This window comes from Nipponia nippon, unplaced genomic scaffold (assembly GCF_047370975.1).
Source record: "Nipponia nippon isolate SJK-2023a ecotype South Korea unplaced genomic scaffold, ASM4737097v1 scaffold_1, whole genome shotgun sequence".
Taxonomy (NCBI): domain Eukaryota; kingdom Metazoa; phylum Chordata; class Aves; order Pelecaniformes; family Threskiornithidae; genus Nipponia; species Nipponia nippon.
In genome coordinates, this window is record NW_028262290.1 from 132164998 (window position 1) to 132448488 (window position 283491).

At 42.6% G+C, this 283491-nt stretch overlaps 1 protein-coding gene and 1 long non-coding RNA gene across 5 annotated transcripts; both read left to right on the forward strand.

Moving 5' to 3' along the window:
* Positions 1 to 20513: 20513 nt before the first annotated feature.
* LOC148057624 (uncharacterized) lies at positions 20514 to 45523 on the forward strand. Its single transcript, XR_015703962.1, has 2 exons — positions 20514 to 20694; positions 45175 to 45523. It is a non-coding gene; the product is annotated as an uncharacterized LOC148057624 (long non-coding RNA).
* Positions 45524 to 71330: 25807 nt separating this feature from the next.
* RAPGEF5 (Rap guanine nucleotide exchange factor 5) lies at positions 71331 to 238782 on the forward strand. Of its 4 annotated transcripts, none has more exons than XM_087773465.1 (26): positions 71331 to 71619; positions 104393 to 104443; positions 105773 to 105879; positions 106893 to 107014; positions 108386 to 108554; positions 114109 to 114175; positions 122128 to 122176; positions 138215 to 138291; positions 144508 to 144633; positions 172016 to 172122; positions 172461 to 172549; positions 201417 to 201495; positions 203592 to 203736; positions 204865 to 204962; positions 205733 to 205763; positions 206730 to 206787; positions 209815 to 209964; positions 212736 to 212833; positions 214600 to 214722; positions 215950 to 216128; positions 219471 to 219561; positions 222289 to 222339; positions 223448 to 223535; positions 226883 to 226947; positions 231604 to 231658; positions 235014 to 238782. In XM_087773465.1, exons 1-26 carry the CDS (start codon positions 71437 to 71439, stop codon positions 235130 to 235132), a joined length of 2577 nt encoding a protein of 858 aa, XP_087629591.1. In that variant the 5' UTR covers positions 71331 to 71436; the 3' UTR covers positions 235133 to 238782. The 4 variants fall into 4 exon arrangements, with proteins under 4 accessions (XP_087629591.1, XP_087629581.1, XP_087629600.1 ...); XM_087773455.1 differs by having other exon boundaries at positions 71333 to 71619; positions 206709 to 206787; XM_087773474.1 differs by lacking the exons at positions 71331 to 71619; positions 104393 to 104443; positions 105773 to 105879; ... (3 more) ...; positions 122128 to 122176; positions 138215 to 138291 and adding an exon at positions 144266 to 144393 and having other exon boundaries at positions 206709 to 206787.
* Positions 238783 to 283491: the final 44709 nt, after the last annotated feature.

Consider the following 283491-nt stretch of genomic DNA (forward strand, 5'->3'; position numbering starts at 1 on the left):
AATTTTGATCTGCATTCAACCTAACAGAAAGCTCCCAGCAAACAGAAACACATGGTGAGATAGGGATTTCAGCTGAAACAGTTTCCGTATCTGGTTCATGCCTGTGCTGCTGATGGAGAGGGGGCAAAAGAGAGGGGGAAGAAGATGAACAGGGATGGGAATAAGCAATGTGGGACTGGAGGGATGTTATTGATATCTTTTTGTTTTGGCATAGACCCTTCCTTAACATGTGGTAAGGTGTAGCCTCTGTTTTAGTTAGCGCTGAAGAGGGCTATTTTTCAGAGAACTTTTCATGGCTACTTTTTCAGAGAAAAGAAAAATCTTCTCCTAAGAGGAGAAGATACAGGCAGCTACAAGCTCACATGCACAGTTGTCCCCAGGAGAGACACCAGTGAAGTCATGGTGGTGCTTGGATGACCTCTGGCAGCCTGGGTTGGAAACTGTGCCGCTCAGGCAGGACAGAAACCAGGGCCTGAGCCAGGAGCTTGGCCTGGCTACATCTGCGAGTATGTAGTCATGCCTAATGATTGGAAAGTAGAATTTAACTCACTCCTATAATTTCATCTGTAAGGACTGGTGCCGCTTCCTGCAGCCGTTTTCTTGGCTCATTCTCTGGCAGTGGCCCAACACCAACAGTGTATTCTAACACTTCACTAGGGTTTGTCAGCAGAAATTTAGGGAGAAAAACCCACCAGCATTGCTCATGTTAATCTTTCAGAAGATGTCAGAGTGCTGAGCAACAAGGCCTAAAAGAGAAGAACATAAACAAGGAAAGTGATTGTTCACCACGACTGATGAAAATAACATTGCAGATCCCAGCTTAAGTTTCATGGACTTATAGTAAATCCATGAATCCATCCAGTAAATAAAAAACCTCACAGTTTTGCATATTGCACTATTTCAAATTCATGAGAGCGTCATTTTGTCTTCACCAAATCCTACCTTTTCATGCTGTCTGCCACACAAACAATCCAGAAACAGCTTGTAATTACCCAGGTCTCTGTGGTGACTAGGTCATGTAATCACACCTGCTTTCACTGTCACCGTTTATCACCTTTCCCTTGTCTGCTATTTAATTTTATTTAGGTTTTATTTAGGCTATTTATTTTATTTAGGTTCCCTTTCTTATTTACCTGCTGCCTATTGTCTGCATCTTGGGTTATAAAATCTGGGGGGGGCGAAGTCAGCTTCCCAGTGAGTTATAGACTGCCACTGACCGTGAGATTTACTTCTGCTTGGGGTCTCCAGACTGTCGTGTAACATCAAACGGTAAAAAGAAAAACACTATATAGGTCCATCTGAAGGGTTTAGGGAAAATTAACTTTTCATAAAAGGTGAGCAGGACAGCCTAAAAGTCTGAAAAACTCCTTTAACTCATGTTCTGATTACTCAGGTATTCAGGTACCATTCATTGCTTTGCAGCACCACTTAAGTAAATCAGACAGAAGAGAGCAATTGGATAGCATCCTACCCTCGCAGTGTCTTTCTCGGGCATGAGACTTATTCCTGTCTTCTTTTGACTCCATGAGATGAAAGGGCAAGTTAGGTGACCATCTTGGAAACACACTTCATTGCTCCAGCGCCCTTGCGGTGGTTGTCAGAAAAGCTAACATATGCTTTATTAGAAGGTATATCCTCTTTTCTGAGGGATCTTCCCCCAAAACCACCACAGAGTATAGGGCTGCGGTGATATGAGGTTTTCTTCCTCACATTTTTTTTCTTGTGGAAAAGCTGGTGATCCAGGTCTGTGTTACTATGAATTTAGACTACTGCACATGCTGGAGGGATCATCTGTGGTTCACCAGCCTGTTTTGCTAGGACCACGCCACAGGAGCTGCTGTAGAAAGATCAGTGCCAAAAAGCACTTCACAAAAAGGGGAATAATGTCGTCTGTACTTCTACTTGTGCTGTGCAGTCTGAATCCATACCGGCTACACAAGACAACATGAGGTACCTTTATAAGCCATCGCCTTATTCCCAGAGGCTCAGATTGTTAAATGAAGGCTGGAGGGAAGGGTAAAGGCAGCAGCCCAAATCCCAGGTTTCCCTGACTCACTGCTGTGTCCTGGCCATGTCCTCCAGCTGCTTCCAAGCAAGTAATGTTTTCTGCTGAGTCACGGTATTACGAAGCATTTTCCCCTTGTGATTAATCCCTTCTGTAACCCAGAGAAGAAACAGCAGACCTGCGTCTGATTTCTGCTCTCTCCTGCCCTGGGGAAAGTGCCTGAGTCATGGAAAAAGTGGATTCTCCTCCATTTTATATCACCTACCCCTTTTTCCTGGCTCCTGCTCGCACCCAGCCTTACCTCTGGGGTATGGGAACCGCCACGGCTGCCTTAGGGAACCTCCAGTTATCCCACTTACTATCCATCTTATTAACCAGCCTCTGCCAGAGTATGGCTGTAAGTGCTTTTTATGGGGATTTTCTTTGGCATGAACTGCTGTGGTAGCAAAGAGCTTGTAGTACTCCTGCTCTTTGCTGCTCTTACTGTATGTTGCAACAGCTTGCACAGCCAGTTTCTATGCACTGTCACATGTTAAATCACTCTTGACATCAACAGATAAGCTTTCCAGAGCCTGCAGCCCAGCCCTGACCGAGCCGGGACAGGAATCCAGGTCCTGAGCCGAGTTTTCTCACTTGAGTGTTATGAAACACTTTGGACTTGGAGCGTCACTGGGCTGACCTCACTTCATCTGCAGAGGAAGGCCAGTGAGGAGTGTACCAGCCTCCACAGGCACGGAGCTAGAGGCACCTATTTTCAGCAACAGCAGACAGTATGTGCTGAAGCAGGTTGGATTCAAAAGCAAACCATGAGGCTCGAATCCCGCTTTTAATAAACCAGGTGCCAATATGGGGCAGTGACTTATTTTTCTATTTATCACATGTTTCAGAGAGAAAAGTGTTGGGGTTTTATTTTTTTTGGCTAAGACTCTGTGGAAAGCCCATCCAGCGAAGTCTGTGAGCTCACCCGTAATAAGGTAACATAGCTAATGCCGCAGGACATCAGCATGCGTCAGGCACCCAAAGGCACCAAAGCTTGGCCAAACGTTGCAGTCCGGAGGCCTGTTTTGTGGAAGGTGTTGTCACTTCTGACACTGGAGGGGAAAGGCAAAGTTACTTTCAGTTAGAGACTTGTGGCCAGGACTTGATTAAAAGTTAAAAAAATGCAGAGCAGTACAAGTAGAAAATCATACTTATTGAAAAACAAGCGTTCATATACATGTTGGAGAGCCCTCACAATTTAGCCGTACTTGAAACACAACCCCTAATTTCCTTTGTACAAAGCTGGTGTCACAACAGTCCTTTTCTCATATCTATCTCATCCCCCGCTCTCCCCAGCCAGCCGGTCCTGACACTATGGACAGCTGTCACAACACTGCTGCAAACAGAAGGTTAGGATGAATGCGTGTCTGGATCTGAGCTGAATCTACTGTATCTGAGGGCTGGAGTAAAGTTATTTGGCAACTGTTGTTGTGAAATTTCCAAATATCCTAAACATGGACAGAAGCAGAAACAGATTTGATTTTTTGAACTTTTTTTTTTTCCCCAGATTAGACTGCCCTTGCCAAACATTGGACGTCAGAGGCAATAACTTCAAAGCAATGAACTAGTGTAAGATGTCATTGGAAGAGGTGTGTTGAATGAATAGAAGTTGCCCGGGCAGCCTGATGTTGCAGCAAGATGTGCTGCCGCTGCAGAGGCTCGCGGAGCTCTGCTTAAAGCGGTGCTGCTGCTTTCACATCCCGTTAAGTTTCAGGAAACCTCGCTCAGTCTCTCTGAAAGTGAATGAAGTGGTTTCATTCTCGTTACTTTGCAGATGTCCATGTTGTGTTTCGTTTCAGTGGAAAAAGGGAAGGTGAAGGGCCATCCCTTGACCAGACACCAGATGTACCTGCTGAGAACGAAACAGAGAAGCCACAAGCCTTGCAGCTGGCTGAAATGCTGGAGGCACTTAACCGTATTTCCAGGGAAGCCAGTGAAAAGAAAAAAAAGGGACTGTTATCCCCTTATCTCCCTTCCCAGTTTCCTAAGCTCTATGATCTGAATTTTCACAGGCTGAAGATGACTCACTGAATAACTGACCCAAAGGTGTTCAGTGCCTCTTGAGAGCCGTGGCCAGTCAGTGTAACAGCAAGCCTACTAAAGGGAAAATGCGAGTGAACATGGCAGTGACTTCTCCCAGAGCAAGGGCAAGAGCTGTTGTTCAAAGCTTTCCAGGATTGTGCAGGGTCCTCTCCCGTTTCCTTTCTCTGTGACGGAGACTGTGATGAACTGGGGGTGCCTCCTGTGTGTGAAGAAACAGCGATGCTCGGCTGACTCTGTGGCTGCTAGCTGTAGCGATACTACAATAATTAATCAAACCAGCAGTCCCTAGTAGATTAACTACAATCATTCCCTTCATTGTACAGGCAAGGAATTCAAAATGCAAGGCATCTTGCCTGAAGACACCTAATGAATTACTGTCAAAGCCCACAGGAAAATCCTTGAGGCCAAATGCTAATTTCAAATGCCCACATTACCAGTTATATACAACTTCAAAAGTGTTTAACTGATGTTTTGCATGCACGTGTCTTTACTGATTATTCAAGCCATGTGAGAATTTAAATGTATATGTCTAACGTTAGAATTAAAGGTAAGAAAACCTCAGGCCTGGAGGCTAATCACAAAATGCAATGAACCTGAACCCAAGGGTAATTCGCTGCCTGTTGTCTAGAGATGGTGTTTCAATGACCAGGGTTTCTTAAAGAAATAACCATACTCTTGATGCTTCATCTGCTGAATGCGAATGTGCAGATTTTGCCCTGTTAGCATAGGCTAAGAGAGATCCCAGCCAGCTCTAATCAGAAAAGCAGCAGAGCACATTGCAATTACATAGCAAGTTTTTCTCAGCATCACCCAGAGCAGGACTCATTACAATTGGACTCTTCACAAAAACACTCTTCTTAATATTCACAGCACTCTACTATAATTGACTGACAGCTGTTTGGAGTTTAAACACATATTCATTAGGATTGTGATAGGCATTTTATCATAGCACTAAATGTTATGGTCCATTCTTCCAGCTTCAGGGTTTGCTACGAGCCACACTTGCTCCCTACAGCTTTTAAAAGATACTGAGCTTTGTGAATTTTCTCTATTAACATAGGATGTATCTCAAACAAACAAGTGGGGTTTTAATAAGTTTCCAGGTCTTGCAAGCCAGAACAGAAGTGGAGATGGCATTCTCTGAAAGAAGTTATAGGAGTTACAGCTGGAAGATATTTAGCCTATGTTGCAGCTTGCAAGCACCATTACATTCCTCTCTACAGTTGTGTATTCAGAAGCCTGCCAGTGAAAGTCTAATCTTTTTTTTTTTTTTTAATTATTATTTTGCAGCAATGTAACAGGGTCATAGACACCAGCCAAGACCCTACAAGTGTTTTAGGTTTGTTTAGAAGAACGTGGAACATGGCCGTTTCCTATGAGTGTGGCTGATGGCTTCATCCCAGTATCATTTCTTCCAGTGTCCCTCTTATCCCCTTACCACATACCACGCTATGTAACCACAGCTTTTCAGACTGGTTTTGGGGCTTTGGGCCTTTCAGCAAGGAAAGTAGTTCTAGTTGTTAATCATTTCCCTGAAGATGTTATCTTTCCTAATTTCCTTGTACATCCAGGAGTGCCTCGCATTAGCACTGGCTGGCCTTGCGTTGGACTGCTGGTCTTCACTGCTGAAATGTTAACATTTCTGTCCTTATGGGTAATTCTCACTGAGAAAATCTGTCGTCTTCTTCTTCTTCTTCTTGGCCAACAACAAGGGTTAATTGAAAAATAAATTCGGTGAAGCATATTCTGGGGTAAGATGGCTGGGCAGGTGCTGGTTCCCCAGCACTGGGCAGCGGTGTGAAACTCCCCCAGTTCTCGTGTCGTCTTGGTGACACTTGTCAGGGTTTTGACAGCTCTGCATACATCAGCTGCAGAAATTTCTGAGTGAAACTGGCCTGGCTCGCTGCCATCTCTTTGGCTGTTGATGCTGTTCCTGGGTTTCCTTGGAGTTAGTGAGATCACAGCCTCTAAACACTGCAGCTTCCCAGCAGTATGCTGGAGGAAAGGACCCGGTCACTAAGTCTTTTATAATGTTTGGCTTAATATCATTGAAATGAAAACAAATTACATACACCAACATCCCCTCTGAAATAGGATGACCTTTTCCTGCAATGGTCTGAAAGCTGTATACTCTTGTCACATCTCCCTCTTTGACCACTATGTTTGTTTTTCAGTAGTGATGGGGACTGTGTCTCAGTGTCCTTAAGAGTATTCTGTACACACAGCTGGGGTACAGCTCTTGCTTTTTACCTGTTCTGACTCTGAAATAAAATTGTGCAGAATTCAATGCACAGGAAATGGTAACTGTCCCATAGGGATCTAGGTTTTGTAATAGATTAATTATGTCAAAGAATGCAACTCTGGCAATCTGGACTTCAGTTTTGAGAATCTCATGGTGTCTCTTCCAGTGACTCCTGTCCCTCAGAAATCATGTTTTCAATAGCCCCCTAAATTATTTTGGAGTCACCCTCTTAGGAAAGACTTTCTCACTCCACTCTTCTGGAAATGGCACCTTTGAATACTCTTCTGGAAATGGTGATCTAGCAGAAGCGTTACGTTACTGGGTCACTGGACTGCCTCCCAACAAGCAAGCCTTTCCACTTTTGAATACGTTATGGTGTTTTTCTAGAATAAATTATACTCAGGTATTTCTACTCAATGTAGCGGACTTTAAGATAGGTGGCTAGTTTTTGCACACAGAAAGCAGGTGGGTATTTCTGTAAGCAGGTAGGAAGTGAGTAAGTTGCTCCATCAGAATTGTAGTGGAGCAAATTGTGTGCCAAGGCAGCACAGGGCCTGGAAAGGCTCCCAAGCATTCCTAGTGTCCTCATCCCATGTAAGTCTCAGTTACAGAGACAGGAAAATGCTCCCTAATAATGTTCGGTGGTTACCTTAGTCCCTTCCCATGTGCACTGTCTTTTTCCCAACCTTCTTTTTCTTGTGTAGCAGAATCAAATTGCAGCAAATAGTCTCTCTCTGATTGCCAAAGGCTTACAGGGGCAGCGGATGCTGTGATCTTTCTCTCTGACTTACTGCCTTTCCCTGGGTTTTGCCCCACTGGGCAGTACTGGCAGCAGGGAAATGTGTATGTGTGAATGCGTTTGGCCTTTTTGGCTGGCTTATCACAATATTGGCTTGTAATCAGGCTGAATAATACAGTTGTATTCTGGCTCTTTATTTTTATTTTCTCTTTCATTACCCTGAACATTGATGTAACTGTGACATAACGTTGTGTGGTGTTGAGCTACCTGTTGTTCTGCCATGAATCATGTGCTAATGGGTGTTCTGCTCGGACCGTGCTGGCTGTGTCAGGCTGTGAAGTCAGACGTGAGCTATTTCCCAGGAACGGCCTAACGCGCTTCTAAAAGATCTGCATGTACTATCTCTTAGCAGCCTGACTCACCCATTTCTTTGGCAAAAAAGCCCCAATTCCATGGCTTTTGGAAAACAGACACTTGAAAAATGTCTTCTCTCTTTAAAAGGAGAAAAAGCAAAACCCATCGACAGTTGGTGAGTGAGATTGTTGCCAAACTATCCCATTACTATGAGATAAAATAGTACAAGGATCACTCTTGAGCTGACTGCGGAAAAAATAATGACAATAGAATAAAGCACATTTGCAACATGGAATAGAGTGTTAGTCATCTACAAGTATGCTGCGTGCGTGCCTGTTCTGGAAGGGGAGTTCAGCACTTTTTGCAGGGAAGTGAGAGGGCTGAGAACGCTATGTGTTCACACTCTAATCTGTGGGCAGGCCAGGAGAGTGCAAGACTGACCCTCTTCAACCTCTACTTAGCATGGGTTAAAAGCTCCCTGTTCTTTGCCTTCAAGGCCCTGGGGATGGAGGTTACTGGAAACTGAAAGTAGTAACAAAAGGATTCCACCAGGACCCCATACTGGTGATTTTTCCAGTAAATGTAGTGACGGAGGTCATTGTATTTTGAAGTAGCTCTCTTGAGCGTCTTCTGGCAGTATATTCATGGTAGCACAAGGTCCAGTAGAAAGTAGAAAACTTTCCTAGAAAGCTGGGGAGTTAATTGAGTACTGATCCTAAGCTCTGTGTTGCCATGATTAGTTTAAAAGCTTAGGTATAGCAGGATATAGCTATCTAAAATATTGACCTTACCTTGTTGGATTTAAGGTCTGACTCTTGCCCTATATCCTATGTTAAAAAAAAGCTGCTAGAACAGAATGGCAATACTGCATGTAGTCTTTCCATTGGGCAGGGAATGGAGAAGCACATGACAACATCCCCTTTGTGAGAATTTACAATCGATCTTTGATACTAACAGTGTTTTGTATTGACATTCATGGACAAAATAAAGGGATATGAAATGCACCTAACACTAAACTGCCTGTGGAAGACTGCCATGCAGCAAGGCTACTGAGACCAGCAGCCATCTTCTTGTATAGCCTCCACAGGTCTAATTTATTCCTCTGCTACAGAGCTGGACAAATGGTCCTCGCAAGCAGTTCGGTTTCAGCTTCCCCACTAAATGTGTGTATTTTCTTCCGAATGTATGGCTCATCCTACATCTCTGGGGAAGGCAGGGGAGCTCTCTGGAGGACAGCCACAAGATATTCTCATGCCTGCTCTCTGTGGGCTCTGCAATCCCTCTGCCCTGAGAGAAGGGCGCGGGGAGCTGGGGGAGAGGGCGGCAATGGGGCTGGGGCTGGGGCGAGGGGGGAAGGCTGAAGAAGGCAGCAGTATTCGAAGGGCATGGGGCTAGAGCCCCAGTTTGGGGAAAATGGTAGAGCACCTGCAAGGTGGTGGGTTTCTTAGCTATACCAGAGTTGTACTAGGTAACTTTTTAGGAGCATCTGGAGTACAAGGAACGTAAAATGATCTCTGATATAATGTGAAAACGACTATCCCCAAATGAGTTACTTGGTTCGAAAAATTACGTCTTTTTTGGCAGTGAAACTCTGCTTGGAGGAAAAATTAAAAAAAGAAAAAAGGTTTATCAGGCTTTCAGAATATTTTGCATTTCTTAGGAATGGCGTGGGTTTTTTGGATCAACAGACTAGGGATTTTAAAAATAGCAACATGGACTCCTACTGCCTTTCTAACCCCTAATCAGTAGTTTTATGCCAGGATGAATTCTTTTTATCAAACTTATATGAGGTCCTCTCTGGCTGCTCAGTGATAACTGCCTAGAAAGTCCTAAGAAGAAAGAAAATTTCCCGAGTCTTATTTAAGTAGCAGAACTCACTGTTGACCAAAGTGGTTGAAACATTTTTCTTACCTTAAGATATTTATGAGTTATTTTTACTCTTTTACCTTGTACAATATTGCTACAAAACCTGCCTAGCAATTTTTTAGAAAGAATATTCTTTCTATAAATGTGCATTAAATATCTTGTGAATTCTCTGGCTGCTAATTTTGATGAGCAAGATGCATACATCTGGCACTGAGTCTTGTGCAAAGTCCTGCTTTGCAGTCCAGCATTAGGTTCAGCGTTTAATAGACCTCTTGTTCTTCCTTCTGCTCCAACACCCACAAAAATCCTATGATGACTCTTGAATAAGATGCCCTTGCTGATAGACCACATTAAGGAGGTGAGATACTGTATATAGGAAAGCAACCTCCAGTTTATGTTTCGAAAAAGGTTTTGTGTGCTTGTTAGGGTTTGTATAATATTCTCTTAATAGCCAGTTTAGGTATAGTGTAATGATCTTGAGTTTAATCCCTAAAGATCTTACTAGCTGTGCTCTGACTGTATGAAGGAAATTATTTTGGACGCAACAGGCAGAAGAGAAGCGGCGAATTCAGCTGTTATTTGAGAAAGTGTAGTAGCTGATTAGTCTGGGAAGTTACGCAGACATTGGTTTAAGACAGACATGATGGCTGTGAATTGTGGCGTTTGTTACCTACTTTCTCACACTAGGGCATGCGTTATTGGGCTTGTTCATCAAACTGTAAAATTAATAGCTTGCGCAATCCATGCAATTTGTTTCTTTTAAATTCCCTCCTTTCAAGTCTCGATGATAGTATGTTCCAGTAAATCAACAGCAGAGTTTTTTTTCCTTCCTGGTATTTGTCTGAAGCTTCAAATAATGTTGTTTTAGCCCTTACAAATTGAGAGCAACCAATAGTAGCTGGACACATCTCTCATTTCAAAGTTGGCAGACGACCCTGTGAAATCCCACACGCGTACCTCTGCCAAGTGGAGAGGGAAAGCAAAATGAGGGAAGGAGAGCCACCACTATACTGTACAGCTGGCTGGCGGGAGGTGCGTCAGCAGAATGACTCTCACTTGACACAATCAAGTAGGAGACCGTGGGGGGCCATGTACAAATAATTAGGTTTATTTCTCCTCAGGGCTTTATTCACTGCTGGAAATTATATGTAAAAAGGAAGAAGCAGATTAGGAATGAGATCTGAGGTGACATTGTTAGAAAGTCTGCTCCTACTGTAACCACCTTCACTGGAAGAGAGGTCCCCAAGGGCTGATTTGCTTCTGCAAAGTGGTCTCAACCCTTTTAAAAACAATGAAACAACGTTGAAAACTTTTTTTAAATTTTTTTGTATCTTCTTGTTTTGGGTTAGTCCTCAGAGTATTTTAAAACGTCACCTTCCCTGAAGTATTTTATAATCATTCAGGTACTAACTATACACTGCATATTAAGGATAGAGCAGCTGCCCTCCAAAGTTTAGGATGCAAAATGAAGGTATTCAAAGTGATGCCCTCCATTCAAAGTGACGTCCTCCCAGTTGGACCCTAAACCTGATATTGATAGACATGCTTAGTTCAAAATGAAAAATGGTAGAATCATAGAATTATTTGGGTTGGAAAAGACCCTTAAGATCATCAAGTCCAACCGTTAACCTAGCACTGCCAAGTCCACCACTAAACCAGGTCCCTAAGCACCACGTCTACCCATCTTTTAAATACCTCCAGGGATGGGGACTCAACCACTTCCCTGGGCAGCCTGGTCCAATACTTGACCACCCTTTCGGTGAAGAAATTTTTCCTAATATCCAATCTAAACCGCCCCTGGTGCAACCTGAGGCTGTTTCCTCTTGTCCTATCCCTTGTTTCTTGGGAAAAGAGACGGACCCCCACCTTGCTACAACCTCCTTTCAGGTAGTTGTAGAGAGCGATAAAGTCTCCCCTCAGTCTCCTTTTCTCCAGGCTAAACAACCCCAGCTCCCTCAGCCACTCCTCATAAGACTTGTGCTCCAGACCCTTCACCAGCTTCGTTGCCCTTCTTTGGACGTGCTCCAGCACCTCGATGTCCTTCTTGTAGTGAGGGGCCCAAAACTGAACACAGTACTCGAGGTGCGGCCTCACCAGTGCCGAGTATAGAGGCACTATCACCTCCCTGGTCCTGCTGGCCACACTATTCCTGGCACAAGCCAGGATGCCATTGGCCCTCTTGGCCACCTGAGCACGCTGCTGGCTCATGTTCAGCTGGCTGTCAACCAACACCCCCAGGTCCTTTTCCACCGGGCAGCTCTCCAGCCACTCCTCCCGCAGCCTGTAGCGTTGCATGGGGTTGTTGTGACCAAAGTGCAGGACCCGGCACTGAGCCTTGTTGAACCTCATACAGTTGGCCTCGGCCCAATGATCCAGCCTGTCCAGGTCCCTCTGTAGGGCCTTTCTGCCCTCCAGCAGATCAACACTCCCAGCAAGCTTGGTGTCATCTGCAAACTTACTGAGGGTGCACTTGATCTCCTCATCCAGATCATTGACAAAGATATTAAACAGAACTGACCCCAACACTGAGCCCTGGGGAACACCACTTGTGACTGACTGCCAACTGGATTTAACTCCATTCGCCACAACTCTTTGGGCCCAGCCATCCAGCTGTTTTTTTACCCAGAGAAAAGTACGCCTGTCCAAGCCATGAGCAGCCAGTTTCTCCAGGAGGATGCTGTGGAAAATGGTGTCAAAGGCTTTACTAAAGTCCAGGTAAACAAAATCCACAGCCTTTCCCTCATCCACTAAGCAGGTCACCCTGTCATAGAAGGAGATCAGGTTAGTCAAGCAGGACCTGCCTTTCATAAACCCAAAAAATAAATGAAAGACCTGAGTTTGAAGAACTTGTAGAGACACATTAATTCCTATAATTGCTCGAAGGCTTTTTTTTCTTTGCACTGGAAGTTACCACCAGTAGGGAAGGATTCAGGCATGGTCCTTTTGTTAACTTCTGTACTACAGAAGGTGAACCATTTCATGGTGGCAAATTTCTTGTTTGCCATAAGAAGCCCATGTAGGCCACTGAAAATCACCAGGCTTTAAAAGCTAAAACAACAGCGGTGTTTTTAATTTTCCAGATACCTAAAGCTGAAGTCATTGCAGTGTTCAGCATCTTAGCAAAGAAACTGTGATAGCTGAAAGAATGGAGACAGTATCAGAAGGCAGGAAGACCTGATTCCTCTGCCATTAATTCATTTGGGTAGCTGAAGCCATCTTGAAATCATTTTATTTCACAAATGAGACAACTTTTGTGAATGAAACATTTTAAGAAAAATGTTGCTATTTTTTTGTCCAATCTATGGGTAGCCTCAGGAAAAGCTCTTTGTCTTCAGTTTCCCATGGGAATAATATTAATGCCATCTTTTCCCTCAGAAGGGTTCATATTTTTAAGGTTTTAGAAGGCTATGGTAGAAATCCTGTTGAGGTTAGCACCTCTCCACCATTCCTGGAGTAGAAAACTTCAGGAAAGACAGATGGCAGTAGGTGAGAGGGGGATCATCTGTTGAACAAAGAGTGAAAGTGCTGAGCAGCTGTCTCCTCCCCTGAGCAGCACTCATCCTGGACCCCATATGAGGTGAGAATCCCCCAAAGAAAATAGTTCAGATTCCTGGGAGTGAAGACAATCTCAAAATGTATAAACTCAAGAGGAACCAGCGTGACCCAGGCCTGCTAATGTGCTTCTAAGTCAGCAATCTCCCTCTAACCCACTTATCTCTAAGTGGTATGTAATATTCATCACAGAGAGTAGCCATGGACTTGAAGTGGATGGACCTTTATAGCACCTCTACAAAGCACTTTTTAAAGGGCACATAGGCATGTGATTTCACTTGAAAAATCAAAGTCCCTTTACAAGTAAAGAAAGTGCTTTCAAAATAGCTGAAAGCTGTTTTTTAAAGCAGTGATATTGGTTTTCATGTCCTTTTTAATGAATATGGAAAAATGGATATTTCTGTTCAAATACTTCCTCTTTTTTCTCACTTCTTACCTTAACTCTATGGAGCAGATTGGCCAAAGTTTTCCCCATTTGGTGGAGGATCTCTTGGATGTCTCTGAGATCAGGCTTTGCAAGCTCTCATGCTGAAGGGGCAGAGATGCTGATTCATTGGCCAATAACTTTCTGCTCTTCTTCCAGTCCAAAAGTTAACTGGCTAGTGAAGCTGCAAAGCTGGTAAACTGAAAATTGTAAAAGGAGAAACAATCTAGTTAAAAAAGTCTTAATTGCTCAAGTTTCACTTTGCAGTGTCAGTATTTAGTTCTCTATTCTTCTCATCATCATGGATTTTCCTAGAGCAAACAGGCCCTAAAATTTTACTTCAGTGACTCCTTTCCTTCCAAAATAAAACTGAAATTTTGTAGAGCAAATTATTAAGAAATTAGTATGTATACTGTTTTTATCATAATAAGTTACATATAATTGAAAAAATCTTCTTAGCAAAATCAGTTTCTTTTTCAAGCTCTCTTCATGATTTTTAGCTAGTTTTGTTACCAATGACAATCCAGCATAGGCATTTAACTGTTAGCATTCTCTTTAAAAAAGAATATCACTATACATCGTTACTGGGGTGAAGGCAGATCCCATACTTTTTGCATGGATGACACTGGGCTAGTCTGCCTGGCGGCATGGGATTTGAAGGGACACCTCCAGCTGGTTTACGTGCTCTTTAAATCTGCTCTCCTTAAAAGTTAGTGTCATGGCAAAATGAGAGAAATAAACAGTAAAATACAGTTGTTATTTCTGCTGTTCTTCTCTTAAACATATGACATCAAAGTAAGGGGAAGTAGGAAGTGTCCCACATTAGTCAATCTTGTAGCTCAAGAAAAGCTTTATCCTATTGCAAGAGGAAAGCTGAAAACTTCCTTTAACCACAACGTGATTTGCTAAATGCTTGTGCTCTTACCACATACAAATAAATGGTATTGCAAAAGGTAGGACAGAAATTCTGAAAGACAGATATCCTGTTTCACTTGGGGCAAGGAAATACATGCTCATATAAGAAAATGAAAGCAGGTTATGTGGTAATGGATTCTGCAACCAGTTCAAGAAAGCAATAGTGAATTAAAACCACAAGTTAGCAAAAAAAAAAAAAAAAGTCTCTGCCTGGTGTTTTGGTTTTGTTAAGATGTCTTATTCTAAAAGGATTTTAAAAAATGTACAGTATCCTGTCGCATACCTTATTGCAGATCAGTTATACTGATTTGACAGACTACTCTAGCTGTCTCTAAGACTCTCCTACTCAAAATTGGATTTCTTTCCAAGAACTTTTGCTGTCCTAAACTTTATGCCTTTTTTATTGTCTGAAACATTTGACGACAAAACTTTGTTTTAAAGTGCTTTTTCCTCTGTTCTGAACAATGGCATGATCCATTGGAATAAGTTTTCTAGTGTGGTGAAAATATGACTTTTTTCAGTTGCTCTTCTGAGAGATGATTTTCATGGATCAGCCTTTGTTAGAGGAACAGTCTCTGCCTGCATCAGTTCAAAAATAGTACCCAGTGTGTGTATGTGGAAGTGTCTGCAGATACTGGACACAGTGTGTGCTGGTACTGAAGACGTTTCTTTGCCGCAAATTCAGTATGCTGGGATGCTGTTTCCCTGCACTAGGCTGTTTCTGATGCCTGACCTGCATCATGTGTGTGCTATGTCTATGTTGTCTGCACAGAGCTTTTTCAGGATCTCTTTCTGGTGCCCTTGCCTTGGTTGAGCTCTGCTGCTACAGGACCACAACATCAGCAGAGATGCAGAATGGCCACCACCACTGCAAACACTCTGTTTTCCAGGTCTTTTCTGATCTGATTTAGAATTTCATGGTAACAGTGGTCTCTGCTGGTCTAGCTTGCTGGTCATACTCTTAAAGTTTCACCAACACTCATACAGTGACCAAGTCTACAATAGAAAAAAATGTTTACATACCAATTAGAAGGAAACTGAACATTGTTTAAAAACGCAGAGCTAATAACGGCTATTCAAAGTATCTGTTTATGGTAGATGGATATCTACAAGAAGGAAAACTGTTCACTGTTGGTAGAGACATAAAGCTAGACTATGTTAGCCAGTGACTTTTGCATCCAGGACCGTGGAATATAATCTTAAATTTAATTCTTTTGCACTAAATGTCTATTGGAGCTCTGGGATGTCTTGTAGTGTTAAATGTAATGTAATGTAATGTTAAATACCATATGATTTTCCAGTCTGTAGATGGTTAGTGAACATGGCCATGCTTTGAATGGGAATTAGTCCCGTACATGCATTTAATCAGGTATGCCCTAGTTCTTACTTGTCTGTAGTGGACAGGGGTGGAAAACTTGGTAGACAATAGAGCTTGTGCAACATAAACCGTGGGTAACTTTGAAGTGGGAAGGAGATGCTGAGATAGAGGGAACAAGAACAAAAGTTTGTCTAGCTCAGGATCTGGAGATGGCTGGCTGTGCCTGTGCTGTGTCTGGCTGTGGAGGATGAGGTGAAGGGCTGAGGAGCAGAGGTATTGAGATCCTTTTTGACAACATCTAGGGCATCACCAAGCCCATTTTCTGCTGCTTGATCCACCTGTGGCAGTGTACAGTGCACCTCACACATCATGAGGCTCATTGGGTGCTGAAGGTTTTATGAAGAATATCATGCATGGGGCCATCACGGCACAGAGTGTGTCAAAGGAAGACTGTGATGACCACTGGTGTGGTCAGCACCTCTTTACCAAGGCTGAACTATCCTTGGCTTTGCACAAAACCCTTCTGGCAGGAACCAGAAGGAAGGATGATTAGGGGTCACGTAACAAGAGCCCAACCATACAGCCACATTTGCCTGATACATTCTCTCAGACTCCAATGATTTTTGGCTTGGTGACTTCAGGAACCAGCTGTTTTATCATTGTAACTGAGGGTCTTTGATAAGCAAACTCATGAAAAAAAATTCCGAACCCTTTCTAAGTCCATCTAAGCTTTTAGCAGCCACAACATCCTGTGGAAAGGAGCATCACAGCTTTACTGTGCATTGCTTATTTTGAACTTTCTGCTTGTTATTCACTTTTTAGACCTCCCTCCCTTCTGAGCTTGTACTAGAAGAGACAATGTTTTGCCCTTTTCGCACCATGTGTGGCTTTATACACCTTTGAAAAATCCCTTCTCAGCCATCTCTTTCTGAGGCAGAAGAGTCCTAGCCTTTTTAATAATTTTTTATTTAGTAGCTATTCCACACATTTGATTGCCCCTGTTAGTCCATGCTGTTTTCCTTTTCAGTTATTTCACCTCCTTTTCAAGATGGAGGTCTATGAAAGTGTTCAAAATGCAGACACACTCTAAATGTAATTGATGGCAAAGTGATGGTTTCTGTCATCCTCTTCCCAACAATTACTTTGTTTATGCTGTGCTACTGGACCTTCAATGGATGTTTCCATAGTGCTTTCTGTTATAACCCCAAGATCTCATTCCTGAGCAATAATATTTAGTTCAGAGGTCATCACCCTGTTTGCAAAGTTAGTGTTTTTATTTTCATGTGCACCACAGTCACATTTATCCACAGGCCATTTTACCTCCCAGCGACTCAGGACTGTTTCTGCAGTTCTTCATATTTAGCCTGCATCTTTACTACCCTGAAAAAGTTAGTGTACATAAAATGTAAGAAATTCTCTACTTAGAGCAATAGTCTGCCTAGTTTGGTGTTCTGTCTCCAACAGGGAAAATAGGTGATGTCACTTCATTGTCCTGTCAATTCCTGATTTATGGACATATTGGCCCTGAATTTGCTGAATCCTTTTCTGAACCTGCTTCAGCAATTTCTTATGTCAACAGTTTCCAGAGTGTCACTACTTCCAGCATAAAGAAGTAGAATAGCGTCATCAGCAAACACCACTACTTCAGTAGTCAGCCTTTTTCGCACAATATGGGAATATATTAGACAGTACAGGCTCTAACACAAGTCTGTGGGATTCAGTTAGTGATTTTCCTCCACTGTTAAAAAGGGTATTTATTCTTATCTTTGTTTTTTTATCTTTTAATCATTGCTTAGCCATGCGAAGTCCTTCACTCTTATCCCATGGAAGCTTTGTTCCCTTAAAAGCCAATGTCAAATGCTCTTTGGAGATGAGTGGACTGTATCAACTGGATCCACCTAGTTAGTCTACGTGCTTGTAGACTTTTTCAAAGAACTCCAATAGATTTGTGAAACATAACTTTCCATTTGGAAAATCTTTGTTGAGTCTTTTTTGGTACGTCAAATGCATCTGTTTTCAACCATTTATTCAACTGTTTTTTTTCTGCCAGTTTCCCTGAAATGTGAGTGCTAGGCCTTAGCCTAACATAGCTCCAACTACTGTGGCTTTGAGGGAGCAGTTATGAACTGTGGTATATATACCTATGTATTACTATATACATATATATACTCTAAAATGTGTATTTTTACATATTTTACATATAAAGCATATAACATAATAACAGTACATTGTATATTATTATATTGTTATAAATTATATGTTATAATAATTTATATGCATATAAAAATATATGTGTTTTAACAAACCATTTCCCCTTCCTACTGTAACCACTTATCCTGTAATTGCAAGGATGATTTCAGGGAGTGACACAAATGGCAAATTTATGAAACTTTTCATGGAATTATGAAACTGGTACTGGAACAATTTTAATTTGGGGATTTCCCTAAATATCAGAGAACAACAACAGCCTACATCAGATCTCAGTAAAACCCATTGAAGAATTTGCATACAGTTGTAGAGGAAGGAATAGTACAGTGCAACAAGTATGACTCCAATGGCACTTCCATCATCACAATTTCGTTTTTTCCACGACTCATTAAAAAAACCCAAAGGGTTTTACCATACTACTTTTAAACATTCATGGAGTTGAAGCAGCTGGTCGCTCCAGACAGTGGCAAGAGAAAGCCCTGCCTGTAAGGTATGTTGTGGCATTGGTGAGGGACACGGATGGATCACACAGCACATCAACCCTTCCTGGCTAGCAGATGTCCCCAGGAGTAGTGGTATCCGGCCAGAGTCATTCAGGCTACAGAGACCTCCAGTTCTTGTTGGAGTTGTGCCAGCACAAAGCCTGTCCCCAGATCACAGCGGAAGCCAAAGGGAGTGCCCAGTTGCCATGGTCCCATAATACTAAGGACATGCATAGTTCTCAGAAGGATCCAAGGCCACAGTCTTTGTAAGGAAGAACATTTTGATGCTAAAACTGCCCAGATGAGTAGTCACAGGAGCCTGTCTAGGAATCAGAGGTTCATCATAGCGCTGAGCCTCTTTTGAGTCATGTTTGAGCTTTGCAGGAAATGATGTGCATGTATTCAATTTTAGATATAGCCTGATTATTTTTGTTCTGCAAAGTACTATATGCAGGAAACACTTTGATAAGTTCCTCATTTACAAAGCTAAGTATGACTTTATTTTCAATCCATTGTAATTTCCTCCTTTTGTTATTTAAATCATTTGCCACTTTGCTATATTTTGCCTTTCATGTTTATGACCTGAATGTAAAAGAAATATTATCTGAATGTAAGAGAAGTATTATACAGAGAAATCTATATTTTCTGTGTTTTAGAGGACATTGAAGCCATGACATAAGAAGCTGTACTCTTTACATTTTGAAAAGCATTGTGGCTTGTGAAGGAAAATATTTCATCACACTTAAGGAGTTGAGAAATATTAGTACAGGAATAAGAAAAATAGTGTCTAGACGTTACTTGGTTTTTTTCTCAGTGCAGTTAACCATTAACATAATTTATTGCGTTTTATTTAATGAATGAAGATCCTATTCCTTTAGCAAAGATGCTGTCCAATTTCCATGCCCAGATATGCACTTTACAAAGGCACTTCTTGCCTCCTCTTTTAACAAGTAGCTCTACTAAAGCTGCTGCAAGTCTAATGTGGATCTGCACTGGCACTAGAAGAACAAGTTAACTGATTTAATGCATTGTTTATCTCCCTCTGTTTTGGGTCTGGGGTGCAATGGTGAGAGTTAGAAACAGACCTGGGAAAAGCATCAGGACTTAGTGCAAAGCTGTGCGCAACAAAGAGGAATTCTGCGCTGAGGGGGTCCCAGTTGGGCTCACTGCCATGAGTGACTCCTTTGCTCAGCAGTGGACCCCAGAGGAACTATCCATTCTGTTAATCCAAAGGTATTCCCACTGAACTGCACTCCTGTAACAACCTATTGTCTTCAGGTGACAAAATATTTAAGGTTGATTCATATATTTCACTGAAAGAGAGACTATGCCTTCCTCAAGCCTAGCTGTATCGGATTGAAAGAAGACCGTCCTGATGCCACACACACTGTGTGAAACCCCAGGTCTCAGCACTGACACTTCCCACAAACTTTCCTCCTGGCCCAGGCCAACAATGCCTCCCTCTCTGCTCTGCTGCTCAGATTAAGGCAATAAAAAGAAAACTGGCAGTAGTAGTTTACCACTTTAAACAAGATATAAAAACTCACAAGACCTTCAAGGGGAAACACAGAAACAGCTATGCTACAGGACCAGGATGCCTCATCTAATCCAGTTTATGAGTGCATATATCTAATAAAATTGCCTGTGATGGTCTATGGAAGGTGGCCTAGACAAAACATAGATGAAGTCTTTCAACATGTTTATGTTGTGCAAAGGAAACACTGTGCCTTGAAAAGGTTCTTGAGACCCAGAGCTTGGGATCTTGCCCTTCCCTTATCCTCAGAACCAGGCATCTCATCAGAAGTTCATCAGCCATGATTTGCCTTTGAACAATCTATGCTGACTTCTCCCAGTCATCTTCGTGACCTTCCTGTGGCTGGAAATGATTTCCACGAGGATTTGCTCCATAACCTTCCCTGGACATAAGACAAAACTCATCAGCCTGCATTTCCCTGGGTTATCCTTCTTGAAGATAGCTTTGATATGTTTTTCCTAAACATCAGGCATCTCCCCCAATCATGATGACCTCTCAAAGATGATAGAGAGGGGCCACACAATAACTACCTCAGGACTTTCAGGTGCATCCTATCTGGTCCTGTGGACCTGCATCTATCCAATTGGCTCCAGTACTCCTTAACTGTATCTTCCTCAACTATGAGCAACACTTCACTCTGCTGGGGCCTTGAGTGCACTAATAGGCTGTAATTGCCATGACCACTTTCACCTGGGACCTCCACCCACACACCCACTGACCATGGGACCAGGAGCTCTCTTAAGCTCATGCTCATGCTCATGCTTAGGCTATGAGATCCTTCCTAAGCTATGCTGCAGCTATAGGACCTGTTTCCAGTGTTGTTTCCTGGTGGTTGTGAGTCATTATTTGGATTTCCTGGGTTGACCTTGGATCTGACTTGTTACCTTGCCTTCGCCTGATGATCACTGGATGGTTGATGGGACCTGTTGCTGTCACTGCTCCTGCTAAGGGGCTGTGGGACCATGCCTCAATGGTAAGATCCCTGCCTGTGCTGTCCTTACCCTTGGCTAACCGTCCCTGGTGAAGCAGCCCTCTCCTTGCTGCCTCCTGACATGCTCCTGCAGACTAAGCTAGTAGGATCAGGGAAATGGGAGACCAGATGGCAGACCTTACTGTTGAAACCTGAGGTCAGAAAGAAAAGTGTTGAGTACTTCAGCCTGCTCCATGTCTTTTATCACTAGGTTCCCTGCCCAACTTCATAGCAGGGCTGCATCTTCCTTAGATTTCATTTTGCTGCCAGTGTGCTTATAGAAGTCCTTCTTGCTGACCAACATGACCTCTACATATTCCAACCTAGCTGAGTTTTGGCCTTCCTAGCTTTACTCCTGCAAATTCAAGCAAAGTTTCTATATTCCATGTAGGTAGCCTGTCACTGCTTCTACCTTCTGTGTACTTTCATTTTGCATTTGAGCTCAGCCAGCAGCTGTCTGACTCCTCCATGGGCCCCTTCTCCAATGTTTGGTTCCTGCGTATCAGAATGGGCTTTACTTAGTTCAGAGCTCTCTTCAGCTCTCATCAAGGCTGACTGGGAGCTTTTGAGTCATTTCAGTGCAAGCCAAATTTCTTTCCAGACTTTCCTATAAAGTAAATGACCCTTGCTAAGCAGAAACTGGAACATTTGAGATGTCAGTTCACTGTGAAAGATACTGCGAGGTGGTAAAGGGACTAGTGGCGGACAGAAATATGAATGCAAAATCATAGCGCGTACTTTCAGTGTGAATCCTATGGTTAAAATGCTAGCCTTGCCCAGTGCTGTCTCTTCTGCTCTGCAAGCAGAGCTGCAATGTATGTTCTTATATGCAGGGAATATTGTAGGTTTTCAGTAGTTTCAGTCCACTCATCCTCTAACACAAAACCAAGCGGCTGCTAGCCATAGTGACAGTTCCCGTTATGCTGTTGCAGGCCAGGATAGCTCTCCAGGGGACAGCTGAGGGTGGCAGGAGCTTGAGAAGAGTTGCATGGCTCTGTGCCGCCTGCCTCTGCATGCAGTGGTGGTGGCAGGCAGCTGGGATGCTCGGGATGCAGCTGGGCAGTGGCTCCTCTTCGCGCCAAGTCCCTGCTGGGGTTGTATGGTGCTTGCTGCAGAGCAAGGGCGTCAAACCCTCTTCTCCCAGGTACGGACCTGCTACCTGGTACAGCTGCTGTAGCTCACCCTCGGGTATTATAGCAGCAGCTGCTTGCTCTTTGCTGGCCCTGCCTATGAACTGTGGCAGTGTAGCTTTAACAAGAGCTTTGTCAAAAGCTTGTTAAATTCTGCTAACTGATGAAGCAGTTGGCTTGCTGATCCTTAGTAGCTTTATACAAATCCTAACCCATAATCAAGATTTTTATATGAACCTTTGTGGGAGGAGCCTTAATTGGTAGAAAGATATGAGGTGCCATTGATTTCCTGCTCATCTCCTGTTGCAGTGGAGACCCCCTGGTTCTGAACACACTGAGCCTGACCCAGCCTTTGTTTTAGGGGAAGAAAACCCTGTGTTGTACAGCAATAAATATACCACCACATCTTTTCAACAGGAAGTATTTTGACATCAGAGAAAACTACTGGTTGCAGAAAACACAATCCCTTTCGTGGTATGGGAGTGACAGCCCCACACAATGTGCTCAGCTGCATTCAGAGGAGGGGACCCGGGAAATGGCTGATTTTACACATTTGCTTTATACCGGCTTACGGGCATAGTGCAGACTGGTGACTCTCATGTCCATACAATGATGTTATTGGGGTTTGCTGGACAATGTCTCAGGTGTTGGTGAGGTAGAACTGGGAATATTAAGGAGTTGTATCAGGCCAAATTTGTGTACAGGTGATAAAGCAACTGGGAATAAGGACAAAATAGCCCTAATTTCACAGAAATAATGTCAAAAAGATGTGTTAGTTTTGCCTGTGGTTAATTCCATGAAAATATTTTTTCATTTGATATTACCCCAATTTGTGTGAATAACAGCTAATTAAAGAAAAAATAAAGGATGGAAAAAAAACTTCTAATAATCTATTAATCCCCTGAGAGCTTTTTTCAAAGAGCTAATATGTACTTAATGGAGGGGCTAAAAATATAGCCACATTTAATTATGGCAGGAAAAAATTCCCAAAGCTGAACTGCAGAGCTTCCCCAAGATGGTAGTCAGTAAGGCATCCTGAGGGAGATGGCGGAGAGCAGGTTTTACGTTGCATCCTTCACATGCCTTCTGACAGGACCCTTCCAGCCCCACTCCTCACGGGATCATAGGCTCTCTTTTAACCCCAGCCATCCAGGTAAGAGGATCCAGCTATCAGCCCCCGCGCAGATGGCTAACGCAGCCAGCATTTCCCCTTGCTGTAGCATCTCCTCTCCATGGCAGCTGCTTTCCAGCCCCACCATACCTGAAATTCCAGGTTTTTTCTGTCTTTTCCCAGCCCTGAAGCTCGGTGGTACCATAGCCAAGGCACCCCAGCATTTGTTGGAGGAGTGGTCTTTCAATTGTTTGTTTGGGAACTTGTTTTTTGAAGTGCTTTTCTTATGCCTCGATCTAGAAATAGTAATTTTTTTTTCATTTTAAAAATCTTGAATTCAGTTTAGGTCTCATTTTTAGTTTTAAAAATTTTTTTTTAATTATTGAGAATTTCCCTGTGTTTGCGAAGCTGCATCTTTGTGCTCCCCTGTACTCCTCACCCTGAAACCAGGGCGAGGGCAAGCTGCGGCCGGCCCAAAGGTTTTCCACCCACCCAGCCGCCCGCCCGCCGCTTCCACCGGGCTCCCCCCGCGCCCTGGGGCGAGCCCCAGCCCCGCTCCCTGCCGCCTTCCCTCCGGCCCCGGCCCCGCTCGGCCCGGGGCTCCCCGGGCTCCCGGGGCCGGGTGAAGCCGGCGAGCCGCGGGCACTAGATGGAGCCAGCCGGCCGCCCTGAGCATCCAGCCCTCTCTACGGCAACGTACAGGGCTCTCCGTGGGAAAAGCCTCCCCTGCCTCCCGGGGTCACTAACGCCTTGCGAGCCAGTGGTTTATTTCTCCGGCAGCCGAAGGGGTTCAAAGAGAAGCTGAAGTTTAGTTTAATTAAAACCAGAGCGTGCTACCTATTGCTAAAGGTAAACAAGGATAATAAACATTTAGGTTTCAAGAAAGCAGATAGTGAGGTTATGGTAAGGAGATAGGAATCTAAATATTAAATAGTTACAAATAATACGTTAAACAGTATTATTTAAGTACTAATCACTATTTAAAACACCAGCCCACAATGACCAAAATTTTCACGAGCGTCTGATGAATTGAGTTACTCAGCCAAACATATCCTCAGGGTTTGATTTTTCACAGGATGACTGTTCAGGGGTGCATAATAATTTGGCCTCTTTAAAGTATTTAAGGTCAGAAACCAGAATCGCCCATCTCATCAGAACAGGTTTATCCAAGGTGATTAGTATGGCGTGAGCACGGCTTTCCAGAGTGAAGAGTGAGCAAGGCAGCTCTCCAGTCCCATACTGAAACATACGTGGGGTTTGGAAATCTTTCCCTTGAAAGATGTGATCTGGTCACAGAATCTAGGCCAAAATTTATAAACGTTACTGTAATAATAGAGGGACAAGGAGTTAAAGGGGGTTGAAAGAAACCTTCTGGATTAATTCAAAAGTGGTTTTGTCCATTTCTCTTCCAATGAACGGGATACAAGTGATGGAGGAGGGAAAAAACCTAGGAAGATTTACTCGACAAAAATGCCAAGCAGGCTGTATTAACAGAGACCAAAAGAAAGGCATTGAATGCTAATGAAGTTAAGCAGTGATAAGTTCAAAGTTCCAGTCTGTTCAGCTATGCCCTTTGGTCAGCTGCAGAATCATTTATGATCAGAGTTGGTGCTTTATTCTGCTGAGCACTCTGAGGTGCTGAGCTCCCTGCTTTACCTTCAGCTAGGAGAAGTCACTGGAGCTCATGAGGGAGAAAGACAAGACACTCATATAGCAAAGTACTGAAAAATTCTATATAAAATGCTACTTCTGTGTTAAAATTAAAATGGAAAACTTCAGAAACATTGAAGATGCTATTGAAAATGCATCTGGCTTGTTCTTTTTGTGGCTGGATGGAATCACCCCTGTCTGGTTGTTTGGCTCAGCCACCGCGGGAGCCCGGTGTCAGCAGTGCTTGATGACAAGCGTAGTCTGGTGGCAACTTCTAATTCAGAGGGGAGATTCAGCCACCCAAGCTGCAAATCCAACTTGGTATTGCAGGAAATCCCAATTTCTCATTTCCTGTAGTCAAAACTTTTTGGGTTTTTTTATTAAAAAGCTGAGTTTTTAAAATTGTGCTTTGGAATATTGCCTGATTTTTTTTTTTTTGAGGAAAAAATAATTTCCTAGAAATGGTAGAAATTTCTAGTAAAAAGTTAAAAACCTTTCAACTTCCCATGAAAAAAAAAAAATTAACAAAATTTCTGGCTAGCTCTGGGATTTGCTCCCTTATTTATGTAGATAATTCTATCAAAACTCAAGGGGAAACTTGAAATGACCATATTCTTGAAGTTAGCTAAAACCGAAAGACAGTCCATAGGTGCCAGTAATACCGGTGATGTGTTTGAATTTAAATTGGCAGAGTACAAACAACTACCTAATTATTAGACATTATTGCTAAATTAATATATAAAAAAAGTGATTGTTGCCTCTGGGAGTCTGGCTACGAGTGCGCGAAGTGGATGGCAAAGCTGGAAAGGAGGCTGCAGGTCCTTGGGTGACCCAGGGCAAGGCTCCATCCCTGTCATGACTAATAGAGCTATAAGGTGGCTGTTACAGACTGTAGCTGATCCATTGGTTCCAGATATGCTCAACAATCAGTATGTAGATAGCTCATTTACAGTATATTACTCAAACTAACAGATGTTTCTAGCTCCGCTAATAGTTCCAAAAGATTATTATTTTCTAGTTAGCAGAAAAGACAAAGCCAGACTCTAAGTGGTAGATAGGCTTTATTTTTATGTAGTTTTGTGATTAAGTTCCTTAACGATTCTGCATTAATTCAAAATGGTTTATAATCCACCAAGACCAGATTTGAATACCACATGTGCCAAGGCAAAAACACTGTGGTGGAACAGAAGCCAGTGAGCAAGCCAGATTAGGCAGAAACTATGTGATGAAGATAGAAAAGAAATTAAGGCAGGCTGGAAAGCTGAAGTGAGCTGTGGATAGGGATTTAAGGGAATGCTTTAACTGGCAGTTTGCAACTGGAGCATGGGAAATGCCAGAATGTAACATTACATTAAAATGTTACATAGTATACAAATCAGTTCATGCATTATATTGCAGGTCATAATTATGTAACATTGTGATACCAATTTTATGCATTATAATATTTTGTAATATTGCTGTAATTATATAATTGCAGCAAATTATAACGTTACATATTACACTAATACATAAGTCATTAAGACCCTAAAGCACATGGAGCAGCGCTGCAAAATTCTGGTTTTCCTTCCTGATGGGCTTCTTCAAATATCTGAGTGATCCCCACGTAATGGGACCAAAATCCCCAAATCAATATATTGTCACTTCCCCATCTCGCAGTTCTCACTTGTTTTTCATCAGCTGCTGCTTATGTCTGGCTGCATTTAGCACTAGATGTACATAAAAGAACGATCTGCAGCTGCCAGCTAAGGCCACTAGTTACTCTCAATGGTAAAGCCTGACACTTGTAATATTTACAGTCCTGGGGTTCCACCAGAAGGCTGGCTCTAGAATGGCTGAAATGGCAGGAGGAACTAGAGGCATGTTGTCCCTCTCTCCACATTCTTCTGCACAGCTGGTAAACCCTCTGCTGTCGGCTCCCAGTAACTCTCCTGCTAAGGAAGGTATGCTTTGCTCCAGGCACTTAGAATGCATGAATCATTTTTACAGGATGCCTTACATGTAAAATTATTATTTAAATCTAAGATGGCTTATTAGTAAAATTGTTCAATAAACACTGCTGCATAATTCATTGCGTACACTGGGAGCTTTTAAGTCTAATGTGCCACATAATGTGCTGTGTGCCTTCAATGGAATACAAACAAATACAGGCAGTTCTCATTTTCAGTAGCATTGACCAAGTCATTAAAACATCACTGTTACTGTTGTTCTAAGTTCTCTGCTCCCACTCAGTGCAGTTTCCCACCTGCAGTCCACTGCTGGACTCTCAAATTTCTAGAGAAAATGCAGGTGGAAGACTGCAGCCCTCAGAAATGCTTCTTCAGTGCTTCATGGTAGGAGTGAGGTCCTTGGTCAGATCCTGCTAGCATGTTCACTCCCAGTGTTCGTCATCGACATAATTTGCTTACCGTAAATGTTCTTAAGGTTATATGTTGGGCTATTTCAGGAAAGTGTTCAATTTTTTTTACATTTTTTCTCATGTAATTTTGAACTGCCCCCGCCTCCCCCCAATAAATTACTAAATTACTTGGAGATTGTTTCAGTTGGGAAAGCAGGTATTTCTGCTTTCTCCATGTTTTTGATGTTCTATGAAAGAATTTAATTCTTAAAGGTCAGAAGCTCCAAGAATGTGTGATTAGTGCTAGAACTCATTCTGACGTTGAGATGATGATAATATTAAAAGCAGATTAAGATTTAGGTCAGCTATTTTACTGATGGTCACTGTGATACGATAGGAAGTTGCCATATTCTCAGGACAGAAACTCCAAGAACCATGTTCAGAAAACTTAAACTCTACTAGCTCTGTGAACCTAGTATTTCCTATTGGCTAGATGCCTCTGTCCTTGGATCAAAGTAAAAAAGCAAGGAAAATATGAGAACAAGGTCCCTATGGGCTTCCTCTGGGGAAGCAGAACTCGGAACTGCCAAACTCTGTGAGCTGTGTTTAAGCCAACAAGGCTATTAAGATAATCCTGGCACCCCCATAGAGAATTCCTCCCAAATAACCTTCTGGCTTGTTTGATTTCTTCTGGTTGAGTTTTGATGTTTCTTTGACAGGTTCAGGAGAGTTGCATCTAGCCTTGTTTGGCTGGTGGTGGAGAGTGCTAAAGCCAGGGACCCTGGGGAAGTGCCAGGGAGGTGAAAAGGGTCAGACTGAGCGATCCTTGTTAACTTTGCCTCTACAGAGGGAGTGCACATAAAAGAAGAGAAAAGATTGTGTCTGAAGACATGAAAACTAACATAATTTGTGAAGGGAATCCATGTCTGAACTATATGTCACTGTCTTGCTTTCTAGTCTCGTGTATGTCCTCCTATAGCTTCTACTGACATACTATACTTCAGTCTTAAGATGTAGATACTGCTAGGTCAGGTTGCTCGGCAGCTATTGCATTTCTGACTGCTGTGTTCACGGTTGTGCATCCTGCAGGCTGCTACTGCTGTGCAATTCAGCTGTGTGAGGCAAGCAACGAAGAGAACAAACTCTTGCAGGATGTCATGAAAACCAAAATGTAAACAGCATTGGAAAAACATCTTTAGAACATTGGCATTTTGCAGTAAAGTTTAGAAAAAGTCTGGTCTTGGAAAACCGAGACTTAACTTTGATTAGAATTAAATGAGCAATTTCATGCTGGTGGGGTATAGGCAATGGTTATTAATTATTCATTTGATCCATTTCAGAGTGCTTTGATCCTTGCAGAGGCAGAGTTGCAGTAGTAAGGCCTCAGCCATCTATGCATTGGATATTTATGATATTCTGTTGTGTTGGGTAGTTCTGGTTGCACTACTGAATACTGATTTCTTAGGGGTGTTGCTGCTTCAGCTGCATCCAGAAAAAAAGAGAGCCAGACTGCAGCCCTTTGTCTCTTGTTTCAATTTCCTTGATTACCTCTCTTTACCTTTCAGAGTAGCAATGCACTGATGATGCTTTGGCTGAATGACTTGTATTTGAAACCTGTCTTTATTATTTTGTTGTTAAAGAACCTGAGCAGTTGCTGTGTCAAAACCTGCCAATCTTGCATTAGTCAGCAGCAATAGCCACAAGGCAACCCAGCAGTTCCTATAGCCTCATCCAAAATGTGTGATTTGTTTAATGCTGTAGTCATGCAAGCAGGCCAGTATAGAAGGACTACGTACAGTCTTCCACCACAGCCATGATGGAGTGAAAAACAGAACCGAGTTTTCCCTTAGTGAGGCAGCAGTTCATAAATGAAGATTATTTCCTGGACCACGTTGCCTGCTTTCCACCAAATGCAATCCTTATTGGAAGGAGATTCATGGATGAGACTAGTAGACTTAGTGACTACAGTATGGACACAGGACTGAAAATACTGATGCCAGGATGATGGGAACTCATAAATAAATAAAAAATCATGGGAACTTCATGCACTGAACTGACACTTAAGGGAACACTGAATCGCAGGTTCCCTGACTTCTCACGCAAGGAGCCAGCCCATGGAGCTTGCTACCTGGCAGGACAACCAAATGCAGACTGATTTCCCATTCTGAATATGTCTTTTTACTCCTAAGGACAGTATCTTACCTTCTCTCACTCCCTCCACTTCCCTAAAATTGTTTCTCATCATTTGCTGTTGGGAAGACAGGAAAAAAAAATTGTAACCCACAAAATGCTGAATTAAGATCAAGGAAATACTGCTTTGAAGATTGGAGACATTGCTGACATTGTTTATTTTCATTTTCTTTTTAAAATGAGATCACCCAATTTCAGGGAAGCAATCAAGATGGCTGAATGTAACATTAATAACATACAACAGGACCATTGTCTGAACTGAACCTACATGTGCTGGGTTGTGGAGTTTTGAATATGCCCAGATTCTCTAGAGCTGAAATGTCCTTATGAAGCTATTCTTTTTGAAAAGTAGCTCATGGCTTGTTCATAGATCCTGCAAACTTTCATGTGTCAGTCACTCCTTCATGATGCCAAAAGCAAGCAGGTCACCCTGTCTGGAGTTGTTCAGCAACAGTAATGGGATTTCATCAGGCCTTTATGGAATGATGGTACCTTAAGTGTTGTCTGTGGGGGTAATACACTGTGGGCTAAAATCTCCTCTACAGTATGTATACGTTGTCTAAAACCACTTTCTTCTGATATTGACCATGGAGAAAAAAAGATGCAGACTTTGGAGGGAGAGTTAATATTTTTCTTAGACTAGTGGATGGAGTTGAGAGAATTGAGAGAAGGCTTAGGGCAGATAGATACACAAATGGTTCTTAATCTCAACAGCATCCTTGAGAGGAAGGAGAGATGAGAGTGGCACAGAGAACAATGCAGAACTGGAGCCTACGGTGGAAACAGAGACACTGACCTCTTTGATGAATGAAAACGGACGAGGTGCTCCAAAAGCAAAAAAATCAGATTCAAATGCCATTGTGCCGGACAGGGGAATGTACTGGTTATGGGACCGATTGCTTTAGTTAATATTCAGCTGGATCAGTTTTTCAGCCTAGTCCACTGTAAACGGTAGCGCTGGCAGCAGAGAGGTGACAGTGGCATCCAGGAGGAGAAGATCCTGACTCTCCTTTCGTGGCTGCGCCAGCTTACGTCAGCTTAAGGAGCTTGTGAGCTTGTGATGTCACATTTCTGATGGTCACAGGTGAGCTAACCCTGTATTAAAAATGTTGCATAAACTATGCCAAGTCATTTTAGTATCTAAAAGTATGTGACTCTACCCAATTATAACTGTATAATTATAACTTCAGCAAGGCAGTAATTGAAATAGGCCATGAAAAGAATTGTTTAGCTTTATTTTCTAAATTTCTTTTTGACCTCTATGCAGAGGGAGATATTACTTTAATCTGGTATTGTTTTTTTAAAGGAGTAAAGGTGTCTGAGAAGGGTTGAAAAAAGAAAACATTAATTTTCTCCCTATGTTTTGATGAAGTAATTTAAGTGGAAACACCATTTGGAGGTCAAAGATAAGAACTGGCTGACATTTTTCTGACTGCCTCAGAAAATCCAAAATAGCACTTCAGGATTTGTTGGTTGATTTTGCTTTGGAAGTGAGTTAAGTAGAAATGCTGAGAAATGTCCATTATGGTATTTTGGAGGGGTAGGAAGAATCGCTACAGTCAGAAAAAAATGATACAGGGGCCTTCAGGAATATCCTACCCTGTCTGTACTTTTTGTGCATTTTGCCTGTATGTTAAGTGTTACTTATTACGCTCTTGTTCTTATTGCAGCATTTCCTACTAAATTCATTCTAGACTATAGAAGTTATTTAGCCCATAACCACAGGTTTTAGGGATGTTTTTAGGTATCATTAGCCTATACTAATGACTGCTTTCAAGGTAAGCATAAAATTCTTGTAGTTGGCTGAATAGCCTTTGGGGAGTCCATTACAGAGAGGCTTTCTGCTTAAAACTGGTATTCTGTGATTTAATAACCAGGGCAGGCTGATCTATGAGTCTGGTATTTTTTTGTTGTTGGAGGGTTTTTAAACCACAATTCTGATATCATTCATTATTCACTCGAGATGACATTAGAATAAATTAATATTAAAATATTTAAATGTAGAACAAAGAATTTGAAAAGTTACAGAGATTGATCACCCGAGATGCAACGTTGGTGCTTCATTAGTTGTGGCTCTCCATGTTGCCAGGCTGAGGTACTTCTGTTTCACCTCATTAGCAATTTTTTTTTCTTTAATGCTGACTGGACTGTATTCAGGCTGTTGTGTACAGTCTATTTAATAACACCTCCTATCGATAGCTTCATTTGCATCTGCAAACTGGAGTATTCTTTGCCTGAAAAATATAGCAATCTAGAATTTGAAAAAAATAACAATAAAATCTTCATGTGGCTTGATTTTTCTCCTTGCTAGAAGCTTAGATTTCCAGGAGATTTCAGGGTGCGTTGGTAACATTGTTCATTCCAATACAAGAAAAGAGGCTTTGCAAAAATTAAGATTTTTGTGGTTAGCGTAAAATTCAGGAATAGTGGCACTAATGGAGCAAGAGGCGACTGGCATCTCTGCCAACAAGGCCAAATTTTTTAGCCGCCTTTGGCGTCAGCCTCATCTCATACGCAGAGAAAGGAGGTTTCTCAGCTTCCTGAGAAGCTTGGCTCATCTTGAATAAATAACCAGCAGCATAGCCAGCCCACCTTGTTCACAGCTCTGAGGCTGGGTATAGAAATCCCATCTCTCCTGGGGCCATGCTCTGCTCCTGGAGTGGCCTGCAGTGGTGGAGCTGGGGCAGGAGACAGGCAGGGAGCAGGTGCTGATGGTTTGGCAGATGGCTGGAAGTCCTTAATCCCAGTAATAATACTAACATAGCCATATGGTCCAGAGCTGTAGGAGAAGCCATTTTTCTAATAGTGGGCAATATCCAGAATTTAGTGGAGAAAAAAAAAAAAAGACAAGCTTTCAAGCAGTTAAGCTGTTTGCCACATGCAGTGTTGAGGAAGACCCGTGTAGTTATTCTGAACCATTAGCATGTTGACAAGTACAAATCAATCAGCTCAGTTACAAATGATTGTGCTTTTTGTGCAGAAATCTTGTCCCCCAGCTAAACTAGGCAATGTTAATCCCATAGATGGCTGTCAAAAGCGGATGGGATTTGGTGCAGACCTCAAAGGGAAGCACCCCGCTCCTGGGGCACGCGAGCTGGACAGGGGTTTCAGCATCGGCGCACAGGGAGCGAGAGTGTCCCGGGGGAGACGTGGTGCCTTAATGCTTTCAGGGCTGGTACCACCTTGGCCGGACGCTAGTAAAAGGAGACAGAGGAGAACTGATGCCCCTCAGCAGTGGACTGAGAGCTGCAGGGGGTGTCACCACGGAGGTGACAGTTATCCTGCAGCATAGCAGGGGTGCAGCGTGCTCACCTTGCAAATATTGCTCTTGCAATGCTTGGAGCTGCCCTTTATTCTCAACTTAGGACCACAGACATAAATCTGAGCCTGACTTTCTTCCCAAAAGGCTGTTTGTAGGGGCTTTCCTCTGGAAAATCTTCTGTTTCCCCCTGCTAATCCTCCCTAGCCCAGGGCCTGCAGGCATGAGCAATGCAATCTTCCTGGCGCATTGGGGCTGAATCTGCCCAGTCTAAAGGTGTAAACCCAAATGCAGGACCACAAAACACAGTGGCTAGCAAATGGAGGAGGGGAGCGGGCAGAGGAAAGTGTCTGCCACTTCCACACAAGGCTACTTGGAGCTGCTCCGGACCCAGCCTGGCAAAGCCACTCGCACTCGCTGTCTCCTGCCAGCAGGCAGAGGTGGTGAAGGGAGGTGGCGGAGGCAAAACAGACGTGCGGAGATATAACCTTGTAGTCCTCTGCCTCATTTTTTGTGGTTTTGGGCCAGTTTTAGTTTGTGATTGCATGTGATGCCAGCTTGATCTTTGTTCTTTATGTGCTTTTAAAAAATTTAAGTTACAAAAAGTACACCTACCTGTGATTTTGAAAAGTCCTTTCTGCTAGGAATTGTCATTCCCATTATATTTATGCTGTATTTGCCTTCTTTAATGCCTCAGCAGAGAAGCTTAAGGTTTTGCATTTGCAGCTGTGTCATGTTAATTCGAAGATAGCTTTAAAATGAACCCAGTGGATTAAATGCAGGCAGAAGACCGAGTGACTTTTGTTGATGCATAGATATCAAAGAGAAGTAGGTGTCATTGAATGGGCCTGATTTGGCTTGTGTGGGCCCTGCAGGGTTTGTGATGCAGGAAGATACAGCACATGCTGTGACTGAGGCCTGTTTTAGCTTCCCCTTGATGTAAGACATTGAGGATGTTCAAATCCATAAACACAACAGCATATGCCCTCAAAATGTTAATGAAACATTCCCATGGCCTTTCTAGTGTCCTGGAAAATGCGATGTGCAGCTGGGGCAAACACGGCAGGTCAGGGAAGTTTGTAGGTTTGTGTGGTACAAAGGGTTACGGTGGAGGGGAAGGCTCCCTTCTCTGCTTCCAGGCATGTGGTCTCAGATCTCAGGCTGTGGGGAAATAAACCCTCCTGGGAAGTGGAGTCTCATGGGAAAAGTTTTCTGCTCCACAAAGCTCCCCAGTCTAAGGGGAACAGAGCTGAGGCTTTGGTGCTAGCTACTGCCTAAGAAATATACAGTTTGATGCTGTCTCAGTGGACTCTTATCACCCAGATGTTTAAAAAAAAAAAACAACAAAAAAACAAAACCCAAAAACCAAAACACCAAACAAAAATAATTCTAAAATGAGCTTTAACTTCTTCTGTTTTTCTCTCCCTTTCCCCACTGGCGAAAGTTTCCTATTCCCAGGCATCACTGCAGAATTATCTGGGGGATTAGCAAATACAGAGAGAGCAGCAGGATTTAGAGAAGACGCCCACGGGAGGAGGACTGCTGAGACGAATGTTTCCAGGAGACAGATTATGTAAAACTTTTTACTTTCATGAGGGAAATCTAGCACTGGTTGCACAGGCGTGGTGGTGGAGATCACAGGAGCAGAGGGGCTGAACCAGGTTCAAACTGTGCAGCCAAAAGAAAGCTCCCTGGTGGGAAGGAGGGAGTCTTCAGATCCTTCCAGGACCATCAAGTCTTCACATATGTTCCCTATCAACCCCCTGCATGAACAGTATGAGGTCAATACACTCTGCATGCACTTACCTATCTTAGGTACCCAGCAGGCTAATTTGATTCAAGTACTCTTGCTTTTCCCCAGCCCTGTGGCAGAGAAAAGGCTTTTTATCCCTTAAATGTGACAACAACTAATTTCAGAGCCCTCTGTGTGCCCTTTTTGTGTCATATTCTTATCAAAGGCTCATGGGTAACATTTCTTTGGGAGGTGTGGTAAAAAAAAATTGGCAGCACATTACTGACTAATTGCTTAATTTAAACTGGTGCAACAAAGAAGTTCAAAGGCAAAGCTGAGGGACTCTAAGATCCGCAGGTGTTTCCCTCTGACTGCTGTTTTGTTTCTTCTTTAAATTTATGCTAGCTGGCAGAACTAATATCTATAGAATAAAAATCCAATTGGTTCCTACCTTCTTTTGCTTCTCCCCTGCCCTGTAGTGGGTGCAGTGCAACGGACCCGTGAAAACCTGTGATAAACACACGTTTCCTGAGCTGGGCACGGCTGCTAACCGAAGCCGCAGAGGGCAGAATGCGCTGCTGAAGGGAAGGAAGACCCTGGAAAAGCTGCAGCCGAATGCTCTTTCTGCCCCTTCTTGAGAAGTGTAGCTGGAGTATATTGCTATCCCCCTCCTGTCTTTAACTGAAATACTGAAAGCATTTGGGAATTCTTATGCAACGTCAAATTAAAAGCTTTGATACCCTATTCCACAACTTCTGTTGGCAAATGTGGGAGGGTTTCCCAGCTCCTCAGGCTTGGGACTGTATCCTGCCAGCGTCTCTAGGGATTGTGGCAGAAAAACCAAGCACGCTGTAGGACAGGGAAAAGCAGGAGCATGAGGCTTTTTGTAAGAAGGTTGCACCAGAGGAGCAAGCCGTCTGTTTGTGCAGAGCTGCTCCCCCTCACCCGGAGAGGAGCATTAAGCAGGGCTCCCACAGGAGTGACAGTGACACTTTTAACAGGTACTTAGGCAGAGTCAGGTGCTTGTTAGTGGGGTTGTCATCTGTCATGAAGAGGTGTCAGAGCAGTTAATATAGCTTACTGGGGGGAGGTAAGGATGGAGCTACTCTGAGCAACATACCCTTTTGCCTGCAGAGAGTATCCTACTTCGTTGTAGTAAATTGCTTTCTACGTTAAAGATTATACATATGATGTTGGGATTGGATACTAAAATAATTGCTTTCTAGGTTACAAAAATCAAGCATTGGCATAATAGCTAACTACTTTAGCCACGAGAAAACCTGGAAATATTTCTGCTGTCTCGCAACAGATCAATATTTCATTTGTCTCACACTGGCGCTGTGAATGTAATACTTTCTTCTTGACTGGAATGAGCCTGGTCTTATCTCATGATAGACTAAATCCATGGGATGCCCCAGAGAGGCTGCTGCTCAGCAGATGCCAGTGTCGATTGCAGGGGAATTTAGCTGCCTTCCTGTGTGAACGCAACACTAAAAAAAATCTCTGATTGCTGGAGGAGCATCCTCCAGCCAAGAGGAGCATCCCAGTATGTGGAAAGGCAATGGCCAAGGATTGCTGGCGGTGCCTGGAAGTAGGAGTACGTGAGGATGGCACTGGGGCTCTGCAGCACAGGGAAGGCTTGAGCCAGATGAAGGTGCATCCTTGTGTAGTGGCAGAGACGTCAGAAGGCTGATGGAAAAGCCTAAAAGCGGAAGTCAGCAAAGCACTCATTTTGCATGGGGACTTGTCCAAAATAGCATCAAAACTGCTTTGTCAAATCTGGGATGGAATTCTCTTAGCAAAACTGTTTTGGTTTTTTTTTTTTTTTTTTTCCCTAAGGAAATTAGTCCTTTTTTCCTTTTTTGATGTGAGAAAGCTCAGGAAAGAAAAAAAAAAAAACAAACCAACAATAGTGGAAGAAACTCACCTAACTTTTCTTTCTTTCCCTTTTTCTCCTAAATCTGAGAAAGCTGAGTTCTGGGCCATTTCTAAGGTTTCTAAGTCTCATCTCATCCAAGACAATTTGAGCATGGGTGATGAAGTTCATTTTTATCTAAATTCTTTATGAGGTTTCAATGTATTTTATTGTTGTTTTTTTTTGTTATCAGTAAATTTTTAAAACCATACTGAAGGAAAATAATTGCTTTGATCACTTGGTGAAAACCTCTGTTCAGGTTGTGAGAATTTTGTCTGAATAAGTCCTGAAGGATCAGGTTAGTACACTGTAAGTCCTATGGATCAAACAACAATTTTTTAAACTGTGGACACTTTTTATCGTAAGGTAAAGGTTTCTGCTTTTTATTTTTAATCACAGGCCTGAGCTGGATTTAAGGATCTCTGAACTTTGGGGCTGTTTCCACTGAAATTGCTAGGCTGAGAAAGGCATCTGTAACCATTGCTCTACTGCAGGACATAGATCAGCCTTTTAACCTGGAGTTTACATGGGATTAATTTATAGTGGCATTGGCATTGCTGGAGACATGTTTGCTCAGGAGCTGGACTCTGCTTTCAGGTCCTCTGTCCATGGCAAAGAGCGTGCTCTGTTCCTCCACTGTAAGCAGGTTAATGTACTCGTTTTAACAACTGATTTATAGTTTAGTTATTAATAATTTTCATTTCTTATTGTTATTTTTCCAGTTAAGAGACGTTATGACAGGTAAAGCCTGGGAAGAAAGCATTCAGCTGGGAATCTGCATAAGGTTACTAAGTGTGCTTGCGTGTGTGCTTTTAAAGGAATTAAAGCTAAATTGAACCTCGTATGTGGAAAACAAAGGAGAAAATGTGTATTCTGCAGCGTTCTCTTCCAAGAACAGTATCTTTTTAAGGGCAAACAACAAAGGGCACAAACACGGTTATGACCAAGCTGTCCTTGTCTCCTGCTGGAAGTTTGGCTGGTGTGTTCCTAGTGTGGGGCCAGAGCTGGCCCAGGGCACGGTGAAAGCAAGCAGCTCTCTGGGGCTACCGGGGCAGTTCTGCATCTGCCTCTTGCTGCAGGAAGGGTCGGTCTGGGAGAGAAAGGCTGGCTTTCTTACCCATGATTTGGAGGTGCTCAAGGGCTGGGGTGTTTTGGTACCCAGGCTACCCACTGCCTTCCTACCAGATGTGTCTTGTCCAATACGGATGGCTCTCCTCTTCGTCTCATTTTGCCACAGAAGCAGCACAACTTTTTGGCTGTTCATTGTTTTACTGAGGAGAGATGCCCCATAACGAGCATAGTGACATCTACAGATCTTCCTTTCTTCTTGTCCTTGATTATCTCCTTGTAGTGTCTAATTGTGAAGAGAAAACTCCAGGAAATCAAGCCTTGCAGTAATTAAACCCATGTCAAAGATTAAATGTAAGTGTTTAACCCTATCTGAATGTGCTATTCTAAATTTCATGGGACGAACTCCTTATTTGGGAAGGAAACTTACTGCATTTTGCTGAAGCAAATGATACATTTTCTGGACTTATGGGCTCTGGAAGAATAGCAGAGACTTGGTTCCTGGATCACATAAAGCAAGTAAGTCTAGCAAAACACTTTCACCACATTTTTGATGGTTCTAATATCTACTAGACCTATTTTGTTAAACTGTATTTAAAAATACATTTATCATAACTTGCTTATCAAGACGCATGTCACATGCATCATCATGCTGATCAGCCTGAAATGGAGCAGTTTCTCAGCTGATAATCTGCTGTGCCACAAGAAGGTCAGGTTAGAAGTCAGGACTCCAGGGATTAAATTGTGGTCCCTTTGAAATCGATAGGCATCTTGCCAGTCACTTTGGATTCTGCTCTGTTTTGCTGTTTCGCATGGATTCTCTTCTTGATTCTTATCAGTGACTTGCTGTGGGACTTCAAGTTGTTTGTCTTCTAGTCTTTTACCTTCTCTAGCAGTATTTCATGACCCTTTGTATTATATACAACACAGTAAGAACAACATGTAAATACACTAGATATATGTGTAGTATTAAAAACATTAAGATGACCAAGCATTCCTCTGCAATCATTCTCCTGACACACTGATTTCCTGTTCAGGATTGTGGGTAGGAAAGGCCAAAGGTATTTCCTACATTGAGAAACATGATTTGCATAGGAGAATATTTTCCATTCTGTGGGTAATTTTCTGAACTCTTCTTTGAATAGGTTCTGTGGGCAAAACCCCTTTTGAGGTCAGCAGCAGGGCTGTGTGAGTAGAGCCTGAGGACTTCATTTGCCACTTGGTGCACATAGCAGGATGCTGATGGGAAAGGTGTGTAGACCAAGCTCTATAGCAGCATGTTTTCTTCAGGCGTTGTAGAACACAGCAAGCAACACTGCTGCAGAGAACAGCAGCCGTGTTATTTCCTAGGAACTGCAAAGCTCACTTATTTTTCCAGTTGCACTTCTTACATCTAAGACAATCCATTTGCTGCCCGCTGTGGGAAGGAGCACCTCCTTTCTCCTTCACACCATCTTTGGCTGCATGCCACATTGCTTCCCTAGCCAGGCACCTAGTGATCGTGCCCTTGCTTGGTAAGTTGATTGGCGTGATGGAAAATGGAGCCACCAAAACTGATGTGAGGGTGGTGGAGAGCAGGACCACCCCAGTGGAGCATGACAATAACTGTGACATGAAATCCTGCTCCCAGCATTACAGTAAAATTCAGCCTCTATTTTTTTGAGGTATTTGTGTTCCTGAAATCAAAGGAAGCTGAGCACTTGAATACCTTTGACTACATCTACGCTGCTAGAAGAATCTGCCCCCAGAAGCAATCCCTCGTTCCCAGGTGAAGGCGTGTAAGGCGGCTCATGTCCAGAGAACAGCACCAGGGGACATCTGACATGGTCACTCTGATGAGCAAGTAAAATGGGCCATGTCCTGGCCATCCCAAGGGGATGCTGCACAGCTGATGGATGAGCTCTTTCTCTTGAGAACAAGGTAGCCTTTGCCATCTTCTCTCTTCAGAATAGCCACTATGTCGTGGTGTCCCCTGAAGTGAGCCTGGGCATTGCCTGGGATACTCAACCAGGCCAGGGAGCCTGTTGAAAATTCAACAGTACTGGCAGTGCTCTAGCTCATGTCTTGGCCCTGTTTAGCTCCCTAGTATCTGTGTTTCCTTCGTGACCCAAGAAGTCATTATTTTGCAGTACCTTTGCAGTTCAGAGTGCCTGAGTGAGTGCTGCATCACAGCCTGCCAGATGCTGTTTTGTAGCATGACACCAGGTTGTATGGCTTGTGTATCCTGTGAAGTGGAAAGTGGGCACCTGTGAGGTGTTTTCAGGTTGCAAAGTCAGATAGGGTAGTGTTGGAAGATTGATATAGGAGCCAAATTTGTAATGGTTTCTTTCATGCTTTTGGACTGTGGGATGATTATTGTAAGCTGGACTGAGCCAGCTTTTGATGCATTTGAGATGTGGGTGATCAGGGGATCAAGGGAGTGAGCTAGGAAATTACATTTGCAGCATAGGTGCCTCTAGCTTTGTGTTGGTCGGTCTTTCCATGCCCTGGGATCCTGGAACGGACTTAAAGTGCTGTGTAAATGCAATGCAACAAGGGGCAAGGGCAGCAGCACTGCTGGGGAAGCGGGGAGAGGGAGCTCGCTCTGTGCGCTGCTGTAAGGTCCCAGGGCTGCCCGTGGCCATCTGCCTGCACATCTGACCCGTTCGGCTCTCTTTGTTTAAACTGAGTGAGAGCAGCAGCAGTGCCCCCTTCTCTGCCAGGCCCTGCAGGTGCTGCTCCACAACCTGAATCAGAGAAAGAAGCGCACATTTACGGAAAGTCCTTTTCCCTCCCTTTCCTTTCCCTTTTAAGGCTCTTGGCCAAGCTGTATGATTCTTATCTGGTCTCTGCAGAGCCTTTAGGTGAGGTCATTCAGGAAGTGTAATTAATCCTGTACAATTGTCGCTACATCCTTGGCTGCGCATTGTACTAGGGCCCAGCCCACTACCACAATGCATCTTACGACATCTGGACATCAGTTTAAAAACTGATTGCCAAGAAGAAGTACTCACTCAGCCTAGTTTTTCCTCCAGCTGTATGTATGCAGTTCAATGCAACATTGTATAACACTGTTAAGAGAAAAAACAGAATTTCCCCCTGCTCTTGGGATCAACTGGCGAAGCAAACTAAAATTATCTGGGAAATGCCGGTTCTGAAATACCAGTGGCAAAGAAATGGGCCAGCCTATATGTGTCCCAACCGGCTTATTTCCCAGGCTGGCACCATCCAGGGCACTGGGTTGTGAACTGACACTGTATGACATGGGATTTGTTGGGATGCTGGGGTGGATTCACTGGGGGCTTCAGTCCTCGACTGCTGCTGCTCCCCTGCCTCAGTTGTGGGACCTTGCACGTCCCCAAGAGTGTGCACTCTTCCTTACCCTCTTGGACTGCAGTGAAGGACGATGTGCTTCTGCTGCTCCTGAGAGTGGGGAATGTTACATGCATGTGTACACACACAGACACACAAAAACAGTCTTAGTTTTTCCCAGCCTCCCAGGACAGCCTTTTAAAAATGATACTCTGGAAGAAAAGAAAGAGAATGATAATGAAGGGGGGGGAATTGCAAGTCCTTTGGAGGGCATGAAAGAGAACAATAGCTGCTGGAGAGGAAGGGAGCGGGTGGTATGGACACCAGCAGACACATGGGGCAAGCAACACCCAAGGCCATAGGGGCAGAATAAATATAATGGGGCATGTAGAAGGCACAGTGTCAGGATGTGCCTTTATCTGACGGCATAGTAAAGTATCCTTGGAGCCTTTTAATCTGTCTTCTTCCTTTATTTGCTCCTGTCCCTCTGAGTTTCCTCCAAACATCTTAGTGGTGCAAGAATATGAAGAAGCCTAGGATAAAATCCTACAAGGAGTTGCTTTTTGTAATGGTAGGCAAGTATTGGGGCCTGAAATGGCGCAGCTCATCTTTCAGGGAGAAGCAAAACTCGTTCCCTGCTCCTGTAGGCAGGAGACCTGATGTGCTGTGCCCCAGAGTCCACTCACCTGGGATAACCGTTCCTGTTTGAGAAAGGTGGATGGGGGTTGGTGCGGCCCCTTGTCCTCAGCACACACCTCTGCCGCACCAACCCCGCTGTCCCCTGCCCCCTCGCTGGCACAGCAGGCTGCTGCGGCTTGCCTAGGAGCCATCTGACACGAAAACCATCTAATTTGGCATCTGTGATGAATAATGGATGGAGAGAGTTAATGTAGTAAAAGAAAGACTTTTTGAGTCTTCTGAGGGTAATATATTGGAAGCATAGATTCTCAAATGATCCGGCCTTTTGGTTCAGTAATGAAATCTATTTTTCATAGTTTGGCCTTTTTGAGTTATCTGTTTGGTTTTACTCTTTGCATTTGTTCAGAAAAAAAAAAAAAAAAGATTTTGCTTCCTTTGAGGTTTTGCAGAGTGATTATGCAGTTGGATGGACAGACAGATGTATTCACAGGCAGGTGGAGCCTTCAGGATTATTAATCCCAGGATACTTGAATTTAACTCCATACAGGGCCAATCTTTTATACTGGCTTATCGTGAAAGAAGTTCCTCTTTCTCAGATATCAGATTGTCCTTTCTTGGGGTTGTTAAAGAATAGAATTTAAAATTAGCACCATGTACTAATTAATTTAATTTTCTTCGTTTATGCTCTTGTCTTGCAAATACAGGCAAGCTCTAAGCAGTAAACAGTTGACATAACCTGCAGTATATAAAGGTATCATCTGTAATTATGATGAGATAATACATATAATTATATACATATAATTATCTGTGTCATCTCCGAAGAAGTGAGATCTGTACTGGCTTCACACACAGAAAGATGCTTGCCACGTGTTGGCTGAAGAGAAATGCCAGGGGGGCTGAGCTTTCCCAACGCTGTGTGCAGATGTTAAATGGATGGCTTAGGTAGTGTCCTCCTTAGATGAATTGCACAGCTGGTTTCTCTACAGCGTAGAGGCGTAATTGTGTGGCCAGGGACCATTACCAGTGACAGATGTTTGCTGGCAGGAGGTGTCTGTCTGTCTTTTCCCACCCTTACAACACCTCTCTGGAGGACAAAACCAAACCCAAAGCCCATCATCCTTCCTAGGGATGCCTCACTTGTTTTGGACACTCAACTTTTTGGCTAAGAAACACATGAAGACCAACTTAAAGGAGGGTCTAAATACTAAGGAGGACTAGAGGTGATATCCAACATTATCTTTCTAGGAGAATTTATATTTATTTATAGCTTTCTAGCCAGTATTTTCCTGCCTCAACGCAGTCCTCTCAGGCACACTTATGGGACTGCATGGGTTGCATTTTAGGGTGTTTATCTGTCTTATCTTTTGACATTGGCACAGATGTGTCTAACTGATTTTTGTGCAGAACCCTTAGGAGCCAGCGTAGTCTGGGTATGCGTCTTTCATAGCATAATAACTCCCCTGTTGTCCGTACTTCTATTCCGTAGTACTTCTGCCACTTTCATGTTTTGTGTGTCTCAGAGCTGCCTGAGCTTGCTTCCCTTTCAGAGTATCTCGTACTGTTTTATGGCTTGCGTGGAAACTGTAGGCAAGGGAGAACTGCTTTCTGTGGGTGTAATAAGTCTCTCGTTTGTATAAGAAAAGTTTGTTTTATGTGCTTTGGGGTAGAATTTAAAGTCAGAAGGAGATGGCAGACAGTAAAAGCAGAATTTTTAAAGTTTAAATGCCAAATCCTGTCCTGATCTTATACCCTGTCTTTATTCAGATCTCACGGTTGAAGCCAAAGGGGATTGTACTGGCACAATCAAATACAGAATGTGCCCCACTGCCCCTGAAATAAATAACAGCTGGCACTGATATACACAATACCATACTTCTTCAAAGAGCTTACCAGACATTAACTAATTAATCTGATAGTGCTTTTATTTAATGAGATCTGAGTACCAGCATGCTCACGGAAGAAGTCTATTCTCTAAGCTCTGCTCCCTGAAGAACACTGCCTTTTGTTTTAAGCACCACATGCAATAGTATTTTATTGATTACTGCTTTTCTACTACAGTGCCGTAGGGTTTTCATGTAGCAACATGCTGGAGAACCAGCTTTACCTTGCATTGTGTTAGGTGCCATGACCGCAGTTTACTGGTACTTGACGTTTCCATTTAAATGGTATTTAAAACTCCATGAATTCTCACAGAAATGGAAAAAAGAAAGAGGTAACTAAGAAAACCATCAGTCTTAGGAAAAGGTATCCTGTCTCCTGTCTCGGTTTGGCTCAGTTTGCTGCAGCATGTTGGGTATTTTAGCACGGTGGCTGGAATGCTTTGGCTCCAGGCTGAATCTTTTGTCCTTCCTGGGCGCTGTCTGGGCCTGCGAGGTTTGTTCATCTTCCCGGCTCACAGCCCTCGCTTGACACCGCGAACAACCCCCCGTGGCTGCCTGCAGCACTCTGGGGCTCGGCAGCCTTATTGCCCTGCCGACTGCCGCTCTCTGAATAATCCTTGGCCCTGGCGAGAACGATGCAGCGGTCTGGGAGGGGAAACAGCCGCGGCCCACGGTGGGCTGCCTGCTAGCGTCTCTCCGACCTCAGGGCCAGCTTCGCATCCTGCTCCGGGTGCCGGTTTAACAGCTGGGCGAGGGCGGACGCGCGGCAAGCAGCAGGAAAGGCGGCTCGGTAGGCATCCGTTTTTACGGATGGGTCGGAGTCACATTTTTATCTGTGCACGCAGAGTTGCGGTTATCGGCCATCGCCTCCAAATAACTTGGGAACAACACAGATTGGAGGCTTTCACCAGACAAGTTAAATTGTGCATCAGACTGGTTGGGATTCTGCTCATTTAACAGCCGAGGTTTAGTGTATGGGGTCGCAGTGCCACTGACACGCCCTGTGATTTATAATTACAAAAGACCACTGAACTGCTAAGCTTTTTAGAAGCTTTATAAATATGTAATATGGGGAAGACTGATTAAAAATATGTTTCTGGATGCAAGAGGCATCACATACTCTGACTGTATATTAGCTAATTATAGTTTATCCTTATTTCTCCTAGCCTCTCATATCATGAATTCTCTAGCAGGCTTCTTTCTGGTATATCAAATATATTGCCCGGTCTTGTTTTGGCTTGAGGAGTTATAGTTTCATATGACGGTTTTAATGTTTGTCCCAAGTGCCTTAGCACCACTGTTTACGGGATGCAACTGGTCTTACTTTCTCTCCCTAATCCCTTATCCTCTTTCCTTGCTTTACGCTGCATTCGTACTGGCTAAAGGTGGCTAGTTAACAGCCATATATACTAGAAATTTCAGTTTACCTGTATCTTACTGCCCCTGAACTGCACCACTGTCAGGTCCCCCAAAGCGCCCTTTATATGTCCTTAAGGCCATAACTGAAAGCAGAGACAAGGAGAGAAAGTCATTTCTGTCCATTTCCCTCTTCTCTGAATTTGGGGGGTGTGTGTGACAGGAGTGGACCCATGGATCGAAGATGTCAGTGCTGGGGCCCCTGCACCTCCGCTGTATGCAATTTGCCCTGTTACTCCAAAGCAGGGTTAGTCTGGTTCTTTGGATGAATGCCCCCAGTCATTCATTTGGGCTTTTGCATTCCCAGCAAGGCTTAAAGTACATTTTCCTCTCTGCACACCTGGATCACAGCACCTGGTTAAGTTTCCTCTGAAAACAACCCAGTCCATGCCCACCAAATCCCCCCCCCAAACACCACCAAGATGCGCAAGGGTGAAAGTGGGGTTGTGAGGCTGCTCTGTGCTATGAGCACAGCCTAAAACACAGACACGCAGATCCAGCTAAGGGAGCCTAAAAGAGATTGGGTATACGCTAAACACAAGCAGCAGATTTTGTCTGAGGATAAAGCTGGCCAGAAATCACCAACCCATTTCTGTTGGACTAACCTCTACATCTCCTAGCTAGCCAGGCTGTCATTTCCCTTCTTGTAAAGGCTTCTTCACTGAGTGTGAAGCGCATGTGTTAGGAATACGGGATTTCCAAATGAGTATTTAAAGAGAAACCAGGGCAACTAAAGGAAACACTGAGCTGGCTTCTTGCGTGTACTGGAGAGCTGTGCCTCCTGCTTCTTCAAACCATGGGGACAGCCCCTGACCGCAGGGCAGCATTTCCCTTGTGAAAACACCTTTCCCCTTTCCTCTTTCGCAGGATGGTGTGTTGGGCACAAAAATTGCCTAAGCTGCTTAGCAGAAATGCAGCAGCTCCTCTGCCACCGGGGGCTGCAGGTCCTTCATCATCTGTGTTAGTGGCCTTGAAAAGACTGAAGACAGCCCCAGTCTTACACTCTGTGACGAAGACCTGACCTGCCCTGGGAAGGAAATAATCACAGTCTGCTCTGCCCTTGTCCGGTTTGGAGCCAAAGATGTCACTTCACCACAAAAGCAGAGAGGAAGAGGAAGGGGGAATGACCTCACCCAGCTGCAGCAGAGAGCACAAAGGGGACAAAACCGCTGGGGACAAGCTCAGCTGCTCTGGGAACTTCCCTTCCCCAGCCTTTCTGAAGCCATCATCGGTATCTCCAACCAACCAAGCAATCTTCTGTCTGATACCTCTTGTCTGTGTCCACTCAGCCACCCAGTCCCTGCTCTCCTGGCACAGCCTTCTCTTGGGCACCTGGACCCATGCAAGGTACCTCCCAGGCTCCCTCCCCACCGCTCCTCTTCCATGTCCTGGCAGCGTCTGCCTTTGCTGCCTTCCTCTACGCACGCCAGCCTTTGCTGCGCCTGCTGGTGTTCTGCCCAGGTACAGTTCAGGGTCTCTCCTTGGGTCGCAGTCTTGGATATGACTGAGTCTTGGGCTAGTCATGAGTCCGTCCACCTGTTTTTCATTGGAAGGTGGAAGCTATCTTGGGGAAGGGCTGGTATAACACAGTCTGTATCACACATACATTACTGGAGATAAGACAACTCCCAAAGAATCCAGATGTTCTGTGCCTTTTTTTTTTAATTGACTACTAAGTAATGAATGAAAACTAGGCTCACAACATTCAATTTTTAAGAATTTCCAGTCTCCTTTGATGTAGGCAAAAAAAAAAGTGAAGGCTTGGTTTTGGCAAAAGTATCAGAATAATGCATTCTACATCCAAAAGAATTAGAAACAACTAAGCTACAGACACATGTATATGCTGTAGTCGTGAAGGAGAGCATCCCTTTGGATATCTGCTGCCTATTTTATGCCCATGGATTTCCCTGTTTCCTTGATTCTGTTAACCTCCCAGGGTGTGTGAATGTTGGCAGGCTATCAGATGTGTAAATACCAGGAGATGAGATCAGTTTTAACTGGGGAAACTAGGAGTGGGAAACAAATTTATTTTTTTTTTTTTTCTTACAATAGTGAAAAGCTTGGGTCTTATTTTACTGGAACTAATTAGATTAGCTAATTGGAGACTGGTTTCGGTTTGTCCTGCTTGTGCATTAGTCACCTGAGGTATAAGAACAGAGAGCCCAGGGAGCAGAAAGACTTATCAAATTCTTTTATAATATCTCAATTGGCTTGCCTTTAACACACGTTGTGCGAAAGGTACGACAGCAAAAGTATGATGAAGAAGTACAGTCAGTGATGTAAGACTCAGCAGTCATTTGCAAATTGCAGTTACTAAATCTTTGGTAGTAGAGGGTTTGGCTTCACTAAATACCAGGATAAATTCAGGTACATCTTCCAAGGTATTTTTATACTGTGAGATCAGCTACCATAACTTGCAACATTACAGCTGTTTTTTTTTTTTTTCCTCTTCCTCCATACCTTCCTTACTACAGAGGAAAATTCTTTTTGAAGTCGTAGGACATGGTGCTTCAAAGCAAATTTATAACCTTAAACGTAAAGTTCCTGCAACTCGAATATCCTTGTGTCTTCTCGAGGTGACAAATTCTAATGCTATCACCACTAAAAAGGTGATAAAAAATAATAACGAGCTATCAAACTCATCAGCTTTTTTTAGAGGAGTAATGAGATAAATTGCAGCAAAGCAGTTAAAAGTTGGAGTAAAAATACATTTATTACCTTTTTGAAATCAATGCATGTTTCAGAAATGTTCAGCAATAGGCAGCATGCTTTGGACAGAGCACTCTGCTGATAGATTTCTAAACCCACTGAAGTGGAATTTAAATGTGAATATGCACGTGTCAAGCTCTAATAGGTGTCTCTAATAGCTAGAAAGGAATTGGTAATGCTTGTCCTCAAACATCACGAAAAACCTGATCTGTATATTCCCAAACACTGATCCAGACTCTCTGCGTGGTTTGATCCATCATCAGGGGAGGCTTCATCCTCTCCTAAGAGTATCGTAATGCATTCATACATCAGCAAAGTACCTACAAAAATATTTGGAGCAAAAAAAAATCCTTTTCTAAGCTAAACCTATTGCTATCAATAAGTGCTCTGAGGTTGCTGTTTCACTATTTTGATTTCCATTCCAGCTTTTCCATTTAGATTATGTCAAAAGATGAAATTTTATATGGCCTTTCTCCTGGCCGCTTCTATCTCTCTTTCACCTCACCTAACCTTCATGTAAGAACAGCTATACTGACCACCAGAAAGCTTGTATTTTGCTTCTAATTTCATTTAATCCTATGCTTAATGATGTTGAAAATTCACAGAACCTCTAGAGATCTCTGGGGTTCCAGACTCTATGTTTACAGTTCGCATGAAGGTAAACTTGCATGGGAAATACTCAGGAAAATGAGATATTTTCCCTGCCATAGAAAGTACCTTCCTCTGATAGCTGCAGAATCCTTGATTAGTCTTTGTCTTTCACATCCTTTTTTAGGGATGTTGTCTGTGCCTGGGTTGTGTATTTGTAGCAGGCTTCAGCGAGTGATTTATTTCCTACCGACTGTCAAAGAGGAAGGATTATATCAAGACAGTGATTGCTGAACTGTCCTGATTGCTTCGTTAACTGGTGTTTTGGAGAGAGCTGGGAGAGGAAGCCTGGGTACCGGTAGCCTCAGGATTGACACTCTCTAAACACGCTGAAAAAGATAGGGGGGAGAGAGGGATTTCCTTGAAGGGTGATATGAATGGGGTGGGTTCCCTGGCAACAAACTGCTGTTGAAGGCGAGTTTGCAGCATCTGAAGGGCCTGTGTCCTTGAGACTGGGAAGCCAGAACTTGCTCCCAGCTCTGTCCTCAGACCAAGCTGTACAATGCTCCTGAAGTCTTGGAGGAGATGCAATGCAGAAAGCTCCCTTGCAAGTTCTGCTCTCTCTGGCCAACTGCATCCATAACGATTTTTTTGCCAGCCATGTGACTGTAGGCATGGCATTATAACTCAGGAGACCTCAGTGGAAGGTTCAGGTTGCAATCGTCTCCACGGTGCTTCATCCTGGAGATGTTTAGTGCTACTGAGCCTTTGGGTGCTGCGAAAAATCTCTGGAGGCCAGAGTGTCCACATTACCCAGGAAAAGGTTACCTGCGTAAGAGGCATGGCTGGAGCCCTGCTGCAATACTGCAGGTAGGGAGAGGGAATGGTTTCGTGGGGCCTGAGGGCTGTGCCAGCACAAATTGTGCCCACTGAAGGATGAGGAGAGCTTCCCTGTTTGTCGTCAGCCTGGATGAGTGCATGGGGTATTTTACCTGCCATCTGCTGAACGTGGGAATCTATTTCATCAGCTCTGTGCTCACACACCAGTGGCGTAAAATCTGCTTCCCTGTGCAGGGCTGAGCTTCTCCTCAGCATGCATGGTCTGGAAATAAAAAAGCAGCCAGATACCAATTTTATTCTTTACTTCTATGCAAATTAACTATACAAATTTGCGAACACTCTTCAGGGCTAAATTCTCGAGCTAAACCCAGCCAGTCTGGGGGACCAGAGAATATGTGGGCAGGACTAAGCATGGGTTCAGAAGGCAGGGTCTCCTTCTCAGGTCTGGGGAGGTGGGAGAAGAGGTAACGAGCGTAACAATGGTGGAATGGTTCCCACAACGTGGGCAGCCATGGAGGGAAGAAGACCCTGCTGGGCTTTTGATATCTATTTTGGGAACTGGCTGTAATTTTAACTGCCTTCAGCACAGCCCAGGCTCCTGTCTTGAATGATCTGTTCCTTCGCAACAGGAGGACGGGACTGCTCTGCCTACTATAAAAAAATATATCTGGTGCAAATTTTTTTGGAGGTAGCTTTTTGATCAGAGACAACCACAATGGATGAATTGGTTTAAAAATGAAAGTGGCGGATGTAGGTGTAATTATTTCTCCCTTTTCTTTGATGTGAAGATATTTACATGTACATCTCGTCCAACTAGAACTGACCTGGGGTCATTCAGATGACGGTTACTAATGTAGTGCTGTCTCTTTTAAGTCTAGCAATACCTGTAGTGACACAGCCGTGGATCAGCATCAGCATTCCCTCTCTAAACACGCCTGTTTTCAGGTATTTATGTAACTGCTGCTGGAATTTCCTCCTGACTGGTTGACACTTGTCAGATCTATTGAAACCATTTCAGCAAATCAGGAGAAAAAATGTTTTCTGTTGCCTAGAATGTTAAAGTCTTTTTTAAGTCTTTTTTTTTTTTTTAAAGTGGAAAACTGAAAATGGTTATAACTGAAGAGGTTGCCCAGAGAAGCTATGGAATCTCTGTCACTGGAGGTTTTCAAGAGCTGACTGGGCAAAGCCATAAGAAACCTCAACAGGAGGCTGTCAGGTGCCTCCCAAGGTCCCTTCCAGCCTCAATGGTTCTGTGATGCTACGAATTGTGAACCTTGGCAATGCGATGACAATGTGTTTTTGAAAACTTATTTTAAAATACAACACTGGGGATAATAATTCCTGCTCAAGATTGGCAGTATGTCAAATGCTTGAGGTGAGATGGGATATTTATTTGCAACCTCCACTCCATATTGAAAGGAGGTGTTTTTTCATGGCAGTGCTCTACATCTGTCAAATCCCACCACGCTGTTTACTGTGACTACATAGTGCATGTGTACATTGCAGTACACCTCTTCAACACATACTCATAAAGCATGTTCTTAGTAGAGTAATGTTCCTTTAGGCATTATCTGAACTCACATCGATGTGAGCAGCTCTGTGAGGCTGTGGATCTCCTTCTCCCCATCGCTCCAACAGAGCCTGCAGGGCACCACAGAAATGGCCAGGAAATATTCTCAATGGGCAAAGTTCTACTTTTTCAGAAGAATTGTGTCTGTGTTTGCCAGGATCCAGTTTGTCAAAAGCTATATTAAACAGTAAATGGTGTGGTGGCTATTTACTAGGTAGTATGCAGAGGGAGACAGTAAAAGCCATGCACACAAAATGAGAAGGCTGTTGTGCAAGTCAGTACATAGCTGCATATGTACCAAGTGTCAATGCTGAGGTTAGGGGTTTGGCTCAGTGGACTTTCAGATTTACCACATCTCCCTCTCAAACGCCTTCCTCCCACAGTGATGTTTGACTGTCCACCAGGAATAAGTAGTGAGGAGGAAAAGCTTGTGTTTCACTGTGCCCATGTTCCCATTGCAAGGTATCCTACTGGCTTCTTGGCTCCAGCTTCTTTGGAAAAGTGTCATCTTTCTAGTGGTGGCTGCCACTTGCTAGTGATTGCTGCTGGAACAGTTGCTCTCCAAGCACCCCTGCAACCAAGATTTCATTTTCATGCATGTTCCTGCCATGTCTGCCTATAACCATAGCTGAGCAGCCAGTTGGAGCAGCAGCACAATTCTGTGAATGTCAGTGCTGCAACACTCCGTTGCCTGCATGAAATAAAGCAATAATTTTGAATATGTGAACCTTCTCCTGTGATTTACTTGACACAGCATCAGGATTGGCTCTGTTCTGCTGTTGTCGCCTTCTACCGTGACTCTGTGCCATGTGAAATGATGCAGTCAGGTCTGCAGAGTATGGCCTCAGCAGCAGACAGTTGCAAGACTGGGTCCAAAGTAAACCATAAAAATTCTCTCCCATTTCTTCACTTCCTCTCTCAAATGCCTTTCCCACCACCACTTCTTCTCATGTGTACTTTCACTACAACAGGTAATGTACTCTCCCATATTGTGCTGTTCTAATATTTCTTTATTCTATTCTGGTTCTTACGCCGCCCACATCAGTAGGGTGTCTAACTATCACATACAGATTTGAGGGGAAAAGATTGAGAAAAAAAAAAAAAAGAGAAAAACAGCCCTGCTAATTAACATTCCTCTAGTGATGGAAGGGAGCGAAAAGAAAGGAATTGTTCTGTTAGCATTTAATTTTTGAAAAGCACTTAGTGTAAAGGTTTTGGGAGGAACTTTCTAAATACTTTGCTTAATAAAGTGGCAATTATGTGGAAATGAGAATAGACAATGATTGCAGAGACAATGGAATGTGATTTCTGGAAAAAAAAAAACAAACCAACCCACTGTGCAAACTCAAGTCTTCTAACATCAAAGAGAGAATGGCATCGATGGAGCATTGATAAACTATACTCAAGGAAAGTGAAATACTAGGTAATGACCATCTGCCAGTCACTGTAGATTAAAAGATACCTTTTTGTTGTCTTTTGAAGTTGGAACAGAAAGAAAGATGTTTTACTGAACAAGATTATAGGAAAGGACGTTCCAGATAGTGAGCCCTTAATCTGGTAGATATGGAAATCAAAAGATATATGGGGAGGCTATCCATCTATCTGCCTATATGTACGGTAGTCATTACTCAGCTGTGCAGTTGGAGTTTGTGGTAAATTATCATGAGAAGATGAGAATGGAGGATGACTGCGGGAAGCAGCTATGGCATGTAGCTTCCCAAAATTATGTGGCGGTTCTTTGTTGTTAATTTTCAGAGAAGGAAATGAGATTTCAGTGATTGGGCAGTAGCTAGTAACTATGTAGACAAGATTAAAACAAATGGCAATTCAAGATATTCAGTGCCATTTCTAATGGCTTTTCTTGTGTCTTATTATAATATTCCAAATAAACATAGACGGAGAGAGGAAAAATATCTTTTCTCTCATTACAAACTTCTACAATTATCAGTAGCAAAACAAGTACTTCATTTCACTAGCACCTAGAAAGCATGAATGAACTTTGATGTACTTCAGTACGAGCTTTCACAAGAACATCCAGTATGGATACACTTTACTGTTTACTTCTGAACACAGAGAAACAAGTTGAAATAAAATAGGATACAGAATGTACAGAGAGAGCACAGGCAGAAATGTAGCATACTGCAACATGATGTTGAAAATATTTTTATCATAGCTGTACATCTAGGTCTCAAAAAAACCCCACCTCTAGTGTATTTTTTCCTTCAATTTGTATTTAAAAAACTGATTAGATTCTATGACTTCTGGTTCAGACAAAAGGAACTGGAAGAGAAAAAACAGTATCCATAAAAGAATATGGGATATTACCTTTTCAGTTTTAATAAACTCACTGGCAGCTGCAAGAAGCAATGATGAAAAATTATTCGAAGCGCAATTTATATCTCATATCTGATGCCAGGTAAAAGCAAAGCAACAACTGAGACACTAAAATATGCTAGGTTAAAGTATCAGGAAATGAGGGCTTTTCCCTGCTCTACCCATGAGTCTGTAATTGGAGTTTATACCCAAATAATACAATGAAGGGTGCATGAAAGGTAGCATGGGTCTTATAAACTCAAATATATGTAGGGAAGGATTCCACGCTGGAAGTATATAGTAAAGCAGGACCTGACTGAACAGAGCCAGGCTTGCCTGCACAGAGATAAAAACAAATATTTGGATGATGGTACTGCAGCTTTTGTATTATTAAACCTACCTACCATTTAGAAAAAAATCTCTCTTCCATGTTGGAGGAGTCTGTTCTTCCTAGGGAATCCAGCTGAGTTTACTTCAATGTCTTCCTTAAATCTTGTTAGGGCAGATTTTTCTGTTACTACTGTTGGCAGCAAGCATGGGACGTTATGTTGTGGAGGGGGTAGAGATATCCTTTGAAGCCTCCTTTTTTGTTGTTTTTGGGCTTGAGGGGGTTGCTTTGAAGGCTGGTGCTAATACATCTGTGAGCACGCACCCTCGTGAGCTGCATTGATCTGAGTTAGTCTTGCCTGGGCTATATGAATGTCAACAACTTAAGAAAAGAACGAAGCAATTCTTTCAACACTCAGATGTCTGCACAGGGGTGAGGAACTGCAGAGATGCCTCCTATGGTACAGACGATATTGTGCAAGAGGGAAGATTTGGGGAAACAAGGTCGTACTCATATATCCTCTGCCTTGTGGTTAGTGGTGGGGACTTGTGCAGGCAACAAAGTGGCTGGAGGGAAGGGAGCTGAGTAAGAAAGGAGCATGCTGGACAGCAGAGAATCCACTTCTCCATGGCTGGGCAAATTGGTGCATGTCCATGAACTATCTCATGTCAAACCCCCCATGTGTTCTCGGGCCGTGAGATTAGTACACTGGAGGGCTGAGGGAAGGCCAGGAGGCGTTCATTTGAGGAAGACAGTTGTACCTTCCCAGGGGCACTTCCATGTGCGCACTGTTGGAGAGTGCTGGCATGCAGCTGGGTCCCTGGGCAACCCTGCAATGTTGACCTTGGCCATCCTTGCTGGCTTACTTCCCACCTTGGCTTGAGATTTGGATTGTTTAACTATCCCTGTGCTGCCACATCCCTGCTGCAGGACAGGTGACGTTGCAAGTCAGGTGACAAAGTGTGGACATAAGAACTATGCAGGGACTATGTATAAGGGCCTTATGGATCTCAAGAGCTACGTGTTTTCTACCCTTCCAGGACTGTAGGGACGTTCAGGTCTTGTGGTCCATGCGGAGGCAACATAAAGGCACTAACACCAATTCTCTTTCTCTTCTGTAGTTCATCTGCCCCATATCCAGCCCAAATACCAGGTGCAGCAGGGAGCACTCTGCCCTAACTGCAGAATTATTTCCTTCTGCCATTAAAAGAAATTTTAATGCACAGCAAGCTCCATTGAAGTGCAAGTGAAGGGCCCATTTCATAAAAGATTTAGGCACCGTCTCAGTGCATACTTTTGATTTGTACAGCAGGGAGCTTGCACTTGGGAAGAAAAAGGGTTGGGGGGAGGACTTTGCTTTAAATGACAGCTTTTTTTCTCATTCATTTTGCATTCAAAAGCCCAAATATATTTTCTCTCTCTCTAGCCTTGATTTATGACCTTATAAAAATGAGATAGAATCAGCCCAGAAAGAAACAAAGGTTAGGTCTTCCCAGAGCCTGAAGCCTTTGTGTAAGTCCCTGAAGAGCAGCTGTGCAAATTACATTTGCTGCTATCAGATAAAGTGGAGACAGAGAGCAGTTTTTCTAGCAGGATCTGGACAAGATTCCATTTTATTTTGTCATTTTGAATGCAGGTTTGATTTTGTTTGCTGGTAATCACCGCCTTTAATGTTACCTTGCTAAAAATGGCTATTGCAGGAGAACTCGCATCGCTATGATATCAGTACAGGCAGAAAGAGAAACATCCTGTTTATGTGAATGTCCCTAACAAAAGGAGTCAAGATCTAAACAGATAGAAGAGAATGGCAGTAACCATGAAACAAACTACATGCCAGATGTTAGTCATGTTGCTTGGAGCACTGCTAGAAGTTGATCAGATATTATGTTGATGAGCGCAGCTTATGAACCTGTAGAGAAGGAAAGCAATAGTTGTCATTTGCATGATTAAAGGCTCGTGTAGTACTTCTACTTCTAAATCATAAATAATTTCATTTTACCTGATTGTATGAATTAAAAGGTTACATTTTAAGGCATTCACTTTCCTTTCTTTACAAATTCATATAAAGCATTTTAAAGTAGAAATTCATTTTATTTTAGAAATTAAAAGAGTCACAGAATCACAAAAAAGAATTAGGTTGAAAGGAACTTCTGGAGGTCATCTGGTCCTGGCCCCAGCTCAGAGCAGGGCCAGGTTCAAAGTTACATCAGGTTGCTCAGAGCCTTGTCTAGTTCATTTTGAGTATCTCTATGGAGACCACACATTTTTTCCAGACAACCTCTTCCACTGCTTACCCACCTTCACAGTGCAATTGTTTTCCTTCCATCTGGCCAGAATTTCCCTTGATGAAATTTGTGCCTGTTGCCTCTCATCCCTTCACTGTGCACCTCTAAAAAGACTCTGGCTCTGTTTTCTCTGCAATCCCCCAAACGTCCTGACAGGCTGCTGTTAGGTCCCCCTGAAGCCGTCTCTTTTCCAGGCTGAACAAACCCAGTTTCCTCAGCCTTGCCTCACTGGGCAGGTGCTCCAGCCCCAACCATCTTGGTGGCCCTCTGCTCAGCTCACTCCAGTTTTTTGATCTCACTTCTGTACTGGGGGATGTATAACTGAACACAGTGGCTTCACTAACACCAAGGAGAAAAACAGTTTCTTTCCACATGCTGACTATATTGGTTTGATCTGTGCATTTGCTGAGGGTGCACTCCATCCCACTATCCGGGTTGCTGATGAAGATGTTTAACAGTGCCAGTACTGGTATCACCATTCATAATGGAATGCTAATTATACTGACTGTTGAATGTCATCTTTTGAACCCAATGGTCCAGTTTCTCATCTGTCTTGTATTAGTTATTTCTGAACTACACATAAATTCTGCTACTGCTTCTCTCTCCTGTGATGGAGATAACTTCGAGAAGAATATTCAGGACTTGAAGAATTTAACCAGCTGTCTGAATAACATCAAATTCTGATTATTTGGTCTGCTTTCCATTTTGAGACTCTCTTTAGAAAGTAGCTGTGTTTCTCAAAGACTAATAGGAGTTTATTTTTCTTGTTTAAATCTCCTTTGCGTTTCCAGAAATCTTTGAGGAAGTGAAGTGTGGGAAAGACTAAGGCCTAAAGTGAAGGGACTGAAGCCAAGACCAGCAAAGTATGGATTTGTACTGGGCTAAGACCTGTATTGTCTATTTGTAGTTAGCAGACGCTGTAAGCACTCTTACTACTCACTCTATATAGTTTCAATGTTTGACTAAGGAAGGAGACATTTCCCCTGCAGCAGTACATCCTTTTTTTCAAATCAAAAATTTTCACAGAAGCCTTTGGGTTTTGCTAAAACTTTTGATCAGGTTGAAAAGAATCACCTGACTTTGCTTGTTTTGTTAATATTAGGCAGATTTTTCCATAGTATCAAATAACCTGCTTCACTAAATGAGTAAGTAAGCATTGTTTTGGATTGTATTAAAGGATGCTAGGAACAGTAGCAGCAGCATTGTAATATAAAATCACAGCATATCTGTTTGATAAACAGGTTGTATAGCCAAAATGAAACAATTTTATACTGTGAACCCAAAATTTAAAAAAACTGTTTCACGGGAGCTTTTGAAATGTCAGTTTTCTGTTTCAGGTAGCTTTATAACTTTCTGAAACTGCTGAGAGTTGAGGTGGACCACATGCTTCCAAGATTCACAATTCATGACATGGTGAGATTTCACTGTTTTGACCAGCCCAAGGCAGTGGAGATATCTTATGCCTCATTGCTTGAAGCAGCATTGATGGGTAGTTCTTGATCCCTTTTTTTTTTCCATACTGTAATCTGATAATAATGAACAGCTCTTCTAGCTCTTTATTGCCTGGCACATAACAGTGGAAGCTTCCAAGCTATACCAAGGTCAGAGTTAAGCCTGTCCTAAGACATGGTGAGGACTGTAAGTTGTACTAGCCACACTGCATCCTGTTGACTGAGGGTGCGGGCACCTTCATGGTGGTTTAAACTAACACATTTTACTTTGCAATTGGGGCATGCTAAGAACATGCACATGGTCAATTACTGTGATTCAGCTGATGGACCGCCTGTGCCATGGGAACTCAGTTGTTTTAACCTAGTGCCTCTATCCATACCATTTTTTATATAAAGCTTTGCACTGGACAGCCTTTTTAAAAAAAATGCATATAATGGAGATTAACTGATGCCAATGACATAATCCAGGTTGATGCATATGTAAAAGGCACTGTGTTTATATATTCTGTAGACAGTTTATAGGGTCAGTAACGGGTAGACTGCTCAATGATTTAGAGATACCACTGCAAAAGACACTTTCTTAAAATCATTGCAAACGTATAGAAATGCACATAGTGGGTTTACATAAAGGGACATGCCAAAAAGAGCCAAGTAAGAGTAAATAAAATTTAAGACACTTTGAGGTGTGTATGTTGCGTGAGTACATCTGTGCATTACCAGAGTGTTGATTGCACGTTTTTCTCAGAAACTTCAGCGTCAAGAGCAAAGGTAAGGTGACATTGTAGTACAGCATGCTTTTCTAAATGTCTGTCAATGGGGGGTTAGACTTTAACCTTTGCCCTCTGGAGACTCTTTTGAATACAAAACAGTTCCTGGTTGGGCTGTTTAAAAGATGCATAAGGAAAGTTAGTTCGCGTGGTGATTCATTTGTAAAACTTCAGGTGAGGGAAACAACAGTCTGTAAAGAATTTCCAGCAGGAAAGTGTATGTGAAGGAGTTAGAAAACGATTTCCTACATCGACCAAAGCCTTCTGCATGGCTGAGTGTAAAAACTGCAGCAGTTACCCTGCACTGACTCCCACGCTGGCGTTTTACTACTGCCCCTATATTCACTAGAGCAGGCAAATGCAGAACACTGTGAACTGGGTTTTTGAAAGCCAGGATGTAGAATTCAATCTTTCAGAAAGCAAAACACCATCAACAAAAGATGCTACATGGGAGCAGAGAGAGAACATATGCTCAATCATTCAGAAAGCCAAGGCAGCCCCATATTGTTCTGCTCCTGATTTTGCCAGTGAGATGTGAAACTGAAATAGTCGTGCTGTCATTGATACAGAAGAAAATCAAGTAGTCTACCCATGATGACCTTGAGGGCCTGCTCTGCTCCTGAGATAGTTCTGTCCAGTCTGTTATTTCTTCTTCTGAGCCTCATGCTGGAATAAAACGGGAGAATGACGAGGGTGGGGGACGAGGGGACACAGTCATTGCCAGCAACGTGGGAGTCTCAACAGCTTTTGAATGTCTCCTGGCCCCCTGCCTACACCAGCACAAGCCAGTGTTGCGCTGCTATGAGACGAGAGCAGCATCGCATTTCTGTAGAGTTGCCCCAAAATTGTACAGCATTGGATACACCGGAAAACAGCTACAAAGGAGAACACAGCCCAAGTTTTATGACTGAAGGAGTAGCCACTGAAGTCAGTAGATGGTGAACATGAGGCAAATCTTTTGTACCGCTTAGTTTTGCCATGGGACAGTAGACAAGAAACGAAGCATGGGGAGATTTGTTTGTTTTTATCCAGCACTCTTGGTTATTTGTTTACACCTTATCAGAAATAAAAGAGACACTCCAGTAAGAGCGAATCAAACAAAGTCACTTGAACCATTTGGCCTGGAGGACAGGTTGGCAGAGAAATGGGGAAGATGTTTGTGACACTTCCAAATGTTCCAGGAAAAGAGCAATACTCAGGAAACTGGAGAAGCTGGAATCCCTCACACGGATGCCTGCCAGAGACAAAAGCATTGTTATAACAGCTGAAATCTGTTTCTACAGGCCCCATTGAGCCGGGCATAAGTACGTACTTAAGCCTATCCCAAGCCAGCAAGGCGCAGAAGTGTGGGCTGAAGTTCCAGCTGTGCTGCTGATTGCGTGTTGCAGTATTACAATTCTCACTACATCCACAAACAGATTTGCTCTGCTTCAATGTCTCTCTGCTATATCAAAAGTAATTACGTGAAGGTGACAAACCTGAACTGGAACATGGCTTTAGGTTATCTTAAACTAACGAAGGCAAAGATAGATATTTACACTGTCTGAATCTATGCATCTATTTAGGTGCTCTGAGCCATGTGCTAGTATCCATATCTTTCCCTTTGGACATGCAGGGAAGTTGGGCTCTCAGGCTTATGTATTCTGAATCACATTTTAATTAGACGACTCAAATGCTTGTTATAAATATCTTTCTAGAAAGCAAGGTTTTAACTGTGAGCATAATTAAGTGTTGGAATAAATTTCAAAAGTAATTTCAATTTGTCATCGCTTGCAGTCTTTCAGCGAAGCGTGGATGTTCGTAAATATATAGGTTCGCCCTTATGCTGCAACTGCATTGCACATTCTCACAGTGTGCTGAGCAAATTGAGTCGGGTCTGTGGTGTGCTTTACTGTGTGCCCCTCCTCAGGGGAGAACTGTGTACAACACGGTGGCTTCTTGTGGCAGCAAAAAGTTTGGCATGTTGTGATAGCCTGTGTTTCTGAGAAGATACTTGGCAGTATTTTACAGTAATTGCAGTTTTGTGCCAACATATACTGGATGCTATAGTCAGATGATGGATGATCAAGGCATGACTTACTAAAACCAGATTATAGTCTACCAGGGACGAGTTTACTAGCCAGCCAGGAATGACTGTTAGATGATGCTATGCAAGGTCTAGATTTCAGAAAGGTGACACGAGTGACTTTCCAAATAACAACTTGGAACTTAAGTCCTGGTTTTCCCACTGCTGTATCTAGTGATTGCTTGTAGATGTTGAAGAAGACTTGTGTGAAAGTTTGTGATAAAGCTGCGGTTTTCTCTCATTACTTTTTGAGTGCCCTGCTGCAGAAAGAGGTCAGACCATTTCAGATTGTTACCCAGGACCTTGTGTTTTTTCTCAGGAAAAGGAACCAAGTCCCTGAGACAGCATCAAATGCTTTAGGCAGTTCCAGGAGGGTGAGAAAGGTTGTTTTCTGTCTAGCCACTGACTTGAGATTTTGCATCTACTAAAACGGTTTCACATCCAAGTCCTGGATCTGAATATAGACGTTAAGCTTCACTTATACAAGTCTACACTTCATCTTTGGTTATTTTATTTGTGAGCTTGCTTAGGAATACAGTGGAGAAGGGTTGACCATAGTCAACAGCAGGCTGTCACCCATGCACTTGGGACACTTTGCATGCCAAATTGTGTCTTTGAAGAAGAGAGCCTTCTCCTGTGGGTTCCATGTCAGCTATTTTTGTCAAGTGGCACCTGCTTACCATGACGGAGGGAAAGCAATTGTTGTATTCAAAGTTCTTGGTTCATGCCCTCTCCTCAGCACGTAAAACTTTGTGCTGGTTGGAGGTAATGGGCACTGGGAGCCTTGATGGACTGCTGGGTATGGTGGTGTCCTTTTATGGTGCCTTGCATTTCTGGTGCTTGTTCGATCACAAGATCTATCTGTTCAGAACTGATTAAATCATCTGTGAATCACAGGAAGGCTTGGGGTGAGATTTGGCAGCATCAGCGGAAGGAGGTGGGCAGGAAGGTTTTGTGGGAGTGTGGGACAGCCTCAGCTTTTATTTTCTGCCACTTGGCACTCACGTTTCATGCATCTGACAGGGGAACACATGCGGTGCCAGAAAGCTAGGGAGGCATATGTAGATGGTAGGAAGACAGGGCCATATGGTAGTCAGCGTGCTGATTGTCAGTGGTGTCAGTGGTAATGCCCCACAAGCCCCTCACGTTTTCCTCCAGGGAAGAAGATATTTGCATTTTAGCAAACCTTGATGGTAGGTGAAGTCTTTGTGGTCAAGTCAGAGGCTCTGGACTTACAACCGGTATCCTAATGAAATGACAGTCTGTCAATATGATGGTTGTGATGTCCGTAACATTGATAGCTGGGCGGGCAAGCAGCATCTAACTAGCTACTTGGCCAGACATTATCTGCTGCTCCTCTCCCCTGTTGTGCTTACTGGCTGCGAGCGGCCTGGCAAATGCAGTGAGTCCGACCAGTGTCCTTAGACTAAGCACTGTTTATTCATCCGTAGCAATACAGCCTCCAGAGAACAGGTTAAACAACAAATGACCTGCTTGTATATGGCTTTCCTGAAAGATAGTGTTTTCCCTATAACTTAGGTAGGACAAAGGTTTCAGACTCAGAGTCTGTCTTGTGTATCCTACCAAATAGTTTTACAGGCAGGTATATATCATTTTCTTGTGATGTAACAAAAGATAAAGCCTGTTTATTTAATTAAGACATGTAATTGATATCCAACACAATGAACATATAGGGCATGCGTGGTATATGTTTACCTGAGAGGTTTGTTAACTTTGGCTGAAGTTATTCAAACACTTTTCTTTTTTTTTTTTGGCATAAACAAGCCAACAACAGATATACTGATAAACTGCCAATCACAGGTATTGTACAATGTATATGAGATCAATACAACTCTTGTTAAATATAAAAAACTTTGTTGCATATAGATTTGTATTATGGAACACTCAGTGACAGGGAATTAGTGGCAGGGGATTTTGGACTTTGCAAAGGAAAAGATATAAATAAACCAGCAATATAGATGGGTTCTGCTCTTAACACAAATCTGTGCAGCTTTTGGTAAGAATTGAACAACTGTGGAGCAGGCCTATAAAGTCCACTTTTAAAATTCCTTGTACTGTACGTGATCGATCTGCATTGCTATGGATAATGTAAATGTTCCCTCCTGGCTTAGTTACATTTTACGCCCATTTTGCAGAAGTGTGAATGAAAACCCAGTGCAAAATTTAGGTGTCTGCAGCGCAGCTGCCTAGATTTGAGCTGCTTGCCTTAACTCACTTTATAGTCAGTGAAGAAAAAATGTCATTTGTAAGACATGCTTCATCCAAAACACAGTGGCTGAATCCAAACCTACAAACTCCTGTTTCTCTCCATTGACAGGAAAGGGGGCCTGGTCGATCAGTTCACATGTGAATAAACAAAACCCAAAGGTGAAGAATCAATATGAGGAACTTGTTCCATTCCATTTTTGTCCACCTTGAAATGCACTTATTTGGTCTTTAATGAGATCCGATGTGCTTTGAAGTTCTCAAACAGAGTAAGAAGTTCTCAGACATTGTCCAAATTGGCACAGCTTTGTCAGCGGAGCTCACAGGACAAATTGTCTGATTTTACATGACCCATTTAGTTTTAATAACTTCCATTCAGACGGCATTCTCATTTGCCAAAATAGAATTTTTCATGAATTACTTAATCAGTACTTACTGACTGGCAGCTTCAGTGAAGGCTGATAGAAACATGTTCTTAGTTTGTAATACAGGCCTAATATAAGCTTAGAGGGACTCACTATATTGCCTCCTATTTTTATCAGCCTTCTCCAGCCACTTACATTCCCTTTTTCCCAGGTGCCTTTTATTAGCTTGTTGAAAAACTGTGGGAAGGGAGACACTTGAACCTTTGAAAGATTCACAACAGGTATTTACTCTCTTTTTCTCACAAGCCAGAAGCACCAAACAATACTAGAAATTGAGTTACTACAAGCCAGTAAGAGTAGCTTACTAGTCCATTAGTTTATTATTACCAGAAAGCTACCTAGGTCTTAATTAAAGAGCAAGTTGGTCTCCCTGAGACAAATGCAGTTTCCCAAGAATTGGGAAGCAGAAACTCAAATATATAATTAAGTATTTTTCTGTTTCCTTCTTTAATGTCTGTTAGGGTTTTTTTAGAATCACTGCTGAGGACAATGTTTAGAGATAAGTGTCTAGCTGTAAATATCTGACTGTGTTTAGGCAGTCACATATAAGTTTGGGGCAATAATGTATGTCTTAATAATTATCTTAAAGGTTTGACTGTTAATTGTGATGTGGGATGCTGGGCTGGCTTTCAAGTTATATTCTTCACAAATTGTGTTGCAAATGAATAAAAATACTGGAAGAAAAGGGAAGAATTGCTATTGTCTAACCACAACAGTCTAGGCAGGCTGCCATAAAAGTATTATTGAAGCTCTAATTCAAAAATTAGTCTCAGCTATGAATGTATTAGTTTAGCCAAGTCCTCTAGTTGGCAGAATGTCTGTCTTACATTTCCTTTCATACATGCTGCTGTTTGGGCTGTTAGCTTAATACATCATTAGATAGTTTAAGAATTGCCTGTCCGTAAGTTAGTATGTTCAATTATCAACTTGTTAATTAGATTAATTTGGTTTGGTATTTTGTTAGAAATAGCGTAACCTTTATATGGCTTTATAATTTTATTTCATTACAGTTACAGATATAACATTGTTTGCAATGGTACTGTATCCAAGTCTCAGAAAACACTGTAAATGTCTTGCAGGCAGAGTACAAAAAAGGTCTTTTTCCAGGGCTTCATAGAGAGGGAACAGTTTTTTCTCATGGGCAAGGAAAATTCATCTTACGTCTTTCTCATGCGTAGGTCCAGAAAAATGCTGTGCGTTTTCTGGGACTCTCCTCCAGCAGGTTTTGCAAGGCTGCTGATGCAGCTTGTCAGGGGACTGGACCATAGGTGTCCTGTTTTACAGTGGTGGGTGCTCCCAGGTGACCTAAACACATTTCAGACAGCTAAATCCATGCGCATTCCAGAGCTAGTACTGTTCTCACATAGAAGTACACCCGGCAAGATCAAAAATCATAAACATTTTCCATCTCTAGAGGTAGCCGAGGCTCTCACTGAAATCCACCACTCTTTACAAGCCAGCATCCATAACCTTCCATGGATAGTCTCTATGGGATACACCAGTTTACGTCCTAGGGCAAACTGGTTTGCTCTCCCAATTTCTTTAAACCCCTGACTCCTGTTGCCTTTCAGAAATCTCCAGGGGTGCCTATAAGCAGTTAGAGGAGGCTGAAGTGGGAAGAGATTGGGGTAGGCAGGACACAGCCAATTTCTTCTTTTCTCCAGGTGTGCTGGATATCTCAGCACAGGGAGAACTGTTTTGGTAAGCCACCTCTCCTTCCCTGCCCCTGCTGTCTATTACTTCCTTGAATAGGTCATTACAAAAATAATGACAAGATTGCTTTGACCATGTTTTTCCACAGACCCTTTGAACAGTTGTCCCATAGGACAACTGAACAGTCAGGAGTCCCAGGAGGGCTGCTGGAGCGAGACTTGAGGGCTCATCAAGCCATAACTCTGGACACAGAGTTGAAAATGCCCTCGTGTAGGTCCATTCAAAAGCCAGTTACTAGACCATAGGCACATGCTTGCTTCAAGAGCACTTGGCCTTCCTGCACTGGCAGATGTGGAAGACAACATCTCTCCCTGGCCTTTGGCTTATGCCAGCAGACTTGCTGGAGTGAGCTCTCTGTGCTCTACCACCACCCGACTGGAAAGGACAAAACCACCTGGATTTGTCCACAGCCATGTTACCTCTGCTGGTGCTAGTCTGGCTGTACTTGACTACCTCTACCAGAAGGGAATGTTATCCTTAACAAAACCAGGGAAATCTATCTAGTTACTGAGCAAACCTACACCATCCCTTGTACAGTGGAGACTCTCCTCTGAACCCTCAATCAGACACGATTTTCTCTTCCAGTCATGTGCCTTGCTGTTTCTGTTCAACAGCTGCGGTGCTCTTATTCAGCAGGAAAAATCAGGGACATGTAAAACAAAACAAAAGCCAGAACACAACACAAACAAACCAAATTAAAGAAAATGTTTTAAAGCATTTCATTACTCACAAGATGTTGTGAGATGGTTTTGTGTTTAAAATGGTAATATTATTTCTGGCAATCGGTCTCATGCTATTCTTTTGTTGATTTTTCCAACCTCTCAAGAAATTGGAATGAAAATATTTTACTGGGTTTACTATCCCTGGGAAAAGCTTGTCAACATGGACCTAGGTTTATGCTGGAAACTCAAAATATTTGGCATGTGGTTTTGTATTTTCCCTTCATCAAAGAGCTTATGTGGGCCTAAGGTCTGTTCACATGGAGGCAGCTAGAGATACTGACACTGTACTTAAAACAAAAGGCAACCTTGCATATATGTGTGCACATATATGCAAATATCTCTTTTTGTAAATGATAATATAATTATACGAGAAAGTCATTACTGTTGCATTACAGCTTGCTCCTACGAAGCTGAGTGGACACTGTAGGGATGTATATGCTATAGAAACATGTTTCTCTCTCTCTCTCAGTTCTGTAGTGGTTCTGTGGGCAGGGGAATCAATGAAACCTGATTTTCTATGGATTTGTGTCTTCAGGTTGAGACCCTATCTGGATTTTCTAAGGTCTCATATGAAATGCTGCACTTTTTACCTCAGTGAAGCATTAACCGCAGCTCTTAACTGGCTGCCTATTTTCAGAATACTTTTAAGGACGTAATCGTTTTTTGGATTTCAATACTTCTATCAAATGTGCTCGACGAGCTTAAGTGTTTGAAGATTCACAGCGAGGTTTCAGATGTACAAAGAGGCAGCACAGTGTCTTAAACTCAGGTTCTACTAAATCAGGTTAAAGCATCCTCACACTTATATATTGAGAAGAAACATAGAATCTGAATTAAAACAGAAAACATGAATTTAAACATAAATACATAATTTAACAGCTAAGGAAGAAAAGACAAATGTGCAGATTAACCACCAATCACACAGGAGAAATTTCCATTGACTTTCAGTGAGAATTTAGCACCTAATTGCAATTTGTCTCTTTCAAAATCTCCTACACAATCTCTTCTGTGAATGTATGTAAAGCTTCTCACATTGAACATGAAAAAAAAAAAAAATCACGTGTATATCCATGTGCCTGGGGGTAAAGGAACTTGAATTTTGGTTGCAGCTGTCAGAAAAACTTCCTGATTCCACGAGTCCATTTACGTGTTTCTTTTTTAATTTTTAATTAAAAGGTATTGATTTGTCATTTTGAGATTTCTGTGTTTAGTGAAAAAAAAAGAAATACTGAACAAACTCCATGGAGGATCTTATTGGCTTTGGAGTTTAATTTTGGCCTGTAAGAGAAGAGCAATAGCTCAATGACAATATTCTTTTGACAGAAAAGGCCAGACATGAGACCTTTAAGAGTTTTAATTTCCCTGAGGGGTCATAAGGTCCCCTGCTTCCAAGTATGTTAAAAAGACAAATCAAACTGAAGCATTGAGTCAGGTTCATTAGCTCTGGCAAATCATAATTACCACAGCAAACGCATTCTTCCTTGGGTTTTTATGCAAAAGTTTTGCCATGCACCAAACAATGATTTTGGCTGTATTTACATTAATTTTGCCCTTGTCATCATGGCCCAGTGAGTCTTAAAAAGGACCAAACGACTAAAGGAAATGCAAGAAGAGATCCATTCAGGATTAGAAACACCCCCTCATGCAAACACCCTCCCACCCATTCTCTGACCAGTGCCCCCATTCTAGTTCAAACAAGGCAGTAGCAAACCCAGCAGCTCGGGATGCTCCTGAGCTCTCTCATCTTTGAGCGCTGAACAGTCAATAGCAGGGACCGTGTCTTGATTCCCTGGATGAATCACGGGCAGGATATGGACTGAGCAGCCATTTGAAGATGCCTCAAGTTTTGAAGCCTGAAAGAGGCGCTGGGGGCAGAGGGGCAGGTGGCTGTTAGCACAACGCAGGGGGGGAAAGGGCCAGACACTAAAGTCAAGAGGTTCACAGGCCGTCAAGAGAAAACTGGAGGTTGAATTAATAGAGGCAGCTTCAGCCTTTCCAGCTATGAGTCACACAAATCATGATACTACTTGAAATATTTCACCTACTCATACATCTCCTTTATCTTTCACCTCTTCCCTCTTTTTTGTAGTTATTCTCCTGTTCTGCTGTCTTTCAAGTCACACCCTGCACTGATCTCCTGCTTCCTCATGCCTCATTCCCATTTTGGTATCTTTCTGTTGCTGAGCGTACGTTACATTTTGCAGGTCTTTCACATCTCGGAAATGCTGCAAGCAGTGCTTCTGAGCTTAAGTTACTGAATATTTGTTCTATGTGATGACACAGTACTAAACCAGCTGGAAATTTTTTCTTTAAAAAAAAAAGACTTGAGAAACTAAATCGATGACTTCTTAAAAAAAAAAAGTATGTATGACCCACATATATGCCCCTGATGTATATGGCTCTGGTAATCCATTTATGCTATTTATATCCACAGTAAGTTGGTGATATCCAACGTTTAAAATGCAGCTGAGATCCCACTCTTTAATCAGGTGGAAGAGAGCTAACAACTCAAAAGCCTAAAGCCAGTTATTCAGCCAAAAAGCTGATCCCTAGCAGCTCTGAGGGTGAACAGATTGGTTTTGTTTTGAAGCTGGATGAACTGATGACAACTTTTCAAAGCAGAAGAAGGTGAGAGGTGCCCAGACTTCTGCAGTGTGCATCCCCAGCCCACAGCACAGTGCTTGGAGGGTCATCTGCCACACTTGCACTGTGGGTGAAGTGATAAGGGGCACACATGTCCCTTCTTGGGACTGGGGAATGTGCCCCAAAACTCCTTTGAAGCACCGAAGCGGCAGGATGGAGCAAAGCCTTCCCCCAGCCCTTCTTGTTTACTGGGTCATTGCACATAGCAAGTTTAAAGCCAAAAATAAAAATCTGCCAGGCTGGACTACCCCATGTCAGGGGCCTGAGAGCAGGCAGGGTCTCAGGGCATGACAAAGACAGTCTGCGATTCATATGCATTGGGCCTGGAGTAACATTTGGCAAAGTAAAGTTCGCAGGATATGATTCTTGTGAGAGCACTGGCCAAGTCCTGCAGAAGGGGACCTCCTTTGAGGTTCATCCAGATGTGGTATGGGGAGATGGGCAGCACACAGCTTGCCTCCTCCTGCATGGAAGAAGAGGTGTTATGAAGAAAAACCTGCTTGCTTGCTTTCTGAAGAGATGGGAAGAAGAAAATCAACTCGGTTTCTGAAAGGGTAGAAAAGCATCGCGTCCCCTGTCCCCACTCTGGCAGGACCGCCTGGGGAAGGGAAAGTGATGTTTGGCTGGTTGTACGGCGGGTGTTGTTGCTTTGGAAAAAAACTTGCTTTCTTTTGAACGCCTTCTGCCAGGTCAGGGAGAGCAAATATTAAAAAAGGACTACTGCAAGCAGCTGGCTCAGGATTGCTGCCTGTTGGTGGGTTCCTCACATCTGGCTCCCGCACCCCAGTACTCCCCAGTTCTATCCCTGCACTACCTTTCTTCACCTCCTGCAGGGAAATTCAAAGTGGCATCTATCAATTATTCCAACGGAGTCAAGAACTCCTAATACGTTAAGTTCAAAATGAGTGTTTATTATGCTTTGTCAGGAAATTTCTGATTCCAGATAATTCTTTTTTTTGCAGTGATCTACTTAAAAACTGATATGAAACACATACAGGCATGAAACAACTTGTATTGTTTTTACTGCATTTCTTTTGATTGTGCTACCATGAAAAGAAAAACAAACACATTCAGAAAAAGCAGACACTCCCAGGCCCCACATCTGTAAAGTTGCGGTAAACTTGCTTAGGTCTCCAGACTCCATCCTGTATCCATTTAAACATACATGTTCCTATATTTATATGAAGTCTCTTCCAAGCGAGAGAAGAAAACCTTGTCCGGGCTCTACTCTGGGAAGTATATGCAAACCTAGATCTCTTGGTAGAAGCACCAGAGAGAGTATCCCCTTGGTTTTGCTTTATATAGGAACAAATTAAAAGTGTTTAATCTGGAGAACTGGAAGTTCCCCAGTGCCTGCACATGGTCAGTGGATCTGATATCCCTTTTTGTGTTGCTGCTGGTGCCTGTGAGGGGCAGGGAATCCGCAGTCAGCGGGGGGCCAAACCTGCTGAGAACAGGGACCCCGTTCCCGCAGAGCCCTGCTCTCCCTTCAGTGACAGTTCACTGAAAGCAAGATACTCTGAACACAACATTTTGGGTGCAACACACTGTTTTGTTTTTTTAAATGAAACTGTTTTGCCAAATACTTCCTGACCAGATCTAGTTTTGCTCTCCCCCCCCACCTCTTTCCTGTGAGGAAAAAGAACAGGTATCAGACTCATTCACCAAGCTAAACCTTCTGCAACTTCACAAAAAAAGCAATATAAGATTTCATTTTAAACAATCCCTATCACAATCTTCCCCCAAACTGGAATGATCCAAACTAGAAATAGAAAGACCTAACTACTATCTAGTCCATTTTCCTGACAATTGTTAGTCCAAATTATGTTATCTGGCAGCTGATTATTTTTAAATGCACTGCAGAGCATATTTATTTCCCTTTCGACACTGTTCACAAGTTATAGTTACCTTGCTCAGTTAAAAAACAAACAAGAAATTCCGAGCACTGGCATAATTTTACCTTTTCTTAACATAATCAAATTACTTCTGGTTATACCCCAGTCTGTCACATTAAGTCACACTTTATTGAGTTGTCTTCCTGCTGTTTGTAGTGTAGCAGCGCCTAAAGACTTGGACAAAGAACATGGTCCTTTTGTGAAGCCCGTACACTAAGGATCCATTATTCTTTTGGGTGCAGATACACCTTTCCTGGTAATTACATCCTGAGCTGTGACCAAGTGTCTGCCAGGCAACACAGCTGTCAAAACCACATTGCAGGGCAGTTGGAGAGCACAAATCAAGTGAAATAATAGAAATGTTTGCGAGACAAGGCATCGCACAGAACACCTAGTGCTCTTTGTGTTCCTCACGCCTGATTATGCAGCGCGGCCTTGGCTAAAGCATCTTTAGGGCATAATCCCACGTGTCCTTGCAAAAGGGCTGGTGTTGATGTTGGCATTTGGGGCTCACAAATCTCCCTGGCGTTTTGGGGTTGAGGGGTCTCAGCACACTTTTCATCTAAGTTAGAGCTGTCACATTCCTGTCCCTTTTCTGTCTTTTGTGTCAGCAACAGGCATCATGCGATGGGCCGTATCACTCTGCGAAAATAGCTGATTTTTTTTTTTACACTTTTCAGATTTGGTTCACGTAATGGGCAATGATTGCTGGTACCAGCAGGAAGGAGGTGGCAGCAGAATGTGGCTGGAGCAAACCCCACCATTTTCACGAGTCCCTGGGCTGGCCTGGTTTGTGCTGCTCATGAAGTCATGTGCACAGGATGCAGTTAAGCTGATTTAATGACAGACGGCTGCTGAAAGGAGCAGTTCTGCTTTCCTGCACTTCCAGGTCTCTGCCTTCCTCGATCCTGTGGCTGTGTGGTCACAAACTGGATCAATTCAGCTGTCTGGCCAATGGAAAATTCATTACATTCTGAAGTGTTACTTTTCCACCAGATCGATCAGCTGACTAGAGTCAGAAGGTTACCAGATCCCATGTAAGGGGTGCAAAGGGAGTACACATCCGTGGGTTGTAGGCAGGATCACCTTTTCTCAGCAGCCTGCTGTCAGGTCAGGGTAGCCAAAAGGCCAGGCTACTGCTGCTGCATGCAGGTGACAGATAACCCAATGTCACACTGATGCTGGAGGGGACATTCTGTGTCTCGGCACCCTGACACGTTGGGTGTATCTGCCATCTCCTTGCCACTATGGGTACCTCTGTGATTGCAGAGGAGTTGGTTTAGGGAGCACATCAGTGAGGAAAAATTATTCCATTTTTTGCAAGGTTAGTTTCATGGTTAAGCCAGTTCCCTGCGGGGCTGGATGAGTACTAGGGTCAGTCCCTGAAACCAATGGGACCTCTTGGTTAGGACAGGGTGACAGCTTTCCATAACGTGTCTGTGAGATTGGCTTAACTTACAATGCCATTTACCAAGACATTTAGGCACTGGTGAATTCAACCTGGAAGAGCAGGTCAGCCTTATTTGTAGCTCTGAGGCAGAAGATGTGTAAGAGGAGCCCCACCTTACATTCAGTTCTCTGATCTAAACAGATGAGAATAGAGTCTGGCAGACAGGAGTACCACTCCGGTAGAGTCTGTACCACTGAGGCAGGAAAGGTAGATACCAGAGATTAAATAAAGCCCCTGTAATTCAAGGTACTGAATTCTGGACAAGTGCCTCGAATTTATCTTTCTTCCTTATATAAAGAGTAAAGGAACTGGTTTCTGGCATTGAGGGTTCCCTTCCAGGGATTACCCGAATGACTGGAAGCAAGTCATTCACCTGGGATAAACTGCTCAGTTTCTCCAGTATCAATGCTAACATGGAGGACAAAACACCTCACCGAGTCAGGAACCCATCGGGAAGGGAGCAGGGAAGCGCTTCACCCCTTACAGCCACCAATGGGGCTCATAGGGTGACTCGGGCAGGGGAGGACCCCGGGAAGCCTCCAGCCCGGCAGGCGCAGCTCGGGGCTTTCTCCAGCCTGGCCTCGACACCCTCCGGGAGCGAGCAGAGACCGCCCAGCCCCTGGAGGAGCCTGAACTCCTCTCGCCTCAGCTGGGACCCGCCGCCTCCTCCCCGTGTCCCCGCCGTGGGCACGGGGTCTGTGCTGGGCGCAGGCCCCCGGGAGAGGTGGCGACACGGCCGGGGCGGCGGTCCCCGAGCGCAAAGGAGTTAACAGGACTTTCTGCCTCTTCCCGCCCGCGCCTCCTCCACCCTCCTCATTACCTGCACTTTATCACTGCCGGAGCCGAGCCGCGGCGCGGGGCGGGAGAGGTGGAGGGCCGGCGGGGCTTCCTGCGCCGCCCGGGGCTGCCCGCCGCGGCGGGGCCCTTCCTGCCCGCCCGGCGGGGCCGCGGCGTGCGGGGGCCGCGCTCGGCGCAGCCGGGGGAAGGTGTGGGAGCGGTGCCTGCCTGCCTCCTGCCTGCCTGCCTGCCTGTCTGCTGCCTGTGGGTGGGAGCGGGGCTGGGGCGACGCGAGGGGAAGGCGGGCGGGCAGAGCGGGCGGGCGAGCGTGTCTGCGCGCCGCAGCCCGGCAGGGATGCGGCATGGCCGTGGGCTCCGTGAAGATGCCGTCGCCGTGTGAGGGCGCGGAGCTGGCCCGCAGCTGGAGCCCCGGCGGCGGAGCCCACGAGCCGCCGCCGCCGGTGCAGCTGCGGCAGAAGCTGCGGGACCTGCCGGCGCTGCTGCGGAGCGGGCTGACGCTGCGGAGGAAGAGCGCCGCCGGCCGGGTGAGTGACGGAGGGAGGGAGGGAGCCGGCGGGCGGCCCGCGGCAGCGCCTCCGCCGCCTGCCCGCCGGGGCCGCCCCCCGCCCTGCCCGCCGGGCGGCCGTGCTCGGGGCAGGCGGGGCGGCGCCCGCAGCGCCCCCGGCCGGGCGGCGGTGAGGGGCCTCCGCGGGGCCGCCGGGCTGGCGGCAGGGAGGGAGGGCGATCGGCGGCTCCGCGGCGCGGCGGCACCTCGGCGGCCCCCGGGCGGGGGTGCCCGCAGGCCGGCCCCGGGCTCGGCCCATCGCTGCCAGCTCTGGTAAAAAACGAAATACCAGTCTGGGTGGGTGCGCGCCCCTGCCCCCAGCTCTGGGCTCCTCCTGTGGCTCTGCTCTTCCCTCCTTTTCCCCTCCATGTGGCAGAACTTGCGTGGGCCAATGCATCCTCCTGCCTGTCAGGAGATGCTGCTGCGCAGGTGTGCTCGGACGCTTGCACAAACGCGTGTTAAAGCAGTGAACTGCAGCGTGCACCCCCGTTTTTGAAGCCTTTCTGGGCGCGCTCTGCCCCCAGCCTCGCGTGCCTCCAGAGGCTGAGGCCGTGGGGTCGGGTGGGCACCGTGGCAATCCCTAGCCGAATTTCACTCAAGTTCGCCCATCTTTAGAAAGGCTGACGGTACAGGGGTGGTTTGGTAGGAAGCAGCGCCCTGGCGAAGCACGGTGTGACACCGCTGCAGCTGGGACCCACGGTGGCGAGTGGCTACTCGTGCCTCTGAAGCCTCCTCATCATGACTGGAGCCATGCCATGGGGGTGGGATTGCCATCAGGGCACGGCAAAGCTTACCTGCAGGCCAAAACTGGACTGAAACCCACCCTCTGAGTAGTTGAAATGAAGGGGTTGTGTTTACCTACACGGGGTTGGGTTTGTCTACGTGGGGAATTGAGCGAGCTGCCGTGTGTTTTTGGTGCACTGATAAAGGCCTGTGTAGGGAGTTAGCGGGGGGAAATCAACATGATGTGTATTTGTACACATCAACTTTGCAGTACTTTACCTATGTAAATAAATGCTTTCTCTGCAGGGGGAAGTTGTTGTGCAATACAGTAGGGTAAGAATTTAAAGCCAAACTTCCTGGGTGAATGCTTTGTTATAAGAAGATATGCATGCAAGGCAGATAAATAGGATTAAGGTAGTATACAAATTTACAGCAGAATAGCTATTTCTGAGTCATGTTTGATTCAGTGTCCTGTTCTAGAATAAGTTTCTTTCCTCAAGTTAACTTAACCCACTGAATAAAGACTAGTTTGCATGGAGATGCCTAATGACTTTTATCGTTCAGGTGAAATTGTTATCCACTTGACAAGCGTCCATATGAACACAGACCTAAGGGGATTCATATAATTTTAAATAGCCAAGTCTCGCTGTGCCCTAACAGGATGTTTATGGCAGATATCTGTCTTCCAACAAAGACGAGACCTTTTCTGAATTGAGTTTAATTTGTTCCACTTTAAAAGCATACTACCAAAGAAATGGAGTAAGTGTGCAATGAGGAGGTAAGAAGCAGTGCAGAACCGCTGCTGGTAACGGTGTTGGTTTGTCGGCAGGTCTGAAATACTGTTCTAGCACAACAAATTTGTGACGCTTCAGGGCGACACCATGCAGAGCAGGCTCAGGTTTATCCTCATGGTTATTTCTCACTGCTACTGAAAGCATTTGACAAGTGAGTGGTATAACAGTTAACTCTGTAAATATTTGGAGTGGGTGAGTTAACACCCGGGTGAGAAGCCTGGGTAGCTCCTGGGTTGTGCAGCTCAGTTGTGCTTGCTGAAGCCTTGGTTCTGTCTTGCTTAATGCAGTCCCAGCTGAGGCTCTGCCTGTCTTTGCTGATGTGCCGCGTTACGGACCAGCAAACACAGCGTGACAGGTTTAGCGGTGGTGTCGTCTGTGGCTTTGCCTTCCAGTACCCTGTGGGCCATCTTGCAAAGTTTTCCTTGAACTGTCTATCCTGGTAGGAAGAAGGCTGGAGGGAGGACGGTGAGTTTGTAAGTCAGTCTGGAGTCAGCCCTGCAGATCTTGGATCAGCGAGCGATGCCGAATGGAGATGCTATATGGCTCCAGCGGGACCTTCTGGCCGGTGGCTTGGTCCTCTGTGGAGAGTGGGACTGCTGTGCTCTGCTGTCTCTGGGTTTGCAGGGATTCCTCTGCAGCTGGAATTATTCAGCAGCGCAGGTGCCTAGTGGGGTGTTCTGAGGCACAGGTCGTGCTAGGAGTCCAGTAGTGATGTTAATGTGACTTGTTCCCTTTGGAAACACCTTGAGGGGCATGGAGGGCCTCTTCCACACGTGCGATTCTCCAGGGAGCAGTCTGGCTCTGTTAGCAGTGCCCCGTCTTGATTCCTGTCTGCTCCATGCATGTGCCTTTTATGCTTAGAAATAGAATTTTAGGGGCACGACACTTTTCACATATTTCTATTTCATGTGGAGAATAACTTCAACCCTGAAAATGACAGTATTTGGGAGAGCGAAGGGATATGTTAGAAAAATAAAATGCAGCATTTTTTAAATATACTTTCCCTTTTAAACGTGACTCTTAAAGCCTTAAAATAAGATTGGAGGAAGGTTGAGTAACACAAATATGAAACAAAGATCCCTTTTTTTCCCCACCTCAAAAAAGTATTTCAAATTAATTCAAAGTTAATTTTAGAGGATTTTGTTTGCTTATGAAATCTCCATTCCCTCTATCCCTTTTGAAAAAAATTTAGTCTGATCTTCCTCTCCAGTGACTTTTTCTTTGTGCTTTTTTGTTTGTTCAAACGCCAAGCTGAGAGTCTTATTTGTCCAGCTGGTTTCATCAGGAATGTTGCTCACTTAGGTGAGCTGTTTTCAAGTAAATGCTGACCAGCTGAAATTCTGGCTTGTTTAATTTCCTAGAAAAATGTTATGACCCCTGAGCAGGGGGTCTGCCTCTGATGCTGACTTGCTGAGGGACCGCCTGCAGTGCAGTTTGCTTCCTCATCTATAAAGCAGGGATAATCTGCATGTGTGCATGCTTGGGTACTATGGATAATAAAATATAATGGATGTGTTAAGGGTGCTATAATTGTTTTAAGGATGTACTTCACTGCATGCAGTTCAAATAGTTCCTGTGGGGAGGAAAGCATTGCGTAGTAGAGGGTAGTATAGAAAAATGGAATAAATTTGGCAAACCAGTATGGGGTGGAATAAATTTTTTAAATCTCTTTAGGCTTCTCAGTCCTTGGCCCTTGGCACTAGACTGTTTGATAACAGATAAAACTAACCTCCATTTCCTTTGCTAGGGAAGCCCAATGCTTTTTTTAAAGCTCCTGAACTTTGAACTGGACATTGGCCTTGTCCCTGATGGTGGTTTTTCTTAAATTCAGTCTTAGGGCAGGTGTAGCACAGATGTCTGAGATGGCACTGGGGGTTAAGCTGCAGTTGCACAGTGAGCTGCGAGGTGTGGGTTTTACTCCTCATCCTCTGCTTGGTGCTTCTTTGTTTCTGCTGGATAAAACAGCAGAAAATGATCCAATCTGTGGATCCAAGCTGTGGTAGTTGTGTGTGTGTCAGAGCTTGTGCAGAGGCAGAGGAGGGATGTGCTGTGGTAGGACGCTGTGCCCTGTGGAACCGTTCCCCTCTGCCATGTGCTTTCTCAAAATCTTTGGAAAGTGGGACCCTTCTGTTTCCTAGTTTGCCTCCTTGAGGTATGTGTTCAGTGTACATGTAGTAAGCATGAGTATTTTGGCTATGAACTATCTTTGCTGTTCTTCCTCGTGCTTGTCAAAGATGTCTTCCTCTCCTCCCCTTTTTCTTGTAATTAGTGATGAAATATGGGTCCCTGCCCCTGGAAGCACCAGGAACGCCAGCAGCGAGGTCCTGCAGGCACATCAGTGCAGCAGTCACTCCATCATGCCAAAAATCCTTTTCACAACACTCAGTTGGACTCAATGGAGCTATTGCCGCTCCTGAGTGCCTCCTGGGAGAGCAGGGAAGCGCTCAGAAGTCAGAGGAGGAATTACCTTGCATATGCACACAGACACACACACATTTTTAATGACCTCTTCTGCTTTCTAGGTTCACATTTACACACAAGCAAAATACTGTTGTTATATGTGAGCATGGATGTTACTCTTTGTCACAGTAGCGCAGCTGGAAAACCTTTTGGGCATCATGGTGTCAAACCCTATTACTCGGATATCGTGAAAGATCTTGCTGGCCTGTACAAACCTTCACCATGGGACATGCCTTTTGGCTTGCTGGAAGTTGAAGAGATACCATGACTATTTTCTTTTCTGAGACCTTGCAATGACTTTTGTGAGGTTCCTGGTCTTCAACCAGGCAAGTGTTCTCAGACCGTCTTTGCCTTAGCTCTGTTTTGAGTGACAGCTTTGCTGTATGTGCGTGTCGGGATGTAAACTGACTGTAGGGATACAGGTTGAAAATAAACCACACGAGTTAGGGTATGGATGCTAAAAGTTTACATGAGTTCAGGGTGAGACTGGAGAAGTTCATGGAAGAGAAATGTATTGAACATACATAATCCTCATCAGGCACAGAAGGTTCCCAAGCTGAAAATAGCTGGAGGGTTGGAGCATATTAGAGATATCTATCATATATTCTGGCACTGGCAGTTGTCATGCTGTTGGAGACAACTCTTCTTTGGCAGAGGAAAAAAATCAAATTATATGCAATCTGTTTTAATTAAATGAAGTATCCAAACCTCTCAACCTACATTTTGCTAAACTTTTATTCATCCCTTGTAAGAAGCTTTCGGTTGCTTATGTCATTCAAGTTACTCTCAATCAATTCATCCTGTGATTGGGGAAACCATAGTGTTGTGGATGAGGTTTTGCCAGGACATTAGAAATTCCCTACTGGAAATACTCAGAATTTCCAGTACTTCTTTCCATGGCTACATTATGTTGGTGGTTGATAGTTACATTTTGATTGAGCCAAACATATAGATCTACCTTGTACTCAGGTAATCTTCCTACCAACGACTGACATTTATAGCAGTCCATATTCTTGTTGGCAGCTCCTCATCTTAATAGTGCCTGAGTGACCTTGTCTTTTCATGCTGCTGAGTTACATTCTTTTCCTAATATTCCAGTCCTTGAAGTCACCTAATCTTCCTGTACGCCATTCTGTTTACATTTGTTTTGACAATGCTTCCAATTTTGTGCCATCAACATATTTCATTAGCACCTTTATGCTCACTTGACCAGTGTGGTTAATGAGAAGAGGAGAAAAAAAAATCAGGAGAACAATTGCTCTGGTACCTATGTATATATATACTAGAGAGGCTTTAATTTTGGAGTTTATCCTGCATTAAAAAGATGCGGTGTTGTAGTGTGTAGATGCTGTACTGGCTGAAATCAGTGCAAAAAAATACTGGATTGGCTCAGTGAATCAAAAGTTTTACTGTCAGAAGTATTATTGAAATAGGCTGATTGATATTGGTTACATTTTGCTTTAAAGCCTGCCATAGAGGTTCTACTCAGTAACTTAATACCCCCATCACTTTGGCAGTTATTATGTGACTAAAAATAGTCGTGGTAAGTAGTCTTGAATTTTTGCTATTGTAATCAGGCTTATTATGTATTCCTGCTAAATGTATTTGATTAAGATAATTGTCTTTCACAGTATCCTTTAACTTGTCAGGTCTGTGACTGGTGACACATGAAATGTTAAGTAATGAGTAAAATAGCTTAGCGACAGTGACCACGGTAGCTGATGGGGAATTTCAGTGTCTCTTGTGTTTATTTGCATAATAATTTGTTTCATAGTCAGTGTTCAGTGAATTATTAAATTGAGAATATTTCTTAATTAGCCCATGTGTTATGACATCTGAAAAATTATGCCTGGGTTTGATTAACTACAGTTGAATGAAATGAAAGGCAAACCCACTCTTTTGCCCTAGGAAGTAACCTAATAAGTTTTGCAGAATGCAAAGTTATTGTTCTTCCTGAGGCTGGGGATTAGTCTGGTTGCCAGGATGATGCCCACTGCCTGTGATCTTACACTGGCACCGGGTGTGAGGCTGGCAGTGCCTGGACTGACATCTCAGCTGCTTTCTAGGATCCCTGGGAAGGTCCAGGTGCAGCACTAGCACGTGCCGCTGCCGAGTGGGGAAGAGGTGCCATCATGCGTCTTGTGCTCATGGAAGGTGCATAAAATAGACCTTGGCGCTTTGACACAGAAAAAAAATGCAGCAGCTTGCACTAGGCTATGGGACAGGTTTTGAGTTTCCTTTCTCTCTTTTGGCCAGAGCATATGTTGATCTGCCTGAAGGTAGGAAGGCTCTAGAGAGGGATCTGGACAGTCTGGATCGTTGGGCCGAGGCCAACTGTATGAGGTTCAACAAGGCTCAGTGCCGGGTCCTGCACTTTGGTCACAACAACCCCATGCAACGCTACAGGCTGCGGGAGGAGTGGCTGGAGAGCTGCCCGGTGGAAAAGGACCTAGGGGTGTTGGCTGACAGCCACCTGAACATGAGCCAGCAGCGTGCCCAGGTGGCCAGGAGGGCCAATGGCATCCTGGCTTGTATCAGAAATAGTGTGGCCAGCAGGACCAGGGAGGTGATAGTGCCCCTGTACTGGGCACTGGTGAGGCCACACCTCGAGTACTGTGTTCAGTTTTGGGCTCCACACTACAAGAAAGACACTGAGGTGCTGGAGCGTGTCCAAGGAAGCTGGTGAAGGGTCTAGAGCACAAGTCTTACGAGGAGTGGCTGAGGGAGCTGGGGCTGTTTAGTTTGGAGAAGAGGAGGCTGAGAGGAGACCTTATTGCTCTCTACAACTGCCTGAAAGGAGGTTGTGGTGAGGTGGAGGTTGGTCTCTTCTCCCAGGTAGCAAGCAACAGGATGAGAGGAAATGGCCTCAAGTTGTGCCAGGGGAGATTTAGATTAGATATTAGGAAAAATTTCTTCACGGAGAGAGTGGTTAGGCATTGGAACAGACTGCCCAGGGAAGTGGTACAATCAGAGTCCCTGGAAGTATTCAAAAAATGTGTGGATGTGGAGCTTAGGGACATGGTTTAGAAGTGGACCAGGCAGTTAGGTTAACAGGTTGGACTCGATGATCTCAGAGGTCCTTTCCAACCTTAATGATTCTATGATTCTATATCCTGGTAAGTCCATCTTTGGCCCACAGTCGGCTGCTATGAAACACGGTCTCGTCTTTAACCCCTTGCCCACACTGCAAATGAATCTCAAGGTGAAAACACCTTGAGTAAATTTTGCCCAAGCTCAGTCTTTAAGTGATGCTTTTCCTGCAATTGTAATAACACCTTCAGTTAGGGACTCCAAAAGAAAATATCGATCGGCCATGCATGTTTTTGTAATTCTGGTTGAACAAGGATCTTGCTACTTTCACTTTTGGTTTTGGTCCTGTTTCTAAGGGACATAGCCTGCAGATCCTCAGATGTGGTGCTGCCGTGTGTGGCTTGGAAACCTATCAAGGCAATCTATGTAGGAAATAAGATCAACTCCATTGGAATTAAAAGGAATGTGTTTGAGTATTTGCAAAATTTCTGCTAGTGTTACATCTTGATGAAAGGCTCCATTTAAATGTGAGCTGATTGTCCCCTTAGTTATATATTTAAAGGGAAATAAACAAAATTCACTTTATGGAATTGTATACTTTAATTTGCTTGGTTGCAAACCTGCATTATTGGTTAATTCATGCTAGATTTCCCAGCCGCCTGGATGAATGAACAAGCGCCGCACTGTACAATTATGACAAACTCCGTTAAGGTTTGTATTCAGCTGTTGTTACTCGCTTGGCCCCAGTGGTTTGAATTCCATTTCCACTGTGAGGAAATAGCAAAACAAGCTGTGTATTTTTATGCCGATGAAAATGCTGAAAGTAGGAGGCAGTAGCATTTTAAAAGCAGGGGAAAAAAAGGAAAGCAGAATATGCCATCTTTTCGACCTAATTAATGGAAAGTTATTGTAATAAAACAGATGTTTTAACCTTAATATACAACAATTAAAGTGATATTTCACATATGGGAAAGGAAGTTGCTTGTTCTTTATACTTATACTATGTAACTTTATGCTTATCTATGTAACTTATAGTATATAACTTTATACTATGTAACTTGCTCACTCAGTTATAGCTGAAGTGGTCCTGTCCACCCATGGTTTCTGACCTCACCCCAGATGGGTGCTGGGTGTAACAGCCAGCGTATGAAGCAGTGGGGTTCAGTACACTGACTTTTGGTCTGGCTCTGCTGAACTACTCAAGACCCCAGATGGGCCTCACTGTGTTCCTGTGCTTGATCGCCAGGCACCCAGGTGCTGTAGGTTACACAGTTGTCTCCTTGGGATGTGAGCCATCTTCTATTAGGGGTTCACATTCCTGCTTAGAAAAAGAGCCTTAGCATTGGTTGGGGTTCAGTATTGTGCTGTAGGACTGAAAAGAAAATGGGGCACCTTTTAACTCTGGACAGAGTGAGAGTGCTCCATTCTTCTCTAGTCCCTCAGGGCTGTCTTAGCTAGGCCATCCATACGTTGCTCTGCTCTTTGTGCACAAACTCCCAAACCTCTTTTTTCCCAAATCAGGCTGCCTTGCAGATGCTGTAGGGTCATATAGATCCATTTCAGTGGAATATTTTAGGTTGTTATTTATTATCTGCTGTATAAACTTTATGTGTATGACACCTTTTGATTTATACTCTTTTTTTTCATTACATCTGCGATTTTGGCAAAAGTTTAAGGATAAAAATTAAGTCATTGGGGCTGTAAAGTTAAAAGCCATGGAAGCAGGATCTGAATATTTTCAAGTTCCAGGTGTAAAAGGCAGTAGCTATTCATAATTGTCACGGTGTCTTTTATCTCAGTTAACTTATGGTTTGACTTGGGTTAGTCTGACCTTGTAAAATGATCTACTTATGGCTGTTATATTAAGCTAGGGTCAATTATTAATATTTAAATACTATAGTATACAGTTTATTCTGATGAATTCTTTTTTCACAAGATATTTTCCTGCAGAGGACACAGCAGGCTAACTGATTAAAAGTCAATATACTTTTTATAGTACAAAAAGAAAATATTCTGCTGATTGAGGTGAAAAAAAACCAAAACCCTTCAGTCTCTATAAATACCAGTAAAGCTGTATTCGTAGCATCAATAATATTTTTTTGCCTTCAGATTTAGAACTGAATTAACCCATTAAAGCTTAAAATTATGGATGTTTTTTAGTTTGCCTTTTTTAAAAGATTGATTGTGAAGAATGCAACTTTCTTTGTTGCCTTGATTTTTTTTGGGGGGGGGACGGGGGATGGACACACCTTTCTTTCCTTGCTTCCTGAACCTCATACCTAAGTATTTATATGGCTGAGACACACATGGGCTACATGACTTAGAGCAGTAAGGAAAGAAATAGTTCAGAGCCTCTTCAGCAGTCTTGTTGCTTAATTATGGAGTGGGTTTTATATGTGTGTGCTTTATTGTGATCTGCTGGTAGCTTCTGCTGTGGCTGTCCCTTCTGAGCATCTCTGCAGGTTGTGTGTTAGCATCATCACTGGGACTGTGGAGCAGGCAGCACCAAGCAAGGGGCTGTGGCTGCTTACAGTGATACCACTGGCCAAAGCGATGTATGCCAAACCATGCCCTTCGTGATACAGTAGACAGTATGCAGTCTGCAGGTCAGTACTGAGGAGCAGTAAACCAGAGGAAGTACTGCATGTGTAGGATTAAGCTCCCTGACCCCAGCACCCCCCCCTTCCAAAAAAAAAAAAGAAAACAAAACAACAAACAACAAAAACCCCCTCACAACAGAAAACTGAGGTCCAAACCACTTGTGAGCATCAAGAATTTATGATGTTGCTTGGGGTAGGGAGAGCGAGAGCAGGTGTTTGGGTTTTGTTTATTTGTTTTTTTTAAGACGATAAGCATTTAATTGTGGTTTTCTGGCCAAAAGAGCTAGACTCAGTGATCCTAAAACACTTTGTAATTTCAGATGGATGGGGTAATCATTTGCTGTCGTAGACTGCTACTGCACACTGTTAAGCAGATGCTCCATTTTATCCCATAGGTGAATGCACTTCAGCGATGCATAAATTGATTTTTAAAATATGGAAAGAAGGGGAGAAAAACAATGCACACGCATGGTTAGCTCTGGAAGTCTCAAAGCTGTTGTTTACTGGATGGCTGAAGGAATGAGCTAAAAGAATCCCTTAGATCTGGTCTGGGTCCCAGCTTGTGTACAATCCACTGCTTTGTTGCGGTTTGTCATTTCTGCAGCGCCTGAAGCCTCTTGGCAGCAAAAGCAAATCTGGGGGTGTGGGCTGTGAGGCTGCTGCTGAACCTATGTTGCGGGACAAACCGAGATTTGTGGAGTTTGTTAAGGAAGACCTAACTCATGGGAGATGCAAATCCTAAAGGAACAAGAGCAGAATCTAGTAGTTAGCTGCCAAAGAAGAAAGGTGAGGACGCAGCATATCCCGAGCTTAAACGTGTTTCAGCTTAAGAAGGATAAACTGTAACATCTGTCTGTGCTAGCACTGAATTATGCATAGGAATTCTTTAAAGTAGTCTTCCTCATCATTTTGTTGGAAAAACATTAGTTGAGATACAAAATATAATAATCCTCCTAGATTAATTGTTATAACCACTTTTGAAAACTTAACGAGAATTTAACTTCTGTCACAAAGAATGGCATAGTCATGTCCAAAAATGAAACTTGGATACTTTAAAAACTTACACCATACATGCCATCAAAAAGCTATGTCAGCTCGAAGAGTGTTTACAAATGATGAGAAGGCCTGTTCTCTTTATTCCTCAGTATCCACATGTATGAAAGAGATGGATAAAACTGGTCAGCCTGTTAGAACATAGATATTCATAAATATTGTCTTTGTAATTGCCTTTGACAGCAATTGCTAGAATAAAATACATAAAATGCAAAAATAATAATGGCAGTTAAATGAATACCTCTTTATTTGTATTTTTATTATTGTGTTGAAGGATACAAGGAGGAACATTCAGTAGATATTTACTTTCTTGTTTTATCTCATTAAACAGACAGTCCCCAAACAAATGAGTTTCAGATTAGTTTTACCAAAGCTGTTTATCTAATTATGGCTTTCATGGCTCTTGAATGAATGGCTGCAAATCAATAGGTCTCTTAGGTTGCCAGGACATGCATTAAAACTGGTGAGTCTACAAGCTGAATAGCAGGAGTGATGTCTCTTGTTTTTTTTTTCTATTGCTATGTCTGTCCCCAGTTCAATACAGTGTGTGCATAAACTGAGAATTTATCTGAAGTCCTGCTTAAAAAGTCCCATTTTTGAGTTGATCATTTGCAATTCAATGTAGCAATAAATATTTATGTTATACTGGTAGAGGTTTTATTAAAAAAAAAAACAAACCAATTATTTCAGAGGCAGCTAGTGTAGATACAAAACATGTTGTAGTGGCTCAAGATGATGATGGTTCATCTAGTCCTATATCTGTAAGTTTTAAGGTTGATCTAACAGGTAGCTGTTTTAGCCACAGATATAAAGTTTCTTGTGCTTTCAAGAGAGTGTGTGGGCAAATGTTGTATAGCTTGCCTTCCACATTGGTGTTTTTTTGGGGTTTGTTTGTTTGTTTGTTTGTTTTTTCTGGTTTCAAATAACCAGAGATACCTTATACTCCGATGCTTGGAGGTTGTTACTATCAACCATTGTAGTTATAGCTTTTCATGTTACCCATATACAAATACAGCCTTTTAATGACTCTGGCTACTATTTTGGCTTCAGACTCATCTTGGAACTCACATTTACAGAGCATGTGTGTGGGGTTTGGTGATAATGACTGTACAAGGGAAGGAAAAATACGCTTTGGTTTATTTTGTTGCTAATACAAGCATTTCTTTTTGATCAGTTTTGAATACTCCACCTTTAATTTCAATGACCCTTCTGTTGTTGTTATGAGGCAGGGAACTTCCACCTTCTGTAAAGCTAGTTTTTATGTATTCTTTTGCACAGCTGTTTTTTAAAGCAAGCAATCCCAGTCTCTCTAGAAGACTCTTTCTATGCTGTAATCATTTTTGTTACCTTGTTTTGAACTCTATCTGTTTTTGCAATGTCCCTTTGAACTTGTGATGGCTTGTGCTGAATGTAATATTCTAGATGAGACTGCACTGCTGATTTATATAAATCATGCAATTTCCTCCCTCTCTCCATCATGTAGGCTTTTCATCCTAGCAGTTTGCTGTCTTTTTTAGAGATCCTGGTGGCACAGATTAGTTCTTCACTGAACAGTCTTCACAGCCATTCAGGTTGCTTTCTTTAAGTTGATATAGTTAATTTAAAACCACGTAAGTTGTCAGCATTTTTTCCTTCCAATGGGTGTTACTTTACATTTGATATGGATAAACGTAATTTAACATGGAGTTGTCCACTTACCTACCTTGACTAGGTCCATCTGAAGTTGTTTATAGACTTCTGATTGTGACTAACCAAAATCGTATAAACAAAATTTGCTTATCTTGGTACTGACATCACAAATATGCTTTATTAAACAGCATTCAGCCTAGGATGTAACATTGGGGCATCTTCATATTTTCCTTGTCTAAACGGAAAGAGCCTGTTTAATCCTGTTCTTATCCTTCATCACTTCACTATTGCTTGATCATTTACAGTGTTTTGTCTCTCCAGGAAAGACTGCTTTAGCTTCTTTAGAGGAGTTCTGTGTGTTAGGGTGAGTCTGTACTATGTCAGTTGGAGGTTGGAGTTGGAGGTACATCTGTAGGGTATTGCTGTGTAGATGGTCTCTGAACATACAAGAAAACCAGCTAATACCATGTCAATGTTGACCTTGCTAAAACACACTGTGTCAAAGGCTTTCCTATCCTTGTAAGAAATATTATATTCATGACTGGTGAAGCTCCTGTTCAGTGGGCGGACAACTGTTTGGAAGGCTCTACACAGACTAGTCACCAACAACTTTGCCAAATAAGCTCTGAGCAGGGCTCTACAAGAGTATCTCTTGGCACCGCTACTATCAGTATTTTGTTTAAAAACTGCAGTGATGGAGTAGAGAATATGCTTATTAAGAAGTAGCTACCTGTCCAATAGATCAAAGCAGAAAGAGCAGGGAGGGGAAGAAAGTGGTTTGTTCTTTTTTTAATTTTTTTAAAAATTTTTCTGCCTAGGCAACTTTATGGCAAAACTGCTGCTAGGATCAGAACTATCTAACAGGCAAATCACTTACCAAAGACTTTCAAAGAATGTTGCATTACAGACAACTGCTCTCTAATCTTGTAAAGCTCTTTATTAAAAACAGGGACAGAAAATGTCCCTGTAGTGGACTTTTGCATTTAAACACAGTGTAGCTAAAGAGCAACACTGCTATTAAGTCAAAGTTGTGGTCTTATTAAAAACCATTAAAAAATGCAAACTTGTGCTCTTTGAGAGTCCATTTATTGTGACTGTAGAGAAGGACCTACTTCAGTTGCTTATTAATAGCAAAACACATTACAGGGAAATTTATGGCAGGTTGGTGGGAGCGGATATGGAAACATTACATTCTTCCATTCTGTAAATAAAAATAATTCCAAAGAAGCTATCCAGAGACAATAATAATTTATTTTTATAAACCTGAGTTAAAAACTGTCCTCTGTCACTGAAGAACTAATGGTAAATTTTGTGAGACTTCCCAAAGTGGAAACCTGATTTTTTTTTTTTTTAATTTGAGTTAAGCAAGAAAACAGACTTAATCCCTTGCTTTAACGGTTCTTGGTGTTATCTGACTTTTAGAAACAAAGCTAAATACTGAGGGTCTGTGAGTCATCTTCTTTCAGCCTGAGCCAACTCCTGTTTCAGTATGTGGATGCTTGTTTCTTTATACTGTGACTTTTTCCCTCCTAAGTTAGTCATTGTTACCTCTTGGCACAAGTGGAGAAGTTAAAAACGTCAACAAGCATGAGGCACGCTAAAAACATGCAAACAAACCTCCCGTGTAATCTTCCAAACTCCAGAGTGTTCCCGTTCCCATTACTTTGTTGTTCATGAACCCATCTGATCTTTTGATCATATCCTGGTGGAGGGAGCAGGGAAGTCAATTCCAAGGCAAGGGTTTACTGACCAGGAATGGTGTCCTAGAGGCTCTCTCCAGTTAGATTCTGTGTCCAGTGCCCACAACAGATATTACGGCATTGCATAGATAAAAGGGAGCAAATAGATTAGAGGTGAAAAAACTTTTGTTAATCTTTCTGCAAGCTTTGCTTTTTGAAGAAGTCTCTGTGTGTGTATCTACGTACCAAGAAGGTGCTGAAACTCTGTTTAATTTTGCTACAGGTTTTTTTTTGCATTTGAGAGGTGACCAAATAGATACATTATCCCATAGCTTAGGCTGGCTTAGGTGAAATTGGTGAAGCTCATGTGGTTTGTGGTGGTGGTTCCACTGAGACAAGGACTGGTTTGAAGTCATCTCTAAAAAGCTGGCGTGGGAAAGGATGGAGCAGTGGGCAAGTTGATTGGGGTGAGAATCAACTGATTCTTGAAGACGGTGTACCTCAAAATGAAGGTGTCTTACAGTAAGTGGTGATTTGCCATCAATCTGCCCTAGTGCCAGAGTTTAACTGATGGCTCGGGTGTCCCTGCTGCAGAATGAGTTATTGAGCTGGAGGGGCTTTTGAGATTGTCATGGCAGAGGGGTTGGAAGAGTCTGAACAGGTATTTACCTACGTTGGTAGGGCATTCAGACTGGCCCAGGCTTCCTTGGTGAATTGATGAGGGCAGACTGAGTGTCACAGCAGACTCTTAGGAGGTCACTGACCTCTTGCTCTTTGTTAGTGTTTGTAGAAACACAGGTAGAGTATCTCTGGTATTCTCTGACAGATCAGTCACTGCGGTGGGGAATACTGCAGTATATTAATCCTTTAGATCATTTTGCTTCCTGGATTTCAGTCTAAATTCTCTAACAAATTAGCATCTTCCATGGGCATATTGCTTTAAAGGCAGCAGTTCCCCATGTCTCCCCCGCTCTCCTTGCTCTCTCCTGCCTCCTGCTTTGCGTAGGTCAGAAAACATTTGCTGACTTAAAATTATATTTATTACTGACTTTTAAATCTGGGTGGGCTGGTAACCAGGATACAGTGGGCAAGTGGAAGGAGGATAACAACATGTTGAAGTGATCGATGTTGCAAGCGTTGGCTATGATGCAGAATATTAAAGAGGAAGAAAGTTTAATCCTCTTTGCCCCTAGACCTGAAAAAATGTGGTCGGTCTTTACCTCTGGTACTTTTATTTCCATGGGACAAAGGATCTTGGGGTGAAGAGTCAGTCTGGTGAAGCAGAAGAAGGTGGCTCAGTTCTGCATTGCTGCTTTACATGGATATGTGAAGGAGGATCCTGGAAGAGCCACGGACAGTGGTGTGTCTGGTAGGGCAAGGAGAATGCAGCTCCAAGTAGCACAGGGAATGCATGAGCTGCTGCTTAGTCTGATGGTCAGATGCTCCTCAAATGTACTTTTCTTAGCACTGGCTGCCAGGCCTGACTGTCCTCAGGTGGTGGAAATGTGACCCCGTAGAAAGTCAGTGATGTGTGAGTCCCTTCCTCTGATTGTACTATGGCATCAGCATACTGTTCTGCTGGCTCTTTGAGGTTGCTTTGTTCAGGATACGCTCAGCTATACTTGGGCTGTGAGTAAGGCAGAGGCTATTCTACTTTTCTTTTATATGCACACACAACTGATAAGCGTGCTTATGTTCACATTGTGACCTTCTGCTTCTCTCTTACGTGTTCTAATGAGTATTTCCTTAAAAATAGTTATAATGCTACCACTGCTGTCTTCAGTGAAGGATGAGATACTCATCTGGGTTGTTGCAGATTCTGCAGGTGCGAGCTGTGGTTACTGCCTCATGTACATTTTGAAACAGCCTTAGAAAGGTCATCCACAGCTTTCAAGACAAGACACTTCGGTTTTAAAACAAAAGCTTATAACCAGTTGACTAGGAAGGCTGCTTAATAGAGTTTCACTGGGCTGTGCCAACTACGGTTAAACCCTTAGCATGATCTTCTGATACATATTTTCTGGACTATCCCCATACCTGGTGGGTGTCTGGCCCATTCCACAGTGAGACAAATAACCCCCAAACAGTTCCTCCGGAGGAGTAATCTTCCTTATAGCACCTGATGTACAGAGATCTTGTTGAAATCATAGAGAATTCAGTCTCTTTGTCAAGACATATCTGACATAGGCATGTACATTCAACTTCCTAACATACAATTCACCTCAGATCCCTGCACTGCTGTAATATTATGGACTTCTTTTTTCTACTGCACACATGTTTTTCATGCTAATTTAGACTCTAGCACTCTTTTTTTTTTTTTTTTTTTTTGCATGTGTCTGAATACGGGAATAAGATTGACTAGGATATAGACATCATATGGTGGGACTTCTGTTGGGATGCAGAACTAGATAATAGTTGCAAATGCAATTAAAGGTTAATTAATTCAGATAATTTAATCAGATGTAAAAATAGAAAACTTTTCTAATCCTTTGACTCAAATTGTGTTTTTTTTCTTTTCTGTTTAAGGAATAGTACCTTTCTTGTAAAGGAAAAAAACATCTGCGTCTTTATATTTGTTTAAAAGCCTCCTAATGCATATAAGGAATGAAACAAAGGGGTAGGAACTTTATGCTTTAAATACCAGGTCTAGTTTTGCTGGAGGATTTTTTCTGAGGGCTGGGAGATTACCAGGATTAATGGCCTTACATGGGACAAGAGACTGACGTGGGACCAATTGAAGGATAATTCTTGTTATTTATTTGTTTGTTTGTTTGTTTAGTTAGTTAGGCTGCCTAAAATAGTTTTTTTCATATATACTTTCTCCACAAAATGTTTAGTGCAACACTTCCTTTTTCTATGAATTTGAGTGTGCTATCATCACAGAGGGCGTTAATCTCACAAGAGTAGCTTGTCAAATTTTGTGGCTTTTTGCTTAAACTGAGTTTGGCTGAACATCTGTATTCTAAGCCTGAGGAGAGGTGCAGGGATCACCTGTGCAGGCCTTGTCTGATGTCACCCATGCTGTCTTGAGAATAAATGATGAATGCGGAGAACCCTTATAAGGACCAGTTCTATTCATGACATTTTCAAATGTCTCTTGTTGGAGCAAGGTCCTACCCTTCAAAACTGTCGATCAAAATTAAAAAACTCCCTGGTACCAGCTGGAAAATCTCAGGAGAGAAATAAACCCCCAGCCCTCACACTGAGGGATCAAACTTCCACAGCAGTAGGAAGAAGGACTTGTAGACTTAATTGAGTTTAGAGTGAGTAAATTTACAGCGAGTAAATTCAGAATAATGCAGCATAGGTGTGATGTGATGTATCCATGTGCTTTAGTAATATCAAATGTGTGCAAACAATTGTTATATGAATAAAGAATGAAAATAAAGATATATGTCAGAAGAAAGGCAGGTAATTAAAATTAAGGGTAAAGAATACCAGTGAGGAAATCTGTCTCTCTAGGGTGGAAGTCTTGCCTAACTTCAAAGACTGTGTTCTTCTTTTCTTGAACCTATGTCCATGAAGGAAGTTCCTATCTAAAGATGCCTGAACTGTTTCTGTGACCTTATGGGGGTACTGAACACATCTTTTACTTTCTTAATATCTTGATCTGCATAAGATATGTCATTTATATTATTTGGTTATGATCTTATTGTACTAAGTAAAACTTGTGTCTTGGCACTTGAGCTGTTTTTCCATGTCCAAAAATTTACAAGACTCATCTGTGTCTTGCATCTATGATATTTTCTGATTCTATAACTTCTCAGTCTAGTGAAAGCTAAATTTACCTAAGCTGCTTTTAGTTGTTGTTTGTATATGCTAAACTCCTGTTCATGTTCTAATCCTATTCTGTATCTAATGGTCATTGCACACTACTTCCCATGTTACTCTTTGTGCTAAGTAATCGAGATTGAATGATAGGTGTGCAGTGGTTTCTGGCACACTGGCAGAGACTTTTGAACTGCCTTGTTTTTCAAGTCCCTCCCCATCTCAGAGCCAATAAACCTCCCTTTGGAGATGGAGTGCACTTGAGTTTTCATTTGTTCCTGCTTCAACAGCCAGACCAAAGGTTTTCAAGCACAAAAAAGATGTTATCAGGGTTAGTGTGATCCCATTCTGCAGACTGTTTGAAGGTGCCGGTAGCAGCACTCCAAGTAGTGCTGAGGCTCTGCAGAGAGCAGGTGAGGAGTTCCTGGATCTGCTTTGCCAAGGAATTGCTTGTGTGATCCAAGGGAACAATTTTTTTTTTCTTTCCTTGCATATTGAGTGCTTTTTAAGCTCTCTGCACAGTGAGGCCTTGACTGCTTCATGAAACTAAAATAGTTAAACTTTAATAGTTTTTCTACAAAAAAGTAAATTACAGCTGTTCTTCTGGAAGTGGTTAAGAACTCCCACTATCCAGTCCATAGTAGGTTGGCACTGGTTTGTGCCAAGAGCTACTGTCAGTGAAATTAATATTGTTCCCAAGAGGTCACATAACGGAGTGCTGCCAATACAAACAACAGCGCTGCAGATTCTCAAACTTGTTAAGGCTGTAATGCAAGCTTCTTTAACCAGAGCTTGTTCACCCAGCTTGGAGGCTGCTCCCGCTCTCTGAAAACCTCAGAAGCAAGAAAAGCAAAAGTTGGCAGTTTTATTCATGATTTATTGTGTTTTAAATGTGCTATAGGTATTTGAACTTAGAATGGGGCTACCCTGGCTACGTGGCAGAGAGCTTGGGTCCTTCTAGACCTTAGCTGATTAGATGATCTTTACCAGTAGGTCTGAAAGTGCTTTGTAGAGCAGAGTAGTCATGGTCGTTCCCATTGCATGGGAAGGGAAATGACTTGCTGAAGGTTGCGACCACCCCAAGTTCAGGAATAAAACCGAGGTACGCTGAACAGTCTGGTGCTTTGTCCAGTAGGTCAGTTGGTCTCTGCAAAATCGGAATATCAGTTTCTCAGAAACAGAGTAAAGAATTTCAACGCCTTGTATCTGAAAGGATTAACTGTGCTCTATTTCTAGGAATAAGGTTTGGGAAATTACCGGATGACCTACCTTTTGTGCAGGCAGTGGTAAAAGTGGAGCTCTCTGAGAGCAGGGACGTTAAAGAACAGGGACATTAAAAACATACCTTTGCACACTTGTAAAGCAATTCACGGATTATTTGTGTGCAGCTCAGGAGAAAAAAAAAAGGTTGCCAGAAATATAGGCATTTTTTAAGTAGTAAACTAAACTGATGCAATTTACTGCAAGGTATTTTCATAAATCATAATCAAAGCACTGAATTTTAACTTTTTCTTTTTGTACTTGAAACATGAAATATACTGTGGTTATTGAAATCTATAAAACTGATTCTTTATTTGCAAATTGCTTCTGAATAAATTAAGATTTGAATGGATTTTCTTATTCAATAATATATATAGTTTGTATTGACATTTTTAGCTATGTATTGTCAGCATCATTCACAGCTGATTTGCTGAATATTTGCTAATATTTGAAGTTTTGTTCCTGCATCTGTGTTCACTGAAATAGCTGCAGCAATATTGGATATTTTTTTCCCTTCTGCTGCTTGACAGAATTCTTGTGGCAGAGGTGAGCATCCTTGCAGCAGGGTCATGGGGGCAGTTCACAAGAAGGCACTTGAGCCCGTACTGGGGAAAATCAAGTACCTAACCATGCTGATTTTGCCTCACACCAGAGAGGGAGCATTTGAACTTACATCTACATGATGGGTGGTTGGTAGTGACAGGTGAGATGAATCACTTGTTTAATTGATTGTCTGCTTTAAAATTTTTAGTATATTTAATCTCTGACAAATGTGGGTTGCTGAAGGCCAAGTTCTGGCACCAGTATTATCTGCACTAATGTTGACAGCAGAGGTACATCGGCTCCTCAGCAGCTGAGACCAGGCATTTTGGGTAATGTGATGGGGAGGAGTTTTGGTGAAAGGCTAACATGAAAATACGTGATTTTAAGAGTCTTTTTTTTTTTTTTAAACACAGAGTGCTTCTAGAAAAGTGTTTCTGGTTGCTCTGCAGCTCCACAGACTTTTTCTCCCTTGCCTGATGCAGCTGGTTGAATGAGCAGAATTAAGTTGTATCTGGGAGTGATGGAGCAGGAGAGAATTACAGAATAATTTCGGTTTGAAGGGACCTCCTGGAGGTTGTCTGATCCAGCCCCTGGTCTGAGCAGGGCTAACTTCAAAGCCAGAGCAGCTGTGCAGGGCCCTATCTGGTCAAGTTATGAAAACTCCAGGAATGAGATTGAACAGCCTGGGCATTATTTCTTGCATTTGGCACACAGTTTCCCCATGAAATTTCTTTTTGCTAATCATAGAATGGTTTGGGTCGGAAGGAACCTTAAAGATCACCTAGTTGCAACTCCCCTGCCAAGGGCAGGGACACCTTCCACTAGACCAGGTTGCTCAAAGCCCCATCCAACCTGGCCTTAAACACTTCCAGGGATGGGGCATCCACAACCTCTCTGGGCAACCTGTTCCAGTGCCTCACCACCCTCATAGTGAAAAATTTCTTCCTTAGATCTAATCCTATTCTGCCCTCTTTCAGTTTAAAGCCATTACCCCTTGTTCTATCACTACATGCCCTTGTAAAAAGTCCCTCTCCAGCTTTCTTGTAGGCCCCCTTCAGGTACTGGCAGGCTGCTATAAGGTTGCCCCAGAGCCTTCTCTTCTCCAGGCTGAACAACCCCAACTCTCTCAGCCTGTCTTCACAGGAGAGGTGCTCCAGCCCCCTGATCATCTTCGTGGCCCTCCTCTGGACTCACTCCAACAGGTCCATGTCCTTCTTATGTTGGGGGCCCCAGAGCTGAACGCAGCACTCCAGGTGGGGTCTCAGGAGAGTGGAGTAGAGAGGGAGAATCACCTCCCTCGACCTGCTGGTCATGCTTCTTTTGATGCAGCACAGGATACGGTTGGCTTTCTGGGCCGCAAGCACACATTGCTGGATCATATTCAGTTTTTTATCCACCAATACCCCCAAGTCCTTCTCGGCAGGGCGGCTCTCAATCCTCTCATCACCCAGCCTGTATTTGTGCCTGGCATTGCCGTGGCCCATGTGCAGGACCTTGCACTTGGCCTTGTTGAACTTCATGGAATTCACACGGGCCCACTTCTCAAGCATTTCAAGGTCCCTCTGGATGGGATCCCTTCCCTCCAGCGTGTCGACTGCACCGCAGAGCTTGGTGTCATTGGCAAACTTGTTGAGGGTGCACCCAATCCCACTGTCCATGTTGCCAACAAAGATGTTAAACAGTGCCGGTCCCAATACTGACCCTTGAGGAACGCCACTCATCAATGGTCCCCACTTGGACATCAAGCTGTTGACCGCAACTCTTTGAGCGCGATCATCCAGCTAATTCCTTATCCACCGAGTGGTCCGTCTGTCAAATCCATGTCTCTCCAAATTAGAGACAAGGATGTTGTACAGGACAGTGTCTGATGCTTTGCACAAGTCCAAGTAGGTGACGTCAGTCGCTCTTCCCTTATCCACCGACACTGTAACCTTGTCATACAAGGCCACCAAATTTGTCAGGCACAATTTGTCCTTAGTGAAGCCATGTTGGCTGTCACCAGTCTCCTCCTTATTTTCCACGTGCCTTAGCATAGTTTCCTGGAGGATCTGCTCCATGATCTTGCCAGGCACAGAGGTGAAACTGACTGTGCTCTAGTTATCCAGGTCTTCCTTTTTTCCCTTTTTAAAAATGGGGGTTATGTTTCCCCTTTTCCAATCAGTGGGAGCTTCACCGGGCTGCCACGACTTCTCAAATATGATGCATAGTGGCTTAGCAAACTTCATCTGCCAGTTCCCTCAGGACCCACAGATGCATCTCACCAGGTCCCATGAACTTGTGCACCTTCAGGTTCCTTAGATGGTCTTGAACCTGATCTTCTCCTACAGTGGGTGGTTCTTCATTCTCCCAGTCCCTGCCTTTGCCTTCTGTGACTTGCACAGTGTGGCTTGAACACTTGCCGGTGAAGACTGAGGCAAAAAAGTCATTGAGTACCTCAGACTTCTCCACATCCTGGGTAACCAGGTCTCCCATTTCCTTCTGGAGAGGACTCACATTTTCCCTAGTCTTCCTTTTATCACCGATGTACCTATGGAAGCTTTTCTTGTTGCCCTTGACGTCCCTGGTCAGATTTAATTCTATTAGGGCTTTAGCTTTCCTAACCTGATCCCTGGCTGCTCGGACAATTTCTCTGTATTCCTCCCAGGCTGCCTGTCCTTGTGTGCAACCTCTGTAGGCTTCCTTTTTGTGTTTGAGTTTGTCCAGGAGCTCCTTGTTCATCCATGCAGGCCTCCTGGTGTTTTTGCCTGACTTCCTCTTTGTTGGGATGCATTGCTCCTGAGCCTGGAGGAAGGGATCCTTGAATATTAACCAGATTTCTTGGGCCCCTCTTCCCTCCAGGGCTTTATCCCATGGTACTCTACCAAGCAAATCCCTGAAGAGGTCAAAGTCTGCTCCCCTGAAGTCCAGGGCAGTGAGCTTGCTGTGCCCCCTCCTCAGTGGCCTAAAGATCCTGAAGTCCACCATTTCATGGTCACTGCAGCCAAGGCTGCCCTTGAACTTCACATTCCCCACCAGCCCCTTCTTGTTGGTGAGAACAAGGTCCAGCATAGCACCTCTCCTAGTTGGCTCCTCCATCGCTTGGAGAAGGACGTTATCATCAACGCATTCCGGGAACCTCCTGCATTGCTTATGGCCTGCTGTGTTGTCCCTGCAACAGATATTGGGGTGGTTGAAGTCCCCCATGAGGACAAGGGCTTGTGAACATGAGGCTGCTCCTGTCTGTCTATAGAGGGCCTCATCTGCTCTGTCTTCCTGGTTGGGTGGCCTGTAGCAGACCCCCACTATAATGTCACCTGTCCCTGCTCTCCCTTTAATCCTGACCCATAAACTCTGGGTCTGCTCCTCATCCATCCCCAGACTCCAGCTGGTCATTGACACAGAGGGCGACAGCCCCTCCTCACCTCCCCTGCCTGTCCTTAAAGAGCCTGTTTCCTTCCATTCCAACACTCCAGTCATAGGAGCCATCCAGCCCCGTCTTTGGGATGCTAATAAGATCATAGCCCTGCAGGCACGCGCACTGCATTAATGCATGCTTGTGAGTCAGGCTGCCTGGCTTGGAGAACGCCTTTGCCAAGTTGATGTGCCATCCTGCTTTCTTTTTTTATTTGGAAATGTGTCATGAGAAGGTATTTTGCTGGCAGCACAAGAAATGTGCCAACAGAGGTACTTTGAAAAGCTTTTAAGTATGCAGACAATCCGTATTTTCCTGCCCCTGATCTCTCTTTTCACTGTTTTGTTGATGTCTTCATTTACATCTATCTGAAAAGAAATGATAAGCTGTCACTGGGAACATCTTTTTAATTATAGGGTGAAATATCCAGTGCACATTCTTTTGCATAAATACAAATAATGTATTATTAAATTATAACTTGCATCATTAGAAATATTAATTGTTGCATAAAATTTTAATAATCACTAAAAAAACCCATCCATCTGCTCTTGTGTGCTACCCTCCAGATCAAAACCAAAACAGATGCTGATGGCCAGGAACATGATGGTAGATTACAAAGACCATCTACTGTATTTATTAGGTGCTGAGTTTTAAAGAGAAATAAATGCAGCAATATTGCTAATTTTTTTACGGTGACAGTCTGTACAGTGCCTATTTTTTTACTGAAAAAAAGGGAGGGTGCTGCTTTCCTGTGAAATGTTGCTGACACCAGGAAGAGTGAAATGCACTGGGAAGCTTTTAAGGTAGCATTAGGAAAGGTATGGCTGAAATGGCAAACTAGAACACAAATGCTGCAATAAAGTTAGGTTAATGAAGGAACACGAATAGTCAGTTAAGTGTACTCTGCATATTTTAATGTTATATAAAGCATGATAAAAAGCAGTAAAATTCTGATTCTTTCTTCTTTTCATATTTAATGAACTCTCGTTGCAAACATTGTATTAGCATATGAGTTGAAAATGTCCATAATGTTTTTGTAAGAAAAAGAAGGGAAAACTTGTTTAAGCTCTGTTTCTATATTCTAAACTGTGGCTGTAGCCCATGCAGTCTACGGTTGATCTGTGGAGTTAAATGAGATGGGATTTCTGTTTTACTTAAACTGATGCACTTAAGTGAACATGAAGGTAGGAGGTGAAGCTCCCCACTACTGGCAGATTTGAATTTTGTCTTGTCATTTTTTGTTGGCATAGTCAACTTCCTTTTTATGTTGACAGAACAGAGACAGTGAGGATTTATTAGGCGTGTTTTATGCCATCATTCCTTGGATAGTTTTAATTCAGCATAAACAAGTGCTTCCTCTGAGCACAGCTGTCCCTTCCTGCCTCCCTCCACGTCCCACCGCTTTCGTCTGTGCCCCTGCCACCCGCCTTGCCAGCGATCATGTTTGTGTGGCTCCCCAGTGACCTGGCGGAGGGAAATAATCTGAGTTAAAATGAATCATTATTTAATGAGCGAGTTTGAAGCTATCAGTCCTTCAGCTTGGTTCAGGATGTGGCTTCACAGACACGTGTGGAAGCACAAAGCAGAGGTTCGGTGGGGATGGGAAGGTGAAGCAGAAGGTGGAAGGAGAGCATGACCTGCTGGTCAGCAGCCTCATTTTATGCTACTTTAATCTGGTCATGGAAACCCATCATTAGCAGGAGAGTGGCCATCTCCTTTTTTTAAGGAATACAAAGATTCTCTAACTGAGGCATCCCCCTCTGCCAGTTCACCACTCCTCCCTTTCTTTTAAACTGAGTTGGTTCCATGTCAGGATGCCACAGCTTTATTTGAGGTGCAGGATACGGCCAGAGGAGGTTTGGGCCTGTGTTGGTGCCTTCCTGGAGCTGGATTTGTCCAGGGCTTTTCTCCCATGGTAGCATTGAGGAAGAGAGAGGAGAGCAACCAGCCAGTCCTGCCATATTGTCTTCTGTGATTTTTCTATTCTTAACTTCTTTTGGTTAAAGAAAAGGGCATTGCAAACAAAATTTGCTCTTCTGCAGTAAATTACACTCCTTGCTAGGCTATGGAGACTTTAAAAGTGGCTGGCTTATGCCAGATTAACTAAACAAGAGTTTTGTTTGAAGCATAAACCCATTCAGATGTATTTAGTTTGGTAGGTACTGGAAAATACAGAAATGCTTCTAAACCCATTGCTTTCCTGACTGTCGTTGTCTCAGAAATAAGTCTTTAAACCTAAAGAGCACTGCTTGTCTTTATAAAGAGCAGCCATTTTCTTCACAGATCCCTTTCTGTTTTGGGGGTGGTGAGAATGCACCATGAGGTGTGGGTTTCCCTTTTGTGAAATAACTTACTCAGATTCATTGCAGGTTCTTTTTATACAGAAAACAGGTGAGAATACACCTTTTAGTTTCCCTTCACTAATGACCCATTTGGGTTTCTCCAGAGAGCTTTGCAGGCTCACCTGGGAACCCTATATTGCAAGCTCTGCTGAATACAGATTTCTCTTCATACGGCTTTTTGACTTTTTTATGCTACACGTAAGTATATGAAGTTTAAGATGATCAGGGGAAGATCTTTCCTTTATAAAGGATCCTTTATAAAGAGTTTTATATTTAATCTTAAATATTAATGGAGAGAACTGTTCCATTGGTTGTTCTTTGTTATCCATGAATTCTGACAGCAAGTTTCAAGAGGAGCAGTGGGGAAAGGTTGTTACAAATATTATTTGGCAGAAAGTTAGGCACATTCTACGGTTTCATATGAATGATATCTGCTGAAACTCAGCTAGCTTCCCAACCAACTCTGCTTGCTGTGCCTTAGCAACCACGAGGAAAAATCTGCTGCCACATGGAAACGGATTGGGATTCATGACAACACTCCCTGTATCCAGCCACCCTCAAACAACGATAGCTTTTCATCTACTAAACACAGCACCCATGTCTTATTTCTGCTTAAAATCCCTATCATTCAGACAGTAGCAAGTGATGTCAAATGCAAAAATTCAAAGGCGGCAAAGTGATAAATCAAATTGTTCAGTAATTTTCTCTCCCTTCCCCCACTCCTTACCTGGCATGAGTAAGCACTGGGAATAAATGAGTATTTACTCCTGCAGAAATTGCTGTCTTCTTGTGTTGCAGGTTGAGGAGGGTGTGTCGGGCAGGTACAGCCCAGCTTTGTTGCAGGATTCTTGTTCAGATCAGAGCTGGAGTGGAAACTCTTTAATTATTACAGCTGCTTGCTTTTAGCAACTCTGGCGAATCTTTTTGAAGAAAAAATGCACCGGGTTCCATCAGTTGTAACAGTTGCAGTAGTTTCTATCGCTGTTATGGCATTATCATTGTCATGGTTCATAATGAGAGAAAGAAATCTGTCTATGAAAAAAATAATTACTTTTTGATTTGTGCATGGAGTGGGAGAGAAGCCTGAGGGAAATTAAGTAAACACCTCTGGTGGATTTTTAAAATTTTTCCTGAGCCACTGTATTGTTAGAGTTGAATGATTAGTAAAGAGAGAAAAGCACAAACAGATGATTGTTTTTGAGACTAAATTTGGATTCAGTTTTATTTGTGATCCTTTCCCATACGCTGTCTCTCATGGTTGGAACATGAGAAGTTTCCAGCATGAATACTTGTGAAAGTGTATTTTGGGCTTGGATGCTTAAATGCTTGTTGGAAATCTGTCTGAATATATAATTTCCTTTGTGGTCACATTAGCCAATTTAGGATTCAGGTGTTGAATAGTTGCAGAAATCCCCCTGTCAGGGAATAGAAACGATCTTATTACCAGGTAGTCTGTGCTACACCATGTGCATTTCAAAATGAGATGATTTTTTTTTCAGGCTATTTATATTTAGGGAATAAGCCCTGATAGGGCACAACACTGAAGCATTTGCTTAATTTTAAGTATACTGAGTAATCCAATTTGGAATGCACAAGTGCTATACTGAATGCTTTAGGGACATAATGATAGTGGCCTGAAACTATGAACAATTGGGTTTTTTATATTTGTATACAAAAATGCTCCTCGAACTGCTCAGCAGTGTGGAGTTGATCATGGGCATGTTTGGAAATTAAGCCCTGATCAAACAGACAAATATTGATGAGTGTGTTGTAAACTAAAAACAGGTGAAGTTTGATTGCACATTGCAAACTCTTAATGTGGCATTATGCTCAATTTTTGGTAATGCAACCACTTAAAAACCTAGTTATTTGAAATACTTGGAGCGGAAGCTTAAACAATTAGCTGGGGGGGAAGAGCCCAGATTCTGCCTTTTCTCTTTTCTTTTGGTTTTAGTATAAATCCCACTGTAAAAGATTTAGAAAAAGGAATAATCTTGATTAATAAAAAAAAAAATTATTTCCCTGTTTTTGCCAAAGCTCTGTTTTCTTGCTAACTGCACAGGAATATCAGAAGCTCTTAGAAGAAAGGCAAAACATTTGTGTCCCATATTTGAAATTATTATTTTCCTACAATTTCTACGGTCTCTTCTGTAGTGTTACAGTGTGACTGCTAGTGTAGACAGGTTGCTGGCTGCTACCACTGTACTAAATCCCAGCTGAGGAAAGCACTTGAACTGGAGCTCCAAGCACTCTTGCTTTGTTTCTTTCTGAGCATGATGGTGATTGAATTGCTAGCAGATGTATGGAGCATTGCTGATGCTACCGTGACTGCAGTGCTGGCAATAGCAGAAATATCAGCAGTTGTTGGAACAGCTTGGGCAGGAGGCAAAGCACAAGCAACTTGTAGGCAAGTCATCCTCTGAAGTTGAGATGAGGCCAAAGCAAAATCCCAGTTCTGAAAATGAGGAGAAAATTCAAATAAATGTATCTCCAAAGGTATGACTGAAAACATGCTCTAGAGTATCTTTAGCCCTTGATTAGAACATTAACCACGTTGTAGTAAATGCATAGGGAGTTGCTACAGTGGAGCCAGTTCAATACTCTGCTGAGTAAAGAACTAGAGTCAGCATCTCACAGTAAGATACAGCTTGATCTTTCCAATGGAGACCAAAATGTACCTTCATTAGTACACTTTGCTTGTTGTGTTGTGGGGGAATTTCTTTCCAAACCTTTCAAAAATCCGCTTGTGCTCATATATTAAAATACTATCATCGATATCTTTGCATGCTTAGCTTTAAATAATGACAGAGATTCTCAACTTGTTAAAAATAATTGTCCAGTTGAAGCAATAGTAATTTAAACCCAGATATAGACCTTGCATAGTAGTATCAGTCATTGAATTAGCTACTGCTTTTAAAAATCTAGCTGGAGTATTTGATTCTTTGCTGAATAACTCCATGAGCTGGTCATATGGATTGTAAAGAAGTATTTCCTTCTGGTTGTTTGAAATTCCTTGCTGGTCACTTTATTCTAATCCTCTCATTCTTTTAACACCATTGCTCTACTGCCTGCATTTCTAGTGGTTTTAAATACCACAGTAAACTCCTTTATAATTTTTCCCAGTTTCAGACTAAATTATCTGTGGTGTATTCAGATTTGGATCCTAGCAGTCCTCTTCCAAAACCTTCTCCTAGGTCACCTGTCCCAACTGTCCTCTCTTGTCACATGCAAGTCGTGCCCCCAAGCTAGGATGCCCCCCACTCCCTGTGCCATGTTCATGCTTCACATTCCTGATCGCCCAGCCCAAGGCACCAGCGCCCTGCCTCTTTCTTCCTGCATCCCCAGCAGGGAAGCTGAAGCCACCCATGCACACCTACTCATGTACGGTGGGAGAGCCCTCCTGGAGGACACCCAGCACTCTGGATCTGCTCCACATATGGTCTCCTGTCCCAGGACCATACGTGCTGCCACATCCTCATCTCCTCCCTGACATGTGGTTTGGCAAAGGTTCTCCTCAAGCTGGTGAAGAGGCACAGTGGGACGCTGGGGTGGCAGTGCCTGGAAAGCAGCACTTGGCGTGGGCAGCAATAACCATTCCAAGGTAGTTTTCATGAGAGATGAGTTGTTTGCTTGATGACTAATGAATTTGCTTTCAAAGCACATTTTGGCTCATTCTAAGAGTTATTTGTAAATGTATTTTGAATTGTGTGTGTGTGTGTCAAAATAATTTGGGAGGAGCAGCCTGTATTTACCAAACACCTTCAGGGAGGAGTGGTGCTTCCCCAACACAGCAGCCTGAAGGTTGGGGTTTTCAAACAAAGCCTGGACCCCTGATCCGCTCCCTCTTCTTCCTCTTTCGGGAAGGGGACTGCCCAGTTTGTCCCCAGCAGCCAAAATAGAGTCTGCTGAACAGAGGTGTGCTCAGTAGCACAAAATGAAGGGATTTTGTGCTAGCTAAATATTTATTGAGGCAAGTTTAAAAAAAAAAAAGGGGGGGGGGGCGGGATCTAGCTTGGTAGCTAGGACATAGACTCCTAAAATTTGATATGAGTTTCAGCCTAACTGCAGTGTTTCAACATTACACAGGCTGCACCGGCATCAACAGGAAAGATCACTTTTTTCTATTCCAGAATGCCACTTCCATTATTTTTTTATTTTCTCCTATGCAATTTCCATTTTTCTTATATTTGTAGAAAAGTTGTGTGTGTAGATTCCTGCATGGCAGGCTAAATGTACTCTACTGGGCTCTCCAACGTTTCATGCTTGCTCCAAGCTGGTATGGGTTCAGGCTGCCACTGAGAGAAGCTGTTGTCTTGTCTTCCCTTCTCCCATTTCAAGGCTGTGAATTCCTTCTCTCTTCCCTGCACCAGAGCTAGCACTGTGTGGTTTGAAGGATAAACTAGAAGATTTTTTGGTTTTCTCTACTAGTTTTCAGCCTCGGTCACCTTTTGCAGACTCTTTGGAATTTCTTCTTAATATCTAATCTAAAGCTACCCTCTTTCAGTTTAAAGCCATTAACCCTCATCCTGTCATTACACTCCCTGATAAAGGGTCCCTCCCCATCTTTCCTGTAGGCCCCCTTTAAGTACTGGAAGGCTGCTATAAGGTCTCCTTAAAGCCTTCTCTTCTCTAGGCTGAACAACCCCGTGTCTCAGCCTGTCCTCATAGGGGAGGAGCTCCAGCCCCCTGATCATCTTCGTGGCCCTCCTCTGGACTCATTCCAACAGGTCCACATCTTTCTTGGCCCCAGAGCTGGACGCAGTACTCCAGGTGGGGTCTCATGAGAGAAGAGTGGAGGGGCAGAATCACCTCCCTCAACCCGCTGGTCATGCTTCTTTTGATGCAGCCCAGGATACAGTTGGCTTTCTGGGCTGCAAGCACACATTGCTGGATCATATTCAGTTTTTCATTCACCATCCAAGTCCTTCTCGGCAGGGTGGCTCTCAATCCTCTCATCACCCAGCCTGTATTTGTGCCTGGCGTTGCCGTGGCCCATGTGCAGGACCTTGCACTTGGCCTTGTTGAACTTCATGGAATTCACACGGGCCCACTTCTCAAGCGTGTCAAAGTCCCTCTGGATGGGATCCCTTCCCTCCAGCGTATCGACGGCACCACAGAGCTTGGTGTCATTGGCAAACTTGCTGAGGGTGCACCCAATCCCACTGTCCATGTTGCCAGCAAAGATGTTAAACAGCGCCGGTCCCAATACTGACCGTTGAGGAACGCCACTCATCAATGGTCCCCACTTGGACATCAAGCTGTTGACCGCAACTCTTTGAGCGCGACCATCCAGCCAATTCCTTATCCACCGAGTGGTCCGTCCGTCAAATCCACGTCTCTCCGATTTAGAGACAAGGATGTTGTACAGGACAGTGTCTGATGCTTTGCACAAGTCCAAGTAGGTGACGTCAGTCGCTCTTCCCTTATCCACCAATGCTGTAACCCCATTGTAGAAGGCCACCACATTTTTTCTTTTTGCTGAGTTTGGTCTTATGCTGCCATGTAACTGTACCATGCAGGAGCAGTAATTCCCCTGGCTGAGGCTCAGCCGTCCTCTGAATGCCAGGGACTGGGCCAGTGCAATGCCAGGGGCTGTAGTTTTCACCGGCATCGCTGGAATTAGCTTGCTGATGATAACGTAGTTAGCGCCAGCTTGGGAGTGGAGCAGGGAGGGGGGAAATCCATGTATAAGCTTTGACTGTGCTGTTGCAGTGAGCGAGGCTTGTTGAATGAAAGACTTGGACAGAAACCAAGTGACGTGGTGGTATGTAGGGCTGCTGCAGAACCAAGGTGTTAATGACGTGCCGGCTAGGAAGAGTAAGTGGGATCTGAGGCAATGTTGCACTCTTACGGCATCTTTGTTGGGTATGGGAGAGGGGAATTAAGCTTTTATGTTATAGTATTTCCGTATGGAGCTACTGTTACGCATGGAAATACGCTAACATTTGTGATGAGCGTGGAAGGGTAAACAGTGTTAGATGCTTCTGTGGCTCCTTGTCACTTTCCTTCCCTTTCTAAAAATACCGTAACAAGAATATGGGGGGGGGGGGGAAAGCAGGTGGCATTACTGAAATATGGATTCTGTAATTGTTACAGGGTGTGAAGGACAATTTTTTTTTTTTTTTTTATTATTACAATATACCAAGTGTGAATTGAATCCTTCTCAAAGCGAGGAATTAATTATGCTGCCTACAAGTTGGAATAATGTGAGGGAGCACCATACAATCCTCCCATTGTGCTGCCAGTGCACCTGCACAACGTCTTCTGTTCCACTTCCAGGCTTCTTTTAGGCAATGTTTATTTGTGTCTTGTGTGGCTTGTAGTAAGATAGAAGTTGCCAGTAACCATCAGAGTAGACAGTATCTTGTCTTTTAACACTGACAAGATATGGAAGTATCACGGTGAGTAAAGGTGGGGTAACCTCTCTCTCGTAGAGACATTTATCCTGTCTCTGTTTGCCTTCCAGAGTTCTGGTTCACTGTTAATTTTATAACTTTAAATCCCCAGTCTTTATTGATCAGTGGTAAGGTTTTGGCATTTGCATTTCTGTGCTGTGAAGTTATGTGTCATTTTCCTTTCTATCTCCTCAAATATGAATCCTCTCTAATTTCATTGAGTGATCAGTTATTCTCATGTTACATAAAACAGAGCACAGAAAGCCTGTCTCTTCTCTGTGCCATTTCATTATTTCGTATAATTGCATTATGTCTCCTGTAATCTCTCCTTTGTAAGGTAAATAGTCACAGTCATTTCTATCTCTTCTCATAAAGGATTTGGATAAATTTTAATATTATTGCTACTACTATTATTGTCTGAATCCCCTTCAACATTGGAGCATTCATTTTTTGAGATGCTGTTACCAGTGCAGCATGTGGCATGGCAGAGATAATGCTAATCTACATTAGAGCAATGTTACCTCCCTGCTGGTCACCATTTTATTCCTCATTTATCCTAATATTTTTTTAACTACAGTTAAGAATTTGATTTAGAAGAGTGGTCTTCCTTGAGAAGTGTTCCTTGACCCTGAGGTGTCTTTACTGAATTGATAAAGTTTGCTTTAAGTGGTATTAGAGCACGTGTAATTGCATTTACTCCCTCTAGTACATGCTGCTTTTAATGTTGAGCTGCTCATGATACTGTCTTTTCACCTAGCTTTTTTTAGGTTTATCTTGAAATTCTTCACTGTCATTTCTGGTCTTTCCTCACCCAAATAATTGTGTGTTGTCTACAGACTTTGCCACCTCATTGCTCATCTTCTTTTCCAGATCAAGAATAAATGTAGTAAACAACACAGAACTGAGTTTACCAAAGCTTTTTCCTGATGTGAAAAATAAATTATTTGGAGACTTCAGTTAGACTACTCAGATGATTTGATAAATTTTTTTAACTTCGATTTCAATAGCTAAAAGACCTAGATCGCTGCTACTTTTTTTCCATAAAAAAACAGAACAAAACTAAAGCTCTACCAACTTGTCTTACAGACCCTGTCCAGAAGAATTTCAAATCCATACTTGGAAACTCCTTCAAACAAGGTATTTGTCAAGCTTCTTTTAAATTCCATTTCATCAAACAACATGTTCGGAATCTTTTTGGTTTAGTTCAACCTCTTAATCATAGCTTCAAAGATGCTTGTGAATGTGGACTGCAGTTAAATCCAGTTAACAAGTTACAATTTATGTGTGTTAGAAATTGTTTGCTTCTATTATTGAATTTGCAAACTGAATTGTTGTGAATTCTGGTGTGCACTCACTTCCCAGCCATTTAAATGATTGCCACAGTTTAGCTTACTTTTGAAATATTTGAGAGCTCTGTTTTTGCATCACACAAGACTTTACTGTCTCAGGACTATTTTATATTCCTTGAAAGATTCCTAAACAGAGGAAACAAACAAACAAAAAAAGGTGAAACTGTGGCATTATTTTTCTTTCAAATTAGTTATTTGTGTTACTGATAGGTTTTGCTGGGATGGTGAGGCAACATCACAACAGAATCATAGAATGCTTTGGGATGGAAGGGCCCTTTTAAAGGTCATCTAGTCCAACCCCCCTGCAATTGGCAGAGACATCTTCAACTAGATCAGGTTGCTCAGAGCCCCATCTAGCCTGTCCTTGAATGTTTCCAAGGATGGGGCATCTACCACCTCTCTGGGCAACCTGTTCCAGTGTTTCACCCTCATCGTGAAGCCTGAGTTAAATTCATCAGTAAGGAGTGGTATACAGAGTCCAGATGGAACATGGTTTTATAGAAGATGGAGTTGGGTCCTGTTTTGATAGACACATTTGCAGCCTTGAGGTGTAAGGTAGACAGCAGGTGTGGGGGAAGTCAGAGGTGTGTCCATTCTGAAAGACCGCATCCTCCTGGCAAGGTATGGATGAACCGACCTGTAGCTATCATAGGTTACCCCCAAAGTTTCTGAACAAAAAGGAAAAACTGTGAAATGGTGTTTCAGTGTGTATTAGACTTGTATTAAATTATTTAAATACATATAGAATAATGTTTAATTTTAACTGTGTGGTTTTGCAATGGTTAATATAGTCTTTTTGCTTTGCTAGAATAACACTTGTTCTTATTTGAACTTGTCTGTTGTTCAAAGGTAAAACTGACAGAGATGGTAAAACCTCTGCTTTTCTCAGGCAGCAAATGTAAAAGTAGTCCAGCTTGTGGGGGCATCTGCAACCCATGATAGAACTGGGTATGGGAGAAGTTGGGGTGCATTGCCTATGAGGCTTTGACTGCTTGCTTGCCGTTTAGCTGGGGAGAAGGCATCACTCAGAGGGAGGGAGCGGACAGTGGCAAGGCAATTTCCTACAGCAGGAATAAATCCCTGTTTGTCACAGTTTTCAATTTCTCTTTTCATTCAGATTTATGGAGAAAGTTCTTCCTGTGCTGGGAGAGCTCTCAGGAATATTTTTACTCTACAAGCATCTGACCTGATTAAAGACAGGGTGTACCTTACTGGCATTTGCAGGTAACCCAAGATCATTTGTTTTAATCAACTGGATGGGTTTTAGTTGCATTTGTCTATGCCCTAATTTGACAAGAGAGTAAAGTCAGAGAGTGAGATTTTGTGTGTGTTACTAAGAATCGAAAATATTTTCTAAAAAAATTCTTAAAAATCTCATGTATTTTAATATCTTTTCTTATGTTACTTTGTCAGTTGTCAGCAAGCAGTAGTGACCTGCTTGTATGTCTATGAATTTAATTGCTTATGATTTCATATACAGTTGTGTTTGTCTGTTGAAAATAAAGAGTATTAAATTCAGCCCTGGTCTGGAGTTATAAAAGAGATTAATTGGATTACTAAGATTTAGCTACACAGTAATTTTTGCATGTAATTTATGGAATATTTTTGTAATGAAGTGATTTTCCATTTGTGTTGCATTACAGCATAAATACTTCCTCCTGTTTTCAATGATGCCAAAATGTGCAGGTTTCTATTATAGCACTATTCATTCATATTTGTATTTAAGGAAAAGCCACAACTTATCTTTTTAAATCATAAAAAAAAGTTTACCAATAATGTGAAAGATGAATTACATCCTAGAGCAACACTCAAGGTCTTACATATCTATTGTGTAGCTGTATTGCTTATGCCTGTGCTCAGAAAGGAAATAAAATCCTGACGCTAAAAGCTGGATTTTATTTAGCTCTTATACACCTTTGGATGACTGTCTGTATGCAGCACAAATTGATAAAAATATAATATATTGTAAAGTATGCCACATGAATTAGGTATGTAAGGGAACTTACTCATCTAACACGAGTTCCCTCGTTGTAACTAGGGTCATCCCCTGAGACTTGCCAGAATAATTTCTTCCCTTGAAATGAATAGGATTACAAAAATTAGTAATTGAGACAAAGAGTTTGCCCTGCTGAACAAAAAGGATCCACTTTTAATAGCTTTAAAAAAATAGGTCTTTATTATAAAAGAGCATTTTAACATTACTGTAGTGTAAGAAGTGATGTTTTGCTTATTTTCAGGAGAAGCTGTGTTGGATCCGAACTGGTAGACTGGCTTTTGGAGCAGTGCCCTTTTGTTAAGTGCAGATCTACAGCAGTTGGAGTGTGGCAGCTCCTCCTGGACATGGGCATTATATTATCAGGTCGGTCTTGATAGTGCTTCTAGCATGAGGAAGGCTATCAGTTTCTCCTGCATAGGATAAGACTCCCCTTTTTGATGGAAGAGGAAGGAGGGAAAGAAAAAAAAATGCAGATTGATCCATTTTTCTTCATAGTTGTTTATTTTACTGTCTCTTTGGTAGGCTTACCTCTGTGACCTTTCATTTCATAAATACCAAAGACAAGTCTTTTTTTAGGCAGTTTCCTTCCTTTTGCTTTTGCAAATGTAATTGCCTATTACCAAGTTGCAGACAGCGTGCATGTCTTTTCCAGCCTATTTTTTTTTCTCCTCAAGCTCTTTTAGGTTTTTCACAAGACAGCAGCTGTTTAGTCACTGCAGATCATGGCTTCGCCAGGGTGACTTCTCTAGCTATTAGTGGTTTTCCATTCCTCTCTCCGTTTTTCATAGTATTAGATTACAACGGATTGAGAGATGATTCAGATCCTTGGACGGTGGTGATGCCAGGTTCTACCCAGCTGTCCCCATCTTCCCCACCAAATTTAGGGGTTTGGTTCAGCTAATGTGGCTGGCAATAATTACACCAGTAACCAACCTCTGGAAATCTGATGGAGTTTACTTTGTCGCTGGGACTACTTAGGTAGCTCAACTCAGCATATTCCACCATGGGGTCTGTGCTAGACACTTAACTTTCCTCTTTGTGAAAAGGTGAGGTGTTATGGAAGATTTCTGCTTATGTACCCTGGCAGTATACTTAAAGATTTTCTTCTGCTCCAACTACACTGACAGTATGTCTGATCATGCAACCTCAACAAGGGCTGAATGACTCTCCCAGCAGGAGCCTGTGCTTTTGGCTTTGGACCCCATCCTTTGATCCCAGTTCAATCCCAGTTATGCCAGGGAAGACGACAGATGTTGTACTGGTGCATCATCTTACCCAGGTCTAGTCTACAAATCCAGTAGCCCTGAATTTGAGGAGAAGCTAGGGTAATGGGGGGCTGCATCCCCAGTATTGAACTTTGCTTACTAGTGCCTGGCCGTTTATGAGAACAGATTAGAAGCCAATGGAAATTGAAGCTCAGAAAACTGACAAGTGGAAGGTTTTTATCCCCTAATTCTGAACTGATTCTGACATTGATTAAATACTCAGCAGTCTTAATGCTTGAATTTCAAGAGCCTGGAGATCTTCAAATTGAGGTTTTGGGGTTGTCCTGTTTGGATGCACTGAGTTAATACGAGAGGGCAGGATTGCTTCTATGCTGAGTTTGTGATCCTTTTGCCCTGTGTGGTGGTGCAACTCAGCATTAAAGTCAATTACAGTACAGAATGTGGTGGGGACACAGAACCTTTACATGGTAAAGATTTAAAGGCTATCTAATGTTATTTTTTCTGACAGTGGACAGACAACTCTATTTTCAAGACACTCATGCTTTCTACCAGTTCTCAGCGGATGAATGTACCTACCTTTTCTGTGAATTTGAGAAAGAGGAAGGATGGAAGAATGGAGTAAAGCTCCTACTTCAGCTACTGCCGTTGTCTCCTCCCAGGATTGACATGTGTAATCTGTAAGTGTGCGTATACAGCTGTTTGCAACTTTTGCTGACTGTTTTGTAAGTGGCTGGCTTATAATGACGCTGTTTACACCCAAACCACTGTGCAAATGAGCCAGGTTTCTTTTCAGGGTTGACAAGCTTTGTAGAGATGGGCTTTTCATCTGAGAAAGTCAGTGTGGGTAGACAAATGAAGGCATTCGATTTGGGATTTTTGGCACATTGTGGTTCTTATGCACTAGCTTGCTTACTCTAGCTTGCTATATTACCTGGGCAAATGGCTTTATTTTTTTGGTCTCCTCTTACATTTGGAGGTTTGGCATGAATTCAGCAGCAGGCATGCTGTGGAGCTGATTGACTACCAGATCAGATGCCCTTGTGCTGTGTCAGGATCAGCTATCAGATGGGTAGAAAGGTGGTAGCTTCAGTTGTCTGATTTTACTTTGCTACTGCATGTTTGCCAGAGCTCTGTGGTCTCACATTATTATTCCTTTTTCTGAATATGTCTTTTAAGAGTTTCGCTTCCTATGTGCCTTCTCTTTCACCTGACTATTGGATGTTATCATACTCTCTGTACTGATACAGCTGCGCTCTAAATGTTGCCTATTTAGAGCAACTAGAAGAAAACCATAGGTACTTGCGCCACAGTAAGAGGCCAAAATATAGGAAAAAAGGTGTCAATGAGAGGTCTTGAGGCTCGTCACCCCTCATGCCTTGGCAAATCTGCAGGAGCTGGCCTGGATAGACAAGTTGGGTTAAATTCTTTCATTGTCCCTAGCATGATGAATCCTCCAACCTGATACTCATACTGTGGAGAACTATTAGTCTGCCAGTACTAGCATTTATTCTGTTTGATGTCAAAGACAAAGCTTTCTTCTATAAGTACTTTCCTCCTCTACATATTAGACTTTAAAAGCACGTTCTCTGAAATGAATGTCCAATGGAAATATTTTAAAGGAGTCCAAAGCCCGAAGTCCCTGTAAGCTGTCTCAAGTCCAGCTTCTTAAATTCAGACATGTTGAGCTGGTAGAAAAAAATCTCAGCAATTTCTCTGCATGGCTCAGGACAGAAACTTGATTCCCTCCCCTGTTGCTGACTGCCCTCACCAATCAGAAATTGGCAGTTCTGGAGTGGGGATTCCCTTGAAAATACATTTATTTGGTCAGCTTGAGTGAGCATAGCCAAGTGACAAGGACCCCAAATTGGATAGAGCAGGGGACTGAATGTGATCTTCTAAGCAGGTGACATATGGGAGAAAACCTTTGAATATTTTTGCAAATAGGAATTCTTGTCTTCTAGCCTACTCTGGTGCTAAGCAGTTTGGCTGTCCCTTAAGTATCAGGGCGATTTCATCTTGATTTCAGTGGGAATTGGGGTTTTCCTCATTATCACTGCAAATCAGGCCGCTTTTCATGGTTCATGACTATTCGTACAAAGGCTTTGAATCAAAAAGACAGAACAGATAGGTCATATTGATGTGTTACCTGAAGGATGCTCAGTAGGAAAATGGATTGAAGACTTTTTAGGTTCAAGTTAAAAATGTGTCCTGCATGCTGACCTTGGCCAGAGAGTACCACTATTTTACAGTCTGCTTTGCAGTTTTATTGTTCTGGTGCAACTGTCGTTTCTAGTGGAGGATGATCCCTGTCACATGAATTGAACAATTATTCATTAATGTACATTTCCAGCTCCTTCCTGCTCACATTATTCAAATTTTAGTTGAAGTTGGATTCCTTTTGGGAACATTGTCACTGAAGAATTATTTTCTGGAGGTTTTACCTGTCAGATTGTGAGGGTGTTTTTTAAAAAAATATATATTGAAGGAATCGAATTTTACATAATGGTATATTCTCGAGGGAGTGTGATATTAAAGGGAAAGGAGGCTTTTCCAGGTTCAAAATTCTCCATGCTTGGTGCAAATAATACACTGCTAAAACGCGATCTGAAAGGGAATAGATGTGATGAGGTGTTTGTTAAAGTAATCTGACCAGGTTAAATAAATCCATATACCCTTTTTTCATGAAGAAAGAGGGCAATCCTAAAAACTCTTCCATGCAGTGAGTGTTTGTCTTTTCTCAAATATATAAGCTGCTTTGCATACCATTAGAAGCATAGTCTTTCTTGTAATTTAGTATTTTTGTATTCATTTTTCTGTGTTAGTTTTTCTCATAGTCTGTATTGACAACATTAATTCTGTATGTACATAGGGATAGAGAAAGTCTTATCTTATTAATTAGATTCCATGCTTTTCATGAAATCAGAAGCAACTGCCTGCTTGTGCACCAGAAGGCAACGTTGGACATCTCCTGGTGGTCCTGGGAGCCAGATGAGCTCTGTCTCCTCTGTGGCTGGTGGGCGGCAGCCTTGCGCTTGCCTGGACTGCTAGGTGCATCAGTGGGTCTCTGTGGAGCACCGTGGATCTGCTCTCCCAGAAGGAGTCTATAGACCTGAGTAGGCAGTAGCAGCTCTGAAGACTTTCTTCAGCAGCTCTTCTGGAAACTCTACTAAATAAACATGGCCCGGTCTTGACTTGCTGCACAGATTTTTGATGGATTTGTATTTGTTTCTGGTCAGTATTAGCAGTGTTACCAAATAATACTATAGTGAGTTCTACAATGAAAATAGCATTCTGAAGCCTGCGACGTGCTTACGGTTCCTGAATAAATGCTCCTTGTTGCCTTTTGACCTTGGCAAATTCCCTACATTAAACATAACATTCATGAGAGTCTGCCATGGAAAACAAGACGGGACATAGCAGATTTTTAGCAGCTCACACTAAACTGAAGGCTAATGTTGTTATGTGTATTCCACAGGACTGAGCCCCTGTAAATGTTGCCAAATGAGGTGGGACTGATGCAGAGGCCTCTTGGGGTCATTAAACACCCTATGTTAATCACAGCCAATTCTACTTGAATAGAAAAGAAGTGAATATTGCAATAGCCTGGGAACAAAAGATCTGTATTGAAAGCTGTGCCATGGACTTCCTTACAACCGTGAGCAATCACTTAGGCTCTCATCCAATGCCTCCTGAATTGTTTTCCAGTGACTGCAATGGCTTTGTATCAGGTGTTTAATCTTTGTGTGCTTCTATTTCCTTCTTTGTAAATGGGGGTGTTTATAACAACACCTAATTCCCAGGACCACTGGTAGACTCAATGAACGTTTCAAGAATTCATTGGGTACCTTAGACTGTTGAAATGTATCCTATAATATTTTTTTTATTATTTGAAGAGATGTTAACAGGGATTTTTTTTTCTTTATCTCATATTGCTTGTTATTTTCTTTTCAGAAGTGTTACGCTATATTCTGTATCTTCTGTCCTGAAATAATTTACAGTTTAGTAATTTCAGAAAAGTAACTATTCTTGAAAGTAATTTGTTTTTAATGCAAATAGCCAGGATGGGATATTCATTTAGTTACTGCCTTATGGAGTTCCTGGAAAGCTTTTGCTGAACGCAAACAGCTCTCAGGTATCCATGGCTCTTTTATTGGCATTGTAGGTGGATTGTAAAGCCAGCATAGAGACATATGTAGTGGCTCTGCTTTGGACAGTTGAGGTCCAGGCCCAGGACCATGAGTGTATCTGTATTGCTTCCTCTGTCAGTGGATCGGAAGCACTGTAGTTTTTTTCACGTGGTGTACAGTAATAATTGTGCTGGACCTGACTTGCCTGCATGCAGATCTAGGGCAAGCATCTCTGCATCTCGCTCTGCTTAACACACTACCGAGCCCAAGGACCACTGAGCTGTATAAGCATTAGGCTTGTTCGCCTGGGCTTTGTAGCTCCTGTTTGGTACCAGCCCTACTAGGTCTTAGCTGTCGCCTTTTGAAAAAAATAGGGTGATATCTGTGCTGATTCTGTTCCTAAGTATCTATTCTGTCTTACTTTTTTCCATTAGCCTGGGTATCATAATACACACTTCCTCTCTGATTCTGGAGACCTGACTATAATTTTTAGTATATTAATGGTTTCAGAAGTATTCGATGCTCATATGCAGGTGAATACTGCGTGTATTTTTAAATAGAAGGTGAATTGATAAAGGCCCAAGATGGAAATAGCTGTGCTATATGCTGTTCTGGGTTTATAAATTGCATCTGTGGCTGTGTCTACTGAGCTGCTATCTTTTGCCTCCAATTTACAAGAATCAGGTCCTAGCCTTGTTCTGAGAGATCAGATGTGTACGGAAACATAGGCATATGAAGAAGTCAATTATTTTAATTTCATTCCAAATTATAAAGAGAAAGACTGAATAAATCAGTCTTTGTGAGTGAAACTACATCCATTTGTTTCTTTTGGGCTGTTTATAACACTTAAAATGTTAAATCACATTTTTCTTTGAATAGGAAAGGCAGTTGTGAAAACAATTGTGATTTCTAGCCTGAATTACCATTTTGGTCTGAATATGCTTGCCCCAAAATGAATGCATGTGTCATTCTGTGCTTTCTGACCTTAATTTTTTAATCAGGGAAAGAAATTTTTGGACATGGGATGTAAGAACCACAATATACCAGCTGCATATTCCAGACATGTTATCAGCTCTCTCCCTAAACACATCAAGGCATATAATAAATTAAATAATTTAGTGAAAGATAGAAGCTTCTACTAATACCTGGGTTTTATGTTTATTACAGCAGCTGCAGTTTTGCGTATCTGCTAAGTTTGCTGGCATGCCGCGCTTCTTGAGTACCATGAAAAGTAAAGATCTCAAGGGCATTGTCTTTTTCTTTTTCCCCATAGTAATAAGCCTATCATATTGGTATCTTTCTTCTGATTGCCAATAAAGCTTCCAAAAGGCTTGCAGATGTTCTAGTGATGGGAATTAGACTGTTTTAAAGAAAAACACAGTCCTATCCCATGCTGTCCACAGCAGCTTTTGTGTGGCTTTTTCCACATGGGCCAGACTTCTGTGACAGTTTCTAGAAGGGTTCTTCCTGCACTGCCCCACTTCTGCAAAGACACATTAAGTTTCTCTGTCTTGTGAGTAACTATCAAGACAACCTAATAACGTTCTCAGCCGTTGCTTTAGTTTGCTAATTTATGGCTTCTTACATGTATTCTTTTAATTCTCACGTATTTTTTTTTTTAAACATCAAACTTCATGTGTCACATAATGATTTTGATGTTGTCTGCTTTTATCTATGTGAGCTTGCATTCCATAGGTGTTGCTCCACACCTTAGCAAAGCTGGGTGGTGGGCAGATGGAAAACTCTTTGCTCTGTTGATAGAGTATGTTTTTAGCAGAGCAAAATATGCATTCAAATAAGCAACTCTGAGCTAAGAGGGTCCTGCATTCTTCAGTTCTTCATTGTATTTTTATAGCCAAAGAATTCTCTCACTGTTTTACGTTAGTCCAATCAAAAGAGTTCTTGACAGCAAGGGACAAAGGGTGTACTCTGTCGTTATTGACACAATTAATTATTGACATGTTGCAGTCATCATTTTGATGTGGAATCTCAAAGGACCTTTTACATTAGTGCCTGTGGCTACGCAGTTCCTTGCTTTCCAGGAATCAAAAGATGTTGAAACAGAATGAAAGAAATAATAAAATCTTATTTTTATTTTTTTAAGGCCTGATCAAAAAATAGAAGATACGGCAGAAACCAATGCTGAAATTCTTGCTCGTCTCACTTCTGCGGTAAGGTCACTGCATCAAAGTTTGTACTGATCACGTTTGAAATATTGTCGTGTTTTGGATCCTTTCAAATTAAAGGCTTAGTCTTAGTGAGCAGGTGTTTGTAACGCAAACTACTTTTTTTGTCTCTGAAAGGAGGAAGCTTTACTGAGGTCTTAGTATGCAATTCCAAAGCTATTAAAATCAGTCCAAGCAAGGACTGCTGCAGCCTGCTCTCTTGTAATCCATGCTATTCATGGCCCAGGAGATACCAATTTGGAGGATCGTGGTGATTTTTCTGCCAAGTAGCTTACACTCAGATCCTCTTGGTCAAGTGGGCATCAGTGTGAAGACAATGATGGGGTGGGGGACAAAGGGAGAGAAAGGGCCTCAGCAGCCCTGGCATAGATTATCATAAGCTTCTGAGGAGACCCACCTGGGAAGCCTGGGTAGCTGGCTTTCCAACCACGTTTAGCCTCAATAAACTCCATCATAATAAGCAACAGCTTATTCTGTCTGTGCTAGAATTTGGTGCATCTTCTTTATCTGTTGTAAGATCATTGTTCTAAGAAGCAGACAGACAGAGTGCACCCTCAGCAAGTTTGCAGGTGATGCAAAACTGGGAGGAATGGTCGATACACCAGATGGGTGTGCTGCCATTCAGAGGGACCTTGACAGGCTGGAGGGATGGGCCAATAGGAACCTCATGAAATTCAACAAAGGGCAATGCAGTGTCCTGCATCTGGGAGAAATAACCTCATGCTTCTGTGCAGGCTGGGGGCTGACTGTCTGAAAAGCAGCTTTGCAGAAAAGAACCTGAGGGTCCTGGTGGACAGCAGGTTGAACATGAGCCAGAAATGTGCCCTTGTGGCAAAGAAAGCCAACTGCCTCCCGTGCTGCATTGGTAAGAGCATTACCCTCAGGCTAAGGGAGGTGATCATTCCCCCTCTACTCAGAACTGGTGTGACACATCTGGAGTGTTGCATCCAGTTCTGAACTCCCAGTACAAGAGACGTGGATGTACTGGACTGTATGCAAATGACCATGAAGATGATCAGGGGAGCAGAGTATCTGACTTACAGGGAGAGGCTGAGAGAGCTGGGAGTTGAGCTTCGAGAACAGAAGGCTATGGGAGGATCTTATAAATGTGTATAAATACCTGATGGAAGGGAACAAAGAAGACTGAGCCAGGCTCTTCTTGGTCACATCTTGTGACAGGACAAGAAGCAGTGGCACAAACTGAAATTCAAGAAATTCTACTTAAACATAAGAAAAAACTTATTTACTGTGAGGGTGATCAAACAGTAGAACAGGTTACCCAGAGAGGTAGTGGAGTCTCCATCCTTGGAGATGTTCAGAACTCAACTGGACACGGTCCTGAGCAACCTGCTGTAGCTGACCCTGCTTTTGAGCAGGGGTTTGGATCAGATGACCTCCAGAGGTGCCTTCCTACCTCAACCATTCTGTGATTGTATGGTTCTGCAAACATCACACCTAAATCACGGTATCAGCAAAACATGGAATTCTGTTTTGGGTACATGAGAAAGTACAGAGATGAAAATGAACCAACCAGGGTGAAGTTGTCATGAAAAAGACATGAGAATAAAAGCTATTTTAAGTAAAACGAATAAAGTACTATATTGAACTGGCTGAAAAAATGGAAGGGAAAGAGGATTTGTGCTATATTTTGTAAAGACAAATGTCTTTACAAAAGACATTTTGTAATGTGTTTGGAAAGCCAGTGGTTCTGTATGCTCAACTTTATGCAAAAATAATTTAAAATGTATGACATTATAAAATTCTGTGTTTTAATTTTTTTATTTTTATTTTCTCTATATTCAAATTCCTTTTTTTCTCTACCTTTTTTCCCTCACTGAAAATAAAAGAACTCAGAACCTCAATATCCTCCATTTTTAGTTGCATAGAGAGAAAAAATAGAAAACCATAAAATACTTTTTGCAAAGTCATATCTTTTCAAAAACTTACAAAACTACCAACTCTGTAAAACATTGCCAGTATCCATCAAAAGCTTCGCCTCTCAAAACCAGAAGAATAATGCTTTTTCATCAGTTAAAAAAAGGGAAACACTCAACAAAACTTTCTGAGTTAAAGAAGTGGATCTAGCTGTTGCTGGATACGCTTGAGTAAAATGCATATTCTTAAACGTGAGGAATTGACGGGGAGTTCAGAGTGCTTCACATCTAACTTCCAAGGTCAAACCTTTGAACTACATCCTGCATGATTCCAGCAGCAGGGCACATGGACAATTTTTTTTTTTTTTTTAATGAACCATTTTATTGCTGTAGCTAACTAGCTGAAGAAAAATTAGGCACTTGCATCTCCAGATGGCCTGAGACCCATCTATTGCCATGGTGGTGTCAAAAAGACTGATCTTTTCTCCTGTGTTTTCTGATTTTCCACAAAACTGTGCAGGCTTTCTATAATGATTTTCTAGTCTAACCCTGGAGAAAAGACATAAGACTAGACCAGAATCTTCCAAATATTAACATCTGTATATGAACTTCTCCCTGTTATCCTTCCAGAATATTGCTTTTCCTCCATACAGTAGACTGGGATTTAAAGTACTCACTGTGAGTTTATGGAGTCTTGATGTGTCCCAAGGGAAGTTGAACCCTCAGCTTGCACCACTCAGCAGAGGGCTGGACTCTCCAGGATACAGGTTCTCAATTTTTTTTTGCTGCCTGCTTCAGAATTTGTATGGAAAAAGAGAGTCCTGTGAGCAGGAGCTGGAAACCAAAAGAGAGGGTATTAGCAATGACTGGAAATGTGTTCACACTGTCTTGCTTTTTGGCTCACTGAATGTTTACATATTTTGTACAGAATAAAACCGGTCTTCCTTGAAGAATTCATAATTCAGAATCCTGTTCACAATTTTCTTCAGACCGCTGTTTCAGATGTGAAAAAAATCCCCCAAACCTTACTTCCAGCCCAGCACTAAAGCAGTCAGAGATTAGAGCTGACTTTTTTGTACATTGCTAGGTTTTGAGGTTCAAATCCCATTGGTTGTTGATAGTACCACTGTTTCTTCTGCTTTTCTTTTTGCTTTTCTTGTAATGGAATAAAACATTCTGTGTCAGGTCAGAAGGATGCTTCTGTGTCAGCTTTTCTTTTTTGGGGGATTAAATTCCCAAATTTTCAAACCTAAACTGATTGTGAAGATCCAGCTGAATGAACATTGGAGGAATCTGTGTGCCTAAAATGTAAATCACTGTTTCAGCATCTGAAAGCACAGGAAAAACTGTAAGCGTGCATGCATGTAAGGTCTAATTATATATTTCTGTAACTCTGTAAAAGCTATTGCTGTTGCAGAGGGTGGAACTCGCCTCACCTAAATATAAGTGGCCATATGGCAGGCATCTACATCTGAGCTAGCTTCCCCAGGCACTCCTTACAGCCAGGGAGCAGATACAGGCACTTTTAGGATGCTGAATGTGTGATTCATTTTGGAAGTCTACTTTAGGGAACAACAGACATATCTTAGGCTCTGCTGGTAAGGTATGCCTTCTTTATGAAGGGGTTATAGAGTGACTAGCACAGACAGAGGCATCTGTACAAGTTTGGTGAATTCCTCTCTCCACCTCTTTTTCTTTACTGTAGCCTGACTTTCTCTGTTGGCCTTTCTCTTATTACTTATTCCCTACTGCTTTTTGTTACCTGGTGTTGTTTCTTTTGTAGAGTTCCACTTTTCACATTCACTGCATAATTTGTGATAATTCGTGGCCTTTTTTTTTTTTTTTTTTTTTTGATGATTCATCCAGTCTAGAACTGATTAGTTAGGGAAATGCACTTTTGGTTTTAAACAATGGTTATGGAGACTGTAGAAGATAATAGCGATAGCTGCAGTGAATCATGCCAAGTCAGAAGGGCAGCGTGGAAAAAACTGCAGAGGTTTCTTTATCATCTTAATTTGTGCATAATGTATGGAACACACTTCTTTTAAGAGCAGAGTCAGAGTCAAAAGATAAGAAACTAACTTGTCGGGGGTCTCACTTTTTCTTTATGCTTTATTCTATGATGGAAGAAGCAGATTCAGTCAAGATAACTGAATGGAGCCTATCAAGTTATACGCTCATATCATATGCTTCATTACAGTGAGGCACTGACAACACCGTCAAACTTAAATTGATTGTAAAGGCAGCTGACATGCAAGCAGTTGCAAAGTGCCATTTGAAATATGTTTGCATTGGATAATCTTTTTGGTCATGAATTTTTAAGAAAATGCAATGATTACTCCTGGGTTTAAAGAAGCATTCCAGAGCTGTCATGCTTCCCATATTCATATTCAATGTCTTGTCTGCTAAAACCAGAGAACAGTGGGATGGCTATGAGTGTTTCCACTGCAAAGCTCCTACCTTACCTTGTGATGGGACGGAAGAGAATATCAGGATGTTAATGCAGTGTATCTGGGAAATAGTTTTCTGGTACTTTAAGATGTCAGCCAATACTACTTTTATTTAGAGTCCATCAAACTATCATTACTTGAGATGCAAGACTCTTTCAAAAGCCTGCTGTTTAGAGCTTTCTGTTGCAGGATTTCATTTTGAGATTCTGTAAGGATTGCCACTTTGTCTGTAGATCTTAAGTCCTGTTTGGCTCATTGACATCTAGAATACTGTTTCACAAAAGACTACCATAGGCAGAAAAAAGAGAGGGGGGGGGAAAGTAGATATGGTATGCACTGTCTACGAGATGCACAGCTATGCCTTCTATGATAAAATGACCAGATTCATGGATAAGAGAAGAACAGTAGTTGTCATTTGCTTTTGAAAAATCTCTACTTCTGTCCTTTGAAGATGAGAAGATTCACTATATAAATATGCCTTTTGTATTTAATCAAGCAGAAGTTTACATGGGTACCACTCGGTAGGCACACTCTTGCTCTTTCATATTGCAAAAGGAAAACTGATTAAAATGTGGTAACACGCCAACAACACACTCAAAATATTCTCTTTCAGACTTTCATAATATTTCTGTAAATGCTGTGTGGTAAGCTGACCTTTAAACTGAATCAGTTTTGACATCTGCAACGCTACTCAAAATGGGATACTATTTAGATAGTGTTAACTTTGTAGCGACAAGCTATATGTATAAACCAATTTTTTGTATTTAATATCTCAATTTATTATGGTAGGCATAGCTCTTGTTTGAATGTGTCTTTTACTTTGAGTCCACGTTATTATCTCCAATGTGATGTGCAACTATCGCTTTTGTCAAACAGGCAGTAACTGAAATCCTATTAGGAAGAAGTATGATAATGTGTAGCATGTGAGGAATGAATGTTGTACACGGATTTCCATCGGTGTAATGATGCATAGGAGTTGCATGTCCAGCAGAGATGTCAAGTGCGTTTATGCTAAAATAGACAAAAGCATATAGATTATGAAATTTAGGGACACCAGGCAAATCCAGAAGGATGCTCAGCAGTACCGATTCTTTGTGGTTTGAGTGAGTCCTATGAGAGGGAGCTCAGACTGTCAGGATGAAACCCTTTGATGAAGGAACGTTTGCCCAATATTAAGACTAGAGGAACATTTTTTTTCTCCTGCTTTAACTGAAGGGTTTTGCTCAGATTAAGTAATATGCCAGCTGCATTCCTGGCACACAGCAAACAATGAGATATTTTGCATAACCTAGACAAAATACAGAAAAACAGCCTTTTTATTGCCTGTGATGTTAGCACTGTCTTTCAAATTCGAAAAGTGCCACCTTATAAGCAGAAGTAATACTGCAAATATAACCGCAGGATGCCCCAATGCTGCTTTTTCTTCTGAGAAGATGGGTTTTTCTTTACACTCATGGAGAGATTTGCATTTTTCAATTGTTTGATTGGGTTAATTGCTATGTTTACAACTGTTGCAGATTGTAGTGTCTCCTAAGGCTAATCTTGAGATAATGTATTTACTCAATGCTAAAAGATAAAGATGAGACATCAGTGCACTGTGTCTTACTGTCAGTAACCTGTGAGAATAGACCAGGATCAGGGCCTCCTGCTGAGTTTAATGAAGGGAGAGGTTCTGAGCAGTTTGGCCATGAAAAGTCATGGTGGTGTTATTCAGAAACAGCTTGGGCTTTTATTGAAAATCCCACGCTAACTCTGGATAGCTTGTATGTACTATTACTAGTGTATATGAATTGCTGCAAGCAAGCAAGCACACAAGTTGTTTTTCCACAGAAGAACTGTTCTTTCCCATCTTACTTGGAGTTTACGCTTACATTAACCATGATTAACAGTTCTCCAGACATGGGAATGAGTGTACAGGAAGGAAGGAAGGGAAGGTAATACCGCCAGCTTGCACATTGTGCTGGAAACAGGACGACATTTAAGAAAACTGTGGCACTGCCTTCATATTTTCCTGCTTGGAGTGGCAGAAAACTGTCCCCCTCTCAGTGGGGCAGCATCAAGGAGTAGAAAAGATCCTTGTACCTTGCAAGGACAGCAAAAAAGCTCCCTGGTCCTTTGCCACAGGGGAAGGCAGGATGCAAGCAGGGGAAGGAAGTGGCCTCTGGTATGACTGCCTTCTGCCACATGTAGAGCGTACTGCTGGGCGGCTGCTGAGTATCTGCGCAGTGGATACTGGAGTTACCATCGTACTGAGATGTCCTGGGTGATTTTGCCTGTCTTTCTGCTCAGACCAATATAATGTTAACTATTTTTGTTTCATATTTTCAAAATTTTCTTCAGAGTTGTGAGAATGGGATGTTGACAGTTGTTAGTAATTGTGTTACTTTGGGGATCCTTCATGGGCTTTGTGCCTTATTCTGATCGCACCACATGTCTTGTGAATGATGTTTTAAATTTCACATGCTCTCAGAAACTGGATGTCAAAACTCCCACTGCAGAATAGCCTTGAGCTTTGCATAGGTCTGTTAGAGAAGATGGCTAGTATGCAGTGCAAGAGACTTTGTACAGAGAGGTAAGACAATCCCTGGAAAAATAGTTGGAATGTTCCATTTTTTTTTTAATACTAAAGACAGGCTGTCTTGGGAAAAAGAGGGAAATTGGAAGAAGCTGGGAGGTGTACAGAAGAGTCTGAGAGCATGGATGAGGCAGAGGAAGGGAAGAACTGAGGTGTATGCAGGAGAGAGTGTCTGGGGTGCTGTAGGTCAAGTGCAGGGCACTTGAAGCAGCTGCAATGGGACAGACGATGGCAGTGAGGAAGTATGAAGCATAAAAATAATGCATAGTACAGAATTTTACTGATAGAGAAAGGAAAAGACCTATGGAAAGAAGTGGATGTATAGTTGAGCTGGCTAAAGGGACAGTAGCTGGTCGTGTAGCGATTATAGGGAAAATACAAAGAATGCAGAGACAAGAGGCTGAGGAATGGAGCTGGCTAGCGTGGCAGGGCTGTTCCATCACAGGCTAGTGAGATAGCCCGTAAATCTGGAAATCAGATAGCTCTTACTTCTGCATGTTCATCTCAAGCTAAATTTTGGTCCTGAAATGTTCAGCCATGCCATTAGGAGAGGTTGTCTCCCCCTGAAAGCTCCAAAAAGCGAATGCCAATTATATATGTGAACCTCAGCCAAACCTCAACACGGAGAACTGGCTTATCCTGGAGTCACACAATAAATCCAGCATTACAGTGTGCTCAGCAGAGGCAAAACAAACATTTAACAAGGAAAGGAAGAAGCTTCAAGTGTGTGCTTGTGGAAGAGGTATGCTGTGCAAATAAATTACAGCTTGGGCTACTGAATTGCCCACTCCCTAAGGAATGTGCAGTATTTGCATGAAATTAAAGTAAAAAAAAAATAGTTGTCACACAATTCCCAGCGGAAAAGGAAATAGATTTGCTAGGAAAAGTGACTGTAGTTTCAAAACCAAGTACCTGCATAATTCCACATGCAGTTGACTGCTCCAAAGGATTGATAGCCAGTATCTTACCAGTGTTGCATTTTGTTTTGTTTGACTGTGCTAGTAACTATAACCATCCTTTCCTTTCCTGGTATTTTAGGTACAGAGAGAACTGGCTGCTGTCATTGCCTTGAAAGCAAGGAAGTCAGGTGAGTCAGGCTGGACTTTAGAGGGGGTTTTGTAACACTGTTCCCTTTTGTCATTTACTGAAGTATTTGAATTGTCATTGCTGTCTTATGAACATGGGGAGGCAAAGATAGCAGACCTCGTTCCTCTCTCATTGGAGAATCTGTGTATGTAGCACAATGCAATTACTGCCAAGCTTCGCTTCCCCTAGCTCATCACATCTAATGACCTAGCTGATAACATTGGAGTGTTACAGTTGAATGTGAACTTCAGTCTCTTTCTGGCCAAAATCACTATTTTCTCTGGGCTTGCACTTTATAAGAGAAGCTTGGGTCTTTATTTGACTTATACTTAAGACAAATAAGTTGATAATTTTCCTGTTTTCTTTTATGGCCCAACATATCATGCCATCTTCGCTGTGTTTTACCTGCCCAGTCAGATGCATTTCTTTATGCTAAAGCAAAAGGACAACTTCATGCATGAAGGCATTCTTTCCTGAAGAGGAATATATGTCTATACATCTGTATGGCTGTAGAGACAAGTCTATGTTATCAGGACAGTAGAAGGGGAAAGGCAAATGGATAATTGAAAATTTCTGACAGTATAAGCATTTATAGCAAATGCTGATGATACAGCGCAAAGGCATTGAAATATGTGGTCATCTCAGCTCCGTCAGGGTTTGTTAGGACAGCCACTTTCAGAAGGTATCTGCATTGCTGAGCTGGAGTGGAAGCAAGGGAGTTGTGTTTTCCGGGCACTGCACGGGAGCTAACAATACCTACTTGGCCACACCTGACTCTATACAGGGTTAACTCTCTGGTGTCTTCATGTATAGTGCAGTTAATCTGCAGCAAGGGCAAACCGCATATGGTGAAGTGAGAGTTGAATGTATTTCTAGAGTAAAACAGAGGTGGAATTGCCTTAAATTATTGGCGTGTTCCCAAAGCCATTGAGGTCTTTGGGAGCATTTTCACTGAGCATCTCTTGTGATCTTCAGTGATTTTTCTAGAAATTGGGATCACGGATCTTGCACTTTTTGAGCTATTTTCTTACCTGTTAATAATATTACATCATCATATCTGTATCTGTCTATCATCTGCGGCTTACAACTACAGCACAAAAGTTATTACACACAACACATGCACTACACACAACATGATATCTTAAACTGGAGGCACCAAGAAGATGTGGCTGGCATATCTGCAAATATTTCCTTGTGAAAATGTAAGTATTACAAAAATATTATAGACACAGTTTGATGCATTTTTGTCTGGAAATAGAAGTACCCATAGTTTATATCCACAGTCATCTGTAAATGTAAATCTGCAGAAAGTAAACACAAATCTAAGTGTGAATTCAGACCTACATTGCTTCTGTGTAATAAATACCTTTGTTTCTGAAACTGCTGTAGTAGTTTACGATGTTAACACCCCCCCAGCTGCTTGCCCTTACCTGCTATCACCCCAGTCCCACCTGAATTATAATGGTTGAATATGGAAATGCTTCTGCTCTGGTTCAGTGCAGAGAAAAACAGGCTACTTTAAGGAAGGGCTCAAGGTAACCTTTTGTTTTGCTGTAAAATGGGCTAAGATATAGTGCCATGCACCTTTTTACTGAGTGCTTATATAGTTCTAAGAATCTCCTTCCCTGCTTCTTGGCAGTTGTGTCAGCAAATATTACTACTGCTACTGGCAATAAATAAAAACTCTGTTCCCCAAAAGAGTTGATTTTAACCTGAATTAGCCTCTCATTTCCTTTCAGTGAATGGCTACATAAACGGTTGTGTCAGTAGAAAATGAGATGGGGCTTGGATTAGAAATGAGCTGCAGGAGATAAAAATGGGAAAGGAGGATAGCTCTTGGAGTCTCCTTTATACTAGTGTAATTGCAACCCATATTGAGCAGGTAGAAATATTTTAGTTAAAAATCACAGCCTTAAATAAAGCAAGCTCCCTATAGAGCTTTGAAGTGCTGACCAGCCTTTCCTAATACATTAATGTAAACACTTAAAATATCAATTTAGATCGGAACAAAAGATACCTCTTTAGTCAGTTTGACTAGTGCATGCTTGTTGTTGAAATTTGCATTTCTTTATGCCTCATCTTGGACGACGGTAAAAAATGGCTACATGATCAGGCATAACTGTAAGGTCTGATTTAAGTTAACGCCTTTACTACAGTAGGAGCAGAGTAAATTAGGGTGGTTGATTATGCTTTTTTATTTTATTGCTGATGGTTAAATTCACAGTGTAGCAGTTACAGTTAGCAATCAAGCTATGGTATGCTGTGCCTGGTGAAGTGAAGCATATTTCAGAGAAAGTACTTCTGGAGCTCAAAGCCACAGTATCTTTCGAAGATATTGTTCTTCTAACCCTCTCCAAGACTCCATATAATTCCAGGAAATAAACCAACAAAGATCAGAGAAAGAGTTTATTTTGGCATGAAAAGAGTGGAACACGGCTATTGGGCCAGCTGCCCTGGGTGGCTTCCAGGCTGTGTGAACGGCGTGGGTGCCCAGCTCATCTGCCCTAGGATTCACGAGTGGGGATTGCAGGCGATGGGCACGGTCCTAACCTGCTGGCTGGAACCTGCTTGCAGTGGGTAATCGGTTCGTTAACTGAAAGCTTTCCTAGAGATCAGCAGCCCAAAACCCAAAGCTGTTGTGCAGAAGTTCCTGTACTCTTTTTGATGGTTTGGTGTTTTTTAAATTACAGCGTTTCAAAATATTTCCTCTAGATAGCTGGTTAGCACTACCAGTTAGAGCAAAAAAAGAGTATTTTTGCTTAATGCAAGGACTGTGTAATTTGTTCCCGAATTACTTAAATTTCTGGATATACCTCTGTCCTTAGGGAGGCACTTCACAGTGATTTAATTGTACTAGAAAAACTGGCTGATTAAAGCTTTCATATTACTTGTCTAGGACTGTTGTAGTAATCACTGGGTTATATTGCATGGAAAGTGCTATACAAGCACACAAACACCACAGCTCCCTCTACAAGAGGTGAAGAGGGTCCAACTAGGAAGGTTTGCTATGCTTGGAGGGGGGGAAACATTGCCTTTGGTTAGCTGGGTGAAGCAGTTTATTTTTGTTTAAATGAAGGTTTGCTACCTAGTATATGTATATAAGCAGTAGTAATTACAACTATTTCAGTTCTTGGGCCAGAATGGCTGTCTCAGAGATTTAGAGACTGTATCTACTGACAAAATGCCTTGAAAACCAAGGTAGAGACCTGAGCCTGCTGTGGATAGGGCAGAGTATCAAATTCTTGCTAGTACAGGATCTGACTTGATGGAGAATGTCAGCTACCAGAAAATTTAAAAAGTCAGTAGGGTGTGGGGGAGAATGCCTTTCCCCAAGAGGTGTTCTTCTGTTTTTATTGTGAGGTAGAAGAATAGGAGAAACACATAAAACTGACAGATGGCTGAAGGAAAAATGCAGAACCTGAAAAATGAAAAACTTCTGTGCTGTGGAAGAAAGCTCCGTTTTCATATTTCAGATGTGTACTGCAAGTATACCACTCTGATAGCAAGGCATAAGCTGATAGAGAGGTCCTTGAGAGCCCTCATGTAGAGGGAGCTCAGAATTTCTAGCTTCTTCACAAATAAAACAAAAAAAAGGGGAAAATTAATGTCTGTAATCCTGAAGCTTTGATGGACCTCAGTAACACTGTTGACTAGACAGCACATTTATATTTCATTAGAATAAAGCTCGCAGGATAAAGATGACCTAAGAGGAGAAAATGAGCTTGTGCACTTCTCTGTGGCTTATAAAAATCTGTTAAAATTGTTGTTGCTTAACCTTAGAAATAAATAGATTAAATGCTATCTTCCTTGGCTTGGTAAAAGGTCTTGGGGAAGCAAGTAACTGGAGGAGAAAAGAACTTTGTTTTTAATTGTAGGCACTTGGCATTAGAATTGCGTTTATTTATACCTTGCTGGTTTCTGATGGCTTCTGCAAATGTGCTGAAACGTAACAGAAATGCAGCCTCTCATCTGAAGGTTTACAAGGGTTGGCATTTATCTCAATTGCTCGTCATGGCTCATGACATGTTTCTTATGTGTTAGAGATAGTAGCTAAAACAAGGATAAAAAGCAGCAAATAGCCTAAGGCTGGAGGCTTTAGTCGGTGGTGTAGCTACACGGCTACATCTGAACTGATCAAAATCTGTCAGGTAGATGCTCTGAACTGGTGTTAATCCCATCCACAAACAAGACGGCTTGCATTTCTGTGCATGAACCTAGCTGCACCGCATGGCATCAACCAGCAAATTCCTTTAACTCTATATCTAAAGGATTTTCTATAACTTTATTCGTGCAAAGGGCCATTAGTAAGAGGATGGCTCTGGTCCTTGTGTTTCTGAATACAGGGGCTAATTAAAATATCGGCTAATTAAAGTATCGATGAGGTAGGATGAGGGTGACTGCATCTTCTCCCCAGGCATTGCAGGAGCTGTGGGTGCTTCTCCCTCCCACTGTGAAGGGCAGGGCAGCCACAAAAGCCCTAGCACTTGTGTGTGGTTTTGTTCCCTCTTAAGAATGATATTCAGATTTCCACAATATAGTTAGATACTTTTTAGTCATGCCATTCTTAAATTGACAAGCTCTATTGTTTTTTTGTTTTTGTTTTTTTTTTGTTTTTTTTTTTAACGGGTCATTTACATTTTATTTATAATAATATGAATTTTGCAACGTATTAACTTTATATTTGAGATCTTCTGGATTACTTCCACCCTATTCTGACATATATGTATGCATATCCACCTTTCTCCTTTTCTTTTGTATTGCTTCTGTCAGGACTTAACTGCCTATGTGATTTGCTTAGTATTTTTATTTTAGGGCAGAGGATTCAATATGAAGCAGTCACTGGGGCTTGAACTTTGCCGACATGAATGAAAAGCAAGCTGTGAACAGCTATTCCTTTTCCCAGCCTCTGCGCCACCTCTACAGTACTGCTGTCAGAGCTGATTGCGTGACTCGACTCGAACACACTCCAGGCAACATCAGCCCGGTTAAAAACATGAGAACAGCCAGGCTGGGTCAGGTTAAAAGTCCATCCAGCTCCGATCCTACTGTGAGTGATGAGTAGGGGATGCTTAGAGCAGAGAAACAGAGCAAGTACAAACAGTCCTTCTTCTGATGTGTGTACTCAGCATCTACCAGTCTGTGCTAGAGGGATTTTGCTGTACCCACACTGTTGTGTTAGGTAGCCCTTGGTGGACCTTTGCTCCATTAATTTATTGAATTGCTTTTTGAGCCTGCTTATACTTCTGACCTTCATCATCTCTTGTGGCAGCGAGTCCCACAATTCATGTGTGTGGTATGTGAAAGCGTATTTTTTCTTGTTTGTTTTAAACACATTCCCCACGACCCTCACTCTGTTGTGGTATAGCTCTTTGGTGATGGAAAGTCGTGAATAATCCATTCCCAGTTCATCGTCGTACTATTCAGGATGTTGTGCACCTCTGTCATACCCCTGTGAGTTGTCTCATTTCCAGGCTAAATCGCTAGTCATTCCTCATAGCAAATCTATTCCATTAAATCTGATAATCTTTGCTACATCTATTATTATATTATTTTTGAGATGGGGCAGCCAGAGCAGCATGCAATATGGCAGCAGCATGTGCTGAAGTTGGCACAAAGTGAGGGTGGCAGCTTCTTATCAGGGTGGGGAGGTGGAGGGATGTGGGAAGGAGCCCAGTTAAGACCCTTTTGGCAGCATTAAGCTGTTTTATCAGCTTAGTTAACTCAGGAAACTGCATCTTTACCATTCAGCCTTTTTTCCCAAGTAGCACAGATCCTTGTGAGACTTCTTGGTAACTTTACTCCACAATAATTAGCAAAAACTTTGTCATTTGGTGCTATATGAATGTCCTATGTTATGTCATTAGTTTTATGTACTTGTAGAACAGAGTTGTTATATAAACAATGAAAATCATTAAGAATTTGAATTAGATTTGTACACATACTTGAAAAATGAGGTTACAGATACATGGTCAAAGGTCATTCAGGAATGGAGCAGTTCAGTATTGTGTTTAAATCTCAAACATATTAAGTACCCTTTGAATTTATAGGTTTTTTAAGCAAGCAGATATACAATATCTCTGGCGTAAAATGTGCACAGTTTATTGTCGCTTATTTCATGCCACTGAAAAAGGGCATAAAGAGGGATGAGAGAACTTGCTCCTGTTTACAGAATAAAGTGGCAGTCATGTGCCAGAGAGGTGTGTATTTTCTCTTGTGGATAAATTGAGCAAGTTTGAAGGGTGAGAAAAGGTTAATATCAGTAGGGTCTTACTGCTTTTCTATGTCCCCTTATGTCTCTTTTCAGTGGGTTTGTTTATTTGACTTAAGTAAGACCTTATTTCATTACAACTTTCAGTTCCTCCAAGCAAGAAATGGCCACTCAAAGTAAAGGTGCAGGAGTGTCATGCTTCTGGAAGGTCTTGGTAACTTTATCTTTACTTTTCCTCTGCCCATTGAAAGGTGGTTCAAGATAAGATTTGCACCTGAAAACATAGCTAGGAATATTTTTAAAGTTAGATTTTTACACACTACACTGTAGCTGAATCGGTAACCACCTGCTTTGTGCCCACCCTGGGCAATGCTGGGGGTGGGAAGTGCCCTGAACAACATCAGTGAACAGACTGCACGGTTACTCTCACGAGCCTTTGTGTAGCGGATGTAACAACAGCTGACGTAAAGCAGAATGGACTCTGAGCCTTGGAAAAAGAAGGAAAAGAGCTCCAAAGAGCTCTCTGATGGGAATTACGCTGAGAGGTATTTTTGGCAGCTTATCGTCTGTATTTTGCAGTTGTTGCAGAACTTCGGGCATAGTTCTTTGTGTGATCTATAAGGCACTCGCATAGAAGAAATGAGCAATGCAGAATAGCTGTGTAGGTGACAGATGTTTTGCACATACACAAAAAGGGATGGCACGGTAAGGTCGGAAAGATAGCAATTGTGCAAAAAAACAATTCCTAGGTGAATGTTTTGTTTCCAGTGCTTTGGGAGAGGCATTTACAGAGAGTTCACAGAATTTATTTATTCAGAGTCGTCTTTGTTTCCTGCTCCTTTCCTGGCTGTGCCTGGAGGATGTTTCCGTGGAATAGAGAGCGGTGTTTTGCTTTGCACCAGCCTGCTCAGCAACTGCCCATACCTCCTTGTTTGATCAGTTCCCAGCAATCATTCTCCCCATGCCTGCTGATCATGTAATGGGCTCTTCTCCACCCTTCCAGCATCTCATTTCAGGTAACTGCTATAGATACATTCACTGCCATTTGATTTTTTAAGTTGTAAATATCATGCACGTGAGAATGAATGTCTAAAAGCACTGGGTAAAAATCGAAGCTTTCTGCATTCAGCCATTGAATGGTTTTCCTTGAGCTGGTTTTGCTACAAAGAACATTGCTTTTGGCTGTTCCTGTAGCAATCCTACAGTGCTTGCAACCCGTTTTCATAGAATCATAGAATCGCTTAGGTTGGAAAAGACCTTTAAGATCATCAAGTCCAGCCATTAACCCTGTCCTTAAGTGCCACATCTACCTGTCTTTTAAATGCCTCCATGCATTGGGACTCAACCACTTCCCTGGGCAGCCTGGTCCAATGCTTGACAAAAAATTGTATGAGTTTGTATGTTCACAAAGTGGGTGTAAAATGTGGCTTTTCCTTTGTATGTATCACAATATGTATGTTTCCTTTGTATGTATCACAGGCATTGAAAACCAAACCTCCCCTGGCTACATGAATCAACACCAGCTGATTATCTATTAAAAAATGCCTCCCTTGTTTAGCCAGAGGTGTCTTACAAATTATGTTCTTCTAATGCACCACCACTTTGGATGAAATATGGGCCTTCAAAGCCAGATGAAAGGCTTCAGTTTGGATAAATAAAATAAACAGAACTTCCTAACAAAACCAGTTGTACGATAATGTGAAAAGAATAGCAGCAAAGGCTCCTGGCAGTAATCTGACTGAGTTGGGAAGTTATCGGTGGCTTTAATTGGTACGCTCATTTTTTAATTTACAATGGCTACATAATGTAGGCAGGCCTGAGTCTCATTTAAACCGAGGTTTGTCCTTCCTGTGGTCATTCAGATGCAGTGGAAAGGAACGGCGCCTTAATGGTGTGTGGATCAGCAAGACCAAACCTACATCTGTCAGCCTCCTTTCTTACCACACTGGCTGTGCTCTGTTTAGATTGCAGATTCCTACCCTTGCTGTTATCTGTTCCTTTTGATAAACTCTGCAATGAGAGGAAATGTTTTTGCATCATTTTCGGGAGTCCTGTTTCCTGTTTGAGATCTAAGAAATGGCTTGTAGCACTAGGACCCTTGGGAACTTATTTTTCTGCGTGGAAACTAGACCAGCATGATGAGTACCCTCTGTGCAAATTCAATATTAGTTCTACACCTAAGGTCAAGCAGAAGTTAATGACCATTTTTTACATACAGAAATCAATTATGAAACCAACATTACATTTCATGCTTTTGTCATTTTAAAATGAAATAAAATGCTGGAGTAATTTATATTAGATTTATTTAAACCACAAAGCATAAATATCATGAATCCCAGATTAGTGTTTGAGAGAAAATGGCATCATTGTCACTTGTGCAATAGTTCATTCCCCAAACTACAAGCACTTTTATTCCATCCCATGCTTGCTGTGCTTTTTTAGATACAGGGGTGCTGAACAATGCTGTACACGGGAGTCTGTCTTTAATAATTTTTGCATTTTCTTTGTTTCTTTAATTAGCTGATTTACTCAGCTGATTGCACAGCTGTCTGGGCAACACCCCCCCAGGGGCCTGCCAACTGTTTCAGAGATATGTAGTGTACTCAGTGAAGGGAAAGCTGTATGATAATTTGCATATATATATGCAGAAATAGTGGAAAGGAATGAGAAGCTCACAGGCAATTTTTGTATTGCTAATAAAAGGAAACATGTTAAGGATGAGCTTAAAAAGCTTTCTCTTTTCAGTAATTTCTGGGAAAAGATTACAGTTTCACGGTAAATAAAGAACCAATTCTCAGTTGGAGGGTTTTATTCCTGGGATTATCACTGTCTCTTATATGCAGCTTTTGGGGATTTCAGACGTATTCAGTGCCTATTGGTTTTGCCCCCTTAATTTGGAAACAGGACTTGGAAAATACAGGAGTATGCACGAGGACCTGGTCTGGCTTAAAATGGTCCCCAAATCTGAGGTTTGTAAAGCATTTTATTTGCTGCTCATCTTCCTTTCCACTGCTCAGCGCTAGTGCCTTACGTAAGCTAGAGGATCTGGCTTTTAGTTTCCCCAGTGGTATCAGTATGAGCTATTCATTTTTTTCCACTCTGATAAATTAATAAGCATCAGCAAACATTATAACACTGTCAAACAGCTCAGAGCTGCCATAGTAACCAGTGTCTCTAGAGCTCGCTGTATACCCTCCACGAAGAATAACAGGGGATACCACAAACTCCATCGTTCAAAATAACAATAAACTTTTCAAAAATCATGAAATTAGGTTAGAATGATGTGATTTTAAAAAAAAAATGCTGTTTTGCTGTTTGTTTCTGAAAAGCTTCATGCTAGCAACTTCCTTTGGAAAAAAACAGAAAAGAAACATGCCTCTCAAAAAATTTGGGATATAAGAAGAATGCTAGAAGTTGTGAGCTTCCCAGCAGCTGACGATAAATCAACTGGTGCAGGCTGCTGGCAATTCAGAGCACTGGAGCCTTCCCCTGGGGAATATTCTTGCAGATTCCTGAGGTCTTTTCAACAGTGATGGTTTGACAGGGACAGAAAAACAGGCTAGAACCATCCAGCAGGGATGAGACGTGAAAATCTGTTGGCTTGTCAAATAAACAAAGTTCTTCTGTTCAGAAGTAGGCTCTTTACCACTTCCAAGGTGGTGTGTGTCTCCTATCTGTAAGGGGCACGTAGGTGCCTTTTGCTTACTAGCTAGAAAAAAAGCGATGCATGTATGAATTTTGATCACGCAGTACTGAAAAGATCAAAATCTTACAAAGGGCAGAGTGGTTTGATGTTCTAGGATGTTAGCAGGTTAAAGAACAGCACTAAATAATAAATGAACATCCTCATTTGAAACGAAGGAGCATCACTGAAAACATGAAGGACGTAGCCTAAGGGGTGACCGAGCTTTGTATGGTGCGCAAGGCTGCCTCTGGAGCAGCTGTGGGGACAGCGAGCTCCTCATCCAGCCCATGCACAGGCTGTGCAGGTGAGCCTGGCAGTGTTTGTGCAGCTGGGATCCCGCACGCTCAGGCTGCTCCTGAGGCTATGTCTGAGGGTTTGCAACATGCTAAGCGAGTTCAGTCTTGGGAGCAGCCTAGGGCAGTGCAGAGGTAAACTGTATATCTGCCAAGGGCGACGTTTATGGGCTCCCTGCCCCCAAGAGGCAGGCAGTCCTGGTCCTGCAGTTGGACTTCACAGCAAGCCCAAGGGCTGAAGCTGGAGGTGTGTGGCACAAGGGGTCTGGCAGCAACGCTGGCTTGCAGGGTGCCCTGTCCCCTGCCCTGCCTGCTGGCTCTGTTCTAAACCAGGTCATCAAACCGAGACAGGTTAAAAGTAATCCTTTGCCAAGCCACAAACCCCAAATGCTTTACGGTAGTAGAGAGGGAATAGTAAGAACAGGAGGTGTGGGACAGGCAGCAGTGATGGGGAGCTAAGCTGGCTTTCTGTCCTGGAACGGCCATGTGGGTGCCACCCAAAGTGAGTTGCTTATAGATGGACAGACGTCCCTGCCTGCTGTTCAGCAGCAAAATGGTTAACTGTGATGGCAGTCCTCTCTTAAGCATTTAAATAATTAGCTTTCAAAGTTAACACTCTATTAAGCCAAAGGGAGGAAGTTCACACCTCTCCTGGTGTTATTGTTCCAGTCTGGCTGGCTGCAGGAGCAGAATGACGCTAGTGCCTTGGTTTGTGTTGTGAAGGTTATCTTTGCAGCCAGAAGGGGTAGAAAGAAGAAACTTCATTTATAGAAAAGGAAGAAAGCACAATACAGCAAAGCCTCTGGGAAGATTGCAAGGCTGTGGGTTCCAGGAGTTGGTTTATGTGTGGATTTTTTTTTAACTGTCCTTTCCACTTTCAGTTGGGTAAAAGATTCTGCTATTTTGAATAGGACAAAGTATTGAAATGAAATAATGTGCATTGTATTATGTGACTTTTTAAAATCTTAAAATCATCAAACGTAATTAATCTACCTTCAGTTTGGGGCCGTACAGAACAGCTTATCGTGGAGGCACTGCTCTGTGGGTAACCCTGGCACCCTTGGCAGGATTCTCCCATAGGCAGGAGAAGGTCCATAGTGCTTGCAGGTAGCTGTTGTGACCCTCACTGTGTGCCAGTCTGTCTTGCTAAGGTGAGCCCTTTAGCATGCCTGTAAAGCTCCATGCTGCTGAGAAAGACAAGTCCCTTCCAGTGGCTTAAATCTACTTTAAACTTGGTAGTGTGGCAGTAAAAGTGAGGGAGCACTGTTGGTCAGTAATGGTGACACAAAGGACGTGCTTGGTTCCACTGTGAGCGATGGTTACATTCCCCTTCCCTTCACACCCCTGTGTGATGGCTGATTCTGCTGAGGTAGCTAGTACAAAATGATTTAATTTTGTTTCTTATTTCTTTGTTATTTTTTCTGCTGATTTAATAAGCTGAAATGGGATTACTAACGGACAAGGCTCTCCCCCGCAAGAATTCTCTGTTCCAACATTAGTTTACAGAAGAATCTGCTAGCAAAACTTCAGCTCTGGTCCATGGGGGCACAAGGAACTGAGATCAGATGATGGCCCTTGTGATCCTTAAGTGACCATAAAAAAATCAACATCCTGAATTCCCAAGGCTAACTTGCAAATGGACACATTTGAACTGCACATTAGCAAGCTAATGCTCATTTAACATCTTTTTCTTCCGTTCATTGTGACCTCTCCTCCAAAGGAGGAGAAATGCTGCAGGTAGAAAAGGGAATTCACAGAAATCATAGAAAGTCACACTATGTTTGGTTGCATTTTTTTTTTCTGTCACAGGTCTCAAGCCTGAAACCAAACATAACATTAAATAGATACATACAGATCAGGGTAAACCACCTTTGCCTTTCCCTGGTGTTGCTGCTTTGTGAGACGTGCTGGGGTATTTGTATCAAGGAGAAAAGCTGGGTTTATGCTGGCAGAGAAGAAAGGGTTTGGCCCAGCTCCAAAGTTCACAACTTTTTTGTACGTACATGCTACAATTTTAGGGAACTGTCCCAGAATCAACACTCGCCTGGGAAATGCTTTCCCATCCCACCCTAACCTTCCACTCACTTTCCCTACAGTTGAATTTGCAACGTCGAAGCAATAAAAGGCCAACTGACAGTAAGTGGGAAATTGTCCTTGAATTCTTATATTTTATAACAGAAGTTGTATTGCATGCACAAGAGCCCACGAGGGCAGTGCCTGGGCCAATTCAAGGGGTGTCTGTGGGTTGTCACGGGGTTAGGAGGAACACTGTGTATAGAAATACAGCAATTGGTTTCTTCTCTGTGTGTGTGATGACCCCTGTGAACATAAATTTCTGAATACACTGTAATATTTTAAAAGATTCGTGTTTTTTCTGCATTTTATAGACAAAACATGTAGTAATGTTTTCATACAGAAACCAAGAAAATACAATTAAGGGTTGTTATTTGTCTGTGCGGCCACTTCAGCCTTCAAAGGACTATGTTCTTGTGCTGGAAAAAAAATGTATGAGATGGTGCGATTTTTTTGAGTACTGGTCCCTGGGTTTAGTTAAAGGGGTTCAAATTGGGGCTGTTTCTTATGTGTTTGGATAACAGGCAGAGAGGACACAAAAATCAAGATTATGATGGAAATTTCATGAAAAAGAGGCTGGCTGCTCCCTCTCTCCCAAGAGGGCTGCGAGAACGTCAGTGTGAGGTCTGGGATTTTTTCTTTTCCTTTAAGAAAATATTTACTGGTTCTTTTCTACATTCCTTACACAGTCTAAACAACATTGAAGCCAAGGGAGCTGGGTTTGGATTATGAACTTTTTCAGCTTTTTTAGAGTTTAGCTGTGAAATTGCTGATAAAACCAGCTTTTTTCTTTTTTTTTTTTTTAAGCTGTTCACTTAGGGTACATGTAAACCAAGATTGGTTTCTCATCATCTTTAAAATTGCTCATGCTAAAATTTTTCAACACTCAACGATATCTGGATCCATTGGGATTGTGGACACGTACCCTCTTTCTCTTTCCCTTTGTGTTAGGTGAAAGATGTTACTGCCCTCAGCCCCAGGTGTTTGCTCCTTGTCACTAGCTCCCCAGCCAGATACGGTCCCTTCACTAATCTGCCAGCCCAACCAGGTTAGCAACAGCATGCTGCTCCTCGATGGTCCGCCTGTTTGCTTTGCTTGAAGATGCTCTGGGGTGCTTGCCCTGGCACTGGGCAGGGAATGGGACACTTGTAGTAGAGGCTGGTGACAAGAAGCCGGTTGGCAGCCACTAACCTTTTCCCCTGGCACAGCTGTTTGCAGAGCGCCCATCTGCTCAGGCTTGTCGGAAAAACTGGCTGGATCAATGTAAATCACTTAAATCTGGACCCGTGGTCTTGTTACTAGCAAGGTGCCACTCCTTTAAATGCCATGATTAATAGCCGATGTCTGTGGGGATATTTTGCCCATCAGTGGCTACAGCAAATTGATTTTGGGAGAAATCAGAAAATTGAAAGGAGAGTTGGGGAAATGTTGTGTTTCTGCTAACGCAGCCACAGACTTAAGTGATTTGCAAGTGCTCAGACAACCGTTTTTTAGCATTTGTTAATGCCTTCTGGCATTGCAACGTTCCCAGCTCATGCCGGTTGTTCTGAATAGCATTTGGCAAATGGATGTCCTGAATGCTTTGTGTCCCCTGCAGCGGCAAGGGGTACAACAGGGTCACGCACGTGTGGGAGTGTGCAAGAGGATGAGGCAGCTCTTGGGGAGGAAGGCTGGGAGATGGGTTACAAGGGAAGGGACTGCACAGAGCCCCCAGCCTGGCTGGGTGAATTAGGCTGCCTTGGGAAACCCTGACCTGCACTAGGAAAGCAGGGGCCACATGGGGCTGTCCAGGCAATCACTCTGGTTACTGCTTCATTGGGTTGTTACTTTTCCAGCCTGGGGCAAAGATATGCCACAATGTCCCAAGCACGTTTTGATTTTGCCTAGCTTGAAATGCTGCTGGGATTTAACCCCCATTATACATGCTTTCTGTTATAGCTATAGATTGACCCTGTGTTTTCAGCATTCACCTTGAATTTCAGAGGTTGGCTGGTAAAGTGATGTCAGCAAACCCACTAGTGAAGATTTATACCAGACCTCTGTTTTCCTTTGATAATGGATTAAAAAAGATCCCTGAATGGAACAAAGTGTATTGACAAAATTACCCCCCCCCCCCATAATTACATTTTTATTACTTACTTTTTTTTTTTTTTAATAGCATAACTGTGGGGGAAGAAAGAAGAATTATACCCTATATGGCATAGCAATGTCAGCAGAAATCCTGCAATAAAAAGAAAATAAATCCATATGCTTTATTTTAGAGGTCAAGAACAGTCTAAAGTTACTTTTCTTTTAAGTTGATGGATGCTGCCTAAAGGTTAGGCTGCTTTTTGTCTGCAGCAGACCCAGAGCACCCACGCAGACACACCAAGCTAGACCTCATGGCTCACGTTACATGTATTAGCTCAGCCATGGTAACCTGATTGTGTGTCTAAAGATTCAGGCTGAGGGTTGAGGAGAGCTTAGGTGAGGGTGGCTGATGAAGGTAGTACTGCTACTCCTACAGCCAGCTGTTCATCAGTCAAATCTTGGGCTGCCTCAGCTCACAGACATAGTTTTAAGGCAAAATGGGACTGGTGATCCTTGTCTGAAAACACAGTTCTGTGAGCTGTGGCAGTTCAGGTGCAGCCTGACGACCAGCTCAGGTACCCAGGGGTAAAGGAGAGAGGAGGTGGACAGGAGGAAGCACACAAGCTGAATCCTCCCGCCCATCCCAGCCTGGTGCTGTTCAGGAAATGGATTTGCTGGTTCTACCACTTCAAGGACGCTTTTGTTTTCACAACTGCCACGGCTACACTGGCAGATCATTAGATGTGTACACAAGATCGATGATATTTGAGTATGGTGCTTGTAAGTAAATGAGTATGGTGTAAGGTAAAGTCAATTCTCATGTGTTTCATTGGGTCTGACCCTCCTAACCTGCCATGTGTCACATTTCAGAATGGCTGAGTGCTTAATGTCGCACTAAAATACAGTGGGTGGGCATGTTGACTGGAAGGGTATCTTGGGCTAGAGCTAGTAAAACTACCTATAGATATAGCTGTTAGCAATACGGAAGTCTGATTGTCTCTTCAGAAGTGGTCCTTGTTTCTTTAGCTAGGTAAACTGATAACTCTGGTTTCCATCCGTCCAGAGCTTACATGTTTGATCCAAATCTTTTTTCTTTAGTCTGGCAAAACTTGCTGGTGATAAGCAATGTTAACAGAGCGAAGTTTCTGGTTTCTCTTACTGTGTCAGCAGCAAATAACCTTCAACAGAACATCTTCTGCTACCATTTATTTCCGGAGATGACTTTCATGGATAGTGGTGGTGTTTGTTGAGATCACTTTGCTTGCAAAGAATTTTCCAAGGCTGAGATGAAGGATAAATCTGCTTATTTTGTTTAGTCTGAATTGACCTTCTGCAATATAATGAAAATAAAAGTATGTCTGATTTTTTTATTCTTTATGAGTTATCAGGTCTTGTTATAATGTATGGAAAAGTGGAGTTTCCTTAAATGTCACCATTTTATCAGGACTAACAGTAGCAGGAATATAACTATTTACTACTGCATTTTGCTGCCTGGAAAAATTAAGGTATACCCTATTTAGGATTTGTCCAAACCCAATAAGGTATACCTTATAATATTTGTCCAAAACCACTCAATGAGTTAACTAGAAAGCTAAACTTGGAACAAGGTTTCTTGAATGGTCATCCTATTTGATCTAAACTGGGCTGCTTTGCTGCTGCTTGTGATTTGAACTTGCCTGCTTCCAATACATTCCCTCTTTCTTATTTTAGCAATTCATCAAAATGAAGAAAACAGCAGTCAAGAAATAAGAGGACTAGAAGAGCTCAAGGATACCTCTGATGCTCAGGTAAATGTGCAAGATTAATGGTGTCTCAGGGACTTTTTCAGATCTACAAGTTGAAGGATCTTCTTTCAATAGCTCTGGGAAATGGATTTTCCTCCGTGTTCTGCGCAGGGAGCCCGTAGGAAGGAGAAAGTCTGCTGGATCTTGTCTTATGTGACTATTTAGAATAAGATTGATGATTATCCTGGGAATTAATCCCATGATGTTGAAATCAGACAGCATTCTTAAACTATCTCTCTGTTCTTTTTAGATAATACACATAGCATATACCAGATGTGAAAATAAAATAAGATGTGTTTTAGGAGGCAAGGGCATATGACATTTTGATTGAATTTTAATCACTGCAAGTAGACATGCAATGAAATGAGGATACTTATTAGTCACTCGGGTGTAAGCAACAACCTTTTCCTCTCCTTCCCCAACTGCCCTCGTTTACAACTAAAGCATACTTCTAGATATTGCTCAGAAGAAACTTAACTGCATTTTAGAGTATTTTATTGTGGAATTGCATACCCTTTTTAATTCTGTGAAACTTTTTTGATTAATCTCCAGTTCATTCAATCATTCAGTTCATGCATTCAAACTGTGCAAGTGTAACTGTATTGCTACTTGTATTGGTACTGATTATTGCTTTTAATTTAAAATCGATTTCTCCCAGTCTTGACTGTTTTTTTTTCTTCTATTCCTCTTGAAAATCTCATGTTTCCCACCAGTTGCCACCTTTTCTCCTTCCTACATATGCAACTTGCAGTTCCTGTCTCTGATTTATCTCCTAACACCTTGCTTGCTAAAAAGCTGTGTGTGAGAAAGACAGGATTTGCACTGATGTCTGTGAGCAAGCCTAGCTTCTGGAGTACAAGCCACGTAGCCAAGTTACCTGTATCTTTCTAATGGCAGAGGCTGTCTCGACCACAGTGAGCCCAGGAGGGGCTGTAGGCAGCTCCGGTAGCCAGTAGGTCGAGGGAGGCGATTCTGCCCCTCTACGCTGCCCTGGTGAGACCCCACCTGGAGTACTGCATCCAGCTCTGGGGTTCTCAGCACAGGAAGGACATGGACCTGTTGGAGCGGGTCCAGAGGAGGGCCACAAAAATGATCAGAGGGATGGAGCACCTCTCCTATGAGGAAAGGCTGAAAGAGCTGGTGTTGTTCAGCCTGGAGAAGAGAAGGCTGCAGGGAGACCTTATTGCAGCCTTTCAGTACTTAATGGGGGCTTAGAAGAAAGATGGGGACAGACTTTTTAGCAGGGCTAATAGCGATAGGACAAGGGGTAATGGTTTTAAACTAACAGGGGGAAGATTCAGACTAGATACAAGGAAGAATTTTTTTCCGATGGGGGTGGTGAAACACTGGAACGGGTTGCCCAGAGAGGTGGTAGATGCCCCATCCTTGGAAACATTCAAGGCCAGGCTGGATATGGCTCTGAGCAACCTGATCTAGTTGTAGATATCCCTGCCAATTGCAGAGGGGATGGACTAGATGACCTTTAAAAGTCCCTTCCAAAGCATTCTATGAACTGGGCCATGGCAGACACCTGGAGAGTGCAGGCAGAAGAGTGGAGGACCATGCAGATATGTCTACTGCGTCAGTGTGTAACTGGGCTTTTCTAGCATACTTGTCAGAGTAATGCTCGAGCAAGATGTTCGGAAACGGCCTGCTCTTTTCTTAATTGCACACAGTTTCAAATCTATTAAAATAAACAAAAAAGTGTAGTAGGAGCCCTAATGAGTGAAAATTTTATTACCTGACTTTGATTCCTAATTCACATCACTGTGGTGTTAAGGATCAGTCTTCTAGAGCTCAGCTGTGCATTACAGGTCTATAGAAAAGAACCAGGGGGATATACTGACCTCACTGCACAAAAAATCTGGCTTTGTCTTTTTCAGGTTTCATATATGCTCAGTTCTACTTGATTGTTGTAGTTCTCATTATTTTTTTTTAAAATGTTTGTTCACATTTATGTCCAGAGATATAAAGACTATGACGTGTGCTCAAAGCTCCTAAGTAGCCAGCTAATAAGATTACATGGGCAGATTATAAAAACCCATAAGAATTTGTTATTGGGATATTGATTCCTTCAGCTTTTATTTGGCTGGATACCAGCTTCTAAAATGTGAAAGAATTTGAAACACATTTAAAATTAAACAATTATTAAGTGAGCAGTTAACAAAGGTGCTCAAGTGCCCAGGTGGGAGGAGAGCAGGAGCGTTATCAAAGCAGCTGTTGCTCCAATTTGTTTGTCAGTGCCATAAAAATGACATCCTGTGAACACCAAATACAGTTTGGTTCAAGGGTATGAATGATTTTTTTTTCACTTTAGTGTGCATGTGACTGGAGCAAAGCAAATGATCTTTTGAGGCAGTGGCATATGGTTTCAAGTTTTCAGGTTGATCAAAGGTGAAGCCTCTAATAATTATGTTGTTTTCACCAGACACAGAAGGAGACAGAGGTGCCCTGGGAAAAAAACAAACCACCACAAACCTCTTCTGTTAGCAGAGTTGAAGGGTGTGGTGCCTGCTCTAAACACCACTCTCTGGGACGGAGGCTTGACTTACATTGGAGTTAGTTGACAAAATTCGTAGAAGTGTGGAAAAAATTCAGTATAGAGATTTTTAAAAGTGAGCATGCTGTAAACAATGTAAATAATGTAAATAAAAAATCGCATGCTGTCTGCCTAGGGCTGTCTGAATTCACCTCAGTGTCACTGCTCGCATATTCATTTATGGCCTTTGCAGAGGAAATATTTTCCAATGGATGTGCTGAAACAGAAAATGCATTGTCAGCATCTTTGCTTTTCCAACCTCAGTTGTGACTAATTTACTTTCCTTCCCATTAGACTTTTTTATTTCATTTCAAATATTGCATAAACACCTTTAATTATAGTAATTTTGTGCCATGAATGGTAGTAAAGCCTTACTATAAAGCTCCTACGTTCTTTTATCATACATTAAATTAAAGCCAGTTAAAATATGCAACTTTGTGATTTTCACCTTCACATAAGTTAGTACTTGTATCTCTGTTAGTGTACCTGAATTAGAGGACTAAGCACCAACATTTGAGCATGCGGGATTTTGGAGGGTGTGTGCCTGCGCTAAATGCAAATAAAAATTGCACTTCGCAAGTAGGACAGCTTGCCTTTACCCTTTTGCCTAACAGCTTCAAAGGTATTGTTTGAAAATTAAATTTATATTGACAAATGAAAATGACCAGTAATAGGAGACTCTTAACAATGTCTTCCCAACCAGCTTTTAGAAGCTGTCATCAACTAATTAGCTAGTTGACCTGTATGCTTTCTTATAAGTATTTAGCAGAAAGATTTATAGTACAAAGTCAGCATAATTGAGGAAATCAGAATTAAAAGTGAGGGATTCATATTTTTCTTCTTAATTATGGAAAAGCATATTTAGCCTTTTGTATTGCAAGTGCATTCTTTACTCCCAGAGCCAAGCATGTACATTTAACCTGATAATACCTTAGCCCTCCCAGAAATTTTCTAGTTGTCCTTTTATCCTCTGGAAACCTAATAAAATATTTTTTTTTCACATTCTCTGTAATTTTTTAAATTAAAGAATAGTTGTGGAGGAGGGGATGTGTTAAAATGTAAGATTTTTTTCTTGATGGTTATTTGAAACAGGATGATATGATTCTGTAATGAAGTTGCCAATTTGAATGCAGACAGTATTTGTGGCAGGGGTAACGGACTTGTATCTAGAGTTACTTTTTCCCTGGGGTGCTCATACATGCAGAAAGCAATAATGTGCTCTGTCTGAAAACAGGGCGAGGGGTGAAAGAGAGCGAGGCCCATGTGTTCAAAAAGTTGTCTTTCTCCAGGATGTTTCTTCCACTTGAACATACTGAAGCCAGTTGGTTCCCCCAAAGTGAAATCCCCCTCCCTCGGCTTAAAAAAAAAAGTGGTTTTAACCATTGGGCTTTGCTTCGTACACAAGATCAATAAATATTTGTTCAGCAGAGTGAACACTGCATTTCTGTCGATGTCCATCTGACGTTTGAAGTACAGGGACTCATAACCATCTATGCTGCTCATAGGTCATGGTCTGTCTTGGCTGGACGCAACATGAAGTTGGGGAAAGTCCCTCCACAGTAGTAAGATCCCAGATTCAGAGAGGCTGTCAGTCTTTATAGTCCCAAAGCCCAAATAGTCCCAGAGCCCTAATAGGCCATAACACTTTGAGTTGTCCTTAGCTTACAAGCCTGGGGGGATTGCAGCACACAGATGTTATACTCTCTGTTAGAAGCATCCCAAAGCCATGAAATAAGCAGGTTTGACTCTAGCTGATGTCCCCAAGCCATCAAAGTGTTGTGGAGACATCTGACTTCAGCCAAGTCTGTGACAATTGCCTAGGTTCCCTGTGTAAATTACTGGAAAAAAAGAATTTTGGGAAAGAATGCATATGACCATTTTTAGATGACTACAGTAGAGTAAAAAAAATTTCATAAGTACCTCTTTTTCTCTATTGATTAAAGAGAGTCGGGACAACTAGTTCATTATATTCTTCCACATTTGATAGAATCAGTCTCACTCCTGATCTGCAGGTGATAATGGTATGTCTGAACTGGTTTATAAATCCATGTCCTCAATTTAGAAGATCAGGAGCTAATCTCATAGAAAATGTAAGGATCTTCAGGTTAAGCAATGCCATGCCTTTATTTCCTTGGTGGATTTCTGACCTTCAAACCAGTGCATAGGTTCCTTATGTGGGAAAGCTGAGTGCCTCAGGAGACTGGGGACTAAGCAGAGGACACGCAAAGCACAGGCTGTATCTGAAGTTCTTTCCTTCTCCAGAGCACAAGTGCCTGACGCAGGCTTGTGAGGAGATGCCTTCATCCAGACTGGAGGAATGTAGGCATATAAAAATTTCTTTCAAATAATTCGTTAAGGATGACTCTTTGGATTTGGTCGTGGAACCAATTTTTTTCCATCAGCGTTACAGCGCTTACTCAGAAAGTGGATTTGTAACCCTCCTCAGCTGAAGAAACCTTAACCCACATTTCCCTCTTCCTTGGAGAAAACAACAGACTGTAGGATGGTTTGGGTGGGCACTCTCACACCTTCAGCTGTCATGGGCAGGAGTTTCTGAAGGCCAAAGGAATGAGGCCTGCATGGCACTACAGGTTAGCGATCAGGGCATCCCTGGCGCTCAGTCCTGCCCCATAAGATGTTTTATGAATTTTGGAGTAGATATGGATTCAGTTAAACTCAGGATGAACAGTAGAAAGAAAAAGGTGGAGGAAGGGGGGGAAAAGGTTTATTTGCAGGCTGTCTTTAAAGTCATATGGCAATACCGTAGCCATGCCACATGCCTGGCCCTCCCAAGGCATATGCTGTCCCCATCAGGAAACATCTGGGCTAATAAAAGCCATGCAGTATCATTGAGCCAGGTCTTAGTTACGCAGAGGCTATATCCATGACCAAATCATGGATAGTGATATTAGTCACTGACTTCGTAGGGAGCAATTTAGCCCTCATCAGCTAACTTTGTGATGGGTCTGCTATGCCTGTGTGCAAGCATGAATCCGTGTTTATATATAAGGCATTTTTATAAAACAACCAGTTCTGAATATTATGATGAAACACTGTGGGCAAGGCTTGAATAACTGGTAGAGTATTTGCCAAAAAATTAGTTCTAGCATAGTTTTTAAAGCAAATCTCATTTTCTTCCCTAAACAAAATCAGGAGATATTGGTTTATTATTTACCGAATAAACAAATGTGGCGCAACTGTCTTCTAGCTCTTACGGCTTGCATACGTGAAAAATGGTTGGAGCTGGTGCAGGGGGAGTTGTAGCCTGTTATTTTTAGGAGTGCCTTGTGTTGCACTTCATTCTTTTTCCAGGGCTGTTCCTGGCTAACTTTCCCATGAGTTTTTAACCTCTTGCTCCTGTTCTCTTATGTAACAGGAAACAGGCTGACAGGAACAAATAAAACACAGCCTATCTGATAGTCACACTCAGAGGAGCGGTTGATTTAGTTAGCCCTGCCTTCATTCCTCCAAAGTAGATACATTTGGAGATTCGGATGTGCCTCAGCTCCTCTCCAGTTGTTTCCCAGGAAGCAGCGACTTGTTTGTGTTCAGCAAGCGGCACCGAAGTACTGCAAATATGAGAAAACAGATGCATTTCTTTTAAGGTTGAAATTTGTGGCAGTGTCATGTCCTGGGATTGTGGATTTAAGTATCTGTTTGCTCTTTCTCCCACCCTTAAGGCAGGGGTTTTGTGCAAGCTTCAGGGAAGAGATGACATCGGACGGATTGAGCTGGTCCAGAAGCTGGCGAGAGAAAACTGCCAGTTTTTGCAGGCGGAAAGAAAACCACTGGAGAAGGCAGAACAAGTAAGACATTTCTTGTTTGGGTGTTTTGTTTCTTTCTGGTAGGGGAGGGAGATTTAGGTCACAAAACTGAAATAGCAAAGCTGATGGTCAGAATCCAGGGCACACATTAGTCATGGAGCTGTAGCTGCTCTCCTCTGGCATTTACATTTCTCTGAAGTGCATTCAGTTCAATAATTGTCAACACACTTAAATTATTACGTTGTCATTAACTGTCAGTTACTATTATTAATATCTTACACACATAGGAATTAGCAGATGATTTCAGGATGCTTTCTACCAAATTGTTGTTAGTGATAATGAAATATTTGGGGTTTAGGGTGTATTTAAATAATGTATAAGGTATATCAGTGCTTTAAATTGTCTTAAAATTACTTTTCTTCTGGTACATTTAGAGGCAAGTATTGGCTGGAGCTTTTCAGTGTGAATTAAGAAGAATGGTCTGGGTACGGAATTCAGCAGTTTCTTTAAAAAATTTGTGTTTTCAACCAAAGGCTACACTGAAGAAAACAGCATTATGTTTAATGCATCTGAAAGCACTTATTCAGTTGCTAATAACTGGATTGAATATGCACTAAAACTTGACTGCTCTGCTTATAGCACAATGTATCCTAATTTTGTTCTCCTGGTAAAGATTTCTATTCTGATTGCATATTGCTCTAAAGGTGCCCAGGATAATAACTGCAAGAAACAACAAAAATCCCACCTAGTCCTCATGTGTCTGGCTATAATGTATATGTAATTTATTCCATTTTCTGCTCACTGGACAGTAGAAAAAAGGCATGTGCTTTAGAAAAGAATTACTTTTCAGCTCATCAGCAAGCTCATTCATACTGAAGTAAGGCTGCACAAAGGAAAAGAGAAAGATGAAATCTTGTTTCAGAGCTTCATGCTGTTCTGTTCCGCAGCATATAAGCTCTAGTCCGGTGTAGTTAAATATGTAATTGTATCAGTAGGTGTGCACGAGGGAGGAGGGTAATTAGCCAGGCTTGAATCCCTGAGATTGAATTGTTCCTCAACTGATCCGCTAGCCATGGACATCTGGCAGAATTTCCATATATCTTTAAACTGTATCAGCAAAGTGCAATTAAAAGTTTAGGTCCTTAAGTAACGATTTTAAGCCAGGGAAGGTTTCTAATTGTGTTTCAGGATTTGGAAGCAAGATTACAAATGCTGTGGGCGTAGGGGAGAGGGGAATGCCGGGACTGATACTCCAAAAATTCAGTGGATATTTTTGCTGCTTACTCCAGTCATTGCAAAGGGTGATGTGGTGTCAGCTGCAGCTCTGTAGCTGCACAGATTACAGTACAGTTCCAAAAATGGAAAGGAAAGAAGTGCTCAGCTTTTCTTCTCCCTTGAAAAGTATGGTACTTAGCAATTGCTGCTATTTAGGAGATGAGTGACTTCAGTTTAGCAGGAGCTAGAGCAAGCTGCTCCTATCCATACTGAGCGGTATAATGCAGCAGTTACTGCTCTTGAGCAAGGACGAGCCTTTAGACCTAGGAGGTGGCAGGGAAGAGAAAAGTTGCCTGAGAGACTGCAGAAGCACAGGTCATTCCTCATGTGCCCTTTATTTCTGAGTGGGGAGCACCTTACAGCTAGTGCTGGCAGTAACAAGTTGTGTGCTCCTCTCACCCTGTTCTGCATGTTGCTGGTTGTTGTAGGGTAGGGAGTGATGTGGCTCTCTCCTACGGTCCAGGCAGCCCATGCCCAGATGTAAGAGAGACTTGCAGTCCTCAGTGCGGGTGTATTTGCTAAGCCCCCAACCGGTGTATTGATTTCATTAGGAACAGTCACCAAGAAGGCATTACCGAACATGGGCAAGGTCTGTTGTAGGGTTTTCAGTTCAGCTGACTCAGGTAATTTATTTTCACTGGAAAAAAAACACACTTTGTTGTGGTGAGGGCGGTGGGTCACATACGTTCAGGAAGATGTGAGCTTCCATCCCTTCCTCTCCCTCCCTTCCTCCCTGTGGTCCGAGAGTGGCTCTGGCGCATGTGCAGGTGGCAGGATTTGGCTGGCTGGGCAGAGTTCGCTGCTCCGGGCAGCTGTTCCCTCTCTTCTCCGGGGAGAAAAGCAGCAGGCTGGATTGCAGTGAGTACTGCTCAGATGCGGGTTTTCAGACCTTCCCATCTCATCCTGCTGCTACAGAAGTGATGGCAGATTCATTGGCACCGGCTTACTGCCCAGTCCTTGTGCTCACTGTAAATGTTAGAGGAACAACATGTTCAGGGTGTGCTGTCCTTACAAAATGATGTGTAGCATGCCCATCTTTCTTTTTTTTTTTATTTTTAAAAGCATAGCTTACTCTTACATTACTTTCTCAGAAACACAGGCTAATGGGCACTTGATGTAGGCAGTAAAATGGAGCGGCTCTGCGTGTTCTCCACAGGACCCTCATTTCTCAGCAAGTATCCCTGCGCTAAAGCTTTCACCAGCTTTCCCTCCTGGGGAGCTCAAACTGTGCTTTCACGGATGATCTGCCTTCCTCAAAGGGATGGTGTTCAGTCTGTAAATGAGACGCGTGAACACCCTGCCAGGCTTCTCTCCCTGCCGTTCAAGAGCCAGCTAGCTGGGCTGGCCTCCTGGTGCCCATCTCGAAGCAGAAATGGTGTTGGTTGGCAGGGCTGTGTGTTTCAATAAGCCCAGGGCAGTGTCGCTGTTTGAGGCTGGGGGCTTTGTAACCCATCTGGAAGTAAAGCTGCTCTTTCCAAGATGGCCAAGGGGGAATTTTTGCCCAAAGTGGAGTTTTGGTTTGTTCTCCTCTAGGAATATGCAAAAATAAAAACCAACTTGAACACAGGGTTAGAATTGTGCATATGCATACTTCTTATCTACATGTGCTGTGTCCCACCCATGCAAAAATGTCAGGGCAATGGAGTTGTGGCTCCTCTGTTGCTACCTGTGTTTCTAAAGCAGGTCTCTTCAGACTAGAACCTCACACGGTTTTCCAGCATTAACAGCAAACACAAATGTAGTGTGATTGGGCTTTGCTGATTCTTGTACTTTCTTTTGAAGAAGGAAGAGCTCTCAGCCTAAGTGAAGAACTGAGTACCCAATGAACCCAATAGCTTTTTTCCTACACAGTGAGTGAGATGTGGAGCTGCCTGGGGAAATGACTCTCTTTGTAGCATTCTGAGCATGATGGGGAGCTAGGCTGTGAGGAGGACTGGTGAGCCCTCCTATCATTCAAATAAATAATCACCATCTTCATCTGAGTTTGAGGACAGAACTTCATGACTCACACAGGAAAGGTAGATGACATGTGGATGCACGAGACCTCTGGTCTTCCAGAGGTTTTCGGGCAGATTAAATACCTAATTGTATTCTTCAAGGTGTGGTGTTGGAGTCTGTGGTCTGTGGCCCACAATGGGCAGGTGAAGCACGGATTGCTTTGGGTCGCTGGTTCAGAACGAGATGAAATTTAATTTTTTTTTTTTTTTTTTTTCAGAAAAAGCAGATGGCCTGTAAGAGGGAAAATATGTGACTGCTGGGTGGTTCACTGGAGGAAACAGCTCGATTTGGAGCTATGGTGGCAGAGAGAAGGGATTCCCTCAGTTAGGATGTGTTCTGGAGGGTGTAAAATTGGGGTATATACGTGATGAGTTTGTACATGCATACATTTTTACTTCATACTTTAAGCACCGAAGTTCATACTGCTTTTGTTTCAGTTTCTGGTATGCTATCATTTCTTTTCAGATTCATGGTCTGGATAAAAAAGTGTTCTGAAAAAGTCCTATAATTTAAAAAGTTTTGTGCACAAGCTCTATTATAGGTGAGCTGCATTTTTGTTTCTGGCACTGCAAGCTTGCTGTGACCAGATTAGACTGGTATATTGGAATTGGAGGTTGTTCTTCTGTAGCACACAGTGCCAGCTTCCTCTCTGGTGAATATAATGTTTGCAAAGTGCTCTAACTGTAACAGTGCTCACAGACTTGTAGAGGAAAACAAAACTAAATTACAGTGATTTTTTTTCCCCATTCCCACTTGCTAATGTGTTAGAATAAGGTTCTTAATTAAGACACTGAACCTACCATATGTGTTAGGTTTCCTAAAAATTCAGTTTTGCTAATGAGTAGAAAATAAATAGTAGTAAATAAGCTTCTAAATAGGCAGATAAGCTTCTTCTCTGTGCTGTTGCATTCCTACAATGAGATTCAAGGTATTGATAAATAAATAAAATGAAATGGTTGTCTAAAATGCACTGAAATTATTTTAATATCAAATATGGGCTAGAGTAAAAATAACAATGCCAGCTTGCAGTTATAATTTTATCATTACATGCAAATCACACTCATAAGCCTAGGGAAATGTAAAATTGGATATTTGTATTTTTACGTTATTTAAAGATTTCATTCCCTTAAAACAATTGCTGTGACAGAAAATAGATTAAAAATCTGTATTGAAATATTCAGCTATAAAATGAGCTTGCTTTTTTGAGAAGTTTGCTTACTGTTAGCATTAATTGTAATATAGAAAGCAAGCTCAGTATGTAAAGCCATTTGAAGTCATTTCTCATAGCTTTTTTGTGCTCAAGCATACATCTGAGATGCATTTGAGACATATTTGCACTAAATCGTATTTTGTTGGAACTCCTTTTAAGCAACTACAGGCTCAATTAAATAATGCCTTTGTAATAGACATGATACTGTTTGTACAGTATTTCCAGTTATTATTTCAACGAAGCATTTCACTGATTAAGAAAATCACATCTGTTTATAATGTTATTGTCTTAGCAAAATCGTAAAAGTGCTTTGCACCTCAGCCACATGGGGAAAATATTCTTTAGATCATAGTACCGTTTTCATAGTCAGATCAACTGAATAAGCTTCCTACATATTGACACGAATGTTCAAAGCAAATATAAGATTCTCTAATGTGTCCATTAGAGAACTAAAGAATATGAAATCATTTCTTCAACTATATAAATTATATTCTAGGCTGGGGCTCTTCCAGTACTTCCATGCATCAGTGGGGAGGGGAATGTTTCCTAAATCCACCTTCTAATCCCTTTACAGATTAACATATATATTAATTAGAGTTACGTACTGTTTAAAAGTATATAAGTACATACAGCTTGAATGTATTGAGTCTGTGAATTAGCCAGTTCAAGATGAAAGAGTTATATTGTAGGGGGGCAGGTATGTTTTCAGAAGGACAACAGATACTGAAGAACAGTTTTGTTAATTTACTGGGTACTAACTTTTGTAATCAGTGGTCTCATTAAGAAGACAGATGATTTGCTCATTGAAGCAGGTTAGTGGTTGGGCTGAAGCTGTTAAAAGGCTTACAAAAGAAGATTAATGATTTAGAGCCTGGGGTTGTATAGATTACTCACGACCGAGGAATTTCGTGAGGAAATTCCAGCCATGACACATCAAGGTTATTTTAGGGTGCACCTACCTGTCCAGCTGGACGCCTGCAAGGAGACAAGAATGAACGTCAGGACATGTCCAGAGCTGCAGTTTTTGTTAGCTTAACAAAGCCGTGGCCTTGCGCTGATGTACCGTTGACTTGATGGTCAGTAAGCAGGGCTCTGATGGAAAAATATTGCTTAAAATGATGACGTTGAAAGACATCTGAATGCAGTCAGTGACTGAAATCTGTGTTTTACTTTTTAAAAAATGTTGTTGCTGCTTTTGTTGTATCTGCTTTAGCTGGGACAGATCTAATGGATAGCTTGAGTGCCGATTTACTGCATTTGGCTTTTGGAGGCTATTCTGCATCTTTTACAGAACTGTGGATCAAGTGAACGTAACATCTATAGCACAGTTTTTGCAGAAACTTTCATGGCTTGAATAGCCATTAGATGGTACAGATGTCTGAAGTCATTGAAACAGAACGGATTTAGCACGTCAGCACAGGAGTTTGCTATTTCCCTTCCTACCTCTTAGATCTGCCAGTGTTAGCAGAGAGAGCTGTACCAGGGTAAGACGATAGTTTGCAATTTTGACTTAGTCTTCAACTACAAGGCAATCAAAAAATGAGTCTATCAGTGAGGTTGTCAGTTTAGAGCTCTGTGTTGAGTAAGAGTAATTAAGAGGTAGGTACATGCTTGCTGTGGAGGTAACCTGAAGTTCAAGTTTCTGGTCTGAATCAGGAGGAACAGGGACTTGAATCTAGTTCTGTCATGTTCTGGAGATAGCGTCCTATTCCAGACGGTCGATCTTTCATCTGCTGGAATGAATGCATAGCCCCAGGTGATCACCTGTTCTTCATAAGCCAACCTCTCTACCTTCTGATAAGAAAAGACTTCTGCAGGTCCTAGGATTTTTTTCAGTGCAGAACAGGCACAGGCATCTTTTTGAAATGGAAAAAGTTTGCCAGAGATAAGGATCCTCCTGCTCAGATGTAGGACTGGGATCGTTTGGCTGCTAGGAAAAGCTTTGTTTCAGTCTCTTGCAACTTGATAAAATCATAAGAAAAGCATTTTTATTTACCCTGTACTTTTAAGAGGACGTACTATACCTTTTGTTGAGTCTATTTAATGTGGCCAGAGTTTTGGAGGAGAATGCCCTCTTGCCAGGAGTGAAAAATAATGGTGAGATGATATGGTCGTTCTTCCTGTAAAAATAAAGCACTTGAGAGGAGTCATGCTTGTGCTTACATGTTGTGTTGTGAGCACAGTATAGGAACATGTCAAGTGGGAAGCTCACTCTTTTCTTTTGAGTCAAGTTATATGTTCCCATAATACTTTCTTTCCTCCAGATGCTCGGCCTAGTGTTTAAAAGAAAAGAAAGCCTAATTTGCTCCTCTTTGATTTATTCTGTAACATTAAACTACTTTGTATAGAAGGAAATTCCACACGCACATTCTGCATGCTGGGCTTTCTTTGGTGTGGAAGGTGACTCATTCTTCTATCAGACAATACCTTAGCTACTGGGCTGAAAGGGGTAAAAAGGGTATGTGGTATTTAGCAGGCTAAAACCTGCGAGCCAGAACACTGAATTTTTATTTTTGACTTCATCGGTTATTTAGTATGTAACCTTCTTCAGATCATGTCACTTCTCTGCACCTTTGTTTGCCCAGATATAAAATGGGGTCTTAAACATGTAGGACCTTGAAGGGGTGCTATAAAACCTGCAGTGGTTAATGAATGTTGGTGAATTGCTTTGAGATCCTTGAGAGGTGGTTTGGAGATCCCAGCAAGCTGGAAGTGGGTTGGACTTTGAACTGCTGAGGGCCAGGCTGGGGATATATTTTAAAAACGTGAGCAGAGTTGTGGCAAGGCCAAGCAGCTGCAGTTGCCAGTGCGTTCTCTGGGTCCCCAGGCATCGCTTCCATGGCTGTGCCGTTGGCAGCATCCCTGCCCCGACTGCCTGTCCGCATCCCTGGGCTGCCCCGTGTTGTGCTGCTCTGTGAAGACACACAGGGAATAATCCAGCTGAAAAATAAAACAAATACACCTTTCTTGTGGGGTTATTTTCCAACTGGATCAGTTTCCCGCATGGCACAGGGATATGGGTATGGGGTGGGAACGAGACATGGTGTCAGGGATGTCCCTCGCTGGCGAGAGCTATTCTGCTGCTGACAGTGAAACACAGCCTTCCTCCTTTTTTCCCCAAAGCCTTGTGACTTACCAAATCCAGAAACTGAGCTGCGTCAAATTAAATGTCCTTGCATTTTTTTGGTTGGCATAATTTTGATCTAGATCCTGTGCTTCACCATGTGGCTTCATGAAGGCTTACATGCACAAAGAAGGGGGTGAATGATGAGTGGGGTCAGCATCCAGGAGCAGGGAGAGGACAGGAGTGCCCTTTTTCATGGGCAGTGGGACTACACAGTTCCTGGTAGCAGCAACACTGAAAACATGGTTCCTTGGTTCTGCCTTCTGCTCTGTTTATCAGTGTGAAAAGGAAGAGAAACACTCCAAAAGCTGTCATCTGCAGGTTGTCACTGTCCTCTGCTTCTGTGTTTCTCTCGAGATTCTGAACCACTTACCTGCTTGTTTCTAGACTGTCCAAAGGCTTACATAAAATTAATCTATCATTTTCTCCCTTTAGAGAAGTGGAAATTACCAGTTTATGAATTCAAAGCACCTGCTCTAATGTTTTCCGGTTTTAAATTTACTGTTCTGTCCCTCTCTTTGTATGATCAATACATTTGATAACATTCTGAATGTTCTTTTCTCCATTTTTCTGACTTATGACATCGATAAACTCCCAGTTATGCTGATAATACAGTGCCTGTATCCTGCCATCTGCTTCTGTACAGTTACTTCTATGCTTGTCCTCGGAGCTCTGAATAACAAAAGTGCCTGGATCTCTCTGTCAAGTTAGAGATTTTGTTATCTAAATTCGGGAAGATTAAAAAGAAAAGTTGATAATACTTTGAATAGGTACCACGCAAACTTAAGCCAGGAATTCCAAGCAGTTTCTGAAATACAGGAGAAGTAGTTTTGTCCTTCACCTTTCAGTGGTGCAGATCTTTTAAAGTCATCTACTGTTTTACTAGACTTTTCTCTTGGAATTGAAACCAATCAAGGACATCTGGCTTTGGCTCATAGTGTGGACCTGGCTGAGAAGAAACAGCCAAGATAAATGGAAAACTTTGTTGATAAGCCAGAAGCTGATGGCTGTCCACCACATCATCCTCTTTGGAAGTTGCCTGAGATTTGGTAGCCTGCCCAGAGATGAGAGTCATGTAAAAAGGATTCTGTGCTTCAGGCCTCCCCCTACCCCCCCCCCCCCCCTTTTTTTTTTTCCTTCCTATCCTCCCAAATAAGTTCAGGAAGAAGCTTCAGTTTCATTGAAGTGGAGATTTGGGCCATTAATGCAGAAGATACGTGGCTAGTGTCATTAACAGGTGATCATGTTTCTACATGTCAGCCTTTGCTCCTGTTTGGAGTAGAGACTGCACCAGAGCAAATTCTGTAGTAGGATCTGCACTCTGTGCTAAGGTCAGCGTGGTTCCAGTGGCAGGATGCTCTGGAGTCAGTGGGGAGTCCTTTGATTTCAGGCATGCTGTGCTGGCACCACAACCCTCCCCAACTGCCAGAGCAACCTAGCTTTCTTCAGAGATCTGACAGCCTGTGTCAGGGCCTCACTGGAATAAATGCCACCAGCATTTGTTGGCATTTGTTCCTTCAGGCAGGCTCTGGAGACCACCTGCAGCATGCTGGTGTGAAGACTTGGCCTTTCCCTTACATTCAGTTGCCTCCCCTGTACCACAGTCAGGTTATCTGCACTGAGGGCTTTTTTGGAAAAGGGGCAGTTGCAAAGTGTCTATCTCTGTCTACATTGCTGGACCTTCCTCCACAGCAAGAAAGGAAGGACAACTTGACCTTGTATTTTTTTGCAGGTTTCTTTTTTTCCAGGATTTATTTATTTTAATGATGAGACATCCCTTAAATCTCCAAATGTTGTCCTTTTGCTATGGCCATTCTGTCACTCACTGTGCCTGCATTTTAAAGCTTAATTCAGCTCCTGCTGATGTTAATAGGTGTTTTTTGGTGAAAGCAGGGTAGAGCCCTTAGGGTCCAATGCTTCTGTCACACCATAGCCTTGAAGGTGGTGGCATTTTGCAAGATGTGCTTTACACATGGTCACCTGTGGAGAATGCCGATTTGGTAGCAGTTACTACACCACTTGCATTAATTTTTCCTGGTTGTATATGGCAGCTCAAAGAGCAAAGGAATGAAAACCCAGGCTATTAGTGGTATTTTTGCTGACAGTCTTCCTCTAAATCAAAGCAGGTATTCCCCTCTCCTTCCTCGATTAGTGTTCCTACCGCTGTGTGCAGCACCTCCTATATTCTAATTCACAGCACGTGAAAATGAGGTCTCAAGTGCACGTGCATGGATTTCTTTTTAACTACCCAGTGAAAAGTTTTAATTAGATGTTTCATGTGGAAACATGAAACGGGATTTGAAATTAGCAATGACCTTGCGGCCTTCCTCAAATATATTTTCTGATACCATGTGGCAGGCAGTTCCCAGCTTTTTTTGTCAGTGGCTGGAACGTGCACATCCGAGCGGGGAAGGCTCTGACGTGTGGAAGCGGCAGCAGTTACTGGTTGCAGGAAAAAGTACTTTAGCGTCATTTGGTGACTGGGAAAATAATAGAATGACGTAACTCAGGAAAATCATGAATAGCAGCTGGCATTTCCTTTAACAGCTTGCTGGAGATCAAACCTTAGATGGATTTCCAAGCTCTGAACTAGGGTAAGCCCTGAACAGGGGGTGATGTTGAACTACACAGACTTGTTTGATCAAGGAGAAGGCATATAGCTCACATCCCTTGTTGGCTGTGGTGTGCATCAGCTCTGTCCCCTGCCAGCCTGGCTGACACTGCTGTCTCACTTGGAGTGGCTGGACTGAGAGCATCATCCCTTAATTTGTCTCTATTTTCTCCGGGAGGTGAGGGGAGTAGACCTGAACAGGCTCTATCAGGAGCAGTGTTTCTTCTTAGCCCAGTGCTGGGAGGAAGAAAGGAGAACCTGCTCTTTTGGTAGAGTGGGAGACAAGCACAGAATGTGAATATACATCACCTTTTTGGTTTGGTTGCAGTATCACAGTGTCTCTTTCCTTTTTAGAGGCACTGGTATTTATCAAATGAATACAATATCAGTTTAGGCCTTTTTGGCGAATACTTGCAATATTGCAAGTAGGGGATTATTCACGATAGGAACCTTTAAAACATATATGTGGATACAACTACAGCAGTTACATCGATTTAGTGTTTGCAAAATACGCTGTTTGGCCATATTTAGCAGGTTGATAGAGAGAACTGATGTGGTCTGGGTCAGGGGGGAAGACACTAATCAGAGCTGGCTGGAGCGAAGAGGCCAGAATTTCAGTTCTCACATGCAAAGCCTGGTTGTTCAGGTTTCAAGCTAAAAACCAGACACATTCAGGCCTGGATTTCCAGGTGTGGATGGTACGTGGCTGGAAGGTGTGCCAACACTCTGATGTTGTCTCCTCATGCGTGAAACCTGAGTCTTTTCAGTGGAATCAACGCATTTATTCAGTCTGTCTAAATAATCTGTCAGTCTGTACACAGTACCTATAGCGAGCTAATCATTGGGCTGTATTGATTTCTTTTTGGTTTCCTAGATTTGATGAACTTGTGTAAAAGAAGCATGTGGCTTCTAAACAAAAATCCCTTTACAGTGAGCTCTTTACTCCTATTCCCCCGCAGAGGCTGAAGTAGTAAGTTAAGCCTGGGTGGAGGATTGTCCTACCCGCTTTATCCTTGGCATCGCAAGATTTTCCAGAGGAGTTTGAGCAGTGCCCAGTGGCCCACTGGGAACCCATCAAATCCCACACGTAGCAAGTGATAGCATCTTGCATCTGGGGCCTTTCTCAGGATTTCGCCAAGGATATGGCAGAATCCTCCTCCACCAAGGAACCTGGAGTGTGCTGGTCCCCCAGTTCTCCTGTAGAGATATGCGCCTATGTGCGCATGTGCCGTATGTATTTATTCATTAAACAGACTGCAAACCTTGCTAAAAGCAAAGCTGATCGCTTACAAGGACTACTTATGGAATCTTTTTTCACATTGTAGAAATAACCAGTCATTTACACACAGTCTCAGTTGGTAACATAAAGAAGCTGCTTTCTCCTGGTGCCCCATCTGTTCTGACACTCCTCTCCTCCTCCTCTCTTCAGATTGCATCAGGTTTTCATCTAGCAGTTTCTGAAAAGTTTCAATCTCCTTTTCCGTTCTTCAGGTCAAAACCTGAATCTCAGGTATCACATTTGAGACACGTGCAAACTTCTGTGCCCCTACCTTGGGGACGTCAGGGCTGTGAATGTCACCTTTCCCCTGCTCTCCATCCAGTGCCCGCTGATAGAAAAAGTGACAGATGCAGGCTGTCTCTTCACTGGGTTATCTTGCAGATAACTCTTTGTATGTACATGTTACCATAGCTGCCTCCCTGAAGAGGAAGGGTGGGTGGTGGAGTTGGGGCGTCAGACGGGGACTTCGGAGCTCCCCGTCCTGCACAGGCTTCCTCTGAGACCTTGGGTTAATGACCGAATGTTTCTGTGCCTCAGATCCTTGTTTGTACATGGAAGTGAAGCTTCCCTGCTTTCAGGAGCACTGTGAACGTAGGCTCTTAGGATGCTCTCCCACACTGATGCGGTGTTTGAGTAGTTAGGGTGCACTGGCTGGCTGAAGGATCCTATCGATAAGTTGAAGCATCTTTTAAAGTCTGAACAGATTGCTTCAGGTAACAGATTTTTAATGTGGGGCCCCCAAATCAGGTACTTTCTTAAAGGTGGCCTTTATTTTTTTTTTTTTCCCAGAGGAGCAGCTATAGCCTTCATTTCAGGAGACCCCTAAAAATCTGCCTCTCTCATTTCATTTTAGACATTTCCTTGTAGGAACCTATGCAGGAACTGAAGGAACATGTTCCAATTTTACAACAGAGCTGTGGGTATCTGTGCTAATTTGTGTGGGATCCGCAGCCATCCACAGAACAGAGTTCCTCTGTTCTTGCACTGGGTGGCCGTATGCTCCCCGTAATTCGTCTGTTCTCACTCTCCCACCCTCAGCTGTCACACAGACACACATTATGTATACATACAGATATGACTATCTCTTCCCTGGTGCAAAAGTTAGTTTCGTACTATGTAGGAAAAAAGGCTACAATTCCCCTACACCGTTTTCCTTTTCAGCTGCTGTAGCAATGCCCTTAAATTCTGTCTAATATTTACTGGTTAATCAATTGACACATACTGTTTTCATTGCAGTGACATGTAAATAGTAAATATTTGTATTAGACGAAAGCTATACAGTAAATCATGCACAGAACTGTTAGTTTTTAATTTGTGTGATGTTCAATATGTATTAAGGATCCCCTAAGAATAGAAACAGTAAAAAAATAGCAATTTACTCATTTAATTATGGTAGAAATTCATGTCTTACCTGCTGTAAGAAGAAATAAAGGTTTAGCATTCGAGCAGAAATATCAACAAGCTGTAAAAGTTGCTTGACCATTAGAATGCAAAAATTAACTATGAAATCATAGGCATTTGCAATTTTCCTTGTAATTCATTAATGCTGCGGTTTCTGTATTCCAGTGCTCTCGTGCATGGAAAAGATCTGTGTGAAATGGTTGGGTGCCCAGCCTGCTTGAAAAAAATCCTGTTGATTAAGATCTAATAATACTTCCCATTCAGGGGATTCTTCATTTGGGCAATTTTGCTAATGCAGCACAATGTGTAATATCAATATGCCTGTATCACTTTTGCTTGCGTAACAAATAACTTGTTCCAATCCTTTTTACTTTTTTTTTCCTTCTGATTTGCCATGCACAGGTTATGTGCTTGCTACAGCAAAACTTCTTCGCTTTCCTACCTTAGACAATATATTTAATGAACTTTATCTGTATTGCATTGTTAAGGGCAAGGAGCTAGGAGCTAGCTCTAAATAGACTAGGGCTTTTACAAAAATGAAAGCCCCAAAGAGTTGCTTCATCATGGGAAATCACTGCCAAATGTCGTGTGAACTCTTGCTTTCCTGGCACACACAATGCAGAGAAACATTTTCATTTTTAGCATCTTGACATTCAGCTTTTTGAATTCTATTGCTTTACCGCTTTTTAGTATATGAATATTTTCCATTAAAATGCATTGTTATGCCTTTGCTTATATTGAAATAACAATTGAGATAATATAGAGATATAGATAGAGGCTTAGATCATGCTGTACAGAAATATCTTAATCAGATCAAATAAAAAACTGCATTTTATTTTTAGCATAGTCTATTTTTTAATAAGCTAAAGCTTAAAATCTGATGAATTGGCAATGATTTTGTGATTTGATATTCAGAAAGAATGTGTCCTGAATACCAAATGAATGAAAGTTACTGTGGCCTATCATTGCTGTGTTTTTGTTTTGACCTTGAAATCTGTGTTAGTTTAGTATTTTCCACATTGCTAACCTTGAAACACAGTAATTGGAAAAACAGCGCTGAAGGTTAGCAATGCTTTTACTTCAGTTATCACGGGGGAAAAGTTTGAAGTTTATGGGGGTGGAGGGGAATGGTCTCCAAGATCTTCAAATAGCCTGAAAGTTCTGGTGACAACAGCACTTCAAATTATCATTATCCTAAAAGTGTCCTTCTGTGCCAGTGAAGCCTCACATAGCTAAAAGGAAAGGTGACTGGGGAACGGGGTTTAAGGAATGTCAGGAGGATGGGGATGCCCGAGAAGCTGCTAATCAAACCCTTTTGTTGCTGTGCAAACATATCCTCCTGCACTGTGGATGTGTGTCCTCACAAAATATCCTTTGGCGCAGCATTGTTTTGGTAGGTCAGGTGAGCACCTATGTGTAAAGGTTATACTTATGCCAAGTAAATGCTCATGAGCCTATTGTCCCCCTCTTTGCTCGTTGTTAACAGGCAGCCGCTGCGCTAGTACAGACTAAGGGCAGATGAAGAAACATGCTTTGCACAGGGAGAGTTTCCTCTGGAATAGATAGAAGTATAAGACAGAGCCAACAGGGTGTTTTTGTCTTTACTGAGTGGGTAGTTACACTGTAAACAGCACATCCATTATTTACACTGGAAAAAAAAATCCTAACAGAGATCTTCAGGAACATTAGATTGTCATCAGTTTCGTTTTAAGGGAGCAGAGGAAAATGTAAGCAACTTCTGCTTAGGATCATCTGAAAATATCATTCATTTTATCAAAAATCTAACAGAAACCTAATGTTTTAGATGCCTAGGATTTTAAAGACTTTGTCTTTTTTTTTCCCCCCTGTCAAATCATTGCGGTCTCTGTGTTTCTGATTGCAGTCTCCTAATCCTCCAGTGCCTGTGTTAAAATTCAAGGCATCCATAAGGCACAAGTTCTCCTGACCTAGTGCTGTAGTTATGATGATGCATAAAATAAATCATTGCAATTACTGAGGCAGTCTCAAGCACTTAGTAACTCAGGCAATTGCTTCTTGAAACATGACTGAACTGAAGAACGGATCATTAGTTATTTCCCTGGAGTACTTGGATATTGTAACCCTCTCCACAGGGTTCTATTAGGGAGTTAAGACCTGGTCATTTGTTCACACATCTCATTTTATCTTTCCTTTACTCAAATGCTCTGTGACAGCTGATGAATTCTACAGCATGTCTGTTCTTCACCCATGGCATCTCCTTACCTGTCAAAGTTCGGGTCAAATAGCAAATGACCAACAGGGTGGGAAGGAAGAGCCCAGCAATGACAAAGTAAACAGGTTTAGGAAGTCATTACTGGAAGGACTTACGAGATAGGGTGACTTTCTGAGACATATGACATAAAAATAATTTCCTGAGTAAGGAGGAGGAAGTTGGTTAGATGAGATCTCAAGGTTATACACAAGAAGAGTATAAACCTGTAGAATGCTATGTAACTTGTATAAAGCTATGAAGGTCAGGAAGGAATTGAAGCCCGAAATGGGGGAAGGGAGGTCAGGATCAGAGATACATGAGAGTTTCAATATTTCTTGAGTGACATCATAGGTGTTGGCAGTGTCTGAGTAGTCCGTACTATGCTTTCTGATGGTGATGGGATGTGGCGTGAGGAAGAGAATGGGATCAGGAGAAGATCCGTGCCAGTGGACATTTGCATCCCCAAGTGGAGCCCTTGGTGGTTGAAGAAACCACTAGTGCATACAGTGTGATATCAGAAGCTGGCAAATGACATCACAATGTGGCTCTCTGTCTCTCCCTGTAGATAACACCACTCCAGGTTGCTCAGGAGGTCAAGAAGGAGGAGATATTTTGAGGGAGGGGAAAGGGAGTGATCCAAGGGAGATTACTGACTTGGGAATCTGGTGTTGATGCTGCTCCTCATGGTGAATGAAAAGGATGGGGAAGGGAGCCTTGTGTGGGCACGATAGTGGCTGGAGAAGAGCTAGAAAAGGGCAGCAGGGAAGTACAGTCAAAGCCCAGCTACTGATGGATATTTGATGCTTTGTGGATGGGACTGGCAGTAGAGCAATATGCTTTGAGGGGTTTGTTCTGGAGAGAATTGTCTTCATTAAATGTGGGGAGGACAGGAGGCCCACTCAGGGAGAGGGTGTACGTTAGCTGCTGCTAGTATCTGAGCCCGGCAAGACATGCAGCAGCGTGGCTCAGGGCTGATTCAAGGGTAGATCAGATGTCCCTGTTTCGGCGGCGGCAACATCCAGCAGACGGGTGGGGCAGATGGCTGGAGGCGGTAACAGCTCCAGCTGCCCCAGCGCAATGTGCTGCTGCACGTCTGGCAGCTCTTCACGCTGTCAGGAAGACTTTTTTTCTAGTGCTGTTGTGAACAGTCTTCTGATGCCAAGGTACAAAGTGAGTTTCAGATGTGCGTTCTGTCATTTGTAAGGTTTCACGGTCTTGATTGAGGCAAATCCTAGAAAAACATTCAATGTTTGATCTTTTTTTCAGTATTTCTTCCTATTCTAACGATGGATCTGGTTAAATTACCCCACATAAAAATAACATTTTGGATTACTTCCATCAACTTTTTGTAGAAGAGACAGTGAAATCTGGACTATGCCACACTTCTGCGCATGTTCCTCCACAAAGGAGCCATTCTGTGCGGAGGAGGACACACAAGCGCACGGATGAGTGTTTACTCAAGATGCCTTGCATCTCATTGCAGATACCATGTGATTTATCAGTTGCCATGGTAACAATGCATTTTTTCATTCCATAACTTGAATAAATGTTGAGATTGCCCTTGGTATAACTAACTTACCTCCCTCCTAAAGTTGGGCACGATTGTATTATCTAAAGAAAGCAGAGAGGAAACTCCTAACATTCATACTGAAATAAATTTTCAGAGCATATAGTTAGTTAAGAAGCAGGTACATGATTCAGTCTGGAGCAAAATAAAAGTAATTTAATATGTTGTTATTCAAAATCATAAAATGGGAGCAATATAAAATGTTACTTTATAGTGTGACTGGCATTGTAGATTTTTCTGTAATTTTTATTGTTGTGACACTTTGGTTTTCTTCAATACATGAAAATTTAATTAAATTTATCATTTTATAGTATTCTTTACATAGGCATGCAAGAAAACATTTTTCTTCTTTTCTTTGTCATAATCTTGCAATAAAATTTCTTTATTTCTTGTGTTTCAACTTCCACTTTTGAATGAATTATTGCTGACAACAGCTGGTTAATTGTTAACCCGCTCTTTCCCACCCCCCCTTATTCTTTTCTTTTTTACTTTTGATAAATCTGGACAACAAACCTTGTACCAAAGCAAAAAAAAAAAATTGGAGCCTTTAATTTGCTCCTGTGCGTGTAATGTTAGAAAAAAGCATCCCGTATAGAAGCAGCCAGATTTTTCTCATTTCTATAGTAGACTATTTGTTGACGTCAGTGAGCATTTTATTCTACAAAATAAATGCAGAATCAAATCTCCTGCTATTAGATGGAACGCATGAGATTTATTTTTCCTTCTAACTCCTTTTTCCTTTCTTTTTGGCAGCCTTATTGCATGCTCTACACATTGCTCTCTACTTAGGATACATTATCAAGTCTGCGAGTGATTAGTGGCTTATCTATTTTTGAACGATTTAGATGCATGAATTAATTAGCAAGAAAAGAACGATTAGAAAGCATTAGTAAAAAGGCTGGTCATTTCAGGCTATTTTGGAGGGAGTTAAAACCATCATCCAGACCCAAGAAAATTACAGTCGTAGTGATTCATGCTTTTCTCAAAAGAAATCACCGCATTATATCTAACTTAGTTGAAAACAACGACCAAAAGAGGATATAAACTCTACTTTGTGACTTCTACTGTTGGGCTAGAAGTTAAATAAATTGGTTTTATTGTAAACATTAGCTTTGGATCTTTTTTTACTCCTTTACTCAGTGCTTTTTCACACTTGCTGTTAGAAGCCTGTGTTAAATGTCAGTGCATTTGAGAGAGTTTGGTTCTGGAGTTCCTGAGAATGAGCTCGAGCTTTATATAGTATTCTCAGTTTTAGAGCTTATCTTAAGCCTTTTGCTAGGCCAGAACCAGCTCCTGGCCTTTGCTGAGTACTCTCTCATGAAAAGTCATGTGTGTCCTTCTGTGAGCGTAGTGCTTCAGCAAAAAGATATATGCCTTGTAGTGATAAATGTAATGAGCAGCACCTCAGTTTAACAGACAAGTTTTAGTCTTCCTAGTTCAGAATTGTGCCTTATAAAGTGGATAATGTATGTATTTAATTTCATGGGATTTTTTTAATTAAAGTAATGGCACTGTCACCATTGAGAGGTGCTATGGACATAAGGCAAGAGACAAAGGTTTCTCTGGCAGACAGAAAGTGGATAAGTCAGTTTTTTAAAATAATATTTTACTTCACACCGAGAATGAATTGGAGTGAAAGGCAAAGAAAGGCATCAGCAATCTTGTCTGTTTGACTTAGAAGTTTTATGTGTCCAACACTGGTAATTAGAGCAATGTAAGGCTGACAGCGTCATATATTTACCGCCATCTCTCTTCCATTCCTTCAGGAGACCTTATTTATCGCTATGTCCATTATAAAGGTTGTAAGGCCTTTGTACACGTCCTTACCAAGGTGAATATTAGTCTATGTTAAGAAATTAAATCAACTAATGTTAGTGAGCTATCTTCTGCAGTTTTCATTCTTGTGTGAAAGCTGTGTGGGGGCTGCTGTAGAAGCCAAGTTCCAGCCCTGTTGGATGCTAATCAAGTTGTTATCTAGGTCACCTCATATCCCAGTAATTTCTTGAATTTCACTCTTCTGATGTTAAGATTATTCTCATGTATAACTTCTGTATATCTAGTCAGTCGTCTTCTGTTCTTCTTTCCCTGAGGCATATGGCAATAGTAGTATGTGTTATCAGTCCTGGGATATCTGGGTTAAGTCGGCAGTCCTCCTCAAATTCTCGGCAGTCCTCCTGCAGTTTTTATATCATTTCCCTCATGCTTGTCACTGCAGCTAATGTTTGATCCACTGCCACTGCCATCACTGGAAGACAGTCTTTGGTACTGGGGGATTGAACTGTTGCTTCATTTACACATGCAAGGAAGATGCGTCTGGTGCTTAAATTTTGTCCTACAAGAAACTTTACGTTCTTGGGGGGAAAAAAGTTTCCATTTTGATTCTGGTGAAAATAATACAATTGCAAAACTCTCTTAGAGCAGAAATATAGTTTTAAATTTCCTGCCACTTACTCTGGAAACCTTGGAGCCCAGACCTCCAGGCTGTAGCTCCAGGCCCGATGAGCTCCTGGAGGGCAGGGGATGCAGAAGCCCTGCCAGCCTGGGGCAGGCAGTATGTGCAGGCAGTGGGGGGAGCCCGGCAGGCTGCTTTCTGTTCAAACCGACATGTTCTGGCACTGTTTCTGTTGTAGTGAATCCACGTTTTTTCAGTAGGAAAAAAAGTTGTATTGGAAAATTTCCAACCAGCTTCACACCCCACCCTATTGATTGCAAGCCCACTGGAAGGGATGGTTGGCACCTGCACCTTTTGTTCTACAGTCACGTTAATTTGCCCTGGTGTGGTACAGGTTTTTCTACAAATACACATGCTCTAGGCCTGCAATTCTTCCATAGCCCAGTATTTTTGAAGGAAGTGCTGCCCTGCCAGCTGGGAGAGAATGATAAGAATATTAATACTGTCCTCAAGTCTTTTGTCTCTCTCTCCCCACTCCCTCCTCCTTTCTTTTTCCCCTCTGCTTTTGTATGGTTACAGAGAGAAGATCTCCTAGGTTGTCCTTGCCAAGGTGGTAGCTCTCTGTCAGGCTGTCAAACTTATCTACTAATAGCTATGAAGAGCATGTGCTCCAAGAAAGGGAAAACTGAAATGCATAGCCTTCAGTTGTCTTAAAAAGACATTTTTCATTATCTGACAAAGAGTTGTGGAGTGTTAAGGTTATGATATCATCACTTTGGTGGTTGTGACACCAGTAATGGGTTTTTTCATGTTATTTTAGAAAGTATGCCCTTTTCCCTGTGTTAGATGTATTGCTTCCTTTCATTAAAACCCAATCCATAAAAGTGCCCTCACCTTAAATGATGATATTTGGAGGTAACTGGGGGCCAGTCAGGGGTACGGAAAATTCAGTCTCGATTTAGGGCGTTTCTTGTCGCTACCCTGCCATCAAATGCCGTGTGAGGCTCCTCTTCTCTCACTCCTTTTGTCTTTCTTGAACTACACAGATTTTTCATGTTTTTTTAAGTGGCCTGCGCAATGAAACCCCAGCCTTGCCTGCGGTGGGACCACCGCTTGGGAACATCATGCGACTGAGCTTTATTTTGCCCTAGGACCTAACCGCAGCCTTTCTGCTCACATAAGGACTCCCGTTTAGCAGTGCCCTATTCCCATGAGCGGTTTCTTTCTTCTTAGTAATAGGGAAAGCAGAAATAATCCTACTCTCAGCAGTTTCGGGATTACAGGCAAAAATTGAGTTCCTTGATGTATGACTGTGTAGGGATATTAATCTTTTCCCTGATGCCTGTTGTCTGTCATCTCTGTCTTACCAGCACTGTCCTTTTGACCCCTCTACAAGGGTAACTTGTTATTAACGTTGCCTTTGCCGCAGATACTCGGTATGCAGATGACAGCACCAACAGTTTTTCTGAAAGGGCTTATTCGGTGCATCATCGGATGTGATATTCAAAATCAGTTTCAGCAACAAAGGATTTTGTTGGGTTTTTTTTTGTGATGTGGCTCGTGCTCATTTTACCACTATTTGCAAAGTTGATAAATTCAGAGGCAGTTGTGTTGAGCCGAATGTCACCTCTTTCTTTGTTGTGCATCTCTGAGACAGATAGCTCAGTGTGAGATGACCGGCAAGTTTTGGTACGATGCCTGGGTGCCCGTTGTTGGGAGAGATGGTGGTCGAATCATTTAAAGCATTTTATAGTTTTATAGACTGGTCAGAAGTTGCTGAGAGCCAAAACAAAATCACTGTGTAAGCCATTTTAATTTTTCAACAGTGGATTTCTGTTTCTCCCAGTGTACTGTAGATTAGTGCACGCTTACAAACGTAGATTTAACAGCTGCAGAGGGAAACAAAAATATTAGACTACAAAGAAGAACTGGAGAAAAGTTCATGAGATGAGAAAAATAAATAATAAAATGTAATATGAATATGCTACGGGCTGTATTTTATAGTGAAATAAAATAACACAGCCTTCTGTGAGATTTTTTTTTTTTATTCTTAAGAATTGTTATATGAAAAGCTGCTGTTGATGTTCCTGCAGTCCTGTAAGGTAATTTTTCCCTTGAAGTTTGGAAAAAGTAGTGATCATGCAACTGACTACGAAATAGGCAGTCCCATTTAAAATGTTCTGTGCTGTGGTATTTTAAGTAGAGGTAGAACAGTAGCTGTTTTTTATTTTGGTTTTTCTAGAATAAAGAGAGGGTAATCACTGCAGAAAAAATACCAGTTTCTTCCCTATACAGCTTGGTTAAGCTGTGCTGGTGACTTTGAAATGCTTTTCTCCTGCTGTAGTTGGAAGTCAATCAAACTCATTATTAATAAAGATTTTGGTCTCTCTCGGAACACAGCAACATATTCTGAGATGGATTATCCCCACCGATCAGAGATATTGTTGTCCATCTCCACTTTAATTGTGCTGTGTTCATTTCCATTTTCTTGTCAAATAAAGGCGAATAGCCTGTAAAGAATAGGGTCATTTTTGTACATCTATTTGTACTTTGGTGACTTTAAACCTAATTCTGCAGTTTCCACAATAACAGATTCCAGGGAAAAACATAGTGAAGTGTAAGCAGGCAATCATCTTTAGTCTGATAGATGCTGTCTGAAAGAGTGTCTCTTACAGGAGAAGCTGTTAATAGAATGGTGGGTTTTTTTTACTTTCTTTTATGTTTGTAATATAAATATGTTTGTGTTTTATAGCTAGGACTCATCTCATTGTCTACTACTAGCGTTGCCAAATGCCTCACATTTTAAGACTTCATTTTCAGTTGCTTCTAAGAGTTGTTGCACCTTAACTGCTTATTCTGAAAGGTGCCTGCATTAGCCTATTTAATTTTTTAACGAAGAATGCAGCCAACATGGTTCAGAAGCTGCTAAGAGTAAGGTTAGGGGTAAATACTGTTTTGCTATGTTAAAAAAAAATCTGGCAGTAGTTTTCTGAAAAGCTCTTATGCCCTTATACTTCTGAAGCAGGATCTGAAATCCCTTTGGGGAAGAGTCTTTGGTTTTTTGCCATCTTCATAAATATCCGCCCAAATCTGGCCCAAGTTAGAGGCCAAATAATGCAGTTTGTATGTGCTCTGTAAAGAGTTTCTAGAGCTTTGCAGATTAATATTTGAAGGATCAGTAAGCTCTGAGCATGCTTCAGCCTGAACTGCAAAGAGTTTTCTTTACAGCTGTAGCCCTCGGCTGTTACAGCCAGGACCTGCTTGTAGGATATAATGAGCCTGGATAGAGCTCTGAGCTAAAGCAGCTATAACTCTGTAACTTTTGCTGTGTCCAAGCTAGTTGTCAGTGGGCAGGTTTGGGGACCTCAGTGTCGCCACTGCGGTGGCAGGTGCTTCCAGCCTTTGCAGTGGGTACAGCAGGCTCCCACCGGACAAGGATGTTTTGTCTCAGCTTTGACCCAGTCCCACAGCAAGGCCTCAACATACGCTGAACAAGGCAGAGCTGTAGGGATGGAGCAGGACATAGTAAAAAAAAACAAAAAAAAAAAAAGGAAAAAAAAAAGGAAAAAAATGTTTTATTCAAAGGAGCTAAATTAAAGAATACCAGTCGGTGTTTCCCAATTTTCAGACTTGACCTTTCTGTCTTAATCATGTTCTTGTAATTCTTCTTTTGCATGGGTAATGTGCACCAGGGATTGATTATAACATCCAAGCAAAAATACACCTGCCCAGGAAAAGAATCAGTCTTCTGAAATGAGGATCTTGTTAGTTTGTGGCTTTTGTCCTGCTCTGTCACCTACTTGTGCACCTTCCTTGCACTGCAGTGGAAGCCTGCCTATACTTGGGCTTCTGAGCCCCCTTCCGGCCTCCGCTCTTCTATTTCAGACCTCTCACACAGACGTATTCCCATGTGTGTAGGGAAGCTCCATGGATTCATTGTGGGGGGCAGCGGTCTCCTCTTCAGAACACAAACAGCCCCGGGAATCCTTCTTGTATGCCTTTTTTCCCGTACCTCTCAAGGGCATGCCCTGGCACCAGCATCAAAAGACATAGAGGCAGAAGCGATCAGCATTATCTGATTGCATTGAGTCAGTTTTACCAAATTGTGCTATGAAAACAAAATGTTCCTGCCCTCCATAAGTCCGAGAGGAGGCAATTTCTTTGTTATTTAATGTGGTTTTGAAGCAGATAGCCTGTGGAACGTTTGCTTTGTTGCGTGTTGCCCAAAGAAGATTCTCTTTGCCTTTGCATGGTTGGTTGTTAGCAGGAAAATCTGTCTGCAGACTGGATTTTCAATGCTCCATTAAGTTTATAGGTGCCTTTATTCAGGTTATCTCTTAATTGCTGTATTACTTCTTTACCCATTGGAACCAACGATGTGGGAGTCCCTCTGGATCTGGGGTTGCCGGGGTAGCTCCGGGTCTGGTCCTTTTTTTAGAAAAGCAGGCGGAGAGATGTTGAAGGGAAGTTCTGGCATTGGGAAGTGCATGTTTTGCATTGCTAGTTAGCGGCATCCCAGCCTAACAGGCACTTCAGTAATGGGTAAGATAACAAAATAAATCTTTGCACAGGTGTCCTGTTCCGTGGAGGAATGATGTGAAAATGCAATTTCTTTTCAATGAAGCAGGCTTCTGAATATACTGTGACCATTGCAGAGCATACTGATCTTTTTCTGTTAGAAAGCTGTTAGAACGTAGAGCAGCTTTTCAACGCTATTTCTAGCAGTGGATGTTTCTCATAGGAAGAGGGGAGGCAGCACATTCTGGGTGTTGATTCCTCTTTTAATTAATTAAAAGGTCAAACTCGGAAATTCAAGGGACACGGAAATATCCCTGACTGATACCAAAGTTAGCGGTTGCTTTGGCCAGAGATCAGATTCTTCCCTGCCAATTGCAAATAACCCAGAAACCTAATGTCTTCCATAAGGAAGCTGGCATGCCGTGGCTGTTTTCAATGCTACTGTATGTACCTCTGCTCTCTTCTGCCCCAGTGGTAATTCAGAGGGTCATATTCCTGCTCATGCAAAGCGTAACCTGCACAAGTTAAGGCCCGCTAAGCAAGGACTTCCAGCTGTTTCATTCCTATAAGCATATAAATATACCACCCCAGGGTTCCTTTCATGCTGAAAATAAAGGTAGCACTTGTCTGCCGTTAAAATATATGACCTGGAAGATAAATGGCTTATCTCAGTATTAGGAAGATGGATGAGAGGAGTGGAAAATTGACCATAATATTGGTCAAAAGATCCACCAAGTCCGGAGGCCCTTACTGTTTACTTGAAACTCCTGCTGGGAAGTGACGTAGAGGTTGATAGCACTGTGTTTAGCTATCAAGAGATGATTAATTGAAAGCTGTAATTAATGTGAAATATAATGGTTGACACACATAGTGCTTCACGGACACTAGCTCAATTTCCTAGTGATGGGTAGGCTGCACCAGGGATTGAGTATAACATCCAAGAAGGATGCAAATGGTGCTTTTGAGGGGACAACCGAGGGGGAGAGCCTGCACAAGTGACTTGCCCAAGGCCACATGCGAAGTGAGACAGCAATTAACCTCTACAGCATCTCTGGTGCTCTACCCTCTCCTGTCCTACCTCTGCGAAAGCACAAGTCCAAACGTATCCTGACCCAGGCTGCTGGGAGTCATTTCCCACCCTCTGCACTGGAGGGAGCGTGGGGGGCTCAAAGCCGAGGTGCCAGTGTAGTGTCACCAGAGTCTGAACTGCGATTCTGGAGCACGACCCTGTGGTAGCCTCTCTGCCCCAATTCATCTGCCCGTCCGTGAAATGAGAGAGATGGTAATGCTGAGCCACTGTGCTCCTGCATGGTTGATGCAGGTTGCTTAAGCAAGGGCTGCATGAGGGTCTGAAAAAGTGCTGGGAGGCTTCGTTGTCAGTGGGTGGTATGATGAGAATGTCTCTTGAGTCAGTCTGCTGACTTTTAGGGACTCAGCTAGGGTGCTGCCTTGCTCTTCAGTACACGCTGCTGTCACTTGGGGGCCCCTCGCATCCTCCCTCCTCATCTGCCACTGGATTTAGATGGAGCATGCTGAGAGCAGCCCCGTTTTCTTCCAGCGAGAATTAATTATTTCATGGACCATTCAAGATTCCGATAAATGAAGCGTGCCTTGATGTCATTTTAGAGTAATATCTGCAATGAAATCAGAACTTGTAAAAATAGGGAAAATACATAGGACTTGTCTTTGTGTTTTGCTTTGTTCAGGTTAATTGTTGTTGCTTGTGGTATGACTAAAGGGCCTGACTGAACACAAAAATACATCATGCGTAAGTGGGATTTTAATGAAATAATAATTCTTCCCTTAAAGTGGAATTGTTTTTAATAGAAGATAGCAAAATAAAGAAATTCTCTATCCCTCTCCTTTTTTTGGAAATAATTATTATAGGTAATGAAAATCCAAATGGAACCTGATTGGCCTTGGTTTTGCACAAATTTTGTCTTTCCTGATAAAATAGATTCATTTTGCTCTTCCTTGAAATTGATAAAACAGGCAAGGACAAGAGGAAGGGTCTTACGAAAATCTCACCATTGGGGCACTTTATGCAGTTAATTTGCATACAATTACCCAAAAGGTTTTTTAAAAATGTTTCTGCTTGGTGAGATGCTGAAGCGGGAACACCGTCTTCCAGAACAACCATTGTCCTTTCAGTATGAGCTTTTGCCCTCCCAGTGCTCCCTGTTGACTTGCTGCCAGCTGCTCATGTATGTCACGTATATGGGTATGCTTAAAATCCATTTCCATATATGTGGAAATAGATGGTTTGTACAAATACAGCACCATACATCACATACATGCCCCATCCATGCTGCAATTTGGAATGTCAGTGAGCACAGGGAAATGAGTATCGGGGCTCTCTTAGAGGATGCCAGAGGAAAGACAGAGAAATGGAGAGATTTATTTGTTGGATAAACCTCCCTGTTACTGAATTGCTTTAATGCTGCACCTGTTTCTTGTTCTTCCTCTCTTTCTCTTTAGCTGCTTCTTTCATTGCAGCTTTTCAAATAGGTAGGCAACAAAAAACCACGGCCAGTGAAATGGAAGATTACAATTATGCATCAGTATTCCTGTAACGCGGCTGCTCAGTAATGTCCCCTGGGAGTGTTACAATGAATATCTGACATTAATTGGCTCAGTACCTGTATGTCTGACCTTGCAGAAATTTCATAGATCAATTCTACATGTTGTTTACTGATAAAGAAAACTTATTCAGGGCAGGGACTGCATCTTTGGACACGCCTGCACCACAGTGACAACCAGAAGCAGCAATCAGGCTCACTGGGTCTTGGAATACGAAATAAAATAATAGAAAGAGGGATTATAAAGTGTTTTCTCTCCCCTCTCTTGCCAAGATCTGTTCCTCAGCAATTTTTAGCTCACTTGAAGTCTTTGTCACTGCTGGATACTGTACGCTTGATGCACAAATGCTGTTTTTTCTCCTTCGAGTAGTGCATGTATTGCCTTCCTACGTGTGTTTGACATACTGAACGATGTAACTAAACCAGGTCAGAATCAGAGGACCAGCAACTACTGGATGTACTTGCACTGAAACAGCTGCCTCTTTTTGTGTCGCTCACCCTCCGGTGACTGAATCTGCCAGGAGGATCTCGCAGGGGGCTGCGAGCAGCTCTTCGGCAGTGGCCGTGTTTCAACGCGCCCTGCTCAGTCAGCAGCAAACCCTCATCTCCTGCGCTGCTCAGTCAGCTGGCTTTCATTGCTCTGTGGATGCGAGCTGCCTGTGCAGAAATGGATGATTGTTCAGCTCCCTTCCGCTTAAGGGAGCCGAGAGGGAGAAAGTCCGTGTCCAAATCGCAGCTTAACCGAGATTCACGCAAGGGGTGCTCACTGGGCTTAACTTTCTGTGGGGGTGTTGGTTCCCAAGTTAAAAAGTTGTTGCGAAGGAGGGAGATTTGTACACAGAATATTTTAAGAGATGCTCAGAGGCATACTTTGCGTGCCTGTCCCACTGGTTTTATTGCCTTTGTTGAAGTACAGGGGAGAAGCTTTACAGGTGGTGTACTCCGCATGTGTATGATCGGAGTGCTCGGGAGCGCTTGCCGCTTTCTGACTATTCTTACCTGTCCCCTGCTTTATTTGACCGGCTGGAAATTAGACAAGCCATCACCTCGGGGACACGGAAACCCGCATCCCCGCCCCGCTCCTGCGAATTAAGATCCAACACACGATGCCGAGCGCCGCTCACAAAGGGGAGCCCGCTCCCCGTCTCTGCCCCGCAGCGCAGAGAGCCCCGTTCTCGACCTCGCCCGCCGGCGGCGGGCACTGACCGCTCTCTCTGTCGCTCTCCCCCCCTGCGTGCAGAAGGCGGCCGATGGAGGCGGCGGCGAGCGGGCGCGGGAGGAGGCCGGCGCAGCGCTGGTGCTGCGGAAGGTGTGGTCACGCAGCCCGGCCCCCGAGCGGCGCGGGAGGTAAGGCTTCCGCGGCTCCGGGAGCGCGGGGCTGGGCTGGGCCGGCCGGGCCGGGCGCGGCGGCGGCGGCGGCAGCGGGCGGGGCGGCCCGCGGCCCCCGGCAGAGCGATGGCCCCCGGGGGGAGCACCTAGGGCGGGCGGCGGGAGCGGGGCGCCATGGGGAGCGGCAGGGTGCGGGTGCCCGAGGCGCTGGCGGGCCGCGGCGGGGAGCCGCCGCTGCCCACCTTCGACGTGCCTTACTTCAAGTACATCGACGAGGAGGACGAGGAGGACGAGTGGAGCAGCCGCTCGCAGTCCTCCACCGAGGATGACTCCGGGGACTCTCTGCTTTCCGACAGATACGTGGTGGTGTCGGGGACGCCAGAGAAGATTTTGGAGCATCTCCTCAGCGACCTGCACCTGGAAGCCGCCCAGGACAAAGAGACGGGTAAGGAGCGAGCCCGGCGGGGCGGCGGCGGCGGCCGGGGCAGCGCCTGTCCCCGGCTCTGGACGGGAGTGGGGGAGAGGTCCCGGTGCCGGTGCCGGCAGAAGGGGGCGGCGCGGGGGTCGCTGCCGGGCACACTCAGCCGCAAGCCGGCTGCCAGCCTGGCGTTCAACCCGCGGGGGAAACCGGCAGCGTGGGGCGCCCGGCCTCGGGGCAGCAATTAGCGAAGCCGCTCGCTTAGCGGCAACTTGAGGCTTTTTTATATTGGGTTTCGCTGCTGCCTGGGTAGCGCAGGCTGCGGCGTGCGTTGTGCAGCAGCTGTGGCTCCTCAGGCCGAGGCTGCTGTTCCTCGTAGCCTGCAGCTGTTGCTACGTTGATGAGAATACTCGCTATGCACTTCAGCCTCCTGGCTAACTACTCGCTTTGCCACCACCCCAGTACTTTGGCCCATCTTCTGTTACCTAAGCACGGCTTGTAAATTTTCTCCTAAGCCAGGGCACAGTGTACAGCCTGATGCTCTACTTGTGTGTCTTCAAGCAGAGATTGTAATTTGTTCCAGCCTAGAGCAATTATTATATTGATCGGGCTACTTGACATGCAGTTTAGTTTTCAGCTGGATCTCTTGGCTGTATGCACAGCTTGCTGTCACCAAGAGCTCCTTGGGTAGTTTATCAGAAGTGCTTGCGACCTGCAATTCATAGATAGTTTTAATGAAAGCAGCCGGGCTGGTGAGACTTTCGGAGGTCCCGAATACTGAAGCGCTGAGGAAAGCAGCTGGCTGTAAATGGAGCTGTGCATTTCATCGTTCCCAGTAGGGTTAAAGCGCATGGTCCTGCTGCCTGTATATATCTCTCTCTACAAATGAGATTACTGAGAATAACCACACTTTAATCCTTTTAAGTGACTGAAAATATAAATAACATTTGCCATTCCCTGAGGAACGTCAGGATTGGGTTCTCGGAACAAGTCATTAGTTTAATGTGGGACAATAGGCATATTCCTAGCGCTGATGTGTGAATGCCCCGAAGAAACATATAGAATGTCTGCTGCTGGTATTATTACAGTATTCCTAGTGCTGCTTTTGTCTGCCTAGACATTAATATTTAGTGCAGAGAGAAGCTGTGATTGTTTTCCTTCCACGGATGCCCTCCGACTAGTTCTGGGTGTAATTTACTTGAGCCAGCTCTTAGGCAGTGTAGTGAAGGTCCTTCGTTGGCCCCTTAAGGTCAAATGTTAGATCCAGAATAAGTTTCCCTATTAACGTTTATCATATGCAGATTGAGGGACATTAGCTGCCCGTCTTTATGGTCTGCTTCATCTTTTTTTATAAGCTCACAGTCCTGCTGGAAAACAATGAGATTTTCACTAGTGATACGCGTTATATTTTGGTGTTTGTAAATACAAAGCACTCCTTACCTAAAACCTTGGATGCTGTATTACATCCTCACGTGTACTACCTTTTTTTTCCTCTTCTCTTCGCTCTCTCTCCCTCCCATCACCGGGAGGCTCTTCATAAGCCTGTTCTTATTGTTACAGAGAGGGGCTGGTAAACTGCCCTCAAAACAAATGCTAAACCACCGCTTGCCTGGGTGTTAGCAGATGGTAATGTATTTAAAGGTTGATTGGCTTCCCCTCACCTCTTCTGCCTTATCCTACCTCCTTTTAGAAAAAAACAACTAGCTCTGCCCTGTAGCCAAGGTTAACTGGATCCTAGGGACAGAACAAAGTAGCTGTGGCTTCAGGTTTTTTGCCATCACAAAGAAGTGTGCTAAACCTTGCCCAGCGGCCCTCCGCTTCCTCAAGGGTAGTTCATCATATACTGTTTTCTTCTGACTTCATTAATCTGGTAATAGAGAACTCATCAAAATAAAAGACTTTGGGAATTATGTTTCCCAATATTTTATGTGGCGGATGCCCCTGCAATGGTTTTGATCAGTCTGTTTTGCAGACTCAGTGGCATTTGGCAAGAGGAAATACGGGATATCGACTGTACATGTGTACATCTTTCTTTGTGCACCTGAAGGCATCCCTCTGCTGTTCGTGTGCTTGGATTTGCTGTTCTTTGTATTTTTTGTAGTTCCAGTCTGGCCCATCTCAGAGGACAGTTGAGTTGCAGAGTCCCGCAGGGTTGTGTTTTAGCAGGCATAGCTTTGCGGAACATAAAAGGACAATGTTGTTGTACCCAGCTGCTGCTCCTGCTGTCAGTTTGCCAGTTCCAGGATGACTTCCTTGGCCTCCTGTTTTCCCTGCAGCCCCCAACTCGGCTTGCTTATTTGTATCTGTAAAGAACATGAGAAAGAGCTGTTCTTACATATGCTGGTACGCAGGGGGCTGTTGTTCTGTTTGACGCTTTGCGCTGCTTCCCAACGAGGGATGCTCTTCATGTTTTCATTCCCACCCTTTGTATAACAGATCATAACTGCAGTCCTCTGTGGTCATTTAAAAAAAAAAAAATCAACTATCTCCTGGGGCTAGCGTGGTCATGGGGCATCACTTTTTATAAACACTGATATGGCTGAGTGATGCACCATGTATTGCTCCCAGCCATCCTCCATTTTCTAGCCCAAGTCAGCAGGTACCGCTCGCAGCTGGGAGAGTAAAGGGAAGCTTTGGGGCTGGGCTGGGATAGATTTAACTGGGGTGCAGCCCAGGCCTCAAGGCTCCCTTCAGCTGCTGCTAAACCTGTAGCGAGATACCTTAAGCACTCTGCTGCCGCATCTTCTTCTATAAAAGATAGGTGGGGACACCTTCTCTTACCTGACCTGAAGAAGAGTCCCGGTGTCTATGATGATGTGGCCGAACACATTACAGCAACTGAGGAGACTAAAGGGGACATTGCATCGTGCACAGCTAGGCTAGTCTGTTGCTCAGAGGACTTCTGTAGGCAAGGATGTCTTGAAAGCCTGAGGTCTGCAAGACGCTTCAAGCTTAGGTACTTAATAACAGTTTAATGATTGAGGTTTTTTTGTGATTGCTAAGTCAGAGATAATATGTGAGTTCTTGCGGCATCATCTTACATGGGGACTTGCCAGTAACAAAGAATACCAGCCTTCCATCTCAAAAGGAAAAAGTTTTCATCTTGCTGAGTTACTATGACCTGTAATGCACCAACCCCCAAGAAGACTTCCTGTTTCCTACCATGAGGTGGCTGGAAATTTTCAGTTTCTGTAATGAACAGCTTTTCTGAGACATCTCTAAGGTTGTTGGAATCACTGGGGGATGTCTGCTGAGTGCGTACTTCAGAGGGCGGTTTGAAGTTTTAAGAATTGAACAGAGTGAGACACTTCAAATACGTCAACATCCAGACAGAAAACGCAGGGTATACCTCCTGGGCTAATCCTTGTCAAGGATGGGGATTTGAACAAGTAATCTCCAAGAGGCCAAATCTTAGCATCTCAGGATCTCTAATCCCTTCCCGTTGACTACAACATTTCTTTCAAAACTGTTGTCCTCTTCCGCAAAAGCTTTTGTTTCTTTGGCATTAGCAGCATTTCCTTCTCTGGATATTATCCTGATCTAGTCTTTGGAGTATCCTCTGGCTGGTCTCTATTCAAACATACCGTCTTGCCTTGCAGTGATTGCACTCAATGTTTGGCAGCCTCTGGAATGACACAGTGATCATCACATCCACTGCTACTTATCCAGGCCTGCCTGGATCGCTCAGATCATTTTCTTTAGGCCACTGGGCCACCTCTCTCAGGCAGCTTAAGTAAAACATTGCTGAAGCAGAACATAGTCTCCCTCATCACATCTGATGTCACTACCCGTCTTTTACGTCCCTACTGTGGGTTTCATTTTAGGGAATGAGTAGGGAGAAGAAAAGATTGATTTGTGAAGGTCTTTGAAAGCAAAAAGCAGTGGGAAATGGAGATCTGGAGAAAGGATGTAAATAAGGAATGGTAAAACTGGAGCAACACGATGGTGTCGGTCTTAACTGATGTATCTTTTTAGTGGACTAGGTGAAAGTGATTGTGGTAGGGGGGGAGGCATGATACTTTTGTTAGGCCATCATAGAAGTTAGGATGGCAAATGATGAAAGGCCTGGAGAAGGGCTAACGGGACAGAAAAAGAGGACGAATCCTCATGATGTAGCTAAAACAGATGCAGAAAGGTGTAAGTATGGTCTGGATTTCTTAGGAATAGGAAAAGAAAGGAGTAATGACCTTTGTACCCTGCTGTGTCATCTGGGACTGTGCATGATCCTTGCATTAGTGGGAACTCTCCCCTGTCACACAGAAGCAGTGTTAGCTTTAGGGTCATAGCGTAGCATCTAGGAGGGGCCTTCAGACCATGTCTGTTTGTCCTAGAAGTCCATTCTGTTCCTACACTTGCACAAATGACACTGCTTTGATGTTGGGTAATGGCACCCTCTGAGGAACTGTATGTGACCTTTTAGGAGAATGGTACTGTCTTGCATGAGCTGATCAGAGTCAGCTGCTAAGTGATGTTGCAAGAAAGGGATACAGCTCTGCCTTTTCTAGGTATTGTATTTTGTTTAATAATCCAAGAAAAAAATATCTGATTGGTTTTTTTGGTATTTTTTGTTTGTTTGTTTCTTAGCTGTAAAGGATGCTGTTAGGACTTTTGCTCACTGTGCTTTATTACTGATGAGTAAAAGGTGTTAACAAACGTGCTCCTGTGACTGCCGTACAATCAGCATGAGTGTATCTATCTGATGTGTGTGGACTGACGTCAAGGAGAATAAATATTTGCCCAACACTTTGTGATCCTATCTTCCAGCTTTTAGGATGGAGAGAATAAGTGCCTGCTAGCCCTTCCTCTTACCAGTCATCATTTTGAGGGATTTTGTGAACTTTTCCTCGAAGTCTTAGGAAAACTTGGTGAACTGAGTGGACTAAACGCATATTACTGCTGTGCCCATAGGAGATGAATAAGAGTTTAGCAGAGTGCATGGAGCAACATCAGCGTAAGAATAGCAGAAAAGCTAAAATAATCATTCAACTCAGTGTTCAGTGTGAGAGAACCTGGGGAGGTTCTTGCACAGGAACATTGCTTCGTGGAGCATGAGTCTAAGCTGTCTCAAATTGGAGTGTCACTAGAAGTAGGTTTACAATAAATCAATAAAATGAATAGCAGCAAGGCACCAGGTTCAGATGTTACTCCCCAAAGACTTCTAAAGGAACGCGGATATGAAATTGCTGAACTCCTAACAGTCGTGTATAATCTATCATATAAATCAGCTTCAGTGGCAGAGGAAGGTGGAAAATGAGATGCCAATTAAAAGAAATTGTTCTGTTTGGGGAACATCTAAGCAATAAGGTTGTCATTTTACCAGTACATTATTCCAGCATAAACTGGTGCTGTAGTCAAAAGAAGCAGCTCAGCCTTTCCCAACCACTTATTCTTGCTGCTGCACTGGTGCCTCTGTGCCTCTACGGCCTGTCGTGCGATTCTGAAGCGGACCCGAGTAGGGAGCTGGTCCTGGTTGATTCTAACCAAGGAAATACTGAATTATTAGTTTTAAGACAGATCAGTTTCCTGATCCACAAAGTTTTCCCCTGGCACAGGGAAAGGGTGGCAGGGAGTGGAAGACACGCAGGTGAGGACTGCAGGAGAGAAGGACTGGTGCCTTTAGCAGCTATACTTGCTTGCAGGGGTCATGCAAAACTACAGCATGAAGTTATAACATTGTGCTGGGAAATTGGGTGGCAGTACAGTAAAAGTAGAAGGAAGAAATGCGTGCAGAAATGCTATACTGAGGGAAGGGAAATGCTTTTTTTCTGCAGAGATAAGTCAGGTCTTGTGTGTCCTGTAGACCTGTTAAAGATTTGAAGGAGTATGAGGATATATATGGATATATATGGTCTGGTCTGCCTATATCTTATATTTGTATTTCCAGAATGCTTTTGATAAAGTCCCTTGCCAAAAATCCTTAAAGAAATTTAAAGATCCTTTTGATAAGGAAGATGCTTTTCAGGACTGATGATGACTTAAAGAGAGAAAATGAAAGGTAAGAGTAAATTGTCAGTGTTTAAAGTGGAAGGAAGTCACCAGTGAAGACTGGGGTGCTGCTGAGTGTGGGATGAAAACTGAGGTAACAGCATGTGCTGATAATATTAAATGGTTGAGGGTCTCATGATAAGTGAAGCTATGGTTTCACCTTAGTGGCCATGCAAGATTATGTTCTTGTACACCCCGTTATCACCACCTCTGACTGCCTGTTTGAGCTGTCATGTTGTCCTGTCATCATACTGACAAACTTTGCTTAGGTGTCTCTGCAAGGTGAGTTAGATCAGGAAACTGATTCAACTCAAAAATAACCTCATGAAAGTAGTAAGAATGGGGCAGTTGAGGACTGGGAAAATGGGTTGGGAGTGGGACCCTCAAACCAGCCTTGTGGCTGAAGAAAGATGAAAGGAATAAAAATCTGCGTGACTGCGTGATAAGATTGCAGATGAGATCCAAGTTTGAAAAATGCAAAGTAATGCATTTTCTACCATGGAGAAAAGGAAATCCTTATTATACATACTCAGCAGAGGTGCTGAATTGGCTGATATCATGCAGAAAATAGGTCTTTGGAGATGGTGTGGATAGTTCTTCGAAATTTTTGATCAGCATTAATCAAAAAGGCACACAGTATTTGGGACAATTAGGAAAGAAGACAAGCAAGAACCATAGTTATACCGTTGTATAACTGTGTAATATCTATGTATGATATGGTTCCTTCTTCTCCCCCAGCTCAGAAAGGTTGTAAATGAACGAATGTAAATGAACAATGTAAAAGCTTGAAAAGGGCAGCAAGGGCGATTAGAAGTCTAGATTAAATACATCTAAGAATAAATAGTCTAGATCTGGTCATCATAGAAAAGCAATTTCTCTAAAGGAGGCATAAGGTGATCTGTGAGATTATGAATTGTGTGAGGAAGGTGAGTATGGAAAGACTATTCATTGTTTCTCATAAAGCGGGAAGTGTTTTGTAACACAGTGAAATTATTGGGTTTATAACTAAGAAGTTATTTTCTGATACGATGCACAGCTAAACTGTGAAACTCATTGTTGTGAGGACTTTGTGGAAGCCAAAGATTGGGAGGGTTTTAAAACAAATGAGGTAAAATCCTGGCAAAAACTCCATCACTGCAGTGATGTCGATACGACTTCCCATCTGGAAAGTCTACACTGCCAGTTGCTGGAAGCTAGGAGGGCATATCAGAGAAAGATAACTCTGTATTTGTCTTTTTCTTAGTTTTTTTCTTCCCCTGGGCATCCTCTGTTGGCCCCTGTCAAAGAGCTCATTCTATTTTATGGGCATCTTTGATCTGACCCAGTATATCGCATGCAGCACGTTGCAGTTTGGAAGCAATTAGTCAGAACCTAGTAAGATACTAGTTCCTTCAGGTGGGACAGCTGAGCAAGTTATCAGTTCAGCTGGCAGCAGAGACTGAACAGTTTTCTGCTGAATGGCTTTGCAAATGGTGTGGTGGGGCCTGGAGCTGGGGCAAGAGAGGCAGGAGCCCTGGGGGTGGCATGAGGTTGGGACCAATGCTGCCAGCAGTGACACTGGCTTCAAATGGGAAGATCTGACATCCTCCAGCTGTCCTCCTGTTCATTGCCACGCAGCCCCTTCTCCTCTGCTATAGTTTGACCTTGTGCCAAGTAGATCTAAGTATCTTAGTGGGAAACTATATCTTTTTTCCTTTGGTAGGCTTATTTTCTGTCACATTAGTGAGCTGAATCAGCTTGCAGAAGGAGTGCCGTGTCTGGGATTCACTACAGACAGCGTGTCACGCACTGCGGTGCCTAAGCTAATAGGAAATGCCAGCGAGGGGAATATGTGCTAGGATGCTGTCTCCTGGCAGGAGCTCAGACAGTTATTTCTGGGAAATAAGAACTCAGAGCATGAAAAAGGTTTTTTTTTTCACACTTGGGCACTAAAGCTTGTTTACGGCAAACTTTTGGAAAGGCAGAGTCCAGGGATGCTGCTCCTGGGTTGTCTCACCATTATATGCAATGACTGGGAAACTAGAGGCAGCATGAGGAAGGATGAACATCCTTAGTGGTCGGGACTCTCCCTGTAGATACTGAAGGTATTTTTTCAGTTCATCACCACAAGGATGAAAGGAACCGAGGTAGCCATCAGACAAACACATGGTTTCAGTGTGCCAAGAAGCACCTAGACACTTTTTGGCACCTCGGACACCTAAATAAATTTTTTTTGTACCCTGTTCAGGAATAGCTTGAGGCGATAGTAGGGCCCCAAGTGTTTAGTGTGTTTTGTGTTTGAGTCGAATTTGCAGAAGAAAAAGCTACCCACTATATATGATAGTCAATTAGCTCATAGTATTCCTAGTTCCTCAGTCTTTTCTCTGCAATTCTGTCATTCATTATAGCTAGTTGTCACCTTCTATTATGTGAGAAATTGATAAGGAGCTGTCATGAAAGTCTAGTGTGAAACCATTTATTATGAAGATGTGCATTGTAGTCAGTATGAGGGGTTTTGATGATCTTAGTGGTTTAAGCAGAAAGGAATTGGGAAGTGCAGGTCTAGCAGGAGAACTTTTTTAGGGGTGAAGATCAATAATTTCCTTCTGACCGTGAAAATGTCTTTTATTTATTTGTTTATATTAAAAAGACGTAAAAGGCAGAATGTGTTAGTTTGTTGTACTGCAAAACAGACTTGGGTAATGTAAACGTTTTGATGAGGTACCTGTGAGACAAGTTATTATGACACTGGGAATTTGGTAAGGTTTCTGGAAAGGCAACATGACCCTAAAAAGAGTTTTTATTTGCAAAATCAGTTTCACCCTAATGACATTGGAAGTGTAGGTGATATGAATGAATTGTCAAACCAATAGAGTAAGTATTTCAAACATACGAAAGGATATATGGTCATATAGATCTCTAAATTAACAAATGCATTAAGTAGCTGAGATTATAAAGTGACATGTTTGTATTTTGAGAAATATTTCTTTACAAGTTTTTTCAGAATAGGGCTTTTGATAGTTGCTGATTGTCTTGTGTTGTTAAGCCAAGAAGTGAATATGGAAGGGATAAAAAAAATCTTGAAAGGTTCTATTTTTTAAAAAATGCTTGTATTTTAGTGATAAAAGAGTAGTAGAGATTGCCTCTTCGTTTCTGCCTTAGTCTGAGTCCTTTTCTAATCACCTGAGTGCAGCTGGTTGTTGTCAAATCTAGCACAAATAATGAATGTTCCCATGTCAGATGGCCAGGACTGAGGGCCATAAAGGCAAAAAGGAAAACTGAGTCACTGCACAGTGGTGATGCCAAAGAGATCTCTCTCGACAAGGGAGATAATGTCTTAGACGTACGCCAGCCACTTGGGTTGATTCCCTGTCTGGCTTAAGTGCTACACTGGAAGTTGGGTCAGTTCCACAGCTGCAGGTTTGCAGACAAAGCAGGCCAGATCCCTTCTGTTGCCACTAATGTCGTACTGGTTCTAGTGAGCCACAGGAATAGCAAAGGCAAAGGAAGTCAACATCAGTTGGGGCTTAGCAAAAAGTCATAGCCAAATTCTGAAATGAGTCTGAACTGAGGTAACTCTTACTGACTTCTGTCTGCTGGAGATCTATTCCCTTGCAGCAGTGGGATCAAACCACTAAATGTGAACTGTATGAAGGGAGAGGACAACCCCTGCTGTGAAGGTGACACAGCCTTCTAGATCTCAGCCCCAGATACAGCCCTGTCTTCATGTTCTCCCAGAATGTGGCTCATGAAGCATTGAAGCTGACTAATTATAAAACGTACATAGTTATCTCAAAGCTGCTGTTTCTACTAGAGAAAAAGTGAGACATGATTTATAAGAGAGTAGCACAAGAGGAACAGCAACAGGTGGTTTGTGGGTTGGCAGGTCAGTTAACTGAGAGCAGGAACTGGAAATGCAAAACTGAAATATCAGTGTTGCTGCTTCTTAGGAAGTGTCTGCATGTCCTGTTCCTTCAGCGGGAGACACAGACCGTGCAGTCTTTCAGGAACCCCAGCCGTGGTGCCCTTCGCCACAGGTCTCCCATCTTTCCTGGATGCTCATCCTCACCACTTGGTGTTGTTCTCCTTCCCTTCCTTCTTAAGGCTTTTTACTGTCAAACCCTGACCTGCAGACTGTTGAAAAACTGGGCACTCTCTTCAGTACTCTCTTTTTGCGTTCCTCTTCCACAACACAGAGATTGACCACTTGCCACCATAAGTAGGGGTGTTTGTCCATTAAGACTCCTGTGTTGCTATTAGCACTTAGTGAGATGGCTGTTAAGTGGGAAGCTCGTTCTCAGAATACAGTAAAGCGCTCCTTCCCAAGAGCTGACTCTCTGTAACGTTATAAAACTTGGATATGGTGCTCTGAAATTCAGATTTTTTTGGAAGGAAGCTTTCATGGGGTGGGGGAGTTTTTATGTAAGAATGCTGAAAACATAAAACTGGATCTTGACATACTTGCTGCATCTTTGAGTCCAAGAATACAGTTCACGCACTGTCTTCATGGTTTGAATTCCAGTATTTCCAGTGCTCAAAGTTGCTATAATACAATGATTTTTTTGTGAGATTAACATTTTCTGAGGAATATAAAGAGCGTGTTCATTCCCCGCCTACAGGGTGGAAGGATGGATTCACTGAAGTCCTGTGCTTTGAGGCTATGTATTAAGAATCTAAAAGAAATCTGTTCTTCAAAGCTGCTTTTTTCCCCTTGTGAACTAAATTTACTCTCATGCTGTTAATTCCACCTTCCCCCGCAATCCTTCTTAACATGCCCTGAGTTCAAACAGTTTCACAGTATTGTGGAAGTAGTAGCCTTGGTGTTTTTGTGAGCAGGAGAGGGCTGGTTTTGGCTATAGCCGAACTACAATTATCTTTACTAAGCTCCCTGTCATGCTGCCTGTTACTACTGTTAGGTGATGTTTTGTTGTATAGTGTGCTGATGCAGTTGTTTTCTTTCCCACCTTACCATTTTCTGTAAATCCCTGTGCTCAGAGGACACCCAGGGAAATTAAGATCAAAAAGCCACAACCCAAGACCTATTTGTGAACCATAAATTGGAATAGATTTCTGGCTATTTCCCGATGCGTGGTGCCTGCTGAGACTTTCTGCGGGCTCTTAAGATCTCCCTTAATAGCTGCCAACCCTGGGCTGCATTACAGCACTGAATGCCTCTGCTTGCTGTGTAGCTGAATAAATGCTATCGCTTGAGAAAGCCTGTCTGTGGCATTGGCAAACTGGTGCCAACACACTCCGGTTTATCGAGTGCAGCGGAGCTCGGCTCTGCCTTGCCCTAACGCTGGCTGCTGCCTTCTCTGTCACGTCCAAGGAAGAAAGAGGGGAAGGAGCAGCTGTGGCAGCAGCTACTGAAGAGGCCAGATTTGCTGTGTGCTGGATGAGGTTGGCAGGGGTTTCTGCTGTGGTTTGTGTTACCTTGCTGGGTTTTGATTTTAGTGGGCAAGTCAGAAGATTGGCTGTCGGATGCAGGAATAGGTGGTTGTAGTAGGAATACTTTTGTGAAAGCAGAGGTGCCTCTCTAAAAAGGAGATAATGGAGCAGAATGCACTTGGCATAAATTCAGAAGCTTCGTGCATTAACTGCAGTTGGTAAGCTCATAATGCAGGCTTTAAATTGCTGTTGCTTCTTTAGAAGGAAAGGCTTGATCCAGTTTGGTATCAGTTGGGGTATATAACACCTTTTAAGGGGGGGTCTATGTGGTTGGCATTGGAGACGATCCTTTTTTTTTTTTTTTTTTTTTTTTTTTGTGAAGTCAATTTTGATCCTTTCAGAGATCGAAAAAGGAGTAGAATTACAGCACTTTGACAGCCAACGGTTTCTCATGAGATGTCACTTACCCTCACGGAGTATAGCTGGTTCTGGCAGAAAGAGCTTTTCGAAATAGCATTAGTTACTGCAATAAAGTAAATTGCTTGTCCCATCTCTTAGACAAGGTGAAAAATACCGATGTGAGTTGTAGCTGTGGCAGCAGCTCGCATCGCAGTCTCCTGAGCCAGGCTGAGATCATGAGATAACCTTGTCTCAGTTCAGAAATGCTTGTGAGATCCTTCTGAAACCAAATCAGTACTCCTCTCTCTGAAGCAAAAATGTGACAGCTTGTTTTCAAGGACACTGAGGGCAAAAAAAATTGGAGGGTGGGAGGACAGGGAAAATAGATCAATGTAAATAAAGTGGCAGCGGTGATGGATCTAATTTTGATGGAAGCAAATAATAAAAAACTTAGGCTTTCTTGTGACAACATTTGGGATGAATTGTGATTTTATTCCTTTGGTTGAACTTGAGTTTTGATGGAGATACAAATTGCCAGAATCAGGGATGTAATCATGGAGAAATCATGCTGTCTGACCTGGGACTGCTAGAGGCCTTTATACCTCACCTTCTACTGCTTTTCAATGTCTTTCCTTTTTTTTTCTGCACCCTGCATTCCCTTCCTGCCTCTATCCCTCCTCCTGCTCACAAGGCTCTACTGATTCCCCAAGCAGTCTTTCTTTAACCCTCCCCACCCCCATTTCTTAGGATTTAGGGCTTGTTGACCTCTCTCTAGGAAGCACTGCAGCTAAAACCAGAAAGCCAGATACTGGTTTTGTTCTTTCCCACTTGTGAATTCAGAGCCCCGGCATCAATACAATAATGAAACCCTTGTTGGGTTTCATTCCCCGCCCCGATAGGAGCCTTGTCCATTGGGTTTTGTTTGTTGTTACTGTTAGCACATCATGGGGGATGCACAGCCACAAGCTGGAAGCAAACAAACAACAGCGAAAAACAACCACAAACAAATAGCATTTGTCAGATCCCTGTTGTCAAGGAGTTTTCATTCGAAGTCTTAAAGCAGCAGTGAGCGTGCAGCATTGCCCCAAAGCATGGAAGCCACCAATAATGCAAATGCAAATGTTTTGCCTATTACGGTGACTACAGCTTCTCCTCTTACTGTTGCATTGCTGTCTGTAGAGATAGTTCTGTAACTGGCAGGTGGAAAATTTCCATCCTGGTATGTGCCAGCAAGCAGTGGCAGGGAGGCAACAACTGGATGATTTAGAAATTCATCACACACACACGCACCCCATTTCCCGGCCGATGAAACGCTTCCTCGCCTCCACCTTCAGCTGCATGGGGACGAACAAAGAGGCTGCGTAGCGGTGGCTGGGTAATTCTCAGGATGGGCAAACAGACGCAGACCCCTGGCCTGCTCGAGCCCAGCCTGGCTGCGGAGAAGCAGCCCTGGCCGTGCTGTGGGCTCCTCGCTGTCCTCCCCCCATGACCCAGAGAAGGGATGTCCCCCCGAGCAGGGCCTGGGAGGCAAAGGGACGCTGTCTGCTCCTTCCTTGCTCTCCTTGTGACAGCGGTGTAGGGCTCTTGGGCCACACACAGCTTGCAAACGCTTTGAAGACGGCATGTGTGCCGGGGCTGCGTGCTCTGCCCAGCGGGGCTGCTTGATGGGCAGGGAGCCCTTCCCCAGGGCAGTGTGAGACCTTGGGGAGCCATTGCCATCATGGGGCCTCCCTGCCCCCTGGACCCCTGAGGTTTGCTGTGGGCAGAAGCCCCAGAGCACAGGCATGGAGATTTTGGGATGTGGTCAGTTGGGAAACCTGGGCATGTTGAGCAAGCCAAGCCTAAACCTGTAGGCAGGGGAGGGTCTCTGCCAGCTGAACACATGGGCTTCTCCCATGTGTTCTCCCCAGACCTTCAATACTCTCCCAAATATTTCTCTTCTGTTGCAAAGCAGCAAGAAAGCATTTTCCTGAGGCCTGTCCTGGTGCAGTGTCACTGGGTCGAGGCAAATTTTGTTACAGTCTCCAGTGTGATGGCCAATGGTGATGGCCCATCTCTTTAGGCAAAAGCTTTGGCACGTCTTAAGGATTTCTTGTGCAGCTTATGTAAATACTTTGAACATTTATTTTTTCTTTGATGTGTGCATACAGGTTGTGTTAGTATTAATGAGAATCTGATCTCCCTACTCGGGTGAGGGTTTTGACATGCAGATGGGCCGCAGGGCATTTGATTTAACATCTCAGTTTAAAGGACTGTAAATTTGTTCAGGGAATCAAGGTTAGTAAGATGCAATTTGGGAAGTTACAACTATGTTCTTGATTACAAAGAATGATAAATCTTTAACAATAATTTTCTAAAAGTGTCTGAAAAAACATGAAAATGCCATCAGCTTTGCAAGGAACGGCTGTATTGGGTTTTCTTGACAAATGGAGAACATTCAGATCCTCCTAGAGGGTACGGTGATGTAGGTCTGGGATGAGGGAGTTCACAGCAAAGGGCAGGAGCAGTTGCCCGAAGTGCTGCTATTCATAGTGTTAGCAATAAGGCCAGCTCCTCTTCTGAACCCCTGTGGCTTAGGGGGGTCCTGGGTATGAATCAGGGCAGAGAGACCAGAAAAGTCTGTCATTAGACCATGTACAAGCTCCGTTGAGGTCAATGTTTGTCAGGATTTTGTGTTCCTTACTGCAGAGAATGGCAGCTCTGTATGACCAAGTTCCAAACTGAACAACAAAAAAAAAAAAGGCAGCTTTTGTATTTATCTTAAAATAATTAGATGTTGTTAATAGTTTTTGGATACTCTCATTTCAAATGGGAAGTGAATGCACCACTTCGCCTGCTAATCTGTGAATCCAGAGATTCACAGCATTTGGCTTGACTATTCATGATTTATTTACTTTTTAAAATTCAGACATAGGCATGTGTGTGATGATTTATTCCTCCTTGTAATTGGATACAGTGATTAAATGAGCTTGCATATTATACTTCATTGTCCTTCTGGGACGTGGGTTGCTGTATCTTTAAAACAGCATCTCCTAATAGAATTGATTCTAGCACCTGTATATTTACTGTAATCGGTGATGTGTTTCTAAAAACTGATTTGGAAAATTGCTTTTAAATATATGTTCTTACATAGCAAGTATTTATATAGCTGAAGAGTGGTATGTAATCCTTGGAGTCTTCCTTTAAGATGCTTTGCTACCTTCTCTGACAGGCACTCTTTAGTAAAAATAAATACATGCTCACTATTTTGTAACCTGAAAGAAGCTATAGGTAGTGTTACACCTAGCAGAAGTGTCTACTGGCCTGCAGCCACAGACAAGTGATTGCAGTCTGTTTAAGGAGACTGTCATCATGTAATTGATGATTTTCCATAGACTAGCCAGGGATGATATAGGAAGGATACTGCTTCTTCTTAAGAAAAAAAAAAAATTAAAAATGGGTTTTTATAATTGGCCTTAATGACTAACTGAATGAGCAAAGCAGTTTGATGAAAAAAACCTTATTTACACAAACAAATGCAGAGAGATAATGAGTTATAATTTTACATATATACAGGCATTCAGAAGCCACAGTGTCTGTGACTGGTGCTATGCAAACACGAAGTAAACAGCAGTGCTCTGCCCTGGAAATTTATAGGGTCCACTAAGAGAAGACCCAGCAACCTGGTGCAGCAGAGAGATGGGAACAGCAGTGATAGGAAGCCTTGTTAAAGAAACTGGGTATGGACACAGTTTGCAGAATTTTAAATAAGGATGATATCTCAGTGATGCTAGTAGTCCCAGTGTTTGAGATTGTATCTTTTAATCAACAAAACCCCAGTCCTACCAGTGGCAGCTTGAGGCACTATCACTACATCTCCTTTGGCTGAGTTATTTTATGTCTACAAACATAGCTGTGCTTACATGGCAGGCTTTACTTCAATGAGACAATAATTTGTCTCTCTTTCTTCTGCAGATGCACTTGCTCCCATTGCTTATAGGAACATAGCGTCTTTGAGAATTTGCTGCCTTGTCTCAAATTTGGTTGAAATTTTTCAACAGATTTGAAGGTTACAGAGATAAGGGAGAGCAAGACTTAGAGACAGTTGGACAGTTCAGCTGCAAAAGCTGTTTTCCTTTGGGGAACAAGAAAGAAAAAGGAATGCTGAAGGAAAGTAGAAAGTATGCAGTTGTTAGCCTATTTCATTTGAAAAGGGTTTGGAAGTTTGATAGGGAAGGGTGATTTGCAGTGGGATCACCCTCTGAATCTCTCATTTGGTGATTTTGGCCTCACTGGCAGGAGGTCAAAGGCACTGGTATTGCCTGCATGAGACTGCAGAGAGGTGAGCAGAACCAGAGTGAGGACACTGGGTTTGTGGTCTCAGCCTGGGCAGGTACCTCCCGCCTCAGCTAGTGCTGTTGCTGGGCCCGTGTCTGCTCCCCTTTCTCTGTACAAGGGACAAATAAAGCTTGCATGTTTTGCAAAAACCATGCTGGCATTTATGGCCAAAAAGAGCTATAGAAATGAAAGATGGCAGCAAGCGCTAGTCATGGCCAGATGTTATTATGTATAGTAGTGAAACAAGGTCGTGGAGCAGATGAGCCAAGAGGCCCAGTTTAATACAGTATCCTATCTGTTACTGCAGTTCGCAATTTTTATCTTTATCCTAAACACTGCACTGGATTCATGTGTGCTTGTGCAGAAAGGTACGTTTACATCTTGGCCAAGGAGATGTCTCTGTGCCCCATGGAAGTCCAAGGAACAACTGGCAGTGTTGATGAATGGGTAGAAACTGAACAAACAATTTCTACAAGATACAGAATGCATCTCTTCCATTAGATGCTTTCCAGTTAGTGCATGAAAGATACAGTATCTCATAAGACTTGGAAAAGAAAGATGCTCAAGAAGAAAGCTGAGCTATACCAGTCCAAAGTTATATGTATCTGAGAGTTGTGTTCTGGGTGTATTTTATGTGACTAAATCAATAAATAGCACTAAAAATCTGAAATAATGGCAAAAGTGAATATACACCTTTAGAAAATTACCCCACTGGGCTTTCATCCAGTAATTGTTTAATATCCTGCTTTATTTAACTGCGATAAGCAAGGCCATCAAATAAAATCCCTGAGTAATTATGGTACAGCTGAATCGAGGATGTAACACTGAGCTCCCTGATGAGTGAAAATAGTTTGAAAATTATCAAAATAAAGGTGTTCTTTCTTAAAAGTGTCACGTTGAACTACTGTGTATTAAGGAGCTGAAGGTCTTTGCACAAGAACACAGTTCTGCTTCCACGGGGAATTAGGCCCATACGGGTATTTTAATACTCACAAGCAGCTGAACTCCAGATAAGGTCTGTTTCTTGTGTCTTACCCCTGTATGATCTTTAAGCCGTGCAAGCAAGAAACTTTGTTATTTCTTTCATTCTGCAGTCAGTACAGGGTTGTACTGACAAACCCAATAGTTTGAAGTTGTTAGATGTTCTTAATACATACACAGACTATGTACAAGGCATTTTTTATTGCTGTCTTCCATTAAGTTGTAATAATAATGAGAAGAGCTGTCTTTAATTACATGTTAACCTGTCATTGGAATGATTTGGGTGTCTCAGTATAGCAAGTACAATTTCAGGTTCATAATTTAAGGACATATATCATGTAAATAAGTATACAATTAATGTAATATTGTGTTTTAACACCACCATCATGAAAGGCATCAGGTTTTTTTTGGAACGCATTCACCACATGGGGAAGCAAAATGCAGCTGCCTTATGAGTGCTCTGGTGCTTGTTGTTCTGGTTTTATGCTGTGAAGCCCTGCTTCACTGCCCCGGGGAGCGGGGAGGAAGGCAGGTGTGAGAAATGTAAGATGTGAGTACGATCCTGTTTGGTTTTCGGGTTTTTTTGGGTGTTGTGTCCCTCCTGCCACCCCTCTCCCAGTACAAGGAGGTCTCTGCTGCGTGTTGTAGTTGTTTAGATATTGCATAAGTTATTTCAGAGGTATCTGAGCAGTCTGTGCCCATCAGCCTAAAGTATGTACACCCTGGGGCAAAATGCTAGAAGTGGCATCCTTCAGTGCTGCAGTGAGATTGCAGTATGCTAAAGACTGTCGAGTCTCCTATGGGGTTTGCAAGATGGGTTCCCACCTCCTCCTTGCCTCCTGCCCAGCACAGCCGGTAACGCATCGCAGCTATGCAGCACCTTTGCTAGGCCTTTTGCCTCCATATGTCAGAAGACGTTGGCAAGTGAGTTGCTGCTTTTGAGGTTGCACGACAGTGGGCCACAGCTGCAAGACCCTAACCTAGCTTGTGCGACCCAGTACACCATAACTGTCCCACCACTTGACCCAATGCATTGCTGTTGCACGTGTGGGAAGAAGTCAGTGGTCTGTATGTTAGTCTAGTGCATGTTATTGCCATCTTATGCAGAGATTTGGACCCAATCCAACAGTTCTTGCTCAGATGAAAATGCCATCATTCCCTTTGTAGGCAGTTCTGCCATATCTACAGAAGCCAGGAGCATTTTGCCAGTGGAGGCTTTGTTGTGCGAGGCTTCCCTGAAGAGTTGCCGTGATGTTTACTGCACATGCTCCAGTGCCACATGTTGGGGAGCTTGCACTGCTTAGCATATTTATGATAATGTGGCTCCCAGGGGCAAAGAAGATTCTACTTACATCTCCTTCCCTGGGCCAAAGCACAAAGAGATTTCCCCTTGCTGCTTTGTAAGGGGAAATAATAGATCAAAGCTTCTTGCTAAACACTTTTAAAAAATACACAGTGCAGATCCATACATTTCTGTTGCCTTAAGGGACCTATCCCTCTGGTTGGTATGGAAAGCAGTTAGCAGCAGGTGCTGGGGATAATACTGCATGCTGAAGTCTAGGCATTGCACCTGACCTGCAGAGCTTTAGATGTGGCATCACTACGTGTAGTTTGACCAGTCCTTTATCCTTATTATGTACCAGTATGGAATGTATGCTGGTCACTATACTGTAGTTGTCGTAATCTGCCGGACTGGCTATTGTCCAAATACAGTGGATTTTGGAGCCTGTCATTAGCTACTTAAGTTAAAACTTTTTGGGTTAATAGTCTTAGCTTATTATGTATTTGAAAATACTGCCAATTAAGATTGTGTTTTATAAATATAGATGTTATTTTTGGGTTGTAAACAGAAAATTTGGGTTCATATTCTCAGAAATGTAACTAAAAAGTAGGCTCTTTTAAAGTATCTCAAGTTGAAGACCCCAAAATTAAGAACTCGCAATCTTTTTTTGAAGATGTGATGCTATTTTTACATTTATATATAATGTTAGATCTGAAGGTTACTGTTTCCTAGGAGTAGATTTTCCAATTCAGCGATGAGAAAGACACGCTGAACTTGAAACTTGGTTCTTCTTCAATGCCATACGAGTGTTGGACAGCAAAGATGAAAAGAATGAAGATTAAGTACGTGTTCCTTTCTATTAACTTTCTGAAAGTCAAATGTCTAGTCTAATTTTGAAGTTCCCCTTAGTCTCAAATGTGTGCTGAGCTGTTGGACCTGGGAAAAGGCTTGAGCAGCCATGAGCACCTCATAGCACCCACTTAGTAGGACCAGGCTTGCAGTGGCAGAGAGGGCAGGGGATGCAGCCTTTTCGTGTGGGCTGCTGTCTGCTGCTGGAGGACAGCTGTGTGTGAGGCTGTGCTGCCACCAGGCAGTATAAGGTCTGAGCGGCCCTGCTGTGGCAGTGACAGCTCTTGGTGGCACCTGGAATTTGTGTCATTGAGGGGTCCGGGCTGGAGAGCATTCCATCTCTTTGGGTGCCTGGAAAAGAGGGTGATGACAGGGATGCAAAGAAGTCCCGGTGCAAGAAAGCAGAAAAGGAGAAACTTGCCTTCCACTTGCCCATACGACTTTTACCGTAGAGCGCTAGTGACTGGGGTGCCAGGCGGTGTGCCTGCTGGGGGCGAAAACCCCTGAGGGCAGACCAGCAGCATGCTGTGCTGTTACTGCTGCGTGCCCGTCTCTTCTGCCCCATGAGGCAGCTGGACCCTGGGCAGAAGGATGAAAGGGAACCATTAAATCTTTTGTCCTCCATCCTGCTGCTTCAGGCAATCCTGGCCTGGCTGGCTTATTTGAAACAATCAATGGAAAGAGAAGATGGGTTTTTCTCCTAGAGTACTTTGGGAGATGCCTGATGCGAACCAGGAGCGGCTGCAGTGAGGATTGTGTGAGGACTTCACATTAAAATACCTCAGTTTACTGTCAAAGTGAAGCTTCACTGCATGGAAAGCTTGAATGTTTCAGTTGCAGTAGTCAAGGGCTTTTTTTAACAAAAAGTAGCAGTATCTTAGGGTGACTGCTATAGGCAATATTTCTAATACTTAGAAATGTATAAGGCGTAGTGGATTTGTCCAATAATTTCAAATAACCCCGACCATTATAGCTGCACATTAATCACCAGGGCTTCCTCCTACCTGGGGAAAAAAAAAGCTTCAGATTTCTATGTGGAAAAATTGGTGCCTCATTAAAGCCAGACAAGTTTGACATTTGCTCTCTGCCTGTGGTTTCAGGGCTTTTTGTCCCTCAAACAAAATATGAAACTGCTCCAATACATGTGATAGCAACAACTGGAATGCAACTTTAGGAGGATCTTTGACCTTACCAGACAGAATGTGTTTGATTCATTCTGCAGATGTTAAAATACTGCCAGAAATCTCTGGGAGATGACCTTAGAAATTATTCCTAGTTCTGATTTTTGTGCTCTAATAAAAATTCTAGTTGTACAGGTTAAATATCTTGCCCTTATGTGTTTTCTTTTTCTAACCCAATGCCAGAAATAAATGGCTTGCTCTTTATTCCTTTGTGCATTGATTTCTTGGTGCTTCGGTGGTTAGATGACATAACTACTATAATTGTTTTAATACATTAGCAGCAAATTATATATCGATGTTCTTTTTCCCATTGACCTTTCTTTCTCAACATAATTTTCATTTTTTGCTTCATGCTGTGTCCATGGTGGCATAGCATTTTTAGAGGATTTGATTTTGGATTAAGGGCTAATCCTGCAAGGTCCTGAGTGCCATTGCCATCTGCTGAATTCAAGGAGATCCAGGACCACTCCGCACCCTCTCAGACGTGAGCAATATCTTGCTAGATCAGATAGTAATGACAGCAGTTTGCATTAACTGTTTCTACTCGGGAGACATCCTGACATTTTTAGTAAATTGCTGTGGAATTACAGATTATTGAGAAACTCCTATCTTTGAAAAGAGTTGCCCTCAAATCTTTTTTCTGTTTCTGCAGAACAAGCAATTTGCTGATTACAACTACAACTGGCTGGACATGCATTTGCATTGCTGAAAGGTTTCAGAGCATTGCATAGTATTATGTGAACCTAAACATGCAAAAATTCTACATGTAGCAGTGTCTGCCTTGAGGTGTGATTATAATTTTTCTCATTTTACAGAAAGGAGCAAGAGGGGTGACAAGAATTTATCAAGTTTAAGAGCTTTCAGGAATGAGAGGCTGAAAAACTTGAAAATGCTGTGCTGTAGCCCTCATTTAGTTTAATTTGAACTCAGTGAGTGAATATTTAAAATAGCAAAACATGTCTATTCCCTGTAGAATAGTAAGTAATCAGCATCCATTTTACTCAGGCACAGGGAGCTCATCTGTCTGTTTGCCCAGCTGTAACCCTATCTCATAGGACTGCTTTTCTTGGTGATTGTAAAAAATGCAAGTTTTAACTATTTCTGAGCAGTTATGGTATTGCTAACCCCATCAGTGAATGTTTTCTTTAAAAAAAATATTTCCAGTGTGTGCTTTGAAGTCATAAGGTGCATTAGCATTATTGAGCCCAGCTTTTCAGTCATACACAGGAAGATTAAAATTCCAAAGGATTCAGTTGGGTTTGTTCCACCCCCACACCCCCACACCCCCACACACCCCCCCCCAGATATATCCTGGAGGATGAGCCTCACTAAATGTTAAAGAGAAGTGTCTGGTCCTGCAAGGCAGGGATGATGCAGTGAATGTCAGTGAGAGCAAATTTTGAAATTGTTGGTGATTTTTAAATTTGGAATTTTGGCTAATACTGTTAAGTGTATTAACATAAGGGGATGTCCGGACCCGACCATATGGTCATCCCATCGTCTTTGCCATAATCACAAATGGGAAATGGCATAGCTAAAAAATGGCATAGCTAAAGAGTTTTAGAATTTGTTGTATGTTGTCTAGAACACATTTATTTCTCTCTCCGTCTTTGTCTTTCTCAAAAAATCCCCCCCCCCCCCCCCCCCCCCCCCCAATGCCAAAGAGGTCTCATTACCGCACGAAAGTCAGAGTTTGCATTGATGTTTGAAAAATGCGTGTGTAATCCCCATTCACATTTCATGCTGCTGGAGTTCCTACGTGCTGCCCACCAATACATTATACTCAGGTTCTAACATGCTTCAGGATGAAGAAGATTTTATGATCTCCTTCTATTTGGTATGGTTCTGAACAATAAATTGAGCAGTAAGGCCATTTAGTGATTTCCTCAGCTTGGAAAGCAGAGTGTTTAGAGAGTAATATTTTTAATTCAGTACATGAGTTTTCATCCTTTTACTCAGTTTAATTCTTACAGCGAAAACCACAACAGCTATGTAGCAGACTAAGGGTTGCCAACTACAAAATTGCAGAGTAGTTTTAACCTGTGAGTTAACTGTGAATTCCTGTGGCTTGTTCATTCAGGCAATCTTTTTTTTTTCCTTTTTTTTCTTTATTTCTCCCCCCCCCCCCCATCTCTATACAGGTTTGGCCTCCTCCAGCAAATCCTTGGAGAAATCTGAATAGCTACTTTGCATAAAGTGGAAAAAGACTTCCATTCCAGTACTTTATCTATATTTTCTTATAATCCGGTTTAGTGTGGAATACAAGTCTGAAAAACCCTTAAATCTTCTGTAATTCTTGCACAGCCATTCACAATGGATTTGTACAGTGCAAAGTGGAAGATATTTGGGTTCGGAATGGTGATAAGTTTAAAAAAAAAACAAAACAAAACAAAACCAAGCAGATGAGTTGGTTTTCTTTGCAGTTTAAACAGATTTCACTATTAGTACCCTCTCCTCAACTAACAGTACATGATACAGACAATCTGCAGATAAACGAATGTAAAGTAGAGTCTATATGCACAGTGTCTATATGTTTATACTCCTCTGTATAGAGGAAGTTACCTTTTGTGAACCATTTAATTATAAGAAAAAAAAGTTTATGCATTGCGTATTTAAAATCCTGTTGGCCTTCTTGTTTTGCATAGCTTTATTTTTTTCTTAATATTTAAATAAGCACGTAATGGCAAAGAAAGAACATGGAAACAGAAATGCTATAAAGTGGGAAGAATAGGGTGTGAAAAGTTGCCCTGTAAAGTCCGATATGAAAAAGAGAATGGTTCTTGTCACCTCGGCACTCACAGTTTTCATCAAAAGTGGGAGGGCTTGCTTGGCTTATTTTTCACCTTTTTTTTTTTTTTTTTTTTTTGGGTAGCCATTGAGAAGCAGCAAAACAAAAACTATTGAGGATGTAACAGGGTGATCAGAAAATCAGGACAAACTGGAATTTGTCTTCAAGTTATCTCTTCTTGTGGGTATAAAGGGATTAATGACTCAGTGCTGGCATTAGGAATGATTATATCTGGCTTAGCTGGACAGGGTGTCTAATATTAGCAATAGAGCAATAGGTATATTCTGAATACAGTTTGAACTATTGAACACGTTTGTAATGTAAATGTGTATACAGTATTGTTTTAGCTGTGATGGTCTAAAGACACTGGTTGGTGCACATACATACTAGTAAGTAATACGTGGACATACAAATTGCTAGGTGGGTAGTTAGGTGTATCTATATGTAACACTGGAATATTTCCCTACTCATTCCAGCTAAACTGAAATATTTGCTTTTTAAAAACTGTCCTCAAATATATTTAATAAAAAGAATTTAACTTTTACTCCATTTGACAAAGGCATTTCCTTTAGATTAAGTCTCTTTTGATGTTTAAGTAACAAGTTATTAATGTGAGACTGCTCCACTGATGCCTTGTACCACTGTGGTAGTTAGAAAATGCTAAAGTTCGAGAAGAGCTTACAGGTGTTAGACATGGCAACACCATGAAGTGTACTGCCTGTCCTGATTTGTTAAATGTGTGTCACGGACGATTTCTGGCTACAGATCTGTATTCGTTTCCGTCCTAAGGCTTAGTGATTGATACCCCGCCTAGAGAAGAGGGTGGAGAGGGAGAAAAGAGACCATTGAAAAATCAAATCTGGTGTGTAAACCTGTGTGAGAAACCCACTCTGCCCTCCTGGCATTTAAAAACATGCCCTCACATTGAGTTAATATTGGTCAAGTTGCCCTCTCGGAGAGAAAGGGTATGATCTGGTTAGAGAGGTAAGTGGGCACATGGAAAGCAGCAGGGAATCCTCTGGATTTTTTAAGTACGTGGGAATATATGATGTGCTGTTTATCCAAATATATGACTGTTTGTTGCCTCTGGGACTCTAGATCCCCTTTCCCCACCAAATACACCATGGTTGCCATTGGCCGTCATCACCTTATGCATGCAATACAGTTGCAACTTCTCTTGTAGACGTGTTGCTGAGTCCTTTAGTTACCAGCTGAAAGCAAATGTTCCCTGGGTAATTCACATGGGTCAGAACATCCCATGTCTATATACTGCTTTTTTCATCCCTCAGCCACCCTGAATGTATCTTGCAGAAGGACTTGGATATCACAGAAAGATGGGAAGAGCGGTACTAACTGCTCCTGGTAAAGCTGGTGTCCACGCTGCCTTGTTTCACCTGGGGAAAGGAGGGGGACACACAGCCCATGAGAAACTGTCTCAGCAGAAGCTAGTGTGAATTGATTATTTAATAACAAACAAGCACAGTGCCTGCTTTTTTATTATTTTTATGCCTATGGTACTTGCACACATTCGGTGTGGTGAGATTGCTGCCTAAGGCTGCCCCCAAAGAGCTGCAAGAGCAGGAGCCCATTGAACTCGTGCTGGTTCTGTTGCATGTCTGAATGAAGCTTTAAAATGCTTGAAATTGTCTTTGAAATGAAATATTCTGTAGCTGCAAGCTAACTGCATACTTTGTAATAATTGCTTACCCAAATAAAGGAAAATTGTGAGGAACAAAGAAAAATTAGATTGATAGCTAGAAGAAAATGATTAAATAAAAAATTCATGAAGAAGAGAAATTAAAAAAAATAGCATATCATCACAGGCTTTTGCACAAAGACTTCCCTTCCAATGGAATTTTTTCTTTTCTTACTATTGCTGTGCATTTTATTCTCCCTGTTTGCTACAAATACTGGAAAAACTTTTTCTATGGGAATAATGGAGAAGGTGGTCACAAATTTATGTAGAAACTGGGACACAGAGTAAAATTTAAAAGCAGAGGTATGCATTTCACTGCCATTCTGAGTGGGGATATGGTGTGCTGTAAATAATTAATGATTTGACTGGAATTGCCCTTTTTTTTTTTTTTTTAACTCTTAAATCAACTGTGACTAAACAGAAGAAACCCAGAAAGACTTCTGTTCATGATTAGCAGCCCAACTTGTACACTTAGAGCCCTTCCTCATTCAAATTTACTGCTCTTAGTGGCCATTAGTAACACAGAATGAAAAATTTGCTGTGTATAAATTCTCCCATGCTTAGCCTTTCTCTCTGTTTGCAGGTTAAGAGCAGCAAATCATCATTTGTGGACATGTATTAATGTCCAAAAGTATCTGAGAAGTGCGCAATTGTTTGTTTTGAACAAATGGTTTTTGAAGAATCAGTACACCCTCAGGTTTTGTGTCCTTGCTGTGGCATGAAAAACCATTCTGGAACGATGTTAAATTACAGTGAATTTAGGAAGAAAATACAGAAGATAGTTACAGTGAACAGTAGGACTTCAGGGAAGTACCTACAAGCTAGTGCAGGCATTTTAAAATATGAATATTATTGTGAAGTCTTTAGGTGACGTCTGGTAATAGATATTTAATCTAGCAAAAGCACTTTCGTTGCTTACTTGTTAAAGTAATTTAACGGATGAGTGATGCTATTAATGGACCACATGTAGAATCCAGACTTTTTTTGTTCAAAACATTCCTTTAGGGTTTAAATTTCTAAACAAGTTCAGAGGCAATTTGAAGAGATCTAGCCTACGTACAAGCTATGGGAATCATTGTTTGTGAACTTTCCTTCTTCTTTTTAGTATTTTCTCTGCATTTGGAAGAGAAAGGAAGTCACTCCGTGTACATATGTGTGACTTTGTTGGCTGAGTGATATACCTTTTTTTGAGAAGGTTGTTGGAAGCCAGAGACTGTACAGATAGATGTATGATTGAGCAAGCAGAGAGAGGGAGATAAACAGAGAGTTTAAAAACAGTTGTAAGCTCTCTGAACTGACATACAATTTTAATCTTCCCTTCATTAGTTTGAGAGAATTGCATTAGTAATTATAGTTCTTGCAAAAAGTTTTAAGCAAAAAAGCAAAAACCTCAAATCATAGCAAAATCAGCCTTTCTTCTCACCCCAACACTTTGGGATGCTGGAAGGATTGAAGATAGACATCTGTAAAACAGATGATCAGGTATGAAAAATAAACTTTTAAATTGGTATTTTAAGGCCAGTGAGTAAGATAAAATCACACTATTTTGAACAATTGCAGAAGTTCATTGATAAGCATTCCTGGTTTGCTTCAGCTAGTATTTAATTTCTTTTCTGAACACATGGCTATGTATTGCTGAAACTCAGATATCACCCATACAGAGTAGAAAGTTGGGGAAATAATCTGTTGTAAGTGTATCTTTGATTTCGTGAGGATCACTGCACAGTCACATAGTTCAGTCAAGAACTAAAATGTGGTTGTTGACTCCAAGAACAGCAGTTTCCAAATAAATGTTTGTGAAACCTCCAACTTTAATAGCTGCATTGTATCATCCAAAAGATGTACAACAGAATGAATAGATGACCTTTCAGATAGAGAACAAGCTGTTCACAATGTCTTTTCATTTACTGAGACAAAATATTCTTTTTATACAGAGATAATACTTTTCACCATTTTTAACAATGTTGGTGAAATATAAAGAATTTAATTGTTTTGCTTCTGAATGCAAGGGGTTTTAGCTATGCATCTTCAGATCAGGACTCTTTCTAGACCAGCTGTGTTAAATGCATTGATCTAGCTAGATCTATTTTTTTTTTTTTTTTAAAGACAATGGAGGTATTTTGAATCCCATGCTCACAGGGTGGGATGTCATTAGCTATCCATCCATGTGATATCCACATGATATCTGGCTTTGAATGATACATGGATGAATTCTCATTGCAATCCTGCACCACAGCTATGGGGTCAATCATTTACTGACAAGGAGGTCCAAGGCAGCTGTAACTGAAATTGGTCTAAATTATTGTGAAATTGCAGTCTTGGTGTGAAAAGCTGCTGGGATGCCCTCAGTTGCACACACGTACATAAGCACTAGCTTGGACTGGAACAGATCATGAACAAATAGTGAGAAAATCAGGGTAAGGAAATCGGGGCTCGGCTTTTTTTTTTTTTCATGTGAGGTGTGGTTCAACCCTTAGTCTTTACAGTTGTAAATCCACCACTTAAATCACAACTGGATAATTGGTACGAATTAGTAACAAATAGTTACACTGGTAAAGTATTTTTTGCTCTGCAATATAACCGATACTACTTCTGTTATCGTTCAGCCTCTGTCCATGTTCCTGTTCTCATCTGAGAAAGCAGGTGGTGCAAACCTGTTTTCTTGTTAAAGGGAACACAGTATATCTGCTGGAATTCAAAGAAATACAGTGAACAGGAACTCCTCAGAACTTGAGGAAAATCTTACCATTTTGGGAAGAAAAAAACAAAATCAAAAAACAAAACACAAACATTTTTATTTTGGGGTTAAAAAGACCAATATAATTCTCTTGTCTGTTTTCAGAAAACTAAAGATTTTGTTGTTTGTGAACCAAATACAATTTCACTCCTAGGTCACACATCGTATAGGAGTAATTTACTAAAATTGGAAGCAAATTTGTTTAAGAGTCATAGAACTCTGGTCCAAGCCCTGCTTGAAGCAGGTCCGGTAAGACCAGGATGCTCAGAGCTTTGCCCAGGCAAGCCCTGAATATACCTGATATTGGAGATTCTACAGTCTGTCTAGGCAACCTGTCCCAGCGGCTGACCCTCCTCACAGGAGAAAAAAAAATCCCTTGTGTTTAGACACATTTTCCTTTGTTGCAATCTCTGATGGTTGCCCCTTGCCATTTTGCTGCACGCCTCCAGGAAAAGTCTGACTTGATCTTATCTCTACTGTGCCATTGGGTTTTTGAAGACCACCACAAGATTACCCCGAGCCCTCACCCTAGAGCAAACCCAGTCCTGTTCCAGCCTCCCTGCTGCATGCGGTAAAGGTTTGGAAAAAATCCTAAAACCAGTGTGGCATGGGAATGAGGAATGAGAAAGTTACACTGAGATCTGAACTGGCAGCGCCGTTCATCCTGACAACCTGAGGTGCTACAACTGCAGTGGGTAGAAGTGGTCTGTCGGCAAGTACCTGCAGCCCGTTTTTGTAACACTGATAGAAACCAGCTGAAGAAAAAAAAACCTTCCTAAAATTTAAGTAAACCTTAGAGAAAACTTCTCAACACTTAAGTGATGCCCACAAGACTAACCAGCTAAAGATTTGAATATATTTATTTCATGGTTGTCAGCTACTGTGCGTAGATGTTAATCACGGTACATGGCAATCACAGTTTTCTCTCTCCTATTACTAAAACCTTTTTTTCTGAATTTCCAGAACAACTTAGCTGGTGGAAGGGTTGCTTTGCATGCAGCAGAGCCAACCAGGATGGTGGTGGTCATGATAAGGACTCTTTCTTACTGATTCCTGAACTGTGGCTTATTTTGTGCATATTCGTGCTTGTTGGTTCTTTGAGAACTGAGGGCGTGCTTGTTAAATAAAGGATCTGATCTCTGCAGTGCCAGCATATTGGTAACTGTTTGAAACTTAGTTTGATGTATTCTGCATGATTTGGACCTTTTCTTGGGGGGAGGGGGTCCTACTCACGCCACGCACACTAACAGGAATAGATACTGTCGTCTTCCTCTCAGTAACGTGGTGTGGGCTTTTTTGTCTTCCTCTGCAGAGACTCTCCTTGATGACTTCCTTCTCACGTACACAGTCTTCATGACGACTGATGACTTGTGCCAGGCACTTCTGAGGCAATATCCTTTTATTAAGTGTTGCGTTAACAGGGGTCACACAGTTACACCTAGTTTTATTAGGCCTTAGATCAAATGTAGTAAATTGCATGTCTGGGATAATTAGTTTTGCTCTTTGCATATTGATGTTATTGAAACACAACCCCGCATGATTATTTTGATGTTGCATGTAAGAATGGTGAGAAAAGAGAGTAATTGTCTAATATTTACTATGACATGCTTAGAAGATGGACTGCACCTGGAGTTTTGGTGTCACACCCCAAGAAATACATGAACAAATAAGAGAAACTTCAGAAGAGAGCAATGGGAATTATCAATATTCTAGGAAAAAAGACCTACAAAGAAGGATTGAAAGAATTGGAATTGTTCTACTGAAAAAAGGGAAACTATAAATGGGACAATCTTTCAGGTACCTAAAGAGCAAGGGAAGAATCTGTTCCCATATTGGTGCCAGACAGGACAAGAGGCAGTGAGATTAAATTGCTGTAAGACAGTTTCATGTTAGATACTAGGAATTTTTTTTTTTTACATTAAGAAACTTTGGAGAGTGTGTGAGGCAGTAGTCTTTGATATTGGAGACTATCAGGAAGAAGAAACTAGAAAATGTATTCCAAGGATAACGTTGGGTACACTTCAGCCTCTCTTAGGCTGGACTAGTTAGGGTGGACTTGGATGGACTGGTTTAGCTGATCTTTCAAGGACTCTTCTTCTCCAGTCCAATTTTCATAAGGTTTTATGATACTTGGAAATTGATTCAAATCTGTAGCTTCCCAAAGTTCAGGTTATATTGTTTTCGTAACTCAAATGGGTTGTAAAGGAAAAGATTCAAACTGGAAACATTAAATCCAAGTTTGCATATGAGTTCCCCTAATTGGCATGCACCTGTAAATAGAGAGATATATATACATTCACCTATTAAAACATTTAGAATTTGCATAGCTGAGGAATCAATAAACAGAAAATTCCTGCTCTGAAGTTGAATGTACAAAGCTAAAGCTGCCTCTGAATAAACCTGTATCCAAAACATACGCGTTTGTGTATGTGCATACTTACTTCACAAGAATGCTTGAAAGGTGTATTGAAACAGATGCCTAACTGGTGGCAGCAATGCAATCTTATGTCTGCTGTTTTTGTTTAAAGATATATAAACCTTTATAGCTGTTACAAAATGACACTTAAAATGGGATTTATACCTATCCAGACCCGTATGTTGATTCTTAGAATACCTGTATCTATGTAACACATTTCAGAATATGTGAAAAGATGAAGAATAAGTATTTTACAATCTCTGCTCCTTTTGTCATGTGATACAGTATATAAGTCTAACTCATTCTGAGATAAAAGAATTTTTTTCTTGTGTTTCCAATTATTTCCATAAGCTATGGAGTATTGCTTGAATGAACTTGTATGATAAAATGAACTTGCATTTCTTTTTTTTTTTCCTTTTCTTTTTTCCCTCTTTACCTTTTGTGGTGAAAACATCATCTTTTCACCTAATAAAAGAAAGAATAGCAAAGGGACAGGAACAATGTACAAAGTGGGTATCTTGTGTCATTTGGTGTTTCTGCTCTGTGAATAGAGAACAATGGTGGAAATAGATTCTTTCACCTTCTTTTTTATTTTAATAGTGTTATTTCTGCAGGTAGTGTAATTTGTGCAGGGAAAAAGAAAGTGACTTCTTCTGCCTGGCTTTTTTGTTGTTGTTAATGATGCATTGTCCTCCTTCCCACAGACATTCACGTTGGCATCGGTGTGCAGGACAAAGGTTCCTTCCCAGTTCTTGCAGAAAAGATACAACTCAACATTGTATAATTTCTTTTGAATTGATTTTACTTTTATAGACTTGCCCCTCTAATCTATAAAGGAAAAAAATCCTGTTGGCACAGAGGATGAACTGACAATTCTATTACTGAGCATTTCATTCCAAAAAGTTGATTAAACTCCTAAAGCTCCAGACAGGATAAAACATTCAAAACTGAGCAATATAGTAAAAAAAAAAAAATCTTTTAATAGCTAACGAGATGATTGCAAAGTCTTTTCCATCACTTAATTTTGAAGTTTCAGTGAGACCACAGTATTTGTTCCTTAACCTACTGTACCTATTGTGCTAAGAACCACCAAGGGAAAGAAGATGACTCTGATGTGTCCTGTAGGAAGCGAAAAGTCTTGCATTTGGTGTCTCAGTGGACTTCTCTCTACAAAGACTGGTTACACGAAGATGAGCATTTAAAACAATTTTTAAAGGTATTGAAACACTTTCTTATGCATTTCAGTGCTGTTTAATTATCATACTGTGTCTAAAAAGCCCCAGCAGCAAAATCTATGAAGCATAATTTTTCATACTTAAATTTTCTCCGTGAAATCTATAATATAAAATTATTTATATGTGTCTTCTTTGAATGCCTTACAGATAGTGAGTTTGAACAGAAAACGTGTAATGTTAATACTTCCAATGTCAAAAACATTACTTTCAGCTATGAAACTTATAGAACTCCGTGCTCTCTAGAAAATGGGAAGAGTTAGGAAAGTAAGAAATAAAACTACAAAGATGTGGAGGTTCCTTGGACACACTGGTTGTGTCTGCTAGAACAGGGTCTACAGTCGGTATCCAGAGGGTCACAGACAAAAAGGGAGTTTTGAGATCCTTGTAAGAGATGCTACTTTGACTGAGGAGTGAAATGCTATTCCACAGTGTTTATCAGGTGCACGTGGAGAGCAGCACAGCTTTATGAATTTTTAATAAATAAAATCATGTCCTTACTTATTAGCAAGGATCTTCTTGCTACTGATTCAGTTTATTTACCCCTTAGCTGAGGTACCGTCTTTTACATTTAACTGAGGTTCCTGGTTGATGATATTCAGACAATGCTACCCCCGAAAATAAGAAGTAGGGTTTATTTATTTATTTATTAGTTTACAACTAGGCGTACGTTGTTATTTGTTTGAGAGAGACATCAACTCGATTTAAAATGCATGCAAATGTGAGGAAAAGTGAAGGAGACCATTCTCCATTTTAAAAGTCTAAATCAAATGAACTTGTTTGTTATCATTTTGGATAAGTGATGACCTAACCCACATTTCATGTAACAGCCACAAGTGCTGTTTTAAATCTTCCTGTTTGTAGACTAATGCGTGTTAACATTTTGCCCTCTCGCTTGGTGGTGATACAAAGAGTGTTTTGCCAAAGGCAAGCTGAATATTGACCAGTCTGGAAATTTAAACAGGAACATTCTCTTCTTGTGGGTCTTGCATAAATATAATGATGAAATTTGTTCTAGTACGCTAGTGCCTGAATTGATTTAGACCACTGATGTGATGCTTTAGATTTATGCTTGAGTTATCAGATGTTGCAGATACTGTTTTATTTTGTAGACGATATACAGGAATGTGTTAGATGATGTGTATGAATATCCCATTCTTGAGAAGGAACTGAAAGAATTTCAGAAGATACTTGGGATGCATCGTCGTCAGTAAGTATTGATTATGTTTGTGATCAAGTCTCCTTTTATTTAGAGTGTGATTTATTTTTGTTGTCATCTTGCTGTAATTCAGTAAAGTGATGAGTGATACAAGTACTATATTCATTCTTACAAATCATCTCTTCTTTAAACTAAAGCTAGATTATTCAATCTTCTTTGATGTTTGTTGGGTGGTGTGTGTGGTTCAACAGTCACTCCCATCAGTTTTGGTTGGGATCACTTGCAAGTGGAGCAATACTTAGTGGAAAAGCTGGCAAAATTTCCCTCAGAAGCTGCAGTCTGTGCCTTCAGATGGTACATTCATTCTCATTCTCTGCGATCTGCAGTTCTGAGAAGCAAATTTGTTTTGCAATAGTCATCTCAGGGTTATTATTTTACTAATTATGGTATTGGTAAAAGATATTTCCTTGGCATGTTTTTCAACAAATGGAGTCTGTTTCCGTGGTTTGGACGGTGGGGAAGTGGAAAGAGCTGTGTCCCTGAGGGTGACCCTCACTGCTTACTCTGGGGGCCCGAGTTGCATCCGTGTTCTCCAGCAGCTTGCGGGCTGCCAGCATTGCTTTTCACTACATCGATTGTAAAAGTCACAGAAAAGTTTTCTGGGCCAGGTGCCCTTAGCTTTCCCTGAAGGAGCTTTGCAGCCATTCTGCAGTCACCATTTAATGTTAAAAAGTTTCTGATGTAAACTTTGTAATAGCTAAAACTTCCTTTTCCTAATCTTTGACTGGAAAGAATAATTTGGATTTTCCTTTTTGTTTCAGCACTGTAGATGAGTATTCACCTCACCGAAAGGTAACGCAAACCTGATTGTTGCTGGTTGCTAGATAACTTATCATCTCGCTTTCTTCCCCTCTGCCCGCTTCCCTCTCTTTTCTTGGCTTCTCAATTGAAAGTGACTGGTGGCCAAAAACATGACAGGATACATCAGTGAGGTTAGACCTGCAACATTGCTTAAGGAATTTTTTTTCCTGCCGGTGCAGCCTGGATATCAGCTGCATGAGCTAACCTGCAGTGGTTGTGACAGTATTAGCATCTTAACAAGATGCTCTGAGATGTCAGAATTCAGGAGAGGCCTGGGAGCATGTCCCTACGGGGCTACAGAGATGTAGCAACCTGGGCAAACCAGGCTGAGCCCAGGCATTGACCACGGATGTCAAGTAGACAGAGCAAAAGGGAGATTTGTTGTGGCAGGGACAGAGAAAGAAAGAGAGGAACATGAATCTGTCTATTTAACCAGAGGGAGAAGGTGCAGCTGGAGAAAGCTGGCGTACAAACTGCACAGAGGTGAATTGCTGTGCTCGTCAAATTTACTAGGCTGAAGCTGAAGTGTGTAATGAGCTTAAAATGTTACTGTGGAAATGTGGGAGGCAGAACACGAGATTGTAGTGAAACTGCTAAATAGGCTGATTGGTACATAGGAAATGTATGTAAGAATAAGTGTATAAGAAATGGGCTCTGAACACGGCTACAGAGAACTTTGAATTGTGCAGGCTGCTTAGCCTCAGCACATCCCGCTTCCTCCAAAATCCCCACCTTGGCCATTATTTAGTAGGGCAACTCCCAGCTGACTGAGCCAAGAAAGGGTGGGTGGATTTCCTATACAGAAACCTTTCTGGCCAGACGCACGGGCTGAATGCTGTGTTCTGACAATTACTGCTTTGTAAAGGGCAGGGATGCAGAGAGTCACTGTTGTCTTTTTTTTTTTTTTTTTTTTTCTTTCCCCTCTCCCACTCACAGAATAAAACCTTTTTCCACCAGTTCAGTCTAAAGGAGAACTGGCTGCAACACAGAGGAACCATGAATGAAACAGAAGAAAGTAAGTATCAATCATACTTGGAGGGAAAACTCCAAAACAGCAAATTTGTTTCTCAAGGGCTGCCCATAGTGTATTTTTTTTTTTAACTGACATATAGCTTCTGAACAGCTTATGTTAGGCCACAGAAGATTTGACTGTGTGAGGTAACCTTCCTGCCTCCTACTTTGCAGGGGTTCAGCAGTGACATGGTATCTCAAGGGCTTTTTGCCCCTGTCTGGTTCCTCCAGCAGCCCTGTAGCAGAGCTGTGTGCCTCCCAGCAGTGCTGGCAGCCCATCCAGCAGGCGTTAATTCCTGCTGCATTTCATGCTCTCGGTCTCTTGACCTAGATCTTGGTTGCGAAAGGTGAACGAATAAGCCTGTCACATTAAATGGGCCAGGATCTGCTAACTCTGGGAGCGCACTTAGTGCCTTCTCTCCTCAAAAACATCTCCGTGTGGAGTGCAAGGTGCCACTTCACTTTAATGTCAACCGTTTCAAAATGCAATTTCCCTTCATCGCTACTAATGCAATAACATAGTGAGGCTGTCACCCTCCTGTAATGCCTGTAGGAGGAAGGAGGCAGGGAGGAGGATAACACAGTGTACACAAGCAGAGAACAGGCAGAAGGACCTCCTACCTGGAAGTCTTGCCCTTTGACGATATATCTTTGTTTCTCACCGGGAACAAAACTCCGGAAGTTCACTTGGAGTTGGAGTATTTTTAGTGCTCATTTGTGACAGAATAAAAACAAAGCTCCTTCAATGCCAAGTCTTTCCACACAATATGTGCTACTGATAGATATCCTCTTTCCGTGCTTCAAATGTGAGTTTATTTGAGATTTGTGTTATCAAGGCTGCTTCTAAAAATGCCATTTCTGGATGAGAACCCCCACACTCTTTCTTCTTCTTAAAAAGTTGGACACGGCTCATGGGTGAATAGGGAGGGAAATGTACTGGCACCAGAGAGGGGGCAGACTGCGTGGCTGTGGGGACAAGAAGGGCAGGACTCAGCAAGGCCAGCCCTGACTGGGTTAAATTGCTTTTATCTCGCTCCTTGAGACCATGAGCCACGGAAGATAATGGGATTGAAGGAATGAAATAGCAGAAGTGGAGTTGGGGAGAGGAGAGACAGATGGTGAGGGTTGACATCTAAGTTTGTGTGGTGGAGTGCTGCCGACCGATGGTGCTTGTGGAGGATGGGTCTGTCCAAGCTGCACCAGGCCACTTGACCAGAGGCATTTTATCCCCTAATGTAAGCATTACCAGGGCGACTTGCAACCCATGACTGCTTTCCCCACTGGCCTTCCCTCCTGCACCCACAGAGGGAGCAGCACAGGCTCCTGGAAGAGATGGCATGGTCCATGCCAATAGATACTGCAGAGAGAACGTTGGAAAGGTGCGTGGGGGAACAGGCTTTGGGAGAATCAGTATGGTTGTTGTGCTTGAGGACCTGACCTGTAGATTGGTTTAGTTCAATGTTAAGCAAAGGATATATCAATAGCCCAGTTATAAATTAACATATTGCTGCCATCTTCCCCTCCCGAATGGCAGAGAGGAGATGTCAAACAAATTCACTGTAGGCAAGTTGTGTTGCGCTCCGCATATGGAGTCCAAATATTCCTGTCAGATTTCTTAAAATTTATTTTCTACCTAGTAATTCAGAGTGCAATTTGATGTCTCTATCTTTTCATGAGCTATATCCGTTCTGAAGAGAGATTCTGCCATAGGATGAGCATCTGATTTACTGTCTGTCAGCAGAGACAGGTTAAGAAAAAAATTATAAAATCAAATTACTTTTCTTCCCCAAGGTTAAATGTAAAGTTCCTCCTTCCTTCTTATCCTCATTTTTTCTTTACAACACAAAAAAAGATATTCACGCAGACAGAGTTCTTAACCACTTCTGGCATGGTCTTGGTTAATGAAAGTGCCCTGAAGCCATGAAGACTTGTAGGATAAGCAAAGAGCTATTTTTACATGCATCTGTCAATAAAAATAATTTTAAAAATACAGCATTTCTGGAGAAGAAAAGTTTTGTCTTATACTGACATGGTAGCAGCCTGTCTGCAATAAGAAGTACTAGATTAGAAGGAAATGGAAAGTTTAATTAAGCACTGAAGTCAGTATGAAACCAAGAGTTGTGGCAGTTCTTACAGCAGAAAAGTCAGTATGAAACCAAGAGTTGTGGCAGTTCTTACAGCAGAATTTGTAATTTTTGAAATATTTATGCAAGTCTGCAGCTCTGTTTCTTCCCTTTTAAGTGTGGCAGCTGTATTTCAAAGAACTGGCTACGGCAAACTCGGCAAAAGATGTAAACCTAAAATTCTGGCAAGCAGAGAGGGCGTATATCCCTTTTTGTAGCAGAAACAAAGTACTACCTGAGCTGACCACAGCATTACTGCTGGGAATCTCCCTCTCAGAGCCTAACGAACTCATAGACCTCAGTGGAAGTGATGAGCTCGTGGAATTTCTCCAAACCAGTCCCTTTTATGTGTGGTGCAAATGATTCAGGGAATGAGTTGTCAGAACTAATTGCATTGCTGGTCGGGCAGCCTCTGCTGGTGCTAAAATACTCTGGCAATGCAAGTAGTTTAGATGTCTAGACAGATAAGCTAGGGGGAGTGGTTGAAGAGCAGGGAGCGCTGTTTTTGTGAAGCTGCCTGTTCCAGGTGGAAGTGGAGGTCCAAAATAATTTCTGCCATGGATATGAAATATACTGAAAGGACAGTGATTTATCTGAACTTAACAGGAAGGGAGAAAAAATGGCAACAGCTGAGTTTGGAAAGAAGATAGGCAGTAGAGGAGGTTGTCCATGACAAATCGTCATGGTAGGAAGTCTTGAATAGGTATTGCTGAAATGCAGCCATGGGGGTCTGGTTCCATTTACTTGGCCCTCTCATTTCCCAGGGAGAGGAGGTGGGAAGGGGGAAAATGTTTATGCTTAGTTTCATGTCCCTGTAGGCATTGCCATGGTGAGGTCTGCGAGATTCTCCCCGGCTCTGTTCAGCTGTCTCTGCGTGCTGCTGAGTGTGTCTTTCTTCCTTTGTGTAGTTTTCTGCCGTGTGTATATAACAGAGCACTCCTATGTCAGTGTGAAGGCTCAAGTATCTGCTTCAGCTCAGGAGATACTGAAGATTGTAGCAGAAAAGATCCAGTACCCGGAGGAGGAGTTGGCGCTGGTGACAGTCACGTTTTCTGGCGGTAAATAACTTCCCTTCATCTGATTACTTACCTTTTAGTGCATCACCTAAGGGAGGGCTGACATTTTCTGGTGCAAGGATACAGCTGTTCCTGCGCGGGCCCACAGCTGGATGACCACGGGAACAATGAGGAGCTGCTTCCCAGAGAGTCGTTTCCATGGCAACAGCTAATTCTTGGGTACCATCGGATACGGCATCTCCTTGCTGGGAATGGAGTGCAAAGAACTCTGTCTCCAGCAGTACTGCAAGATTTTATTTTTTCCCCTCAGATAAATCTATTTCTGCATTTAAATTAATTTGGAAGGCGATGAGGCATAGTTTGCTTTAAAAATATAAAAGGGGATAACAAATACTGTATGCGTGGCTGTTTCGTTATTTATGGCATGGGTAATGAATATTCTCCAGCAGAAAGGAGGGAGACATGTATTTGCACAGTTGAGATACCGAGAGCAATCTAAGCAATATTTTGTAAGCAGTCTTGCTTACAACTGACATTTTTTCCTTATTATTTTAGTGTTTCTCATTGAACAGAAAGGCTTATTGTCTTTTTTAAGGAAGACCAGACTGATCACTAGGGACCAGCCAAACCCCCAAGATTTGCTTTGGTGTCTGTCAGGTCTCAAGGTCTTCAGTCAGATTGTTTTGCTTGTTGTGGTGCCTTTTGGCTCTTAGGGAATATAAACGAAGCAATTTAACTAGGTACATAGAAATGCTAAGCTGCATCTACAAAAAAGGGTCTAAGAGTTTAGAACATCATCTTGGCCATATTCTCAGATAACATTATTTGGTGTCGATCCTCTGGGACAAAGGATGCACCCTAGAAGATATGGCACTCATTCTTACTTCTTTGTCAGGCTATTTAAATGAAATATAGACAAATGCTGGCTTGTTCTGTTCATTTATTTGATTCAGAAGTGGAAGGTCACATTTTTCTCCCCCACACCGAGCTCAGTTAAACAACCATTTTTTTGCAGGGCACCGATGTGGGTGGCAGGGAGATGGTGCCCTGCCCCGGCTGTCGAGAGCCTGGGCGTGGAGCGGCCACACGGGAGCATTGCACGTAGGCGTCCTGGCCAGCCGGGTTACCTCATTTGCAGGCACACTTCTTTTACCCTTGTGAGTGCCCAAACTTGCCTCCAGTGCATTTTGCAGCACTGCAAAATCACTGTGTTGCTCTTGTTTTTCAGGTCTTGTGCTCCTGTTCAAGAGCAGGGCAAGTTTTGCTCTGATGGCAATAAATCTGGTGCTAACTGCCTACTTAGCTAAATAAAACCAACAATTCATAAATAATGAAACACACTATTATCTCTAGACCACATTGGTTCCTGAGAAAGCCACAGAATAGAAGAGGTTGCCACTTGGCTGTTCAATCAGAAACAATAATTAAAATGTAGGTACAATAGGACTGTCATTTGTACATGACCATTGTAACCTCCAAAATGTCATTTAGTCACATTGCCTGAATTAATCGGAGATACCACAGTTTCAGTATCCTTGTTCTTATGCATTGGCACTCATCTGCTGTGAGCAATAAACACTAGCCTGCCACGCTTTCTTTTTTCTTTGTTTTTTTTGCTATTTGCATGACTCAGAACTGTCATCTGCCGTCCACTTGGAGGGCAGCAGTATGAGCATTGGAGAACGTGTTTTTATTGTACTCCTGAAATGAACAAGCACACTCTTTTTATTCAAAATTACCTTGAAAAAACATGGCAGTGTTTGGTTATTTGGCAGTGATAGGTTAACGGTTGGACTCGATGATCTTAAGGGTCTTTTCCAACCTTGACGATTCTACGATTCTATGTATCGGGTGTCAGTGTGAGCATGGATAAGAGGGAAAAAAGACAGTGTGAAATGATGTTTGCTCTCAGACTCTTCCTGGTCCTACGCCTCCCACGTGGGCAATGAAAAGTCCAAGGTAGCTCTCAACATGCTTGTAGTGCTTTTGGGTCTACATTAATACAGTCACTGTAATCAAATCTCATGTGTCAGGTCTCTAGAAGATTACTTGGAGCCCGCAGGAAGAGACAGTTTTCCCAGGGCAGTTTTTTAGCTGTGTTCTAGGTTTTGCTTTATTTTTCCCCCCACCTTTCTCTGGTGCACCCAAGAATGCCCAGAGCTGAACCAGTTCTCTGGAGCGGAGAAAAAAAAAAAGGTTCCTTTGTCTTTGCTACCAGTTTGGTGTGTCCTGTTCTTTTACTTAAATGTTTCCTAAATGAATTACTCTAGGTCTAGAGGAATTTCTGTATATACCGTACTATCAAGGACTCTTCAGCTCTGCTCCATGGTGTGAATTTCATGGTATTGGGAAACTTTGAACTTCTTTTCCTGTTGAATGGCCGTGGCTACTGACGACATCTCCACCCGTGCTCTTGTCTGCCAGTGACACGCAACAGCTCAGTCTCTGGAGGCTGAGACACTTCACTGTAAATGTAGTGACTTTTGTTAGAGCAGATACACTGGATTGAAATGAAATGTTCTGCAATGCCTAGGAGGTTAGACCAGACGGTTCAAGGGTTTCTTTCTGTTCTGTCCGATGTGAAGTCCAAGTTGAAAGCAGATGGTCTAGTCCAGCGTCAGAGACATCTCACCTTTATTGTTCCTGAATAGTGTGGAGATGGTGATCCCATATACATAGGGACTGGGTTTGATGCTTAGTTAAATTCTAAATTGATGTGGCTTTACAAATACATTTGTAATGTTTTTCTCATATTTATACACAGCTTTTACTCCTTTTCTGAAGCTTCACTGTTCTGTTTTCTGTTTTTACAGAAAAACATGAACTACAACCAAATGACTTGGCTATCTCAAAATCTTTTGAGTCATCTAGTCGTATGTTTGTCTACCGAAAAGATCTGACGGATTCTTTGGTAAGGATATGTATTGTATACTTCCCATTTTTTATTTGGCTGACTCCAGATCAAGAACTTACTGTTCCTCTCAGAGGGCTTTTTCAATACAGAATTTATTTTTTGCTTCCTCAGTAAAGCTTACTGAGCTGCTCTATACCTGAAAAAAATACCTTGCATTAACAGCAGTTATTTGACTGAACAGTAATGGAATTTGTTCATCAATTTCAAATAGACCAAAGCTTCTGTACAGCGTAAATCTTTCAATCTACATCAGCCTAGAAAAGCTGACTTGTGCATGTACAGGACTGGATGGGATGAGGATTATTCAGGGCCTGTGTGACTTCCCTGCCCCCCCGCCCCTTGTGCCTCCAACATTTAAAGTGGCTGGTACCTAATCATACAAGGTGGTGGACAAACTCCATGAAATTACTACATGTAGAAATAGATGGCGTGTGAATTCTGCCAAAATTACTGGGCATCAGTGTGACCCCAGTGTTGTGGCAGCCACATGATCAGTCTGTGGCTGGCGTATATCGCTGGTGGTATCTCCTCTTTTCTTCCTTCTGTCTGTCTGTCTCTCCATCCTCTCGCTGGTGCTGGGGAGGGGAGCAGGTCGAAGGGCAGCAGGTCTTTCATTCCCTCTGTCCTCAGAAACCAGGATTGCAAATTCTCTCTCCCCCCGTGATTTCCCAAAACCTCAGTGAGGTAGGAACAGTCAGGCACTCAAAAAATTAATCTTTCAATAGTTTTCTGCTAATTATGCAGAAGTTTCAAGGAAAGTGCAGGGACGGTGTTGCAACTGACTTTTACGTGTTGTCAGTACCGCTAGGATCTGTGCATTCATCCTAGGGATGAGAAATGTCTATTTACATTTCGTTGGATCAATGTGCCCCGAAGAGCTGACATGCCACTATCATTGTAATCTGTCATCCCCATTATCTCTGGCGTTCTAGCCACCTCTAAAAATGCGAATATTAAGGGAAGGTTTCCAGTGCAGACAGGTGACAGCCAATCTAGTTTCATTAGTTACATAATAAAAATTGCAAAACTTGCTGTAACTGTCAGAAATATAGGACCAAAGTAATGGCTTAACAGATAAGAATAATCTTTCATCTTGGCAGATGGTTCATGTGCCAAGTTTCAGCCTGATGAGGTAAAAAAAACCCAAAAGAAATGCAAGCCTTTGAAAATCTGAGCTAATAATGGAAATGTCAAATGGCCCTTAACACTAGCAGTAACAGTGCACTCCACAGTAATATGCTAAGTAACTTTTATGAATCAGGACCCACAGTGTTTTACTGTTTGTTGGTGACTGCATTTGGAGTAAATTAATCATAAAATGGATGGATTGTGGATTGGTGGGCAAGTTGTGTGTATTTATTCTAAATCTGGTGTGTCTGCAGAATGATTCCTTTATCTTATAATACAAAAATTTCCCGGTGTATTAATTCATATTTTATTTTCTGATGGCTTCAGGGATTTTATTTTCATTATGCTGTCTGCGTGGTCAGTGTTTTATACTCAAGGTTTGGAGAAAGAAAGACAGAGGGAGAGGCCTAATCCAGTAGGAAGCCATTGATCCTATTGACCCATTTCCTTTTTCAAGCTATTTATTAAAAAGACTATAACTCCTTGATTTGGATTAGTGGGGGGGAAAAACCCTCAGAGTGCACTTAGGTAAGATTACTTACTCAGCTCTGTTTTGTACCTTGGTCCAGTAGCTGTTTCATTGCAGAACTTTTGGCATTTGCTCAGGATGTTTTTGTTCTTGGCTGTTGATTTAGAACCCATTTGCTGAAAATGAGGAATTGCAACAAAGGTCTGTGAGAATTTTGGGAATCAACACCTGGGATCTTGCCTTAGAACTAACAAACTTTGACTGGAGTCTCTTCAATGCAATTCATGAGGTAAGAAGCACCATGTCCACTTCCAGGTATATTACTCTTATGCAGCATTGAGCCGTTATGATTTCCTGACATTGCACCAACATTTTGGAGCATCAGTATTACTTGGTGCTCAGTTCACCATCATGACAGTATGATTTGATAGCTCTCAGTAATGGTGGCATTGAATCCGGTCCAAGAGATGTGTTGCAATCCTTGATACTGAAAAAATTGTTAAAGGTTTGTAACTTCCCTTTGCTAGGGCATCTCATATGTTCCCTGTATACCTGGTGGGTTTTATTGAGATTTGCCTCAAGAGAGTAAAAGAGCATGATTATTCTCTAAAAACTGGCTGTGTGAATATGTTATATATGCAGATTGTCCTCTGCACTCGATAATGTTCCAGTAAATGTTGGACTCCACAAATAGGTGTCCTTGATATCACGTTAACCACAACAGAATTCACAATTTCAGCAGTTTAGATGGTCACATTACTGTTCTTGTTAGGCTTCAGTGAGATAAAAAATACTGGGCAGGCTTTATAAAATGGGATAATGGCCCACTTCAGTGCCCATTGGGTTGTTTCAATGACTTTCATAGGTGCTGGTGTGAGCTGCTGAGTAAAATACACAGTTAACAGTACAAAATGTCACTTGAAAATATCATCCACTGAAAAGCTTGATGACTTTCTGAGAAAATGAATGGGAAATTCCCTTGCTTCTCATCAGATGCTTTCCTTGATCTTTCACTTCAGGTTCTTTTATTCAGGTTAGACATTTTAAATCTAGAGCTGGTGAAGTGGGTTTTCTTTTTTGCACAGAAATCAATACCTACACCTCTGTTCTTGAAAACTTGGCTATTTGTAGGAAGAAGTTTGAATGGAAATTTTTCTGATTCTGCAATGGTCTGATATGGTTGCTTTTTCATACTGGAACAGAAGTGATGAAATACAGAAAGAGATAGTTATTGTTTATGTCCTATAGCTGGCTGTAGCCAGAAGTGGAACTGCAGGAAATCTCACAAGAAAAGCACATCTTGCAGGACTTCCAGTCCACCTGCCTACTGTAATAAGCCTCTAGACTCTGCTAAGCCAAATTTGGACCCTGAATCATTTGTTATTGGCTCATAGATAATGAAAAAATAACCATCTGTAACCAAGTACTGTTTCAAAAACATATTTCTAAATAATTTATAATTCATTTACATTTAAATTGTTTTTATATCCCTAATAATGTTGTCAATGTCTTCCAGCAAGAGCTGATATACTTCACGTTCAGCAGACAGGGCAGTGCTGAAAACACTGAGAATCTCAGCCTTCTGCTTCAAAGGTGCAACGAGGTCCAGCTTTGGGTTGCCACTGAGATACTCCTCTGCAGCCAGCTCTGCAAACGAGTACAGCTAGTCAAAAAGTTCATCAAGATTGCTGCCCAGTAAGTTACTAAAGTTATTAAAAAAGTCCTTGAATTCACATGCTTTATTTGGTGGGAAAGGAGAAGTAGGTGCAAGAGCAAAGAAAGAAAACTAATTTGTCATCCCATGTTTTACCAGTGTAGTAAGCATACCTAGATAAACAGTCCGTAAATAACAACAGCAAACACTGGCCAAAACCAGACATGGTGGAGTATATGCTGCTCAGATCTTCCCTAGCAGCTTAGCTGCTGTATCTGCAGCGTTAACTGCAAAATCCCTGATGGTGCAGAGGTGCCACCTTTCTTAGCACAGATAACCTGAGGACTGTATTACAAAACTGTTTGAGCAGCAACACAGTTATTCACCAAAGACTACACAGAAATCAAAAAACTGTTATAATCTTGAAAGTCCTCCCTCTAGAGGGGAAACTGGCTGCAGTAAGCTGTTGCCCCATGTTGTCCTCTCTGGAGTACTCTTTATTTATTGCAGGGGGAGTTCTTCATTAATTAGATTTGATGGTCTATTCTTGCACTATTACTAAATAACGCTGGCATTTATTCCATGCCTTGGAACAGAATACAAATATATACTGTACACAGAGAGTTCTTTTCTCTGTAATCACTCTGATTTTATAACCAAGGGAATGGAGCAATTTAAATATATGCGACCATTCTCCTCGCCTGTCTTTCCACTTGTTGGTCTTCTGCAATATTTGAATATGCATGTTAATGGAAAATGTATAATTTGTTCCCTTCATCGACTGGGTTGATTTAATTTGCAAGGCACTTACATAGAAAGGACTGTTCTCTGCTGAAGTAGTGCTTTTGGTGAAATGAATTCTTCTAATTTAATCTAGTGTAACTCATAAATGTGATTTGATTTAGTTTGCAAGTTGTATGGTAACCAGTAATACGTTCATTTTCTGCCTTATCAATGGCCAAGTTTGGTCCAGTTACGTCAGAAACGGTTGGTTCTGTGTGCCTTGCTTGCACCACAGTAGCATTAATTTGCATTCCAAGAGAAGTTCCATGTCTGTCCCACATGAATAGGGATATATTTGTCACCAGACTAAAATGTTGCTCTATTTGAATTAATTCCATCTCCGTTAAGTGAAAAGCCAAAGTTGTGGAGACTAAATACAGTTGTCAGTAAACAATAGACAGGCTCTCCCAGTGCGTTGCAGAAGCGCCCATCATTGTAGTCTGTAGATTGTGAAATCATGGATACACAAATAAGTGATGGTGTCATTTGCTCGGGATCTTTTTTTAATCAGAAAAGCAGCTTTCTAAAAGAAGACATTATGATCTCTCATCAATTCTGGAAGAGTTGATGAAAGAGGAACAATTAGGGTGGAGGGATGGTGTGCTAAGCACGGGACTCTCATCATGAGGCACAAGCCAAGCAGCGATTTTGTTTATGACTAAGGCAGCAAGGTAGGGAGCTGCTCGCAGCTCTGGCTGCTCCCTGTTCTCTGCTCCCAGATTTGGCCAGGAATCTGTGTCTCTGACTTTCAGCTTGTCAGGAAGGCACCAGGACTAAGATCTCATGTCCAGCGTTTGTGTGCTACACTGTTGAGGAACACGCCAAGAAGATGGAATGCTTTTACACAGTGTGCCAATACATAAAGGAGAGACAGAGTTTTTGAAACATGATTACCTACGCTTCTGTTGATGAGCTAGTCTAAAATAGAAAACAAGTGATTTGATAGAGAAAATGAATTAGCATGTTGTTAGAAATTAACATCCTGAGGAGTTACAGAAACAGGTCAACGTAGGGTTAGAATAAATGGATTACAATAGCAGCCTTCTTGCTTCCCAACCAACAGTGGCTGCCTGTAAGAGATGTACCTTCTCGCTACAGTTCTTTGTGAGAAATGGGCGCATCCAATAGACAGTTTATCTGAGCTGTGCTGGACACCATTCTTGTTTTGGAATGAATTACCTTTGGGAGCTGCCTGACTTCAATGATAAAAGGAGTCTAAACAACAAAGTTAGGATTAACTTTAAGACAGCTGAAGTGAGAAATATGCCATCTCAAGACAGCACACAGTGATGAGTGCAAGCTTTATAAAACGTGTAACGAGTGCTGGTGCGTTTCCAGTCTAAGGCCTTGGCACATACTTTTCCCTGATGATAAACCCCAGTGAAGGCAGTGGATTCACTTGTACTTAAAATTAGCTTAAAGAAGGATTCTCTCTCTCGCTTTCACACATACACGCACACGTATGTTTATAGTGGTCTTCAAGAATCTGGAAGAGACAGTGGAATCTTTTTGTTTGAAAAGGACTTGATAGTTCAGGATTTCAAGTTTCCTAATGGACTAGAAATAAGGAGGGTCTGATCATATGTAGTAACATGTGAAAGAATAGGTATCAAGCAAATTCCATAGGGACCTGCATTGGAACCAGTGCTAACTGCAACTAATTTATAGGGATATGTAAATTGAACATTAATCAGATTTTCAGACTATAAAAATGATGACGGATTGCAAATGCATTGGAGGATAGAAAAAAAAAGAATGATCTAAGGAGTCTGGTGGCATGTGCAAACAACAGTAGGATAAGATTTAATTTAGATAGATGCAAAGTAATTCAGCTAGGGAATGCTAATACTGAGCTGAAGAAATAAACGCATGATTGTAAAGAACAGTACTGTGACAAAGGTCCTTGGGTGATAATAGATGACAAATTAAAGGCAAGGACAAAGTGTGATGCTGTTCCAAATAAATGATTTGATATTTATTTTATACTTGCATAGGAGAAAGGTGTAAGAACTTAGAGGCAAAGCAGTAATTATGTTTCTTCTTCCCTCCCCACTGTCTCACTACATCTGCTTGATAAGAAGGAAATGCATGAGAGAAAAGTTAAAATAAATTACAAAGAATTCAATGAAGGATAATAACGATATGGAAAACTAGATTGCAGGCCATGACCACAAAGAGAAATTGAAGGAACCAGTGATGTACAATTTACAGAAAAGATGAAAAAGGGGATGAAAATATTTATAATATAACAGAATAGAGGTCAAGGAATTTTTCTATATGGTAAAGGACAGCTGAGAGTAACTTGAACATTGAAAAGGGAAAATTACTTTTGACAGCAAAGGGAGAAAAAATAACCTGCCAACAACAGGGTTGATGAGACAGCGGTACGTTTGCTAAAAAACTTCTTAGAGACCGCATCACCTAGACTGCAGGTGGTCATGAGAGGATATTTAATGAGTTCATTATGTGGAAGATGACTGTATGTTAGTGCTGAGGGTTGAAATGGGACTCAGTAACCTAGGATACCTGTGCGTACCATTTATCTCTGATTCTGAGTACAAAAAAAATCAGAATACAGCGTTCATATTTTTATTCCACAGCTGTAAAGCCCAAAGAAATCTGAATTCATTCTTTGCTATTGTTATGGGTCTCAACACTGCATCTGTCAGCCGGCTGTCTCAGACCTGGGAGGTAAGACACATCTTTGTATCTTTTAGACCCTGTCAAAACCATTTCTCGCAAAGGTTGTATACTGGTGAATTACCTCTTCTTCCTAATTATTAGTTTTTCATGCAGAAATCAAACAAGGAGCGAGTGTCGGTAGAAAAACTTCTCTGTGACCTGAAACCTTATTCAAATAAAAGTAAATGTGTCCTTCCAGAACTTCTAGACAAGAACAAAGCAAGGAGATCTTAAAAAAAACCCAACATCAAAAAAACAAAAAACAAAAGTCAGGTAAATTATCCTGGCAGTGGATGTCAGAACAGAAAGTCTTACAAAGGTGGCTCCAAACAAGCAATACCTTATTATGGAATAATTTCATGTAAAAAAAAAAAAAACAAAGTAGAAATAAACCCTCTTTAATTCTCCTTTATCAGCTCTTTTGCAGCTGCTCATCTTGAAGAACAAAGTTAGGAAATGGGCCATGAATAAGGAGCATACTGGAGAACAGAGGTTATCTGCTAAAGAAGCTACCGGTTGCTAGAGAGAGCATGGGATGTTTAGAGGAGAGTCCCACTGGGATCTGTGTCTATATTGTGGATTTTTTTTTCCATCCAAGTAAATTATTGAGTGGTAGTATCTGCAAGCTTACTATATCAGCTGATGAACCAAAAATTGGGGAAGGAGTAATTTAGTGTGATGGGGTGAAGCTTCATGCCTCCCCCATGCCCCCAACACCCCAAGGGAGCACTGCTCAAAAAATGTCAGTCGGTAATACAAAGTGACCGAGAACGGCTGTGATTTCCTGCCTTGGAGATACTCTTGAGCATCAACAGCTGAAACCAAACGGCCATCAGAGACTTACAAAACTATCTGACACTGTCCAGAGCAAAGTCTTCCCCCTCAGCTGAAAGCACACATATGGAAACATCACTGCCTATGTCAGTGGCTTCGGCACACAGAGAAACAAGGGCAGTGACTGCTGCTGTGGGGAGACGTTTATAGGGACTTGGATAGGCAAGGAGGAGCTATCTTTAAATAACAGGTAAAGCAAGAATTGTAGAGAAAAATACATACCTGAGGACGATGATACAGAAACTCTTTGTCTCTCCTACTTTTAAAATGCCTTGCCCACTAGGGAACATTTGCCCTTGCCTGCTCTTAGGGGTTGCCTTCTTCTCAGTTCTCTGGGCTTTGGTAGCAGGGTGGAAGGGGCAAAGCATTGTATCAAAGGCACCTGGTGGCACTGATGTAGATCTCTCCTGCACAGAAACACGTTTAACTCAGCTGTGTGATGAGACCTCTGGAGATCAGGCGCTGCTAGTGGACTTCTCTCGGGAAGAGCAGAATATATTGCTTGTCAGAACAGGGAGTGCATCTGCATGTGTATCATTGTAAATATGTCACGTTTCTGTGTGTAAAATATTTATGAAGTCACATGCATTTTTTTTTTTAATTATTTGTAAAAACTTTACTGCACTGGAAATTTCAAAAGCGGAAGGTTATTTGCGCTAGTAATGTGACTTCTAGAAAGTAGAGCAATGTTTATAAATTAATTATAATTACTTACACATGTAAATGAAGCCACCTAAATTTAAGCAACCATTTAGACACTAAATTATAATGGCTCTGCACTTGAATTCTTAAATAAGTAGTATGCTCCCAAGCATATTCTTCTGCTTTTTTTCTACAGTATGCAGTGTTTTAATGAGCCTAACTTTCCCTGATTGAAGATACTAAAAATTTGCAATTGCAATTCCATGTTCAGTTATTGTAGCATTTTAATCATATAGCACATCCACTTAATCTTAATGGTTCTAAATCTCTTTTCTCTTGGTAGTGTCATTGTGGCTGTCAGGGTCTAAGGACAAAGGCAAGACAGGATTTCTACTAAGAGGCGATATTTTTTACTAGACTAACTAGTATGGCTGGAAAACATAGACAGGCTTTAGGGTCTACATGCCATTCTTCAAGTTTAAAATACCAGCAGCAAAATTCAAACTGAAGAATGATTGCTTTGAGTATAATGAGGTGAATCCTTTAAAGCACCTTAGTGATAAAAGGAAGCGGATGCTTGTGGAGCATAGTAGGTGTTACCATGTGGGGCAAGAAGGTAGTTTGTGCCTGGCCTCCCTTGGAAGGTGTCTTGTGTACCTCCTGGTGGGATTGGGATGAGATACCAGAGAGGGAGTAATCGTTTTTTAAGGAAAGTTCTCTTTCTCTGGCACCAGCATGTGCCAGTAGTAACACTGGTGAGCCCTGGGGGCGGTGTATCAAACAGCACTGAGCGTTATGCCTCTTAATTTCTAGAACCCATATTTTAGGGAAAGATTGATTACAGCAAATGATTTAACCTGGATATGATCACAGATTCTGAATTCTCAGTCTGTGTTGCTGCTTCTAACTTGATACGGATATTAACGTAAATGCAGTAGACATGGAAGCTAGAGAAGAAAATAAAAACAGCTGCTAATAAGCAATTCCTATAAAAGAAGGATGCAGGTCCCTGAGGCAAGGCTGCAGGATTTGGTGCCTCACTGGCATCGCACTGAACGTGGTCTGTAATTAGGGTTCTTGGAGCTGAGGAGCCGAGGTTAACTGTCTGAGAAAGTGGCCTGTTGGTACTTACAGCAGGCGCTTTGCACACAGCAGTCTCATGGAAAAAAAATGCCTCAGCATTTTTCTGCCTGTTTTTTTTGTTTTGTTTTGTTTTTTAAATTAACTTTACTTTTTTTCCCTCTGTTTTCTCCACTTAAGAAAATTCCTGGGAAGTTCAAGAAACTTTTCACTGAACTTGAAAGTTTGACAGTAAGTACGGTGTTGACAGCAGAACGGCGTTGCTTGTCTTTACCTGCCTTCCTTCTTCCTAATTTATTTGGAGGCTGCCTGTCATTGTCTGGAGCTGGAACTTGTCATGTCAGATTAGTGATTTGCCGAAGGCCACGCAGCCCCCCAGAGCTCAGAGGTGGTCTCCATACACGAAAAGGAAAAAGGCTGTATTCCTGACAGCTGGAGGAAGGGCAGAGAGAGGCAAACATACTGTCAGTTCCCCAGCATCGATTTGGAAGGTGTTCTTTTGCTGTGGTGGTTAATCAGCCTTTATCCAAAGCAACGTGGTGCAGATCAGGGGAACAGGAGGACAGCTGAAGTTTAAAAAAAAAAAAAAAAAAAATCAAAATCCAAGGCTAAGGGTCTTTGTCACCATTATCAAAGCTGAATAAACAAGTGTTTCCTCTGGCTGTCATGGAAGTGCGTGGTGAGATCACTGCCTGGCGCGGGGAACATGAGATCCAGCCTTTTAATGGTTGTCACGCTTCTGTACTTAGAGTCCTTTATAAATTAATGTGTTTTCAAGATTGTGTGTGAGCTGGTATACAAAAACGTTCATTTATATGGGAAATTGAGATGATTTTTTGAATTACTTACATAACACCACTGAAACATACTCTCTTCGTTTCTTTGAAAATGTCCAGTACGCTCCATTGATCTGAGAGCAGTTTTTTGGGGATTTTTTTGTTGTTTGTTGTGTTGTTTGTTTTTTGTTTTTTTTTAAGAAGAAATTAATCAGCAATACATTCTGAGATGCATTTTGTGCTAGACAGTAAACTGAAGAGATTTTGCTAATAGAAATTTGTGGGGAAATTACAGAGCAATCCCAGTGAATCTATTCTGCAGCTTACTCCCGTTTTAGCAGTGCTTCATCTAGAGGAACGTAATTGCTTTTGTTTCTTTCACTGTTTACGTTTCCTGTTCACTTTAGTAAGACACCTAGCTTAGAAGACCTTTATCTATCTGGTTTCCTGAAGAAACCTTTCATGTCTAAATCATGTTCAGATCATAAGCCCGTAATGGATTTAGAATTGCTCTTTTTATAGCCTATTGATTTTTCTCTCTTATTACCCAAATGGTTTTGTAGGACCCTTCTCTGAATCACAAAGCTTACAGAGATGCATTCAAGAAAATGAAATCTCCGAAAATCCCCTTCATGCCCTTACTTCTGAAAGGTAATGCTAATGCTTGGCTGCTCTTCTTCTTTGTGGTTAATTAAAATAAGCGTAAGGTGATGTTTCCTTCCAGTGGCCTTATGATAAGTATGTGGCACATGTAGTGGTATCCACAAGGTAGTAGTTGGTCTGGATGATAAACAGCTGCCTTTTAAGACGGGGAAGATGGCAATTTTCACACAGGTTTTCAAACTTCAGTAGCTTCCCGTCAGGCGCAGGTAGAGCAGTGTGCCATTGCTTTGGCCACATCCTTCTCGGTGGAGAAGTGAGACCTTGCAAGCCCCTGAGCGGGGCTGCCCGGCTGCGCTGGGTGCACCCACGCAAGCGGCCTCGGCCACGCTGCTGGTCTGATGTGCTCGCCCTGCCTCGCTGGGTGAAACTACCTGGTGTCATCCTGAAGGCAGGACCTGCCCCATCTCTCTGTCCTGAGGAGGGGATTGTCAAGTCTCTTATAGGTCTGAAAGAGACAAAAAGAAAAAATCTTATTATTAAAAAAAAAATTTTTTTAAATTCAAAAATAAAATGAAATGACTTGCTTAATGCAGTGAGCTAGGCAGCTAATTAAGTGGCAGGTATTTCAAATATTCCATTGTCTTGGAGTCATTAATTATTAATTTCCTTGTCTTTGAACATGGCAAATTCATTTGATTATTCCTGTATTCTGAAAGTGTTCTCTTTAGGCTGTTTATTCCAACCTGCTGCTGCTGCGAGTTTAAAATGTTTGAAGGCAGTTCTCCAAATGAGTCGGTGACAGTTTGGGAGCCATCAGGCACTTCCCCTCTTTGCACGCATCAAAGGAGTTTGCATTAATTCAGATGGATACAATTATCAAAGCTTCAAAATCAATATTTTTTAAGTGTTCTTGAGTGTGTCTTGCCTGCAAACATAAACAAGTAACTTGTAGCAGTGATGTTTGCGCAGCACTATGATATGGTGTATAAGAACATGCACGTAAGCAGCATTCATGACTCTAAAATGTATTGGAGATAGCAAGGAGAATTTGCAAAACAATACAGTAATTTTCTTCAATACAGCGATCTATAAGGAGATGTTGCCAAGGTTGCTAACTCCCAAAATATTGCACAGTACAGAGGACTTCATTACATGTCAAGCATGTTTGTATTAACGTTATTTCCAAGACCAACAAAATAGGCATTGATAGTATAGAAATCATTAGCAACTCAACAAATTACTGTATTTCAACACAAGAGGAACAGAAGTAGTTTCAAGAAAAAACTGAAAATCATTAATAACCTTTCTTTAATTATGAAAAATAACTTTAGAGTGTCCTTTTAAAGTTAATTAAATTTAAATGTGGAGTTCTCTTACAGCACACAGACACAGCTTTTGAAAATCAGGCAGATTTTTCAAATATATAATAAAATACTGTGATTTACCCTTACAACACAGCTCAGATGCAATTTTCTGCTCCACTGAATTTATCTAGACTCTTAGTTGTTGGCTGCAAAGCAAATTTCTGTTCCTTCCACCTCAGAGATATACACATTGCTGTCATTGACTTAAAAAGCTCTGTGGAAATTTCTGCTTCCAGTATAAGTTTTTCATTAGAAGTGATGGACAGTTTTTAACTGCATTGATATAGAGACAAGTAATGCCTGTGTCCTGAAGCCATGTCCTTTCCATGTCCCTTTCCCTGGGTGCCCCAAAGTAAAGGGTCCCACTCCCTCCTTTCCCCTTGATTTTTAGGATGCTGCCCAGGGGCAGAGAGGTGCTGGAGGCATCCCCAGCAGATTCCATGCTTGCCCCACTTGCTCAGGAGTGCCGGGCTGGCATCCTGCGTGGCCGGGCTGGCATCCTGCCCTCCCGAGGCAGACCCCAGCCCAGCCGCCCTCGGGGCGCGGGAGCGTTCCATCACCCCTCATGCACAGCTCTGCCTGATGAGTCCCAGCCCCGGGTTTCCACCAGCATATGAAGCCATTAACATTTCCATTCTAAGCAGTTACAAAATATCCTTCGGGCACAGAGTGAGTCTTTAAATCAAAAGGAAGTAAATCACTGTTGGCTGTTTTGGGGGAAGAGGAATGTGGATGGGGTGTGACAAAGCAGCCCGCAGTGTCAGCTGCAGATTCCCAGTCCTAAAATCCCCTGAAACTAGGGGGACCTAGTGGGCATCAGAGAGAGTCCTAGAGATGAGCACAGGAGAAATGCTGAGATGCAGAGTTAGGCTGGTGGGTTGGAGGTTGGCATCTCTGCCTAGAGGGAGATGTTGCCTGTTTACTGTGTGCCATTTGCCTGCTGGCAGACACAGCTGTGACTTTTAAGAAGTAATGGTATCGGAGTGTTGTCTCATTACAAGAGTGCCGTCTCCTCCTGGTACTCCTGGGTACCCGCACATCCAGGAGAGAGCTGATGGGGGGCATGGTGGGGGTGCTCCTGCTAGTATTTTCAGTGACCCAGAGGATGCACTATCTGAGGCAGAGCTTCAGCCCCCATGGGGAATCTGTCCATGTCCTTGGTACTGCATGACCAAGATAGGTCTTGCTTTGTGTCCTAATACGCATTAGAAAAATGGAGAAAATGACCTCAAGTTACTGTTTTAATTGTAATCTTAACTTAGCAACATTTGTTTCGCCTGATACTCCCCTCTCTCCAGCTCTTTACAGTGTGTTCAGTTCCCTTCCTGAAGCCAAATATAGACCTTTTCCTTTTCCTCTCACTGACCTTTTTGTTGCCTTTGCAAATTCTCTCCAACAACGCTGTGTAAAAGTGTTTTTCCCTAGCCACAATGCTTATTTCAAGGCTTTGAACTTCAGTTTGGTGGCTTGTGTTTAGTCTCCCCAGCTGGCCACTGCTGTAGCCTGCGTCTCTGCGGGGGACTTCAGAGTCATTGTGTCCCACAGAGAGATGAAGGGGTGTCAGAGCGGAGTCCAGCATCTGGTAGCTCTGCCCCCATGGAGCTCTGGGCTCAGGGACTGGCCAGCCCCAGCCTGGGCACAGCCATGGGCAGTGTGGCCAGCTCCATGCCGCAGGGTGGGGAGAGCAGGCATGCCATGCAGGGCCATCCCTCTGGATGCCCCTCTGCCTGCTCCCAGCCATCCTCTATATGCTATATATGCACCCCAGAAGTAATACAGGCCAGGTTTAATAAGAAATCTGTGCTCCCACTTGAAAATCCTCTTGTTACGATGTGTACATAGTGTTGATATCTGATAATCTCTGCATGTCATCATTGTACCAGGCTTTTGTTCCACTGTTATAAGGTATTGTGTCAATCCTTAATGGGATGTTTTCCTCTTTTTTTTTTCTTTTTGTTGCTGTTTAGTCATTTTTTTTGTATTAAACCACAAAGCCATGTAAAATAATTCCTTTTCCTTTATTTTTTTCAGATGTAACATTCATCCACGAAGGAAATAAAACTTTTCTGGATAACCTTGTTAATTTTGAAAAGCTGGTAAGCTAATTTTGGCCTTCCTGTTTTTCAAAGAGGTCCATGTTCTCTTCTTCCCTTTTCCCTCCTTATCTTGTAAGACTAAAAGGTTTTCTTCTGGCTGAATTAGGAAGAAGTAAACAGGGGTAAAAAAGAGCAAACAATAAAACAGCCGACAGTTTATCTCCCCTGCCCCTCTCCTCTGCTCCTCACTCTTCTCACTCCTTCCTCCCCTACTTCTGTGTAAAAGGGGTAAGCCAGTGATGGCCAGCATCACTGCCACACAGTCCACTCTTTTTTTATTCCCCCCCCCCCCCCCCCCCCTCCCCCAGTGAGATCTGTTCCTTTGCACCACCTCGTGGACTATTTCTCCTTAGTTAAGTTCTTCTGCTTCAGCTTTCTCTGAATTATGTTTCCTTTTTTCCTCAAGGCACTAAAGAAAAGTTTCTCTTGTTTATCACTCGCCACTGGTGTGCTAATTCCAGGGATCTCAAATGAAAGTAAAAGTTTTGGTCTAGGTTAGATGATGAAGAAAATAATGCCTGAAATATGAATTAAATTGACTGTAAATACCACTATACTAACTTTATGTAGAAGGGCAGTTACTGACATTGTACATTTGGCTACATCTACTTGAGGCATCGTATGACATCTCCTCTGACATGATACTGCTGACAGGTTTGATTTCTCTAATTTGCATTATTTCATTTTTTTGTCGATAACATCTTCATAGGACTGAAAGCCACAGTTTATATATCTGAACAGTGGTGGAGTAGAGAAACTTGGTTGTTTTTTTGGGTTTGTTTTGTTGTTTTTTTTTTTGTTGGCCTGGTGTATTTGATCAAGAAACCAAAATGTTCTTCCTGATTGCTCCAGATGTGCTATGGGACTGTTAGTCCAGATGGCTGTGCCTGGTGAATTGTTCCCAACTATTTTTACCATGTGTTTACACTTGTTTGAGAATGAACGTGCAAACATGGAGTTATTCATGAACCAGATGTTGAACTTATTTTCACATCCTATCATAATGTACGTTGTCTTTCAACTTGCAAGCAGGTGTAGACTTTGACTTTTGAACCTGAGGTCTTCTTTTTGTGTTTTCTGTTTGATTTCTATACCTTTTCTTGTTGCAGAGTTTACAAGAACACTGATTTGCATTTAATGAAAGGTTTTCTTGTCCCAAGTCCATTAACTGTTTGACCTTTAGGTGTTTGCATAAAACTCATTAGCATGTTCTTCTTCATTGCCTCTTGGAAGTACATCCAATTAACATGTAAATTAAACTAGCCCTTGATGCACGAAAATTGTTACTAAAATCCCTCCACTGGCTCATATATTTATTTAGGGAATATGTAGGATCTGATTCATGCTCCAGTCTTAGCCAGACCTTGTTAGTTTGTTTGTTTGTTTGTTGTTTAATCATGTATATGTTTAATGTGTGCTGGGCTTGCTTGGTAAGATTTCCTATCCTTGCTGTCACCATTGTGTCTCCAGAGGCAGTGGGAGCTTCGCTAATTGACTTCAGTGAGCCAGGATTTCACCTTTTCCATGCAAATGGATAATGGACATTTTAAATGGGAGAGGAGAGTCTGAGGTGATGGTGGTGGGGTGAGGGTTGTTCAAACTGACATTTCCTCCAGATCATTAGTCAGATCACGCCCTCAGGAACATGCTGTCCTGTGGAGCCCTGTGTACGTATGAATGCAGGCAATGTGCAAGCTTAGGAAGCTGGGGCTTAGGAGGGATTTAAATATGAGTGTAGCGGAAACTCGGGCAGTGTGTGTATTACACAGCTTCATTTGGACACTAAGGTGTTTAGTCTGTGGGTATGAACTTACTAACAAGATGCATCACGCATCATCATGTATGTATCAGTTCATGCTTCTTTTCTAATTATAAGGGCTTTATCCCAAGGAAGGTCTTCCTTGGTGTTTTACACTGTGCTGAGCACTTTCTGGCTTCTGCTGAGACAAATTAGGATTGACATTGACTCCTGCTTGGTTTCAAGCCACTGAACCTCACCTGCAAATTTGCTGTTGCAGAAAAAGAAGAGCAGAATTATTCTACCATAGCAGATTATTGCTTTGGGGAAGGAACTTACTCACTGCCATAAATGCATAGAATTTCTACTTATGAACTTCAAAGCAAAGACAGCTTCTCGTGTCTCCATTTGGATCAGTATTTTAAAATATTTCATTTCTGCATTAAACACCTGACCTGAAGGAGGACTCGTCAGTCTGAACCATTTTTTTTTCCAACTACATCAGTTGGTTTAATAAAAGATATTATCTCTCTCTGCAATGCCTACTTCTTTTGTATTCTTAGACCATCATGGCCACAACAATCCTACTGTGACTGAACTTGATTTGACATGGCATGATTGCAGTGAAGACAAAGTTAATTCAAAATATAAAGAAGAGAATTTGCAAAGAGAAGAAAAAGAAATTATCTTTTGTCTCAGGAATATTGCCCAGTTTTAGCAAAAGTTCAAGGGATTGCAGTGTTTTATTTAATTCCATGTTTGGTAAACTCTAGTGTAGAATAGTGTTTGATCAATATTTAGTACCATAATCACTTCCTCAACTAAATCTGAAGGAATAAATGAAAATATCGTCTCATACTGTTGCATCTCAAGGTATTTCCATGGTATTTACTGAGCTGCTTCACTGACATGTGGCTTCTTCAGTTTTTTTTTTCTCCAGTCAGCCATCACCCATATCTTAGCAATGACACATCTTAGCCACACTCTGGCAAACTAATACAGGTCAGTGGCCATTATCATTTTAGATGACACCTTCTTACCTAGTGCCTTCAGCTGTAAGGACTGTATACATGCAGCTGAAGGTTCTCAACTCCCACCCCCCAAATATCTGTGCAACTCCCAAGCCTGGGTTTTTGTTGTCCTCAGTTAACGGCGTGCTAATGATCCTAGGTAGCCCAGTAGGCTGAAAGGCCACAAGAAATGTGTGTTAGGGTATGCAAGCACCTGTTTAAACAGTCAGAAAACAGCATTTACTTTGCAGATGAATTGGCTGGTTTTCTGTATTACAATTGGATGCCAGAGAATTGCAGATGGACAGAGAGAAATGCCTAATTAGGCTACTCAAGAAGGGAGATTTGGGGTTTTGCTTTAAGAGAGTGGTTACACAAAGAGGTCCTTCCGACACCAGGGCATCACCTTCAGAAGCCAGTCTTGGATGGACCCCCACACTGACTGACTGACTGACTACAAAGGAGAAACAGCAAAGAATGACAGTGTGTGTGATAATGGGGTCTCTCTTCTAAAAGCCAGATTCAAAGGGTATCAGCCAGAAAACATTGCAGCAGCAGCACTGGTGGAAGTTGTAGCTCTCCCAGTACTCACACTATTGACCATGAAATCTAGGATATCTCATGAGAACTTCGTTATAATCAGTGCAAGGACATCAGCACAAGAGACAGCATGATTTCATGGCAAATGAAGTACATCAGGTAACAAGAAAAATTATTTTGATTCACTGATGAAAAGAGTATGAAGTTTCCATTAAATGTGCTGTTTTTCTTGTGGTAAGCTTTTCTGTGGAGGAGCCTTGTAAGCCACTCTCTGGGTGTTGAGAGATGAGCCGTTCTACCTCATTCTGGTCTTAAACATACTTTGTTCAAGACAGTTAATCCTTTCCGCCTCTGATTATTTAAGAGGGAGATGTGACAAGAGCATCAGCTGTTTGCATGAGCTATTATATCATTGCTGCTAACTGCAGTTTGCTTAGATTAGTTACTAGATTTGGTGAAGAGTTGCCAAATTCAGTATGTTTTCACCTTTAATACTACAGAAGCAGTCAAATAAAGGAAAAAAGTAATGCCTCAACAACTTTATGGGCGACACCTAGTGAAAATGAGCGCGCTTCACTGATTTATAGTGAACAATTCCAGTTTTCATAAGTTGAAGACCTGAGCCTGAATGAGAAACCAAACTTAAACCTTTTATTTCCTCTGCTTAATCTAAATGAAAACCCAATATCCCAGTTAGCACCAGCTTTTCTTAAAATAGTATAGCTACAGTGTAGTCTTCTTTGGTATGTGTCTGTGGAGATGTCAGGGTGCTTGCTCTGCAGCATTTAGGCTGTGGGCTGTTACTTTTGTGTTGGTTATCATACTGCAGAAAACTGCCTAGCTGACACTGGTGCCTGATTGTGCTAGGCATTATAGAAGTATACGTTAAGGTGTAGTCTGTGCCACAAAGGGGCTTACAGTCTAATTCGACAACCCATGGAGACAGAAAGAGAGGTTGCAGACTACTGAATGGCCTGGATAATGCACTAAAGCCAGGGGCTGGACCCAGAAGACCCACCCAGTCCACAAGACTTCCCTGCTGTAGGCTTTCAGTTTAATAAAAGTCACAGGAACAAAAATAAGCAATTGTTTGGCTATTTTTCATTATCGCTTTCCATGGGCTCTTAGGCAGTTGTTCTTATTTAATCTGTGTGATACCAGTAAGGACCTTCTAGACTAACCCTGTTTCATCATATATTATCACTAAGACAAAGAGCAAAGTCTCCCTCCTGCTGTCTTCATTTTCTTACCTGACTAAAGTTGCTTTTTGCTGTACAGTGTAGGGCAAGGAGATTTTTTTTCAGGCTTTTCTAATGACAGAATCCATCTCAGTTTTTTGTACTGATATTTTATATCTTGTCTTTGCAGCACATGATTGCAGATACTGTTCGGTCATTGAGACATTGCAGAAATAACCAGTTTGGTGAGTAGCCAAAATTTGTTACTTATTTTGCCTTTGTACAGCCTTGAGGTTTTTTTTTTTCTGCTTTCTTTCCACTTGCTCAGATTTACTGCAGCAGCAGAATGTGGTCAACAATTATTTAACCAATTGGCAAGAGGGAACGTCATTGTTGGAAGGTCAACATAGCAGAAACCACAGTTGGATGAAGTTTTACTTTACAAAATGTTTGTAGAAACTGCCTCCAAATTTTTTATAGTTTGTTTTTCCTGCAAAAAATATCACCTCTTCAAAATACCGTGTAAGATCTGTGCCAGCTGCATTTAATAATGGAGGCCTCTGACGTACGCTGCTGTCTCTTACTTTCCCAGCTATGACCGAGTTACCTCAGTCTCCCGCTAGTCTGTGTGTTTTGGTAATGGATTCACAGCTGTCTTGGCTTCCAGTAGCTGAAAGATGGTATTCATCGCCACAGCTTTTCACTTGGCTTTTCACCAAGGGCAATTGTTTGCTTAGTTTGGGTTCTTAAGGACATTTCACAGAATGGTAGAAGTCTTGAAGGTACTAAGATCCTGTGGGTTTCATGGAAGTAGTTGGCTAGGTAGAAAAGAGGGGGTTGTGTTACTACCTCTGCTGGGGGAAACCCACAAATAGAGCTCTGCCTAGTTTAGACGCTGGAGGATCTCCGCTGATGGGAACAGTTATGAGTGCCTCAGCTGTACGAAAGGCTTTTTCTTTTGTGTTTCCACCTTATTAGCCACCAGAGAATCCAAGCCTAAGGGGCCATGGCAGAAGACCCCAGCTTGCTTTGTTCTGCTGCTCATAGAGGAGAAACCTTGTTTTTCTCCTTCTCAGCATTTCTTCTTCTCTGCAGAGAGGTTAAACACAGGAAGGGGACAAACACAACACTAATCTAGGAAGCGGTTAGAGTTTTTAAGCCAAACACACTAAACATGTCATTTACTGAGGCCACTAAGACCTCTTTTCCAAAGAGAAGTTCAGAACTGTGCTGTAGCCTTGGGGAAAAAGAGTTTGAATTGTTTTTTTCCAGCTGAATTTTCAACAGCTGTCAGCATGGACTCCGACAAAAAGAAACATAATGATTTTGCATATAAATACATGTACCTTGGAGAATGATAGGTACTGCTACGTGTTTTGCTGAATATTTGTTCTATAGAATTACCTTGTGTATGTACAGTCATTTTTTTAAACAAAGGCTGCTTACTGTTATGGTTCTTGTTTTATTTTGACATATATATATATATAGAAGAGAGACTGGAGGGGGGAAAAGGAGGTGCCTTTTGTTTTTATTCTGTTAAACCAGATACTAAAGGAAATATTGATTAATCTAAACCATGCCTCTGTAATTTAGAATGTCTCTTATTTGGCATTATAAAATGTAGCGTTGGTTCCTTTTAATGATGTGATTTTTTTTTTTTGCAGCTTCTCTGCAAATCTTTCATCTCGTTTTTGCCTTTTTTTTTCCAAGTGGTTTTGTAAGTGTTGCAACATAAATCCAGGGTTAATACCTGAGATTTATCATATAATCTGGTAGTTTGAAGTACGTGATTGTTATTTTATTTTACCACAGACTTGATTTATTGTGAAGCTGGCATTTAAAAAGCAGCTTATACAGACATCCCTGTAGGCACTTTTTTTTTTTCTTACATTCGGTTAGGCATGAAATGAATTCACTGAATATTTATTGAGACTTTATGGACAGTTTCCTTTTCTAGTGGGCTTATTTTGCTCTCAGGAATGTGAATCTTTATACTGCATCAACTCCCAGATTGGCGTAAGAGCAGCAGGCATCTCACTGTAGGAAAGAATTCAAACAAAACTAAGCAAGGAATATTATTATTGTTCATGAACTGTATCACGTGTATTAAACTCACAGGCCAAAGTCTTTCTGGATTAGAAACTGATCAGGTTCCAAGCAGGACAGAAATGCCTTTTTAATGGAATTAATACTTTTATATCCTAAATCCTGAAAAGAAATAATAGCATTTCCAAACCCAGGCAAAGCAGCCTGAACAAATAACATAATTCAAGCTTTTGTCATTTCAGGTGTTAATGAGAAATACAAATGTTTTTCAGTAGGTTCAGCACAGCTGCTGAGATCCTATTCCCTCAGAACGGAAAGGTCATCTCTGTATCCCGACATGAATTTATCACATTGTCCTGTTCTCTCCCACATTTCTCAAGTCAGATAGCTGCTCAGAAATAGCTCCTAAAAATAGCTGCCTGGGAGCCCCGTCAACGGCCACATGCAGAACAGGCTGCGTTGACATCCCACGTCACCTACACAGCATCATACCGCGCCCTTCAGAAACAAGTGGGATGGTTGGTTCCTGGAAAGCTTCTTGTGTAGCTGGAGAGCATGGAGAAAAGGATGATAATGAAACAAAGGAGAGGGAGGGAGTGTGCGAGTTAAGCTGATTGGTTTGGGGAGTTCGGGGGTTTTTTTAATTTATGTTAATGTTATTAAAAATTCCGTGAGGACATGGACTAGAATGGAGATCTCATTTGTCAGCAGTCAGTGATGTGTGGGAAACGTATCTCATTGCTTTCTCTGCCTGTCTTGATGGGTCTCGTGGCCATGGGCTTAGCTTTTCCTTTTCTACTGCTGCTGGCCACCAGCCAAGCTGGAGGGTTTCACAAGCAGCGAGTTCCCACAAGCCAATGTTGGGCATAAAGGTTGTAACAGAAAACATCTGCTATTCAAGCCACCCTTCAATTTGTCTGTTACACAGCTAATTCCTCTTGCTTTGTGAACTCCCGTGAAATGACAGCATGACTCTCGTCTCTGTTACTAGATCAGAAATCAAAAGCATAGCAGATCAAAACGCGGGGGCCTGTCAGAGGAGCTTTGAAGAGCTTTCGTACCCGTCTTCTGTGCTGTCACCTTTCACCTGCTCCGAAGGAAAGGATTCGGGGGCCTGCTGTCTTGTGTACTTGTGTTAGGATTGTTTAAAAGTTACAGGCTGGGTTGCCTGCCTCTGCGCAAGGTCTCGTTGTGCTGCCGGAGCGGCACAAAGGAGACCTTGAACCACCCTTACAGGGAACGGACTGCCTGTACTGCCAGCAGGAGTAAATCTTTCCCTTGGGAAGAGTCAGCTTCTCGCCATCCACTTGTCCCTCCTTTATGCACGCTGGCTGCCCAGGGTTGCCTGCTTCTTTCTTTCTTCTCCCCTTTTCTGTATCTAGCTGTTACCTCACGCATTGCACTTAAACAGCAAGTCCCTTTGGATCGCTGGCTGTCTTTTTTGTGACTGTCTAGCACCTGGCAGGCTGGCACACCAGGGACTTTGTAACGCACAGGACAGAGAAGCAGGCAAGGCACGGCTTTCTGATCCATCCCCTTTCTCCTGTCTTGCAGGCAATGAAGTTCCTTCGAAAGAGCATCATGAGCTGAAGCCATACATCCATCACCTGCATGTCATCGACAACCAGCAAGCTCTGTTCGAGCTTTCTCACAGGATAGAGCCGCGAGTGTGAGCGTACACAGCTTCATATAACCTTGTAACTGCAGCACTTTGAATTAAGTGAATGTTTATGCCAAGCATGTTGCTTCCCTATATAAGAACAGTTTACTGAGTTTTATCAGTAGCTCACACAACATGCGCAGGAAAATCAGGCAAGAGCCAGCAAAGGAGCTGCTCACAGAGTTGCAGGGCAAGCTTGGTGCCATCCCTGCTGGTCACCGGGATGGGAGGGAGCAGAGCAGCGTCCTTTGAGCTCAGGAGCTTGGTTTCTGTGAAAATATTGTTTGGTCCAGTGTAGCTTTCAATGCAGATTCTGCCAGAATTAGAATGAAAAGAAATGTTATGTCACAACAGCAAAACATTTCAGCAAGCAACATGTCGCAAGGGGGTTGATGCTCAGTTCACCACGGTATGTACCTCACTAATTCAAGGCTGCCAAAGTACTGTTGCCAAAAATACTGTGCAATCCGTGCAGCTCCCCTGAGTCCACTGGAGCATCTTATTTGAGAGAAGTGCGGACAACCAGGAATGGGAATATAAAAAGACAGCACACCAGATGAAACTCAGGAGTGCGTCATGATGTGGAGCTCAGCAGTAAACAGTTCACCCTGTTACGGCCCCTTAACAATCGGCTTTATAAAACACGCTGTAGGAGCCAATCCACTTTTGTTGCAATTTATGGACACAATTGTTTGTATACTGAAAACATGTTATCTTCTTCCTTTTCAGTTATCTCAGATTTAGCACCAGCTCCTGCAGCTAACGTGTTATAAATTATAATAGCAGGAGCTTTGTTTTCTGCTTGGATTACAGCCTCCTTGGTGTCTATTCAGAGGCAATGCCTAGATCCACCTACATTCCTAACTCACCTCGTGGAAATACTGTTTCAGAAGGTAAAACTTCACCTAACTTGCACATGCTTCTAGTTTTTAAAGAACAAAAGGGTACCCCTTACTGGGTACCAGTGTAATTACCTGCATACACACCGGGCTCTCAGCATTAGGGTCCCTTTACTGATTCTGTCCCTCTCATACCCCTCCCCTAGCCAGTTCTCATGTAGCTAAAAGTACTACTGGGCACGTACTGAGGCAGCATTCCTAAAGTCTTCTCTACAGTTGACCTACATCTAAGCACCACCATCACCATAGCTCTGGTTTTCAGTGCTAAGAAGTTGCCCTGAAATAATCTAGTGAATGCCACAGGCAATGCGCAGTGTGCTACGCAGTCTGGCACATGTTTGTACAGTGACTCACGGTAATGGTCCCTTTGCAGAGCAGGGAGGACATTGCATTGCTTTCCCATCTCTATTGTACGTTTTCCACGAGGAAGACTTCCAAGAAAACGCTCCTTTACTGAAATGTGGGAATACTGAAGTAGCATGCTCTTCATCGTTGTGTTATCTCTGGTTTAAAGGGATTAAAAAAAAAAACAGCTTTAACAAGTAGTCTGTGGGAGAATCTGTAGAATGCATTTGGTTTTCCCATCTGTGAAATATTGTATAGATCTATTGTAAAGGAAACAGATGTTTCAGAAATGTATTTGCTTGTACTTTGTTATTATCAAATACTATATGATTTTTTTTTTTTTTTAGAAAAAAAAAATATCTTCTTTTTACCCAGTAAAAAGAAACAAAAAATAAACTCTTGCTGGCCATGGAGTAAAAATTTCCTATGTTCTTCTGTAGATGTGACTGCACATATTGTAAATAACTCTTCTGTGCAAACAGACCAAAACTGTTCAGATGAGGATACTAGCTGCAGTGGGCTCCTTTTTGCAGTGTAAGAAGACAAACCAGATACAATTTGCTGCTTGTGTTATTGCAGTTCTTCTGGCTACAGCACTCGCCTAATCCCCAGCCTAGATGCATTACCTGGGTGGTTTGCTGGTTTTTGAGCTCCCCCTTGTGAAATCTTTTTACTGTGGCATTATTTTTAGGAGCTTGTTATGTAGACCAGCCTGGATGCTTTAGTTCATGTGGTGTAACACTCCAGTCCACAAGTTGTTCTCTTGAAATCTGTGGAGGAGGGAGCATGAGAAGGTATTCAGGGTGAGAAAGTGGGCTTGTTTCTCAGTTCACGGCATTTAGCTCTGTGTTGGTAATTATTGCTGATGAAGCGGCAGCGGTGTCAGAGAAGAATAAAAGAGAAGGAAATGAAAGAAGGGGAAAAAAAAGAAAAACGAAAACAGAAGTAGAAAGATGACTCTATGCTCAGACTTCTATTTGAAAGCATGCTAGAGCCACCTTGAAGGCTCCTCACTCTGCCAGTTTAAACTGGTTGAAGTAGATGGATGGGTTGGTTAACTGGTACCATTAGGCTTCAAGCCAGCTGAGGTATTGGCTAACTGCACCACTGTGACTTAAGACTAAATCAAGTGTTGTCTGCCCCTTGCAGCTGGCATAAACTCAGTATGAAGGCACATAGCCAGCATTAACCTCGTTATCTGTGTTGTGGCTACTTAGACTACTGTTTAAAATTTTACAGACTAGTTTTCATAGTGACCTGTATAATTAGGATACAACTTTCTGGTCTGAAGGAGGCCACCTTGGATGCATTAACTTCATGTTGAAAATACGGATATTATAACTGTTACCATAAAGGAAAGGCAAATAGTCCAAATCTGTAGCTAATATGTCTAATAAAAAAGGTCCATCAGAGTCTTCATTCAACAGGTGAAGCATTGCAGAGCTGGCCTGCAGACTGGCAAGCAGTTTGAAGGTGTGGTGGTTGGGAGGAGAACTAGAAATAAACCCTGTGAAAGAGAGGGGGACACTACACAGCCTCTGCCATGGTCCAGCACTGGTGATTTTGTGCAATTTTTAAGTCCTTCAGTAGCGCAATTTTGTTACATAGGATAAAATCCATGAATCTTAAAAGTTCAGTTTATCACAGTCACACCTGGGGTTAAATACTCTGCACATTTTCCTTAGTAGCTAGGAGGAGTAATTAGACAGAACAAAAGAAAAAGCTGGGTCACTTTATACCTCTTTGATCTGGGATTTTGTTGCATCAAATTTAGGTGCTTCTATGACACATCTTTTTGATTCCAGCCCCGTCTCAGATAAAAATAAATCGCATTTGCATGACAGTGGCAAAAAAAAAAAAGAAAAGATGTTCCCAGAAATAATAAGACATGTGCTGCTGTAAAATTACAAAGAAAGGTGTAAATACTAAACATTTTAGCAGAGTAATATTTATTTGCATAGCCTATTTATTGTCATCTTATTACACTACTAAGAAATACTGGGATGAAGTCAATGAGCTGAGGTAAGAACACCTTACTGTTCCATTCTCTCTGAGTGCCATAATGCTGTCAGCTTGCATTAAAAGTAAGAAAATAGAAAACCCCAAATCAAGGTATTTACCTAACTTCTCAGGGACTACAGCTAGTAGTTATCCACCGTTACGAGACCTGGTATGTATGAAATAATCTGACTTACCAGAATCAATGTTGCCAATGTTTTCCTTTTCATATTTCATGCTTGTCTGCCTCTGTACATATTATTGTGTTGTGTATTTATGAGAGCTAGTAAGCAATAATTTATATGTCAAAATGGCCAAGCAATACAAGGTTAAAACTTGTAGAAGCAGCTGTTACATTTATCTTGCATTTTCCAGTGTTTTTTAATATTGCTTTTCAAAATATAAAAACTACCTTAATGAAGTCTGGGCTCTGTGCCTTCATGCCTGTCACACGTACTTGTTCCTAACTGGAATATTTTATGCTCGTACTTCCAGTCATTCAGTTCCACAAACCCTCGCTGTGTTTGCAAGGTGGATGCAGACCAGTGTGCGCCTGGGTTGGAGGCTCAGGAGCTGACCCCGTTCACAGCTGCTCCTTCATCTCTGGTCGGTGGGATTTGCTGGTACTGATGTATTCCAGGCAGTTTCAGAAGCAGAGATGATGTTAATGGGGTCTCAGCTGTGCCTTATCATCCTGGTGAAGTGTAAGAGGGGCCTGGGGCCACAATGAGAAGTCCCTGTGGGAGAGGGGAGGAGTAAATCTATATTCATATCCTCTGGAGTCTGCTTATCAGCACTTGATCCTCTTACTGAAGACAGCCAATGCTTTCACCTTTCATCAGGCATCCCTGCCAGGGCTGTTTCCTCTCCCTGCTCTCGGCTGGTCGGCAGCAGGGAAGGCAGAGCCCATGATGGGCTGTGAGTGTGCTGTAATGCAGCTGGGGCTTGTCCTGTCCTTCCACCCCTGCCACTTGCAAACCCTGGGAACCACTAAGCCAAACCTGGCTATTTCACACGTGATGTCTGTTCAAAGTGCTTTACAAATAGGCAGTGCTTAATCCTCTAAGTGCCTGTACCTTGAATAGTATTAAGCCTGACGTACAAAGTGTTTGTGCTAGTGTTAATATGCGGGTAGGGTGAATTTTAACTGGAATAATTAAAACAGTACAAGCCCAAATTGTTGACACAGCTCTATAATGATGTTTAAAAATACTTCACAGCCAGAGATCCTTTTCCATATCCAGCTCTGCAGGCCGAAGAATTTACATTCCCAGCTGTTCATCACGGTCCCTTCACTGGAGATTATTGTTCTCCACACTGTAGCCCAGAAGGAGACCTGGGGAGTATCTCCTAACCTGTTGCAGTTAGTCAGCTGGACTAGTTCAAGCCACAGGTGGCTGCATGCAAGCAGCTAACTTTGCACTGATGGGCCCTCCTTCATCCATCAGGCTTGCTAGGAGGTTGTCACAGGAAGCTAGAGTGACGATAGCTTTAAGATGATTTGCAAATGGGAAGGTGTAGGGCTGAGGATAGCTGCCCTACAGCTCCAGCTGTACTCCAAGAGCCACACTTGGCTGCACTCAGCAGCAAGTCTCCAGATGTCCCTTCAGACTGTCTTGCTGAACTAGTCAGACAAGGGCTCCTCCATTCTGTCAACCAAAGAGAGCTTTAATGGCAAACACCTGCAATTTAAGCTGCTCAATGCACTCCCTGCATTTTCACTGGAGCTAAAAGGGTTGAGAGAGGCTGGTGATGAGCTATTCCTGCAGGAGCTGTGTGAAGGTGAGAGGCAGCAGGTGGGGGCAGTTTGCTCTGGGGCCAGCACCGCCCTCCATGTAGAGTGAGATCGCCCTGCCTGGGGACAACTGCTCTGCCCTATGTAGAGCTGATTCCCCCTTCTCAGTGGAGAAAAAAACACTCGGACTGAAAAAAAAACCTCACGAATATTTGCTGTGTTTCACATCCCAGTGGGCTTTCATGCCACACAGAGCATCTGCTCTGGAGTCCTGCTGTCTTCTGCCATAGGGGTGGCACTGCAGTTACACGCTCAGCAAAACCCAAAGGTAAGTCTTCCTCTGGCTCTAAGTACTGTCTATCTCTATACCTACAATGACCCCTCTTTCACACTGCGGAGTTGTGTGATGGCACCCTATGTGCGTGGCTACAGTAATACCATGAAATACCTGTAGTTGTATCGGAGTTAAAAGAATTGTGCAGTTAATATAAAATCTGGAGAACTGAGGAGGCCTGCAAAGGTGGGCCAAATGAACAATTTCTGAAGCAGGGAGAGAAGTGTTCTCCTGTGCATTCCCTCTTGTCTGGAAGAAGGTCAGTGGATTTCCTAAGACCCTTGTAAAGGTCCAGAAAGACTAGCAAAAGTGAACTTGATCCTCGGAGCCTTTCAGATGTCAAGGAATGGCAAGGATACAGTCTGCACACTTTCTTTTAATCTTCATTGCCCATTGCAATAGGTAATGTTTCTGGTAAGCAGTTGCAGCTGTTTGTCCCCCCAGGAGGTCTGTACTGCCACCTATTTGTAAAGGCACCAGGATCTTTGCAGAGATCATCTCCTACTCTTTGCAAATCCATGCATTTTGGGAACTGTCTGGGATTCAGCATGTTTTTTCCATCCCTCTCCTATCCCAGGCAGACCATGGGAGGAGGGAAAGGGGCATCATCTTGAAAGCCTTAGAAAGCTTCCTTTCCTCTGAAGTGTGCTGCTGACCCTTTCCAGGTCCTACTTCCTCAGGATAGAGGCAATTCTTGTCCTTACCTCCCCACGGAGAAAAATGTAACAGTCCTAGAGAAACCATGCAGTTAAACCCCAGGAAGAACCTCATTTTGGGCTCAGGAGGGAGAAGAACCATTCAGGAGGCCACATAAACCCAGCAGGTGGGAGGGAAGCTCTTCCTCTGTGTTCTCTGCATGGGTCTGATTGATTGCACCTGGGTATTTGCCTGTTTAAGTTGTTACTTTGCAGGGAGAGGTGCCTAGTGCTGGGTTTGTGTGTTAGCAGGGCTGTTTGTGGGCTGGCTTTAGTGTTCTGTATGGCCTTGGTGCCATTAGTTCCTCTCTGTAAGGTTTCAGCTCTTACCTCTGTAGTAAGGAGATGAAAATGTGGATTTAGTGGTGTAAATTTAGAGAAGCATGTGAGCAAGACATGAGGATGTTTTTAAGCAGAACCAGGTGAGCTAAACTGCACTGAAGGACAGTCACTGGAGTCGCCTGCCTCGAATAGAAGGATCTTAAATGATGGTTTGTGGAAGGAGATGGGTTATAGCTTGTGTGGTATTTGGAACAGGTTTTCTTGCAGAGAGGTGTCAGGGTTTCTAAAACTTGAGCAGTTTTTTGTCTTGGTCTCCTGGTGTCACTGTCACCAGTGCAAGTCCTCTTCTGTCTGCAGCGGCAGGAAGAGCTGGTTCAGAGCGACTGCTAGCGCTCCGGGTAAGGTTATTAAACAGAAAAACAAACCAACAACCCTTAGTGATGGCAAACAGCCTCTTTGTAAGCTGCAATAATTAGGCATGAGGTAAATGGTACTGCAACAAAACCAACAACAACAACAAAAACAAACCAAAGAAACAAGCAAACAAAAAAAAGGAAAGGAAAAGTCCTGCTATTAACCCTGCGGAGTGCGGAGCTGCCTCTGCAGGCGAATGGGTTAGACAGGAGTATTACTTAGCAGGGAGAAGTGGCAGTGGCAGAACTCACCCGTTTAACCGAAGTGGTGAAGTGCCCCTTGAGAAAGGTATTGTCAACTGTGACAGATGGCTTGAAAGCGTGGAGCTGTGCTTTGCTGGAGGGGAATTTACCAGCAAATATAAACAGGGGTGACTCAGACCTAGAAATGACAAAGGATGGTGAGGATCAAACCCCAGATCAAGCGCTTCCCTGGTAAGTTATACAGGCTTTTGACAAATGCTTGTCGGAGCTCTCTGTAATGCCAGGCAAAGGTTTGTGTTGCTTCATAAGCAATTAAGCTGTTACTGAGGCCGCGTGGGCTTGCCCCCAGCCAAGTGTGCCCATCGGTGGGGATCACTGCAGTACAGACAAGCATCTGCTGAGGAATTTGGCTCAGCAGCTCCAGGTGACAGTTCTTCAGCCATAAATCCCTCAAAAGTTTGAAGTCTTCAAGTTACATCAAGCAGCTTGGAAAAACTTCCATCAAAACAAGGCCAGCTGTGGTCATAAGGGTGTCTGTGCCTTTCATTCAGAAAGACTGTGTGAAGTCAAGTTGACTTTCTATTGATTGCTGTTGGATGTTAAAAACTCTGGATGCCAGATGTCTGCTGTCAGGTTGAGTCCCTGGCTACACTACAAAACTGAATGTACTCTCTGAATCCAATCTGAAACACTGAATAACTGCAAACTGCTTTATCTGCTACTGATGCTGGGCTTCGTACAAGGCCAGCACCTGTGGTCATGGTGCAGCGCCAGAAGAGGACCAGGCAGAGCTGCTGGGTGTTGCGTGCCCTGTCGCATTCACAGGGATGAAAACCGTTGTGGCTGATGCCAGCTGCCAGCATTGACCTTGGTGCAAGGCTACAGCTACGCGCTCCAACTTCAGGGCACATCATTAGTTAGAGGCCACTTTTTAAGGCCAAGTAGATGATGATGTGATAGTATGAGCTAGCAGAGAGGCATAAGACAGGATTGGGAATGAATTGAACAAGCCCAAGATAGCAGAGGCAGAACAGGGGGGAACTGTTAGGGGAAAGTAACATGCAAATCTGAAGACAATTCACATGTGCCTGAAATGCACTTAGACACTCTTGTTTAGAGTTTATTTGATGAGGTTTACTTCATTTTAAGTGAGGTAATTCACTTTACTTTTAAATAAGAGTTTCTGTTGAAGAGTATAATGTAGTTTAGTCAGTCAAATTTAATTTCGTGCTTTTTGCTAACTTGATTTATTCCTCAGAGCAATTTGAGTGACCCCAGGGAACTTGGTCTGGCTTTGTACAAGTGCAAATGAGGAACGACTTAGGCTAAATGTTAAGGTTTTCAGAGGACATTGAGAGATGGTGACGTGGCAAAGGGTAGGTATCATTTCCCAGAAATAATTAGACAAGAAACTGCCGGAGCCATGTGTTACAAAAAGACAGGCAGGGTTCTTATGAGGGCCGTCTCTGCAAAGAGCACATCACCATTTTGACTGAGAAAAGGGCTTGGTTGACTATGGTTGGTTGCAGCAAAAGCTACTGCCAGCTAGAACAAACTCTTCCAGCAGCTAACCTGCTCTTAGCAATATCATCCTTTTTGAAAGCTCAGATACCATTGACATCTAGTGGTGAAACCCTGTGTCCGGAGAGCCAATTTATTGCATCAAAACTGCCTGTGCGACCTCAAGGGACTGCAGGACGTAATGCAGCAGTGAGAGGCTCCTCTGTCATCTGCGTGGTCCACTGACCCCAGTTTATTAGATTTGTTGACTCAGATTCCCGTTTAAGTGGACTGATGGGATTATCTGTTCAGCCACGTTTCCCCATGGATTTAGTGTTCAGGCTTTATGATGAGAGTGCACATTCACTTAGGACAGATGCTAATGGGAATAAAGACTGCTGCCTTCTCATCTGTCAGTAGCCCCTGGAGTCAGCGTCTCATCCAAAGCTGCTGGCTGCAGTGTGAGCATTTGGTCTGGGGCAGCTTCTCCAAACACACCGCAGAGTTGTCTGGGTGTGTTTGACAAAAGCAAGCAAATCCCCTGCCTGCCGGGTTAATGGCATGAGGCTGAATTCACTGTTTAATCAAAGGAGCGGTTTTGTGAGCCCGAGGAGGGGTTTTCCTCTGGAAGGTGCTGTTGTACATGTGCTTTCTGGCTTGATAATAGTTTGTGGCTATGTTCACCCAATCTTTGAAAAGGAGGAGAGCCTAAACCCCTTTGTGCAGCAGTGCTGAGCCTTCATCCCAAATATCACGTGCTGCAAATGAATTGCACTATGAAAGGAAAACATGTTGCTCCTGAGTTTAGAGCTCTCAAGCATCGCTGTTGCCAGGGCGTGAGGCAAGGCTGTGCTGATGGGCTGGATGGTGCACCCCGGAGCAGGGGCAGGGCACTGTGCTGCACCTGGGGAAGGGGGTTTGGGGCTGGTCTGCTCTCCCTGTGCCATCATGGATCACATCCTCTTCACCCTGGGCAAACCACTCTGAATTCCCCATATCTGCAGTACCTCCATGTGCACAGCTGGGTGAGGGATGGAGCACAGCTGGGGCCAGCCGGCTGGTGCTGCCACGTGCTGTCACAGGGAAGCTGCAAATAGATAAGACAGGGGAACATTTGGGAGTCAGCTGTGTTATAAGTTGCTGGTTGATAAGCCAGAGACTGCTAAAAGGAGCAAAATTCAGAAAGGCTGAACATACCTGCTGTTGGTCAGGGACAGCTGCAGGCTGTAGGGATTGTGGGGAAAGTCAAAACTAATCAGATTTTGATGTAACTTGGCGAGTAAGAGGGCTGTGAATTTGTCACACACATATCATATATAGTTGTGAAGAAGCATCCAGAAGAGTTTAAGCTGTAGCTGTTTGATAAACTGTGCATACTCAGCAAAAAGCTCCAAACAGCTGATATGCGCGTACTTTAGGAAATACCTTCATGACGAGCTGACTACAGCTGTGAGTTGGGACTAGGAAGAGCCCCGATCCATCATTCCCACCACTGCGCCGATGCAGCTGCTCCTGAGCCTGCATGCTAAGCCAGATCATGAACCTGGGAAACGTTCACATCCAAGGCAAACCTCCTCTGCATAATAAACCGCATTATTTGAGATACACACACAACTTGCTAATTTATCTACTATTGGGCCTAAGGCATGCAGTTCATTACGGGTCTCCCTAGAGACTAGTCGCTGTGATATTGTGACGATGGTCACAGTGATGGTCACTGATCAGTCTGGAGCGATAACAGGGACGGTTAACACTTGCTTTTCCTTGGACTTGGGAAGAAGAGTGCTTATGAACAGCAGCTAAAAGAAATGTCAATAGAATTTGTTCATTTAGTGCCACTCGGAGGGATCTGAAGGCGCATAGAAAATACTAACCAGTTAAAGTCACCAGGAGGCAGAGAGGACTTGCTGTCCCTGTTTCACAGAAACTTCAGAAAGAGAGAAACAGAGAGACTTGGCCAAAGTCATGTGGTGCTAGGACACCATCCAGATTGCTTTCCACCCGTCCTCGAGCCTTCGCTTACTAAACCAATTCTACACTGAACAAAAGTCAATGAAGGGAAAAGAAGCGAGAGCCCAGCAGAGACAACTGGGAGCTGGAGTGCGGCAGGGCATGGTGCACCCATCATTGCTCCTCTGGGCCGGCAGCACGTGGCCTCCCTGTCTCCAGGCAATCACCCAATTTTCTGTTTGGCTCAGCAGCCGTGGTGTTGCTTGCATGGGCTGTTTACTCTGTGCACTTTGAGACTTTTCATACTTTCTTTTGAGGAAACTGGCATGGCTTGGAAAATCTTCCTCTCTGGATTAGAGCCCCCCTTCTCAAGCAGGGTGTCCATTGCAGCTGGTGAACTTTCCACAGCTGCTCCTCCTCTACAGCCCCTTCTGCTCCCTGTGGCTGGCTGCTGGCTGCTCAAGAAGCGCACTCTGGGACACTGAAGTTGTTTTATGAGTAGGGAAGGTGACTTGCACAGGGGTAGATGATGCAGTCCACAGCTGCAGACATGCAGGGTGCGTTTTGGAAGCTGGAGAAAAGTGCAGCACCTTTCTCAGGTTCCTTAGAGCAACCTGCTTTTGTAGGCACGGAGCCCCCTCTTTCTGGGGGCTGTTGCAGCTGCGGGAGCCTCCTTGCTCACTGCAGGCAGGCATGTCTCCATTCTGCCCCCTGACATCTTTCTCAATGGCCTGTTGTTAGTGGTAATTTATTCGCTGGGTCTCTTACTCTGCCAAAATAGCAACCAGCTCTTAATGGTTTGGGCTTTATCAGTATTTAATTTATTGGTGTTTTTTTTGTTTTTTTTTTTTTCCCCTACGAATCCCTTCGTTGAAAGAAGCGGGGTTACTTTTATATTCCTACCTTGCAGTATCTCAGGCTGAATGCCAGCAAGAGCATACTGTGACCAAAAACCAGATAACTTGACCTAGAAAATTATATCTTGTCTTGTGCAGAGGATTGCACCACCAGTTGCTTGACAGATGAGGGAAAAATGAGGCTGCTTTTGAGCTTTGTTCTCCTTTATGCCAGCAGTGACTTCTGGAGTAACAGGCAGTACTTGTGGGAATAAGAATTTGCTGCTGGTAAAATTGAGAGGAGAGAAGTAGCTTTTTTAAACCGGTTTCTAAAGAAAAATGTCTCATTTGCTTGTCCTGTCTTATCCCTTGTTAGGTTTCTAGGTACTTGAGACTATCGACCAAATCTGGAAGAGTAATGAAAGGCTCAGAAACAATTATATGCCCATGAGGGAACACAGAGGGCAGCTGGGAGCCCTGTGGTGCTCTGCGGCCAGCAAGAAGCCAGCTCCTGCCTGATGCATGTTAGCTCTTGCCCAGCGGAAATTTTGCAGGTCATAGGAATCAGTGGGCACGTTTGAGCAAGGTACCATTGTACGCCTTGCTTTTCATCCTGGAGGTTCAGTGTCTGGTGGTGCTAGCAAGGCGTTGATCGAGGGCCATAATCTAGTTCCTGCTTTTGTCACCCTAGGCAAGTAATTTCTGCTGAAGTTCCTTTGTTCCACATCATAGCCCTTTCCTCCTGCCTTTTTCCATCCAGTCCTGCCTTTTTGTACGCCCTGCAAAGAGGGCGAATTGTCTCTTAGTGTCTCAGGCAGGAGACTGACCATTTGTGAACTCTGCACATGACACTGATATCCTAGTGTTACTGCTGCCCCATTCCTAACCAATTACTACCAGCAAAACAGCAGTGTCATTTTAGATATCTAACTGGAGTGGTGGTGGTGTAATTTTTGTTTGCTTCCTTGCTTTTTACATCTTCAGCTCTAGTATGGAGAAGAGAGCAGGAACAGAAGCTGAACATCAGCCCTGTTTCTATCCTGGATATTTTACAATGTAAAGACCAATGCTTGACTACCTTACAGCATCTTTTTTGAAGCTCATTTAAGGAGTATAAGCAAAGTGCTTTAGGACTCCCAAAAGGAAGGAGCCACGGAGGTCGTAACTCTTGTTTGGCCAACCAAGGCCATTTGAATACATCAGGATGGCACCAATCTGAGGCAGAACTGCTGTTACACAAAGCAGATAATAGTACAAGTGTATTTGATGACAAACACATATTGGCTTGACTTTTAATAGATAAAGAGATGTTTCGTTTCTAGCTGGAGCAGGTTGGGAAGGAATGAGATTAAGTTTCCTGTCTTGATTTCGAATACGTAACATGGAAGTGAGCTCAAGTAATATGAATTGATGTTTGGGGAGTAGTGGTTTTGTTTTGGTGGGTTTTTTCTTTTTCTTTTTTTTTTTTTTTTTTTTTTTCTTTTACAAAAAGGAAACGGAAAGGCAGTAAAAATCCCGTGTCAGCTCAGTGTTGGTGAGTGGAAGAGGAGTCTCGCAGTGCCATCAAGGGGCTCCCATGCTTGAGAGAGGACTACATACGCTGAAGTTCCCACTGGCTTGGAGCTGGCAATGCATTTTAGCTGCTCTCACCTTGGCAAGAGCAGTCCCAAAAATGTATGATACCTGTTCATTACTCAGCCCCCTATCATATGGGAGAGAGCCATACAATATTATAGAGACGTGCTGTCAAAAGGTATAGGCACATATGTCCGATGCCTGGGAGATCTCAGGTAAGTTCCACATCTGAAAACCATGTGGATCAGTATTTACTATTTCCTTAATCTGGCTGCAAACAAGGGAAGAGTAATCTTAGTTCTGGCAGGGAACTGGATCAGACTTTTCTCTTTCTCCACTCAGTAGCAGGGTCTTGGTATTGAATGGCCCGTTTCTCTCCAGGAAGGGTGGTCCTCACCTCATTCTGCTCTTGTTTCTACGGCCTGGCTTCACATTTGCTTTGCTGAAGGCATGTGAAGAGTCAAAAATCATTTGTGGGTGAGGTGAGCATCTATGGCAGAATTTGATTTGGGGAAGTGGCATCATCACAATCTTAGTTCATTTGAAGCAAAAGTGCTGGAACAAAGGTATCATATCAAATATAACTATAGCAACACTAGTGGCAGGGATGACTCTGGGTCGCGATGATTAAACTAGAAGTATCTAACATCACAGTAAGACACAGGTATTTGGCATCCTGGGCCATTCCTCAGTAACCACAGCAGAAGCTATTTTAGGCTCTTGTTATTTTTATACATTAATAATTTTCTCTAATTCTGTGAGCAAGAAGTAGGACATTCCTCAGAGAGGCATGATATTTGGGGTATTTGTGATAACCAGTGTGATGCCTCTGAACAGAGTAAGCCAGCAGGTTCCTGATGGCTGCTAGACACATTCCCAGGACCACGTTTTTTTCTCAGGAGCCTCTCTACTCTCAGTGCCTGTGTCATGATCAAAGCGTTCCCGAGCACAGGCATGCTGGACATGGCAAAAGAGCGCAGATAGCATGTTATAATGAGGGTCACACTCATTCAAACATGCTTTTTATTGGCACCTGGTTAAAGCAGAGATTTCCTTTTATTACCAGAAATTTAAGGTTAAATTCTGTGAGATTACACACACTTGATGATTAATCTTCTTTACAAGAAAATGGAGAACTAGCCTGTGATATTTGTCTATGTGTATAGTTAAATTCTGTGAGAGGAAATATTTAATCTTGAGCTTAATATGGGATAGACTGTAGCTGAATGAGAAAGAAAAAAGATTCATTTTTTGAAGTGACTCGCAGTGTGCTGAACGTTGGTAGGGAATTCGTCAAACAGAACAGCGCAACAACGACACCTTCAGTAAAACACTAGAAATGTCACGTCTTATCGTTTCAGCTTCTGCCCTTGGAAATTTCTAATCTATACGCTGGCAGAGAGCGGCTCACACAGCTTCTGAAGCAGGTATCTCTGCAGAGAAGTGGCTTACCTACTGGGCTGCGCAAATGCATCCCAGGCTGACAGGTCACAAGCTGCAGCTTGACAGTAATGGGAAGTTTTCTGCAAAAAGGTGTGAAAACCCTTTTGGCAATCCTATTCCACTTTTTTTTTTTCTTTCCAAAAGCATGTTTACCCAAATGAGCATGCTTACCCAAATTTGTCTTGGGTAAGAGTGGCTGGAGAGCTGCCCGGTGGAAAAGGACCTAGGGGTGTTGTTCGATAGCCGGCTGAATATGAGCTGGCAGTGTGCCCAGGTGGACAAGAAGGCCAATAGCATCTTGGCTTGTATCAGGAATAGTGTGGCCAGCAGGACCAGGGAGGTGATAGTGCCCCTGTACTGGGCACTGGTGAGGCCACACCTCGAGTACTGTGTTCAGTTTTGGGCCCCTCACTACAAGAAGGACATCAAGGTGCTGGAGCGTGTCCAGAGAAGGGCAATGAAGCTGGTGAAGGGTCTGGAGCACAAGTCTTAGGAGGAGCGACTGAGGGAGCTGGGGTTGTTTAGTCTGGAGAGGAGGAGGCTGAGGGGAGACCTTATTGCTCTCTACAACTACCTGAAAGGAGGTTGTAGCGAGGTGGGGGTCGGTCTCTTCTCCCTAGTAACAGGCGATAGATGAGAGAAAATGGCCTCAAGCTGAGCCAGGGCAAGTTTAGGTTGGATATTAGGAAAAACTTCTTCACTGAAAGGGTTGTCAGGCATTGGACCAGGCTGCCCAGGGAAGTGGTTGAGTCCCCATCCCTGGAGGTATTTAAAAGATGGGTAGACGTGGTGCTTAGGGACCTGGTTTAGTGGTGGACTTGGCAGTGCTAGGTTAACAGTTGGACTTGTTGATCTTAAAGGTCTTTTCCAACCTAAATAATTCTATAATTGTAAGCTGAGTTCCTTACCTGAACGGCTTCAAGTTCACAGCAGCGTGTGTGAGGGCCTCAGTCCTATGTTAGGAGTGCTTTTAGACCACCTGTTAAAAATACTCCACTGCATCATATTTCCTAAATTAATTTGTTAAAAGGAGAGAGCACAAGAGGGAGCCAGACTCTGCATCCTGGTAAGGCGCTCTGTTACATGTAGGAGGAGGCAAGGGGAGCCTGGGGCTTTGTCCCTGTGCTCCGAGCTCTTTCTGTATTTGTTCAGTGACTCCAGTCTGAGGTGCACAAAGTCCTGTGGACACCAGGTCGAGCCTCCAGGACACCCCAGCCTCCAGTGGTGCCCAGGGACTTTGACCGCAAAGTCAAATCTCGTGTCTTTCCCTCTGACATCAAGGGAAGTGGCAGAGGAGCGTCCCACTTGGGCCAGGCAAGCTGCAAGGAGGTGGTGGATATGGCTTTGATCGCCTTCCTGCTGAGGAGGAAACACAACCGAAATCTCCTGTTTTGTCCCTCCAATCACTATATTCTCACGGTGCACGTGCAAGGTGGAGAGCACTGGCACTGTTGGGTCAGGTTTATTAATTTGAAAAAAGGAGTACCAGTGCTGTGGGGGATTTGGGGTGGCAGTGGCGCTTGCTCTTTAGGAGGGTGCCTGAGAGCTGCTGGTGTGTGGGCACAGGAGGCTCGTGTCTGAGCCCTCTGGCTCCTGGTCTGCCTGTGGTCAGCATCCGTGTCGCTCTGGAGCTGCCCGTCCCAGTGCCTGGAGCTCCTGACAGCCTGCCTAGGTGGCCAGGGTGACAGCCAGCACTGATTTGGGAGGCAAGCCCTAACTTTTAAGCATCTGGGATTTTTACTGGCGCTAGTTTTAGCTGATTGATGTGCCTCTTGCAGGGTATGACAGAGTTGGGAATCAAACTTCTGCACCCTGAGCCTCAGACCAGCGTCTTTACCACAGGTCAGCCCTTCAGTTGTGGTGCTGCATCCCAAAATAATCCTCTGCGGCCTCTGCTTTCCGGTAAGGCATCATGCAAGTCCTTATCTGCCACTTAGCCACTTTACTGGGTTACTGAAAAGTGTGGGAAGAGCTCTGTTTAAGAGTGGAAAATCAACTAGATTCCTTCACATTTGGTGCAGTAGTTATCAGATATCGTGAAGTTAAATCAAGGGTTTAATACTTTCACAGCTACCTACAGGATGTTACAAGGCGAATACACCCCAGGGTACAATACGAGGTGGCTGTATAATGGGACTGCAGGGTGTATAATTCTGTGTACACAGCCCTTACCACGCAGCTCTTCCACCACGCAGGCTGGGTAGGCGTCAGAGTGGCAGGGGCAGCTCTGCTCTGTTAACACCATTTCTTCCATCTGAAACTTGTCAGAAGGTTTAGACCAGAGTCTCTAAAACTTTTTGCGAGGCAGTCAGCGCTTCCTTATTTTTAAGAGAGCAAAACTAAGAACTCGAGCTCCGCTCCACATCATATATCCTCAGGAATTTTTTTCGGTGTAACTTGACTGACTACAGCAGTGCTAGTTCGGAGGTTTTTTTTCTGTTTGCTTTCCAGATAACCCTCCTGCAACTGACAGGCTTGCACAATTAAAATGTAGATTATTTAATGATTTTATTCGTATGTATTAGAATTAAAGACTGCTGCATCGTGCCCCAGGTAAACGAGTGTCAATTTATGCATCAGGTAGCATTAGCTGGATTTTACCTCTGTCTCCATCATTTGCCCTCCCTTGAGTGTACCAGGTATGAGGAGGATTAAGCTGAAAGAAAACTGAGAAGAAAGCATTATTTGAATGGTATGTCATGTTTGGCATATCAGATGCAATGTCAGGAGAAAGTTGCTGCAGTGGGTGCTACGCGAAATTTAATATGGCATTAGCTTTAAGTACCAATCCATATAAATTTGTGTAGGTGAGTTAAGTTGCTGGCCAAGTCTCTGTTGACATCAGTGATGCGTTTGTATTTCAGTGCCTTTTGAATTTTACCCTTTCATTGCAGAAATTTAGTTTTTAAAACTTACTCTTCCCACCCTTTGGCTACACAGCCCACGCATCAGCCCATTGCCTCCGAGATTCCTGGTTTCCCACAGCTGGTGGTGGATGCCAGGCCAGCCCTGAGGGCAGGTATCGTCCTGGGCAGCAGGTCCAACACCTCCTTGACCTCGGGCAGCAGCCTGAAGGCTTTTCTGGTGCCTTCTGTTCATTTTGTTTTGGGGTGGTGGTGACCCATCATTGAGAAACATTGGTGACATTGCACGCCACCTTGCAGACAGGAATAAAATCCCATTTGGGGCTAAGCAACGTCTATCACATTCTGAAATTTCCTTGAGACAGACTATATTTATGCCTAGATGTATATCTCCTCCCTCTCCTAATCTGGCACACGCAAGCGCTTGCACATCTCTTATCTTAATAAAGAAGGGCGAGCTATTTGTAGGAGCCCAGCCAGGTCAGACCTGGGGCTCTTTGTCAGTGCTCTGCGGGGTGCCTCATCGCTCGGCAGGGGTAGGCATCCACTCAGCCACACAACCTGATAGTATGCAGTGTCACCTAAAAAAGAGCGTTAATTAAAGGGTATCAGGAAAGGGGGGGGAAAAAAAGAGAGGGTATTTTTTTAGGGGAGGGGGTAAGCAAGGAATTTTTTTTTTTTTTTTTTTTTTTAAGGAGGAAGAAATAAAGAGATACTTTGCTGCCACTTTTGATTTTTGGAGGGAATTTTCCTTTTAGAATTGCATGTTAAACCTTCTGCCCATTTCCGCACAATTTGGCAGGGCAATATTTGCAGACAACACTGAAAATCAAACTGCTGTTTCTAGTTTATTTTCCATACTTCATACAGCACAAATCCTGTTGCATGCTTCTAGGTCCTACCTGCTACTCTCTAAAAATATCACACACTGGCAATAGGAAGATGCAGCAGTATTTAGGTAAAGTTATGGCTGTTTTCAGCAGAGACGACTGATTTTTATTAATTAGGTACTATGATACAAAAACCTGAATTTCATATATATGTACATACATCTTCAAGGGAAAAAGAATCAAATTAAACAAGTGCTTGCTTTTTTTGTTTAAAGTGCCGTGAACTGCTTTGTTACACAGCACAGCAAGTTTGCTAAAGAACAGTATCAATTCTACAAATTATGCTATCTACTAGTAAACCAAAAAGTTAAAATTCTTGGGATTAACTACCCCTTTGAGCAGTGATAAATGTGAGTGCTCTCTGCACTGAATTACTTGGTGGGGCCGTGTACATCTCATACACCCGAGCTATAAGGGCAGCCCTCCGGATGCCCTTCCCCTGCCTTTGGGGGAGGAGGGCAATAGGGGAAGAGTTGGTTGTTTTCCTCTTACTGGTTTTTCTTTTCCGTCCCCATCTGTGTGGTGGTGCTTCTCACGCCTCCCTGAAACAGCAGATTTTCAAAAAGAGATTTCAAGATGTTCTGTGGGAGTGCATCAGGATCACAACCACTTTCTGCATTTTTTTCAAAACTTTTCAGATTATTTTCTTGTTCCTGCTCCCAAGAGTTTTATTTTAACAACATACCTACAGTGCTTACTATTTGGGTTAAAGCTAGGCGGCAGTGCTACCTTTTACCTGCAGTTTCTCCATGAGGGTATAGTTTCCTTAGTAACCGTGGCTGCAAATTTCAATGCTGCCAACAAAGCTGAAGGCAGGTTTGCATTAGCAAAATACAATTATTTTGGGTAAAATCCACTTCTTCCTGTTTCCCCTTGTTGTGGTTTAACCCCAGTCGGCAACTAAGCACCACACAGCCGCTTGCTCACTCCCCCGTGGTGGGATGGGGGAGAGAATCAGAAGAGTAAAAGTGAGAAAATTCGTGGGTTGAGATAAAGACAGTTGAATAGGCAAAGCAAAAGCCGTGCGCACAAGCAAAGCAAAACCAGGAATTCATTCACTACTTCCCACCGGCAGGCAGGTGTTCAGCCATCTCCAGGAAAGCAGGGCTTCATCAAGTGTAATGGTTACTTGGGAAGACAAATGCCATCACTTCAAATATCCCCACCCTTCTTTCTTCTTCCCCCAGCTTTATATGCTGAGCATGATGTCATATGGTATGGGATAGCCCTTTGGTCAGTTGGGGTCAGCTGTCCTGGCTGTGCCCCCTCCCAGCTTCTTGTGCACCCCCAGCCTACTCACTGGTGGGGTGGTGTGAGAAGCTGAAGAGGTCTTGACTCTGTGTAAGCACTGCTCAGCAGTAACTAAAACATCCCTGTGTTATCAACATTGTTTCCAGCACAAATCCAAAACATAGCCCCATACTAGCTACTATGAAGAAAATTAATTCTACCCCAGTCAAAACCAGCACACCCCACCAACCCACCATTATAAAACCACTGAGATGCTGAATACTAATTTCTCTGTTAAACACTTTGTTCTATGAACAGTGAAATTAATGAAACCTGCTTTTCAGGTAATTAAATTGGCAATTTCTGTGTTAATTTTTATACTTTCAATTCCTTCACGTCCACTACAACAGAACCTGCTTCTTTCCCCCATACCCCGTTTTATTCTCAACCTCTCTCCCCTCTGTCCTTGGCCCTGATTCTCCCCCCATCAGCCTCCCCCAGGGCTCAGCATCCTCAGCTCTTTGCCGATGGCCGTCAGGCTACATCTATCACGGCTCATCCCTAGGTGGGCATGTGCTGGCCAGGCTGCCCATGGCTAGGGCAAACCCAATGGACAACGGGATGGACCTCACATGTCTGTTTTTCAGGGGAGGAGGGAAGATACCAACTTGGGTCTCTCCCTTCTCTCCAGCTGCAACTTTTCAGAAAATGTATGAGAAATTTACACACCAAGTTCAATTACCCTGAAGAATTAATGAGTTAAAATTGGGGGACTGAGCAGTAAATCGATTATATGATTACATCAGTCTCCTTTCTTTAGAAAACCAGACTAAAATGGCTTGGGAAGCCCAAGTGATGTGACATTCCCAGTCCCAAGTGTACAGTCTGTTTTGTTCCTTTTTCAACCTTCTTGCTTATAACCTCAGTTTTGTACAGCACACTCCAGGGATGCTCATACAAAACCGCCCATAAGTAAAGATAGTTATATATTTCACTAAAGTAGGTGGAAGGGCTGAAGGTGTAATGCCAAATGGACAGGAGTGGTGAGGCTGGAAAGGCTGAAAGCTTTTGTACTACAACTGCAATTTATTACTTACTTACACAACTCCATGTTGGTAGGGCTTTCCCAGAAAATATTTTTTAAACCGTAAAACCCCCAAATGTTTCACATTATATGTGTTTGTTAGTAATAAAAAACCAAGAAAGTGTGGCAGACCTCTTTATGCACTTAATTATGTAGCTGATGCAAGTTTCCTTAATTTCCAAATCTAATCTGCATAGATACAAAGATCACAGAACAATCTGGAGACTTGTTCTTTAACCAAGGGGAAAAAAACAACAAAGGGAGTAATTAAACCACAAAAAGTATATACAAATAAGATAGTATCTGACAGAAAGCCATGGGGGGCATCTTCCTTTGTAATTCGTTTTTTAATGGCAGTATTTAAAAGAAAAGAGAGAAAGAAACAAAAGTCACTAGGAAGTATCTGAGCATTGATTTTTAGCTTGTAATAGCTAGGAAGGGGATTTTTTTTTATTTTTATCTTGTGTTGTCCCATTTTACCATTCTTTTTTTCTCTATCTCTACTCTATAAAAGATATAAAAGATTTAAAAGATTCTTCAGAGCTGCAAGATGTGGAAAAGGTACATCATTAATGTGTCCTGTAAATTCCTTGCCTGCTCTGTAAATCTGTACTAGGTATCAATAAATGCCTAGATAAACACGTATTCAGATAAGCACTAAACTATATTGAATAGCATGTGGCCCCCTATGAAATCCCATATTTGTTGCAATTGGGATATTCATGCCTTTATTTTCTCTGAATTAAAAGGATCTGAGTGAGACATCCTGTGGAAGAGGCTTTGGGGTTACGTCACAATAAGGAAAAATGCAGTAGAAACAGGCAATAAATTTGTTCTTCCATGTTGCAATGACTTAAACAACAAACTGCAACTCTGGGAAAAAAACCCGTTGCAGAAATGTTTGATTCCTGAAAGGCATCTTTGCAAACCTAGGTACCATGTGGAAATTGTAGTACTAGAGTGACATTAATAAACAGGACCAAATCAGTATGTCTTTAGCTCATGTGGAGACTACTGAAGTTATAATAATGCAGTAAGCCACAATATGATATAAACAAGTCTTTTCCTGCTCTTAGGCATGGAATAATTTATGCCACTGAAGGCATAGTGTTTTAAATATCTGTAGAAGAATAGTAGCAAGGTATCTCACAACTGTAAAATTAAAGGCTTAAAAGGTCGTTGGCTGGATTTTGTGTTGATTTTATCTGACATCTAGAACAGCACATGGTGTACTGGTTGCCTAAACAGCCCTTTGAGCTAGAGTAAGTTTTTGCAGAAATTAATCAGTCAAATTGATATAAGATTTGTTAGTGATCCACAATCCTCATTACATCATTCCAGTCATTCGTTATCCCAACTGCAAAATCCGTACTCTGAATGTGTTGAGCTTCCACGTCCAGCTTTTAGGTCTTATTATTGCCTTTGATGGCTAGTTTATTACCACTGTTCTATAGGGCATTGGACACGTTCGTGAGAGAGAAATCCGTGGGTGATTGTTAAATGCATAGAAACAACATGAGGCCCAGAAAAGTCCCTGAATTAAAAATGTTTGGGGGTTGGAGACTTTAGAGAGAAGTATCATAAATTTGCTCTGTCCTCATACCCTCTTTTCCATTCATCCATGTCTGGTGCTGTTGGAGAGATGATATTTAGCTGAACTGATGTTTGTTTTGATCCGTTCTGGCTGTTGTTGTAGTTCTCCTATAGGTATTTACAAGTTTTGTTAATTAACACATTAGGTTTTTATCTGTTTTGCTCTTTGAATGTGTAGATGGTGCTCTCTGGCAGATTTGACTGCAGGGTGCTTGTTTGACCATTATGAATGCATCACTGTGGGTCTTGAATTGTAAAAGAATTGTAGGTAGTGTTTCAGTAAGAAAAACAAAATATAACTTTTATACAGCTATGTGACAGCCCTTTCTTGGTGTACACAAAGGTCACATCAGCCTTTTGCCGATGGTAGTACGCTGAGAAGACACGTACGTTTTCACTGTCCACCAGGACTCCAAGCTTTTACCCTGAGTTAGCGTTTTGCCAGAGCAGATCCCCATTCAGTAAAGACATACTGCATATTTTGTTTCCAGATTTATAAAAACACATGAATATTCCTTGCTTGTGCCTGTTTCACAAAACACTCAAACTGCTCTGTCCCCACGAGCACAACTTTGTCCTACCTTTGTAACAGGAGGATGCTGTGGAAGGTGGTCATCCACTATGATCAGCAAAAAGTACCACTTGCTCCTGCTTTGTGTTTTTATCTGTTAGGTGATTGATCCATAAGTATTCATGATCCTCTGTCTCTGAATTGTCAATGGCTCAGAAACCCATAAAGCTACTTTGACATAGAAGGTCAAAAGACTATTTGATCCTTGTTAAGAATTGGTTTTCACATTCTAATTATGCAAAGATTTCCATGAGGTTTGAGAAATACCTATGGAGTGACATCTATGCTGGGAGATGAATGAGTCCAGTTCTTTCTTATCTAGGCTCCTAACATTGGTACATAAGCAACTGAAAAAATTCTTATGTCTCCTCATTAACTATGATTGTAACTTCTCAAAATCTCAATTTGGGTTAAATGAATACATCTATGTTCTGCCTTTTGCCATGCTTTTGGATTTTCTTCATTTACTTACCTTAAAAAAAATAGACTGGTTTGAAATATTTTTATTCTTGTGGGTTTTTTCTGCTCCAAAAAATAGTTTTGAGTAAAGGACTGAAATAATGTCGTCTTTTAGGACAGAAGGCCATTTAGGCCTACGCTGAAGAAGTTCATACAATAAGCTCAGAGGTCCTTTTTGTTACCTTGTCAATGCAATACCAACAGCTTGTAACTGAGCTGGCATGTAACCATGGCAAAAGTAAAACAGTCAACTAGCCAGTCAGGAAATGGCTTTAGCCTTTTTCAAGTATTAGCAAAATTTCAATGATAGCAGATGAAGTTATTTTTGTACCTTTGAGTTTACTAGAGGTAGGCAGCTATTTTTTATACTATTTTTTTAATGCAAGTGTTAAATACTTTAAATATTAAATATGTTAATGCTAGTATTGCTGAGAAAAATATCTCAGTAAAGTCAGCGAAATATATTTTGGGCACAGAGAAAAGAAAAATTTAAATTCTACTTTTGCATATGTATGTCTTCCCACTATAGCTATCAGAGATAATTTTGCTTAGTTCTGCATAAAATATGCATCTTTGGGGAACTTTAGTTAAAGAGCTGTGTATTCTGTCTTGATAAGCACTGTGTATGTTATGTATGTTTTGGGCTTGGTAATCCTGTAGTTGTTTCTGTGATCCATACAAACAAAATACCCAAACCAATAAGGTAACTAAACCTTTAATTACTGTAATGTATGTACTGAGCATTTCTCCTCCTCCCTACTTCCCTTCGCCCAAACCATCCTCAGTTCCCCTGGGCATCGTCTGCTAGCTAAAGCATCGAATCCGTCACAGCGCACTTAAACGGCTGCAGGAAATTTGTTTTACAAGGCTGGTTTTAACCGAACTACCTGCTGTGCACCACATTGCTACTGTTTGTGAAATGAATGATGGGAAAAGCAAGTCTGTGATTTCATTTGTTCAGACCGATTAGTCACACGTTGCATATGGTATCATTTGCTTGTCACTTAATGACTGACCAGCCTGCCTGAATCATTAGTGCGGCAGTGCAATGAAAGGAAGACATAAACATAATGATGAGCTCAAGGAAGTGGAGTGCTGTTTTACCTAAAAGAAATGGTGCGCAGAAATCCAGCACAGCTGCAGGTGCTCCGATGACAATGTGGGAAGCAGTTAGCTTCCAATTTAGCAGAAAATTAAGAGCGAAAAAACTGTTATTTGTGAGAGAAGATACTCATGGCAAGCAATCATCCATGCTCTATATCCACAAGATGAGCATTCAGCTGTCTTTGTCGTGACTTAAAACAATTGGTATCTTGGGCTGCATTCAACACCAGATTGGTGCTTATTATCTGCAGTTTATTCTTTCTTGGGATATTTTGTAAATCCCCCCCCTTTATTTTATGGTTAATTTGCTTGCTTGAATGTAAAGCCATTTAAGCTGAAAAATCTGGATTGTGGTTCATCATTGTGCCAGTGCTCTGAGCTGTGTGATGCAACATAATTGGCAATTTTCAAATTCATAATCCATTTTGTTTCATGCATCCACACACACACACACACACTCTGCCACCCCATCTCTTCAAACTGGTAAAAAAGCAAGATTAGAGCACGCAAATTCCTTCAGTCAAATAACAGGAATCAACAAGAGGCATGTTTTTATAAAGTTAAATAATGAAATCCCACAAGCCAAAAGAACATCATTCCCAATGAAGAGCTAGTTTTGTCTTCCAAAAATTCGGAAGAATTCATGGATCTGAAGTATCCTCATCCTTAGCCAGACAAGGCCTCTGCCAGCTTCAGCAGAGCTTCACATTGCGCAAAAATACTGGAAAATCTGAAGTTTTTAATTATGCCATTTTTAGTGATTTTGGTAGCAGGCTACTGAGAAAAAAACATGTTGGAGGGAGGGACTGGAACTTTGCATTAAAAAGGGAAATGCAATCATTTCTTAAATGCATGGCTGTTTATGCTGATGCACATTACTATTTGTTCAGCAGAACTTGAAATTAACTTTTTGTAACTGATGATAAAATGCAAAACAGGGAAAATTCAGGCCCAGAGTCCTTCTGTAGAAGCGTTTTTCCTCTCCTGTTTCACGTCTGGCCTTTGTTCCTGGAGAAGCTTTCACTTCTCTGAGCTAGCTTACAGGACTGGGAGGCCAAGGGTGTTTCTGTGTCTCACCTTCTTACCATAACGTATGGCACTGGTAGGGTTGGTTATTTTTTTCTAAGCTTTATTGTTTCAAGAATAACTTGAGTTTCTACAACAAACTCTGTCCTGCCTGAGCTTGTGATTTTACTACTTCCTTGTGCTCCCTTTCTCTTCTCACCAGCTGGCCACAGCCAATGCTCAGCTCCACTCTATTTCCCCCTGCTAATGGCCAGCCACCTCGCCTGCCAACTCTGCCTGCAATCCGCTGATTCCTCTCCACCCATTTCCAACACTCCTGTCAGCATGTGGCCTCTACTTCATTAAGCATATCCTCTGCTTTATCAGCAGTGAAGGGTTCTTTACGATTCTGGGACAGAAATGATCTTAGTCCACCAACCATTTGCGCCCCAGTGCAGTAGATGCCAGATCTCCAGGATTTGCCATGTTGCACCTACATGGGAGGAGATCACGCTGAACTGTTTTCCTGCTAGATCTCTGTTTGGTCACCCCAGTATGCAAACCTTCATACCTGAGAAGGTTAATTTCACCTAAAATCGATAGTGGCATTTTTAACTTTGAGTCAAAATTTTTCAGTGGGTATTGTAGATCCATACTTCCCTTCTTCGAAGACTTACAGGATTTCTCTGTTCTGCTCAGTTCAAATTCACTAGGCCTGCATACTCTGAATTTCTCTGTTTTCTGGCAATCTGCCAGTCTGTTCTTCAATGGGAAGGTACTGCAACCTTTAGACAAGTGATCTCATGTGAAAGACGACTACAGTGACTAGTTCACATCTTTCAACAGCTGAGGACTCAGAAGGCAAATGAAAAGTTAGTAATTACTAGGAAAGGAACTGAGAACAAGACAGAAACCATCATTTTGCTGCTCTACACACTACAGATGTGCTTGTACCTTGGACACCATTTGGCTACCTAGTTGGTCCACCATAGACAGGGCAATAGAAGGTGTTGAGAAGGGCAGCAGAAATCCCAGACTTGAGACCAGGATTTCCATCTGGGAAAATAGACACCAGGGTGGAAACAAGACCCATATGAGCATAAACAGTGCAGCTACTCTGATTTTCTCACCATACAGGAGCACTGTCAAACAGGACTTTCAAAACAAGTAGAAGGCAGTACATGTTCACCTGGCACATGGAACCGTTTTTCAGTAGTTGCTGTGGAAGTCCAAGCAGGAATATTAATGAAGAAGGAGAGTCTTTTACTCCTGTACGTTCATTTTGATTTGCAGGACGTGAGGGATGTGGGTAACCATGGCCTTCCTAGTGAATTTCAGCTTCTTGCTTTACTTGCTATGTGAAGAAGTTTCACATAACATTTCGCATATGCTTGTGACTGGTTGTGTCTCTAACTGGCAATGGAGCAGCATCTCACCAGCACGGTGTTGAGACGGGAAAAGAAATGCAGTATCTCATTCAGAAACAGCTCCTAAAACTGTTCAGTTATCCAAATTTAATGAAAAAATTGCTTTACAACAATGTTGGAAGTCTGTCTTTGAGACAGACATTCATAAGTACTGCAAGGTGAAATCTATAAAATCTGGCTAACCGAACAGTTGTTGAACCCAAATGTTATAAATGTAAAAGTTGTAAAATATTTAATAGAAGCTGGCTTGTGTTGAATTTGCGAGTTTCATGTATTCAGATGGTGAGGTGCAGTCTCTGCATGCTAATTGACAGCAACAAAGTCACACTGACAGCTGCCTGTGTATAATGACTCATATTTAAGAAATGGTTTTACAGTTGATTTATTTACTCATTGAATTGAGAATATCTCCGGTGGCAGAGTTCCTTATAAAAAAACAGTTTCTTTAAAAAAGCAGTGGACTAAGCAAAAGAAACATTGCAGGGTTTACAGAGCATCTTCAAAAGAGAGACCCTTCTGATCTCCTCCACCTCTTTTTATGGTCACCAAAATTCAGATAGGAAGCAACCAAAGCTATCTGCAAACTCCCCACAAAAAAAATGATATGGAGTCAAAAGAGAGAAAAAAAAGTCATTGAGATTTGTCAATAATTTAATATTCAGAGAGAGTGTCAAGGGAAAACATTGGTGTTAGAAATATCACTCACTAGTTAGATGGGCTAGCTGCAATGTAAGCTGTAAAATTTAGATATGTATTTCTGGAGCTTGATTACAGGGCTTAGCCTCTGGAGTTGAGGCATATTAATGTAGACAGAGCCACACTGGAACTAACTGACTGGTTTTCAGCTCAGTTTCTCAGGAATCATAAAGAAGAGAGAAACTGCCTGAATATGAAAATTAAAGTGATAAAAATGAGCAAATTAGGTTTTGAAGTTCATGAAAATAGGATAGGAAAAGGGGCTTTGAAAAAAAGATGGGGCGGGATGAAGAAATTGAAAGCAAGAAATGTGAAAAGGAAAAAATGCACTTACCTCGGTAACAAACCAAATAGTGAAACATTATAATTTCTCTTAATTTCAGTTGCTGTGACTAAAACAATGAAAAGCCGTACTCTCTTTATCAAAATGAAAATGTTAGCATTCAGCAAAATTTGGGCTATCTAGCGGAAAAGAAAGTTTCATTTTAATATGGTTTTTAACTTGTTTTTACCATCCAAACCAAGGAAATGTGAATGGCATTCTTTTCCCCTACCAGCAAGGAGTAGCAAAATAGCTTCAGATCAACTTTCACTATATTACATATCACTCCATAACCCATCCTCCTCTTGTATTTAGACAAAGAAACAAGTAAAACCAGTGTGTACATCCAGAGTCTTGTTTTTCTTTTATTTACTTGAATTCAGAAAAAAGTCATATGGAGATTAACACTGCGAGCCAGCAGGGGGACCAAACAAAAACTGGAAAACCCAATTATACTGCTGCTGCTGGCACTCCTGTACAATGCTCAAATTGCATGGTTGTCAGTGCTTCCTGCCACATTTCGTTTTTTGTAAGCCACTTTTGTCTTCAGCTAAAAGCATTAGTATATTTTGCATCTATTCCATATTCTGTACCCTTGTAATTGAAATCTTTAGAAAAAAAAAAATTGAATAAACCTCTTAAGTGTTGAAAGTACGATACAATAGGAAGTCATTACATACATGTATTTCTATATCCAGTCTAATTCTATGGCTACATGGATGTATCCTACCGGGTAGCTCAGGGAAGTCCGAGTCCACCAGACACTGCATAAAATGCCAGCATTGCCAAAGCTATTCACTCCATAACAGAGGAAAGTCCTTAATAATCTTGCGGTCTGGTCAGTAAGCGGTCCACTCGAGAACCTGTGTGGCACAAACTGTTTATGACCAAGATGTCTGGAGGCAACTGAGCCATCCAGCTCTTGGAGCCACGATGTCCCTACAGTATTATCTGGAGGAACGAGGTAGTCCACAGAGCTGTAGAGATCATTAATTGTGTCTCTTATTATTTCAGAAATCTAAATGAACCATAAGAAAAAGTTGGGAGATGAAAAAGGAATGTCTAGCAGAGTGTGGTTGTCCTTCCATATGACTGAAACTAGAGCAAGAAGAAATGCCAGATTTGTCTGGGACACTGGAATACTCTGTTAGATACTGGAAGAGAGTTCTCCACATCCGAGTTCTCCACATCCCTTATCGATGTTCCCTCTTTGCCTACATCAGTGTAAAGGTTGAAGCCACTCACTCATTTCCCAGGACTGTCTTTATGCCTGGGGTACAGCTACAGAGCCACATGAGTGGGACGGCCACACTCTCTCCCTCCTGAGCTGTTACGCTTCGTACAAACCAGTCACGAAACAACAGAGGCGTGTTGTGCTCTGCTCCAGTGTCCTTTCCTGGGTGATGGGACAACCGTATTTCAGTGCCTGCACTCCACCAGGTAGGTGACAAGAAAGACTGACTGTACCTCTGTAGCAGGTCACACTAACACATGCTTTAATGCTCCTGATAATAACATGAAACAACCACAGCCTCCCGAAAAAAAAACCCAAACCACAAAACCCCTGCTCCTCCAAACTATGCAGCCTTAGACCACAGGTAATGGAGCTGGAAGCCAAATCAACAGTTGTTATTGTTTTAGTCTTATAAATGTTTTTTAATTATTGTTTTTAAAATTAAAAATACAAATGTATTTTTACAAAGTGGTACAAAATGTAATGAAGTTTGCACACTTCCAGAATACCTTACACATGGTGGTTAATGTGCGAGGATGAGAGAGGAGGGGGAAAATCCCAGAGAGATAAGAAGGGGTTTAAACTCAAGTTTCCTTTATTCTGGGGTTAGTGCCCCAGTGACTGAGCTCCTGAGAAAACAGGAGATACTGTTTCCTCCTCTTTTGTGAATCCAGCCCTTCTTTTCTTTCAGGAGCACCCAAGGTGTTTCATTAAGAGCTGAAAGGAACCTTTGCAGCCAGGTGAATTTTTGGTTTGTTTCTTTCAGTGAAAGGAAAATAAGAAAGTTTGATCCAAGCAGAAATAATCTTTTTGCACAGTCCCAATCCTGCATTTGTTCAGCTGAATCAGTTTACCTTTCTTTTTCTCTTAAACATCTCCAGGAGTCAGCCTATACATCCGCCGTGGTGACAACTAAATTGGTGTAGTGGCAGAAAAGAAAGTTCAGTCAGCACGGGAACCCTTTCTGTGCTGCAGAGCGATAGCATCCATGTCCTCCTCTGCAGCTGCATTCTCTCCGTTTTCACAGGCAGAGTTTCAACGAAGGAATTGAGAGGAAAAATGTTGCCCCTGCTGCGGCAAAGAAAAGTCAAACAAGGCTCTGGGAAAGAATAGTAGTTCCAAGAGGAGGATTTTCCCACAGAGTAAATTGTTTGTAGGAATCCCGTGGTTTCACTGTAATGGCCCCCGAGGCAGCACCCTTCCTGGTGGATTGCTGTTGTGACTCAGCCTAGCGGGAAAGCGAGCCTTGCAAGGAGTGGTGAGCTAAGCAGTCATTAAACTCCATAACTCTCCTTCATTAGTCAGAGCTACGCTGATTTAACAAGACCTTCTGTAGCTGTCTGAATTCTCACCTTTAAGAATCTGTCAAAAGAAAAATCTCCCTCTCTCCTCCTCCTTCTTAAGATGGTTTTAAAGTCACCAAATATCAGAGAAAAAGTCTTCATTCTGCTCTAATGTAGCTGCCTTGTGCAGTGTCAATATTGATTGTGATACCAGAGCATCTTCATCTCCTGCTTGGGCCCTGCAGGAGTCAGCAGGAGTCTAATTCTACCTGCACTCGGGGGAGCATAAATTCAAGCTAGCTTTTACATCTGTGAAGCTACTCCAGATTTAAAGTAGGGCCTTTTAGAGAAGAACATAATGATAGAGCCTTTATTCCTTGCTGCAGATCCCAAGTGTGAGCTTCAAGCTTCGTGGAGGGCAAAGCGTCCCAGTGAGTATGGCTGGGGCTCGGGAAACCTCACTTCTGCGCAAAGGTCTGCCACCAGCCTTCCAAGGGTCTGGTTAGTGCACTCTCACGTGGTACCGCTTGTGGAAATAACAACAGTACTTATCTCTTCTCTGAGGAGTTTTGAGGTCTAGATGCAAAATGCATATTATGCAGGTGTTGTACGTGAAGTTAGGTGGATAATGTGAATTTTGTTAGTGAGAACTTCAGTGTAAATGCTGGTTTTCTCTCTGTTTTTAACCTTCATATCAGATGCCAAATTGGAAGAAGAAAAGCGAATTAACTAATCTACTATAGGAACTAAATTTAGTTTACCTACGTATTTAGTTATAGTTACATATCTATCACATATAGATATCTTATCTCTCTCTCTGTCTATCATGTAGTTATATATCTACCATTACACTGTCTCAGTGGTGGAGGTCTGCAGTAGCAACAATATTATTTCAATAAGCTATCAACTGGCACGCTTCATGGCTTTCTATGGAAAACCATATCTGATAGCAATTACATAAAAGAAACAATGTGTTTTGTGCAAAGTCCTTACCTGGAGATTTTGATTGCAAAAATAAAATTAGATAACGTGCCAAATACGTGTTATGCAGCAGGAATATAAATTAGACATGACTAATGAATTTAAAATTCCCTATGAAATAACTTAGAAGTGAGTTGTCTTCCATTTGACTAGATGAAAACATCTAAAAGCTGCACTGAACTGAAAGAAGAATTAGTAAAGTTGTTAAAACTTCTGAGGACAATAAAGGGTGAGGATGCCTGTGAAGCAATAGTGCAAATGATCGTTTGAAACTGATATTGATACATCAAACACTATATGTGTTGTAACAGATGGCACACCAAATGTATTTGATGTGAATGTAAGGTTAATTACAGTATTTGAAAAAGCATTTGGACACCCATTTTTGGCATTTCATTACAATGGGCATCAACAAGTACTGGGAATGAAAATAACTGAGCAAAGCTTGAAGAAATGAGAAAATTGCAACAAAAATAGTAAACTTCAGTATCTCACTGGGCAATCACCATTTCCAAGTAGAGTGGAAATAATCAATTTACTGTATTCCAGACTGGTGAAGCATAACAGTATATGGTGGTTTAGCTACTGGTGTGCAGCTCGATATGCCATTTTTTGTTTGGAGAAAGAGAGATTGCACATGGCCTCCAAAGGTCAGAATAATTCACAACTGCTTCATCAGCAAAGGTTTATGACCTAATGGTTTTGTTTATTTTGACTTGCATTTGAAACACATTCCAAACTTCTCAAGGAAATATGGATTTCTGGGTACTGATATATTTTCCAATACCCAAGCTGCATTTAGGAAGCATGGAGTATTTCAGGACAGTTTTAACACTAACGGAAAATTTTAAAGGATAATATATTCTTTAATTCAGCCTCTTACAATGGATTTAGTTTTGAAAGCAAATAATCTAGTTTACTACAAATCTAAACACAACTGATTCAAAACATTTCAGAGCTCCTTTCTACTAACACCTACAAGACAAAGGTGTCTTCAATTTTAAGTCAAATTCAGTTTGGAAAACAAAATAATCAAATTCAGTAAACAAAAATGAGTGATCTGAGAACTTGGTTAGGCATTCTTGAATGCGAAGGACCAGCGGTTAATGGGGTCAATCTTGAAAATAAAATTCAGGGCCTGAAAATACTTGACTACTTCCTCAAAGACAATAAGATGTTTATAATTATATATGTCATTATTTGTAGAGCAACATATCCCCGAGAAGTTCTTTTCACCTATGAAGCACATGAAATTTGTCACAAAAAACTTCTACAACTGAAATGTGTGTGGTATATGCTATACCAAAAACAGTCAAGATCAAATCAACAATTACAGTGCTTCCCACAGAAATGTGAAATGGAAAAATATTCTCAGCCAGGGAGGGAGTATTGGTCTTACAGCATCTCTGGATGTGCGCACAAACTGCGAGAGCAAAACAGTTTCCATTTGTCAGGAGCAAAACCAGTTGCACCAGTAGTATCTGTAGGTGAACCTGCACTCCTAAGGGACACCCAGAGCAGTGACATGTGGTTTATGGATGTACAAGTGCCATATGTTCTCCTGCCACATCCTCTCCCTATCAGCCAGGCTGGGTTTTCCTCCCAGCTGGCTGGTGGTTGGCATCAGCCCATCACCCGCCTCCCACCCAGGACAGTCACCAGGGAGAAAGACCTTTCAACTGGAGCTATGTTCACTGAGTCCCCTGAGACAAGTCACCCATGTCGGGAAGGGTTTCCAGATCCGACAGTGCAGCAGAGAAAGCAGGGATGCTGCAGAGAACAGACGTGGGGAAGGCAAAGCCAATTCACCTACGCTCTACAGCTGAACACAGTAATTACAGATGTGGTGAGCTGCATGCGTGTTTATTTGCTGCTTTATATCACACACCGTATAATAGCCTGCAGGAATCCATTCTGTCCCTAATTCAGTCTTAATTAAGATTATGCCTTTACCTGGGTAAACAGCCAAAAAAAGTTGAGAAGGGTGGGTGGAATAAATAAATAACACAGTACATTAAGTCATTGCCTCAACTGGTATCAGTCAAACTGCTCATACATCTAAAACTTTTGAATGGCAATGAAAGAAAATTGAATTTAGTAGGATTTTGCTCAGGGTATGGTGTTGGATTAGTCTGACTCTCAACCCAAGTAAACTAACGCTCATGGCAACAGAGCACAGATAGGCAAAGGTGTGTGCGCACAGACCTCTTGGTGCCTTATGGCCAAGCCTGGCTCCGAGCAACTGTCTGTTTCTTAAAGATGCTGCTACTTATTTTTTAGATCATACAGAAAATGGATTTACAGCAAAAATCAGGTAGCAAAGAATAATTCTCAGATGTTGAACACACCTACTGGTCTCTTCCTGGTAGGTGATGATGAATGAAGCAGGTAAGGCAGCACAGATTCAGACTCACAAGCTGAAGCAATCTCAAACGTTATGTGCATTTATGGCCCTGAAGTCATCCAAGGCTTTATCTTTGACGGTGTTTCTGTTCTTAGATGACAAAAAGTATCAAAATGATACAATTGCTTAAAAAAAAAAGGAGGATAGGTCTTTTTTTTTTAGCCACAGCAATGGCTCTTCCACTTAAAAGAAGAAAAAAAAAAGGAAAAACCCAGCACATGTTCATGCAAATGTGTTTATATAATTCATTGTGCAGCATAGGGTACTTTGTATCTGAGAGGGTGGTTTGGCTTCCAGGCAAGAAATAGAGTAAGCCAACACTCATTTCGGCTTGGTGGGACAATGAGGAGGGTATGTTTCAGGGAGACATTTGGCTAGATTTTTTTCTGGAGAAGTGAATGACTATAAAATATTTTTTTATTCCAAAGTCCCTACTTTATTTGGGATGATAATAATGATGTGTCAGTTTGTAATTAGGGATAGAAGAATGTGCTGTATCATGGAAAGAGCATTGTGTCATGCACTGCTCCACTCTCTTCTTTAGCTCTTGGGACTATAGCGTGGTCCCCGTTGTAGCTATGGGACAATGCAGCTTTGCTGTGACTGGTGACCATGTAGTCACTACACGTGGCTTTGTGACTCTAGCTAATGCTGGGGACAGGTGTAGTACTGGCCAGCTGGATAATTCTGACAATGGAAACCTGCATGAAGCAAGAGATCTTGGAAAATCTTTATCTCCAGGTATTTTTTTTCCAGCGGTCTTTGTCTTATTCCCTTTATGTCACCATTTCCCTTCCACAGTGACAGTCAGAGGCACATAACCTGTCATTATGTTTTTGAGGCCATTAAAGCATTTTCAGCAGTATTAGGCAAATCTACCTACAAACAGTGACTTTATTTACCAGAAAAATGGTTTCTAGGGAAAACTCTTCTCTGTTCAAAAGAGAGAGAAGAAAAACATGCTGTTCATTTGAGCAGCTCACAGCAGACCTGCTGCAGGTGAGGGTCTCCTGTGCATTTCCCTTACCACCTTCCTTGTCAGGGTGGGGGGAGATGGAGCCTTTCCAAATACTGTGCATGGCTCGAGGGTCTAACCCTCAGCCGAGGCGTGCTTCGTGAGGGATGTTTAAAGAGGTGCCAACCTGAACACAATCTTCTCTGAAAGTTTTTTTAATACAAGTCTTTTCAACAGTGATGAAAAAGAGAGAAAAAAAAGAAAAACAGATAGCAGCATACAACCCGTTCACAAAGGATTTGACAGTGGATTCAGTAACTGCCTCCAGGCTTTTTTAATAGTTCCTATTTGGATGGCTAAGCAACTTTCCAAAGCAACAGGATGCCATATTCTCAGATGTTGAACACACCTGCTGGTCTCTTCCTGGTAGGTGATGATGAATAAAGCAGGTAAGGCAGCACAGATTCAGACTCACAAGCTGAAGCAATCTCAAACACTATGTGCATTTATGGCCCTGAAGTCATCCAAGGCTGCTTCCTGCTTCCTTCCCAGGTTCCTCACCTCCCTTTTCCCCAGTCAAACAGCCTTCATTACGTAGCGCTGTGTCTACGAGGGAAGGCACGGGGCGGGGTGAGAGCTGCTTTGTGCCCAAGCCTCCCTAGGACTTGGGCACACAGCTGATGCCTTGTGAGTGCTCCTGGCTATGCCTAATGCTCTCTGCTTCTGGCCGTATGCCAGTATTGTAGACTCCATGAGACTTCCTTCGTGCTATGCATTTGCAGAGAGTCTAGCATGGTGGCACTGGCCTTAGTAGTCCTCGGTGCCATCCTAATGGCAATAATTCCTAATCGCAAGCTCCACACAAGGTCCATCGCCTGGGTGGCCCTGAAAGCCCCCTTCTCTCCTGTGGGAGTACTCTTCTGTGGGAGTACTGCCATGTACTCATGCCAGTGAGTACAAAACATCTTTGTTTTTCAGCCTTTGGACATGATGAGCAAAACCACACTCCCTGATGGGACACAATATTTTGTATTTTTCTAGCCAGTCATGGCAACAGAACTCTGTCCAAAACTCTGCTGGCTAAAAGTAAGCAGAGCATTGTCTTCCCTCTGCAATAAACTTCTGTACCAGGGACAAAAGACATGTATGTGGGACAAATGCATAACCCCTGTGTTCTTAATATCTCCTCCCGCCCACGTAGTACCAGCAGCCTTCCCCAGGAGCTCTTATTATTGAATGGAAACAGTAGCCGAGGATGGACCTGTGGCTGAGGATGTGGAGTCTACCGAGAAGCTAAGGTGAGTCCCTAGCACTGCCACTGTGATTCTGATTAGTTTTCACAAGTCCCAGTCCCAGTGCTCAGCGTGGCTGGGCAGGATGGCAGTTGCAACAACCCCTGGGCTGCAGCATGGGGCTCTCCCCAAACCCATGTCTCCAGAGACGCAGAGGCAGCCTCCCCAGGCAGAGGCGTGACCGTAACATCTCCTGGCTTCTGGATTTGAAGGTCAAGGAGACCTTCAGCCATGCAAGCAGCGAGGCTCTGGGGCAGCCCTCGGGGGCTGTGGGGCTGCACAGCCAGGCCTGGGCAGCGGCAGAGCTTGAGCACACCAAAAAGCAGGAAGGGCTGTAGCTTTGCTAGAAGGTGGCAGAAATCAGTGAACCGCAAAGTCCTTCCCAGATCCATGGTGTCCTCCCTGTCCCAGAAACCTAAAAGCCCTGGGGCTCTTCAGCCAGGCTGAGATGGGTGAGTTAAGGACCGCTAAGCAATCCCCACTCTATTTAGCTTGAGAGAGATTAAATTATGTTTCTCACTTTATTTTAATGTATTTAATGTTTATTTCTATATGTGCAGGAGTACTTAATTTAGCATAATTATTGAGATGAATTGCAGCTAACATTACAAGAAAATTGTAACTTGTCATAAAACAAGTAGGCCATATTGTAACAGAGCTGTTACCACACAGAAATGCTCTGCTAGAATAGCTTAATAACACAAATAAATCCGCACTCCCCAACATGATACTTCTTTGGGGATTTGATTAATTACTAGGAAGCAAAATGGCTAACAAAGTAGTATATATAAAAATATCTTCTCACATCAATAAGACTGTAAATTTTAACTCTATTGCATGACAGCAAGTGTAAGCAAGAATTACACACAATGCAACGAGCTGAATTAATTAATATGCTTAGGGCCTTTGTTGCTAGAAATACTTTGCTCTGTATTATAATCAGCCATTGTAACTCCGCTCAGCTGCAATTTAGGTTTCTCCTCACAGTTTAATAAGTGACAGATGAACGTTTGTGGCAACGAGAGCTTCCAACAATGTGCATCTTCACAGCTTTCCCCACATGTCTGAGGCCTGACCTTCAGGATCCAGCTTCTTTTCCATGTGGTAGGCAGCTACAGATAGAGTTGCTGCTTTCACCTCTTTTCCAGTTCTGATCCCTGCCTGCTGCAGCCTGGTCCTGGTTGTCCTTAGTCCCTACAGTGCTCCCAAGCACAATTTAGCCACCCAGCTACATCTCCTCATGGAGTCTAAGAAACCAGAAGTACTGAGGACGTTGTTGAGATGTAGGGAAGAATTTCCTACACAGATATCCCTGCAGGGATTTGCTCACCAACAGGCAGGAAAATCTGAAGCAGATTCTGGAAATTCAGCCCCGATCTCCTCAGTGCCAGCCAACTGCTTGAATCATGAAGCCCATCTTTCTTCCTCTCACCTAGCAGGAATGGAAGATGAAAGTTAGGCTGCTGCTTTGACTCCTTAACCAACACGCGTTGGAAAATTATACTGATGTAAAATTCGTGCAACCACATGGGCTGTGTCTTTCCAGGTGGGTTATGATTCAAATCAAGCCAGGGCATCAGTGACAAAGATTCGTTATCAAATGGTTTTTTATTCAGAGCTTCAAGTGACTTCAGTCACTATAGAGTAGACGGGCCTGTGAACATTAAGGAGATAACCAAAGCATTCATATTGAGAGGTTTCTTGACTGGCTGCTAAGAATTAATCTTAGCAATATGATGATTTTTCTTAGCACTAAATGTAGTTCTGAGCAAAAGGTTTGTCATCAAATATTCAAAAAACATTTCTCAGCCACCAAAAATCATGAACTTGCCTTAAAAGCCATGAATTTGGAAACAAAATATCTTTGGAGCTTTTGTATTTCCTTTCTGCTTTGAAAATGTGGCTTTAATTTAGTTACAGTTTCAATCTTTTCTCCCCAGAAAGGAGGGCTGGAAGTTTACTTTTTTGTTTAAATAAGTAAGTGGTTTGCAGTGCCAGCACATTAAGCTATTGAGCTGCTACATGAAGCAGATTTCTGTTATGGAGCAAACACTAAAATTCCCACAAAGACGAAATAAGAATTAATGGAACAGGCACAAGTCCCATGATATAACTTCTTTGCTGTCACCAGTATGACTGTAGACCTACTGGGTTTTTTTGATTTTTTTTATTTTTTCTTTTGTGGGCTGATTGTCCCCGTTAGTGAAATGGGGCACACACACAAAAACTGTGCTTTTTGCCAGGACACTTGCAAAAAGTCTCCAACACTTTTGCCAGAATAACAGCTGGATGATATACAGTAGCCACCCAAATTTGGCATCTGAAGCTTTGCCGCTGGGTGCAGCTCTCTGTGGGCTGTGATCGTGCCCCTGAAGTTTCTGCAGACAGGGCTGCCATGGAGTCATTAGACCCAGACATTTGTCCAAGCCGTGGAGGACGCCAGCACTCTGCTTTGGCACTCTATTGCATGGGCATCTGGTCCTAGTGTTGCTAAGTGGCTGATTTCACCAAGCCAGTCATGTGTCTCCACATCATTCATTTAGTCCAGAAGTGGAGAAGGATAAAAAAAGCATTTTATAGCAAAAAAAATTACTATTATGGGAAACACAATCTCCCCATTCAGAAGCCTTTGTGTTAATGTAGGAAAGCCAGCTATGTGATTAAAAAGATATTTTAAATTAGCTACGTTTTATTTCCTGCACCTCTGCTGTTAGGTTTTTGTCTCTGTATGTCTAGCCAAAGTTGCTGGAAATCACATTTTATGAATGCATCTCCAGCTTCATTTCATGAATGCTTGACTTTGCACCCAAGGTGAAAAACCCACTGAGGTCCATAATGAATTTCACCTTTATGTGGTGGATGCATACACAAGCTTAATGCTGCATGTGTCAGTCTTCAGACAGGTTTAATGAAATGGCTGCTTAAGCTGACTATTTCTACTGCAGCTGTGCTTTCTGCTCCAGCTAGCCTTGGGACACAGCAATGCACAGTACAACCGTACTTGCCCCAGAGTGTTTTCAAGCTTAATAGACAAGTCAGAAGAGGAGTAGTATGATCCCTGTTTCCAGCATCAAGGCCCAGGGCTGATTTTCATTAAGCAGAACTGGAGCTTAAACTCATGTCTTCTGCCTCCTAGGCTGGATCTCTGATTTTGTACTGCCATACTAACCAGAACTCTCAAAACTTCCATCCATTGCTACCAGGAAGAAAAGCATGTTGTATCATAAAAGATTAACTCTTATCAATCCTGCTGGGGAAAGGGACACAAAACAGCAATCCACCTTATGCAACTGCACATTGAAAAGGACTTCTTCTGCATTTAGCCTTTTGGGGTCTGAGAATTACTTCATTATACATTTTACCTACATGTCATAAGATAAAAAAGGAATCACAGGTGACACTGGGGTGAATTTGTTTTTTCTGTATTTTTCAGTATTTTCTGCATTTTGAGGTCCATTGGATATTCAAGGAATTTTTACTGAAACAAAATATGTAGCATATCGAAAGTCTTCCATTGTAAGACAAAACTTCACCAATGTTTGTTTTCAAAGAAGGGCTGATATTCATGAGAACAAATAAATAGTGACAACTCAACAAGATTGAAGCCAGATGACCTCATGGAAAAATGCAGTATTTCATGAATTAGGATGGTTCCTCTAGAGTACACAAGATTAAACTGGCTACTGCAACAGCTCCCAAAATATAGACAGCCCTCTGCCACAGTGTTACAACATGAGCAAAAGGTTAAGAAAAGACACTTTAAAAAATAGGTGATCATCAAGGCAGACAACTTAATGAGATCACCAACTTTGCTGGAGCAGTGAACTGATCCATAAGAAATGTTGACCTAACACAAAAGACTGCCGGCACCTCCTTGCCAACATCCTAAGTTCCTCCACCCAACCCCTACTCTGCAGTGCTCTGTCCAAGTCAAATTCAAAGTCACGGAATTTCATTTTCAAGTCACTTGCTAGCTCAAAGGTCACCCCAAAGTTCAGGACTGTATTTGACAACTCCTGAGATCCTAATGACATTTCTCCTATAAGGGTGAAGTCCACAGTACAGAGACTGGGATAAATCTTTCTCGGCTGCAGGTGTAAAACCATGTGAGGACCTCCCAAGGACCATCCCAAAATGTTGCACTCCAAAGTTCTTGGGTGAGGGTAAAAAAGAACAAGTAAATGCAGGTGACAGTCGTCTATCATGTTCAGTCTTCAAACTTCATAGAAATGTGCTTAAGTAAGGGGTCAATGGATCTTTGTAAGAACCTGTGAAGGACAGACTACAAGCACTGCCAAGCAGCACGGGCTGAAAGCTTCATGGATTTCACTGGTCATGTGTCTCAGGTCTAACCCATGCTCAATGCAGCATATGCTCCCTGGTCTTATGTGGATGATCCCCAGTTCATAAGTGTAGAGCCAGCTCTGTCCTCTCAGTCTCTCCAAACTCACTCCAGAGGCCTTTCTTCACACAAGCACAGGAGTCAGCAGTTCTCCATTCCCACATTAGTCAAACATTCACCCCTCCAGGCATGACTGAATTCTGGAGGCTGTTTTTCTTCCTCTGAGCATCCAAGGCCAGGAGAGCAAATACCCTGCCCTCATCTCAAATCAAAATATTATCATTTTTCTCTAGAGATAAGATGTGTGTAGGAAAAGAATTGAGCAAAAGGAGCTCCTGTCTGTCTATGGTGAACTTCTGCAGCTCCCACACAAATTATGTGGCAGGCTCTCCACAGTCACAGCAGAGGATGCCTGTACTTCAGTAGTCATCCTTTTTGCCATAGGTTGAGAGAGAGTGAGAGTTTCACCCTCTTATTATCCCACTAAAATTCTCTTGACCTCCTGTATGCTCCTTGGACCTTTCCCAGTAACATCCCACAGGTGTTTGCAGAAAGATTTATCGGGAATTTTTTTTTTCTTCCTGTTTCTTTTTACTAATAGCTCTCTTTAAACTGTACCAGGCTTTTCATCCAACACAAACCAAGGTCTTCATTTCAGAGCAGTTTCTGACCCACACTTCCATGTCAGCTATGGCTATGTGTCCGCAAAGCCAGGAATGCTAACCTTACACTGTCACAGAGTCACCGATTCACTTTCATGCCTTTGGTATTTGGTGTTGGATATTGCTAAAAAAGAAATGGATTACACCTTTTTGGACATTCGTGGACTAGCAGAAGCTGCAGATGAGATTTGAGGTCCATCAGAATAAGACAGAGTATGACACAATCTGCTCTGCACCATCAATCATAAAAAAGGAGGATTCAAGTTAAATCCAGACAAATGCATTGTGAGAGCATCCAAAGAAAAACGTTTTGGCCATATTCTCTGAGCTAGAAGGATATCAAACCTACTTCTGCTAAAGCAGCAGCTTTTGCTATAAGGGCCTCTACGGAACTGTCTTAAGCTAAAAGAAAATATGTAGTAATGTGACGTGATTTGAGGAGTTTATGTTACACCTTGCAGAGCATATTATATTTCTAAGCTAAGCTCTTTAAAAAACCCCAAACAACAACCCAACCCCCTCAAATATTCCAGCACCCTGCCAGTAAGATCCTGCCTTGACAAAAATAAACAACTCATTTCTAATGCAAGACCACTGGTGTATGTAAATAAAAGGACGGCTGGTGAGATGAACTAACCAAATGTATCCGCAGCTTTGCTGATGGGAGGAAGGAGACAAGTTTCACAGGCCGAAATTACCATCCAAGCAATACACAAGTGTTTGCAAACCAAGCCTGAACTAACCTCCTACCTACAGATTTTGCTGCTTCGGTAATTTTTAAAGACAAAACCAAAACCCAAGCCTTAGGCTGGCCTTTGCCTCTGGCTCTCTGCACTACTGTTTTCTCCCTGCTGTTACACTAAGCTGCCTTTCCCTTGTTCCCCAACACCAGTCCGCATCAAAAAGACGAGCTGGTTACCCTTCACTGAGCTTTCACCGCCACAGGTGTCTGTCAGACACACTCCGGCTGCAGCTGAGCTGGGTGAAGAGGCCCAAGCTGTAAGAAGAACACCATAAGCCCTTTGAAGCCCTCTGCTTTTAGAAGCAGTTAGACTGAAACAGGATGTTTGTCTGGTAGCAGGGCATGCTGGCAGCAGTGATCGCCATCTGGTTTCCAAAGCTTACCCTGAAACTGTGCTGAGATGAGCTGGGCTGAAGGCAGAAGAATAATCTGCCCTCAGTAATGAAGAGCTGAATGGGCAGAAGAGCGAGAGAGATGATTTGAAAATGGTGAGGAAAGGAGAGAAAGATGAAAGAAAACTTCTACCCAGATTTTAAAACCCCTTCTAACTCCAAATAAGTGGGTTATATTCATGCTAACAGGTGTGTCCCATCCTACACTTTTAATCCTTTTAGTCAACAGTGGCTCACTCATGGGTGCAGAGATGCTCATGATGACTCTGGGCAAACCAGCCTGGGTCCAACCAGACCCATTAGCTCATGTCTGAGACTGCTGTGCAAACACCAAGCTGCTAGTGCTGAAGCCAGCAGTCACACGCAGTTGTGTGGCAAAGAACATGCAGCTTGGCTGGTCCTGGACCTGTGCTGATGCTGTGCCTCTACCTGAGCCAAAAAAGCATGAGCTGTATGGGAGAGGATGAGGAGCATCACCCAAGTTGCCACGGCAGCAGCTCAGCTCTGTCGTATTATCCAGGTTACCTGATTTTTCCTAACTCCCTCACTCTCCCAGAGAGGTAGCAGAAAGGTAACCTGAGCAAGCTGAGATGCTGCTCTTTGGGCTGCTCAGTTTTATTCCTGGTTGGCCCTAGTCCTCCTACCCTTCTTTTTTCCCCTTCTGCTCACTGGTTGCTCAAAGAAAGGAGCCTTTGCTGAAGCCAGCTTTGAAAAGCTAGTGCCAACCTGGTTTTGCTTTAAGCCTAAATGAGCAAATGAATAATATGGTTACACAAGACTGGCTGGGTGCCATCAGTCACAGACAGTAGCACGGTTGTCTGGCACCCTGCAAAATTGGCAATGGTGACTGGAAAAAATAATAAAAAGACATTTATATTTTTATTATGGAGAGATCGGGTGAATAACATCCTGGTGATGCACCATAATGCCTTGGCTGTCAGAGGAACTCAGAAAGGTCTAGACTGATGAAAAAGAGTTAAAGCATGTTAGTATTCAGCAACCAGAACGATACTGAAGCAAACAAACAAAAGCCATCTAGACCTTCAAGATACGACCCTTTCTCTCCCTCTCTTTTTTCAATATTAATGTCTTCCTTGCTTGTCCCAGCTGTTACCTGCAGCAACAGTGGAGCGTTCCTGGTTTTACTTTGGTCACTTGCAGTGCTGAATTCTTCATCACATGCCAACAGCTAACGCAGATATGGCATGCAAAACATGAAGCTAAGGACTGTTCTGAGCCATGGTATTCCAACTGGAGATACTTCAGAGCATGAAGACATTCAGCCTCAGGTGTTTTAAAAACAAATCTCGTTTGAGGTAAAATTCATTCAAAAAGGCCCTGAGGCTCCTCAGTGTGGGAATGATGTGCAGCCACAGATGAGCTGTGATTGCCCTTGGGAGAGCCAGAAGTCATATTTATGAATCCCTCATCAGCAAGAGTCCCCTGGGTTTTCCAGGCTGAAGGGCCAGGCCTTTGGCTGCTGCTTTCCCCAAACAGGGTGCTGCTATGCACCTGGACCCACGCCAGCTGCTGGCTCCTTCCCCTCGCCCTTCCTAAGGAAGAGAGGGATGGTGGCAGAGGCGGGTTCCTCTTTATGCCGCTGGACCTTCATAATTTTTCTAATAGTTTGGAAGCAGAGGCAAAACTCCACTATCCACTACACTGCTTCTTGGGCATCTCTGCCCGAGGAGATCCATCCTGCATCGCACTGTCCTCCTAAAGGCCCCAGTCTTGGTACACACCTCAATATTCAGAGATCCTATAGTTTTGGCAGTGTGTGGGCTGGGGCATCACCTGCCTGAATCCATTATTCCTCTTGATAAGGTGGCTGTAAGGCAACTGGTGAGATATAAGCTCAGGCTGAGGGAATGAAACGAAGGGGGAGGAGGGAATGGTAGCTGAAAAGCTTTGTATTTTTATTACGTTGCGCAGCTGTTGCTCTTTGTCTTCCTAATGCTGTGGATCTGCCTTTGTCTTTTTAAACTGTAAATTCTTCAAAGTGGGGCTTATTCTTCATTTTCTGTGTATAAAGAGGACACATATTGTGTCTAAATAGCATGCACGATATGGAGAAATACAAAGAGTCTTTAAGAGTATACAGTCTTCCCTGCCTCAAGAACATCCACATTTCTGTAAAACAGATTGATCTCCGTTCCTTGTCCTAAGCTGTAGATTTGTCCTACACATTTTATGCCAGGACTTCCCTTAGACATCATGGTATTAGCAAGTACAAACATTTTGCAGGTTACAAAATGCCAACTTCTGCCTTTTTTGAATCTCTCATGGGAAGTAGAAGTTCCCTATGCTACCTGGAAGTGCACGGAAACCTCTACCTTGGGCCCCAAAAAATAGAATTAGGCTTGATATTTAAAAACTGAAAAGTGCATAGGGAAATCTAAATCAGAACAGATAGGAAGAAAGGGTTAATTGCCATGAAGACCAGCATAATCCTGACCGCATTGATCGTAGTAAGGTTTTCATTAGCAAACAATTAGCAACACCTACACCAAATAAAATGAATTTCTAAACAACAGGTAGTAATAACAAAATACGCTCCTTAGCCAAGAGTCATTAGAAGGTAGAGAAGGATTATCCATAAAGAGAGGATTAGAAAAAAGAGAAACCCCTGATGTAGCAAAGGGAGCCCCAGCGGGCCAGCTGGCTAGACTGAGGTAATAATCCTGCATTTCTTCAAAGAAATAATAAAAGTAAAAAGAAAGATGAAAGCCAATAAAAGAACCCCTTCGCATGATACAGTGTGCTATGGATAAATGCATGTGCCTTTTCAACAATCATTTCTAACAGGCAAACAAAGAAGAATCAGCAGTAGGGTTCAGTAATATTTAAAGAGACTCGGGAACTCATAATGCCAGTTTTATACCTGTCTAACTCCACTGGCTGCTTGATTTATACCAATATAAGTAGGAGGAGAATTTGGACCCATACGGTACGGTACAGTACAGTGTGCTATAGGACAAATTGTTGCTCACTGTTTCTCTGACTGCCGGGGGCAGACAGAATGAACTAATAGGTCGCTTTGGTTTTCTGGGATTTTTATTTTTTTCTTAGGAATGTTTTAGATCCCAGTTATTTTCTTGCCTTAGTACTTATCATTGTTACATCTGCTTAGTGCTGGGAAGAACAGGGAGCAAGTTTGCCTAGTTTGACTGTTACTTGAAGGCTTTCCACCCTTTCCTGGAGCAGTATAGCTACGGCAACAGGTAACTCAGAGAGGGGGAGAAGTAGCTCAGGGAACAGAGGCCAGGTAGGAGGGACCTCTCCTCTCCATAACCAAAGTTCTCAGCCACAGCTGGGATGGCTTAGCCAGATTTTCAGTGTGATAAATTAGACTCCAGTGGTCTGCTCTGGGCCTAGCTTGCCTCTCAGTTTCACAGGACCCATTCTAGCAAACCCCAGGGCGTTACACCAGCGCACGGCAGAGGAGTTCAGCTGTGCGGGTTTTTCAGCTGAGCATCTCAGATCCAGTGCCAGTAAAGCCCTGGTGAACCCAGCCTGCTCGCCCCGGGAGCTGCCTCGGCTAACATTTTGTGTGTGCCCACCGGCCCTGCACGTTGCCCTCTCTAGCATCACCCATCGCCAGGACGGCGACCCCCCTGGGCCGGTCTGTGCCCGCCGCTCCCCGGCACCCACCCAGCCCCCCCGGCCTCTCGCCCCCCGGTTCTCCGCACACCGAGTGCTGCGGCAGCGACGGCAGCCAGGGCAAGCTCTGGCCGACTCGCCCACCTCCCGAAACCCCGGCCAGACCCTGCTCTTCGGCTTTCTTCCAGGAGATGGCACCATTGCAGCACCCAACCGGCCGCGGCCGCAGCCCGCAGCCCCCCGGGGTGGGGAGAGCCCGGCCGCCTGCAGAAAGCGGGAGATCCCCGGAAAGTCGGGCTCGTCTTTCTCCTCCTCCCCGGGAGGGTTTTTTTCAGGTCAGTCTGAAGACCGAAGCGGTGAAGCAAAAACAACACCAAAGGCAGGCGCCAGGAAATTCTGCTCCCGTGTGGTGAGGACAAGTTTACCTGGGTGCACCTGGGAGGGAGGTGTCGTGGGGAAAGGGTTAAGGAATGTCTGTGCAAAAGGTAGTTGAATCTTCTGGGTTTTGTACCACACCTCCCAGATGTGGCTTTGACCTAGAAGGGCAGGTTTGTGTCTGACAGGTCACTCCACAAGGGACGAGGAGGATGAACAGATCATCCCCCACCCCATGATATCCTCCCGATACCCCCAGCTTTGTCTGCGTGTGTCTGCTTTCCATAGTGTCCTCAGGCACAGGGCAGTATCTGAGATGGCAGAAGCAGCTTAAGACATTATTGTCTCTGCCTGCTTCTTACTGTGTCACTGCTGGAGGTTGTCATCCTGGCAGCCACCATCGCAGATCCTGTGTGTGCTCCTGCCCGGGTCGAGGGCAGAGTCAGCCTCATCGACTGCAGCAGCTTATGGGAGCTGGCGTGGACTGTAACTACTGCAGCATCTCACCTGTGGGGAAACAACTTCTGAACAAAAGGTGGGAAATGAAGAGCTACCAACAAGGTAGGTCGGTCTTTTCTCCCTAGTAACAAGTGATAGGACAAGAGGAAACGGCCTCAAGCTGCGCCAGGGGAAGTTTAGGCTAGATATTAGGAAAAACTTCTTCACCGAAAGGGTGGTCAGACATTGGAACAGGCTGCCCAGGGAAGCGGTTGAGTCTCCATCCCTGGAGGTATTTAAAGGATGCATAGACGTGGTGCTCGAGGACATGGTATAGTGATGGACTTGGCAGTGATAGGTTAACGGTTGGACTTGATGATCTTAAGGGTCTTTTCCAACCTTAACGATTCTATGAGTCTATGATTCTAAAGCCTCTTGAAGCACTCACATGTAAGCCTATGCCTCGCAACACCCTGTGTCTTCTGCTCATAGAGCTAACTCTGCATGAGCGTATGCTCCGATTTAGGAAAACATCTAACAGATTCCTTCAGCTTCTACCATACGGAAATTGCAGGAAACTTTGAGCTTCACCTGCTCTCACACCTTTATTTTTCAATGAGGGACTAAATTAACAAAAAGTGCTAGTGAGAACAAATCACCTAGGTACGCTGGGTTGATTGGTGGCATAGAGAACCGCAAAACTGTGCTCTAGAAACGGGCAGGTTACTAACACTCAAGTCAAAACAGGGTCCTTGTCTTATTACAGAGCTTGGGCCAGAGCCCCAGAGCCAAGAAGATGCAATGCTCAGCTGTCAAACCCCGTGGTCCCATAAGGAAGAACAGCCATCGCTGTAGTAGGGATGCTGTGTGTCCTTTGTGTGCCCAGTGAACCACAAGCACAACGGCCATGCCAAGAAGAGCCCACCCATCCTCTCCTGGCATGCCCGAGACCCTCATCAAAATCTCCTCCAGCTGGAGCATCTTTTTACACCCCTGTTCCCATGCATGGGAGAAGGGGGCATTGTAGGGAATGAACAACTCCACTCTCAGGAAAAAGCTTAGGCACAGTCTTGACAAGGCAAAACTTCCTGGAGATTTCCTCCCACTCTGCTCCCTCCTATGGTTTCTCCTGGAGGAGGGGGCAACCAGGCCCATTATTTATTTAACACCAGATTGCTCAAAAAGAGGTTTGAGCTGACTGTATAAAGAAAAGCAGGTTTCATTACCTCTAGCACTTCACATTTCAGAGGAGCTTGTATTGTTACGCAGTTTGAATTGTTTGACAATATAATTATTATTATTAGTCCATAATGTACACTAACAGGTCTGGTGGTGAAAGGCTGTATATTAATGCACAGTAACTATGTTTCTCTGGAGGGGGTTAAACAAAACTGTAACTACGGTCAAAGCTATGCCTTTGCCTCCATCTGTTAGAAACCAGACATACTCGCTTAAATTTTACTTACAAATTAATCAGACAAAAATACGGCACATTTTGCACTGGAGAGGTAAATGCTAATTTTGCAGCTAACCAAGAAATATCTAATATGGGAGCGCTCTAATGCTAAAGGTTACTGTAGTTCGCTTTTGAAAATACACCTGATAAGATCCTTGAATTGGAACTGAACACTAAAAATCAGGAAAGAATGGCATAGCCCAGTGAACTAATTTTTACACCTTCTCTCTTTCTGAAGGTTCAGATAATTTCCTGGCAAGGGCTGTTAAACCAATATTTTTTTCTTAGTAAAGACTGACAAGTTTCTGGAGCTCTTCTATAGCTGCACTAGTTTCTGGGAAGGAGAGATAAGCCCGTTCCTATTTGCCAAACAATGATGGCAAACAAAGCGGTATTCTACAGGAAGCAAAAGGCTTTTTAAAAAATGTGTTTTATTTGTTTGGCTCAAGGTAGTTGCCTGCTAGATCAAACAAGCAAATACATTTTCCTCACATTTCTCTATAACCCATGTTCCAATGCAAAGTACAGGTATTAAAGTACAGGTACAGAACTGGGTTCAGGGTGACTGGTCTGTTTTTTCATAGGAAAAGATTTGTGTGGTAATAATGCCAGAGATATAGCATGCTAATAAGAGCCTTGAAGGTATTCTTCCTACCTAGCCCCCTGCCAGGGAGCAGCTTACAAAATGGCCATCTCTTGGGAGATGCAACATCGGGTGGTGGTGACTGCAAGGCGCCATCCCTTCTTCTGGGTTATCAAAAG

Excerpts from the sequence above, each read along its gene's own strand:
- RAPGEF5 (XM_087773455.1), top strand. The coding sequence starts at position 71,437 with ATGGCCGTGGGCTCCGTGAAGATGCCGTCGCCGTGTGAGGGCGCGGAG. Across the intron at positions 172,123-172,460 it reads GCCCCCGAGCGGCGCGGGAG|ATACGTGGTGGTGTCGGGGA; the intron begins GTAAGGCTTCCG and ends GCTTTCCGACAG. Across the intron at positions 201,496-203,591 it reads TGCCAGGCACTTCTGAGGCA|CTATTGTGCTAAGAACCACC; the intron begins ATATCCTTTTAT and ends AACCTACTGTAC.